General features: G+C 36.1%; 4 protein-coding genes across 6 annotated transcripts; 2 read left to right on the top strand and 2 right to left on the bottom strand.

Moving 5' to 3' along the window:
• Positions 1-38304: 38304 nt before the first annotated feature.
• ALX1 (ALX homeobox 1) lies at positions 38305-56631 on the bottom strand. The gene is made up of 4 exons (XM_064731546.1): positions 56244-56631; positions 53636-53940; positions 49946-50074; positions 38305-38924 (listed from the first exon to the last, which is right to left on the bottom strand). The coding sequence occupies exons 1-4, from the start codon at positions 56473-56475 to the stop codon at positions 38604-38606; spliced, it is 987 nt and encodes a 328-aa protein (XP_064587616.1). The 5' UTR covers positions 56476-56631; the 3' UTR covers positions 38305-38603.
• A 12056-nt stretch (positions 56632-68687) lies between these two features.
• On the bottom strand, positions 68688-171816 carry LRRIQ1 (leucine rich repeats and IQ motif containing 1). Of its 3 annotated transcripts, none has more exons than XM_064702023.1 (26): positions 171379-171816; positions 170348-170459; positions 169341-169411; positions 168054-168156; positions 167137-167342; positions 165180-165254; positions 163800-165002; positions 162863-163015; positions 161505-161655; positions 157483-157676; positions 156445-156572; positions 150301-150374; positions 149913-150006; positions 147037-147213; positions 139988-140464; positions 137911-138049; positions 135349-135468; positions 119999-120088; positions 119169-119293; positions 118475-118570; positions 118060-118145; positions 108789-108890; positions 88360-88483; positions 86759-86819; positions 81827-81947; positions 68688-70095 (listed from the first exon to the last, which is right to left on the bottom strand). In XM_064702023.1, exons 1-26 carry the CDS (start codon positions 171511-171513, stop codon positions 69956-69958), a joined length of 4557 nt encoding a protein of 1518 aa, XP_064558093.1. In that variant the 5' UTR covers positions 171514-171816; the 3' UTR covers positions 68688-69955. The 3 variants fall into 3 exon arrangements, 2 of the variants coding, with proteins under 2 accessions (XP_064558093.1, XP_064558094.1); XM_064702024.1 differs by having other exon boundaries at positions 119169-119290; XR_010438659.1 differs by lacking the exons at positions 86759-86819; positions 88360-88483 and having other exon boundaries at positions 69965-70095.
• A 4829-nt stretch (positions 171817-176645) lies between these two features.
• Positions 176646-184684, top strand: TSPAN19 (tetraspanin 19). The gene is given in 8 exon segments (XM_064733544.1): positions 176646-176711; positions 178207-178279; positions 178282-178316; positions 179542-179616; positions 181406-181516; positions 183202-183244; positions 183247-183341; positions 184658-184684. Coding segments are annotated over 8 exon segments (525 nt in total).
• A 57870-nt stretch (positions 184685-242554) lies between these two features.
• Positions 242555-277855, top strand: SLC6A15 (solute carrier family 6 member 15). Its single transcript, XM_064702022.1, has 12 exons — positions 242555-242749; positions 252890-253366; positions 262021-262178; positions 262662-262788; positions 264356-264537; positions 265789-265899; positions 269305-269546; positions 269653-269845; positions 271063-271255; positions 273727-273886; positions 274822-274984; positions 276337-277855. Exons 2-12 carry the CDS (start codon positions 253078-253080, stop codon positions 276706-276708), a joined length of 2190 nt encoding a protein of 729 aa, XP_064558092.1. The 5' UTR covers positions 242555-242749; positions 252890-253077; the 3' UTR covers positions 276709-277855.
• The last annotated feature ends 10503 nt before the right edge of the window (positions 277856-288358 follow it).

Here is a 288358-nt window from a genome sequence, read left to right as displayed (position 1 = left end):
TGGATGAATGAGGCAAGCAAAGGTGGATGATAAATGCAATTTATTTCCTGACCACATATGTCGTACATACTTCTTTAAGATCAGTCTGGCAGTGCCCTAGGTATTTACTATTCATCAGTATATTGCTCTGTTGGATGATTGTACTTTTGTTTTCATTCTTCTGTTGGTAAAATTAGAGACTGGTCAAATCTGTAAGCAGTATTCTAGGCTTTTGTATAATTTGATAATTGTGCTGTGGCAATGAAAATCCTTTGCAGAATTCTTATAAATATTCACTCAAGTAGTGCTTTTAACTTGGTGAAAAATATCACTTGCTTCAAAACAAATAAAAACTCAGGTCTGTTCTGCTTTTGGGTAGAAAGAACCGATGTAATTGTCATGATCGCAACCCAGAAAAAAAAAATTGCTTCATTAACTCTGGGCCCTCTCTTTCAAGCCATTCTCATTCCCTATTTAGGATGCATAACTTCATAGCCTGCCCTTTATTCAGGGTGCCCTTACTGGCAGAAATGCAACTGGCTACAGAAGTTCTATATTGGTTTTTCAAGGATCTGCAGGACTCAAGGTGAAATGTATAATAAGCTGTAAAGTGACTAGCATCCTTTAAAGGTTATGGGAAAACAACAGGATTATGTGCATGAACAACACCAGAAATTAGTTTTTCATGGATGGAAAATACTTCCCCAGAGGCAAGAGAAACTAAATAATATAGGACAAAATACAGTAATTCTGGAATAAGAACGCATAACCAAATTGTTTCCTTACATGTATTTTTTGTTCAAACCTAATTTATGTTTTGAAGGACTGCCAAAATAGTCCAACTTGTCTCTCCATAAAATTCTGTGTGATTCTTTTTGGAGTGGATGTGGAAAGGGGAGTCAAATGAGGCATGCTATCAGGTAACATATGTAGTTTACAGTGTTTTGAAATTGTGGTGCCTTTATCTGACTAATGGAATTTTGCCAAGTATTGACATTAAAAGCAGGAGGAATTTAAATAAGATTGTCTCCTAGCCTGCCAGAGGATGGTTCTTTATGAGCTCACCCCAAACCTTCAGCCCCAGTATTTTCCTTGAAAAATATTTTGGCTTCCCTCCATCTAAAACTTTTACTGATCCACTGTACTTGGCACATTAATTTTTTCTGATTATTTTGGCAGCCATTAGACTTTGCCTAAGCCTACCATAGGGAAAAAAACAAAGAAAGAAAACATGGGTATGCTTGACATGGGATAATTTGTTCCTTTACTTTTGTATTACTGATAGCAAGTACCACTTCATTTACCATATATAAGGTGTAAGATAAATTTATAAAAAGAGATTATACCTTTTTTATTTATAAAATCTGACCATCTACTTGCTGTTGGATGCTCAGAGCAGTTGTCCCAAGCTATAGTATTAACATCACTAATAGTCTACACAAACTTAATAAAGCTTCCCTGGCACTGAAAGGAGAACTTGAGCTTGAAAGAGCAGTCAGGAAAAGTAAGTAAGTTCAGCTCTTACTTTTCAGGTTTTTCACACAGGAAGAGACTTCTCGTGGCAGGCACAGGAACCACCATCCAGCAAGAACCTTATAGCTAGAAAAAATGGATTTTAATCAAACCAAATACAAAAGGAAATAAGGCCCAAGTAAGGAAAACAATTTAAAAAATTTCAGTATATTTTGATAATATATCTTCTTTTAACAATAGAATGCTATGCAATAAAAATAAACAATAATTAGGTGAAGATCTGGGATGAGAGGACTGGGGAAGAAAGAGCAAATTTGGTGAAAGTCATCTAAAGTTTCCATGGAACTAACTAGAAGGCCCTATAGCAAGATTTAACAAATTTGGTTTCCTAGTCATTGCCAGTAGGTTTGGGATACAGTGCTGTAGTCAACAAATTCTAAAGGGAGCTTTATGCCAGAGCTGGGCTGGTAATCCCTCCACAGCAGCCATTCCAAATGCATATAGTATAAAGCATCTCTTGTGCATCCTGCTGATGCACATGAAACATAAAACAAGATAAGACCAAGAAAGTAAAAGCAGTTTAAGCAAAGCAATCTGTTACTTGTGTCCTGATTTCAAACTGCCTTATTCAAATAGAGAAATTGCAGTTTAAACATCATCAGTGGGGGAAACAATCAAATATATCCTGAAATATGGAGAAAATCAAAATACATTACAGTATGCCCAATTATTTTGAAGGCCACCATTTTCAGCTAGGAGAAGATAGACTATTATTTATGTGTGCGTCTAAAATTGATGTTGATGATACCAGTTTTATGTTATTCACTGAGAAAATAACTCCCTTTGCCAAATTCCATTAAAACAAATTCCTCCATCTTTAAAGCAATGCTCTTGCCAACAGAAGTTCTAAGTAGGAATTCCACAGTTTAGCCAACTAAGAGCTTTTCTTAGAGAAACCACGGCTTATAATACATTTCTCAGCAATGTCACTTGTAAATTTAGATGGAAGCCAGAAAGTATGAATGAGATCTTAGAATAGCCAGTAGTCCTCGAGGTTAGAGAAATTTTCCTGAAGAGCCAGGTTTATGCATTTTTTGAAACTTAATATTCTAGAGAAAAACACAGCCTGAGTGATGACTTTGATGTGAAACCTTTCCCTCTTCCCTAGCATATTACTTCACCCTGGCTTAGCGAGTTGTTCGGTTTTTAAAGTACTCCCATTGAAACTATTTCGCCCTCATTAAATATTCATTAACTGGTTTTTGGAGAGCTCCTTGCCACACAGCAGACATATTCATTGCTCTGAACCACATAGTTTTAGACCATGAACACTAATGGATCTGCTACAACTCAGGTGGGTGTTTACTGGCTTTCTCTCCCCATCCTTACTTTGGAAATTCTCTCTTTTGACGACTTTTCAGGTAGAACAAGAGAATAAAAAAACCTACAGTTAAAACCTCAGAATATTTCTGCGATTCTTTTCCAGCCAGCTGCAGCAAATGCCATCCGAGTTCATTCCCTATTCTAGGGAAGAGTGGCAAAAAATTAGAAAGTGTATTATTTTGATGATTTTTCAGCAACTTCTGTCATTCAACTTTTTCCAGAAAATACAATAAGATAATGTCTGGTTTATGCATAATAGCCAATTTCCTAACTTTTCCATCTTTTTCTATTGCAGGAAGCTGCAGGAAGATATTGCTTTCTGAGTTTCAGTTCTGGTCTATCCAGATTTGATTGGAGTGCTCTTATTTTGTAAGAGCTGTCTTCTAGACCAGGCCCACCAGGACATATATGTGGCAGAAATTCTATATCATGTCTCCTGGTGTGTTAGTGTGAGCTTAATCAACTCTGTGTTGTAAATGGTGGGGAAGTTCTGCAAAAAAACAGCAGCAGAAACACAGACAACCAAACTCAGCCAGGGCAACAAAACTGAGATAGGCTTCAAGTATCTGAAATTTGGACTTATGGAACTAAACTGTGAAACTGTTGCCTTTGCTATTTTATGGCTGTAACTGCTGCATTAGTTACTCACTTTAGAAAATATTACCCTGAATCTCCAAACAGGGTCTCCAGATATTACTGGAATACAAATGAACCCCAATTATTTTGGTGTATATTAACTCTCAAAGAGGGTAGCCAAAATGCAGTCATTTTTATTGGTGCTCTGCCAGTGTTGTGGGGGTTTTTTAGGGTTTAGGGTGGTTTTCTCCTTCTTTTGTGGCTGATGAGTTTCTTAAAGGCAATAAGAAGAAAAGTTATGTGACTGTGATAAGAACTTCTATACTCTGACTGTGGACTAGGCAGTGTGTTTCACTATAACAAAAAGCAAAGAACTAACCCTATAAAAAATGAGATTATAAGTGATGTCTTGCTCTAGGAAAATAAACACTAAAAAAAGCTTTTGGAGATATTTTCCATGAAGTTATTGTGGATAATTATCAGCACCCTTAAGAAAGCCAAAATATAAAATCTTGGAAAGGTGCACATATTTCATGTTACCAAATGTACTTTGATGTCTCAGTAGGAAATACAATTAACATAACTCAACTTATGAATCATCTTTCAAGTTGTTTATACTTATTTCTTCCTACTCTTTTTTCCCCCTTTAATTATTTATTCAATATTCCCACAGAGAAGTAGATGAGGGGGAAAGAATTATTTATATAATGGAAACCACATACTGCATAATGAAACATTTCATAAATAGCATACACACTCTTGTCCTCCATAAGTGTTCACAAAGAATGGTTTTATCCTCCATGAGGCAGGTTTATCCAAAGTAAACAATGTCCTTCTCGAGGAGTGTTATGTTGACATGTTTGTGAAAAATGCACGCAGCATGCAAGAGAGACATTGCCTGGATTACAAATAAAAGCCAATAAGGATGGATATTTTTACAAGAGATGGGGAAAATGGTTGCATTGAGGGTATAATTCACAGTAAGCTTATTAAATGGAAATCTTTATCTTTAAGAAAAAAATGCAACATGTTGCCATTAATCTTTATTTTAAAGGGGGTACTATAATAGCATTATGATAAGTGAACTGTTTGACTTCATTGTAGAACCAGTTGGGAATTTTTCAAAGAAACATTTTTTCATATTCCTGCTTCTCATTGGGAACTAAATCACATAATTCTACATAGTACTTCACTCTGTCATGCGGGTGAATCTATAAAATCTCTTCATCTCATTTCTCTAATATACCCTTTTATTCCACAGTGGCTCACTTGCCCAGCAGTCATGTTCTATGGGTTTGGAAGCGAATTCTTATTTAGGACATATTTTTTTCTAAGGATAATTATTGCTCTGTTATTATTAAGTATAAAATCCTTGAGGAAAGTAGTATTTCTATCTGAAAAGTCATAAGTTAAGGATTGATTAAATCTTTCCACATTTGAAAAAATGTATCTTTGGAATAAAAATGTTTCACAGAGTTGTGTTAAATTTTTAGAAAATACATATCAAACCCATGCAAATATAAAAATTGTTTTGTTAAAATATGATCGTTTTTTAAGGACCTTTTATTTTCTTCTTTTTCAACATGATCTCCATGTTGAAACTTTGTATCTTGTGATGGAACATGCAAGACAAATTCAAATAAAATGTTTTGAATGAACAAACCAAAACTTACCCAATCCTTGCCATTCCATTTATGGACTACATAGAATCTCTGAGAGCTTGTTCTTGTGACAGTCATCATTTGCCAGATGGCATTTTAATTCTCCTGCAAGATTTCAGTTAGGTGTATATGCATATGCATTTCCATATGCATTTCTGTTGCATTTAATATATATACTCATAATCATTTAATTTTGGGATGTTTTTTTTAATTTTGCTTTCCATATTCTTTTCTGAAAGGATTACCTTTTCACCACTTCCAAGATTATCTTGTTTTGGATAGGCAAAAAAAAAAAAATCAGGGACTCTTACTAGCAAGCTAGGCAGAAATTAGGCATTCAATCACCTCTGAATGGAGGTGGCTTCACAGCAGGACTTCACAAATCTGTTCTTTGTGTCTCGTTTTCTGCAGTTACCCATAGGCAGTGAGCATGTGTTTGCAACTCCTGGTTCTGGCCCAGTCCTCAGCTAACAGCAACTCTCCATGCTGGGACAAATTCAGTCATGAAGTCTTTGCCCTCACTTGCTCCTTAGAATTCCCCTGAAATTCCCTTTCTGGACTTGCTCTCTAGCAAACAGCCACAGAGTACTCCAAAATGTGAGTGATCTGCAGAATCAGGCATCCTGGGATGTGGTTTGTATCATTTGATCCTATGTATCATTTGATTAAATTATTTGTATGCTACAATTGTTAATTTATTTCTAGGCTAAAGTTGTGGTCAGACAGTTCCTTAAAATTAGAATGAAAAAATTGTATCAGTTTATTATGCCACCAATTCTCTGCTCCTTAGAATTGGTGTTTAGTCTATTACTTAAAAACTTTCCCCATCTTTGAGAAAATCTAGACATTTGGAGATGCCAAGACATATTAGATACTATTTTGTTCAAATATCGATTATCTTACAACTATTTTTTTCCCTGAAAGTAAACATTCAGAAAGTTTATGGTGGGAGATCTCTTGAGGCATGTAAGCAATACACTTCATGAGATGAATTGGCATAGTTTAAATGAAGAGAAACAAATGTCCCAAGGAGAAATTTTGGAATGGGATCAGAACCCAATCACAGGTTGTTTGGAAGAAACTCCTAATTACTATGGGATTTATGGTTTATCATGGTATAAATTACTATCATTTACTGTCAGAGTAAAAACTTGAGCAAAAAAATAGTAAAAGTACATAATTATAAAATTAAAAAATATGATGAACTCCCAAAGGGATGGAATAAAAGGGTTTGGGGCTTTTAACCTAGTCTCCTCACTGAATACAGCATCAGCCTTGTTCCCTCATGCAGGTCACAACAGAAGAGGATTGCACTAAGAAAGTCCCTCACAATGGTTCCTTCTTTGTTTCATGTACAAAAAAGCTAAGATTTCTTAAAGGAATTAAAAGCATGAGAAGCCCATCTGTTAGACAGAAATGCTCATGGTGCTATCCACATGGGAATTAATTCTTCTTGATACAAGCAATCATAAAGCTGTTGTAATTAACAAGATCTTTAGTTAAATTAAAAAGTGAAAACATTCACTTACTACATTATATTTTTACAAGCTGCAGTTTAGAATAATTTCACGTGACATAGCATAAGACTTTGACTTCAGTGATGCTTTTGATTCTTTTCATTGAAAACTAACATCATTAGGTTTATTACAAAAAAAAAGACTAATATCACTCAGTTAAAAGTTAATTTGTTTAATTCTTTTGGGGTTTATTACCTTCTTAAACCATACTTCAGAAAGATATCATATAATGCTAATATCCAATGGATGAACCTTCAAGAAATGATGATGGAATGTACCATGCTGGATGTACTACCCCATGGACATCACTTTTCATATTTTGATATCTCAAAATATAAAGGCTTTTAGAAAAAACAAATCCTTCCCAAGTCAAGTGTATTTCCTTATTAATTTTGTGTAGTCATTTGGGGAAAAAACCCTTAAAAATTAGCTTCAGTTCTTTTCTTTTTCAAATTGAAAATCTACCCAACCTTAAAAAAACAAAAAATCAAAGTACTGTTATGAAGTGTTGTCATAATGGTTTTCATTTACAGCCAAATGCCCTTTCAAGCTTTGTTTATTACTTTTAAAATCTCTCAAATTGATTGTTTGCTTGTGTGCATACATAGGAATTTCTGTATATAGTTTGGAGGTGTTTTCTGTGGGGGAAGGTTAAACGTTTCCAACATTTTCATGATCTACCATCAGATGTCTTCCAGATCACTACTGCTTCCCAGAGCACAGATTGAGGAATACTGTGTTAAAGGAGACATTTCCTTTTCCCATTGACTGTGGAGGGATTCTGAGGGGATTTGGCACCCCAGGCTAAGGTTAACCTTTGTGGGCACCATCTGTAGTTTAATTTTAGTCACATATTTTGGGGGATGGTGTTATGTGATCACAAATGATTAACATTTGTGGGTAGGCAGAGCAAACAGGGCTCATTGTAAGAAAGAATACAGCACAGGGGGGCAGTAAAAGCTGTTACACAATACTTGCGCCGTTATTAAGATGTTATTGAGGTCTTCGTGAGACCACAGGTAAAAGTGGCAAAGATGACTGACTAAAGCTGGGAAATTACTACATTTTCTCTTTTAGTGTAAGAAGCACTGTTTGGTTTGTGTTCTTGAACCTCTTCCATTTTGCTTCTGGGGACTCCCTGAGCATCCCCAGGTCTTTGGGAGGGGCTATACCAGGGACCTTGGCTGTGAACAGAACCACCCACTAGTGACTGAATTGTCATGTTTCTGATAGAAAAGTGGCATTGTAATGACTACTTTACAGTAGCTGTTCTGGGTACTTCCCACAGATAGGGATATTGTAGGGCTGTAATTATGGGGTTTAGGAGCTTACAATAATTTTCCAGAAAGCTTCCATCTACTGTGCTAGTGCTAGCTTTCAAACCAGAAGGATGAGGAACTAAACCAAATACATCTGAATAAATAGAAGCCACAAGCACAAATCTTCCTGCTCTTTCCACAGGATGCTCTAGGAGAGCTTCAAAAGCACAAGAGCAGAGCTGGAATTGTATTCAACTCAGTAAAAGTGTCACAGGCCACCAATTATTGTATTAAAATTCAATATCATTTGAAGAAGGAAGTAAATATTTTAAAGTAGGTCTGAGAAGAGGTAAAATTTGCTATTCACAGGGGACTTTTCTCCATTAAATAGGAGGTTATACTCCTTTTACACATGGAGTGGGTTTATTGTGTAACCAAAAGAGAGAACCACTTAAAAACCCAGCATGATATGAGTAAGTGGTCAACAGTTGGCATGTATAACATATTTAATTTTTCTTTCAACATTTTCCCCTTCCCCCCACCCTGGATTTTTATGCTAAGTTCTGAAGTATTCAAACAGTTACTCTGCTGTTTCAAATTCTCACTTCATCTAGTCGGTAGCCAAAAAAGCATGATGTGAACTACCAATATGAAAATTTCTAATAAACAATGGGTTTGGACTGTGTTTCCATCTCTGTTAGAGCATTAGACGGAAAATGCATTTTTGTAAGTATTTTTAACAGATTTTTCTTACCAAAAAAAGCTTGTATTTTCTTAGGCAGTGTAGTGTGCCATGTACAAAGACATATATATCTTCTATACCACAAAACATTTTAAAAATTAATACTTTATATGTATGAGTGTGCAAATTATATTAATCCTTAACTATTATCCATACATGTGTATGTGAGCATGTAACTGACATACAGAATAATATAACAAATTACATAATGTATGGCATACAAATCAGAATTTTTTTATATTAATGGTCTTGACATATTCAAAGTTGTTTAAAAGGAAAAGGAAGGGAAACAACCATTCATTAGTTGCAGAAGAGCTCACCCTAAAGACGTATGAGGAGGCTAAGTATGAAGTGTTGAAGTATAACTCTGCCAGAGTTTATCAGGGTTCAAGTCCTGAGCTACAAAAACAGAGGGAAGAGACAAGCCCAACTGGGCTTCAAGATCCTTAACCAACAACACTGCACTGCTGAAGCTTAGAAAGATTGAGTCATCCTCTATAACTCACTAAGGAAATACCATGTTTGCCATGATTATGGACATTAAAGCAGGTAAAAAAAGAAAAAAAAAACAAATATGATCTTTTGAACTTTTCAGCAAAATACCTGATTGCTGCTGGGCTGCTGTTTCTTCTCATAATGACTTCTGTTTTTAGAGGCTGCCTCATCTCTACCCTGTCTAGCTAACATGTCAGAGGCAAGACAGATGGAGCAGGTTATCAGTGGCCAATATGGTCAACATAACATACTCTCTGTATCTATCACCTGACACTACATTTTTGGACTTCTCTGAAATCTAGACATGTGCTATACCCTAGTTTCAAGACACATAATGTGGGAAAAGTCAATAAATTACTAGAAACCTGATTGCTATTATTTAAACTATCTCAGACTATCTAAAATTTCTAAAATACAAAAAAAAAAAACCAGCCCAGAGTGAATTGCAAAATATTAACAAATGTATATGGCTGTAATATAAGTACAAATTGTATATCTGAAGAGCTTCTGAGCAATTAAAAGAATGGAAAGTTTTATTGTGAGATGATGACAAGAAGGAAAGTGCTATCATTCTGACTCAGCTCGTAGGGAATCTGAAGCCCTAAAACCAAAGGAAAAAGGCAAGTCAGCCTGTAATATTACTTCCATAATTGCTTTTATATGTAGCAAAGCCACATGCTGTTCCATTGACATTATATCATACTCAAAGGTGTTTCATTAGAGGAAAAGAGCTTCCATCTATGAGACACTATTTTCCTAGCTTTAAACACGTGTGCAGCGCATACTTGCATGAGTAGGCTCACTGGTCTTCTTGGTACAATTCATACAGGCCAGGATGGGGTCCTGAGCAGTGATGTTTTCTCCTGTGGGTACTTTTTAAGTGTATTTTATGCATGCTCTAACGATTCACATTTCCACACAATTTTATTCATGCATTTACAGCAAAGGAACAAAGACATGAATTGTTTTGTTTGTTTCACGTAGGAGAAAATATTTTATTTGAATGACAGAAAAGAAAAAAACAGATTTCTGCCCAACTTCCTCAGCTAATGTCATTTTGGTTCATATGTGCATATTTAAACTCTATCAATACAAAGATGAAGAAAAGCATGATGATTAAGTATTTGTGAAACATAAAGCAGACATTTGAAGGAGAGTCATTAAAGACAAAGACAATTAGTCAGACTGAAAAAACAAAACACTGAGATATGTATGTCTAGCCTAGATACATACAGTAGCAGCAGTCTGGAAGTATTTATCCTTGGATTACGTTTTATCTATTAATAACATTTGAAAAATTATTCTTATCCCAAGTTATTTTCAGGAGGCAAATGTGAAAATGTAAAAAGTTGCACAGAGTCTCAAATGCAAATTGGAGCTATGGATTGTACTTGAAGAACCCTCCATATGTTGCAGTTTCTGGAATAAGGTAGTTCCTAAGAAATTATATTCCTTAAAATTAAGGGAAAAAAATCCTCTTGTCCATCCTAAACAATAGATAAATTGCAGATTTTTTAATTTTATTTGTTGGGACTAGCTTTGTGTAGAGATGAAGGGTATTTGAAAAGAACAATTACAGACACAGAATAAGCTAAAATGATGCGCCCTAAAAAGGCACTCATAGCTTGATACAGAGCCCATTAAAAACAAGCAGTGTTCTTTCACTCATCTGACTGCACTTTGAATCAGAGCCCTAGCCAAAATCATGCACAGCTGACTGCTGGTAGATTACTTTCTTTTAACTGAATCATATGAAACTGCATGATCAGATTGACAGTGAAAGTATAGTAATGAGTGGTGAGGGAGGCAATCCCACAGGAGTACATAATGTGGCAAGTCACGTTCTTGAAAAGATCAAAACCAAAGGAAAGTGCATAAATCAATAGACAGCCTCAGTTTCAGCTCTAGCTGTTAATGCAGGTTTTATTGCAACTCTTTTCTGTGACTTTCAATAAAATAAAAAAAAATCTGCTGAATTATCAGCAGTGTTTGATACATACACTGGCCCCAATACAGAGCACTTTCTGAAGGAAATATGATCACCCCTGAGCAATTTCAACTATTGAATCTTTTACTGCATTTTAAAAGGAAAAAAAAAGTGTTCTATGTAATTCAATCATTTCTCCACTTGCTTTTCCCTTTTTTCCTTTTTTTTTTGCTTGCTTTAGTGTCAGAGTTTAAAATGCTATTGGTTCCTAAATCAAAAGCATACATATTGTTCATAAGATAGGACAATAAGAGGAAGCCTGCAGATGAAGAACAGTAGCAATATGAAATATATAGCTTTTGCATTAATATTGAGATTTTAGCTTCTTAATCATTGTTTCTATAAACCCATTATCAATACAATAATGAAAATGAGGTAGAGATGTGTGCCTTTCAACATCTTTGAGGGAGGGAAAGAATTCTGTTAACCTAAGTATGTTTCCAATCTATTTCTCTGGCAAATTGTCCTCTGCTTTCACATCTGTAGCCTCCATAGAAGGATACTTTCTTTTTTTGCTGCGTGAGCAGCTTGAACAGAACAGAATATCATCCCTACAGGAAATCTTTGGTGCTTCTTGAGGAACAGACAAGGGAAACACTTACTCATCATAAACAGAGTTGACCTGCCAGCACCATGGGAGCACACAGAAAAGCACTGTCAGCCCCCAAGTGACCCTTTCAGCTTTTTGCTTTACATGGTCAGCTGTCAGCTTCTCAGCAGTGCTGCAGTTAAGGAGCAGGACCAGCAGCAGAATGAATTTGATGGCAAGCCCTGTGAAATGAAGGGTAAAAATTTCTATTATCTTTATTTAGAGACATAACATTACTAAATCCTGAGGAAACAAGTAGTTGTGTGGAACATTTGAGCAAACTGATGTGGTGGAAGGTGTGCCCCTGTGTCAGAGGGGTTGGAACTGTGTGATCTTTAAGGTCCCTTCCAACCCAAACCTTTCTATGATTCTATGATTTAGAAAGGGACCTATTAAATGTACACAGGTAAATCTCTCCAAATATACATCTCTAGCTATAATAAATAAGCATCAATAAAACCCTTTGAGAAAATTTCCTCTCTTAGCAGCCTTGAGATTTTTTATGTGTAGATTAGTGTGTGCAACTAAATGCAAGGCTAGGATAGGTAAGAGAGTTAAGAGAGGGCCAAGAGCCAACAAGGCTGTTTTACTGATTTATTGAGGGAATCATAGCAGCTAACAACAGCCAGCAGGAAAATAAATGCACAAAACAATTCAGTAGTGAAAGCTACCTCAGATGTAACTGTTTTTCTTCAATGAGCAGGATGAGTTTAATACAACTTTTACAAACCAGAAGGCTAGAGTTTACAGCTGTAGTAAATGACGCTTTGAAATAATATGTACTGGTGAGACAAACATGAGTTTGTCCAGTAACTCTGCTCTCGCTGCTAGAGCCTAAATTAAACCATGTTATTGTTACAGGATGATTTAGCCTCCCTGATCTGGAAAGCTGTTACTGATTTTCATTTAAAGAGGTTGCTAGCAGAAAGACACAAGTGGAAGATTGCTTAAGAGAAGTTAACGGTGTGAGCCAAGTGGTTTTAGCAGAAAATAGTCAGCGTACACACAGTTTATGAGCTGGGGTTTGAACTTGGATAGAAAATCATAGCTGTACACGCTGAAAAAAAGACTGAAATAAAATGTTGTACAGCTTAAACACCTGGATTTCAGCTTAAAATTGCATCATAACCAAAAACATTTTTCAACAGGGGTGCTAGCTGAAAGAGATGTAAGTAGGGAAAATACCTGATTAGACAGCACTTATTCTGTTTAGGAAAGAGATTTTTGGAGGAGATGGGGTCTCATTTGGTGAGTTTTTGTCAAAAAACAGAAAAAAAAATCAAAGATAATTCACTGTGTAGTTTCTCTGTCTCCAGATGGAATAAATAAAATCCATTTGTGCAGTCTTTTAAACTTATGAGAAGGTAAAATAATACATGTATTATTCATAACATTAACCAACCTAACATGTTGCAAACAAATCTTCAAGATTTTCCATTAAGTGATAATAAAAATATGAATACATCTCTAAAACAGTGTGAAATCCCAATTTATTCAGAATGGAGACATTAAATAAGACATAGAAGTACAGTTGTTACAACTGTGACAATCCCAAGACAAAGAAAGAATTGAGTCTGAACTGTTCAACTTTTTTCAAATTTATTTGTTAATCAAATAACACAAATAACCCTTTCTCACATTTATGTTTCATCATTACATTAAAAGTAGCTACCCAACCAAGTGTCAGGGTTTTTCTGATATCAAAATATTATGAGAAATCCACTTTTAATCATGATATAAAATCAACGATTATGTCACCACATCTACCCCTGTGCTATTATTTCCTCTAATTATTGAAATCACATACCTTACCTGTATTCCAGAAAATGTTTGGAACTGTGAGAAAATCCTACACACAGTCCCAAAATGTTTGTCAGGCAGAAACCTGATGAAACAAACGTTAAGGGCAATTCATTTTGAAATCAGTGTAAAAATGCTTTGGCTTTGGTGACATCAGGAATTCATGCTCTGTATCTCCATTCAATTAATATACAAAATGTTTTGGTTTTTTAAAAAAAGTAGTTGGTGTAAAACTATAGCTGTCATTTCTTTATTTTAACTTGTTTGAATGCAAGGGCATAAGTAGTTTTACTGCAGTGAATAAAGCTCTTTAATTGAATAATTGCAGTTCAAATTTTACAAACAAGTTGGCTTACATAATTACCTTGCAACACTCCTTCAGAATTCAAGAGTGAAAACCAGCTAGAATTGCTAATTTCAAATTAAAGTAAAAAAGCATTCAAAATATAAACATTAAAATGCAAATAACTACATTCAACTTCCAAAGCAAAAGGAATATTTTGTAACTACAGTGAACCCATAGAAAAGCTTATGTAGAAAATGCAGTAGCTTGCATTTGCCTAAGGATTCAGGTGAACTTAAGTTTCAGTTTCATTGCTTAATCAAAACCTGCTTTTTATGAGGTGATTATTTTTTCAGCACAGGATAAAACCATTACCTAACATATCTAGCATACATAAAGTACTAAGAAAAGCAGCATTTCATTTAACTGATATGTTAATTTTAGTCCAAATACTTGAGTAATGAATAGTTATGAATTTATGACCAGTCTCCTACCACAACAAAAAAAGGTTACTGCACAAGATTGAACTGGTAATTAATTTCCTTCCAGTTTAGTTGCACACTCTGTGCCACACATGGATGCACAACAAATTAGACAGTGTTTCCAGTGGTTACAAATGGGAAACCTTCAGCTTTCTTTTTTTTTTCATTGTGTCTAAAATAAAACAATCCTGTTTAACACAATTAAAAATACATAGTTCTGTTACTTCTCATGACATTTGAATTACTGGAGACATTCTGCTTTCCTCTTCTAATGAGGTGCATTAGTCAAGAGCTAAGGGACCTTTGACCCTAGGATCAAGTGCTTACCCTGCAGGGACTGAACTCAGTATATGGGATTACGGCTTGACAGGAGGCAGCTGGAAGAAATACCTAAGAATTCACACTTAAAAGTAATCCCTGAAAATTGAATGTAGGTATGTGGAAATAACAATTATGTTCTCTAGTGAAGTTCTCTAGTGAAAAGCCTTATAAAAACTTAACTAGGGTTCTGGGACCCCATCAATGGCTGTGCTAGTGAATGAAACAATCAAGCATGTTTAACACTGCACTCAACAGGGACTTAAGTTTTGTGAATGAGCTTAATGTCCAGTTGATTTTATTGCTGACTCTTTTCCTCTGCTAATGATGTCCTGTGTTGCATACTAGTAAAATGCCACAGGGTTTACCCATTATCTAACAGTGAAAAACTAAATTGTTTGTTTGTAAAGGTTTTTCAGAAGAAAGTGGTGACAAATACTTATAACTCCTTGAGACACATGGATTGATGAATATGTACATGTGGCAGAAGAAGAACATGGCTCACATTTTCTGTGCACAAGAGAAATCAATTAATAAAAACAATAATGGTATTCTGTATATTTAGTAATTTCCATTTAAAATATAAAATATCTAGCTACCTTTTTTGACTTTTTCTGACTTTTTACACTCATATCCATTTATGACTAAAAATATATCATTTTAAAATTCTTAATATCATGTCCAACTAGCTTCCAGCAAGATTCTAGTTTGTTATGGACTGATAAAGTAAAAATATCACAATAAAATATTTTTGGCCTAAATTAAAAAATATTAATGACAGAAAATCTTTGAAGAGTTTTAAATTTCTCAGGAGTTTAATTCAAATAAGCATGTGATCTCTATTCAAGTAAAAAATTTCCTCTGGGGAAAGAAACTCAGGATCTCTAATCTTTACATAAATTGAGATAAGATGCATCTTGAAAGTAATGCAATCTTCCCAATCCTTTTTTTTTTTCATTTATTTTTCAGCTTGGACATATCGTTGCCATGACATGGCATCTTTGGGTGTTTTGCTGATGCTATGGAGCAATAAATCCCTCCTGAGCAACTACTACCGAAAGAACTGACCACAAAACGAACATGGTATGTCAGTTAATTTGGTAGATTTTATGTCTGCCTACATTAGTGGTTCATTTACATACAGGTGAACTCAAATGTGAATCAGACTCTTTAAAAAATAATATTCCATTACTGATATCCAAAAGTCACCAAGGGTCCTGGGGAGATCCTTCAGTTTTGGACTACACAGCCTTAGTCTTCCCTCCAGTTTTGGGGGGAAGAGATGGTGCAAAACCAATCTCTGTAAGTCAAGGCAATCAAAAGTCACAGGATAAAATTTGCTTTCTTGCCAGGACATTTTGGTCTTTTGTGTTCAATTGCTGCATGGCTGATGTGAGTATGAGGTTATCTTGACAGCTTCGCTGAATGTTCAGATGTGAACACCATGAATCAGTGCTCTTTCTCATGCAAGAGTATATCATTTTTCAGATATTGTTTATACTTTGGAGTTGCCATTTAAAAAATGCAACTGTTTTAAAAACACAATCAGGATTTTGCCACAAATGATAAATTACTATCTAAAGCTAAGTGAACTTGTTCTGTGATAATCCTTTAAGATCAACAGCTGCCTGGCTGTCTGGCTTACACTGGCTAAAGAAAACTAAATACAAATATATATTGTTCATTATTATAATTGCAGACAAAGGAAGCAAATCTGTCCTTCTTTCTGAAAAACAAAATAAATTTGTGGCAAGGAGCATATTTATTTACAATTGCAGCAATCACAAGGATAGTAATAAAATAAACCCTGTAAACAGTGCAATTATTCTGTTTATTGTAAACTTGACATTGCATTTGGAATGAACTCCTGAGAGAGTTCCCTTCCCTTCCACAACTGGTGGGATGGATGTTTCTGCACATAAAATGAAAGCCTCTTTGTGGAGTGCATGTATGTTTGGGTGTGGGTGGGTGTACCTCCGTTCCTGGTACAGAAACTAGCGGGTTAAAAAGCAAAGAATTTAAACTAAGTAAACAAAATGTTCCACAGAAGAAACTCATCCAATAGCTATATTTCATCTGCAAAATAAGACAACTTTAAGTAAAGTTTTTTACTGAAAATAAGCATTACAAGTGTGAGATATTCAGAACATTGACTGCATGAGTAGTAAGGCAACCCATTTTTCTTTAGTTGCACCTATATAAATACCAGAGTGTGTAAAAACAACTCAATAAAGAGTGATAGAAAGAAGAAAAACATGATAATAGTTACTAATTATCTTTATTGCCCTCTCAATGTGTGAGGCACAGGTGGGCCAACTGTTCTCAAGAAACAATCAGAGTTTGTAAATATGAAGATCTTGAAAAGAAAGTTAAATGGGCATTTCATCCATCCTTCAGCATTCTCCTCTGAGATACTTTACGTTTCTCCTTGGGTTTCCTGCATCTTTGAATGGGATTCTGATGGTAATCAGTGGGAAGGGACTGTAGTTGCAGTATTGTTTAATGGAAAAAATAACTCAGAATCATTATTGATTCCTTTAGCCTAGAGCAGGCAGCAGCAACCCAGAGGAAGTCAGCATAAGCCAGTCATGTTTTCAGAAACCTGCTTTGATCCAGAGGCAGAAGTGCATGAGCTTTTCTACAGCAATCCAATCCCAAGGATCAATATATTAATAATACAGGAACATTGCGAGGGAATTTCTATGTTATTATTTTGTTGTTTGATGGTCCAAGTATCTTAGGTAATTAGAAATGTATATTAAAAACTTATTTTATTCTCTGACACCAACTCCTTGACAAGAACCATTAGACAAATCTTAAAAATATCAAAAGATTTTTTTTATTTTGTCTCATGGTTTTCAAAATAAAGCTTCCAAATATTTAGAAATACATATGAATATAATAATTAATTAAATTCTGGAATTGCCACTTCTCCTTTCATTTCTTCTTTTGGTAGACAGATGTGTATATCTTAAAGTCAGATATCAGCTCTGTTGATTAGCATGATTGTAAAAATCAGGCAATAGAAACTCAACCAATTGAGATGAGGCCCAAAACCTGTATATAGCAGCTTTCAGGAGGTATAGCAGCTTTTAAGAGTGCATTCAAGAATCCATCACATCTGTGAGAAAATTATCCTAGTTGCTATTTGCTTTGTTAAAAACATTTGTATTTCTCGCTAGTGAAATAGAAAGTGTGGAATAATGATGGCTGCAACTTGCAATTATGCTTGAGGCAATGAAATTTTATGGGTGTCACTTAAAAAACCATGATATTTGAGATTGTGTTACTATCCTCAGCAGCTACATCTCTTTGTCTGTGTATTACCAATTGTAAGATTGAGCTCTTAGAGTGTAAAACCTTTAGTACAAGAGCATTCTTCTTCTGTAAGAGGAAAAAAACCCTGATCCCAGTTTCACTGCTCCATGGAAATCCAAATAAAACTACATTCACAACAGGAATAAGGAATAATGAGAAAGATACATTGAAATACTTCAGCGATATTGCAAAAATAAAGAGGGATGCCAACTACTTTGTAGTTTACCTTAGTATTCTATATGTCCTTGAAAATTAAGTGTTTCCTCTGTAAATATAAATGAATCAATTTTTCTTCGGTTTTTCATGAATTTTCCCCCCTTGATTTGCCTTTTAGGACTGATGTAAGTGCAGCTGTGGTTTTTTAAGAGGTGTTTATGCCATTTCTTGCACACAGCTCATCCATCACTCCCTGCTCAGATACAGCAAGAATTCAGAATGCAGCCTGACTGGCACAGCCCTTTGCCTTTCATGAAGTGGCTTGGCTGGATCTGGAGCATCGGTGTGTCACCAACAGTGCATTCCTGGGATGAATGTTGTGGTTTCTCCCATCTTCCAGAACATGCCAAAGATCAGAAACACCAATGCTCACTTATGCTGTAGTGAAAGCAGAGATTCATGCTGGAATAACACCATTTCATATACACCACAGGTCATACAGGGGCTCTGTTTCAGGTGTCATCTTTGGTACAAAATATTTTTCTTTGCTCAAACTTATTGTTCCTAACTCTTCCAAAGATAACATTCTCTGCTAAGATATAAACTGTTTTTCTTTAATATACGAGACCATCTCCCTGATTAAATCCTGGATTCAGATATTTAATGAAAAATATATATTCTCAGTTGTTTCCATCTGCTGCTCAACAAGCCAACTAAGTGTGTCCAGAGTGGTGTCTGTGACTGGTTCACTTCTATCAGCTCCTGCTTTATGCTGATTGGGAGCTACAGTTTTAGTTTTTATCTAAAATGGCAATTCACAAAATTATCCCTTCACCTTTGTGAAGTTTGAAATGTGCATATATATATATATATATATATATATATATATGTATATGTGGTACCAATTTCATACTACCAGTGTGAGGAGACAAATTCTGTCCACTGAAGTTATTGGATATTAAAACCAACCTAGAAGCATTCTACAATGAACAGTACATTTCATGCCTGCATGCTTCATAGCAAGAAAAAGGCAAAAATTTATCTGCATTTCCTTCTCTCTTTCTAACCTAGGTTTACATTAGTAGTGAGAAAGAAAAAAAATAAATAGTAACTAAAAAATCTGATCAATTAACAATGTAGAATTGAAAAATATAATTTTCATTAATTTGGGATAATTGTGATGATAGCATAATTAAAAATAAATTTAAGGGAAAAAAAAAGAAGAGAAATCACTCTTAAGTTCCTTTGCTATCTAATAACTAGTGGGAAGACTAATGGGTGCATCAGACACAAGTCAAGGGATGTGTAAGCTACAGATTGTTTTTCTAGGGATGGAATTTCAAGTTTAGTTCAGTACTGGATGAGCTTTATTTCACCTCTGCTCACAAATGTGACAATTTCATAAGCACACAAATAAGCATTTGGAAGTTAGATTGTCAATGCACCTTGATGTTTTAAACTTACTGACTGGGCCTCAAGTGCTCTCTCCAAAATAGGAAAATCATGGATGGCAGTCTTAAATAAAAAAATATAAGATTCATTTTTTAATAATTCAGAAAAAGTGTAAATTAAAGACAAAGAAGTGTTACAAGAATTTTCTGGTCTCTAGCAAATTACTTGAGTCTGTTGAAGCTCAGACCAAGAAGTCTGGGGTGCAAAATCTAACCCTAAGTGCTCAGGCATAATTCCAGGATACTTATAAATATGCTTGTTGTCACACAGGAAGTGTCTGAACAAAATCTTCTATCTAGATAAGACTAATTAGAAAAATGACAATATTTATGACAAAGTCACAAAAGTAAGTTAGGAAAAAAATCTACAATGTGGCTTAATTATGTGGCATTTACCTTATTGTGATCTTATCGCAGAATGAGTATGGGATAGTGTTTCCTGCATCCACACAGGCAAAGTTGGTGTGCTTTACACTGCTGGTGTGAGCCAGACATCACAAAGTAACCTAAACAGATATCTGTAGAGGAAAGAAAAGTAAAAAAAAATCTTCTTTTTTTTTTTTTTGAGTGATCAGTTAAGTTTAAAGTAATCAACTGACTCCACATCAAATAAATATTTTTTGTTGTGTTACCATGGTGCTTTTTATCCAAAAGTTCAGAAAGCTGGATTCATTATATCAACAAACAATAGAGCTTGAGGAGAAAACTCTCTGAGAGACAGGCCTAGCATGCCTCTTCCCCAGTTGTTATCTCTGAACAAATGCACTTCAAATAATGATAGCTGTTTCACTGCTGAGCACTAAATGTGTGGCAATACCTTGGAAACTCATTTCAATAGAGGATCTTGCCAAGTTGTTTGTGCATCATCTAAGTTAAGCAGTGAAACGCAATCCACGTTCTCTTGGTCTCAGAGTTAGAGAGCTTTGAAAAATGTTCTAACCAAAAAAAAAAGGGAAAGAGGTAACAGATATTTTATAATGTTCAAAGAAAGAACACCCATAAAAGAAGAGGCTACTACAAAGCTGATTGAGCCATAAATCTGCAAGTAATAACATGACAATTAATTTCAGGGCTTGACAACAAATCATCCTAAGTAGAGGAGAAATGCAAAACCTTTTGCATTTGGCCTGTGGAAAACAATTTAAGCATATAGAATAGCAGACATGACACAGAACAAGAATAAATATATTGGGATTTGGGGCAGGTTTTACTTTAATTTCAGGATTTAATCTTCTCCGTTCTGTATACACCTTAAAACCTATCTACATTAAGGATCATTAAAAACTTCAGGGATATTCTATTCCATATTCCTGAATTTAAGAATTTTAATTTTTTTTCCTAGGGTGCAGTAGAATAAATCTGTGGCCTACTTAATATCTGGCACTAACCTATATAAGTGCTTAGACAATTTCTTCTTGGAAGAAAAGGTAATCACGAGCCAAGATCTGCCTACATTTTCATGAAGCTTGCTTACAGATATTCAGCTCTAACCTCTCGTCTCCAACTGCTTTCTGTCACTTTCTACATCAAGTTTCAGAATATTTCTAAATTCTGAAGAAGTGCTGTACTATATCCATATCTTGGCAACCTTAGAATTTAAAATTTAACAGAAACATGTGTGTTTGTCCTATAGTATGGAAATGGTTCAACATCATGATTTCAGTATACATGCCACTTGAATTTGTTACCCAAAAAAAACCTTCCTGTAATCCTACCCAGGATTGCCAGCATTCAGCCAATTTACCAGTACTGAGGTTTTTGGTTGTTTGGTATTTTTATCTTGTCAAATATATATTTTTAAATATACTTATATATATATATGTAGATATATATGTCTGTATATAATCCATTACTTCTGCCAGCAGCTCTGCAACAAGTACTACTGTGTTTTCTGTTGCCTCTATCTGGGAAACATAAATATGAAATTACACTGAGGTAATCACAGGAGAATGAAGCACTAGATGTCTTTCCTGGCACTGACATTCCTGGGCATGTCCCTTGCCTTGGTTATGGGTCAGAAAGACAGAAACAGAATTGTCAGACACTCAGCTGGATGCATCAGTGTGAACTGTGAAACTACAGATCTCTCCAGCATTTCCCTTAATTCCAGCCAGCTTTGTAGACAACTAGTCTTGGAGCGAACCAGGTTGGGCAATTTTGATTTACTGTCTGCCAGAGATATGTTTCTTTATATGGACTTGATCCTATGGGACTTCTTTTTTTCCTTTTAGTGTTGCTTTTACATTTTGGGGGTTGTTTCATGAGAAGGTATTTTATGAAGATGGATAGAATCAAAAGACTCTTGTTCCCTTCTTTCATTTATCCTTAACTTTCTTTACTCATCTTTTGTTAGGGGTTTTATTACACATTAACTAGATTTTTGCCTCTAAATAAATACTTATTTAAGAAAAAAAAGCACAAAAATAAATCTTTGGGCAATTATTTACTGTCTAAATCTGTATCATTTCCCTTACCTCTCTTCACATAGATTGTTAATTTCACACAATCAAATTAGAAATGCAAAGATTCCCTCTGTTCCAGTTGAGTTGTATTTAACACATAGACTTGAGAAAAAATGTTGAAGTTATTACTGCTGCTTCTGATCATCTGAGCACAGCTTGGGGCCTGCCTGCCTATGACATAAATTAAAATAGTCTGAAGATCTCTGTGGAGCTGACAGTAGTAACCTTAAATAACTTCCTCCACTGTTGTTGCAAAAGAGAGACAGCCTCCTTGATCAGCTTTGTGTTGACTAGAAAGTCACCTTACTTCAAAGGCCAGGCATGGGAAGATTGCTGTAAATCACTGCAGCAGCTGAAAGGAGGTGTATGAAAAGACAAACTTGTAAATTTTCTAAAGCTATACCTTCTATAATTATTCTTACACGTATATGCCACTCAATATATGTATCTGAATCACAGTTTCAGGGAGAAAAACCTTTCTAGTTTGCTAGCAATGTCTAGATTTGTTGATCTGGATTCCTGGTTTATGATTTTCTCACAGCATATATCATCTACTATATGACAGGTTCTCAACTACAACCAGAACTTTATCTGTGTAGGTACATTTATTTTCCTTGAAACACACAAAGATCCTCTTTCTCCCACTTTTCTTGATCAAACTGAGATGTCTGAGCAAAGAAAGCAGGGGAAAAGTCATCAGAAGACTTAAGGGTATCTTCAGTTTTGGCATAAGGCAACATTTCTGAGAACAAATAACCGTTGTTCCTGACCCAGTGCTGGAACCCCAGCCTCTTGTCTGCTATGTGTCTTCTATACTCGGTTCTACTAGCACGTTTTTTAACCTTTGACTAGTTTCCCCTAGCTGGGAAACGGAAGATATATAAACAAAGATAGACTGGATGATCAAATGTACAGCTATAGTGCATAATCTTAAGTATTCAGTCTACATATTAAAAGCTGTATTTCACCTGTCCGTAGGTGAGGCAGTAGTTTTTGTAAGACCCCTTCTTTTGCTGTGAGACACTGACAAAACAAGTGTATGTTATTGCTTGAGGGGACTCTGAGAGGTAAGAAATCATAAAATGAATCTAACAACATAATAGTGTCATGTGCATTATTGCAAGAGTCAAAGCACAGGATCAAAGGCTCAGGAAAAAACAAAGTTTGACAAAAAAGAATCAGTTGGGAGTAAGGGTCACAGCCAAACAGGAACAAAGGAATAAAGAGCAGAAGAAAACATCTGCAAGCCTTGCTTGTGGGGAGGGAGAAGGAAGTAGGAAGAGGGAGGAACCTTTCCACATACTTGCCCTCAGAGGTTTACATACATTTGTGTACTCCAAATTGTTTGAACCTGATTTATAAAATAGTTAAAATAGTTGCATTTCAGAGATAATGAACATCACAGATGACCTCTCCAGAGGGATTTCCCGTCTCTTTATAGATAGGGGAAGAGAACTTGCTCGACGCCAGAACATAAAGACCCTTAGGAGCTTTAAACACCTAACTCTCATAACTTCTGTGGGATATGTTATATATGTGCAGAGCTGTGAAAGTCTTCTTATTTCCTTTATAGCTTCTCATGAGAAGGCACAATCTCTGTGTGTGGCTCCACAAAACAGAGAGGGAGAACTACAAAAGAGAGATCCATGTGGAGTGAACAGCAGCAGACTCGCTGTTACACCTGGTACAGGTTCAGAGCAACGTGTTCCAACCTGGAAAATGACTGAGCACTCAGACAGAGACAGCACAGAGTTCACCTTATTGCCTTAGTGCCCATAATCATCTTGGGATGGCCTGCAGAAAACCACTGCAAAACTAGGGACACCTTAATTGGTACTAGTAGTCACTCCTGCAACCACCTTTCCTTCTCAGGACTTCTAGCCAGAAAGATACCTTCTATTAAGTAAATCCATGGTAAGGCTTCAATAAAACCACTGCTTTCATAAAACTAACTTCAGATGAGCAAGGCCAACTTTCCTAGGCTTCCTCTATAGCCAGTGATGTGAAAAATGTTGGTTAGGAGTTTTCTTTAATATGTGTGTTTAGTGTCTAAGGAGACGGTCACTTTCCATTGATATGAAAGTTCTCTGTGCAGAAATATTTTTTTTATCAATGTAGAATATTGCTGCTTCCTTATCTTGCCACACTCATTTCCTGCAGAAGATGCTACATTGGTACATCTCTGTGGACAGGAGTTAGAAGATATTATACAACTCACCTTTTACCCCTTTGCACTTGTTAATGCATCAGGGAAACATCCTTTACATCTGTTCTCATACACAAGCAGTTAGGATACACAGAAAATGTTTAGCAGGTAGAAATAGGGCAGAAAATATTCCATGAAAGGAACTGTTCTTAACACTCCCTCTTGCATGATTGATATGGTTTTTTCAGTGTGTTTTTTGCTACTTATAACATTTACTTTTATATATTTTTGTTCAACTGCTCCTGAGATAATACTATACTTCTATTTATGACTAATGTGCTATTTAAAGTAGTGCCATTTACTCAGCAAAGACCTGGTTCTGCAGTATTCTCACCCCTGTAAATCTTTGGACTAGTTTAATTCCTCACTATATGAGTCTTCTGCAATGCAAATACTCATCAATGCTTTCAATGGTTTCCAGTGTTTTGTAAACAAAGGTGAAAGAGTAAAACCGGGAGATGATCTTTCAAAGATGTGACATTAAACACAAAATAAGAAAGACTTTTTCTTCAGACTCTGACTCAGACTTGTGAAACTTGTTTTCCATCCAACACAGCATAAATGGGTGTTAGATGTGGTCATCAAAGTAATAATGAAAGAGTAAACTACCCGCTGAAATTGGGGAACATTTTTTTCTAACTGGGACTGATGAACTTTTTTTGAGAAACAATGAAAAAAAGTTTCATACTGGGAAAGACTGAAAAGTGAAACACATTTGTCATGGGCAGTGGAAGACATTTTTTAATCCCTTGAAAACTGAATCTTCAGTTTGATGACTGCACAACATCTTACCAAATTTCTTTAGACCCAGATACAATTTGATTTTTGTAATGTGTTGCCATTGTCTAAGGGCCAAATTCCCACCCAGATGCTCAGTGACTTCCCATCTCAGCAAGAAGTGAGGAGAAACTAGAATTAAAAGCTTTCACATGGAGATAAAGACAGGTAGATCACTTACCGATTACTGTGCTGGGCAAAACTAGCTCAGCTTGGGGAAGACTAATTTAAAGTTAAAACTTTGCCTAATTGACTAAATTTTACTAATTTTAAAGTTAAAATAGATTAGGGTAGTGAGAAGTAAAGGCAAACACTAAACTCTCCAGTCTCCCAGGCTCAGCTTTGCTCCTTCACTCCCAACTCCTCTAGACGCCCCAACAGTGGCACAGGCAGATGAGGAGATGAGGGTCAATCTTTAATAATTCTTCTCTTCTGCTCCTTCCCTATCACACCTTACTCTGGTCCAGCATGGATTCTCTGCTGGAGTTTCAGCTCCTGCAGTATCTCTGCCCAGCTCATTGCTCAGACTGCAATGGATAGCTGCTCTGGTGCCCAGAGAATCTCCACACCCATACCCTCTTTCTCCTCTTCCTCTGATTGTGGTGTTTCCTCAATCGTTCTTCAGTCTTTTGTTACCTCATCCTCCTCTCTCTGTTCAGGAATTTGGCCTTTTCCCAAGTGTTTTCTCAGAGGCACCACCAGTTTCACTGCTGGGCTCAGCTGTGCTGTGCAAAGGGTTTGGTACAAGGGAGACGCTGCCCTCCTCCCACAGAGGTCTCCTCTGCAGCCCCCCACTGCCAGCCACTGCATGTCTACACACAACACAGCTTTTAGCATGACAAGGGGCCAAAATCAAAATCCAATGGCTGGTATTCAAGTCTGAGAATCAGCACTATGACATTGAGATTTTGTCTTTGTTAATAACATGCACCAAGTGTTCTCATCAAAGCAAGATCCAACTACCAATGAGTCACTGCTTCCACCCAGAACTTGCAACTACTTGCACGACTGATCTGAAGCCTCTTCAGAGTCTGAGAAATAGAAACCATATTTCATGGAAGACAAAGTCAAAAATGAAAATTAGTCTCTGAAATTGAATACAAGTCCCACTTCGTAAATGTTTCAGATTCATGTGGTTTTGTCTGAACAACAGTTCACTGTAAATACCACCTATTTGGAAAAGCCACATAGTTTCAATTTCTGCATTTTAATATCTTTCGTAAACCTTTCTGCAGAGAATTTGACTTACTGTTTGAAATATACACAGAGAAATTCAAACAAAAACATTTCATGGCAATTAAAATATGTACCTGTATATTTGGAATATATCAACAACGTACTGTGTCATGTTGTCTTTGAATAGTCTAACATGGAGATGCAGTCTGGATATCCTTAATCATGGTAACACTGTTTTGTAAATATTTTGTATATATTAACATATTTATTGACATAAATATGTTAATAAATATTAAATCCTGTGTAATGCATACATGGAAAACAGGCTTTTTGAGACATGCAGGGTCATTTCTGCATTGCAAATCCTCTCTCACAGGTAGAATTATCACTAACCTCTGCTTTTCATGACAGCAGGCTTAGCTTCATCTTCTACTTGAAAAATTATAATAATTTTTGTCCAAATATCCTTGCAATAAGCTGCCAGATATATTAGGGAAACATGTCATTTTATTAACTTCTACTGAAGCTCAAGAAACCACCACGGAAGGGTAAAAGGAGAGCAAACATGAATGAGAATTATTTTTATGATCTAGCAAGCCGACTCTTAAGTCTTAAGTCTCTTAAGACTCTTAAGTCCCCATCCTGTTCCACCTATATTTGCCAGATTCTTCAAGCATTCATTGGAACAAAAATTTTGGAGTTTTGTAATACTTCACCCAGCAAAATTGCCTTTGATGGCCTTGAGTTAAATGATGGCTTTGTCATGCCTCCTCACGAGGTTTTCAGTGTTAAAGAAAGGTTTCTCTGCGTCAGTTTAAGTCCTGTGCCAAGAGACAGAAAGCCACTTCTTACCTCCTGTGATCCAAGCAAAGTAAAACTCATTGGGCAAATTATCAAGGGAGAAGGAATTAAAACAGGTCAAGTACAGATAGGATGGTTTCTAATTCCGTCTTGGAAAATCTTATTTGTGTTATTTATTTAGAAAGGTGAGAGGACAACACAGATGATGTATCTGTGGAATAAATCAGAAGTGTGATAACTGGGAACTTTACTTAAAATTCAAAGAAAAGTTAAAGTGATGCATCACAACTACTAAAGCTAACAGAAAATCTGTTGTGTTCTGTGATGTGCAAAAGCAATCTGTTCTATTTGAATAGCATACTTAAAACCAAAAAACCTTAGTCATCTGACAATATATATTTCATATAACTCTTCCTTTTCCACCATATTTAGCATATAATATTTTTTTCATATGTTTATCTGTCAAGGCTGCATACAGAGGATCTTCTCAGGAGATATTTCTTCAATAATGATGGAATCAAGTCTTTTTCCCCATGCCTCCTGAACTTTGCAGAAGGGCAGCTGATAGACAAATAACTAACCAGATCCAGAGAGGGGTCAATTTCTTCTCCTCCAGGATTCACAGGGAAAAATATATAACCTGTGCTTAATTTCCTTCTACCATGATTTTCCCACTACCAATATCTTTGTGACTAGATTTTGATATTAGTAAAAGCTAGATGCTGATAGCACTTCTGTGGTAAACACTACATGGAAGTCTTTGAGTATGAATCCCATACTACACAGCATCAGTAACAACAAAAAGAGCACACGCTTAAGTGTAAAAAAATGTTTCCCAATACATGAAAACCATATCAAGGCTGCAGGCTGAAAAAGGTGTAGACCAATGAAAAGAGGGATGTAGCTGAGAAAATTGAATCAACATAGGTTTAAAAAAGACTACTCTATGACAGTCAGGTAGTTGAATAGATGGAGAATATCGAATGGGAAGTGAATATGCAAGTTTTCTTCTGAATTTGAACTAAAAGTGAGGAAGCAGAAGAAGTCAGAAATCTGTTGACCTACAAAAATAATTTTACAGAGGTTTTTTTGCCAATCATTCTGCATAAAATTATGGACAGTTTCTGCTTTGAGATGTCACAAGCGGAACATTCAGGAAAATAAATTACACTAGATAACTTTTGTACAAATCCATAACATCATACAAAACCAAGGAAGACAACTTAAAGAACTCATTTTTGAGTTAAACAAATCATTGCATGGGAGAGCTCTTACACTATATCAGGGCTATGTAAAAGGAGCACTCAAGTTGTCATGCAACAACTTGCTAACATCCATGAAACAGAGACAACAGTGGAGAGCCAGCACACATATTAAAAAAAGGAAAGCAGAGATTTATAAAGCCTTGAAAAGTTAAAACAAGCTTGATTTTGCTTTGACATACTAGAGGAATGCAACAGAACTATTTTATATAAAAACAAAGAGCTCTAAAGTCAAACTGGAAAGTAGCAGCAACACTTTAAATATGCATATTGGATGCCAAAAAGGAATGGAGGTGGAGAAGTTAAAATAAATAAAATGTCTTCTGTAGCAAGCTATTTCAGTTTATAGAATTCTTGCCTCTGACAACTTCCCAAGGACCCCCATCTGAATACTGACACATAGAATAAATAGCAAATAGCCCTTGTTATCCTGGGCTGTGGTTTATAGCAGAATCAATAAAACTAAAGGACAATAGAAATGCCATTACCCCATTAGTCCACAGGACCAAATTCAACAGCCAAATATCCTCTTTGCAAACATCCTAATGAATTTTCAGGCCAATCAGAACTGTGAGGGTTGATTTCAGGATGAATTAGTTTTTAGAGAAATTTTGAGACCTTCCACTAAGTGTCACCTATTTTGGATGTTTATTGTCTGGTGCTGAAGTGAAGAGAGGGACAGATTTGTTTTTGTTTCATTTAAGGCAGATAATAAACCATGTTTTCTTCTTTTAAAAAGAGATAAATTTCTTCCCAGGGTAATAAAAATTCTCTGTGAACTTTGATCTTCCTCTTAGAGAGTGTAAACAAATGCATGCTTATAAAAATGTGAGTCAAGATAGAGTTATACAGTAGGACTCAGTCACTGGTTCTTTGCTACAATCTTTCCCTTTTTTTCTGTAAATTTCTGTATATTTTCACTAAAAGTGTGCTGGGTACAGGGCCCAAGATCCTTCCTTACACTTCTGTAAATCAGAGTGGAGAAGTGATTATAAAAGTAGGAAACTAGTAACAGAACTGTGTGCCTCATCTCCATCTTTGACTCAGGCTCACCTCGCATACACACACACACACAGAGGTGCATGAATAGTGAATAATTGCTATAAGAAGCAAGCAAGTGGCCTTCTCTCTTTTCTCAATCTAACAGCAGAAGACCTTGGGAACTTGGCCTACAGGAAAATAAGGCATAAATCTGCTATGCAGCTATGAATATATGCAATATAATGCCTTTTAAGGATTTGGGAAATTCTTTTCATTGTTCTGACCTCAAGAGGGTCAGAATTGTTATCTCCTGGCAATGGAACAAGACTGTGGTCTTGGGTTTTGAACAAAAAAGAGCTTCTACGATGAAGCAGACAAGACTTGGACAGCATGGATTTCTCCTGAGCTAAAATATGTATCAAGCTCTTGGCTATTCACATAAGGCTCACCTAATGATGGAGACTCCTGGAAGTTTTTGGAAATTTCATGGCTTGAAGGCCTCCACATATAGTCTATTAAATTTCTAATATGAAAAGAGCTCCTTCTCACTATTATTCTAAGGCAATATCAACAAAGAATAAAATAAAAAATTATCACTTATACAGGCTTATTTCTGTAGTCTTTGAAGGAAGTAACTGCATCTGCAACTGCATCTCTGTTTGGATACATGCCACAGGAAAAATGAGTCAAAAAAACCTGAATATTCTGGTCAGTCCCCTTCTGCAAATCTTCTGTGATTCTCTTTTTGTAGACATAGAGGAGATTATAAGACTATCAGCTCTGCTGGCATGACTAAAATTGATATAGATGGGGATGTAATCCCTGAAGTCATAGAAAATATTGTTTTTTAATTGTACATGTAGTTTACATGTCTAGTGAGAGTTTATCATGCAACCACCCCATTGGACTAGTGCAGAATATTCTCTTTCCATACAGCAGAGTTATATTTGAGACACTGAATGTCCTCATTTTTCCTTCCCTTCTTATGGTCTTTGGACAGAACAAATAGATTTGAGCACTTTTGTTACCAGTACACTTTTGTTACCACTGAAAGATTTTTCTCACTTAGAAAGCATACATGGCACAGACTAGGGAGGAGGAGAGATAAAATTCCTACCTGGAGTTTAAATATCCTGTTAAAGGAAGAAACTTTATAGATATTTAGTAGGAGCATCATCTGATCTAAATAACTTTGTAGCAAATTATTGACTCTTTGTTTTCCTTTTCTGACTCTGGAAATAATATAGACCCACACTGAATTGCTTTTGTTATTCTGCTAGTGTTCTGGTAGGTAGATGCCATTCAGTTTGCTGTTGGACACTATCACCCTGCTGCTTATATGAACAACAATATAACAATGGCAAATTGAAGTATAAATATGTTCTTTGATACATATCTAAACTGGAAATGAAGATTAATTTGGATAGTGATTAGCAACTTTTACCAAGAATGAGAAAGCAAGGTGGGTGGACATATTTCTGTTCAGCCTCTAGGGAGGGAAGTAACCCTAGGCTATCCCAGTGTTTCTAGGTCCATCTGTGATATCTCTCAGCACTCTATATTTCAGGAAGTCAGCCTGTTTATGAAGTTATTGTAAGGTAGCAGCGGGCATAAGTAAAACACTGCTAATATAGTACTTGGCCAAAAGTAGCCTCCCCTGTAGGAGTTTGTTTATAAATTGCTTTGGTCCACTTGACAAGGTCAAATCCATTCTCTTAATGATGAATCTCATCTGTTCTGGTGCAGAAAGAAATGTTTTCTTTCACTTCTACGTGTGGTAAGAGCTCATTCATCTCTGTATGTTCTAAAGGGAAATCTAGCTACATCAGAGAGAGAAGGAGTATTCAGAGGGCAACTGATGGCCAGGAAGATATATTGAATTCACTTTCCTGGGACAGACATTCAAATGGTAACAAGTGATAGAAAACAGCTCTATATTTCAGCATGATGTGTGCTCTCTCTCTTATGATTAAACCCCCTGTGGGCCATCTGCATTTAATGGGTTAGAACTACTTTGTAGCTGCAGTTTTTTCCTTCCATGGCTCTTATTTATTTGAGATGAGACCAAACTGCACTCTAAAAGTGCAGCATGTAGGAAACACTGCCAAAAGAATGAGAACAAAAAGGCAAATTTATGGGCCAGTGTTGTTTTAAGCATTTAACAGTATAAATAGAAAGTGTAGATAAATGTGGACATGTAAGCAGCTCTGTTTATCTCAGTTACATTATTTGCCCAAATTCCAGAAGAGAATTAGTCAAATGTGTTTATACAAGTATTAATGCCTCTGCACTAATGATTTAGCATATGCATAGAACTGTTTTCACACTAAAACAGTCTCCTTAATACACAACTCCCTAAAAACAAAAAGCATTGCTCAGTCTATCCTGGTCTCTCTAACTCTGCAAAAAAAATCAGACACAAATATGGAAACCATTGTAGTTAATTGGATGTAAACCACTGATTTAATAATTTCTGTATTTTAAAAATAGATGAATGGACTACCTTATAAAAAAAAAGTCATATGAAATGAGTAATGTTGTTCCAGGACAATTCAATTTATCATAGTAAATTTATTAAGTGTTTATTAGGGATCACATCCTACTCCCAAGTGAGATCACTGGCAAGATTCCTGTTAACTTCAATTAGGATTTGATCATAAGGGGATTTTTGAGTAAAGAAAATTTCATTCCTCCTTGCCAACACTGATTTTTCTGGCTCTAAATATTCAGTAAACTGCCCGCCAATGAGTGTATTTTCCTCTTTGCTCATTGTATATACTACTTAAGCATTTGCTAAATAATACTCACTAACTGATCTCTATCCCAGACATTTTTCTAACAGACCTCCAAAATCATTTAGTATTTTATTTACCCTATGTATTTAAGTAATATCATACAGGTTTTTCCATATTTAAATATGTATTTCATTATATACTAAAATGTTTATAACAAGTAATGAGGAAAATAATTTTTATTACACTAGAAGAACAGTTGTTTCTTCAATATCACTTTGAAGGAAAAATACAATTAACATGTTTTATATTCTTATTGTCCATTAAAGATCTCAGCTGTTTTCCATTTTAATGATTAAACCAAAATCATTTCAGTAAACACACCTGAGAAAATAGAGGCTTACAAAGATTCAGCTACTTCTGTCTGTCTTTGAACATGCTGTTTGACAAGGCTTCATTTTAATGATATCCTTTTCTTCTTTGATGGACAAAAATATTATGAAAGTGTTAACTGGGACTTATCCCACCTAAAAGCAGTTTGTTAATTATAATCACACTCTATTCAACCAAAACCAAGCAAATTAAGGTTTTGGGTTTTAATGAAAAAAAGATTATACACAACTCAGTCATTCCTCTCCATAACAATAAAGTGCTCACTCACAGAAGAGTAATAGTATAAAAATTAATTTTTTTGTAATTACCAAATTACAAAGACTTTGTCTAACTGTAATGATAGTGAGACTAAAGTAAATTCCAGTCACTACATATAAATGGATTTTCTCACAATAGTATGAGGCAGGAGGATAAAGCCTATTTCAATTCTCATAATTATTTTCATAATTAGAGACTGCAGAACCCAGCTTCTGAGAGATGAAGCAGACAGCTGTTAGATTATGGAGGGTTGCTGTAGTTAAAACTAGAGCACAGAAAAGCACTCCTGTAACATCATCTTGTGAACCATCAAGTTCCACGCTATAAGCCAGTCAGAAATTATTTTTGACCTGATCCCATAACCTACAATTTTGAAATTATGTTTTCCATGCTAACATCAATTACTTTAACCAGTATTATTTCCTATACATTGATGTATTTATTAGTCTAGTGCACTAGTTAATCCTGTGGGAATAATCACTGTTATGAAGTTGGGCAGTATGAGTCAAGCTGAAGTTGAGCTGTTGAATGTGAAACCTCACAAGTATAAAGGCTCACAAACCCCTTTGAGGCAATAATAGATTTTGAAGATTTTCCTACTTGGTTTTGTCTTTTTTTCTTTATATAATATGTCTTGTTTGGACTGTTTGAAAAGATTTGATGAGGAATTATGTAATTTTTATGCTGTTATTTAAACAGATCAAATACAACTGGCAGGAACAAGCCAATATTTCAAATCTATTTTATGTGGTAGTGTTGTGATATATTCCTTTATTTGCATGCCACAGCCATACCAGTCTTTGTGAGCGTGTGGTGCTTCAGGAGTTTTGTGGACTCACTGTTTGAACCATCACTATGTTTTTGTTTTAATGTTCTGTCCTCCTGTTGCTTCAAAAATGAAGAGAAAAAAAATCTTAAAATTCACGATTAGAGATGTTTCTTCATAAAACTGCTCTTGATTTCACAGTATGTATTTATCGCCAATGCCAGTCATACACCTACCAACCCTACATCTTCAAGACTTACTCTTGATTCTTAATATTCCTCCTTAAACCCATACTGGAAAGGTGGCAGTAGAATGAGCCTTATGTTGCCAGGTCCTGGTGAGATTCAGGAGGAGTGGTTTAGGCAAAGAGGGAAGGGAGGTTTTCACTGGGTTTAGGTTTTCCCCTTACTCCAGCATTGCTCTCTGACGCTCTTCTCAGAAGATTATTCTGTCCCCAGCCACCATACTCCCGTTCACTGCACACTACTTCATCATGCTAATGCCAGCCAAATCCAAAAAGATCACTGCAGGTGAATAAGACGCATGCATTCTGGGAATGAGTGAGGAATTGTTATTTAGATAGGAAAGTGCTGTGGGAATGTGTTGGGTTTTGGCTGGGGTAGAGTTAACTTTCCTCACTGTGGCTGCTGTGGCTCTGTGTTTTGGATTTGTGCTGGACAGAGTTGATAACATAGAGATGGGTTTGTTACTACTGAGCAGGGCTCACATGGAGTCAAGGCCTTTTCTGCTTTTCCTACTGCTACCTTGGCATGGAGGTTGGGGAGCCTGGTAGCCCCAACAGACCAAAGGGATGTGCCCTACAATGTGGCTTCATGGGCAGTATCTAAGGTGGGGGCAAGATGGGGGGACATTTGGAGTGATGGCCTTTGTCTTTTGAAGTCACTGTTACCGTGATGGGGCCCTGCTCTCCTGGAGAGGGCTGAACACCTGGCTGCTCACGGAAAAAAGTGAATTATTTCCTTGTTTTTCTTTGCTTGTGTGCATGGCATTTGCTTTCCCTATTAAACTGTCTTTATCTCAACCCACGAGTTTTCCAGCTTTCACCCTTCTGGTTCTCTCCCCAGTCTCTCTGGTGTGGGAGTGAGCGAGCAGCTGTGTGGGGCTTGGCTGCTGGCTGGGCTTAAACCACTACGGGGAAGAAATGCTTCTTACAAAAAGAGCTCCCCCTGAAAATATTTTGAGACTAAGAAAAATAACTGGTTTCAATGGATTCTAACTCCGATCAGCCTGACTTAACTCTGATTTTGAAATAGCACAGATATGTAGAAATTTATCAACGAAACAACCTTTGTAATTTTGGAAAAAAAGCCTGCAATATTTTATTATTTGCAAAAAAAATTTTACTTCTATTATGCTAAACTATCTCATTAAATGCACAATTTAGATGATAGTTGTTGAATTTTATACTTCAGGGCCTTACCATAAAGTTCAAAGTCAAAATAAAATGTCTTTAACATATTGAACTGGATTTTTTCAACACTTTTTGTACAAAATATTATGACAGTAAAGAAGTGAAATGAGAAATATATCTCATTCAAGCTTATTCTCAGCAACAGAAGATGCTTTCATTGATATGTTCCAGTGGTATGTAACACTGTTAAACTGTAGGCTGAATTTTTGTCAAACTTTTCTGACCATTTTGGTCATAAGAAGGCTATCTTTAGCTGCTAAATGCAGTGTTGCCAATCACTTACAAGTCTGAAAAAATCACAATATAAATAAATTAACATTTCATAAGTAAATTTACATTTGTTCAGAAATTTTTTAAAACACTGGCTTAAGATTTTCAAAATGTTGATGAATCAATCACAGGAGAAAACACAGAGCATCAATAATTAGAACAATATTTCACTTTCTCTTTTAACAGGATAGGGACTCTTTTCCCAAAAGTTCTATAAATTTACTTCTCAGCATAGCATGATGATCACATATCTCAAACATTACTTAACATGCCTGGCAGGAAGGCTATGTAAATCACCTCCTTTTGTTTTTAGTGCATTTTCCACATGTTCAAGAAGCAGTGAAAAGATTCGTTGCTCAAGAAATCATTAAGTGATAAAATCAAAGCACAAGAACACAAATCCTGTCAAATGTGGGAGTATAATCCAGTAGAAAATAAAATCATATCCCTTTCATAGAAATTTAAATTATTTACGTATATTGAAATGTCTCTTTCCTAGAATTTTCTTAGAAAAAGAGAACACTACAAATAGACATGTCGGGTCTCTTTGCACTATTTGTGGCATAAGGAGCTACTCATCTTGGTTAAAAATCTGAGTCTGGCCTTTAGCCAGCATGGGCCAGATCCTGCCATCCTTAGTAGAGCTGAATAGTACCTTAAGCTGGGCCTGATTATGAACCGATTACTCATGTTGTGCTGAGAGGCTTTTTTTTTTTGCATGAATGGGGCCATTGTGAATAAACATTTACAAGTGATTCACAATTTGGCCTATGTGAGTAGCCTCACTCCCATCAATGCCACTACTCACAGAGTAAAGCGCTACTAAATAAAACTGGCAGAATGTGACCCTGTTGTAGTACTTGACATCTAACACGAAGATACTTTTTCATTAGCTAAATGAAAAGCTGCAACCAACAGGCTATCATTCATTCTTCGAGACGAGGCTGATGCAAGAGCATGACAAGCTTAATGCAGGCCTGCAACTTATCACACCTCAGGTTTAATGAGGGGTTGAATACCTATTTATTTAATGTATAAAGTTATGCTAGGAACAAAAAATTTCCATTGCTAGATTTGAGGGTGAAGAATTAATTAGAATTGCATCCCTCCCACTTAATTAAAATCAGCAGGAAGATGACATGGTCTTTTATTTTCTCCTTTGATTTTGGAAGCAATAAGCACCGAAAATTGTTGTAATATTTTGAAAATGGATATTAATTCTGTAATAAATCTGAATTGCAATAAATTCCTAGGAATTGTTGCGTTTTATTCCTGACATTAAAAAAAAACTTGTACAAATTATTTTGGGGGGATTTCAGAAGAAAACAATAGCAAATTCTGCTATGAAAATAAATAAGTAACTTGAAAGAGGCAACAACAGAAATGGATCAGAGATTGCCAGCTTTTCCTTCTTTGTCCACGAATGAAACCCTAACAAAAAGTTCTGGAAATCACTTTGGCATGTTCTAAATATTATACCTTAAAAGAAATTTTGTGGAAACTGAATAAAATTTAACAAAAAAAAAAAAAAAAAACAACAAAAAAAAAAACCCCAAACTGAAAACAGTTTGCTAAAACTCCATTGTATTTCCAGCACTTTCATCCTTCTGCATGTTGCAAAAGTGTCTATAGAAAATGAATATCTCTACCTGTACCAATAAAATCTTTTTTTTTTTTTAAACATAAGTCTAGTTTACTGCTCTCTAAACAGACCATAAAAAATGGAAAAGATAACTTCTAGCCAGAATACTCTTTTCCAGCTCCTCAGGCCAAAGTAGAAGCTAATTTTTAGAAGGAGAATCGAATCAGGAAACCACAAATTGGACATGTTAAAATCTGAGTTTATATGTATGTGTTAAAATCTGAGTTTATTACTAGTGGAAAATAGGACAACCTTCCTTTCAACTGTGTAAGACTCTGCTGTAAAAATCCCATTTTTAGTTGATCCTAATGGTTTCAAAGTCAAGTTTGTTTATTCTTGAAAGACTACAGAATGAGTCCATCTCCTATTTTTGTTTCAAGTTTAGCCCCCATGAGTGGGAGCAGAGAAAATCTGGGGATTCCTGTGTGTTTGTTTTTGTGAGTACTGGTAGTTCTGCAGTTGCTGTGGTGAAATCTGCTTCCTGATCTTCCCGTCTTCCCCCATGCACCCTCTGTTCCTAACTAATGGCCAGAGAGAAAAGCAAGAATGAGCAGGGGGTGCCCCGAGAGTTGTATCCTGTTCTAATCACAGCCATGCAAGTCCTTCTTTATTTCAATTAATTTACTTTGCCTTTATGAACCTGAGAGACTGACTGTTGCTTTCAAAGAGGCTGACATTTCACTCATCTGAAGGAGCTTGGAATGTGACAGGGGAAAGGGAGGAGAAGTAAATCAAAGCAGATATCAATTCTCCAGATGTAAAGTATTTTTCTTCTCCTCTATTTTTTTTCCACCAGAAATGTCAGAAAGTCTGCTGACATTTTAATTCCTTTGTGATAGGCTGGGAGCTGAGAGCCAAGTCCTGCTGCCATTGCAGTCAAAAAGATTTTTCTCATATACTTTAAGAGTAGCAAATTAGCCTTACACTCTGGAAAGCATATAAGCAAAGTTTCAACAAAATGTAATTCAAACTAAAATTACATTAGTCTAACATCATCTTAGGATCATATACAAACTGAAACTGATGAGCCTTGTTGGACTTTTTTGCAATTTGACCACAGAGTAGCAAAACCCAGTAAAATGAACTGTACTGGAAGACCCCAGTGTTGTGTTGTTTGGGGTTTTTCCCTAAACTGAATTCTGTTAAAAGTGTAGGAGTACTATTCCATGCTGTCTATTAGTCACCCAAGCTTCATGACACCCTATCTATAACCTTTAAGATTTAATTTAAATTTACTAGTTGACACATAATCTGTGCACATCTTTTAAAACTCTATTAAGCACTGTGATCCTACTTTTAGCCTTATATGTGACCAAAAAATATCTCATTATCTTTAATAGAAATACACTCAGGTCCATAAGATAAAGTAGTACCTTATATTCTTTTTACATTAGTTGTTCATTGATATAAATTCAACAAGCTCAACATGCATTTAGCAAAACAGCAGAGCTGGCTTAGAGCAGCAGCACAGTGCTGAGAGAACTCGGTCTACAAATTCTACCTACAACATGAGCGGTCATATATTTCCCTCTTTGCATGGTGTGCTTAGAGATTTACATCATGGGTTCAATATAATAAATTTATTTTCCTTTACTAAGTTGTTCCTTTATGAAGTATTCATTTGTAAAGCATGAATTTTTTATACAGGACTGCTAAAAACCATGGAGTAGACACATTTGCTTAGTAGTTTTATTTTTTTTTCATGTTCTATAATCATATTTCATCAACTGGTACAACAAAACATATATAAAAAGCAAAACAAAGAGGGCTTGTTGAGCTTGATGCATGGTAAATCTATTTGGTTTATTCTTGGTTTATTGTTAAATATTATATTGCATTTCTTAAAGCAGACATCGTGTATATTGTGATTTCTAGCATTCCACACACAGCAGCTTATTGTTGTTCCCTTTAAATATGGGAAATAAAAATGGTTTTAGTTTGCTTTAAAAAAAAAATTGAGAGAGGGTACTGCTATATTACATGGCCCAAGAAATATTGGCAGCATGCTCTTTGGCTTTCATCCGTAGAACTGCAATACTGGAGGACCTCCTTTCAAACTCTGGCTTGGTTTCAAAAGCATGTCCATTGGTTGCCCCAGAAAGCAATGAGTCAGTGAAAAAATTATTGAGGGGCATGTGGCTAAATTGATTCTGGTGGTTTGAAAAGCCTGTGTAGCCAGAATCTGTCCGGGGTGAATGGGAGTAAGGTGTCATACAGGAGGACGTATCTCGTGGCAGCATGCAGGAGGTAACCACAGAACCACTGGCCGCATTCCCTGCCCACAGATTGTTCTGAATCTGGAACATATAAAATGAACACAATTAAACTCAGATAGCTCATCTTTTGTTTTCTGCAATGCTTGGTTTGCTTTACTTCACATATAATTAGTTCCCCTCTGAAACAAGTAACAAGTATTTAACAAGTACTCTGCAATCATGTCAGAAAATAGTGTGAAGAGATCACATCAGACAAAATATGAGATTGCTCACTTAAGAGCAAGGGCTGAGTCATGTTCCTTATTTTGTCATCCATTTGTCCTGTGTCTCCATATATATGTCTAGTGTTGAACCTCAGGATGCCATCAGCCCAGCCAGTCAATAAAATTAATGGAAACACACAACTGACATCAGAAAAAACGTGTCAAAAGAGTGTACAAGATCATAGATATTTTCAACATAAATGCTTCTCCTCATTAGAATTCCCATTGTAATGGTCAAAAAAGGGTGAACAAAACAAACCAATTTGGATTTCTCAAGTGATAAAGCCCAACAAGTATTCAAAAAATTTAATAATGAGAAGCCTTGCGTAATTACTTTAAAACAAATGAAACCCTAAAACACAGAAATTACTGATAATGCATTCAAGACTTTTTCATAAATTTGTTTCAAAGATAGATTTGATATAAAATTTCTTTTCATGACTTTTTGTGTGAAAATATACTTTAAGGGCATATCTGTTTCAGAATTCAGCCTTAACAAGCTGCATTGTGCATCCCTGGAAAACATTGCATGACAGAGTAGGACACAAACTTTGTGGTTACCAATAATATCTGGAGCAACCATGTATTCAAGCCTTGATGTATAATCCTTTCTATACTTGGCAGTTGCTTAAAGCTCCATTCTGAGTCTCAGGCCTTCTACCATCTATGCATAGATGCTATTTATGGATAGGTATTTTTCACTTGTTTGTTACTAGATGAACAGGCAGAAGGATTTTTAAGACCTAACACGAGTCAGCTCTTATTGCTATCTCAGACTGCAGGGTCTTTCATTCCTGCTCTAGTCACTTTGATTTGATCGAGCTTCACACTCAGCAACTGCCCTTCTTTTTTCTCCAAACTCTACTCTCTCTCTCTAGGAGTACTACTTGCATATGGTATAATTTCTGACATACTCAATCTTCCTCGGTCATTCCCCATTTACACACGCCATTATACAATTTACAGCTTTGTATGTCTTCTCCACTTTTACCTATATACCTCTCCTGAATGCTGATTTTTTAATGTACAAATAACATCAGGCAAGACATTTTTAGCCCCCATTCACAATACAGATCTTGTCAGCCAGTAACTATATCCTTTCCTATTTGTTTTCCTTTGCTAAATTTGTCTTCACTCTAAAAATCTGTTGTCTGTTCAGTGTATCCTTGCCCTGATGCACTGCGATTGAGCCCACATGTCTTTGTTCTTTGTAATATGTTGGAGTAACTCAATTACTCTTCAGTTAGCACTGAAAAGTGAATTCCCACTAAAAACTTAATTCTACATTCACATTCCAAATCCACAGACAAAGGAATTTTGACTTTAAGATATAAAGGTTATCTCTCTAGCTGAGTGATTTTTTCTGTCGAAGTAGAGGTCAGAGGAAGTAATGAATTATGACAGACACACACATATGCACACACAGAATGAAAACATGTTTCTAAGGCTGATGAGTTGTGTTTTCTCCCGTTGTCCTATCACTTTGCAACAGCACATACCAAACCACCAACAAGCTAAAGCGATAAATTATGGTTCGCTGAACTCCTCTAGCTGAGATCTAGTGCAGATAGGAAGGACAAAATAGTCTTATTTTAAAAGTTAACATTTTAAACTGTTGTATTAGCAAGGTCATCAGGAGCTGACAAACTAATCTGGACTCCTTGGGAATTCCAGCAGCAAAAAACATAATCCAGTAAATGCTCCATTTTGGTTTCCTCTGAAAGCCTGGGGAAAAATCATGGTAGCAACTCATCTCCCCAAACTCTGGGTCTGCTCAGAGACGTGCATGCATGCAGTTATAGTTCCACGCGCACTCACGGATGTGCCTTTCCACACACACCCACACAGCTGGGCACACATCAGGCTTCTGCTCCTGCATATTTTAGGTGATCTGCTGGGAGGCAACGGAGGAAGTAAGGTCACTGAGGAAGGATATGGAAGAATTTTCCTTCTTGTGGGCCTCCTGACGTCTAAATGAGGAAATCTAAAAGAAGTTTCAGAACTTTCCAGTTACCACCTCTCATAATCACTTTTCAGAAGACTCAAACGTCAGCCCATGGGAGATGCTCTACAGTTTGACATGATTCCCAGCTGCCTTATTACTCCTTCATTAACCTACCTGAGCCAGTTTTGACTTATAATCAGACAAATTTCCCCAGGGAGAAACTAGTTAACCTATGCAGTGTCTAATACATGAGCTGCCTCTGAAGGAGCTCATAATCTCCAAAGCTAACTTACATGTAACAAAGTCTTATTTATCTGACTTACTGAAATTTCTTTCTAAGAAATGCTATGCCAAATGCTACCCAGGCAGCACAGATATAATTAGGGGAGGAATTAAAAAAAAAGTTTAAATATAAACATGAACAAGTTTGCCTTTAATAGAGTCATGATGGGAAATCTTCAAAAGGTTCAGAGGCTCAGTTAGAAAGTGCCCAATAACCAATGTGGTCTGGAGGAATCACAAAATTACTCTTTCTTTCCATACTTTGAGTAGTTTGGTGTGCAGTAAACTAAGTTTAGTACCACCAATTTCCCTGATATTTTTATTCCAGACAAATCTCTTTCAATTTAGGTTCAGTGAGGTTGCACAGGTGTAAATGAGAACCGAATTCAGCTGCAAATCCTAAAATGTGCCAATGTCTTTTTCAAGAAATATGTGAACAAGCTATTAATTTCTAAAACTTTTAAAGGAGCGCACTAGATTTCTTCCTTAGAGAAAGGAATTCAAATTATTAAACAACTTCAGGAATGCCACAAGATTCTAGGGGAGCTTTACATCTTCTCTCATGAGGCAGTTATGCCTTCCAAAACAATGTTTTCAGTTATATCAAATTTCTATTCATTTTAGTTGATTGAGTGACTTCACATTTGGTATTAAATGTTCATTTCTTTACAAAGATTTACAACATAAATATCTTGTAGTGAAATTTAGGCACAGAAGGTATTCCTGTATTAAAAATAAATACAGTAATGTTTCACAATAAGTCAAAATGATCAGACCTTCTTCTGGTATGTTAGAAGGAAAAGCGACATTATGTACATGAATTTAAAGAAAATATTTTTCCTCTTAAAATCTTGTGTGATCCATGAACTATATAAAAGGCAATTCAGAGACTGTGAATGAGGCCATACATACAGCACATCTCTGGTTTCTGTTAACATCACAAACAACTTGAGCTTTGCTCTTGTGGTTACCGTGAAATTACCAGAGCCCTTCAATATATTTACCTACTGTATGTTTTATACACACATACACATGCACACACACCCTTCCTGATCGAAAAAGAAATAGGATTTCATAGCTGTGACACGAACATAACTGCAGAGTTATGGTTGTTAACATGGTTATGATATAATTTCCTAGGCACATGACCTTCTGTTAGATACTGCAGAGGAAAAAGAGCTGAGGTAATTGGTCATCCTGCTTGGTGTCATTGCTTTTTTTCTGCTAAACTTTCAAGCTCCCTGAGCTTCAGCCTTTTTATGCAGCCCCTGGAGAAACCACATAAACTCAAATATCAATTTTTTCTGGGAGTTTTGCTATCACTGCCCTAGCCTTTGGGAGAACCAAATGGGAGATTTTGTTCTCCCATCACCAAATTCTTGACTCATGTTATTTCAGTTGCCTGCCTATCCAGACTAGAGACTGTCTCTGTTTGAGTGCACACCTTTTAGTGCTTCACATTGGAAACAAAATTCTAATTTCTTTTAAGATCTCTAGATATCAAGAGATGTTATTATTATATTACATAATAAATGTTATACTTGCTGAATATTATTATAATTACTCTAGTAATTAGAAACTACACATATCCTCTTTGGAAAACAAGAGTTGCAGTAAATGAAGAGTTAAGAATTTATGTAATTATAGAAAACATGTGAATGTCAGACTGATTTGGTAATTTTTGTCACTACTCTCCTTGCACTACCAAAAAATATCAAATCTGTGCTACCACAAGAAGCTACTTTCAGAAGATTAAATGCAATAGCTGTTAAACTACTCAAAACTACTAGTTAGCAGCCTGTATCTGTTGGTCATTCCTAGTCCCTCACCACAATTAATTTGGTCTGTAAATTTCCACTTTTTTTTTCTGGGTGCCTCTTTACAACACCCAAAATACAGGTAGAAATTTGCCTGTACTTCCTAAACTTGTAGATTCTCAGAATAATTTAAACCGAAAAAGAGCCTCTGAGATTATTTTACTAAATCCTTGCTTGCAGCTACTCTTGAATTTAGATAAGGTTACTCAAACTCCATCCGGCCATGTTTTGAATCATTCCAGCTGCAGGGATTCGTTAATTTCTATGGGCAATTTGCCCCAGTGCTTCACCACTCTCATTGTATTTTTACATTTATATCTAGACAGAGCACTTCACAGTGTTTAATTTGTGCCTATTTTGTAGGAGCTGATGGGCAAGTGCACATGTGAACTTTACTGGGCTCATGTATGACAGAGATGCAGCACATAATTTGCAGATATAAATAAAATGCTGATTAGCACATGATAATGAGAGGCTTAACAGTACAGATTTAAAATATGTGATAGACCCCTTCAGTCCACATTTGGCTTACACATGGTGAACAAAATAAAACTCTGACCATTAGATTCCACACTTAAGTTTGCTAAGCTTCAAAATAATGTAGGATTTGAAAAGTCATCAAGCTGTGTGGGATGTTTTGTAAACTGCAAATTCTCCCTACTGCAATCTTGAGGCCACTTATAATATGGATTAATTATATTTCAACTCTATGATACAGTTAAATACAATATTTCACATTTTGTGAAATATTGTAAAATTTTTGTGCATTTTAAGGGAAAACAAAGAAGAATTTGCCATATAATTAAGCCCCAGTAAAGTCACTCACACTTAAAGAAATACATGTTTCACCAAAAAAAAAAACCCCAGAGCAACAAACTGAATGTTTGAGACCATGAAAAGGACCACATACAGTGGTGGTTTATTACCCAGAAAAAATAAAAGTGCAGTGCATAAGCTACTTCGTGTGGAACAGACACCATCCAGAAAAATTGGGAGTGTCACTCCCCTCTTGTTGGAAGATCAGCCACAGCAGTGAGCACACACGCAGTGAGACACACACCATGCAGGTGGTGGCTCAGCCCCAGCCCCAGCCCCACGCTGCCGCAGCCAGACGGCATGAGTGAGTGATAAAACCTCTTTGAAGCCAGCTGAGAGATGTCTGCCACATCTACTCATGCTCAATCAGTGTACCCATAGCCTTAATGAACTATTGTGATTAACTGTCATTTATGTGTCTGCTACAGTTAAAAGAAATTTTAAGTCATATAACATGTGGCGTCTAATACATTCCATATGAACATTTAATTGGAGCATGTAACTTTGATTATTGCTAATGAGGATTAGCCATATGTACCAAGGCTAGAGCAAACGATAATGATGATCCGAGGACTTAGTACTTAACACATGTATGGTGATACCACTTCTACACTCTTTGACTGCCAACACATCATGTGATGCCATGCTGTTCAACATATTCATTTGATTTATCATTATGGTGGATGGAATGCAAATTTCAGCTTCTTCCTTCTATTTATGAGATTTCAACAGTTTCCTTTCTTTTTAGACCTTCTATATCATTCCTGTTCCCATACTTCTGAAAAGCTTTTATTGTCTTAGGATTCCCACCTGCACTAGATTGGACTTTTTCAACTGAAACAAAAAATTAAATTCTATCCTATCCAAGCCTTGCCTGCATTTTCAAGAAAATTTAAAAAATACTCAAACATTTTACATGTGGTATTAAGAGGGAAAGTAGAGTGGTGTGACAAAATTAATCCTTTTAAACGGACTTAGACGAAAAATTGCAACAAATTAACATGATTCAAAGAACAAGTAAGGAGGAAAAATGCAAAGAAAGGAAGGAGCCTAGATGGGAGAAAATGTTCACCTTTTTTAACTGCTTTTCAATGCCTCAATTTAATGTTTATTTACATGCTGATGCACTTATAAAGATAACATCTTTACCAATTTGATTCACACAGGGATAGCTGTGATAATAGAATAGGCTCTTGTGTGTGTAAATAGAGGAGGAGGGGTAAAATGAAATTTTGCTTCAGGTTTTCTTGTTAGTTCTCATAGGTAGTCATCGAATCTGATGAGATCAAATACCTTTGTAACAGGAGCCTTCCCACTAACATAGGGTGGCAGAGGGAGTCAAGTGATGACCAATAAGGTAAGAGAAGAACAAAGTAAAGAGGCTTTTTTATTGTTCCTCTTCCAACATATTTATACATCTGTGTAGATAAGTACAAATGACTGCAGCTGAACCAGGTATCAAAATAAAAAAAATGTTGGCAGATCATCTTACCTATTTTACACCTTACATTTTAGGAATAAAAATTTTAATTGATCAGAGTTTTTGACAGCTGTAAAGGGAACCCATGTCTGGCATAGAAATCCCTTTGGTTAAGTTTCCTAAACACAAATGTCTAATACTTATCTGACCACGGCTGCCTAAAACGAAGGATGGATCCTTCTTTTAAATCCTGTTCATCAACATTTCAACAGTGTCTCAGATACCCTGAGACATATTTAATAACACTCTATGCTGTATTTAAGGGACAAAATTAAGTAAGGCTTGTTTACTAACATTCACTCCTGTGAAATGAAGTAAACTTCCCCATGAAGGGAATCTGCATTCATTTCCCCACTGCTTTTAAGATATTCCATCTTCACTTTCATAGCAATAGGATATTGCTAGTTAAGCTAAAAATGTCTAGGATATGTGTTTTCCTGAGTCACTTAAGATGACTTAGAACACAATGTGTTGTATCTGCAAGAAAACATTGGAGTTCAAACACTGAAAGTAAGGAAACAGAAAACTTTTGCTAAAATTAAAGAAAATCATTGTCCATACAATTTTCCTAGAAAAATCTGATTTTCAGCATAATGTTGTTAGAGCTTTGAAAAAAAATCTAAATAACAGATGATTTTTCTAGAATGTTGTACAAACGGCCCTTCTCTGTAACCCAAGTTTTGATAGTATAATTAATGGAAGATATATGCATGCAGAATTTGGCCAGTTTAGGAGATATTCAATTTCTTGGCAGGTTCAATTCAGGAGATATTCAATTTCTCAGACAAGCAACTAAAAAAACCAACCAAACAAATAAAAAATCTAAAGTCAATATACTGTAAAAATAATTAAAATTAGACTGAAAGAGCAAAGCAAAGAATTATGATCTACCAAAAAAAACCTAAATTGTAATTATTGTGAAGATAAAGACATGGATTTAATAGCAAAATTAGGCTGGATTATAGACAAGAGTGTTGGACCAGATCACCTTCAGAGGTCACTTCCAACCTCAACCCTTTTCTTATTCAGAGCCAACCTTCTGTCTGAAATGAGTTGAAAGATTCATTTTCTCACAAGAGAAACCTTTCAGGTTTATGAAGTCACACAACGCATAGCAGCATGATGTTCTTAATTTCTATTTGATGAAGATAATTGGTGAAGAGACTAAGCAGAAGTCTCCACAACACCCTCTGTCGACTGCAAGAGACTGAGCTTCTGCTGGAATGCAACCGAGATGTGTTTTCTCAACATATCCATGGCTGGACTCAAACCAGAAAAATCCACGGGCTGCAAATCCTTATAATGCACACCAGAAATTCATATTTGTTCCTGCTCTTTCTGCCATAAAGCTGTAAATTTCTCAGCTTGATTTCATCCTTTTTCAACATTCAACCTATATTTTCTTCCAGCAACAGAGAGTCTGTTTTTCTCCATGTTGTTTCTTAAAAAAACTCTAGTGATCTGTGTTCCACAATCCACAAGAAAAAAATACTTATTTAAAAGTACATTTAAAATTTATTTATTTAAATGTATGGCAAAGCTTGTCTAATATTTGCTTATTTCATTTTCACAAGAGTGCCTGTGGTGGTGGTGATATGGGAACAAAAGTAAAGGGAAAAAGGATATTTGTTTTCTTCTCTTACATTAACTACAATGAAATAAAGGATTTTTTTGGGGAAATCAATTTATAGCATTAAAATGAAACCATTTTATATACCTTTTCTGCCTGAGTTGTGAGATAGATTGATGAATTTATTGCAAGTCAGGAGCTGTATATTTATTTCCCATAAGTGAAGCACTTAATAATGGACATCTAGTTCAAAAGATTTGAATGCAGTGATGTCAGTAGTCATGTTTTTAAAACAGATTGTCATTGTCTCAGTCACTCTCACTGGAAATGTTTTATATATCATAGAGATGTGGTTTTACTGAAGAACAGGATTTCAGAATGTGAAAACTATGAAGAACTACCACAAGGTTAGCAAGACTATGAATTTTTATTAAATGCTCTGTGGTAATTGCCTGGATACCTACTCATATACAGAAAAGTAGCCAAATTTTTCTCTGAGTAGAGAACTACCTTGTTTTTAACACGAAGCCAAGCTACGCATGCAAGCCTTCAGCTGAAACAGCCGAAGTGCACTCACACCTTCCTTCAGTTCCTTCTTCTTGAACAGCAAGAACAGCAGAACAGCACCAGGCAGCATTCTCATGCAGGTGACCAGACCAATGACACATTTGTGCTTCTCTATTTACCTGCACTCTGTTAGTCTGTGCGTGTAGGTGAGCATGTGGCATTTGTGCTTGTGAATATTCACGTTTTGTATTTCTACACACTAGAGATGCTTGATTTAAGATGATGGAACAAGCATTTGCATTTCAATATTCTGTTTTTAAGATTTTATTAATTAGTAATGGAAATATTTGTCAGGCTTAAGCTTAGTTGTGTCATCTGCCTAGCAGATTTTTTTGACAAAAAATATAAACAGAAATGCAGAGAATTAATCTTTTTAACAATCTGAAAGTACAGAATAGATCTTTTATTGGGTTAGAATTTTATAGATCATATTATCATATAGTTTAAAAATGTGGGATTGTTGAAAAACATTAATTTTAGGACAATAATTTTAAATGTAGATGGAATCCTACTAAAAATACAAAATAAGCTGGCAGACACAATTTTAGTCTAGAAATCCCAAAGCTTCAGCACTGTTCATTGTATCACTTGCTGTGATGCTATAGGTAAGTCAGAAAGACCTTGAAAGGAGAGTTGACCACCTTAAATGAAATCTGTGAGTGAATGCAAATCTACGGCTTTGTGAGTCTACCCGGGGCTACCGAAGATTCTGTCCACTTACCTAAACACAGAGTCATGCAGTGGTTGCTAATGTAATTTGGGTTATTGCCCTGCTACATGTTAAAACAAAACCAGATGACTTACAAGTGCTACAACAGCTGAAATGGTTGTGTCCATGTTCTGAGCTGCTGGAGCACAGGGCAGCTCTGGCCCAGGCACCAAGCCTAGCAATATGTAACCTCCTCAGAGGTAAAGCACATTAAACTGAGTAGATGACACATGAGCCAAAGACCCCTGGTTCATAGCTAATCACATTCATAGAATGATAGAATCACTAAGGTTGGAAAAGACCTCCAAGATCATCAGGACCAACACTTCAGCAAACACTGCCATGCCAACTAAAGCATAGCACTAATTGTCATTTCCAGCCAATTCTTGAATACTTCCAGGGATGGTGACTCCACCACTCCAATGCTTACCACCATTTCAATGAAAAAATTCTTCCTGATTTCTGACCTAAACCTCCCCCAGCTCAGCTTATTTCCTCTTAACCTGCCACTTGTTCTCTGGGAGAAGAGACCAAGGCCCGTCTTGCTACAATCTCATTTCATGCAGTTGTAGAGAGCGATAAGGTCTCCCCTGCAACTCCTTTTCTCCAGGCAAAAAAGCCCAACTCCCTCAGCTGCTCCTCATAGGACTTGTGCTCCAGACCCCTTCCCAGCTCCATTGCTCTTCTTTGAACATTCTCCAGCCCCTCAATGTCATTCTCATAGTGAGGGGCCCAGAACAGGACACAGGATTTGAAGTGCAACCTCACCAGTGCCAAGTACAGGGACACAATCCCTGCCCTGTCCTGCTGGCCACACCGTTGCTGATCCAGGCCAGGATGCCATTGGCCTTTTTGGCCACCTGGGCACAGCTGGCTCCCGTTCAGCTGCTGACAACCACCCCTCACAGGCCCTTCTCTGCTGAGTCAATTTCCAGCCACTCTTCCCCAACCCTCAGGAACTCCTCATTCAGCCAATTTAGAGCGTGACCAAAGCAAGCTCACATAGAATATGAGGTTTTTTTTTTTTTAAGGTTGGCAGAGACCCCACTGCCCAATGAAGCTGAACAGCACAAAACACCAGTAGTGGAAGGGAGCCATGCAAGAGTTTTTTGCTTTGCATGGTGCTTTTTTTTAATTAATATGTGGTAAAAGCAATGTGTAGCCAGAGACATGAAAAAAATGGCTCTAAAATAAAGATATTCAATGTACTTAAACAAGCAAGGAGACAAACAAAAGCAGAGTGAGGCAAAGAGTAAATCAAAGGAGTGGAGAACTGAGGCAGAAGATTATTACTTCATTATGCAGTATACCTAATTATTTACTAACAGGGAACTGAAAAAGACAAAAAAAACCCAAATTCAACCAACTCCAATGGTATGAGAGATTTGTCCTGTCCCTCTGCCTCTCTCTCCCAGTGATATATATTCAGTTCTGATTCTGTATGACTATATTACAATTTCACGCCAGTAGGACACTTGTTCTATTTAATGGGCTGTTGAAGTCTATAAGGACATGTTCCATGTTTGACACATCAAAAGGAAGCTGTCTAGAGATCAGATAGTTTATACTTCATCTTAGCAAAGTATACAAAACCAGAGTAGTTAGTACAGCTGCCAAATGTAGAACCAAAGTACTGCTTGGTCTTTGCCATACCTGAGGGTAGCTGTCAGTCCTTGGAAGAACAGATATGTCATAGGTGGCAGCAAAGTGGCTCTTGGCTTGCTGGATCTGACCATAGCGTTCTCTTTTTCTCCATTTTGCTCTTCGATTCTGGAACCAAACCTAGAGTATACAAGGAAAGAGTCATCAGGGTAAACTAAATTATATACTGCACAAAGGGTTTTAGGAAAATAAGAGATTTTGGACTGCGGCTTTGAAAATTTCTGTTTATCTAAAAAAGGTAAGTTCTCCACCTGGAAATTAATTTTTCACTGTTTCAGTCTTGTAAATGTCACACCTAATTAACTTATGGCTGGCTATTTTGAATATACATATTGTTTTATTTATATTCCTCAAAACAAACCAACAAACAAAGCAAACAAACAAAAGCAAAGACAATCTGAGAAAGATCAGTCTGTAGCAAGTAAAGAAACGTTCCCTTAAATTCCCATGCCCACTGACTTGCTATAACTATCCATAATCTGCCTCCTAGAGGTGTCCATGACCTTTATCAAGTGCAGTAATAAAAAGACAGGAAAAATTGGCACAAGAGCAGTAGTCTGCACAGCAGGAAAAGTTCCTATAAGGAAGGCTAAAAGGCCAGGAAAATAATAGTCACCATGTCACAGACAGTTTTTGAACTATTGTGAATTTTTTTCCACTTTGGTGTTAGGTGATATCTGTTACTTATAATGGAAGACAAAAGAATTGCACTTTCAACTATGGAATAATTTAGATTTTATGCTTAAATTTGTTTACACTCCTTGGCCTGTTCTGTAATATTTGCTCTGTCAAGTACTATATCAAAAACCCATTATATGACATTTTCTCTCTGTTACTGATAACTGTCATTGTCCCATAGTCTTAATAATTTATTCTTGCCTTTCAGACAGTTTATTTTGGACTGGTTAGGCTATCCTGATGAATAAAGGGGATTGCTAAGAAAAGTAACACTATATAAGAATAATATCCAACTAGTCATTGTTCTGGGTAAAGCAAGCTCACTGAGACTTTTTTAAGAAGTCATACTTTTAAATGAATCATTATTATTTTAAAGGAAACAATGGCATTGGTTATTCATCCAGCTAAATTGACCATTAATTAATTTTGATATATACATACATGAATGGTGCTTTATTTATAGATACTTCCTGTGTTTTGAGGGACATTTTCTGATTCCATATTGTGGGATATTTAAAACAACACTGTTTGGTTTATGATTCCATTCTTGCATTGATCTTTGGGGAACTCAACTGTCGTTTGATACTGTTCTTAAGCAACCAGGGCATAATTTTGCTCATTTTGATTCCTAAGAACTTGTGGAAAATGCAAATCTTTTAAAAGATTCAGCAATCAAAGCAAAGCATATAACTCCTGAGTATATATTTTTAGGAGCCTTGGTGGTAAATATGTGTTATTTATGATGCCTGAGCTTCAGCAAAAAGAAAAGGGAAGGCAAAAAAATCTCCTGTCTCCACAGAGGCATCAAGGACACGATAAGGAAATTTAGTCATGAAGTTCTTTCCTTGAATAAAGACCTTGACAATCTTCTTAAAATGGGTACCAATTACTGGACTGACATGCAGCAGGAAAGAGAACAACTTAGATAAATTAGGTTCAGGTTGGCTCTCTCTGCATGTGCGCAGGACAAATATTAAACTGGATGTTGATAAAATGGTGGTGAAGGGAATTGTGGGTAAGGTATCCAGCTGATCACTCTGCTACACTAAATCAAACAATTTGCTTGAATTCATAGAAGTAAATGAGAAAAAGCACTTTTTTTTTTTCTTTTGACAATCCCCCAAAATGTTTCTGTTTACACCACTTTACTAGAAACTTACTCTTGGCAGAGATAGAGTAACCATTTGCCTCCACAAAGCAATGTAGAAATCTGCTGCTTGTTATCCTTGAATTGCCAGATGCTTGCCTTTAATGACGTAAGGCTTTGCAAATTGCTTAATCTTGTGATGGAATACTCTTGCTACTCTGGACAGAAATGATCAACATGTCCTTCCATATTTAGAATATGAGAATGTAAAGATCAGTTATCTTTTAAGAAAGGTAAGAACATGTTTAAATAAAATAGAAATAAATACACGATGAGAGTCTCATATAGACATACATTTTTCATTTACTGTCTTCTTTTTAATACTCTTACCATGTGAAGCCTCTAAATCTTAGGAAAAAAAGGTGATTAAAAAGTCAGATGACACACTTTAGTTCAATTTTCCCCTCCTTATTCTCACTATTAATTTGTTCTTGAAGTAGTTCTCCGTATTCCAGAATTATACACTTGTTAGAATAGTGTTTTAACATTATGCTACCTTCTTTTTTTTTTTTTAAGACTAAATCCCAGTGAATAGAAGTATACTTGGAAAGCTGTACCAAATTCAGGAAAGGGATTGTGCAGAGCCTAAAGAGTTAAAAGCCACTGAACCAAATTCCATCGGCATTGCTGATATCACAGCGATGTAACTGAACACACAGTTTTGGACTCTATTTTCTGATGACAACAGCAAATGTGATGCCTGCTTGAATAGACATGAAAAGAACACTTCTTTATAAAATTAATTAGCTGACTTTTTCTGAAAGTGTTTCTGATTTCATTTCACTTTGTATGCATGTGCACTGTCTTTTTCTCTACATGCATGTGTGAGTATGCGTTTAATTACAAGTTGTGAAGTTGTTATCATACTCAAGTCACTAAATTAAAAAAATTAATCCCAGTCTGTAAGAATCAACAGAAATGTTATTCTCTAAATTGAAATAATGATTATTACCAGAGCAGAAAAGATATCTAAAATTAAGATAAACTTGCAAAATGTGGCTCACACCGTTTTCTAACAGAAGACCTCTAAACAAGGGAAAGGCCGTATTTCCTGGATATTTAGCGTCTTTTCTCACCATTGCACATCAAAAGTCATAAATATTATTGAGATTGCTCTATGAGCACATACTGAATGAATCACATTAGTACGCAGTTACAATACTCAAATAATGTCCTAAGTGGTCACCAGTATGTTTTGTTACAAAAACTAGAGTAACATTATTAATAAGTTATTGAAATTTAAAAACCAGAAATTGTACCCTCTAATTTTGTGATTTCTAAGATCATTCCATACAGAAAAGAAGAATTGATTATGTCCTTGTTTTATACAGGCACAAAACACACACACACACATATATCTATGTAAAGTATATAGATATATAGATACTTATACACATTTATGTATGCACAGTTTCACTGCACAGTCTTTGGATAGAAACAAGGAATTTGGTTACTTTTTAGACTGTAATTTTCATGCCATGACACACAGAGAATCCTCTGCATGTGAGTTCTGCATTGTCATCAGTCTGAACTACATGCAACAAGTGTTTAGTGGGATCTTTACACATAACAACTTATGTTTCCACTGCCTGGAATTCTACAAGAGATCAAGACAGTTTTACTATTGATGTTGTTTTCTTGTCCTTTAAACAAGCATTCAGAACTGCAACACAAGCTATTTAAAAAAATAACAAGTTATTTTAGCACTACAGCCTAACAGCTCATGTCCATAAAGAAATGAGGCAAAACGAGCTGTTTACTTTAGCTTTATGGGGTTTTGTACAATCCCCGAGAGTGTAATTTACTCATTCCTACAATGCCCAATTTGTCATAGGAAGGCTGAAATCTGGTCCTACCTGGACTCTGGCCTCAGTGAGCTCTGTTCTCAGAGCTAGCTGTTCTCTCACATAGACATCGGGGTAGTGAGTTTTCTGGAATACTTTCTCCAGTTCCTCCAGCTGCAAACTGGTGAAAGTTGTTCTGTGTCTCCTCTTCTTACTGCTGGAGACATTGCTGTCACACTTATCACCAAGTTCATCCAGGTCCCCCTTCTCCTGCAGCCCTTTCACTGGAGACATCCTGAGATTGTTGCAATTGTCCATGGGCCTGCTCAGCTCTGTGTGAAGAGGCTGTCCTTCCACTTTAGTAATCCCGTAGTTCACTGCATGCAAGGTGGGTTAACAGCTGGTTAATAAAGGATCAAGGCGGAAGGAGAGGTGTTTAGATTCAGGAGTTCATATAAAACAGTTTCACAAGGAAGCAGATTCCACCGTGGCAGTGTTATTTCTTTATGAGATTGTTGAAGAGGAATTTGTAATATTAACTACAGATAGAATAAAAGTGCTAAGTCACATTAAATTTTAACCGAGAATGATATCTGAAAATATCGTCTGGAAACTTACAGAGTAAGGAGACTGGTGCAAGAGACTTGGATATTTTCACCCCACCACTACTGCTGCTAAAGTAGTTAACAATGCATGAAATCAGCCTCAGCTAGAGTTGTACAGATAAGGAATCTTAGCCCAAAACAGATTTTCATAATAGAGACACAAAGCTATTGACAAATTTGACTTTAAACTTGGAAGCAAATGTAAAAAAACTCTATTTCTATGAAAATACAAACTAACAGTGAAGTAAACTTAATAGCTGTAAACTGACAAATCAAGAAGCAAATGAAACCAAAAATTAAATTCGCTTTTCAAATTCAATAAATTCCATATGCTTTGTTTTGCATTTGTGAAGTGGAATTGTTTCCAATGAGGTCTGTTATGGTTACAAAATACAGGGCATTTCTGCAAAATGTTAACTCATTAAAAGAGATAGTTTCATATAATTTGTAAAAGGATCACAGGAACTATTTGTCTTTAGGTAAAACTTGAGTGGTAGAAATCAGAAACATTCCACAGTAGCTTCTTAATAAGAAATGAAAACATTTCCTACTTTTCAATATTTTTACTTATCACACATCACTGGAAAAGTAATAAGTTAAAGAATTCAAAAAAAAAAATTTTTTTCTAAGAAAAAGGTGGAAAAAAAGATTCAAACTCTGTAGAAATTAAAACTTACAACGATGCTGTGTAACATAATAAGCTTGCTTTGAGATTGCCTCACGTTCTCAGTAATTTCTTTTCTTTCAATTCGAGCTGATTGCAATGAAACACAATTTTCAGATACTTACCATCAACACATACATAGATAGGAAATGCCCCAAAGCTCTCGAGGCACACAATACATTAGCTAATTAAGAAAAACTTCAATGTATAAATCAATTTCCTATAGGTTTTTGTTTTTTAAATTACACTTGAAGAAATCTATCAATGTCTCAGCATTTTTTTCGTACAAGTAAAAGAACTTTCTCAAAAAAAAAATATATACACTTCAATGACTATATGAAGTCAAAAAGCGTATCATATTGTTAGTCTTACTGCAGCTGATCTTAACCATGTTTTCCGATTTTTCTAGGAAACTAGTTTTTAAATTTTTTTCTATAGCTTTTCATCATGTTGGATGAAAATCGCTATAATATGAAGAAAATAACGAAGAAGATTTAAAATGTTTTAAAAATAAAATATTCCTCATTCTCCTTGCTTATAAGCTAGAAAATTTTAATTACTTGACAAAATGTTTAACGCTATTGTTCGGGGTTTTCGGGGACCGACGGGGTTTTCGGGAAAATCACCGTCCCGTATCGATTGATACCGCTGCAGAGAACCCCGCTGCCTTCGCAGGACGATATTTGCGGGCAGCAGAGATGACCAGGCTGCCTCCCGTTCCCTGCCCGGACCGGCACCGCAGAGCCGGCCGTGTCCCGGCTCCCTCCGACGCCGGCGATGCTTTTCCCGGGACTTTGCTGGGGGAAAGCGCCGCGGCTCGCAGCGGGGCCGGGAGTGCCGGGGAGGGCTGGAGGGAGCCCAGAGGGGGTGCCGAGGGTGCCCAGGGTGTGCCGGAAGGTGCCGGGACCCGGCCGTGTCCTGCAGCACCCTCCGGGAACCCGGCCGTGTCCCGCAGCCCCCTTCGGGACCCGGCCGTGTCCTGCAGCCCCTCCGGGAACCCGGCCGTGTCCCGCAGCCCCTCCGGGACCCGCCGGCCCGTCCGCCCCCCGGGCGGCTGCCCCGGCCACGGACGGGCTGTGCCGGCGAGCCCGGGGGGAGCTCCGCTCTCGGCCAGCCGGGGGACCCGGGCCGGGGCCGGTGAGGAAGGCAGCAGCTGAAAAGCTGCACTGAAAGGAAAAGAGCCCTTCAAAGCAGCCGTTTGCTTTCTCTCGGATTTTTTTTTTTTTAGTAGAGATAGTTCTATTATAACAGCAGTATTGTTAGTGTTATTGTTATTTCACTACGACCTGACAGCCCTCGCCTGCCCACATCCGAGGGCTGCACAGCTGCCTTTGGTCTCCCTGGGCGGGAGAATCCCTGCCCTCCCCCGTACATCTGCAGGAGGGGGAATAACCCTGGGATGACGACTCACCGTTCGTGTCCTGGCAGGGCGATGTCCTCTCCAGCCTCACATGATGCTCAGCTCTTTGCAGAGGGTTGAAGGCCTGTACGCATTTGCTGCCTGACGTTTTGCTATAAAAGGACTCATTGTCCAAAGTTTCCATAACGTGCTCCAAACTGCCTCCTGCGCCCATATAAAAGTCACTGTTCTTGCTCGGCTGGCTCTTCAGGGCAAACTTCTCGCTCAGAAAATCCATAATCATCTAAGGCTGCTTGAGAGCCTCTTCCCTAGACAGAGGCTGGACTGTGAGCAAGGGAAGGAGACTGAGTGGATGGGAGGGAAGGAAGGAGGGAGGGAGGAAGAGGCGTTCAGCGCTTAGAGAGCTGTTTTGCCTCTGAGCCTTTGATTTGTCTTGTCTTGAAAGGGGAACCCGAAGTTGCTCTTATATCTTGAAGCTCAGCAGGACTTCTTGTGCAACCTCCCATTTCTAATGAATATGAAAATAAGCAAGCAGTCTAACTCCACCCCAGGTCCCCCAAGACCTAATCCCAACACAGGAGGGAGTTCCAGGCCCATTTTCCACAGACAGATCTGTTTCAGACAGACACACACACAAGCATTCGGGGAGGGTGAGGGGAGAAAGGGAGAGAGGGAGGGAGGAAGGGGGGGGGGGAGGACAAATAAAAAGGACATTTCCCCTCGCCAACCTATTCTCATTTCTCCAGGGATCCTGGAAAGAGTAATCCCTCGCTTCCCTCCCTCTCCTCCCAGCTCCCTGAGAGGCTTAGAGCGAGGTAATTTCAGGGGCACATACCCTTAAGTAAAGGATCTTCTTTAATCGCTTTGACTGATACGTCGGTAGCTGCAGTCCTGTTCTCTGAAGCTGTAAAATTAAGAACCGGTGTTCCTTCTTTATTAAACAGCTCAGAAGTTTTGTCCTAGAGTCAAACAGAGAAAGAAATGTTGTAGGCAGTTGTTTGTGTAGAGGAAATGTAAACTAGCGAAACCTAAAACTAGAACTCTCTCACAACAGAAAACTGGCCTAAAAGAGAATTTGTCTGCGATGAAACAGATCTGTCTGTCTCTGTGTGTGTGTTTGGGGTTGGAGGTGTGTATGCGTCTGTGAAAAGTGGTTAAAACAGACCTTCATTTTAAATCTCCTGAAATGTTATCATTAAAAAACAATACTGTTTCTAAATGAAAGTATTTATTCAAGTCCTAGGTAATAAAAAGAAAACGAAATGAGCCATATATGCATGCATTCCTATGGATATTGGGAAAGCGGGTGGTTTCCACCCAATGTGTGAGCTTTGAAGTGTTGAATTCCTTGGTCTTTTCGCACATTGATAAGATTTAAAACACAGGCGAGAGAGATAGCGGACTATTTCGAAGAGGCACGAATTACGGAAAAGATCTTCCGTGCTTCCTCGGGAAAGGAGCATTCTGTGAAGCAAAGCAAACCCGATTGCAATCACTCCAGAGGAGGATTTCAGCATCGTGGGCCCGCTCTTGTCTTTTCTACGGAGGCTGTTTCAGACCCCAATTCGGAGGGCCCTTCCTCCGCTGGGGCGGGGAGGGAGAAGCAGCGAGGCTTTAATGAGCGGCTGAAGCGCCGGGGCAGCACTGGCCGGCCGGGGCTGAGGAGCAGCTTAGAGACCTTTCCTGTGAACCCAGTCAAAGGTGAAGGGAAGGCCAATTCGGGTCCAGCATATTTCCCGGCAGGCAGCTCCCCTTCCTTCTTCAGCTGGTCTCTAACCTGGTATTTTCCCGGAGAAAGGGGTAGGGGGATGTTTTTGTCAGCCACCACTGTCGAGCAGCTGCGGGCACCATCCGGCACACGCACAATCTGCCCTTCCCTGTGATCTGTCAGGACCGGGCTGCTGCCCCCACGGCTCCGTCCCAGCTCCCAGCGTTACCTGCCGCCGCCACCGGGCTGGGGCTGCGGGGCTCGGAGCCCTGTCGCGACAGAGCGCAGCGGTGGTGCTCGGGGTCTGGGGTGGGACGGGGGTTTTTGTGGAGTGGGGATGTCGCTTTGGCGGGGAGGGAGAAGGGGAAGCGGTTTCCGTGAGACCCGGGAGAAGAGGGATTGGAGCGGCGGGAGGACGAGCGGCCAGGTGCGGGGCCGGCTCGCTGCCTGCCCCAGGACAGAGGCTGCAGCCCGCCCCAGGGCCCCTCCGAGGGCTGCTCCCGTCCCCGGATTTCTCATGAAAAACGACACGTTTCCTCCTTGCACCTTCTGGAACAACGCCTGCTCCGGACCCTCCGGATCCTCTCCCTGCCCCCGCATCTCCGTGCGCTGGCACTTCGGCAGCGTGTTTATCACTGTGCCTAAAAAGGACTAAATGCCTTGGGGAAGGGGAAAAAAAAGGGGGGGGGAGCAGGGGGGAAGAGAGACAGAGAGAGGGAGAGGGAAAAAAATGGAGCTCTGGATGTCTTTTAAATGAAAGACACATGCAAAGTTTTTGCAGACTGCAATCGACTTTTATGCCAATAAATGTCCCTCCTTAAAGACAACTATTAAACTCCAGGAAAGCTGAGGACAAGGAGCATCTCCTACGAACGCAAACCCACCAGGAGCTGCCCGCAGCAGCAGCAGGGCTCTCTCTAGGCTGGAGGGAGCGCGGTTCCCTCCGCGGGGATGCGCGGGTCCCGCTGGCTGCGCGGAGCCCCCGCTCCCACCGAGCTGCTGCGCACCCCGGCAGCCCTTCCACTCCTTCCACCCCTTCCCTCCCGGCAGGATCGGGCCACCCCGGCGGCGGCGGTTGACCCGCGGGGCCGTGGAAGCGCTGTCCTCCCCTGGGGACCGAGATGGGGACGGGCTGCGGCGTCCTCTGTGCTCTTCACCCCCGCTCCTCTGAGAAAACACCACCCTCCTGCAGCATCTTCCCCGCAGCAGGGACTCCTCTCCCTCATAGCCCCGTCTTTGCGAAGCTCTCCCTGCCGAGATTAGCGTCGACATTTATATATATGAATACATATATTTGCAATATCTGAGTATTAAATATAGAGCGCGAAACCACCAGCTCTAACAGGGTCTTAAAATCCGTCCTTCCTCAACAGGAAACAATAAATAAATAAATAAATAAATAAATATCAGAGTGATTCCACATCGCTGTTAGCTTCGGGGACCAAATTCGACTCTCATTTACCTCTGTGCAACCCAGCGGACTTCAAAGGGAAGGAGAGATGTAACCTAGGGGAGAATTGGCGCCACGTATGGCATTCGTTCTCCTTAAAAGCTTGAAAACAGAAAGCTGACTTCAGCGGGCTAAAACCATTTGAGAGGGGTTGGACAGATCCCGGGGGAGAAGGCGGCAAAGGGAAAACAAATTCTGTGCTGAGGTGAGACAGCTTTGAAAAGCATCTTTCTTCAGGGACCTACTCCCTCCGCCAGGCAGCCCCGTTATTAAGAGCTGCATGCAGATGTGCCGCTGTGTTTCCAGAGATGGAGTATCTCCCAAACCTTCTGTGAGAGGGTGTTATGTGTGATGGAGAGACGTTTCGCGGCCAGAGGCGGTGTGAAGGAGCTCGGCCCTGCAGCTCCTTGGGGGCAGCCTGTCCCCGGGACGAGCCGGGCGCGCACACGGCGGGACCCTGCGGTGCCGCTGCGCTCTCCCGGGGGATGCAGGCTGCCTCAGCCCCGCCGTCCTGGAATCCCTTCCCTTCCTGACAGCACAAGTCACAGACCCAGCGTAGGAACGAGTATCCCGCATACATTTCCAACGTCTCGCTGCCGAACAGCCAAAGAAATTGGGAAAAGAAATGCGTGGTTGCGGTTCGGACCTCCGTTTCTGGGTCCGCAGCCGCTGCTGCTCGCGATGGCAGCTTCCAGCCGAAACAGCAGAGCTACTGCGTGCTGAAGGCATCTCCTCACACCCCTGCGTTTGTTTAAATAAAGTGAGAACGGCAGCAATACGGGCGATGATCTCCCTTTCAAATGTCCAGGAATCCCCATCCCCTCCCGTCCCCCCTCCCCATTTCTAATATCGATTTTTAACTATGGATGGTAGCACAGAAAGAAGATTTTTATTTTTTAATTTTTTTACACCAACACTTCTCTTCCCTCCAGAAGAGTTAAAGCACGAAATTTATGTAAGGATTGAACGGGAAGAAATTCGCGCTACCTGGGACTCGGCTAAACGAATTTCGGGGGTATTATTCAATTCCTTCCCCATACGCACTCTCCAGCTGTCCGGGAAAATGGACAGTGAAGCTGTGGAAGAGAAGGGCTGGGTGTTCCCGCGGGAGGGCTGGCCCCGCAGTGAGGGGCGGCTGAGGGATGGTTATAGGGGAAGAAGGGAAGTGTTTATGTTTTCCTGAATGGGATCAAGCACCTTAATAGAATAGAGGGGGGGAGGGGGTGTGTGAAACACGAAGAGAACTGTCTGTCTTGAAAAACAGGTGCTCAAATGGCTCAGCATTTCCACAAGCCTTCTGTTTTCCTTGTTGAGGCTTTACCTAGGAGCTAATTTCATGTTTAGACACGGAGATTTTGTTGTATGAGATAGGCGTAGGCTCCAGAGATACCCTCTGAGAAATTAGCCTCTCGGTCTCTGCCACTTTGTCCTGCCACTGGTGTGCACAAACAAAAAAAAGGTGTAAAAAGACACTCGGCAATTCGCTCCATATCTCTCTCCCTGTGGAACGCAGCGAATTGCAAGTTACAATCCAAAATTTACATACTTGGCTGAGTAATAATTTTCCAGACATTGTGTTTGTGAGAAGAATCAAGAAGAATCATGTGAAATATTCTTATTGCCAACAAGAAGAAGTACATTGCTTCTCAAGGAACACTGAAAGAAGTTGAGTTTGGGGGATTGTTGCATTTCTTCATTTTGGTTTTGTTTGTTTGTTTTATATTTTTTGTTGGGTTTTTTTTGTTTGTTTTTTGGTTTTTTTTTTCGTGGTTCTTTTTTCCTTTGGGGGGGCTGTATATGAAGCATCACTATTTTTATTTTAATCCCTGAAAATGCAGATTATGTTTCAGATTTCCACAGCCAGGCTTCAAAAGGTCCCAATCCAAGTCCCCTTTAACGAACTTTCTTCCTAACAAGCAGGTTTTGTTCACCTGAGCAAACACAAATCGGTTCTGGTGTACGTCGATAGCTTTAAGATTTTCCGTTCCGAGAGGAAATGTTTAATTGACACTCCAAAGAGTGACTTTACCAGAAACCTGGGATCTGTAGAATCAGACAACAGTGAAAGTGTGGGAGCAAATCCAGTGCACTTATACTCGGTAACTAAATTCTGCGTGGGCAGCAGACGGGTCTATTGAGCACAGGGAACGTGGTGCCACCTCTCACTAGGCTGGGCCCGAGCCTGGAGCCTTTCCCACTTTCCCAGCCAGGCTCGAGGCTCAGGCGTTTCCAGGTCCAGTCCAGAGAGCAGCCCGAACGTAAGGACAGCAAACATTTCACGGTTCCTGCAGCTTGACTCTGACAGCAGGGAGACACCCCGCTCAGCTGCTAGGGACATACCCCGTGTGACACCTGCACAGACAAAATAAAGATTCCATGTGCGTCAAAGGCATATTCAGGGGACAGGCAAGAAATTTGGTGAATGGGATAGTTACCCCGTTAGGGAAGCAGGATTGCTGATTGCTGTCAGGGCTGGACACACCTCGACAATTTTCTTCTTGCAACAGGTAGTGACGCTTCTTAAACTTTATTCTTTTTTTTTTTTTTTTTTTTTTAACGCAAAATGGAATGAATAATATTTAGTGTGTTGATTTAATCTTAGCCCTATAGGAAATCTCAGCAGAGATGCTCTATAAAAGCATTAATCTCTTATCTTGATCTAGTTCAAATTATAATGAATCCTACTTACATATGTGTTATAAAAACAAATCCTACACGAATTTAATCTATGCTTCATCGGACTGCTATTGTAGCCCTTTATCAAGTTTAGAAAGGATTTGAAAGTTGGGTCGTGGGACTCAAAGCCCCGTGCAGTTTGGCACCACCAGAAAGAGATTTGCTCCTAAAGATGCTTCTCAGGTCCCATACACGTATTTATTCCCCTCCGCTCTCCCCCGCCACCACACTTGGACTACGAGAGGGATGTGGCTCGGGATGTTAGGTGAGGCAAGCACAGAGTTGCTCTGTCCCAGCCCGGGGAGCGGCTGTCCCCCGCCCTTACCGGGAGACAAAGCTGCTGGCAGCTTCGGCCGAGCCGCGCTCCAGCAGCCCGAGCGGCTCTTCAGAAGCCAAATCCTGGCCCCTTCCCCCTCTGCCAAGCTTTCCAACAAATTATAGACATATTCCCAAGGCAAAAGACAAACACCGTTCTTCACATCACGGAAACAGACGCCTTGGAAGAAAAATCTGGACGTGAAAAAGCACGTTATTGGGTTTTTACGGGTGAGCATTTGCTTCTCCTCCCACCCTTACCCCTGGAATTTATTCCCAAGGAGCGGGACGTCCCCCAAAGGAGCTGAGAGCGAGTTTGTAGTGAGCAATTCTAAATCACCCCTTTCGCTCTCCCGTCCCGAACCCACGCCGGGCTGTAGGGCACTGAGCATTAGCGCACCTATGCAAGGAGCAGATACAAAGGAAAGCAAGTCCTTTGCAAGTTACCCAACCTTCCCTGACGGCAGCTTGGTACTGCGACAATTCCGAAAATAGAAGGGCTACATTACCGGAGCGACCCGAGGCTCTGAATGTATCGAGAGGCCTGGAGAATGTGTGGGGGGCTGCCTTGTCATCTCAGATGAATTGATTTCTTCTAAGCCATGAAATATGGGTCGACATTGTGGTTTCTAAGCACGAAGGTAAAGGAAGGTGTGAGACAGAAGGGGCAGGGTCTAAGAAATAGATCCCTGTTCAAGTTGGAGGTACTAACAAATGGATGCATTGAGCTGCTTTGACAAGGACTGCCGGTTTTCAAGGCTACCTCGTTTGAAAGAGCCCTTGCTTTTTTTTTGCATTTTTTTTCTTCCAATGCGATGTGTGCTAGATGAGATTAAAAATGTATAATTCAGCGATGCTGAAAGCCACAGAGAAATTTTATTCCAGTCTTTCAGCACCGCCTCTGTACACTCTCAGCCTTATTTTGTCATTTGCTGAGAGCTGCCTGTATCTTTTGAAACGCTAGCCTGCACTAAGGAGCATCTATCCCCGAGCCTTTAGACTCTCTGCCCTTCTTACCAGCACCGGCTAGATGGATACAAAAAAGAGCTTAGTGGTTAACCGATATGCTGCTAATATTTCATCCACGGGCCTCCTTCTCCTCCTTCCCTCCCCCTTCCCCCTCACCTTTAAAACTTCAGCTCTTGCAAAAACATCATATTTTAAGCTTTCCACACAAATATTGATATTGGCCAATAAGGCTAGCCCCCAGCCTTTGGTTAGAGACAGTCTTCTTTTTGTTTCTACCCTGGGCAATCCAAATTAATCCACTGTATTACAAATTGCCTCGAAATATTTCACTTTTCCTGACAAAACCCATAGCCGGCATACGTCAGTCACCATGAGAGACATTTTTCCTAGTCCATTTGCGTGCTGGCTCTTTTTAGACCGCATCAGACAGCGATGGGCAGCGAGATGACATGACCCAGCAGGAAATTCTCTTATTTCTGTTTGCATTTGTGCTGTGGCAAGGCACAAAATGTTTAATGTTATCAAGACATCAGGTAGAGCAAAACTGCGTAAGCTTGAATCTTTGCCTCCCTCCTGTTGGCAGGGCAAGAGGTGCCCACCAGGTGAGAGCAGGTCCCCCCCACTTGGACCATTTGCCGCCACAGCCAGCACATCTCTCCTGAGCAGGGACAAATCCTTCCCACATCGCCTGCCCGAGGCTCTGAGCTTAACCCCGCACACGGCCAGACTGCACATTACATGAAAGGCAACAACTTCCCGAGTCATTACCTGAAATTAAATTCGAATGTAAACGGCATAAACATGAAGGGGCTGCGTAAAATGCTGCTCTTTGCTATTGTTTTTGCTTTGTTCGTTTGTTGCTTTAAAAAAATTTATTTTCGGCCAGATGTCACATAGAAATGCATGGGTCTGGAGGTGAAGCGGTGGCTGGCGGAACGGGAGCCGGACCCGTGCCGGTGTCCCGGCCCAGCCCCTCGGTGTCGCTCCGGAGCGGGGCGCGCAGCCGCGCCGAGCGGCACCGCCCGCAGCCGCGCCTCTCGCAGAACCCGCAAATTGGAACAAAACCTGCCAGGCAAGAGAAAAGCCGCCAGAAACCGCCGCTTCTAGAGACTGCGAGGCCGATATTTTATCTCCTAGCCATGCTTTCCTAATCCCGCAACAATCCTTCTTTTCTCATGTACAGGACACCATCGTTTAAAGAAAAACTGCTGGAGAAGTGTATTCAGTCGCACGAACAGCAAGGTATCACAAGCACAAACGAGCCAAGCCTACGGCTGACCTGTGTTCTTGCCATGAATAAGCTCTCGAAGCTTCCCCACCCGGAAATGGGGACAAAACCCACACTATTTGGACGGGACAGCTCTCATCTCATGATCGGAATGTAGCAGGAATATACAGCCCATTTTATTTGCGTACTTTTCTTTTTGGGTTTTTTTTTGTTTTGTTTTTTTGTTTTTTTTTTCTCAGATCATGGCTCACAAGCCTAGAAAATGGTGCCGATTTGAAACAGAGGCATTTATCCTGTGTTAGAAATTCAACTAGTTATAGAACTCCTAAAAAGCTGTCTTCCATCTCAACATATAAGTGGAACACCTTGACTGTGGCACAACTATTTGGTAGTGCTTATTTGCATTCAGGATTGAAGTAGTGCCTCGTAAAAAAAAATAAATTGCTAATCTCCGGTTTCTTTGTATAAGCGTAATTTAACAAATGAGTAAGTTAGGAATAAAGAGAACCCGATTCTTAGCTATGTTCTTACAAACATGGTTTTTATCACTTAACTTTGTGAATCGGCATTTGTTGTTACCCACATAAAATGCTCTTACCTGCTTTATTGCTAAAAGCTATCAATTGCATCTCAGTCAGAAGTAATTTTGTATCTTCCTAGGTATTTGACTTATTTAAGGAAAAAAAAGTGCTATATAAGTAGCAATCAATAAACTATGAAATTAACAAAAGGTTACTAACTCTAAACAAATGTATTTAACATTGGAATGAAGACCAGGGGAGGAACAAATGCTAGTCTTTGGCAGCTAGTTAGGTACTAAGCTGCTGTGTCTTCATCTGTCACCAAAATAACGGAGAAAGTGACCATAGAGAACAATTGTCTAAATGACCTGTAAATAACAGTGTAGCTCATAGTGTCATTAATTTCAACCTCCAGTCCTTGTAAGGCTGGTCAGCCTGGGGAAGTTAGTCAATATTTCCAGTAAAAATCTCTTCAGAAATCCAGTCTCTGTTCATTTGACGTCTTGGAACCTCATGAACATCTCTCCAAAGGGTATTTTATTGCAAACAAAGCTTCAGCACAACTTGGCACCAGAAAGTGCCTTCAGGATGTAGCCAAGGACACGTGGTCAGCATTCTCTTGTCCATCATCTGCCTTGAAAACCAGGAGAGCAGTTGTCCACATGCCCCCAAGACCCAGCCCTACTTTACTTTAGGTACACTGTTATTTGCAGGCCACGCCTGCCTCCTCCCCTACACTTGGCATATTTTTCTGACTTTGTGTGAGAAGAGAGGTGTCCCATTTCTATTTAACCACACCTGCATCTGTGACCAGCTGACATCCCAATCTCATATCTATAAAGATACAGATATATGAAAGTATATGCAAAAGTAGGTATCAAAGTGTATATGAACGTATAGATACATATTTCTCGCACAGGCTCTAAAACCTGCAGTGACTGACACAGATTAATATTCAAACACAACTATTTCACAACTGCTGTAAAAAATTAGTTAATTTTTCACTTATGACTGTAAAAAAAAACCAACAAAACATTAAAACCCCCAGCTGCTGGGAATTGGTTTGTTTGGCTGTTTTTTGGTATTTTTTTCCAGCTAATACAGCTAAGTACAAACTGCTGAGAACTCAGATGTAACATCAGGCAACTCAATATTTTATAATATAATCAAGAGTTCTATTCCTGCTTTTTTGGGGCCATGCGGTAATAGCTACTTTTCATTGGTGTTTTTCTGACAAAAGAAAAGCGTATTAAGACTGCAAAGTATCCACAATATTAGTCTGGCTTCCATGAGTGCTAATAAAAGGAATTTCAGTATGTATCACGGAAAGACTGTCCCTTCATAAACATACATTGCTGTTATCATGAGAATCCGAAATTAAAATCATAGAGATATTAATCCAATATATTCCTCATAGTGCTTTTAAGGATTGTAATGGAAGAGCAAGACACAGTTTTGAAGCCATGTGTCCGAGGCCAGATTTGGATGCCACCTGTGGCAAGGCTTTTAAAAACGTAAACACTGTGTACAGTGGACACACCTTTAATGAATGCATGTGCGCGAATAATAGGATTATTAATAATTAAAGATAACGATTTACTTAGTCAAAATGTAACACTAACTCACCCTGCACCAAAACCATGTCAGTGCTATACATTGGCTATTTGTATATCTGTTAAAACACGAAATGCCTTAATTGCCTTTGAGCAATTATCTTTTGGGTCAGCACGGGTACTGTGTTTGAAGTAAATAAACCTGCCCTTTATTCAGCGAGAAACATTTCCTCACAGACTATTGTCATTCAGCTGTGGTGATTTGGCATTAGCACCTCGTTAAGATGCAGGCTATGCCTTTTGGGGAGGTTCCCCCCCCCCCCCCCCCCCCCCTGTTGCTGCAGGTGTTTTTCCTGATGCCCCGGTTGAAACAACCGAGGTTTAAAGAACTCCTGAGCACACCTTCAGGGAAGTTGCACAGGAAAAGACAGTTCAGGGATCTGTTCAGGAGAGCTCGCAGAAAGCTCTTCACCTTGCTTTGGCGAGTAACACCCATCAAGGGTTCAACACAAAAATGCACCTTGTCGTTTCTTCTCTCTTTCAAATGAATGCTTTCCTACATTCCCGAGTCTCAAGCTTCGTACGTACAAGGGAGATCTTTTAAACGAGCTCATTCATACGAAGTCCCTCCTCCTTAAAGGAAAATCTTTAGGATCTTCAAGGATCTTCAAAGGGAACAGAAAAAAGAGTCGAGGAGATGAGGCTAGCGAGCTTGAAAGAAGTCAGAAGCACTGCAAAGGCAGCAGCGCATCCGGGAATGCAGTTTCAGGGTTCTGTGATGTAAATTTTGCAGGACTGTCACTGACTCACTGTCACTTCAACATCAGAACAGACTGACAAAGAAACTTCCTTTCATGAATGTGTTCTTGCCCTAAATGGGAATTACTGCATCAGGGGGTTGGTGTGGGGGAGACAAAAAAAAAGTGGGGAACAAAAGGAAAAAAAAAAAAGCAAAATGAAAAAGAGAGAGCTAAAAGAACACCCCCAAAAGACACAAAAAACCCCATAAAACTCCTTGCAGAGTAGGCTTGAAAAATTCGTGTCATAAATATCCACCACGTGTATCATCTGTGCTACCTCTGACCTTACACACACCAAGATGTGATGGTGAACACCAAGGCATGGTGGTGTTGGTTGCTTCACCTTATCCCTGAATGCAATAAAGGTATCTCTGCTAGCTTGAAAAGAAGTTGCACCTTGCAGGTTTTTCTGTATTTGGTCAGACATACTGTACTTTGAACACTATAATTCTGAGAAAAATGTGTTGGATACATAAGACCTCACCTTATTACACATTGTAAGGTCATGAAAAGGCTTGTCAGTGAATACTGTCACTCCAACTTATAATTTAGTAACCTGTATATTAAAAAGCTACCATTTATCATTGCAAAATAAAAGGCCTTAAAAAATGTTGCCAAAACATTTTATTTAGACTGGGAGGTATTTCTCATTCAGAAACACCATGAAAACAAACAGATTAGGTATGATAATTTTTATACAGCAGATACTTTTTTTGGATATGAATGTAGATATAGATATAGATGACAGAGATATAGAAAGAAGCATAAAATATGAAATATTCCTTATTTACAGCTTTGGTGATGTGCATATATTATGGATACTCTAGACAAATAGAGGCGACAATCTGTAAGAAGTGTTAAACTATGAAACTCTTGATTTTGTATTTTGATTTCCAGTTGATACCTGTAATGGTGGCTACATAGTCTGCCAGGTGTAGGGGCAGACATTTTGAAATGACAAAGTTTTTCCTAAAAAAATTATAACCTTGATGCTAAAAGCAAAATCGCAAAAGCTCCAGTATTTGTTGGTGACATTTAAAAGTCATTATATTGCAGATCCTGAAATCAAGCTGAACACTACATACATTTGGAAAATTAAACAGGTGAAATAAACATCTACTGACATTTTATACCCTCTTGACAACCATAGGATTTCTATAGTCAGGTTAAGCAACCTGACCATAATTCCCCAGAAAGGCAAAGAAATCTTTTCTGAAATAGGGTGCACTGACTTTTCAAAAGCAAACTGATAATAAAATCGGGACAGTGGTTCAAACAAGCAAAATTATTTACTGGAGGTTTTCCATGAGATCAGCCATCTTTTTATCTGAAAATGAAGGCAAGTATTCACAAAAATGAAGATAAATGCCTTTAATCCATAGTTAGAAAAGTATGTTAGCATAGAAAACACTTTACAATATAACATCCCATGTTAATTTAAGTACATTTTAAAACCAGCCACAATGTAAGAATTTAAGTTCTTTACTGACTGAAGTTTCAAGCCCCATTACTCTCTCTACCTCTTTCTCCATCTACAGGGGGTTGTGGCTTACAAAATTGGAAAACGCTGACCGAAGTCAGCCTTTTTAAAGATCCAATTAACAACTTATACCCTCAGAGCGGAAAATATGAAAATAATGTTGGGCTTAGAAATCAAGGAACATTTTCTGTCCTGTATGCTGATGGACAAAGCATTGACTAGAAGTAATGAGTTAGATACCCATGAACAGTAGAAACAGTATTTCTTTTTCTCTGGATTTCCTTGCACCACAAAACATTTACACATGGGTCTGAAGGAGCCTGTCTATGTGAAAAAATTAAGTTGGGTTAACAGTAACATATAGATCTGATTTTACATTATCCAAGTATAAAACGAGAACCATTTATTTTTTAATCAATCCTCTAGGAAACAGAAGTATTTGAAAGTATAAAACCACAACAGGTTGCTTCAACAGATTATAACAATAACTTATGATGAAAGATCTAGATGGAGGACTACTCATCTTCCTAATAAAAGGAAAGTGCATGCTCATCATTTGTATACTTGTTCAGTAAAATTTTCTGAACAGGCTTTTCTAAGAATGGCATTGCCACCTGTTATACCTCACACTTTGCAAGCATGCATTTTATTTTGTGAGAAAATGATAATGCAGTGTTTCAATATGTGTCATATATCACATGAACATGAACCTTTATTACACTTGGACTTCTCATCCAGTTCTTATAAGCAAGCCTAAACTTAGCCACTGTACAACAAACCTTGTACAGTTCATCAGTTCTGCATTCTATACCACATGAACATATAAGCAATTGAAAACACAAACTATGATAACTTGCTGACAGGTATAAAATACTTTTACAAAAAATCCCACAAAACTCCAACCACTGTAACCATGTATAATAAAATAAGTCAAAAGTAGTTAACTGAAACTGGTTTATTGGTAATAAATGAAAATCCAACAACTGATATTCAAAGGTTTAAAAAGAAACAGATCTCCATATGCTGACTGTGTTTGATTAAATCAACTAGTTATTACCAATATTCAGCTAATATTTTTAAGCTTTTGCCTTTTTTTGCCTGCTCCCCATCCTCCACTTAGCTGCACTGGATGGTCTCGAAATGATATCCGTTCTGCATGAGATGGACCCAAACATGATTTTTCTGGAGTAGAAATATTCTTTTCTAAACAACAAAACAGACATGAAATTAAAAAACAACCAAACAAAACACCCTAAATTTCACTTTACCACATTCTTTTCAAGACAATAATATTTCTAGGTCTAATTAGAAAGCACACAATTTTTATAGTTATGTATCACTCACCATTTAAAAGTAACACAAGTAGTTTAATAAGGCAGTACTTTAAAAAAATTAACTGATCCAAAAAGACAGTAAAATTACTAATCAAAATTATAATATTTTTAGAAGTGTCATTATCTGTCCATTTTGAACTTAAACACTTACAGAATTACTCAATGCTTTTGACAAAGAAACTCATCCTTCAAGTGTATGAAGAACTAGTTCAGAAGATATATCTAATTAACAAGTGGTTATGTTAGATCAAATAAAAAAAAAAGTTTTCTTTTGTTCAAAGCTCAGGAATACTTAAATGCTGGATGATGCCACAGAAAAATTTAGGAACACATAGGAATATGTGAAACAATCACTTTCATTGTCATTCATACAGATGCTTGAGTAATTTAGACAATAGTTTCTGAAAAACTCTTCAGACAATTATTAAAATAAAATAACCAGTAGGCATGACGAAAGGTATAATATTTATTTAAAATAAATCAACATTTTACACCTGATAATATCTTTCTTTGGCATGTGTAAGAAGGAAAACGTCTGTGGAAGACAACCCAAACTTCAGAAGAGAATGATATAATGTTCACAATACAGCAGTTCATGCCTGTGAGTGTGTGTGTATATATATATATACATATATATATATGTATCTAAAATTAGCATGCTAGCTTATCAAATGCATATTTTATGAACAACTTTTGCAACTTACCAAAGGAAAATATTATTACCTCCATAGTTTCAGTATTTTTGATATTTTAAGTTTTTAGGACTGCTCAATAGAAAAATTAAATTTCTCACAATACATAGGGACAAAAAAGTAGAACATCATTTTATGTACCAATATATAAAACATAGCTATAAATTTCAAAGAGTAAAAGTTCCTTTGCTTTCTCGTAGACGATTTCCTGTTGGCTTCTAGATCTAAATGTCAGGAGGTTTTCCCAGCCTACAGTTCCCTTTCTTATGAATTCTTAAATTATTGTAAATGTATCTTAATAAACAGTTCTCTCTTTTGGCAACCAAGAGCTTTCAAGTATTTTTAACATTATCTCCATTCATCTTCTTATGGCTCTGCAGATGTAGCCAATTATTTTTTTTCTTAAAATATATAATTTACTCTAGATGTATCTCCTAAAAATTTAAAATTCTGATATTTTGCCTTTACAACATTCCCAGTTCCCTTCCTTTTGGATTATTTTATTTAACATCTCAAATGGTAGCAGAAGGGCTAGTAAAGAAAGGTTTTTGTTAAAGAGCAAAGAAAATATTTAATCAAACAGTAAACTTTCCATTAATTATTTTGCCTGGGAACCACAGCATATTCACTGAAGACTGAAACCCTCAAATTAGTAAATTAAGCAGTTAATTAATGAAACTTCAAAATAAATCTAACATGGTAATAATATTTTTTAAATTCCATGTCTTTAATTTCAAGAAATATTTTATGAAATTGAAAACATTGTTAAACAAAAAAAAAAAAATTAAGACTGGAAGTTTTTGTTAAAATAAAACTGAAAAGGAAATTGTTATTGCACATTTAAAGTGGAAAACAAAACTGGGGCTAACATGCTTTGTCTGTGCACTCATCTTCACAATATAGGTAAAGAGGACATACAATTTTTTTGGTATATTTTGACAAAAAATAAATTTTATTACATTAAGTTTTAAAAGAGAATAAAAACAGATGCTAGAAAAAGCCTATCAATAATGAATTTGAGACGTAGTCTAGTAGTGATAGAGTCAATATAGGAAGACAGTCAACCTAATCCTAATTGCCTGATCTGGATTATTTCTGGACTAAAAACCTCACTTGTTTATGAACATATGGGCACTGCTAAATAGTATTTTCATGATGAATTTCAGTAATCTGTACATGTAAAGTTTTTGCCTCTCCACTTGTAATTATATACAATGCATTGGAAGGAATATATTGTCCTTACATGAGTATGAAATATGTATTATTGCTCCATTAAAAAATCCCAAATACCTGCTGTATGCAGGTTTAATACATCAGAGGCTGTCTCAAAGTCTGATAGTCATGGGTCTCTTTTTTTTAAAATCTGCTCTTGTTAGACTTCCTAGCATCTGCTTCAAACTTTATTATACAGTTGTGACCTGTTGAAGCACAGACTAATTCTGTATTCTTTCTTTCCTCCCTTTACACAGTTCTCAGCACTATTCAGCCAAAGAAAATAAAGCCATTGTAGAGAAAGATCAACTAATTTGGAATGAAATATCACTGTAATGTAAATCACTGTAAATCATTCCCTTTGTCTGTCCCATCTTTCCATCTTTGAAATTACCATAATCATGTTTGCACTTCTGATAAATCACTTTTGATATCTACTAAATATCTACTATGAGAGGAGTAATATTATCAATGCTGCTGTTCCAGTTATCAGTGGTGGAGTGCTGAAAGACAGAGCTGGTATGGAGTACAGTACCAAAAGACTATTCCCTGAAGAAGAGCTCTCAAGGACAGATAGATCACACCAGCATAATGCAGTTTGCTTACTCCTATTCAGATCACAGCTATTTCTCAGATGTTACACTCGTGGTTATTGTAACTGCTAGTGGCTAAATATTATTTATGATTGAAAAATTGTGTCCTAAAGCAAAAGTATAATAAAGGTTTTAGTCAAATATGAGAAAGGGTTTTGCTGCAGTTCTTTCCCCCAGAGTTTAATGCAAGACCAAACAGAAAGATTAATGAAAAATAAGAATAGAATCATAGCTTCATGAAGGCTGGAGAGGACCTCTATGATCATGGAGTCCAACCATTAACCCAGCACTGCAAAGTTCCCACTAAACCATATCTCTAAGCATCACATCCACATGTTTTTTGAACATTTTCAGGGATGGTGAATCCACCACTTCTCTGGTAAGCCTGTTCTAATGCTTGACCACCTCTTTGGTGAAAACATTTTTCCTAATATCTAATCCAATAATGAATGGAATATGTTGCAAATATGGGATTTACCTGATTGATCACACATATGCCCACAAATTACTACACTTCCTTTATGGCTTTTGCTATTCCAGTGAAAATCTAGGTAGGAGTATTTCACATGTGCTCAAGTAAGAGTAGCTTTGCACTTAAGTGTAAAATGTGCATCTAGATGGAATTTTGCAAGAAGTAAAAAAAAAAAAATTGCATATAAACTAAAAAATACCTCAGTAACTTTGTTGTCAATACCTGTGTTTACAAAAGATTTTCTGATTCTGATTTACAAACAGGCAAATTTTTTTTCTTCAGAAATATTCAATAAAGACACCTCCATTAAGAAATGGTTAGAATTTTGTCAAGATCAAGAGACTGAGAGAAGACAAAAGAGTCTGGTAAGGGATGACAGTGGCACTTTGAATTGACAGACTGAATCTAGAAATAGTCCTCAAAAACAGTCTTGTTAAAAAAAAGTCACAAACCAGAAAACAAACCTAACTTTCTAAAAACCGTCAAAAACATTTCAAAATTACTCCTTATTATATTTTTTCTCTTGTATTTATTGATTGGGAGTTTTATTGAAGCAATGCTGTAATCTTACAGCATTACTAATAATGTGAACAGTTTTACAGCATGCTTGGATTTGCAATGTCTCCATTTTCCCCCAAACTGCCATGTATCTTGCAAATGAATGGTTGTGCTTGTAAGTTAGTTAAGAGAACACTAGCATGTGAATGTATCATATTACGGCTATCATAATTTCTTAATTGGTAAAATAAAGGTGACATATATGACATAGTCATATTTTGCTATAAAGAGGTATATATTTCATTAATGTGCATAAATACACACATGGATTTGTGTATTTATGATTTATTAATAACTGTAAGCATAATCACAATACTTTTAGTTCATGTTATGTTCTTTAAGTGTATTTGTAGTGGACCTTGCCCAAAGGCAACAACAGAAAGATTCACAGCATCTCAAGATACTATATTTAGTATCTTTACTAAATAGAATTAGGTGTATATATTAAATATAAACGAACATGTTTACTAAATGTAAATTAGAACAATTACATTTGGTTTACTATACACAGTACTGATATTTATTATTATTGCTACTACTACTACTACTACTACTACTACTACTATTATTATTATTATTATTATTATTATTATTATTATTACTTGTACTAGAATGAAATAGAACTTGACAAGTATATTAAGTATAATTTGTATAAGTATAATGGTTATTCTAATACCAACTGATGTGGGAACAAATCTTAGCCAAGAAAAACAATTTAATTTCTGCTACACTAAAGCAGGCTTTGGAAGACAGGATCTAACACTTATTTACTGTACATTCATTTACTTGTAACAACTTAATATATGAAGCTCCAGTAAAGTCTGAGAGACATTTGGATGCCTGCATATAGCAAAAACTTCTCTGAGTATGTGCTGAAAGCTTGTCTTGGGATAATGTCACATGCTTCTATTTCCAGGCAGTAACTTTTTGGTTGTTTAATCTGTTTTCTGCTATCAATTTGTTCTGGTCTTTTTTTTGTTAAAGCCTGGGTCTTTTAACAAATGTCAAGGTTTACATATCCACTGTTTTGATAAGTAATGCAATATGTAAAATGCTTTGAATGAAATTCTTGGTGTCCAAGAAGAAAAGCTTTGTTAAAAGGGTTATGATAGAAATTTTATGATGCATAGTAAACGTCATAGGACATTTATCGATCCACCTAACATTGTATGTCTGGAGATATAATTTATTCCAAAGTCCTTACCATATTGTATTACTTAAAAGCAAATACAGCATAAGAAGGCATGGAGAAAAAAAACCTCAACATTTTAATGAAAGTGACCAGAACGAATCCATAGCAGCAAAGCATTTACATCAATTTAAACTCTGGAAAGAAGGTAGGTTCAGCAGGTCTGTGAAAAAGGTAAATGATAAAATATCAGAAAGGTTTAACTTTGTAATAGTGTTACTTATGGCTGTCTTTAAGTTGCATTTTTTTTTTTAGTTTTATTGCTTGCATAGTTATTGTGCTGCAATTTGACATTATATTTTCTAATTTTAAAATAAAATTCAAATACCATTGACAAATCTGGGGATCCATTTATATGAAATACCGCATGGTATGTAAAGATATATCTCCTTTTTGTATGGAGATTTTAAAAAAGACCATACTCATGATTTTGGTTTTTTAAGTAAATGGCAAATTTTGTTTGTAAATCTTCATGACTTCATGCTGGTAGTACTAGAGACTGGTTCTAAAATTTTATAGAAACAATGAACTCAAATTTCTTTGCTTATCAAAGATTGATGCTCTTCTAACTAGATCATGCTGACAATTACATACTTGAATAATCTGAACTCCAAAATGTGACTCAGTCACATAGAGTTGAAAGAGATAACAATGTACAAGAATATATTATAAACATTTATTAATTACCACTCCACACAATTAAAATAAACATAATAAACATAGTGCTTCAAATACATTCCCATAAAATACAACTCTTCTCTAATTACAAGAAAGACTTTCAGCACCGCTGTTTATTAAAGCTCAATATTTATTTTGTGTTTCAGCTCCTTATCTATTTCCCCACTTTTGACCATTTAGGATGAAACTGAGTGTCTGCCCAAAATTTTCCAAGAGGTTGCTCACTTCTAAGAGAATACATAAAATATTCAGGCTGCCCTTTGCAGACAGATCTGAAATCCACCAAGTAACAGTGCCTTCCTTTTAGGATATGTCCAAATTTGGATCAAGTGTATATGAATTGAAGTTTTTCCATGATTCCCATTGATCTTCTGGTCTATTTTCACTAAAATATCAGTCAGTATGGAAACATGCTTTACCATGATATTACATGGACCTAAGCAAAGCTGTTCTTAAACATAACGGTGCTAAGTCAGGGACCTTAAAAGCCTGCTCGTTTCATGCTGTCTGTGGCAGATGGAGAATAGCTGCAGGAACCACGGAGAGGGTATGAATCAAAACTCCTGCAGGAAGAAGACTGAGGGAAGAGGCAAAGGGCTGCAACGAAAATCTGAGAAAGAAATGAGACTGATTCAGAATCAAGGTGAGAGAGCTAAAGCTAACTTGGTAAATAATGCCCTGGCACAGCTGGCACAAGAGACTAGAATGACTTGACAAAGAGACTGACACAGAGCAGGGAGAAAAACATGGAGAAGAAGAAAACTGTAAATTGTCAAAGGGAAACTGTAGGAATACAGAAGATGGATTATGGGGCATTAGATGGTTCCTAACTCTCATAATTAACATAATTAAAAGAAGTAAAAATACAGGTAATAATAAGAAAGAACACAAAGAATAAGTATATTAAGAGACTGGACTTAAGATTTGCCTAAACAGTACACTAATCCAGGCCATATTTGAGGAAGTCTAAACTAGAAGAAGATGAATCTGAGGAATAATGTCAGGCATAATTTGGATTCAAAACGAAACAGAGAGTGAGAGGGGAAAAAAGTAATCAGACCGGGATCTGTAGAAACAAACAGAAGACTTGATGGCATATGTGGGAAAGAAGAGTGGATGGGAGAGAAAGCTTGGGCTGCAATAAATTGGAGGACAGAAAGAAGAACCATTCATAGTAAAAGAAAGGATTATAGAGCACAGTTGTGGAAAAAACAGCAATGAAAAAGAGACAAATTAGAAGGAAAAAGCAAGGAAAGTAAGAGTGCCTTGGAAAAGAAGATCTTATAGACACATCTTTACCACCCAGTGCAACAATCTTGTGAAGCAGACAAACATAAACTACTGGGCCTTTCAGTGAACTGACTTGAGAATATTTTTGAATCTACTTAAAAACATCCCACAGCAAAGGAAATGTTATTATTTACTCAAATCATAGGACAGAAATACTTATTGTTGATCTAATGGTTCCATGGTTCTAAATGGATATCTAAGTGAACTATAAGCCAATATCTCGAACAGGATTTTTTTTTTTAAGCTAGTTTCTCTTAAAAAAAAATCCGCACTGAAGGACCCCCAAACCCTAGTAGAAGAGTATGAGGCTGGTAAAATTAAGGACTTACAATTTAGAATAGGCCTCTGTCTATCTGTTCTTGAATTATTTTCGTAATTGGAAGCACAGATGATGAAATTACATGAGCTCTTGTATTATTTTTTCTCCCTAGCTTCTTATATTCAATGAAAGCAAGTTCTACATGCCTTTAAAATCTGCATTTAGGTAATTTTTTAATATGCAACCTCAAAGTCAATTAAGCAGCATCTCTTAAGATGTCATTGTGTAGACTGTTCAAAAAGATTAGGTATATGTTGTTTGATAGTCAACAAATACAGAGAAAAATACGTATGTATGAAAGAAATATGCACAAGAAACTCCTTGGTAAAATATGAGCAAATTCATAGAGTGCTTAAAAATGAGATGCTTCTTACACAGAGTTTACAAATCCTAAATGAAAGACAGCAGTCCTTGAACTAGAATATATAGACAATAGTGATGCTGGGTAGAAAGGACCGGAAAGAAAGGAAAGGAAAACAGGAATTTTCTAATGTGAAGCTGTATCATACACTGCTTATAACAAAGTCGAAGAGTTTCTAACAATCTCATGAAAGAAAGGGAGGCAAAAAAATCAAGGTGTGGGCTCTGTCAAGAGCAAAAATGATTGAGCAAGATTTAAAAAGGAAGTGAAATAAAAGCTGCTATGTTTTTTTCTGAGTTGGAAGACTTCACTGTAAGAAAGGTATAATTAAAGGACATTAATTTATTATCACTGAGTAGCAGAATATAAAGTTTGAATTTACTGGAGAACTAGAACTGATAAATGTTTTTTAGTGGAAATATACATGGGTCCATTTTTTGAATTAAGAGTAATAAAGGAATTACAAGGTTCAGGTTTTAATTTATTTAATTTGTTTTCCTGGAAAGCAGTTTTACTGATATCAGAGGCTTCCTGAAAAGCTCAAATTCAGGGAAGAGAAGAATTAAGAATTCTGGGCAGTATTTAAAATAAAAGAGGCACAGCTCCCATTACATTTCACTTTCAAATTTTGGTCAGGAGATTGCAGTTTCCAAGGCAAATATAAGGCAAATGAAGTTTAAATTTGCAGAGGAAAAAACCCCACAAAATTATGATGACAGACAATGTAAAATATGTAGGAGACTCATCTATATGTCCAACACTGGTTGGTCATAAACAGATTAGGATGATAGAAGGTAGTTGATTGTCATAGCCTACTCACAAATTAGATATTAGGATATGCAAAAACCCATACTCTCTAGATAGGTACAGAAAATGCTTATCCTCTAAATCTTGCAAAATATTTCTATGCCTATCTTGCACCTTCATGCTGACTAAAGTATTAGTGTTCAGGAAAGAATTAAGACAAAAAATACAACCAGAAATTCACACCAATGTTTATGGAGTTAATAAAATTGCAAAGAATGCTCAGACCCCCTGCCCCCCAACCAGCCCCACCCCAAAAAATAACCTCAAGAAATAGAAAAGAAAAAATAGTTACTAGGGAGCATAAAGCAATAACTGTGAAGGAATATTATATTCCTTCTGGAACATAATATAAGTATGTTCTTAGATCATAACATACTGGCTATTAACAGAAGCAAAGTCCTAAATTAGACAGATAACTATTTACTCCTGCTGAACAATGGCTACTCTTTCTTCAGGTTATACTTTTTTTTTAAACATTTGGTCAATTTAATGAACAGTTAGTTTTCCCTTTGAACATGTAACAGGGAAGCAAATCAAATACTTTTAAGTAAGCAAATGCTTTCCTTAAACGAAGATATTCTATGTTAAAAGCATTCCTTTTATTACTTAATTAATTTAGCTTTGTCAAGGAACAGAATTAAATTAGTTTAGGATTAATCTATCCCATCCAAATTTTTCAGACAAAATAGGAAATTTAGCTTTTAAAAAACCTAAAATAGTTTAATTCAGAATTCAAAGAAACTGCTATTGGAAAAAAAATCTATAGAAAGAATATAAAAGTTGGGAAGTTCACAAAATATTTCTTAAAATCTTGACTTGGCCTTTCTAAAATCCCCTGTAAATTAAAAGATAATAATTTTGAAGTGTAGTATGTTTTGTCTTAACAAAGACACAATAATTCATACATTTCCCTATATATATAGAAAAGGTATTTAATTTCTGTATCACATGAATTTGAGCAACATTTTTTAGTAAATATATTTATGAGTCCATTATTTTGTATTTCTAGACTTTACTTTTCATTCTGTAAGATCTCAACAATTTATTGATACAATTTCTAAATTACAAATTATCTATAAAGAACGTGTATGATACTCCCAAATAACAGCTCTTGATTCCTAACAATAACTGAATTCTGAGGAACGGCCACAACTATGGATGTTGGAGAGTGAACTCAATAACATTTTATTATTAAAGCTTGTCAAATCATTGAGGTTGAGATCTTCTGAAAAAATGGTACAAGAACTTGATTTAAGAATTTATTGAAATGACAGGATCTCTAAGGACACAGCATCTTTATAACAATCTAATACAACTTCAGGTTAACTCAAAGGGAACACACCTACTAAATCACTGAAACAGTTCCTAGGCAACTTCATTTACTATTCCAGAAGGCAAAACCAAGAGACATTATAGAATAAGAAATCATTCTATAACAAATATATTCTAGCAAAGGCAAATTTATAACGTTTTCAGATTAAAGATATCATGGGGCTAATGATTTATTCTGATAATTGAAAAGCAACAGACTCTGGCAAAGAGAAATAATGTAATAAACATGTTTCTATACTGCATATGAAATGTAAAAAGGTGACTAATATGTGATTTTATATATCAGAAGTGATACAATTGAATGTATCATCACTGTTTAATTTCTTAAGTCCGTGGTGCTAATATTTATAAAGACACATATGCAGAAACATATTTAAAGAGACATAACACCTGGGCTTTTATTTCCTTCGTTCCTGGATTATTGAAATAAGAATGCATATGTAGGTATGGCACAGTAGATGTATTTTTTGAAAGCATACCTATATTAGCAGACATTGTAAACTCTCTGTCTCTCCACCCCCGCTCCCTCACATTTATGACTCTGCCAGTTGGTTGTTCTTTCCTGCTCCCTTCCTAATCTCTCCTTCTTGAAGGTATAATGCAATGGCACTTTTTTATTTTCCTAAGAAAAAACCATTCTCCAAGATTCACACAGGCAAGAGTTCATATTAATTTATTTTTGGATGGAGTTACAATATAGGTTACAGCCTAAACAACAGTTATACACTAATATGAATGCAGTGTATACTATTTAACTCAATTATTCAAGATACAGACACATTCTATTCTGGATACATGAATACAATGATAATCTTGTCATTGACATCAGTAGTTTAGAGTTATCTCACCTAAATTCAGGATCTTAGCAGTTAGGAATCTCATCTAATTTAAATGGTGCGGCTTCATCACTAGCCAATGGAGAGAAACAAGAAAACTAAGGACACAATTTGTTCTTTTCTAAGATGGCAGGCACAAAGATAGAATTATGGTTTTTTTCCATTGGTACAATTAACTTAGACTATGATGATAAATTTTATGTAATCTAATTTTAGGAATGTAAAAAAAATCAATAAGCACAAACATATTGAGTCACTATATTTTTTGCTTGTGGTGAAGTAATGTAAATAAATCTTCATTCCAAAGTCTTTACAAAGTATGTCAGAAAAATAGAGATTTCAAGTATTTTTACATGTTTTTCTTGAATTTTAATTTTTTAATTGAAAGTGGAAATTTAGTATATATGAAAACATAATCACAAAGTAAATCGAGCAATTTGTATATATAAATTATATTAAATACCTGATTACTATTTTGACAACATTTCAAGAAACTTCACTACTTAAAAAGTTTTAGGAATTTTGATAATTTTGCAAAAGTTCTTTAATACAGCTTAAATTTTCCGTAATGTGCTTTTGAGGGGTTTAGGTTTTTATTTATTTGACATAAACATTGCACACAAATAGAAAAATAGAGTATGTCATATTATCAGAAATATATTGAAATTTCTTCAGTTATGTTACACAAAATAAGACAGGAAACAAAATTCTATAATTTTATGACATTCAAGAATTTTTTTTCTGCATATAGAGTCTGTTGTTACCTTCTATGGTATTAGAATGGTAAAAATATAAGGCTTTAAAAGGCTCCTCTAATACTGAGGTGTAGTGAGTTCAGTGGGATCATAAACTACTGCATGACTGGTAATCTACATGACAGAAATCTCTGCCTTGATTTGTGATATGTGTTCTGGTGCTCAGGTAATAAAATATGCATTTTTCAAAGCTCTTTTGGAAATAAAATAAGAGGAAGATTAAAACCAAATCCTTTTCATACTTAAGTAAAAAGAAAATCTTCTCAAGACAGCCATGAGAAAACCTACGATACATCACAGGGGACTTCCTATTAAAATCACAAGAGGAAAGTCTATTGACACCACAGTTTTTAAACTGAACTGCAGTAAATGTATGAAAAGGCTTTAGACAAAAAAGAAGCAGAAAGATAAGCAGCATGTGTTATTAAGGATTCCAAGCATGCTCAGTTCTACTTAGCATTTTAAAGTGATCTTTAATACTGATATTGAAAAGAACCATAACTTACTTGAGGATCTTGCTGAGTGTCTGTGTGGCAGCTTATTTTTTTCTCTGTTCTCAGTCAAAGCACTTCCACTGGCCATGGAAACAAGGTCTAAATCCATGTCTTCTCTGCTTACAGAGCTTGCCTGGAAGCAGTGGGAGAGAATGTACACAATCATGAAACAAAATATAACATTTTCTGAATGTAGCTCACATTACTCCAAATAAACAAACAGGGTCTGTCAAACAACCTTCTTCAAAATGATACCACAATCCTTTTTTGTTGCCTAGGCTGAACAAATGCACTATGTCAAAGCATTTTTGTAAATAAGAGCCGATCTTAAAATTGTGGTTTGTGATCTGAGTCAATGCAACAACAAAAGAAAACATTTTAGTACAGTAATTTTGAAGAAAATCAATCTCGCAGAGGGCTGATGAAACCTTAAACAGCTTAAGATCATTTACTGACCAGTCTATAATTTAAGTTATAGTTGAATGCCAGAGATGTCATATTGGATTATTTCCTCCAATATTTATGCTTTATCCAGGACACGTATCACTTCAATCAGTCATGGGCCCAGTGAGTAATTTAATCTTTTAAGGTTTTTGCTAATTAACCATAACCATCAGACAGCATTTTAATTATACTTTAGGCAAGAGAATTATATTAATTATAAACTTCTGACATCCAGTGGTGGTATGTTTTGACATGAGGCATGTTACCTGCACACAAATATGACAAAAGAAAAATGAAAATCATGTTTCATTTTAGCATTGCTGTTTTGGGAACATGTAGGGCAAAGTTTAAAAACCGACCAGGAAGATACCTCCCACTGCAAATTGCAGATTGTTATTTTTGCAGAAACAACTTCACATTTACTGAAGAATGAAACAAAAAGCTATTCAGCAACAAAAGCAGCCTCTAACAATAAAAAGATACTGAGGGCCAGTAATAATGACGGGGAAAAATCAGATACTGCTGATGAGCAGTCTACAAAAATTCCCAGCAATCATGAGTCAGCCGGCTGGAAGTACTGACCATAAGGATTTACTCCTCTAGACTTTGGACCTTCAGAAGTGAAGTCTAGAAGAGCAGATTCAGTCTTTCCTCTCTCTGGGCTGTAGAGATAGATGTCTTTCAGAACTACGTGTCTAACTGGGTATTTCTTTTTTAAAAACAAACTACCAAACAAACTACGGGAAAGGAAAAGACTGCCAGTGGTAATGTCATGAAACTTTTGCCTAACATTGTAGTAGCAAGCCTGCTCAACCAGGTAGCGAGAGACTGGGTCTCAACTCCTTCCTCAGGGGCATAAAGCCCACAGCTCCCTTTTTCTCAGCAAAGTGCTGTTACTGTGAAGTTGCAGGCCATTCTGGAGGAGACGATTTCCAGACTTCCTGTTCAAACTACCTCACTGTACCAAAAGCAGCACTGCACCAATGCAGACAGGCTTTGTAGTCGAGTCTAACTTAGAGAACTCAGATGAAATGGAGACCTGTTTCATTTCCTTGTCTTTACTCAGTCACTGTTTAATGTAAAATTCATTAAAAAATCCAAGCACTTTCAAACCAAAACCTCTAAAGATACAGAGATTTTATACTCTTCCTTAGTGATTGCATTCCCTTTGTGTCCGCACAGAAAGTTTATCCCTTGCTTTCTGATGCTTACCTTTTATATGTTTAATGACGAGGAATTTAAAGTTTTGCTTTGCACAGCTAGTCTTTATTATCGCTGTTAACATCAATATTTTATTTTCTCTTCCACAGCAGTGCCAAGCAACTTTGAAAAAAGATGTTTTATCCTGCCAATTGTTTCTATTTTATTGACCTTAATATTTGCAGTTGCTTTAAGCTTGTGAGAGCTTTGTACATTCAAAATCTTTAAATGAAAAACTTTTAGTCTTTCATTGCATTTCAGAAATAATGCAATGATTGTGATGCTCAAAGAGATTCAAACCAATGGAAATGGTCATCCTTATTTCTATCTAACCTGTTTGAACACACTACAAAAGTCTTTTTAATGTTCCAGTTCCCAAAGATTTGTGGCCATGAAGGCACAAATTTTATACCCGTAACATTTCCACTGTATTATTTCCAATCCCTACCATCACAGAAACTAAGCCTTCATCATCTTGTAGACAATGATATTCAGGATTTTATGCTAGACTTTACTATGGCTATCTTATCTCTGACGTAAAGTATTCGTTATTTTATTTCAAATAAATGTGTTTTCACTCAATTACAGTCAGACTAATAGTTGTATTAATCACTGGAGAAGGTTGTATTAATCACTGGAGAAACCCTAATTTGGCCTTTTAAAGAAGCTGATTGGAAGTCCTCTGAAGCTAATTAAAATCTTCCCTTTTTTGCTTATGATTTAGAACCAGATTTTGGAAGAAATTTAAGATACTGGCACAGTTTTTTTCAGACTGTAGTATTAGAATTCCAGCTGTAGTGATCATCATAGTTAACTCTTCAGACTTGCTGCCATTTTTTACTACCACAAACCTTTCTCATTAATTAATTGAAAATTAATATCGATCAGGAGGAATCTTTGCCTTGAACACAGCTTTGCGTCTGTATATTTGTCTATTTCTAGGTAAAATTATCAAGATGTTCTGCCACCTTCAGAGATAAAAGGCGTTTTTGAATTCAAGTTACATATAGATGATTGAAGATACTGATCAATAGTGAAGGGGTTAATCGTGTAGGTAACTTAAACTTCACACAAGAAGAATCAGGAAGTCTATCCTACTGGCTATTCCACAAAATCATATTCATTTAAAATAATTTTAACTGTAAACATGCCTTCCTAAGCACTTCAATGGTATTACTAATGAGAAAAATCATCAAAATTACTAAGATTAACATAATAAGGTCTTAGATTTACAGCAGGTTACTACAAAGCAATAATCCCCAGTGAGAAGACTTCATTGTTTATATGTAACCACTGAAATGAAATTTTGTATCCATGAAAACGAAAGTCTCAATTTACTGGAATGTCCACAAATATCATTTAGAAAACCATATGAAACTTTCAGAATGCAGGCTTATGGAACACATAACAAGCAGGGATTGTCTAGCACATGAGAAAACTTCATTGTTTCAATCATATGGCATAGGAATAAACTACTGGAAATGCCCAGGAATGCTATCCTCTCCTAATGCTTCCTCCCTCTCTCTTTGCTTTTAATACATATTTTCCATTTTTTTTCAGTTTACAAGATTTTTTTTATAATAATTGCAGCTTTTAACTTGATTTTTATCATGATTTCATACTTTTTAAGTAAGCTACTGTGCCAAAACAGTAGGAGCATGTTCACATTTCAACCTTTAAGAGAACTCATATAAATTTTAAAACCAAAATTCTCCAGCCATCTGTGTGTACAAACCACACCATTATTTCACTGCCTGTATAGTACTGCTTTCTGCATTAGAGATACGTTTTATTCTATTTTCTATTTCTTGAACCCTCTATTGCATTTTTCTCTGTATTTCATTCATGTGGAACAGTTATGTTATTATGTGGCACGGGCTGTGACAATTCCATAACTTTGCCAGTTATGTGGGCACACCACATAATGTTATTGTGGGATTGCAGCAGTGTTTTGTGGAGAGAACCGCTTAGTGTAAATAACACACAATCTACCTATGTGCACTTATGACAACCAATAATTATATCATATGTAATTTAGATAACTTTATTAAATTATGATTTGCTCAAATTACAGCTTTAGACTCCACCTATCAAACCCCACAACAGTCAGTTTGTTCATGATTTCAGCCCTTTAAATTATAGAAAAACTGAAGAATTGGACACATTTGCCAGAGAAAAATATTTGACAAAATCTGTCTTAAAGAAAACAGTAATAGTAATATGTAAGGCTTAAAATTATTATTTTCAAAGGTGAATTTTATGGGAGTTTATGGAATCATTTCCAAAACACGAAAATTGCATAGGTTATGAAGCTAAAGAAGGTAGAGGCTAGAAGGGGCAAGATTGATCAGAGAACAAAATGAGGCATATGACACATAATCTAACTGGGAAATACTTTTTATGCAATATTTTACATCATGTATATGAGTATGAAATACTAATTCTGCCTAGCTTCTAAAATGTTGCCCCATTTTTTACACTGCACAAAATTTTATCAATAAGAATATTGCTAATATGGCATTAAAATGTAAAGTCTATATATGTAGAAATAGAATGAGGATGCATTGGCCTGGGGGCATCACAACTGCTTGCTACAAAAGGAACTTTTGGGTATCTTTAACACAGTCTTTCAATTTTGTAAATCTTTAAATTGTTAAATTGCTCATATTTCTCCTCCCGCCAACTTACATGACTACTTGTTTCAGAAAATCTGATTTTTTTAAATGCTGCAAAAAGAGTGAATCATGAAAAAAGAAGGAGGCATTTTAAGAGGTAAAGAAATATAAAAAAAGAAATTGTAGGAGTAAGTCTGACTTCATTGAATGTTTTCAATAATGTCAACATATTAATATACAATTCCAACTTACTGTATTTCAATAAATGAAATTGAAAGCATATTAGAATGATTTAGGTATGTTATATACAGAATCTGAGAATATTTAAAGTTGTTTAATTTACAAGCATACACATTTTCAGTAAATAATGTAGTTGGTACTGAACCATATTTAATTTTTTTCAACTTTTTTTGAAAATGCAGATTTAGAAGCTTTAAAAAACACACAGTAGCATTTGATGTCTTAAAAACAAACTCAGTGTCAGATCATGATGCTAGAACCCAAAGCACCTACATGGGGTTTTTTGCTAAAATATTTTATTCTGATCTCCATCAGGGGATGACTCGATTGCCAAACGAGATAACACTACTGAATTATATTAACCAAAAATTATCCTGTTTTTACACCAGGTAAGGATTGAAAATACCTGAATTCTGCAAAATCCCACAAAGAAACCAATTCTTACCACAAGTTGTACTTGTCTGCTGTCGCATATCGCAGGATCTAACTCGGGCAAAAAACGACAGCTGGGAAAAATGTAGAATAGAAATTTCAGTAACTCCCACTGTACTGGGCTCACTAAAATACCTGCACAGATCCTTTTCAGGAAACAATCTTGCTTAATATTTTGAATAATTTCGTTATTAAGATGTATCAGAGAAATTAATATTAACTGATAAAGTATCAGAGCAACTACTATTAATTTTTTGTACTTGATTTAACAAATAATTAACAATTGTTTATTCAAATGATAGAATATCAAGTCAAACTATTCTAACCAGCATGACTTTTTGTATGTGTTGACACAAACTGTAGAAAAGTCAGTTTTCATATTCCTTTTTGTAGGAATAAAATTTTTTTCAGCTGAAAAAATATATTAGCTGTTCTACATTGTCTACCAATGAAGTTTGAATGGACATCAGTTGGACTTTTGGCACATAAAAAGATGATATCATGATCCTTTAAAAAGTCAGTATAAATACTAGAGCATAGCATACACCTGCAGAGGTAGCACAATAACATTTAAGAAAATTGTTTTATAAATTTCTGTGTCTTACTTTCAAACATTATTACCTGTTGTATTCCACAGTTTTCATTCAATTTAAAAGTCATGGAAATGATCTTAAACAAACACTTTGAGTATTTGTCTATTATGGATCACAACTAAAAGAGAAATATTTCTGCAAATATTTCCTAAGGAACATGTTTTTCATTTAGTTTCTACAATCACTGATACAAGCAGGATATGCGGCATATTTTTCTGCACAAGACAGAACAATTTGCAGCCCATTTAATTTCAAATATATTTGTTATGAAAATAATGATAAAATTAATATACTAAACCCATTGCTTGCCTACAGACACTTTGTTTGGTTTTCTTAGAGATGCCTGGCATTGTGTCTACTAATGACTTCATTAAGATAACTAATGCCTTATATTGAATTAATGACCAAAATACACTTACTACGTCTTCATGTTAGTTTAGGCAATATGAACCTTTTCCTTAATTGTATTGACATTTTACCTGTTTAATAACCAAAACTGAACACAGAAGGAACATGTTTACAACATTTTAGTACAGTGTAGTATAAAGACGTAAACGCTGGGTTTATGTTTTGAAGACAAAATATAAATACACACTCTTTACCTAAAAAAAAAGTATTTTTTTACTTCCTTAATCAAATCTAACAGTGTAGCTAATGTTACAGTTGATTTAATTATATAAAACCATAATATATATCAATAGCATTATAAAATATATGATGAATAAGCATTTTTTTCTACACTCTTTTCACTCTAAAACCCACTGCATTGCTAAAGTAAATCTAAGTAGTTATTTATGATAAGATTCTAAACATTTTATAATTTAAATTTCAATGTGAAAGAAGTATCTATACAATGACTACTAAGCCAGTTCTAAAGGGTGCCATATTTGGGACCCGGAAATATGGTGTACTGTCTGCTAGCTGCAAAGCCATGTTTGTTTTAGAACCATTTACTTAGGTTTCACTTTACAAGACAAATTTAAAATAAATAAAAAATCTAATTTAAAGGCGATGACCTCACCACTTTGTATTTCTGGAACTGGGTGCTTCATAATCCAAAAGCTGTTCATGAAGCCATTGGCATGTGAAGTCTTTTCTCTGTAATTTCTCATCTAAAGTAGCATCCAGCTGAGAAATTTTTTTACCTGGGGAGGAAGAGACATACTCCTATCTTTCACCATTATTTTAAAATACATTTTCTTTAAGATTTCCTAGATAAACTTGGAACCTATGACTTCTTGGAAAAGAAAAAAGGCAATTACTTCATTTTCATGCAGAGTCCAACTATTTAAAATCTCTTCAGATATATTTAAGAAATACTTTTGTATTAGTTTTAATTTCATGGTTTGTTTTCTCTTTTGGGATGTAATATCAGCCTTCTGAATAAATTTATTTTATTGGGAAATGAAGATATCCTTTGTTATGAAATTAATATAGAAGTATATATTATACATATATTGCTTGTCACAGCTGCCATGATTGTTGCTTATTGTGGTATATCCATAATTAAAATATGCAATAATTTATACTTACAATTCTACTTAGCAATCTGTAAGGTTAAAAAAACAAATCACCATTATATGCAAGAGTCGACACATGGCAATCTCATTACTCTTATCTGTCTTTTACTGATGTGGTCTACTATGACGTTTAAGACATTTCAATGGCAATTTCTGATTTGGATTCCAAAGCAATTGCAACTATGATATCATTTTTCAGAAATTACTACCTACTTTGGATCACAAATGACATCTAAAGATAGAGAATGAAACAGTGACATTATGGGGAAAAAACCCAAAATGTCCAATTCTGGAGATCCTTCAGTTTTTCTGCTGATCCTTCAGATCATTCTGCTGAATAACAGACATGATAAGGAGCATCAGGAAGAGGTTGCCAGAATTGGAAGAGAGCACAGAGGAGCCATCATTGTTGCATGACAACATTCATGGATTAGAATAATTTTTTATTTTCTATCCTCATACATAAACTTTCTAGGTTAATAATAGTACCTTCAACTTTTTAGTACCTTCAACTCAGGGCTTTTACGAGACATTTGAAAACTTTTTCCTTTTCTAGTTGGTACAAATATTTTCTTTTTTTCTCTTTGATGTCATTTCAGATAACACTGAGTTATCATCCTTTTGCTAATTATTTCTTTTTTTCTTTCAAAGATTCTTCTTTGCTCACTGATACGTCAATATGGTAGGTAGAGAAGGTTTTTAGCAGGAACACTTGAACCAGCAAAGACGACATCAGGTCCATTTGCTCACTATGGATGATTTAACTTCCAGTAACTCCAAAGGGATGGCAGGGATGGGGACGGCGATATCAGAAGTGCCATGTTTTCACTCATGTTTTGACATCATAAACTGAAGTTATAGGACATTCAACAATTCACCTGTGGTACATTAAATGTAGTATTTTTTAAATTGAAATTAAAATTTAAAGTTTATCATTTACTTTGCATAAACTGCAAAAAATGCAGGTTTTGCCTCATTGGCATTTTACCTAGCTTTGCCATCAGCTCATTGCTTTCAAATTCTAGCGCTAAGTTAAAGTATCAAAGCTGCTTATTTCATAGTCTGAAATACAAATGATTTTTGTTTATTTGTCTTAGTATAGGGAGTCTCTATTCAAACCAAATCTATTCCTGAGGTCGAATGTATTCAAGACAAGGTCCTGGTCCAGAATATAAAGTTACATATGTCTTGCTAGTCACTCACAGACTAGAACTTAGGCAGAAGAATTTATCCTTAGTTAATGTAAAGAACTCCCATTTACCAATTTAGAAAGACAGAAAATGAAAATCTTGGATGGACAGTCACTGTATCTATGGAAATGAGAGTGTAAGGGCTGACTAAAAAAGTCAAGCAGTGAATTACTTAATCAGTGCCAAATATTAAAACACTGATAATTACACTGTTCATCAGCTTCCTTTATTAAAGTGGGAACTATTTATATTTTCTAAATTTACGATACTGCCTTCCCGGTTCAGGAGTACAGTCATCTAACCTTTCCATTTTGAAAATTTATAGGTTCCAAGTCCACTGGTATCCTTACAGCTCTTCACTTGAAGACAGATGCTGATATATATAAACAAGACACATTGTGAGTGACCTCCTAGGAGCACTTCATTTGGAGATTAAACCTTCTACATTTGTTCTCCAATGAGGAATAATCTCCCAAGAAAATGTATTTAAGTTTTTTCCTCTCTGTATTTACAGAAAAGTTGGCCCAGTGTTCCTATCTTCCTAAGGATAAATATGTCTTGCAATTAAAATGATTTGTATTATTTATGCATTCACTAAATTGTTTTTATCTTTTTCCCTATTAAAAGGGAAATCAATGTAGGGGATAAACCCATATTACAAGTTCATGTCTGAGTCTGTGTGTCAGCAATGGTTGAAAGCAGGTGAACATACAATAAGCTATAATAAAGCTTACAAAAATATAAATACTTCTAACTTGGTAATCTACTTTCCAAAATTATTTTTAATAATTTTACTTAGTTGCAGTTTCATTTTTTGATTTAATTATGTTTGAAACAGAACAGTTTTTATTTAATTATTTTTTATTTTAATGTATTTTTATTTTTCATGCTGATTATTGAAACATAACCAAAACAAAAATGTCATCAAGGTAAAAGTACAAACAAGTTTTCTTCCTTAAAATTATATATGCTATTAGACAGAATATTCTTTCTTGTATTAGTGTTAATAGTGGCTTTTCTTCCTCAAAAGGGCAGATGATCTTCAATAATTTGTTTATAATATTGCAGAAAACTGTATTCTATTTTCTTTAATATCCTTGCTTTTTAAAAGTAGTATCTAGCTTTTTAATTCTCAATAAAAGATAAATCTATGTTATGAATTAAAACACTGCATTATCACTTTTCTATTCCACTTATGAACATCATGTGTTCAAGAATCTGGTGTACCAGTATCATTAATATGCATTTGCTTGGTAGCTTTCTTAAATTAGGACTATGTGTTTTTTAAAAAACCTGGACCTGATTTTGTAGAAGTATTAACACTCATAAAAGTTCCAAAGAGCTGTAAGCTTTCTGCATCTTTGAAATGGATCAGACCCATAATCTTTAATTGTTAAATGCAGACAACTCTAAGACTATCAAAGAAAATAGAAATACATCAAAGAAGGCATCAAAACCCAAATTAATTTCAGAAGTATTTAAAGTATCATACCCTCATTAGATTATCGCTCTAAGACTTCAATCTTTTTGACCTTTTTTTTAACATGACACACATGTTAATAATTTAAGATTGGAATTGTCTTACACTTGGCATTAATACAGTAATGATTTTTAGGTGTTGCCAAATAATCATCCACACAGATAGTGTACATTTAGGCCAGATACAATGCAGCAGTCAAGGCCACCTACTGGCAATTTCCTACAAAATCTGAGTATCTAAATAGGGAGAAAAGTCCTGGCATCTGAAATATCTTTGGAACTGCATATTACAGGAAAGTAACAAATACTTTTCTGGGTCACCAAATCCACATGCAAACCTGTAAGAACCTGAACTTTGATATCAAGAAAAATGTAATCCTTCATCAGTCAAATCTGTTCGCTGGGTGTGCTGCGAGACAAGACAACTCACATTCAGTTTAAAAAATGGATGCTATTATGTGCTTTAAATTATACTATCTCCAGGAAATCCATTCAGTGAACTAAAGGAATCTGTGAACTACTTCAGGTGAAGTGCCCTAAATTTCACATGGAGTCAGTGTTCTTTCTTTCCTCCAAGATATGTGATCTTGTGTCCTCAGCTGTAGCTGTCACTGTTAAGAGGACTGAAACACAGCCAAGGACATAGCTTGGCATATGGAAGCTGGAGATTCAAATCTCATCAGGATAAGGGGTACTGAAACCCATGTTCCCCTGTGGTAGGACAAGTGCTGTTAACAAGCCAGCATACAAAAAGAAGGAGGATGGTTACGCAGTGTCAGCATTCAGGAAGAACTCAAGTTCTGTGCCTGGAAAACACCAATCCTGTTGTTATAAATTATAAATTACAGTTATTCCACTCTTCATTGATTCATAATGAAAGGGATGCTAAAGAACCTGATTCAACACAGGATTTTTTTTTTCCAAATCTATTTGTTGATAATGGGAAGATACAAGGTTGAACTTTAATACATCATGCTTCTTGATAAATATATGGAGAAGCTTGCACTGTATTGAATCTTTCAAATCTTGTGTTAAGAAGGTGATTTAAATCACTTCAAACCTTGCTCTATAGGGAATACAATACAAATAAAAGACTAAGAAACTTAAGACCTACAATGTGAAAGAAGGGCTTGGAAATTCTTCAGCATTCTAAGTTTTCCACCCTTAACAAAATCTGTGACCAGAGTTAATTTTCTCAATATGTATTCTGGAATCGGTGTTCTTAATAAAGGAATTACGTAGTTCAACTTGTGTATGAAATTATTGTCTATGCTATTAATATATTACATTTTTCTTCTCTGTCAGTATTGTGGCATAAATTACTGGTCAGAAATATATAATTTGAGGGCATATTTGTACATGTATGAATGCACAAAATCTAAAAAAACAATGAAATTATTGAGTATTAAAATTATCTACCTTCTGAGGATTTATAATTTCTACTGTCTTCTATAAAGTTATATAATGTGTGTATTACAAATTTATAAATTACCTTGAAATCCCAAATCTAAAATCCAACTTTTTAATCTCATTTTTTCCATGCTACAACAACAACAACAAAAAAGCCTTATTTCTGACACAGTCTGTATAATACACACAGAACAGAAAGTAAGAATGACATGAGTTGTTCCTGCTATTAAGGTAAAAAAGTGAAGTATTTGGAAACAGACAGGAAAACAACAATCATTAAAAAATTACAACCCCCACTGCCCTTCACCCCCAAAACCCACTTGTATACTAGAATGTATGAGAAATGATAGGAATTTTTTTTTTCCACAGAGAACTTAAAACATTTCTCAGAGGTGCATTTTGTCAGGAGTCCCTGAATATTGCCATCCGTGACACAGCAATCACAACAGGCTCCAAATTTTGCAAAAAGAAAGGTATTTAGAGTGGTCTGTAGCATGCTCACAGGCATTCTGTGAGTACATTTATGGTAGAAATACATATGTGACTCCCAGACAGTCGGCAACATCGTGTGGCAGAAATTGGTACAGAGTTCTTACTGAAACCTATAGCATCCCCCGATGTTTATCTACAGCTCAGGGCTGGAATTTTCAGATAATGGGGTATATACATTTCCACCTTAAAAACATTTTCTTTCGATATACTAGGGACTTTTAGAAGATATTTTTTCATCTGAGTGACTTCTGACTATATCAACTTCCATCTCTAGGACCAGAATGAATGAAATGAAAATATTTGTAGAAGTGCCTGAGTGAGTTCATAGCTGAATAAAATATGAAATAGAACTGTATCACAAGAATACTACCTCAGGTTATTATCTACATAATTTTTAATGCTTAAAAATGCTTATCAAATACTTTATCAATTATCAATCAATAAGAAGAGTTTTGAAAATGGCAGTGCTGATCAATATACAAGGGAATGTCTTTCAAAGATTATAAAAGCAGCCACTGAAAGGAAAAAAATTTAAAAGAGGTTTTTTTCCTAAAACTTCCTAAAACTTAGCCCTTCTTCTCTTTTTACCAGGTATTTTGCATTTTTTTCAAACTAAAAATAAGGCTTACTATATTACTATTTGATCTACAAACCTCCTTTTCTTCTCTAATGTCTTCCCCAACAAGTTAATGCTATTTTAGCAGTTATCATATTTCAGACTGTGTTTTTTGTATTCTCTCTTTGATGTCTTATTATTAGATTATGCAAAACCAGAATCTTTTAGCTGAGATTCCTACATCGCTGAAAAAGTACAAATTTCAGCTTCTGAATGCAAGGAAAACGGGATTTCATACTTGCACCTTCCCATTATTTTCTGTTTTGCCACATCTTCCTGCCCCTATAGAATACACCACTACTATTTACCTGTCCCTAGCTTACAGTTTAAACTCAACATTTTCTTTTTCCCACATTGAGGCAAATATAAGTCTTATTTCATCCTCAATAGCATACTTTTAAAACACATAATTTTGAAGTTATTTCTCTCTCTCTATTCATATTCCAGTAATATCAAAGAACTTCTTCCAGGATCTCCTGATTACTTAACAAATACAATGCAAACAACCACTCTATACTAAAATGCTCACATCTTCTACTCTTCATGTAACATGGTTTTTATTCCATGTTTCCACTTGAATTACTTCATAAGGCTCATTTTCCTAGCACTGACATCAAGACATCATTGAACACTGTTCCTTCCAATCTGACCAACTCTTGCAATTTTTATGGGTTGTTATCACTTTCTGTACTCTATTTACATTAAACACAATTTCTTATTTATCTTCTGTAATTTTGTAACAAACAGCAATTTCACACTGTGATATTTCCTAAGACCTATGACACTTTTCTGCATTGAGGAATAAACTTAGAAAACTATTTCACCTGCTATGTACAGGAAGTTGCCTTACAAGACACTCTTCCTTTCAAATTTTTTTGCTAATTTATGACTGTTTGAATATGGAATTGCTTTATGTTTGAAAATCTAAGCTGGTTCTTAAAAAAACCCCAAAAACATCCCTGCCAAAACCAAAAATTAAGAAGCTACAGAGGTGATATGCCATCCACATGCAGAGAAAGAGAAGAGTTCCTGATGTAAACTACTACCAGCATGCTTCAGGATCCACTCAGGCATTTACAAATTCAAAAAGAACATGAAAGACTTGGCAGCGCCATACCACACTAGCACATTATTCTTTTGTGTAGTCTTCTATGAACACAGAGTTATGTAGCCTATTGAGTATCTGCTTCAGCCACTCTGCACAGGCAAATTTCATCAACAGCTCTGCTGAGAAGTGAGTCTGGAGCACAGCCAAGAGTTACCAAGAGTTCTTTGGGTAGTCAAGGCTCTTGAGAAACTGAAGAAATCAAGAGGAGTAAAAACTATTTTGAAATAGCATGTTCAGCATTTCAATGCTTAGTTACCCATGAGTAAATGTAAGGTATAACTAAGATGGAGGCAGATTGAGCCTATTTTGTTTATCCTTGGTGCCTACACTCTCACATATTTTCTTGTCTGAAGTTTCAAATCTGCCTAATACACACCCTATCTCTATTTTTTTCATAAACTCTGGGAACTAATAAACCCCCGAATGATGGATGTTCTCTACTGAATAGAGGAATTTTTACTGTTGAGGAGAAAAATAAATGCATAACATAAAATCCCCTTTTTCACAGAATATTTTGATAGATCCTATTTCTATCCATTCCCACTTCTTAAAATTAAATGACAGAAGCAATCAAGAACTTCAACAAAAGTGTTTTGTTGCTCAGTGATGAAACCGTATTTCCAAGCAAGAAGAGATATCACTTTGTATGTAGTCCAAACCAGAGAAGTATCTTTCTCTAAATTCAATAAACCAAGTAAAATTATTTAAGACATAAGATCTTCCAAAGGAATTCTCAAAATAACAAGTACAAAGGAACATTTTGTAAGAGTGCAGGAGGTCTAACTACTATGTTGTTCACTACAGAGAGGACAAAACCTACACAATACAATCAATTTTATTGAGTGTGACAACCATTAGGGTAGGTTTTGTTTGTAGTGAAGATATTAAAAGTAAAAGAAAGGAACTGAAAAATTCAAATCCAACAAAACTTTTGTTCAAAATAAAAACTGGAGGCTTCTATGTGACAAGAAGACACATATGCTAAGTATTAAAAGGAACAAAAGAACTGTCATTACTCTGGAACAGCATGAATTTAGTCAGTAGTGCTGACTTACATGATATTAATAATTGTCTCATACATTCTATGAATAACTAAAACATGTAATTTCATGTCACAGCTTCAGAATTTTCATTTGAAAAAAGTCTTTATTATATTAACTATTGAGAATACATATTTTTCCTAGAAAGTTATCTGAATAATAGTAGAACCTGTTTTAAGAACTCATGCTCATCAACACATATGATGTGCTGAAGTACCATGCAGGATCATGCACAATTGGTACTTATTGCAGAGCAACACTGAAAGTGAAATAATGAAATTTTTGTACTAATGTTAATATGTTGTTTAGTTATGAAAGCCTCTGGATTGATTATCCATTCTATCTATACCCTATACTTAATATATATAGCTGATGGATTAAAATATGACATATTTTTCTATTCAAAAGAGTTTTGTTTTGTTTGAGCAGAACTATTTCTGGCTCAATTTCTGATGCAGACTTGAAATACCTATTGGTATTTGATGAACATAGTGTGACAACAATTCACAGCTCTGTCAGCACAGTAATGTGTAACAGCAGAACTATTCTCCATTGTCAAATACACACACAAAGTCTACACTGAGTGCAAGGCTGCTGTTTAGTTTACTTCATAGCAAAACCAAGAGGTAATATTGAAGATCAGACCTATCATTATGCCAAACATTGTATAAACAAGACTTGATTTAATGTTCATGGAATTAAGTGGGAAAAAAGTCTCAGACTCAGAGTCTTTTCTTTTTCTTAAGACTCTACATCTAAAATTAGTTAATCCCTAATTGCGTGTAATTCTTATATATTTATATCCAGCTTAAAAACAACCATAAACATTAGACTTATGAGTGTCTATAAATAAATACAGACATAAAAGTACTAATTCTTCTTATTGAGTTATATTTAATTGGTTGATACTTCATGGAAGACAATAAACAATATGAAATTCCAGTGTCTTGTACATCTATGAAAAAAAAAAACAAAAAACAAAACCCTTCAATTTGTAAAGAAGGTCAAGAAAAAAAAGCAAAAGAAAACCACAATTTGCCTATGAGTTGCCCTAGGTTAATTGTCAATACATATGTCTCGTAGAGCTCAGTATTTGTATAGATTTCTTCATTAATTAAACTGCGATTTTCAGCACATGAAAACACATGAAAACAAACAAGTATCAAAACACTGTGTATAATTACAGAGAAATCAACACATCTCCCCAGGTATAGAACTGACTTATATTGATTTTGGATCAGTTATAGTTACAATGGCACAGGTTTTCTCTATCCATGCAGAGAAGGTTTGAATGATTTACCTACTGAATGAACAAATCAGTTGAAAAAGGAATAAATTAGATCTGAATCCTCCTGTTCTTTTACAGAATTTTGTTTAGAACTTTATTCAAATTCCTTTTTAGTGGGAAGACGAACACAAACCCCCCAGTTCTATTTGTGAACATAATTTAACTGTCCCTAATCTAGAGTTTATATGGTTTATGCTTATTGTAGGTGTGTTTAATTTAGTTTCTTTTTACTAAACTTTTCATCTAAACTTGTTACCTACTTGCTACTTGTCATCTAAACTCTCCTCCTACTCACTGTCTTTAAATATGTATTTCTACATACACATATATAAAATTTGTTTGAAAAGGAGCGAACAACCTAAATACGATGATGATTCCAAAAAGGTGAAGTTGCCTCATCTGCATTTTTTTTATATTTGCAATAGCTTTTGAGACAGCCATAACTAATTAATTTTAAAGTGGAATTTGTTTCACCAGTTGTCTACCAACAGGTTAAAATAGTTGTTTGCTTGTAACTTTGCTTGTTTGTCGCTGATGATCTAATCTCCTGCCGATAGCACAGGAATTTACAGAGCATTAAGCTCTGATCCAGAGAGGGAGTGAAATCCCAGAAATTTCAATTAGGTAGGCAAACCCTCACTTAAGATTAAGGAAATTCAGTAGCTAATCTTACACTATTTACTCTAGGAGAAGGAAAGAGATGATTATATTATGACTTTTAAAACCTTAGAGACTAAATTGAGTTATAAAAAATACATAATCTTACATGAGAATTTGTGTACCAATAAAAAAAACCTCAACAACAACAAAAAAAAAAAACAAACCCAAAAACCTGGCCAAACCGAGATTTTACTTGATTTTACTTCACTGTAAACAGTCACTGTCATGAAGAAGGAATAGAATTTCATTGTCAAATTTGAGTGGAAGAAGAAAATACCCATTTTCTGCCTTATATAGAACTTGTTTTATAAGAAAGATCCTGATATAGTTTTCATACAAAATAAACAATTTTAATAAAAATAATCTCATTTAAAAGGTTAACAGAATTCTTTAAAGTACTTGAAGAAATAAAGAAGTATTAAATGGTAATATTTACAGAAAAATTTTAATGTAACTACAAAAGTAAGCTCAAAGCATTATTTTGTTCAGCAAGATTTTTCTGCTCTTCTGAAATGATATTTTTTTTAGAAGCCCTAAGTTATGGGTACTGATACAGAGGCTAGGAAAATGGGTACATATCTGCAATGAGAATACAGAAAATGCATGTAAGTAAATACAGAAACTTGTCTGTAACTTGTACCACAGTTCTTGAAACTTTCTTTCAATCTTTAAACTTCTCCATATTCTGGTTCAGTGAATGCAGCAAGGGGCACTAAAATTGGAGAAATATCTGAATAGCATCATCACCCTCAAGGCATCCAGGTCTCAGAACAGACTCTTCTTCAGCATTCTGGCTAGAAGAGGAGGAAAACAGGAGAAAAGAATGCAATGATATAGCAAAATTGTCACTAAACCCAAGATAACTTATTTTCAATGGTATTTAAAATGTTTTAATTCTACTCACCTTCTCCTGGACTCCAAACAGATTCTTCAGCTTTCACCTGACTGGTGCTGGGTCATTACACCTTACAGGGCTCTGAGCGCTCATTAGTACTGCCTTGTTTTGAGACTGTACTAATTACATAATGAGAAAAAGAGATTTGCCTCTAATATTTCTATATTGAACAAACATATTTTATGGGAAGTCATTAAAATATAGAACACTCTCATAGGGGAAATAAAATTTTGAAGAAAGAAATTAGTATGATGGATGGATAACACACATGCTTAGTAATTTAGTGAAAGAGTTAGTAACTATCTGTACAAAGATATAAAACCCCAAAATCCCAAGCAGCCATACATGTGAAAGAAACAACCTCTAAAATTTATTCCAAGAAAGATTTTATAAACATTTGCAATAAATGAGAGACGTTTGAAAGAGAATTTTGAAATCAGTGCACACAGCTCACACAGTATGACGGCAGCCTATGCAGTGTTTTAGCATATGTAGACCAGACTACAAGTAGAGTCTGACAAAACCTAAGAAGGCAGACCTGGCTAAGAGTCAGGAGTCACGCTTATTAAATTGAACTCTCAGGGGTATCATGCAATCAGAGGTCACAATCGAGGCAACAGAAGCAATGTCACGATATCAGAGAAAGGGCCAATTCAGACCTGCTCCCCGACAGGCACCGAGGTCACGGCTTGCGGCAAATAACTGTATTAAAAGGGAATATTCTCTGCACACTTTTAGAACTGTCATCTGAACAAACAAAGCCAGGTCATTGGTAGGTTAAATCAGAACTTTCTGGCTTACTGGCACATAGCTTCCTTTCTTTTTACATTCACTGCTAATTTCTCAATTACAAAATATACATCAGGTACTAAAGCAAATACTCAGCAAATTTAACTTAAAAATACGCAGTAGAGTTTAAATTCTTCCTTTTTAAAAGTCGCATTCTATCTTTCATAAGAGATTACACTGGTCTCTTCATAAAGTGAAAACTGCTGAGCTTGCTGGTTATCAGAAAATAAAAGCATGCATGTGTTTTAGAGAAATACATTTCCACAGTCAGGGTCTTAGTAAGCCTGATGCTCAATTAGAAATCATTGAAAAATACAGTTATTCATGATGAACTTGTTTAATGATGACTATGAAAATGAAGTTCTTTTGTCTGGGTACTTAGATTTCTTTATCTCGTTGTCTGGACTCATTATCTACAACATGCTATAAATGTGCTAATTTATGAAGTTACAATCCAACCATGTTGGATTGGGAACCTGACAATAAACCTGAAAAGAGAGAAAAATTCTAGAATGTCATGTAAACAAAATTGTATTCAAAAATACTGTCTTGAAATGCAGCCTTTCTTATCACTATGAAAAAAATATATAACTGCAAAATTCAGTACTTCTACCTTTCTTGTACTCACAAGCCAGATAAAATATCTGCAGTGAATACATCAAACTAGCACAAACCTATGAATTTCCAGAAATTGCTAACATGTTTTGACAAGAATTGAACCGCAAAGTTATGAAATAGGAAAATTTACATTACAGAAATAACACAACATAAAAGTTACATAGGTATCACTGCATGATTGTACATTTTCATTAAAATACTTGAGTTACTTGGAATTCCTTGTAAATTAGGTAGGTCCATAGCACATTCAATTCTGTAATATATGAAATCTATAAAAGCTATTGAACTTTGCTCTAAGAGTTAGTATTGAGCAGCATAAAATTTTAAATTCCTCTATTTCAATTTTAGAGTATTGTTTTGATATTTTGCTTGAAAAATGTATCTGAGCAACAACATTATTAGTTATAGAAACAGAAAGATAATTCAATGTGTGTTTAATATTAAACTTGTGAAAATGGCCTCTTTGGAATGCTGTAGATCTCTGACATCATTAATAATACTAATTCTACACAACACCATAGATCCCATTACAGAATAGGAAAAAAAGAAATTTCTTTAAAGAAAATTTTAATAAATTATATTTTCAAATTAATTAAAAGCTCTGGTGTGAAGGCTTTCCTTTATTTCACCTCTGAAAGTGCTTAGAATAATGCAATTATTAAAATCTACAGCTACAGGAAACATTCCTTTAACTGTGATTTAAAATATGCCATAGATCCCAATTGAAGCAAGATTTGTACCTATAAAATATTTCTAAGGCTACATTATTGTCCTTATTCATCTCATCATACCAAATGGAAATTCTTGTGCAAGAGGAACATTTGTGCAATGTAACATTCATGACACTTTTACAGACAGAGTCCATGGCCTATGTTTGAAAACCATTTGCATAGTAATATGATTTTAGCGTTTGAAACAAACATTTTGGAAAGCTCTTTGAATATATCAGAATATGCACTTTTAATGACCTCTTCATTAGCAATTGTCTTTTGAAGTGTAAAAAAATTTATTGGGTACTGTTCAGTGAAAGCAAAGCAAATAAACAAACCACCCCAATATTGACTGCAGTCCCCAGGCATCCAAACATGACAGCAACAAATTCAATAATTACTTTTAACAGGACATGCTAAATACAATTTTTGCAACACTTTATTTTAAAGGAAATTAACCAAACCTATTCTCCCTTACCCCCTCCAACCAAATCCATTTGGATTTAACTTGTTGCTAAAATTATCTGTCTTTTGCACTCTAAGACCTGGGTCATGACCTTACTTAGGGACAGGAAATAGTTATCAGGTCACTGAATGGTCAAATGAAAAAGGATTTGAAATGCTTTGGTACTCAGGGATCTATTCATCTAAAACGATTGCCTTATGCAGTACTAAAAGCTGTGGATCTGAGTGTGGAATCAACCTGTTTAAATTTACACTGGCTGAGATGCAGATGTCACACTACAAAAATTTTGGACATAAAATATCAAGAAGAAGAGAAAAAAGGAAGGCAAAATTGAAGGAGATGCAAATAAAACTATCTGAACTATTATATCATCTTATTCAACAAGAAGAAGATGTAGTTCTCCACCTCTGATGACATTTTGGGTGAAATCTGTCTCCTACTGTATTCATCACTGGGTAGCTATTAGCAGAAGAAGAGGAAGATTTTTTTTCCTTTATTTTAGGTGCAGTTTCCTTTAGGTTGATAAAAACTAGTAAATTAATATGTTGTGAAAGCACAGGTAACCACCTATATATTGTACAAAATCCTAGTTTTGGAAGTTTATTGGAACAAACAAACACACTCTCTAGGTTAGAGACCGCATTCATATCTGATACTCTAACAAAATCCTTATGCTACCACAAATTCCAACAGTCTGCAAAAAGGCAGAGTCAGGAACAAAGAGAAAGTACTCAAGCAGGTGAAATATGTGGTCAGAAACATTGAATATATGAATGCAGAAACTCTGAAGACTAGAACCACAATAAGAATTTATAATATTAGCTGGTATGTATCTATGGCAAGTACCTCCTATCCAGGAACTTCAGGCAAATAAAGTGTGAGTGGTTTTGATGGGGTTTTTTTGGGTTGTTTTTTTTTTTTTTTTTTTTTTGGTAATTGAAAGTGAAAAGCAAGAACATTAATAAAACTTTCATATGTCTAGATAATTTATAAATACTCAGACACTCAAGTGCACTGCATAAACCCACATAAATGATGTTTTACATATTTATTTTTAAACATAATTTCAGGATTGCTTCATTCCATGAGTACTGAAAAAATCCTACACTATCATTGACAGACAGGAGGCTAGAAAATTAGGCACAGATTTTATTTTTCAGTTTTATTTTATAATAAGAAACTGGACCAGTAGAAGTATGTAACTGAAGCTTGAGTGCGTGCACTGTAAGGCCCCTGCAGTCCTTTACAAGCTTTCAGCGTACCGCTGTTGTGAACTGGGTTTGCACTCTGCCAGCAGAGCAGCTCTGACCCATGGAGAGCACTCCTTCAGATCAACACTGCCTCAGGCTTTACTGCTTTCTCCAAGAAGTCTTACATTTCAGGCATCAAGTTGAATTTCTTCTGGAGATGATTAACCCAAACCCATGACAGATTTTTTCCAAGATATCCAACTCCTTATGTTTATTTTATCCTGGCTCTTTTTGGATGTACTGGACACAAGTAACCTACTCATTTTACATGTTGAAGGGCTGGTGGAGAGCCATTAATTCCTTAAAATGAGAAAATATTTCAATGCAAGAGTTCTGTTGTGTGAGCTCAAACTAAATAATAAGAAACAAAGCCATAGAATTATGAATTCAAAAGATACAATCCCTTCTGCACTGCAAGTTTCTGTAACACATTTTCATTACATTTCAGGACAGATCTTACATTTTCTGAAAATGCATTATTTTGTCATTTTTGTCAGTGCTGTATGGATTAGAAACTGCTTCCCTAATGTGGCATACAAATTTAGAGCCTGGGAGATATGTAACAGTTACAGTTTACTGTAAACATGGCAATTCAACTCAGAATTGCAGCAAGCCCAGATTTCAAATGTGGTTATTAATCCTTTTGAGACAACAGATCAATGAAAGACAACTTACTTTAGAAACAGATGTTTACAAACACTGTGATTCCTGGGAACTGATGCCATTAATATTTCTCAATTAAAAAGAGCTGATTTCTAAAAGATGAAAACAACTAACACAAATTTTCACTTACAGTTCAATGTCTTTTTACATGCTCTTAAATAACAAAAACCAGAACATTTAAAGCCCATATAAAGATGAATACTAGCATTCCAGACTCAGTACCTTCTCTTAACTGTCATGTAGAAGTGATTTGTCAAGCATCAGTGATTTGAATAAATACAAATTCTATTAAATTTCACACATAGTTTTTAAAAAATGTATTCATATCTTATAATACAGAAAATCTAAGAAACTATGTTGATCAAGTGCAACAATATTTTAATAAACTCTCAGAATTAGCCAACCTTAAATTCCAACGTTCCAAAGTCTCACATTTGCACTTTCAATTATCACTAGTAACAATAATCTGTAAGAATGTTTCGCAATAATTTCCACTTGAGACTATAAGGAGTTTATAATTAGGAACTATTATAAAGCTGGAAAACAGATGACTAAGTGGTTTCCATGATATTTATCTTCAAATCTTATGACATAATCACAAGCTCACTTTACTTCTCATTCTTGAAAAATAAATGTTATTTCAACCGAAAATTTCTACAGAAATAAATAAATATTGGCATAATTAAAAGACACTCAAGAAAGCATAATCTATTCATTATCAAATTTGCATTGGCAAAATCAGTCTTAACACTATATCCACTGCATTTTCCTTGGTCACCATGAGCATAAAATGACAGGAAATACAGTACTGCCAAGCAGAACTACAGGTTCCCAAACTACAGCAAACATATCTTGTCAACACAGCCCGGTGCATTTTTTATATAGTTAAACCTCCAGGCATAAATCATTGTTCACGTTTTAGGGTGAAGTCACATTGAACTGTTTTCACTTTGAAGTGTATGATATAGATGTGTTACTGATGGATATGGATATGACTAAAATAAATATACTATATATGCCAATAATTCACCTAGCCTACAAAATTAAATACAGCACAATCTATGAAATTAAATAGAGCACAACCAGTGAAATAAAGTAAATCATATCCAAATAATACTTGGATAGTTTGAATGGATTTTCATCTGATCTCCTGCATTCTTCCAGCTTGCTCTACAGATTGGAATTCAGCTTCCCAATCCACTGAACAAAAATTATTTGGATAACCCACCAAAACCATTGAGGAAACTAGATTAAAGAGGACCCAAAAAGACACACATGGTTTGCAAAGCTTGTAGCAAAAAAATGTGCTTGGCCTTAGGGCTCATTCTTCAGTTCTCAGCTGCTGTACTGGGACTAACTATTCTCACTGTTGGCTAGAAAAATATCCTTCCTCTATGCAAATGAAATTACAGATCCTGTAATTACAGACCCACAGATGGCAGAGATGCTCTGTTACATGGTCAGCCAGGACTAATTGGAACTTCCCAAGAGGAGTCAAGGATAGATTTTTCCTTCAGTTCTTGATGTACTATACCCAAAACAGTCAAGACTATTTTACATTAAATTAACAACTGAAATAGCCTCCAGACAAGAAGTGGACAAGTAGTCATAAAGCTTTCTAAAAAATATGCTTTGATGCAAAATATGAAATTATGACAATTATCTATGTGCCTTATAAAGTTTCCAAAATTTTGAGACCTTTGAAATGTCACCATCTACAAACCACAAAAATATCTCAAGAACATTCATTGAACCAGAATATTCATTTAAGAAGGCATATTTTGTTTTTCAGCTACCTGACACTAAATGAAACTCAACAACCATGATGGAAGCATAACCTTATCTCACCAAAGAGAGCAGGGTAATATACAAGGTCCCAGGAAATGTCCGGCAAATCATCAGGAGTACTTCAAGTCAGGCTTTCATCTTTCTTCAGGTTTTTGATCAGGGTATAATTTGTTATGAGAAACAGTAAATATATATTTATACTTGCATATTCTATGGTTCACTTTACAACCTACTCAAGTTAATATCACAGAAAAGATCCAAATATATTTTTATTAAACTAATAGTTTTAATGTATCTACAGTACAATGATCACATGCATTAAATTAATTTTAAAGAAACTGAAACTGCATCTGACAGAAAGTATAAGGATTACAAAATGCATGTTGATGCTAGTAATTACACCAGACAGTAATTGTTCATAATTTCCTTTCCTTTGAAAATATACAAATAAAAGTCATAAATACTACATTTTTTGAATTATTTTATCTACTTATACCACTGGCATATGCTTATATATTTGTGTGAGTACAGACACATGTACTGTATGTAAATACATTGACACATACAGATACAGACACAGATACATTGACAGATTTATTGACAGATACAGTAATGCATTGAATTGCATTCCCATGGTTTCTTCCTTCACACGCTGCTTGTATTTTTGCAAGCTCTTCTCTGTGAGAATAGTATCTCCTCATGCCGTTGGCATGGTGTTTGTATTACAAAGGGGTTTATTTCTGACTAAATTCTGTGTGCTGCTGCGATTCAGATGTGAAATAATGGTCCCTGGTGGGTATTTGTCTAACATCAGTGAGCAAAGCAGGATGACTCATCCAAAATTTAATAAAAATTTATGAATAAATTTTGAATATTTATGAGTAAATAAATCCAGTTTTGAAAATGTTTTCCAACAATATGTATGTCAACTTAGAGAGATGTGTGTATTATCCTACGGGATTAAAGCTATGCACAAGTTTTCAAAATTTGTTAACAGCATAGTGCATATCAGCTTATCAAAACTTTTGTAGCAGGAAAATAAGAAGGAAAATTATGACAGAACAAAATCTCGGGGAAAAAAAATCAACAGATATTAACCTCATTTCTTTTCACTATTTTTATATCTCATGCTTCTAGTTTTTGCTTTCTTTGTAGTCTTACACACAAAACCACAATGAAGACAAAAAACATTCATCATTCATTTTAACTAGATTTCTTCTTAAATATTCATTGCCATGATGTGTTCCAGTTTTAAAATCTAAAATTGTTCTAATTGTTTTACTTCCTAGGGCATCCCCTTTCAAAAGTAGTGATTCTGTTATTTAACAGATAACACGTGTGTACTTGCTGTTTTTCTGTTGATGTTGACTTCTCCCCTCCATTTCCCAATTTAAAGAAATAAAGAAGGAATATATAGAATGTGCTTTTTTTTTATTTAATTGTTTATAAAGAAAATGGTTTGGAGTTCAAATTTTCTACCCACTACAAGTCTGTGAAAGTAAAAGGTCTTGAATGGAGGAAGTTTACTTCCACCACATAAAGGACAGGTCTGCGTTCTATTGAATTAAAATACAATGACCACAAGATTTATGGATACAGAGTGAAAACATTCCACCTTCTTGTTACAGAAAGAACTCCAATGACTGAACAGACCCAAAGAGATCTACTGCTGGCAAAAGAGGAAGAAACACTTAAAAGGTAAGAGGGGAAATGGGAAACAAGAGAAGACATCTCTGATAACACTGTGAAGTTACTATGCAGGTGCAAAGTGTTACTAATTCTAAATTTAGAAACTCCTAGTTCTGTCTGATGATACCACACATATATATAAATAAATGCTCTTTCAACCTAGAATTTTCTGGACATAATGTCTGAAGTAGCAAGGCCTCTGGTAGAAGGACAAATTTCTATACTGGTCAAGCGGAAAAGTATTCCTTGTCTTGAAAGCTCAGCAGACTACATGTGAGCAGCAATGAGTAGTGAAAAAAAGTTTCTGTTTATTAGCCTGCTAGAGGAGTAAAATGGTCCTTGAAATGAAAGATAATTAAGAGCACCACCACTACGCTTGCCTTTTGATATCCAATCTGCCTTGGTACCTTCTCTCCATCAATTCAAAAAGTAACTTCAGTAATATTTAGAATGCGTTACATCGGCTTTTCAAAACAAAGGGAAATGTTTTCAGGCAGGAACAAATAAACTGGTGGCAGGAAAGCTAGCCTAAACCTACACTGACTTTAGGGTACTAAACTTGTATTCAGGCTTAACTCTGACATGGTTTTGAGCATTCCTACAGTTGTTTCTATTGGACATTCACTTTTTTACAGTCAGGCTGCCTGTCCTGTTTCTTCAGCATATGACACATTCTGATGCATAAAAGCACATGCCAGCAACATATACGAGATACTGGGAAATGCTCAGTCAGGTGCAGTACACACAGACATTCTATAGTCAAGGTAGATTCATACTTGGATCCAAGGCAAATAACAGTGCAAAAATATTTCCTCTTCAGAATTTACCAATAATTGTTTCTGAACAAATTTGAGCGTGGACTCATGAGGCAAATCTAGGCTTTCATACAGCTGAATTAATTCATCGAATTGCAATTAATGTAGACTCAGATTTATTTCACACCTCTCTCAGAAATGTTCTAATTTTTATCCTCATACAGTGAATGCTAATATAGTATAATTTGTAGTTTTACTTTGTGAAACTAGGAATTGATAAGATAGCATATGACTATGTCTTTGGAAAAGATAAAAGCACAGAGGTGAGAACTTTCTGAGTACACCATTTAGTTGCAAAAAGAATCAAAACAATATAAAAATGTCTCTGGAGATGATTGTCTTTTTACAGCAAGGGTATTTTAAATAGACTTGGACTTACTTTAATTGTACAGAAACCAAGGAGTGTTCTAACATGAATTTTAACAGTAAAAAAGCTACATCAGGATTTAAATATTTATGAATAAGAATTTAATATTTACATGATGAATGTTCTTTCCTTGTCTTCTGTCAAATGGTGAATTTCTGGGGAATATTTATGAAAGTACTTTCCAAAAAACATGCTAAGGATTTTTTAGGAATTAATGTCTAGCTTCAGAAAATGTAGCAATTTAATGAAGAATTTGAAGTGATATTTCATTTATGAAGTTTTATTCTAGTACTTTGTATTTTATATCTCTCTGACATGCTTTGACATTTTCATGATGAAGATTTAATAATAAAACAATAAATAAATAAATAAGTTAAGCTCCATCTCCCTATAAATTAAGCTCTAGGAGCACGTCTTGCTCTCTGCAATGAATTTAAATTGAAATATTTCACTGCTGTGACTTGAGGAACAGACAAGTTCCTTAAACTTCTGCCTTTTTCTATTTGCACATATTGTTTTATATTTTGAGTAAGCCAGTTTAAAAGACATTGCAAAACATATATGCTTATATGCATAAAATGAAATACTTGTTCATACCTTCAAAGTCTCCAGCACTTATAGGCTGTGTCTTCCCTGGTGGTTTCACAGAGAGATGTTTATTTTCATTGTTTTTGAACAACGCCAGTCGCACAGCTGGGTCTAGATGACAAGAACAAGTTAAAATCAAAGGTCAGACCAGGCTCATTCATTCCTTCAAGCAGTTTTTCACCTTTTAGCCACTTAATAAATGAAAATACTTTTAAAAGTAGGTTTTATATTCACAAAGGATTACACTTTCTAAAATAATGCCATATAAATACACATGCAACTGAGAATCAAAGTCATTGTTTTGCAATTTTAACACTGTTGATCTTTCAGCTCACTCATCTACACGTTAAAAATAAACTGAAGCATGTATTTGCAGAAAATATTTTATAAAAATCTGGATTTTAAACTTGAAATTAAAGGATAAATGTTAACAGGGTACATATCAAGCAGTGTTTCTAAAAGCTTTGGGTCAGAATTATTCAGCAATCTAAATTAAGACATTTACACCTAAAAAATGTTAACAGGGGCCAGCTTATTTTTTGAGGCTAGGGTTTTAGATAATAACCTAATCTTCCTCCATCCTCCATCCTAATTGAAATTAAAAAATTGAAATTAAAAAACACCCCAGAAGTCTACATGCTGAAGTATGAAATTTTGATCATTTTTTAACTGTTACTTTTAAAAGTTTGCAAAGAGGTAAAGATGAGCAGATAATTGTATATAAATCTGTATAAACATATTCCTAGACTGGCAAAAAAATCGAGTTTAATTAACTAAAGCTACACTGATGCAAAACCACACAAGCTGGGAGAAGAATTTTCACATGTTATTTACAATGTGAAGGAAGAATTTTTTGCTAGGCGCAAGAGGAAAGTCAGAGTTTAAGGGAAATAGTGCACCAGAAGGAATGCAAAAATTGTGGGCACAATGCAGAATAAACCAGTGATAATACTAAAAAAAAATAGGGGCTGAAAAGAATGTTGAAACAAAAGCAGACACACAATGATGAGCAAAGTATAAAGAGCTCTGTAGGTACGCCGTGGAGCAAGGTAATATGATTAACAGAATGCCAAAGAAAAGATAAAAGAAATCTGTTTAAAAACAACGCAGTAGCCCAAACAGATAGATCCACTCTCAGGAATATGAGAAACAATGAGACAGAAGAAGCTTGTCTACAAAGATGACTAAAAACAGTTCGAAAAGGTTAGAAATTAGTAACGAGGAGAAAAAAGCAATGGAGCTTATCAAGAAAGTAGAAATGGCAATCTAAATTTTCTCAAAGAATTTGCAAGTAGCAAAAATGAATATGTGAGACACTGCCAGAGCAGACAGAGCAGAAAAACAGGTTATGGAAAGACTCAAAGAGCATTCAGACATAATACATTGAAATTACTAGTTATGTCTCACAATTCATTTTGAGTCCCTTACTTGATCTCATTAGTGTTTAGTGAAAGAGTTTGTAAGACCATGACAGTACTGTGGGAAAGTAAATATCTTTCTTGTTTGTCAGTTTTCTTATTTCTGAATGACCAGAATATCCTGTTAAGATGGTGAGCAACTTCTTATGAATTTTAACAACAATTTGTAAATGTGGTTTTGACTAGCCATCTACAGCTGTAGTAGACACTTCAATTACAAACTAATGGTACATAAAGGGATCCTAAGAGCCCAGCTTTTTCCCAGAGAATGGGAAGATCAGTTACAAGCCTGGAGAAGATCTCTAATGGGGTGTGGTGCTCTAAGAGATAATGCATTGGCAAAACACATTAAGATGTTACAGTGTTCTTGGTCAGCCCACACTGCAGCAGCATGTGGTTGACAGAATGTTCTTAATGGTGCTAACCTCTCACAAAGCAGCAAACCTGACTGATAAAGGCATGGTGGCATGTGGGAAGGGAGTAAATTAGGTCATGCCTTCTTCACAAAGCAGAATCAGCATTGCCTTACAATTTGTTAGCTCAAATTGGCCAAGAGCCTCTCTCATATGATTGTAGGATGATTATAGCTTTCAGATTAACCCAGAGGATGTCATATTTAGAGAAATTTTAACTCATTTTCACTAGCTAAATTCAATGAAACTATCCAAGAAGCAAAATAAATAATGATTAGCTCCATTAGTTTCAAAGGTGATTATTAGAATGATTCTGATAATAGGATAAGTTCATTTACAAACTTTATTGCCAGGTTTGTAGATCCTTTCACTCTGTATAAATGGATAAGTAGCCTTCCAGCTAAAAAAAATTTGTATCAGACTGGTGTTCATCAGGGTAGCAAATTTTTGGGATAGTGAATCACAGTAAGACTTGTGACTAAAATACTTTGAAACTGTATTACACTAAACTTTTCCTTGAAATTTTAGATAATAGAAGTTATAAAAAATATTTTAAGCAAGAATTATTATTGTCTGATGTATTGCTCTAAGATACATGGCCATCCACATCCTGCACACACATAAAAATGTACAAATACAATTTTTCATAATTGTAAGTTTTCCAACATCTAGCCTACAGCGTTGATAAAAAAGATTTTAACTTCTTCCAGCTTTATGCTAGTTACAAAAACCAGTGTCTTTCTTCAGTAAAAGACCAAAGAAAAATTGACAAAATCATCTAAAACTTAAGACAAAATGCAATTGAAAATTTCCAAACTAATTTTGATTAATTTCAAATAATTCCCGAAATATTATATTTTTTCCTATGTGGGTTTATTGACATTGCTCCAAAATGTTTTAAAAATATAATCTTTCCTTACCAACTTCCCACCCAATTCTATGAAAACACTAAGTCCAAAGTTAAACTATAGTAAAGATTTTTGGTGAAGTCACTCAGAGCAATTACTCCCAAGTTCAATTTCTCAAACTTTTATTTGTGCACAAAGATATCAACAACAAAGTCTTCTGTGAACTGGGAAGAAGGGCAAATAATGGAAATTGTTCTTCTAAGAGATTTCCATCAGAAGATTTATCTTTGAATCTTTGCGAAATAACTTAAAGAATCTATATGGATTTAACACAGTGCCAGCTACTTGAGTTTGTACATACCTGGATCACCTCAACCATTGCCTACAGCTCTTCTGTTATTAAAAATGAGTCTTTTTCTTTATCTAGTCCCAAATGTAAGCAATATTACATAGATTACTTCATAATACTAGTGCTTTTCAGTCTCTGAGTGAGCTAGGGAAATGAACTGCATGTATGCTTTGATGATGAGCAATCAAATGCTTTAGATTTCACACAGAGAGCTGTGAAAGAGTCCAATAGTTCAAAATCATAGAAATATCTTCCTGGATTCAGGCATACTCATTTAAATGCGGCTTATCAGATGATGATCTGTGCTCTCAATCTAGAAACCAGGGAGGTAATTTAATGTACATTCCTTGGCTGACTCCAAACAGCAAAGTTAAGCTGGACAAACACAAGATATGTTATGGAGATTATACGGAAGGAGTAGTTACTGCCTGATCTGGCACTACATTCCTAAGCTTCTTGTTAATACATGAAACTGAAAAATTAAAATATTTGCCATTAATTTTTGTTGTGCAATACCTGAAATTAGGAAAACATAATATGACAAATTTAAAGAGATGATAAGACAAAGTTGTACACAGCAACGGATGCTTAACTATACTTTAAATTCATTTTGAAGAAAGACCAGATTTTGTTCCACAATGGCCTGGCAATTAGAACTCAAACTCATCCATGGTTGGAGTTCTCAGAAGATACTTCTATGCAGAACTGACAATCACAACAAAAGTAGCTTTTTTCAGTTACTAAGAAAATGTAGATCAATAGTCTTTCATGTAACGTGTAGTAAGGAACAATAATATGCCACAAATTTCATTCTGACTGTTAAGATGAATTATCTGTTTTGGGGTTGTGTATTTGAGGAAAGTGGGTTGAGTTTTTTACTGGTTTTTATTTCATTTTTAACTAGTATTCAATTGCTGTTTAAAATTCTAAACTCAAATGAAAAATATATGCTGACATCTATGAAATATCTTTATCATTGTGTTCTGGTTCTAGTGATCAAGGTCCACTTCAGTTGCTTTTTACCTTTTAAAAATTTTTTTTCCTACCTATGTGGCAACAAGTATTACCATATAATCCTAGAACCATTAAGGTTGGAAAAGATCTCCAAGATCATAAGTACGTTTGACCAAACATCACCATGTCAAGTAAAGCACAGCACTAAGCACCATATCCAGTCATTTCCTGAACACTTTCAGGGATTGTGACTCTACCATCTCCCTGAGCAGCCTATTCCAATGCTTAACTACACTTTCAGTGAAAAAAATTCTTCCTGATCTCCAACCTGAACCTCCCTCGGCACTGCTTGGGGCTTCTTCCTCCTGTTCTGATGCTGGCTGCCTGGGAGAAGAGTCCAACCCCCACCTGGCCACAGCCTTCTTTCAGGCCTTGTGCAGAGCAATTAAGCCTCCCCTAAGGTCCCTCTCCTCCAGGCTAAACAGCCCCAGCTCCCTCAGCCACTCCTCACAGGACTTGTGCTCCAGACCCTTCCCCAGCCTTGTTGCCCTTCTCTGGGCATTCTCCAGCACCTCAATGTCCTTCTTGCAGTCAAGGGCCCAGAACCAGACACAGGACTCAAGGTGTGGCCTCACCAGTGCCAAGTGCAGGAACACAATCCCTGCCCTGGTCCTGCTGGCCACACCATTGCTGATCCAGGCCAGGATGCCATTGGCCTTCTCGGCCACCTGGGCACAGCTGGCTCATGTTCAGCTGCTGTCAATGAGTATCCCCAGGTCCTTTTCCTTTGGGCTGCTCTCCAGTCACTGTTTCCTAAACCTGCAGCGCTGCCTGGAGTTGTTGTGATCCAAGTGCAGGACCCAGCACTTCAGCACCCTTGTAGAACCTCATCCAACTGGCCTTGGCCCATCAATCCAGCATGTCCAGATCCCTCTGCAGAGCCTTTCTGCCCTCCAGCAGATAAATTTAGTGTCCTCTAAGCAAATTTACTGAGACTATCTTCGATTCTGCACCCCCACCCCCACCCATGATCATCGATTAAGATTGAAGAGGTCCAGCCCCAATACTGAGCCCTGGGGAGCCCCACTAGCGATCAGCTGCCAAGTGGATGGTGCACCATTCGCTACTGCTCTGTGGGCCTGGCTATCCAGACAGTTTTTAACCCAGCAAAGAGTGCACCTGTCCAAGCCAGCTTCTCCAGGAGAATGTTCTGGGAGGAAGTATCAAAGGCTTTACTGAAGTCCAGGTGAAAAACAACCACAACCTTTTCCTCATCAAGCAGGTGAGTCACCTGGTCATAAAATGAGATTAGGCTGGCCAAAGCAGGACCTGCTTTTTCTAAATTCATGCTGTCTGGGCCTGATCCACTGATAAGAGAACTTCTTCTGGAGAGGAAAAGGTTAAGCAAGAAGTAATACACCAGTGTAGGAGAGGCAAGCCTTCAGCCATCTCAGAAGAAAAAGAAGTTAACGGAGAGGCTAATATAAAATCCACAGGATGAGGGAAATTCCAAGTTAAGCAAGAAATGTGGTACTATTGTGCCAAGACATCTTTAGGAAGCTAAGATTGTTATGAGCCACAGCCACTTAAGCACTGTGAGGTGCAATAATATCTGCAGTATTTAGATTTTGAATTAGAATTTCTATACAATATTATGCACCCAGGTTAACAGGAATATTTCTGACATTATTCCAGTTTTACTTGGCTTCAAATTTTCTGGTTTCTTGCCCACACTTTTTGTATTATCTTAATGTATAGTAAAAACAGTTGAAGCAGACACAGCATACACTTCATATCAGTAAATGCAGGCTCTAACTTTCTTCAACAACATAAACTAGCATACATAACATCAGTGGGTTAGGGCATACAGGCCTTAAGGCCATTAGCTGGTGGGACTGGTCAGCTGCAATATAAACCTTGCCTGAATCACTCCCTTTCATAAGGCTATGCTACTTTAAGCTCTCTCTCCCTTGCAATACAATACAAATTTAGTGCATTTGCTAGTATTTGCCATACTTTTTTCTTTACTGAGAAGATATGTGGCTAGACATATGAGGTAAGATACTCCTTGGTTACTTCTACATATCTAGAGTTTAACTTTGTACTTCAGCAATTCAGTCTAGCCTTTGAGCCTAGGCCGTGGAGAACTAGAAGTGCTTTTACAGTGAGACTCAAATAGCCTGTTTTTGAATCATGTTTTAAGAGGACATTTCTTTCCATGAAACAATGCAGATGACTAACTCAGATGTGGACTTCTATAATTATCAAATGGATACCACCACTGTTGGACTAGTAGAAGACAAATGTTTTATAAGGAAAATAAAAAGGAATAAATTTCCATACCTGAATAGATTAAGGATCAAAGATATTCAAGGCTGTCCAGTCCAGGTTCCAACCCAGCAGATGTCATGAAAATATTAAAAAGCAACTGTATAACTCTCAGATAATGCAAGCTGGTTTAACACTTTGCATTTGTGAATCTCAGGTCTAAGACAAAGGACTTTGACAGCATATGGAACCAGACAACACACTCTGACAGCTAGTTTGTTCCAAGAGGATGCATCATTACCTTATCATTACCTGCAAGTAATGAGATCTTTACACTCAATGATCAATAGCACAGAAAAGATGCTTGGGATTATAGTGCAATCTCAACATAAAAGCTACAGGTTTAATGTGAAGAGCTTTTAATTTATTTGTATCTAGAATCTTTAGAGTTGTTGTTGCTTTGCATTTTCTCAAAGCTTGAAGTTTTACTTCTAAGTCAGATGTGTAAGTAGGTATAAAATCAAAAATTGCTTCTTTATACCTTATAATTCCCATTTCTAAGTGGCTGCTGGTTGCCTACTTTCTAGTGGGTATGAATGTTTATCACAAAAAAAATATTTTTTTGAAGTTAGCATACTTCAGCTACTTTAAATTAGAAAGCTAAAAAGGAAACAGTTGTAAGTATAACACTGAAGACCTGGAAATTCAAAAGAAAGAACAGAAATAGTATTGCTAAAACGAAATCCTACAACTCTCCATATGCATATCACTAAGTGCAAGATAAATGAACTTCATTTCAGCAGAGATGAAGGCAATAGGATGGTACCTTCTATGGGAACATTAAAAGACAATGTTGACATCTACTTATTCAGATGAATTTCAATCTGCTTTTGAATATTGGAAGTAGTCAAATATCTTTTGTAATTCCTGCTTCAGTGGGGCTAAACTCAAAGCAATTGCTTCCCAGTGTGAACTGTCTCTCCCCAGTTACACTGAAATTGCTAAAATAACCTAGCATGAGCTGTACCACAGAGAGAACTAGGAAATATACTGGCAGCCTAATGGGTCTGGTTACAGTTTCCTGATCTGGAGCTGGCTAGCCTCAGGATAAGGTGTATTCACTCTAATTTAAGCGTTGAAAAGTCCCTCTCTTCCACCAGACCCTCAAAAAGACCCTGATTTACTCTGACCTCTTTCAGAGAATGTACCGGATGGAAAACATAATTATATATGTAGAGATTCTTCTCACATGGAGAATATTTGATCAGGATAATTTTTTTTTAGTATAAGATCATAGCTTTAAGATTAATTAAAAATGGAAATACTTGTTTTGAATTATAATTTCCATTATCAATTTCCATTAATAATTTCCTTACAGACCAAGGCCAGTCAACTGTCAGTGTGCTGTATGAGAAAGAATGGTCAGCTTGATAACCTTTTTACTGAAATGGGATGGAGTGAAATATTTTCAGCCACATTTGTTGATACTGGAAACTATGCTTTCTGTTCATCTGAAAAAAACACTGTGATTTTAATGACTGACAGAGAAAATCATACAGGCAAATTATATACACAGGTTATTTTTGTGCTTGATGTAATAGCCAGCAAGACAAAAAAATTCTATGTGTCAAGAGGAGAAAATTTGAAACTATAAAAACATTGAGCAAAAGGTTTTTCGATTTTTTTTTAAACTAGTAATGTACTTTGAGAATATTCCAAGCACTACATTAAAAAGCTCAACACCCATACATCATGTTGAATAATCTGAACAAAGTGAACATAAACATACCCATGAAATCCATTAGAACTACAACAAAAATAGGACAGCAAATTTGATATGCTCAATCCAACATCACTGACTGGATTAATTACTAACATAAGACAGACAGAATATGGAGAAAAGAAGATATAACCTAATCAGTTTTACTCATTGAAAAATTATAGAGAGGCCCAAAAATGGAATATATATATATAAAACCTCAGCTGCACACCAAACACTTATTACTTTTTTTTTAATAAGGTAAGATGGTAGGGCACCATGGAAAGCTATGAAGATTTCAAAATATGAACTTCAACTTCTTATCCATATACTCTCATTTCCACAAAGCATGATTTGCAGATTATATGTCTTTTTTCACCTATCCCTTTTCTTATTTTTTAAAATTATAGATAATTTTTATCCTATTTAGTCTTAGTCATAGTTATGATATTTAAAGCAGAAAAAAATTACAGAAAAAATATCGTCTAGATATATCTGTAGGCTGTTTTTTTTTCCCTTCAAAGAGCAAAACATGTTTCAATATTTTCAACACTTAATACAGAAGAGTTTTGCAAAGTTATGCAGAAGAGTGTTGCTTGTGATACAAAAATATAAGTAAATAAGGGTGCATTTTCCAAAGACCATTTAGTGTGCGGTCCTATTGTCACCTAGGGTCTTAAATATTTCATGTACTATCAATATTTGACTAATATGTTTATTAATATATTCCAGCAACATTTCTATTAGCATCTCATAGTAACAACCTCTAAAAAAGGTTCATTGACATTAGAAGTACCTGAGAAGAACCAGAACACAATTGGATGAGAAGCTGAATAAGCTTTATCTCTTTCCACACTAAGTATATAATTTAAAATATTTAATGATGTACTTTCAAATATATCAAACTGTTGTTTCTATAAATAGTTCTTGCATAAGTCAAAATTTTTAACCTAAGATTTTCTGAAGAAGAAAATATACGAAACACAAAACCCAGAAATACAAATTCCACATCTAGAAGACGAGATACATGAACAGGAAGAAACAAAATTTCTGCTTACCATAGCTGTCAAATATTCAACTTCAAAATCCAGTAGAATAGTTTTTCAAATCTAAATATGCTGATTTAAACTGAGTTGTTTTTACCGAATCACACTCCATCTTTATTCAAATTAATGTTTAATGTTGTACAAGCAAAGTTTTTAAAAGAGAAATACTATTTTAAGAATGGAAAAATTACATCAGTATAACCATTATTTTAACTGTTGACTTACCTAAACTTTTATTACTGTATTTTTTAGGTTGCATTTTATGGGCCCTCTTCAGCATTAACTGTGCAGTAGAAATATCCTTAAAACCCCTAAGGGAAGAAAATAGCTTACTAAATATTTCACATGTATTATGTTACACCAGCTGCATATTATTGTATAATACACTTTTCAAAAAGAATACTGCTGTGTAGTGCTGATCCACAGTACTGAGTTACAGAGATACCTGCAATTCCTATCTTAACATTACATTATTGCAACTTATTAAGATAGCTTCCTAGACACAAAAATAATTACAATAATTTTTACTTTGGTAGCAGAGATTCTTCAAAAGTGGAACTTAAAGAAAGTAATCAACAACAGCCAACTATACAATACCTATTCTTGGAAGTCATTGTGTAAATAAAAGAGCTTAACATACCATTCTTCTGATATTTTCTCTTCTTTTTCTGACACAAATAAAAACTCCTTTTTTTCTTTACAGTTAGGAAGCTGTGACACTGTTTCCTTCCCTGCTCTGGAAACAAAGTATGAGAGCTGTACTGAAAGGTAAGTAAATATGAAAGGGTCTGGGATTACAGTATTTTGCAGCCTTTTTTATTCTGCAACTTGTTTGTGCCTTTTAAAGGCACTTTTGAAGCTTGGAAATGATACCAAAAAAATCCTTTTTAATACTCCATGAAGGTTTTATCTTTGAGAGTAATAAAAGTCTGCCATCAATTTGAAATGTTTACATTTCAATTACTTGAAGCATATTTCAGTCCGTTCACAGAATGCAGCTGTTTAAGAAATCCCTTTTAATCTTTATCTAGTCTTAAAGATCTCTATTTCAACATCTATTTCATAACATATAAGAAGAAATAGAAGTTTTATGATTTATAGTCAAACCTAAATAAATAAAACTACACATATATATTCCTACTTATAGTAGTCAATGAAAAATAACAACCGAATTCAATACATTTGGTTTTAGAAAGTAAATACATTTTAACTCCAGTAATATCACATTCACCAAAAGGAGCAAAAGCATCAGAAAATAGCTTCTTATTCTCCTTTTTATTTTTGTCAAATCCAAATGAACTAAATACAGTTTAAAACAATATAATTTAACTTACCTGCTATGAAAATGGTATTTTTCTGCTGAGTATGAATGTGGTCTGTTAGCACACTGCCAAACTTCTTGTGGTGCTAATGGCAAACTATTTGAATGTTCACTGGAATCTGAAGGCCTAGAAAACTTCTAAGAGAAAGAAAAGGAATGCAGCTGATTGTCCCCATAAGTTTGAGTTTAAAATGTGCAGGAAAACCTGCACCAGGGCTTGCAGAGTTTATCACTATAACTAAAAAGATTCTTAATGTTGATATGCCCATTACAGACCTTACTTTCAACTAACTGAATAGGAGAAAAAGGGGACTTTAGTTACATATATCCCCAAATACAATAAATTGTATATTTTTAAGACTCTTTTCTCTTAATTGTAGGAAACAAAACATTAGTAATACTATGCTTGTTATAAGAATACAAAGCTCTACAAAAACAAAAAGCCAAAATTTCAGAGTTTATCTAGCAGACATTACAGTTCAATGACCTTTAGCTGTTCTGAAAACATTCAGCTGTTGTCATATAATGCAGATCTTAGTATTTTTAAAGTAGTTTGTCAACTAGCAATTTTTAATCCATTGCCAAATGTGCAGATGAAGCATATCATCTTTTTTTGTGCTACTGTGAAGTAAAATGTTGAAATAAATCCAAAATAAAGAAAAAAAAAGCAAATGAAAGAAAACCTAAAAGAAAAATTGCATCTGGAGATGAGGAGGAAGTCTGAGACTTCTAAAAGTAATTGTGTTTTTAAGTCACTAAATTGTCATATTAATCACCTCAGAATAGCATATCCTTAAAGAATGAATAAAGACTGAAGACTAAGTTGTTTCTGTGACATGTTACCTTTGGCCAGTGCAGCTGGTCTGAGAGCAGGAGTGTTTTTGAAGGGAAACGGGTGGAATCTAGAGTTAGCCATTCCTTCTCTAATGCAGCCTGCATGAATGAGCAAAGTCAAATAGTGCACTGATAAAATCAGTTTAGTTTTGATAACTCTTGCAAAATCTCTTTTAAATTGTCTTATATACTTTCTACATCTTTTCAAGTTGTACGTCAGAACTGCCACCTGCAGAGCAATCAGACTAAAAGCACCTTTGGAGATGCTGCGCTGTACTGTTTTATTTTAAACAAATCAACAATATTTGTAGATTGTGGAGGTCCTTTTTGAGTTTTGGTTTTGCATAAGATGCAACCCCTCTTTCTCAAATTACTGTAATTTTTTGCCAACTTTGTTAGTAAACCCAAGTTATTATAAAAGACTGCCAAACTTTGAAAAAAATACAGACCTAAGATACTTAAAGGCATAAGGAGTATGAAGAGCTTTTTGTGCTGTTTCTGACTATTTCAAGTCCTGGATGTAGGTGCCTGATTCTGTCAAACTTGTTTTTGTTGAACTGAAGTGGTGAGTAATTTTCATTGAAATTTGGGGTTAAAAAGTAAATGCTATATAATGCTATATGCTTCAATTAAGTAGTTTTATTTCTGATGTAATGGATTAAATGGGAAACTGAAATAATTGCTGGAATAAAGAAGGGTGACAGAATTAGTTGCTAACTGGTGTTCTTCGCACTTTAAGGTAGAATTCCATTTTCTTTCATAAAAATAAACTCTAGACTTTGTTTCAAACCCAACCTGTATATGACTTGGTTTTCCTATAGATCCTTGAGGTTTTTTATGATGTCTTTTCAATATATTCTGATAAGTTAGAGAATCACATCACTCCCACACAGTAAGCAAATATCACTGAAGAATCTGGCTTGACTTACAGGGCTCAGTCATTCAGGTTCTTCTTACTTCAACAGCAAAGAGCCTGGGGCTCATTCTTTTGGAAATATCTACTTATAAAACTGGACTATCTTTCTCCCATTCATAAAATATTTCAGATTTTACTGATTTCTCATCCTGAGAAATGATGCTAAGTTTGGATACCTTACTGTGTAGTTTGTGGAAACAGGACTTTGTACAGCTTTAGATTGGTGAACAAGATCTTCCAAGGCCTTTGAAATTCTGGGAGGCAAAAGAATCATATTCCAGGTATTTTGAAGGGTTAGTTCAGGTACTGGTCAGATGATTTGGTGGCTCTAAGATCACTCTTTCTGCTTCCATTCTGACCAAGATTTGAAAAATAATGTTTGATTTTATTTTCATGTGTTAAAAGGGATGAATTCCTACATCTGATTGATTCCCTGCATCTGGAATTCCCTGTTATTTGATTACAGTGTGTTTTGGGTTTCATTCCTTTATTTAATAAATCTGGAAAAATTCTATGCCCTCACTATTAACAGATAACCACTCTTCCACTCCTTAACATTTCAATTCATGATAAATACATAACATTATCCATTTTAATATACCTCCTCTCTTGGGAAGCTGTGTATCTTAAGAAATCTATACAAATAAACTGCAGAGGCATGCAACAAATAAAATGTATCACATTCTTTAAATTTAACAGTTATCTACAACCCACTAATTTATCTCTCCTCAGTGATGTGATTACTCTTATTCTGATAACCACTGAGTGGTTGATTCACACAACTGTCATTTAAAAAAATAAAAATTCCAGAAAGCAGACTTTAGTAAATGAAATACCAGAGGTGATGAATTAAATATGTGACATTGGTACTATTTGAACATAGAAGACAGACAAGTTCATATCTCAGCAGAGACAAAGCTACAACAATTCCAGCAAAATGGTCAAAAAGAAAAGCTATGAAAAAGGTACAACATCTGATTGAAAACTTCCACTGAAAATAGATATTATTCCTCCTTGTCCTCTTTAAATTTACTTTTCAATTGCACTATGCAAATCACATTTTTAATTCTTCAGATGAGAATTTTTCACTTATTTTTCAAGACTGGGCCTACAATCCACTCAACAGTGCTGGTATATACAGGTATATGAAAATAGAAAACTTTGGAAATTTTTCTTCCTCCTTTATTTGCAAAAGAATCACTACAGGTTGGAGAGAGGTAGATTTCTATTTCTTGCACAATTTAAATGTCCATCAACCTAATCTGTGTGCACAGTGATGTGTCCATTGACCTGAGAACTTAAAGGTCTTCCAGTAGCAGTGAATATTAACCAAACTCTAATATCAAATTTCAGGCCAAGCCTCCATGCTGGCTAGTTGAATTTTTACTTCTCTGATGAAGTATTTTGTAAAAAAACCCCAAAAAAACCCAAAAAACAAAACAAAAAAAAAAAAACCAAAAAACCCTCAAAACCTAACAACCCCCCAAACAAACAAACAACGAAACCAAAACAAAAATCCCAAAGAGAAATAACACTCCAAAGATGTAGCCAATTTTTTTGGAACAAGAATCCCTTAGCAGTACATTGATTGAATCCTTTTGCTTTATAGTTGCACCACAACCCAATTAAACTCTTAGTATTTATATTGAAACTTGTCTCACTAATATTTTCCTAGCCCAGTGTTTGCCATTTATTAATTTAGTACTACTAGTGGTTTTATTTCTTTTGTAGCCTATAAAATGTAATTCAGTGTCCTAAGTGTTGAAAAGAAATATCAGTAAAAAGATAAAAGTATGAATCAAAGGTATAAACATGCACAACAGTAAAAAAACACAGCTTATTTACCATTAAGTACATCTTTTAGTCCTATAAATGTACAGCATATCATAAAAATATACCACACTGAAGTTTGTTTTGTCCACAAAAATAAACACAATGGATTTTCAAACACTCCCACTATGTTTTGCCTGGACATTTTCACAGCACTAAGCTCAAGAATCAGTTGCCCACACCTTCCCTATAGAGTCCTAATGAAAAGTTTATGACAGATTTACCAACACCTAAGGCTTAAAACTAGATCTGTTTGTACAGATATTGTTCACTAAGATTAAAAAACAACAATCTGAGATGAATTAAAAAGCAAATAAAATGTCAGGTTTTGACTGTACGGTCTATACAAACAGCTATAGGTGTGCTATACTTGTATTTATTTGTAAAGCCAAATTAAATAATTTCCTGAATATGCAGTATACAATGTGGCTTTACTCATATGTGCAAATAATACACAGTTTATTTAACACATATTAGTTCACCTGAAGATATCTTTTATGCTTTTGTATCCCCTATACTTTATTTCTAGGATTGTTTCAAAAAGGCCTGTATTAATTACTTTAGGTTTCAAGTTTCATAAACACACAAAACGTACATAGAGCTTTCTATTTTTTTTCTGCACTTTTTTTTTTTTTTTGTTAACCGATTTGAAACAAATTTTAAAACACAATCCAATTGTGCATGATACTGCTCTTCAGGAAGAATGAGGTGTGAATCTATTTGGCATTAGGATTTTCTTTCTGAATTTTAATAATGAAACTTTAATATTATTATCTATTTCCACTTATCCCTCAGGAGCAATAACTTTTTATCCTGATTCAAAATGCATTTTTAATCCTTTGAGACACTACTATTACAGGTTTCCTCCTTTCATTGTGCAGCTCATTACCAAACTCTGGAGGTTTAGGGATATTTTTCATGGCATTTTCTATATAGCCTCTTAATTTTGTTCCTCCTTCATTTTTCCAGTATTTACTCAATTGTTTCCTTTGCAAAATGCAATGACTATTTACATCAAGCATTGAACTTCTGTAGTCTCAGAAACAGAATTCAATCCTACAATGAACAAAGTGAGTGAGAATGGTTCTGCTAACTTTAATTGGGTCTGAGTGAGCTGCCCAAAAGTCAAGTTTTAGTGCAAACGTTATTTACAAAATCTAATCCAAGGCATCTTTTATATACTCTGGATTACATTCTGGAGCTAAGTAATCTTTTATAATATATCATGACTGTACACGTAATTAGGACTGTTCTGAATCATATTCACACCATGAACAAAAACAGTTCTCAGGACATTGTCAAACTTACACTCAGGCTTTGAAGCACTTCCACTAGTAACTGTCCAAACTGTGAATAATGCCATCACACATTGCCTTTCATCTTTCTGAGATCAAGGAGGATCACAAGAGCATAATAGAAACCAAACCAATTCCTGAAACTGCACTATGGTTTGAAGCAGAGGATGCAAAAAGGCATTAACAATACAGGCTGAAAAGAAAGGCCAGCATTTGACATCTAACAACTCTGTTCTAGTCAGAGCAAATATCCAACTTCATTAGTACTCTGCTTCCAGAAGAGTTCAGCAGCAGCTGCTTAAGGAAAGAATGAAAAAAGTTGGATATGATGAGGACAGTCCTTCCTTTAGTACATTCTTTTAGACCTTGAAAACTGGTGGTGTAAGGACTTCCAGCTAAAATCTAGGCAAATATTCCTCACCCTAAACAGTTACCTATTTTCTAATTACAAGCGTAACTATCTGGCCAGCATGTTTGCCATGTCATCTCTATATCAACCTAGAAAGAATGAAAATCATGTATATGACTCATAGGATGCAACTGCTGAAGTGGTGTAGATTAACTTCAAAAGGACATCATGTTGGACACCATGGGAGCTGAAGCTACCCCAGGTTTCCAAGCATGGCAGACCTCAAAATCACCACGTAAGAAAACAGTGAAACTATCTTTGAAAATCAGGGAAAACTAACTCTTTATACCTCTTTCCTTTCATCTTTCATCTCCTTATTGATTCATTCACTGTTTTCAGGACAGTGATGGTTTAGTCAGGAAAAAAAATTGATATTTATGTGGTGTTTTTGATTATATGGTATTTTAAGATAAAAACAAGTAAATTACACAAAAATGTAGACAAGCAGAAGCAAGCTAACATCCAAAACATCCCATGAACTAAGAGTAATGACTGGCTTCTGATCATTATAACCGAACAGGAAGAATGGCAAGGAAAAAAGAAAAAGAATCCTCTACCAGAAACAGTATTTCCACATTAGAATTTCATAGAAATAGGGTGCAGAATCCTCTGCTTTGAGAAAAGATTCACTCTTCTTTCCAGTTCATCTGCCTGGTTTTATCCAATATGTTTTTCTGTACTTCTGCTCCCCTATGCAAGGTAGGCCATTAGCATCATCCTTGGTAGGAATGGCCCTTTTTCAACCAGATATTACAAAGTATCTGCCCTCTTCACATTCAAATTTGTTTTCAATAAGAATACAATGTTATTAGAGAAAACCAATAAATGAATCAGAATTAATATTTCCATTAAGTCTTCTCTATAGAATACAAATTTGAATAAAGTTCATCAGGCTGGTGATGTCCCTAACTTCTGATTTTTAGTGAGTATATTTAAATAGTGCAGTTAAAGTCTGGTTCACTGCAAGACAATAAAAAAGGTAAAAGCAAAGACAAATGAAAGGCAAAACTTTCAACATCCTTCTATGACTCTTTTAAATAAACTTACAAAAATTATTTTGGGGCAATACATTCCACATGAAGAACAACTTTTCCTCTAGGTTAAACATCCTCTAGGTTAAATACTTGCTCAGAGTGGGAGGGGGAGTGGTGAGGCCGAGGGATCTTATGCTGAAGGTTAACCCTCTAGCTGCTCACAGCCAGCCACTGAACTGTCTTTCATCTGGCAGAAAGCTGTAACTTTCTCTCTTGGTTCCTGGCAAACATATTTCACTTTGTAGGATACTTCATTTAAATATCATGCTAGTCCAGGAAAACATATTTCATCTCTTTTTAAACTAAACCTTTTTCTGCCAAGGCCAGAGTATTTGCTGGTAAATTCTTCTCTTAAATCCTAAATAAGTTTTAACAAATTTCTTAAGAAATTATGAATTTTTAGCTCTTATAGCTGAAACAGAAGAACCAGATCACTTTTCTATGCTCTTTTGTATATTGTTGATAGACTGTGATTGAAAACTTCCTTTGAAATTAAAGATCTGAATACATTTGTGTATTTAGCCTTTTCTTTCATCCATTCCTTTGAGGAATCAGATTACTCTATGGACTAGTTTTTCTGTGAAACTCAAGTTCATGTGTAAAGCTTAGCTCAATGTTAGGAAGTTGAACATCAGCTCAGATCAAGACTTTATAAATAACTTCCAAAGCTAAGAAAACGTCAGATACAAACTTTCTCAACTGAATCTTCTATTAGCTGCAATATTATTCTACTTGCAGTACTACAAAAATTCAGTCTGAACTCTACCATTTTAAATCTACATGTAAATGCACTTAACAACATTATAAAAATTATAGAATCTTTTTAATTAGTTAGTTTAGAGGATACACATTTTACAGTAAATATATATCTGAACTTCAAGCAGAAGGAAAAACATTCCTTTTCTCTGAGTTTACCTCCCAGTATTTTTTACATATTTTATGTGCTAAAGATAAATAGGTTAGCACCCTAATAAAGGTTATTTTAACCTTTGGCAATGCTTCTTTTTAACCCTGTTTTTATATTGGACAATATATATACATTAGAAAAGAAATCCGGGTACAGCTGCATTCTTATGACTGCTAAAACCAAACAAAGTTTCAGGCCAAAAAAAGTAGTGAGTATCACATGAATTCCAGAGAAACATTGCAAGGATTAATTGACCTCAAGAGATTTTATAGACTTAAAAAAACTGGTTAATTATTAGAGTACATTCTTGTAGGAAAATGAGGAGTTGTCCATTTCTAAGGATAAATTGATAATTACTGGAAAAATCACATACTGTTAACAAAAACATTAAAGAAAAATTTATTCTAGAATGTCTTACCCAAATGTAATTTTTTAATAAGCTTGGAAAACTAGCTGTTCTCTAAAATTCTAATGCATATATTTATATATAAATATATATATTTACATTTAATACATGTACCAATGTGTTAACACAAATGCAAATAAAATGAGAGGAATTTATTGTGGAAAAGTAAATGAACAATGAAAATTTCAAGGACCATGAAAGTTTTCATTCAAATAAAAGGCTAAATGTCTACATACACAATTAACTCTCCAAAAATAGGAATCTTACTGTATTTCACGCCAGTCATTCACAACCGAGGTGACTTTAAACTTTTCTAAAAACGCATTTTTATCTTATTCCTGACAGCATTCAAAGGAAGATCTGTGTTTTTTCTTTGAATACAGGAATAAAAAATACAGATGGGTAAATGGTAACCTGAACTTCAGAGGTTAGACATGATTCAAGTAAGCATCAGAAATGTATGCTTGAAAAGTCTTTTGAGATATAAACTTCCACCCATTCCAATAAATATCAAGCTCCTGGAACCTTCAATCCACTCCTCAAAATGGGTCTAAGACCCCAGATATTGTTTATCCCATTTAAATGGACTTTTCCTCTCTGACTCTGGCACATTACACAGATTTTTGCTGCTATGTCTCTATAAACCTTTTCTGAAGCTTTCCTACTTCCATGAAAAACAAAGAAACAAAACTTTCAAGGGGCAATGAGCTAAAGACTAAAAAAAAAATACCAGCCAAGGAACCCCTCAACCCTACCCCTTAAATACTGCGCATTCAAAGAATTTTGAAGGAACATGACCCAAAATGTTTTATGCAGCTTAGATAATGAATACTAAAACACAATAGAAATAAAGCTGTGCTTCAGCTTGCAGTTCTGTCTGAAGAACGGAAGTCATGCAGAAGCACAGGGTAATAAAAAATAGACTAATCAAAAGTTTATAGTCATTTAACCTTTATCATGTTTCAAAGTTCAGGTCACATGAAAGATTAGATTCAATTTCAAGACAAGTTTTCCTTTTTGCTCAAAAGTCCCTATTGCAGAAACAAGAACAAAAATAGGTTTTGGAAACTAAAGAGGAAAGAAGGGCTAAGTTATAAACAAATATTTTTTTGCAATTTATGTTAACCAACGTCTAACTACACTACAAAATCCTCACTTCTCAAGAGATACATCTAAACCATCTCTCAGCTTCACTTACATTGTCTTCCTTATATGTCTCTAGCACTGTCTCTTCTATTTGAAATAAATTATCCATAAATGAATCTGCAATTTGAAATTTGTTCATTCATGCCTGTATTCTCAACGCCTTAAATCTTTTGGGGCATGTAATGATACTCTTTGGAAAGAAGCTGATTCTTTGGGATGTTTTCCTGGTTCATTAAATGATCAAAGCTACTCCTATTTCTATATAAAAAAAAGTTTTTAAGTATTTTTCAAAATATACTATAAATACTACAGTGAGTAGTATGACAGTATTTAGCATTTAGAATTCCTTAGCTCACTATTCCAGGACAAACTAGACATAAAATTAAATCGTTTTTAGTTAAATTAAGACTGTATTATAGCATATGAGGTGTTTGGGGTTTTTCACCATTCTTGGTATACACTGTTAGAAACTAAAGCATTACATGGAAATTCCATTATGACTACACATCCTTTTCTGTGGGACTGCTTCCTAGGAAATTAGACCCTAGCCAGCAGTATTGCCCATATATTGCACTTTGCACTTGTTCTTGTTGAACATTATGAGGCTCTGCTCAGCCTGTCTATCTAGCCTGGGCAGGCTGCTCTTAAGAACACCCTGATCCTCCACCATGCCAACCACAGCCCTCAATGCAGCATCATCTGCACTCCTGAGATTGCATTCTGTTCCATCAAACAGGTAGCTGTTTCAATTTTTTACTGTTTTGGTCCCCCTACCATCCATGATGGGCTCCATTAATTACTGTCCACCAGTAATTACGACTGTGTAATTTTGCACCACAAAATGCAACTATTTGTGCCTGGTAGTCCGGTCAATTTGCCAATGACCTTACTGTCCACTTTTCCAGCCTACATCTCAATAAATTTAGGGAATAACACTCTGGGAGATAGTTAACAGCCTTGCTCAAATAAAGGCGTGCAATATGCACTGCACACTTCTTATTCATAATACTTCATAACACCCATTCACCTTGTGCCAGAAAACAATGAAGATGACGAGTCCTTGGTAAACCCATGCTAGATTCTCACAATCACCTTCTTTCATGGCTTTAGAAATGGCTTCTGAATCTCTTTACTCCAAGCATTCTCAGAAAGTGAGATAATGTTGGTGGCTTCTAGTTCCCTGGATCTTCCTTTTCAATTTTTTGAAGATGGGTGCAACGTCTGCCCTTTTCCAGTCACCAGTAACCTCCCCAGTTGCTGTGATCTTTCAAAGATGATAGAGAGTAACCTCCAAATGATACCAGGCAGTTTGTTCAACCCCCTTGGATGCATCCTATCTGTTCCCTTGGACCTGCATATGTTCAGGGGAGTTAAGCTGTGCTGCAATTGGATAACAGATGCTTTCTTCTAAACCCAAAGGATTTCAAGCTCCAGGCAATGAGACATGCAGAGATTCAAGTGCAGAGGATCACAGAGGCTGACACCTCACGTTCCTCTTTGGTCCCCCATATAAGAGCTGCAATTTTACTCAAGAACAATATTCACGGAATCAATACCTTCTTCTCACAGAACACAGACAGATCAAATAGGTTAGCTCTTGAAATTTGTATATAGGGACTACTAAAAAATCTTTTTCAATGGAAATCAATGTATGTGGACATACTAAATATTAGACATTTAACTAGATATTTTAAACACAACCTATAGCTACCAAAATGTCAGTTTCAATACTACACAAAAATTAAAGAATTTAGGGAAGACGTATTCAATGATTAGAGATCCTTAGCTCAGCTTTCAAGAGACTCCAGATGGAGATGTACTCATTGAGAAAAACTTATGACTGTGTTATTGATTCCACTTATAATGATGCTTTTGGCTTAGAACAAATTTCCTTTGAGACTACAGTAGTGAATAGAAATTTCAAAGAACTAAAGCTTTTTTTTTTCCACTTACATTTTTCCATTGCTTGCGTAGCTTATTCAATTTTGATACTGACTTTGCTTTTAGAGATATAAGATTAGGAATTAATGATATTGCTATCCTTTGGTATGTCAGAGAAGCTAAATGTAATTTAGAAAAATACTATACACCATTTGCTACCTGTAGGTTCCAAATTATATATCTGTAGTGCCATGCATCACTAGTAGGCTATCTTTTGGGAAGTATTTGTTTGAATCTGGCTATTTAACCAAGAACTGAATAGAGACAAGCGATGAAGATAGATTTAAAACTTAACAGCATTTCAGGTGGTAGGAAGAACTGAGATCTCATGGTGGAAGGTGAGAAAGCAACCAGCACACATCCTGCATGAGCTGTGAAGCTGGGAGTGTTAGCAACAGCCTTTAGTAGCTGGGGTTGTGTTTATTTTTTCAGGTACTGACTGCAACAACCTACTCCTAAGCCCAGACTATCTGAGACAATTAGAAAATGAGATAAGCAGCACTGCTGAAAAAGGTGGAAGTTGTATGCATCTGCAGATGCCAGAGTATGAATGGCATGCAACCCACTAACACAGCCGCCGAAGCAAGAGGGACATAGCAAGGGATTATTGATAAACACTCATGGAAAAAGGGTTGATCCTCCAATATATTGCTTAGGAGAGAGTTTTTTCCCCCCTTTTTAAAAGAAGGGTATGGATCTAATGAAGTTTTCAATAGACACTTTTCTGCTTTTCTGTAACACTGTAACTTCAGGTGAAATTTGATGAAAAAAGATCATATTCTTTGCAGCATGCAATAGAGAAAAGCTGGATGCTGATCTGACATTCATAAGCAATTACAGGAGCTAGACATACATAAGAGTGTCAAGATACAAGAAGTGTTATGGGGACCTTCTAATCCATGGGCTACACTTATTTCCTGGCACTAGCCAGAAAACAGCTATCACTGTCACAAGCTCACAATCGTAAGCTCCCAGGCTGAGACAAACCACATTATGAAGGATTATCAGAAAAGCAAACAAAACACATCATATGGGTCTAGTTTGGACATATGATAAGAAAATTAAAGATGGGAGACATGAGGAAACTTTTTTTCTAATTACTGTTTACTTATTAAGAGTTAGCACATATGAGCTAGTTCTTATTCTTCTCACCTCTCAGAAAAGAAAAATTGAGAAGAAAGAAAAATAAAATAGCTACCTACCTGCTGTGGAAGGTAAGCAAAAAATTAAGAATGGCTATGCGCCTGAGCATGGATATGCAAAAAAAAAAAAAAAAAGAAGGAAACTCCTGAATAATAATTTCAAAAGCTGTCAAAAAGGCTGGGATTTTAAAAAAATCTACATAATCGACCTCAGAAAAAGAATAACACTGTCTCAGGGCAGGAGTGTTATCTCCTTTGATAAACAGAGCAGTAATGGATTTCTTTTAAACTTGGTTGCAACTTATAAAGTGACTTTCTTTTTGACAAAATATGACTAAAATGATTTAAATTAAATTAAAAATGAAGATTTTAAAAGAGAGTACTTACTTGGTGTGCCATGTAATCATCAATATTGATATTTCTCTTGATGAGAATAAGATACGTCCATACATTTATTCAGTGTAGAAAACGGTAATTTATTCAGTGGTCACTGCTCAGGGTAAAGAATTGTCCAAAAACTCATCATATTTAATTTATTCAGCTTTATGACACCTTGGCAAGTTTAGACATTTTGCATTTGGCTCATATCATATTTACATCAAGAAAACAACCATATTTAGATGGTACAGAAGTAAGAGCTGTGTCAAGCAAATGTGCTGTCAGATTTCATCCACCAGAGCTAAAGTGAGCTCTGCCTTGTAGATCGTTTGCTACAAGGATGGACGGCTGATGAAAGGTTGCCTTAAGATCAGCCTTCTGGAGCATGTAGGCAGGAATTCTCCAAAGTCCACATGAAAGACATGAAGATATCACTAAATACCAGGCTCATACTTTGTAAAACATCTGCTGGCCAGATCATTCATGTCATCTGGGACAGCCTGTTTGACATTGCACACTCAAACCGACACAAAACACTACTGCCATCAATTGCCTCTGAATGGCTTTGGCAATGGCTGGGGGCTGATATGAATACAAGAAGGTATCAGCACTGGTTCAGGTGAAATTACTAGTATTTATTGTACTGTTAGAAAGATAAAGCCCATTCCTCTAGCCCAATCACATGCAATGCATTTTTCATTTGATGTGGTGTTTAACTTGTAGTAAAAATCTACTATTATTCAATGGGCATAAATGAAGTGAAGATCTTTGTCAAAGGCTAGGGTTTCCCCCATGCTGTTTCACAATCTCACCTTCCATGGAACACTGGGTACACTGAGCTTATAATGAAGATATTACACAATTTTTTGTGAAGACTGATGCCTAATGACCTATTACAATGTGATATTTACAAATGGTTTAGAAAGGTGCTTGCACAGTAGTGATTTTGTAGAATGTTAAATAACACTGAATAAAATCATAATGACTGAAACCTACATAACAGTATAAGAAAAAGCAAAACCACCACAACACAAAACAGTGAACTATTCAAAAAGCTTTTAGACAAGACATTTGTATCAGTTTCCAATAAGGAAAGGTTTTTCTGCTCTTCTCTCTCATTTCACTCACCCTATACAACACTGAAATCTGCAGTACAAAATGGTATCCAAATATTTTTCTCTTCCTTCAAACCCCAGCATATGGGATCTCTTAGCCCAGCATTCTGTACTCCTCCCCACACACTTGTTTGAGACACAACAGATAGCCACTGATACCATGTGTCATTACTTGGCTCTGTTTCAGCACTTTGCTACAAAACATTGAGACCAGAAAGGAAGGAATAGGAAGTATAGACTGTTCCAAGTTTCTGCTGCTTGTTTCTCCAGAAGTAGGAAGTCCACATGATTTGGTATTACCCAACTGCAGACAATGAAACAGCTACAGACACATGGAAACAGACAACCTAGTACTGAGTAACTAGTCTGGGCTAGACAGAGCAGATGCCTATACTATATGCCTAGTATAGTTATGCCACACATTTCTCAAAATCAACTTTCCAGCACAGACAATATATACATTTGGGGAAAAAAAATAAAAAAAAGAAAGAAAACATAGGATAAATATTACAGGGTGTAATTCCAGTTACAGTCATCAATGTTGAACATTGAAATATTCATTCACTGAGAAAAAATATACTTCACATACACATACACTGTAAATTTATCACATACACTGCTCTGTAGAAAACAGATGTCATAATTTTCATCACAAGAAGCTAAGGGCTTGAGTAACTTATTTGACATCAGTCCACAGTTCAGCCTTTGAGCCTGCTGTGCAAATTCAAATGTCAGCTCATGGTTCACCTGTCATCATCTCAATGTAAACATTTCCTGAGAATTTTTCCCTAAATCCATGTTTTATTTAATTACTGATAAACTCAATAATCTGCAACAGCAGAGGGTGATACAGTACAAATCTCTCTGAAATCAGCTGGGCTTCTTTCTCCTGCCTTCTCCATCCCCTCCTTTTCTCCCTGGCCTCAGGAACACCTGTCCAAATGCAATTGTCTTGTTGACAGAACGATGGAATTGTCAGTGTAGTTTTCAGTTAAGCAATTAAAAAACCCCAAAACCAAGCATGACAGACAGAGAGAAACAGGAATGGCTCAACTGAATTACTGCGTGTAAAACTCTGGCCTACTGGCTGAGTAATTCAAACCAGGATATTTTCCTTCCATAACATACGAACAGATACTTCCTTCCTGTGTGAAGAAATAAAACCTTCAACGTTCTGCTTTTTATTATTTTAGAAAGAAGCCAGGGATCAGAGAACATCAACTAATGAAACTGTTTTGTATATGTATTTCAAATTAAAATAAAAAAAATCCTAAAATTTAAGCCAGATCTCTATGTTTACACACGCACGTTTCCCGTCTACCAAATGATTCTTGGAACTTCTGCCTCAAACTTTCTGCATGCTCTTAAATAAAGCAGTAATTCTGAAAACATACGTTAAAATAGTTGCTAAAAAGGAGAAGAAAAAAATAAAATTACCCTAAGTCATGAACTCATTGGCAATGATTTCATACAAAGCCCAGCTATTTTCTATGGGGAGGAGTTGGTAAAAGAAGCCTCCTGGTATCAGATGACCAAAGATTGATCAACTGTAAACTGCACTGCACCAACCAACAGCATACTTGATTTCATGACCCCATGATCCATACAAACATATAATTATAAATGGGACTTAGTCCTGCCAGTAGCAGGGCTATTGCATCAATCTCCTCTGCAACATTACAGTGGAATATTGATAAATGGCTCTGGCAAAGACACACCACCTGAATAAGCACATTCAGAGACAAGGGTTCATGAAAAAAATCTTAGTTATATCCTCTTAGGTCTCAAAAGGCCACATTGCTGTTAGCTTTCTTTGCTTTACCTGAAACCAGTAAAAAAAAAAAGGTAGCCAATGAATGTGAGCAATTAGAGAAAGCAGTTCTCCAGACAAGTACACAGTTGACTCATCAACAGCTGCCTTACTAAATAATATGCATACTCTGTCTCTAGAACTTCCCATATAGATTGTCTTTTGAGGCTATAAAGAAAATATTTCTTTAAAGATTCTTTTTCTTGTTTATTGAACAGCAATATTGATCCCATAGATATTTTTTACTTTTTACCTAAGTATAGCTAAATTCAGTTTTGAATGTTATGTTATTCCTCAAATTCCTCTGGAGCCCACTTTTATTTCTTAGAATGGAAGCTTCTCATCCAATTTCAATCCTTCTGAAACTCAAAGTGCATCTCTAGCTCTACATAACTTGTAAAAATAACTAGTAATAATTTCTGGTTATCTGGCATTACAGAGCTGCTAATGTGTGGTTTGGTTTTTTGGTTTTTTTTTCTGACTTAACCATACATTCATTTATTACTGTATTTAAACCTCTGATCTTTTTAGCACGCTACACCCAAGATAATAAGCCCGCTTCACCTTTTGCTTTGGGGTTTTCTTCTTTTTACTGGATTATAGCTGACATTCAGTGTTGCAGTTATATTCTAAATTGATCTCATTCTATCATGAAAATGAACAAAATATACATTAAAATATTACTTAAATTATAATTTGTTATGAAGTACTAAAAAGATAAACATTTTAGAACAAAAGGAACTGTTTCCTATTCTCATTTGATTGACCTTCAGCTGTAAAAATATAAGGCATTTTACAGTGGGTGTGACATTAATAGCAGAGTAAGTACCAGAGCATCTCAAAGAGCCGGAAGCAGTTAATCCAAGACAAATAAATTTATATCAGCTATAAATAAGAAATGCTTCTTTATTTCTGGACACGCAATGTGTTAATTCTAGCCTTGGTAGTGCTTTCCATATTTTTTATTTCCAACACCTACATGATTACTTAAGAAGAATAGTGAAGGCTTTATGCTAACTACTGTGCTTACTTCAGAAAACGTGAAAGCATCCACATTAATTTCTTCATATTCATCTTCCAGTTCATCACTTTTAACATCTGCAAGAGCACTGGCCAGTTTCTTTCGCAAAAGACATCCCTTCCAAAATGCCTAAACAAAAAATTTAGAGCATGTTATACACAGCCATAGATCAAACCCAAATCCAGATTCTCTATGTTATCCCATTAGGAAGATAAAACATCTTGGGCCTTTGTTTAATAGCTCAATGATCTGTTTTTTGAACTTTATGTGACATTTAAAACTACAAGACAAATTAAATGCCAGCATATGTCTAAAGCTTAGAGTACTCAAGAGGCTCTCCACAAGTAAGCAGAAAGGAATCCTGCAACTCCCTTAACTACAAACCTGGGTCAACTAATTAATTATATGACAATTCCTTCAGGGACTATTAAAAACTGAAAGGAAAGCCTACACAAGAAAAACCTGAGTGCCAACAATCAAATTACTGAGAATAAAAATACAGATGTACTAAATGTCCTATGGTTTACAAGTAGCAATTCTTGGAGACATCTCAAATAATTGACCTAGGTCACTTACTCTCTCTTAACTGTCTAAGATCTTTACTTAAAAAAAATATTACCACTAAGCATAATCATCTCTAAGAAAAAGGAGCACATTAGGAAATAAAGTGCTAGAAAACTTGGAAGGGTATTAGGAACACATGACAAGCATAGCATCATGTCCAGCAAAAACACTTCAGAAATCAGATCAGTGAGATATATGGAATTAGGAAAGCTGCATACAAGATGGCCACTTCCCCCGAAATCAGTATTTGACATCATTAGAATTCAAGATGCCCCAAGTGTTTAAAACACCATGCAAAATATTCTCACTGTCATAAAAGAAGTGGTGTTGTACACTTTTAATGGCTCTGCAATGAAGGCACTAAAATAGGAAGGGTAAATATCATAATCTGGTTTAAAATTTAGATTATTAATTTTTAGAAAAAGTCTGTCTAACCCCATAAATTATTGAAAATTTTACTATTTTACACACATATTTCTGGATAATTATAAAATTATTAAAAGTTTTAGAACTGCTGTCTTATCATTTCTTTGTTGTTACTTTTCTACAGACCTTTATAAGCATCTAGATAAAATTTCCTGATATTACTGAGTGATCAAATGACAAATATATTTAATTCAACAAAGGCAATTATCCTTTACAGATTCAAAGGAAAAAAGCAATCCTAATGATGTATGCAGAAAGCTAAATTGTGAGGTAGATGCTAACAGAGATCTATGAAAGCACCAAGTCAGTGTTCAGTTATGATCAAAGAAAAATTACATGTAGTAGTTTTTAAGAAACAAAATAAAAAATTTCTTACTGTACAAATTCATTCTATATCTGCCTATGGAATTCAGTTCTTGTTGCTTCTTTAAAAAAGATTGTAACATATCGTGGCAAAGGTTCAGAGAGGAACAAAAAGGATAAAGAGAACTACAGAGAAATGTGAAAAGAGACTAAACAGATGAAAATTTTATTTACAAAAGGTGGATGTAAGGATGTATGTATGAGAGATCTAAGAATCTGTAATATGCACAGAAGATAAATAATAGATCACTTTTATTTTTATACTCTCTTTGGGAATTACCATGTTTGAAACAAATGAAAGGAAGCACATACTAATCACTATACAGATTTGTTAAATGCACCACTTTAAATATAGTAGAAGTCAAATACATAAGTAAGTTCAAAAATGGATTAAATAAGTTTAGGGAATCAATTGTTAATATGCTGGCTACACATTATACTCCAATAACAAATTTTTGCTTCTAAATCCCTTTGTCACTTTTGAAATTTGTATATAAGACCTACTCTATGGAATGTTTCCAAGTTAACTTGAAATATGAAATTGACTGAGTTGACTTGTTTCAAAATGTAGGAAATAACCCCATGAACTTTGTCAACTTGGCAAGCAAATTCTGGTTACCAAACTAAACAGAGTCAAGTTGTGGACTTCAACCCTTGCCCATAGTTACCCACTTTGTTTAACTGTTATTAGCTCAGTATCTACCACAGAACAGCCTAGGCCATGGTCTGTTCCCAAGGACAATATGGATAAAGCAATCCTGGGTTTTGGAGTTGGGAAGAGAAGGAAAGAAATGGATAGGTAGGATAGAAGAGACAGGAAGATTATTTAGTCACATAGATAACAAACACAACACTGGTTACACCGCATCCATCAGTTTCATAGCATACACAGGCCCCAGTAAGAACATGGGCACAGTATCTCTTAAACATAATATTAAGAATTATATAAAGTAAAAATAATTCAGGGAAATAGTTGGTGAAAAAAGGGAAAATATTTTTCTATAAGGGAAAATATGTTTCTATGAAGCTTTTTGTAAAGAAGTATCTGTTTTAGAAACACCAAGGTTATGCTGCTTAAATAAAGCAAAAATATTTAATTATGAAACTTAATAGGATAATAAGCAAGAACAGATAGAAGCTGAAAATTATGCAAAACCAGAAAGATTTTTTTTTTTGTTATTATTAAACTTAAAAAATAAGAAAATACCATAAACCAACCTGGATTACTGTGGCAGCTTCATGTTTCTGTCTCAAAGCTTCTACAAACTGATGATTCTCTGTTTTATTGCAGTCATTTTTCCTCTGAGCATGGTATTGCTGCCAAAAGGACTGGATCGAGGATGCTTCCATACGTAGACTCATGGAGAAATAAATACATTTATGACTCACATAGCCTCACCAATACAACTGGATTATCATATCTGCCAAACTTCAACCATAAAACATAGCACTGTGCTTTGAGACAAATGAAAAGTTGTGCTACTAAACAAGAAATTACAATCAAGATGTGATATATATGCTCACTGGAGGATATTCACATCACATAACTTCTGAATCCAATTATCTAAGGACTAATCTCCACTGGGCTCTATTCCATGAATAATCAGAGTCCTCAAAGGAAGAATTAGGAGCAAAAGTGGTGTGACAATGACTGAATAAAATATTGGAGGGGTCTCCTTATTTCCACTGAACATACCAAAAAAAGAAACCTCCCCCCCCCAAAAAAAAACAAACCCAATCCAACCAAGCAAAAAAACCCAAAAAACAAACACCAAGAATGAAAGAGGAATAAATACTGAAAACTGAATGAGGCAGGTATTTTCAATGGAGCAGACAGGAAAAACAGAGAAAGTGCAATTTCATCTTTTGCCTGCTTTTACCCATTAAGACTTCTGACCACTGGTTATATGTGTAAATTTTCTAATTTGCTCATTTTTTAACAAGAACTAACTACAGACTATTTAGATCTGTTCAGTGATTCCAATTTCTAAATGCATGTTCCCCTAATTCATACCATTGGAGAAAAAGTATAATGTCAGCTCTGCATTATGACTTTACTATCTTTACTATCTTGGAATTCTTCTCTCCACAACATACTCATTTCAATTGGATAGTGTATTAAAGAAAAGAAAACTAAATTTCCAATCTTTACATAATTCCTTTCCTTGTGTAGTGCATCTATTTAAATAGAGGACTGCTAGTTAGAAAAAAAAAAATGCTTCAGAGGTCAAGACAAATACAAAAAATGGTTTGCATTCCGTTTTGAAGAGATCTCTCCAAAAACCACTTACGGAATTTATTCAAAATGTTAACGAAAAACTAAATGAACTATTTAAAAAAATTTTTGAAGTACTCATATAATGCAAAAGACTAATGTATTCTTGCTTTCAGCTTGCTGAGAGGTGATAATGAAAATTTTATGATGAATTATTAGTGTCTTAAGTACCTACTAAGCAGTTTCCTATTTACCATAAGCCTAAACAGCTCAAAGAAGCACACCTGCCATGCTTGCTTTTCATACTGTTCTCAAGATACCTGCTTTTGAAACGGAATTCTTATGAAATTCTAACTCAGTTCTTGAAGATTTGCTGCAAAAAAACCAGCTTCTGTTTCCCTTGTCTGTATATCCAGAACAACACAAATCACCAGCAAACACATTCCAAAGAGGTAGCAAACCAGTCTGTTTCATACAGGAGAAAATCTAGGGTCACATAACAAGTTGAACTGGCCTCTCACCCCGGCCTCTACTTTTAATAAGCAGGTTAAGGCATGTTGGAAAAGTACAAAAATCAGGGCAGGCCATTAGCTCTTCAGTCATCACAACAGCAGAAGACTGGCCAAAATCAAGGGATTAGAATGGTAGATTTAAGCAATTATTCTTCTTGCCTTCTAAATGGTACTGACTGTAAAGTTCACACAAATTAATCTTGAATGTCTAATGAACAATTTTGGCAAAAAACCTTACATTAGTTTCTACTTAATCTCCTCCAAAGTTTCTGCAAAACATTTGTCATTTGCATTCCTAACTCTGTATGTGTCATTGAACTGGCGTCTTAACATTATTTGAGGTACATAAATATCTATAGCCTGATATACCAACTGGGAGAATACCACAAAGGATTCTTAATTGTTAATATGGAAGTCTAGTGTGCAACACATGACTATAACTCTTTATTGTCTAATAAGCTTAAAAATATTATCTTACAAGTTCTGTGTCTCTGTTTTAAACAAAAAATCCTCACTTCTATTGTCTATCTACATAATCAATTTGAAAGCAACCTGACATCTGTCTTACCTCTCTGTACCATTCCCAAAGTGCTGGAGATTTCTTCCCATATCACTTGCTACTATCACTGACTGTTGCAATGTGAGTTGGTCTGACATGTTATTGTTGCCTTTGCTCTCCCCACTGTAATTAATACAAGATTCAGTGCTCTTCTGCTTCACTCTCTGATCTCCTCTATTTTCCTTCTGATGTGCAGGTATGGAGGAGTTAATGAATGTGGCCTGAATATCACCAGTAGTATTCAATCTTTTGGAAGGATCCAACAAGACCTGTTTATTTTCTGTCACACCCATGATAAAGAGGTTATTCTCCTCTAGGCAGCCAGTGGATGTTTGCTTTAAATGATTTTGAAGTGCTTCTGGTCCATCTCTGTCATTAATGTTTAGTTCACCATACTCATGTACATATCGATGTTTAATACTAAGCTTCATCAACTGATTGAAATACCAGCATTGTTCCAGCACAGAATCAACAGAAGAGGTAATTCTGAAAAAAAAAAGAAAAAAAAATTTACATGTCTGGTAGAATGCTTTAAAAAAAATTCCCTCTATTATTTCTAAAATAGCTTGTATTTTCAAGTATTCTTACATGTTTCCATACTCTTACAGCAAATAGCAATTACTGCGATTGGAAATCCAGTTTCCATAATTATGAATCTTAACAGATTTTATTTTATTTTGGACATATTTAAACTATAATCACACATATTTCTTATTTTTTTAGAGTTTCCTAAAAGAGAAAGTGCTCAGTCTTTTTAAAATAGCCATCGCACCAAGCATTTCACTATTAACTTTCTGTGTGGTTAGTGGGGCACTGTTTGAGCATGTGAAGCCCAAATTTTTGAAAGGTTTGAGGCAATTTTGCCTTAACAATCCAATCCTACCTGGCAACTATGAAAACTCATATAAAAATAACAGTAATTTTAAAACTTAGATAAGAACTAAAGCAACAAGCTCCAAATTTATTTTCAAACCAACAAACTACAATGTCTAAAGAAAATTCAAGATGACAAACTTTAAAGTTACAGATCTTTTTATCAGTATAAGGCAACGTGCTAGACTAAAGCAACAGTAATCTAAGAAGTCTGGCTCTCATTAGTTCTTTGTGTTACACTGTCTAAATGATGAGGATAAGTAAGAGCAAATATGAACTACTTGTTACAGATTCAGATGGCTGTCTGTACTTTGGATGGTGTTTGTTCATTTTATTAGGTAACAGGTACTTCCAGGATCATGAAAGCATTTTTCTTTAATAGTGTCGATAGATGCAGAGATCTGTAATCTGGTGTTAATTTCAGGAGAGTACAAAGTCAATTCTAGGTCAGCAATCCAAGAGAAAAAGTAGAAATAAGATCAATTTTCTTGTTAGTCTGGAAAAATTAAGCCCTAAAATTAAAGTTAGAATAACAGAAATTTCCTTCCTGTTCATCATTCTGGAAGGGTGAAATTTTTATGAAGTTCCAGGGACTTTTTACCATTCTAATTATATCCTCAGTGAAGTTCAGCTAAGAACATAAGTGAAGTTTTTAAGAACATAATCAATCAGACCCTATAAGAGTAAAAAGGATTCCAACTCTTCCACTGCTAGTGCAACTTCAGTGCTATTGGACAAAATCTGAATGGGTAAATTGATCCTCACAGCTTAAGCACACAACTCACTGTGTACACTTGATTGTCCACTACAAAATATTATTCCTACTCCTGGTAATTCCACATATACAAGTCCTAAAAATAATTAAATCAACCCATAAATTTGTTTAAGGATCTAACATGCTACTTAGTAAGAATGAAGATTACTTTAAAAGAAAATAGTCAAAGCATTAATTAAATTCTTTAGTTAAATATATTACATTAGTTAAAGTATTAAAAAAAAAAAAGTCTGGTACAAGATCATTACCAAATTTCTACATAATATGGTGAGAAGACCAAAAAAAAGGAAAAATGGAAAAACCCATTCCCACCTGTTTTTCTTTTTCCTTTCATTTGCTTTATTTTGTTGGTTTATTTGTTTATAAAAATTAAAATATTGCAGGAAACCCTAGAATGTTTTATATATTGAGCAAAAAAATTCCTCTGAAAACCGCATCCTGAGTATCCTTCGTTGTCAAAAAAAAAAAAGAAAGAAAGAAAAACAAACCACTCTAACAGTGAATCCTCTCCTTTGACAAGTATAGGGGTAGGGTCTCAAGCAGCTGTTTTATCCTTCCAGTGGTTATGAATACGTCAAGCAGAAATAGAGGGATTGAGGAAGTGAAGATTCAGGCAGGGAATGATTTTGTGGTCACCAGGGATCATGTGTTAGGTTTTTTTTACAGAGGCTGCTTTTTGGGCATTTTTTCCAAGCAGTGGGTGCAAAATCCCATCTTGTCTCTGTGGGCATGTACCCTCTCCCACACCTTCCCTGGCAATCCACAACTATCTTTTGGTTTTGCAGGATTTTTAGGCCACCCTCTGTACCAGTAGCTTTTCAGTTTAGCTTTTTCAGTCATATTGGTTCAAGTTTGAAGAAACTACAAAGGAAGCTGGAGTGATATCTCAGAGACTGATGGGCAGTGAAGTGGTGTGGTGTGTTTGAGGTTCTCCTGCCAAGGTAAAGCTCCAGTGTACAGACACCAAAGGACACGATGGGGCCTGAGCACCACCTTGGTGGCAGCCAGCTTGGTGGCTCCCTCCAGTCAACAGGGATATATCAACATCCTGTCAACACATTGCAACTTTCTCTGTGTCTCAACTGCACTGCACTCTTGTGACTAGAGAAGTGTTCCTGAAGATTGCTTATTCAAACCACAAAAAGGAAGCTGCTGCAATGGAAAATATGCAGGACTGGTTTACATCTTAATGGGAAAAAAAAGGAAAGAGAGGAAGACAAGTAAAAAATATGACAACATTAAGACTTCAGATACCACAACATTTCCTTTTCAATTAATGTAAGTTCATTGTTTCCCTTTCAGACCTTTTTCACTATTATTGGTCACACTTAACCTGAAATTGCTTCTTGGTTAAGATCTGACCAAGGTTTTAACCATAAATTGTCATCCAGATAAAACAAGAAATGGAATTATCCTATGGAAGCACCAATATCCATAGTGTCTGTCTGCTTAGTATGCAATGAAATACAGATAAATATGGCAGCCTTGCAACAGCAAAATTTTTATGGCTTTCAGTTTTGACCAGCACATTCCTTCATGTTCAGTTGCTGCCAGGCTTTATTTTGATCATAACAAGTGAAAGTGATTTATGCCATATGCAAATTTTAGCATAACCACAAAGCATAACCACTGCTTTTACAGGGGGAGAAAGGGGTAATAAGCCAGAAGAGCAAGGGTTGAATCTTGCAGTTCTGTACAAATGTGCTAAACTAGTGGCCCTGATACTAAAGTCTAAGACATTATTTTCACAAAAAAAACCCATGAAGAGCAAAAAACTACTTGTAGCTATATTTTTTTTTACCAGATACCTCTCTATTTGTGCTACCATTTTGCATGACTTTGAGGAAAGATAATAGCATTAGAATCAGATTTTAACCTATTTGGAAGTTTAAGTCAGGCATTTATTAAGGACTGTTAAAACTTCAATTCTCATACCATTCATAAAGACTATCCATCACTATCCTGGTTAATTTACACCAAAACCTGCTCAATTCCCAGGCAGTGTTTGGCAATGGAGGGGGACAGAAGTGAAAGAATAAGCCTCACTGGTTGCACCTAGGACGCGTAAGGATCCATGCACAGGCTGACTTAACAGCTACAGAAAAGGACAAATTATTTATGCTAAAGGCCTTCCAGTGAAGGAATCAATCATAAGGAATTAATCATAATTAATATTCTACCCCTTCTTATGCTAGTGTGTGCTAGTTAAAACCTTGCTTAATATCATGTTTTCCCCTACTGTGTCTTTCAGAATTATTATACATGGAATATTCAAATAGTACACCTCAATTTATGTGAGCTTTTGTTTGCAATAGTGTGGGGTAAAATCTAATGTCTTCAGGGAAACTTCTACAAGCATCATTACTGATTTTCAACTGCAGTTTACCAAAGTCCCCTACAAACATGAAACAGGTCACTGTTGACAACACCATTTAGGCAATTTCTGTCGTTTTCACTGTAAAATACATACAGTATTTTTAAAGTTCAGGTTCCACTAGCCAGACAACTGCACATCTGATGGCCAAAACCAAATTGCTGCAGCAGAGGGATCATATTTTTGTACATGATTACTTATTACAAGTTGTCTAAAGGGTATGTGACAGAAAAAATATTGTGTAATAGAGAAATTAAATTTTAAAGTCAGTTTTATTCTTAAACATGGCAGCAACAGAGAAGTTTTGGGAAGAAACAGCACAGAGAATTAAACTGGGCAGCATTGGTGTATGAAACAGATTAGGGAAGCAAGCAGTGATTACTTCTGGCAGCTTACATACTTGAGGTCGCACCTACAGGGGCTCATAACTTAGCAAGATGTGAAACAGACAGAAGTTTGCTCTGTTGTTGGCCTGCTGTTTAGCAGTGTCACATTAATTCAGTCAAAGTATTGCAATATGTACATATAATAGCTATGCCGCCACGGCTTATATACAAACAAGTTGTTTAGAGTTCCTTTTATGAGCTGCAGTTTGCAATGGTTTTCAAGTCATCCATAAATTTTACTTCAGTCAAAATAAAAAATAGATGGCTTTAACACACAAGAAATTAATTTTAAGACCAAATTTGATGCAAGATGCTTCAATCATGTCACATTTAGGGATTTACAAGATCACAAATGAATTCTCAAAAGCTTAAAAAATCCACAACCCTGCCTCCTCTGCACTCCCCACCCTCCCTCCACCCAAACCCTACATTCAGGAAAGAAGAGATGTTTACATAATCACCTCTTTCCACTAGTGTTCTTCTCAAACATCTGCAGGTTCTTTCAAACACTTCTCTTTGAAAATTTACATAGAATAATAGAAAATTTCTCAATTGAAGGAACCTCCAGTTCAGGTCTCTGGTTCAACCTTCTACTTCAAAGCTGAGTTAGCTCTCAAAGCAGACGAGGCTGCTCAGGTTTTCATCCAGTCAGGTCCTGGAAATCTCCAAGAACAAGACTGCACAACCATTCTGGGTAGCCTATTGCAATTCATCACTGTCCCACCCTGAAAAAGCTTTTCCTTGTGCCAAATTGTACTGTCTCTGGCTGGAATGAATTAATCCCCATTACAGTTGCCCATATAATGCTGTTGTTTAGATTTGTGACCAAAACTGTATTGATAAAACACTAATGTTTTGCTGAACAATGCTTGGACAGAGTCAATGCCTTCTTTCTTCCACTCAGCAAGTAGCCTGGGAGCTGGCAGAAGGCCTCCCTTCTTTGCCTCCTTCCTGGGTAAAGCACTATGCACTTGTCCTTGTTGAATTTACAAGGTTCCTGGTGACCTGTCCTCCCACCTTGCCTGTGTCTGACTGGTAGCCCTGCCCTCAACAATTGCCTTTGAAGACTTGTGGTCTGCAAGTACAGTAAGTGCACTCTCCATCTCCTCCTCCCAGCCTTTGACAGAAGATGTTAGAAGTACAAGTCAGCTTCCACAAAGGAGCGTGAGCCACATACTATTCCTAATTAATGGACGGTCTTAGCTTGAAAACCCAACATGTTTCTTTTTTTTTAATGTTCATTCATGTAGAATAAAAAAAATTAAATTTTAGGAATATCATTTTTCCCTCTCATTTTGTACCATTCTGCAGAAATGTACATGAAACTTGGGTCCTTAGATTTTACTACAGTTTGCTCACAAGTCATATCCTAATTATAAACTTTTTTTTTTCTGCAAAAGGATAATTATTAAATGTCTAAATATCAGACATGGAAAAATTTTCTCAGTCATAGAAAAGGAGAGATTTATTTTCTTTTATAAAAAAGGAAGGAGAGAACACCATTTCAGGATGGTAAATAGATTAGGAAATATCAGCTTCCCACCTACAAGCCCGAAGCCAAAACTCACAGAAGTGGAGGAGACATATATCAATGATTTAATGGAGAAACATATGACTCTTAGGAGCCACTTACACATTACATCTGTCATAGAAAAATGCACTGTATAATTTCTCCCGACTAATTTAAATCTAATTCTTAATACAAACCTCTTTACAAGTTAATCTGATTCTGAGCTATGAAGATTTTATTGCAGCTTAGTTAAAGCTGCACTAATACCACAATGTAATAAACTGCTAGCTAGTAACAACATACCATGAATATACAGGCTTACATGCAAACACAAAATAGCCAGATTCTGAAAAAAATGTGCATACTTTTCCTGAGCCACCAAAGTATGCAAGGCAAGGTTTAAAACAAAACAATGTAAAACAGCATGTGCTTCACCTGCTCTGGGCAAATGTTCAGTACCTGGCAGAATCAAGAAAACTACTTTTCCAAAAATTAAAACATAAGTTGGATATTCAAAGGACTATAAGGATTTTGTGAACCTTCTAGCAAATGAAAAGGAACTATGAAAGAAACAAACCATGCAATATTACCAAGTGCAGAAATGAGAAGTCTGATATATTTAGATATTACAAAAAATTAAAACATAATTTATTAAATAAAAAATTTATTAAAGCAAAAATTATTTCTAAATAATTCCAAATAAATAATGTGAATAACATACACATGGAAAACAAATACAGAAATAAAAATAGAGCATATTGTACCAACAGCCAAATTAGACTTGATTAAGTTAAATTTGGAAATCATGTTAATATGATTATTCAGCTTTCAGGATTTAAGCCACAATTCCTGCATAGCACTGTACTGTGTTGCATGTATGAATTCATTCAACTACTACTAACTTCAGGTTTTGATCCACCTGTTTTCTCAAATTTAGAGAAACAAAACTCAAGGCCCTCATAATTTAATATCTGTCTAAAACAAATTTTGCTCTAAAGTAAATGATTCTAATCTCTTTCTTATCCTAATATATTTCCAGGCAAAAAAAATCTAAGTAAAATTCATACACCAAACAGAACTTCAGTAGCACTACATAAAGAAATGTTTCTGAATGCAATTTATATTCACATAAATACGTACTTCAATTCAGCAGCCTTTTTTTTCAGTTGAGTATTTTCTTCAATTTGAGCTTGACAAAGTTCCAGAAAAGCTCCCATTTCTGATGCTTTGATTTTTTCAGTTGTGGGTGAAGCATGATGGGTTAAGATTTCACCATCAAGCAACTGTAAACTAGGAAGGACCTCCAACATGGAAGACCTTAGGAAAAAAAAAAATTAATTAGATTTTTGAAAAAATCCTTATGCTAAAACACCCATTTTGTTGATAAAAATCGTGTAACAAATACAGAACATGAAGACATTCCTCTAAATGTTTGCATGTATTTGTCCTTATTTCATATGTTAACATATTATCTAAGAATTTATACCTAAAGTAAAGAATAATATAAAGAATAAAACACAGAACATAGCAAGACTTCTTAATACTTCATCGGTACAATGAACACTGCTGAAATAGTGACACCAAGAAAGTCAATGGCACCAATCTCAAATCACTAGAGCTAAAATTTTACCTACACAAACTTTAATGGGAAAAATCTGACACATTTGTGCATAGGCACCTGTAATTCATTTGATTAGTTGGCGAAACAGCAAACTAAATCATAGGATAAAGATACAGGCTGATTTTGTTGACACATCACAGAGCTTAAATTTTAAAACTGCACAAAATACTAAACCTTACTAATTCTACTCCCTTTATCATTCACATATACATATACTGACATGCTATTCAGTACTGACAGGAAAAAAAAAAACAAACCAACTGTATTTGGGTCAGGGAAAGGAATGAGACCAAAGACGAAATTTCCTTGCTATAAAAATGACAGCTGTGGCCACTGATATAACAAAAAATATGTATGAGAAACTTAAAAAAAAATTAAAAATGTAACATCAGTGAGGTTTTGTTTATGTTACCGAGAGATGTAAACTGGTACTGCAATCTTGTTCCACATATTTCTTGTACCAGAACAAAGTTGTTGAAAGTTTGAAGACTGTAAAATTATATCAACACTCAATATTTTCCTAACTCAGTTTTAAGTAACATGAACTCTTGAAAGAATACTAATTGTAGGCTGTAAATCCCCCTATTACTGGAAAAGATAGTATTGTTTTCAAAATTTTGGAACTCCCTGACTATTCCCTGTGAAAGTAAAGGATTACTACTGAACTCAGACAACATACACTAAGTTTAAAATCACAGAAAATCTAAGTTTAAAACCAGAAAAAGTTATAATTTTCCAAATAACAGAATAGAATATCAGTTTTTGCTAATAGAAAACTCTCGTTCTCTACTGCCCATTAATGAAGGCTAAGACCATCTCAAGTACGTCTGGAATAAAATTATGGATTTAGATCAACAGTTCCTGAACATGTAGAGAGAAATTACCAAAGCTGATGTTGAATAGCAATACACCAAAAGAGTGACATATCAAAGTTCATCAGTGATGGAAGTTTTGTCTCCTAGAGCTGCGGGATCTCAACACTCATTTTTCCATCTGGGTTTCTCCTGGTGAAGGGCTGAGTCAATATTTCATTTAGTGAAAACTTCCTGGTGAATATTCTGTCACTTAAGAGGCTCTATTAATCATTACAGCATTGAAACATATTCCCCTAGGAGTGCTCAGACTGATCTCAGGGTTTAATTTTCAGAAAGAGATTTCTTACTACTTCACTTTTGTTGGTGTTATCACTGGCTGGACATGAAAGTTTGAAAGCAATTGGGAAATTTTACAACTAATTCCTTTGTTGGTATCAAGGGGTTATGTAAAGTTCACTGGAACATATTGTCTGAAGTTACAGTCAATGCTGTATTCAGCAAATCCATATTTCATAGTATCCCCTACTCTAAATCCTTTAGACAAATTAATCTCTTGTCTAATCATAAAAGGTCTCTGGTTTAAGCAACCAAACGTGTCAGTTCTCATAGCTAAATTGAAATTCAGAGAGCTTTTCCCTCTAGGTTACAAGTGAAATAACGCTTAGTTTTGTAAGAGTGGAAATTCAAACAATAGAAATGGAAATTTAAAACATTTTCACAGTCACAGAATTTTATGAATGAAATTACCTGCAGGAACCATAGGGTGCAAATAAGTCTGTTCATTAAAAAATTAAACAAACCAACCAAGAATGTACTAGCACAGCTATCTTTTAAAGTACTCAAACACTTCTAACTAAAAGTTTGAAATAGTTGATTTTTTTCTTTCAATTAGTAATCCTAAATTTGTACAAAAATCTTCAAATGGAATATGTGAATGTAAGGATAGTTTTGGTATTTTAGGTTTTAGTGTGGCCAGCAGGACCAGGGCAGTGATCATACCCCTGTACTTTGCACTAGTGAGGACACACCTCAAGCACTATGTCTAATATGCAAAAAAATTATACAAAAAACCTATTAATTTGCAATTTTACTCCTATGGCTTACGAAGCTATATAACTACTCATTTCAGGAATCATGGCAACTGCATATCATTTTGTATGTCAGGTTTCTTTTCCACCTTACTCATTTTTTATATAGAGACATATCATAGTCTCTAGGACTAGCTCTTTAACTTTTTGGATCATGATTCCAGGCAATACTGAAGAGCAAATGACAGCATTACTTTTACATCTCTTTCATAATTATAAGGGCTATACATTTTTTGATGTATGGATAAGGAATTTTGGGAAGCATAAAAAAGGTGAATTTTCAACTACTAAGGAAAAATCAAACACTCATCCTGACTTTTTCTTCTAACAGACACTACTCCTTCACTAGCTATGTGCAATGTGAACCTGTCACAGCATTGAGACTCTTCAGACAATATGTGGGAGTGCTTCTACTATTTAACTAAGGTACATACAACTATCTGTTCTCTGATTTTGATTTTTTGATTTAGCAAATTAAAGTATTTTTCTTACCTCCAGTTCTTTTCTTGGAGAAGAGGATTCCCACTCAATGACAGCTCCTTTAGTTTATTGCAGCCACTAAACCATGTATTGACATCTTTAAGATCTGTAGTATAGCAGAAAGAAACTGAAATATGTCTGAATGCAGAATCATCTTATTTCCCATAAATTCTTACATGAATGTAAAATGTACCAGCATCATGCAGTCCTAAAAGCAAGACTGCTATCTAGGCAGTATAGTTTTAATTATTATCTATAACATTCATGTTTGGAAAATATTTGTATATTTTACACATAAATGTTTCTTATAAATACATAGGACAGTCACATTCAAATCAGTTTGTAATTCAACTAAGAAGTTCTTATTTGATTTGGTTTCTTTTTTTTTAAGACAACTCACCCGACAAGCAGTTATTTTTGATATCTAGCTTTTCCAAAAATACAAATGAATTTAAAGGCACAAGGTCAGTTAATCTAGGAACAAAACAGGAAAGATATTTTAAAAATTTAATTTAAACAGCAGTTCATAAACAGAAAGGCACCAGAATCTTTTGCAGGTATGACAATTTACTTATTTATGTAAGAAAATGCCCATTTATCTATCCAAGGTGCTAGGACTAACTACTGAAATTTTAACCCGAAAATATTTCTTAGTTTTCTCAGCACCTCAGTTTTTAATACTTTCTCATAAATGGTTTTTTCATCTGATAAATATTTCATTCTGTTCCCTGCATTTAGTGCTGAATATCTGAAGACTTATAAAATTTACACAAGTCAGCTGGCTTATCTTTAGGCACCATAACTAGAATGGTGCTAACAGAAGGTCCTGATTCTGGAGAAAAAAAAAAGCTTGGCTTCTTTCCTCTTTCCTCATTGCTCAAACTCCTTATCAAGTTGTTTCTCTCCTCCAATCAGCACATTTCTTCTTAGATCCTAAAACTAGCATAACTGTTGCTATGGATGTCTTTTTCAACAGGTCAAGGCTGCGCTATCCTGTAATATATTTTTAGTGCTTCCTCTGTCTTACTACTTGTCAGATTGTGTCAAATAGGTGCTGATTACTGAGATAGTTATGGAATTGGTTATGGAATTGCTCTTCTTGTATTATCAGAGCTTCTCTTGTGCAATAAAGCAGCCAAGCAGTACTGCAGGTTGCAGACTGCAGTTCTACAGACAGGACAAAATTCTTGTTTGCAGTATTGAAGATTAAAGAAATTAATCTGACATTCATCTATACAAAGGGATTGGGACTGTAAGATGTGTGCTATAGCTACCACTAAAGGATTAAGGCTCAGTGCTATTTCTTTGCTTACAAACTTCCATTGATGCAAGAATGAATGTTGAATGGCTTGTTCAGCTGCCAGGCTATTGCCAAATATTACCTTTCAGATAAAAGTTTATCTTAGTTTATATTGAATATGAAAGAGGCAGGAAAAGGTAAAAATCAAGATGCAAAGAATGCCAGTTATCAACTACAACTAGAATGTTTAAGCACATTCTATACACCAGCTACACATTTTTTAAAGAAATACATGTTTAGGTGACATGATTCATCCCTATAATGGCAAAGCCCTAGCATAACAGGAGAATGGTAACAGAAATGGCACTGTATGTGGTCAGTTTTTGACTGCCAATTTTCACTGGAAGTAGTATTTTCTGAGAGTGTAGTGCCTTTGAAAGGTATAAATCAGAATTTTTTTTTTTTAAATATGACCCTACAAAAAATGAAATGTACTCAAAATTATTGAGGGACAAAAAAAGTGTCTTTGTTGCTGAAAGGTATAACTACACTGTGTTTTCAGCACAGGCTTTACAACTGAAAGGCAGAGCTGAATTTTACTCTGGTGCACTAATTATTAACTAAATGTTCTTTATAGATTATTTAATCTCATTGAAAATACAACCAAATTTAAAACAGAAAAAAAAATAGTTTCCACATTCAGTTGAGAAGTATTTTTATACGACAGCATAACAATTTAAGAGTAAATTCAGAGAAACAGATGCAACAGATGCAACAGATGCAAAGACAACTCACTGTACTTCCATTTATTTCTCAAAATACATTGTAAAGATGTCCTGGTTCTAACCCTACTTAGTTCTATTTCCTTCATGGTATGGAAGCTTTCCATGGAATCAAACAACTATTACAAGTATTGACTCTATAAAGCATGAAGCCTTATAAGTAGATCTGTATATATAGTAATACAAATTTCAGCACTTTAGTTTCTCATCATATTACATAAGTACATTTATATAAGTATACATAAGTATATTTAATATTTGTAGCAAATATAATCATAGATGTTACAGGCTAATAGTATGGCTGCAAAAACCGAAAATTCATGAATAGTCATAGATTAACATATTCAGAAAACAAACGCATAATGGACAAAAGAATATGCAGGGTTTTTATTTATAATGAGTTCTCTGGATCTTTTTCAGCATATGCTGTGGTGAATTAGAAATTGTCTACTGGACTGTCCTTGCCTGCCGCTGGCATTAGGAGAGTTAAAACATTTCTCCGTCATTCTATAGCTTTCCCTTTACCGACATTCTTTGTTAATTTTTTTCCTAAGAAAATTCAAACCAGAAAGACAAAGGACATTACCGAAAACTTAATACTACTTGACCTTGTCACATTAGCCCTGGGCATAAGAGAGATATAAATTACAAAGAAGACACAAAAGTAAAAGATATTCACAAAAAAGCAGGCTATAGCTTCCTTTTTCTGTTCCCATTTAAGGCACTAGCAGAACAGTCAGAGATAGTTTATGTAGCTTATGTGGCTATATCAGAAAACAAGGTTTAAGAACAGTTGCAAGAATGCATCACAGAAAATAAAGATTGTGTTTCTGAACATGAATAGCAGTTACTGCTCAAGATGGTCTAAATCCTGCTGTGCAACTGCTTTTCCCCAGAAAAATTAGCATTGATGTTAATAAGCGGTTAGCAGGAAGCAAGGCAAAATAAATAAATTTATCATAATCTAGATCTTTAGGTAAAGACCAGATTGCTTTTTCATTCCTTAAAATAAAGGCAGTTCAGTTTGCAATAATCACCATATTTATAAGCAGCAAATATACAGAATATAGGAAATCTGTCAGGTAGCCACTAAAGCTTCTTGAATACTCTAGCAGACAGTACTTCAAGTACATTATCCATGATGCCACATACTTAGAAAGAAACTTAGCACCAGAAAAGAATTACTGAAAATGATTTTAAAAAATCTAGAGTGGTAAGGATAGGACGGAGAAAACCACTATATACCAGTACAGCTTTTTTCATGAATGACTTATTTCAACATCCAATGACACTTAGATTTGTTATGATAATTCTGGAAAAGTGGACAAATTTTCAAAACAACAAACTTGCAAGGAACTCCTACCTGAGAAATTCAGTTAAAAACACAGATACCATATATATTTAAATTGAGAGAACAATGCATGCTAAGAAAGAACTAACTTTTTAGCATTTCTAATATAAGCTTTTTAGGAATAATATGCATCTAGCTGCAAAAACATGGGAGCAACATTCTCACAACAAATTTGATTTGGCCCAAAACCTTTTCCCAAAATAAAAAAGGAACTTTTGCAGATGACTGCATTTTTGTAAATATTAAATTTTTATCTATCTCCCTTAGGTTATCTTAGTGAAAAGCAAGTGATAACAAAAAAAAAAAAAAAAAAAAATTGTCTTATTAATACTACATTAAAATAGAAATGTTAAGAGGGATTTTGTCTATTTGGAAGTAGAACAAAAATGGTACCAGAACAGCATGTTTAGTGTCTCACTGTAAAACTTCTAAATGAAAAAGACATTAACTAGTGGGTTGCATAATTAAATGGGATTCCATGTAAATATAAATGCCACATGCACTCTGAACACATATTAAAAATTTATTAATTTTACACAAGGAAAAGGCTGTTTTCTCCTATACCAAAATCTTTATCCACAACAGAAGAAAATTTAAACTAACTTGACAGTTGTGTCCTTAGCTGCTATAAAATAGAGCATGGATCTTCATAGTCCCAGCTCTGCAGAAACCAAGTCAAGAGGATATTCATCATTGTCTTTGGTCAATTGTGCATTAATCAAGAATATGGTTTGTATATAAAAGCAGTAGTGGTGAAATAGCTGTCTTTTTTCTATTTGAAGGAGTTAGTCATTACCTGTTTTAGTTTCTTCTCAGACTGTAGGTTTAAAACAATTTAAACCAAATAATTTTTGGAGTTTTACCTTTGACAGTTTCTGGTTTATGATGCAGACAAAGCATCTCAGGAATAAAAATGTCCTGTAAATTAGTGTAAGAATTTTCTTTTCACAGTGCTTCACTTTCAGAAAGAATACAGATTCATAGCATTATCATTATATTGGCTTCCTGCAATCAGTGAAGAGGAAGTGGCACTCAGTGCACACTTGGAAAAAATTCACAAAATTGCACTGGCTGTAGGATAAAAGTAAAGAAACAGCTTTTCTTTCAACAGCTTACTCCATTACATTCGCTGTTTCTATAGAACATCAAGTTACTTATGCTATAGCACACACATATGGAGCTGCTTATAAGCGTACATAAAGTGAGTGTAACAGAGCAGGCTACTGAAATGCCAGGAATTTTGAGGCTTTTAATATGGATTTAAGGCTATCTTGTCCTGTTTGTCACAAAGATTTTACATAAGCTATAGATAGATCAGGGAAAGAAGGGGAATTGTTTGAGGCCAAGATGTATACTTATTTTCAGCACATCCAGTCTGTTGATGCAAAAATATGTCCTATCTCACAGCTGAGCAAAAGGAACTCAACAGATCAAACACTGCATCTCTGCTTGGCTACTGGAAAACCAGAGCAAGCACACCACAATGGATTTAAAAAACTCTAAGATGATGGGATAGGCAAATGACTTAAGGTAACCTACATGGTCAGTCCAGCACAACCTAAAGCCAGAGGCTGCATTTCAGCTATCCCTGAAACTTGCAAGTCCTTAGCAAGCACGTGAGAACTTCAAGGAGTTTTGCAAACACTTTATTACACACAGGATAGCTACACTGGAGGAAGAAGAGGAAACTACAATACAGAGCCACATTATCCACAAAGAAGCTAAACAGGATAAGGAAAAAAGATAGTGAAAAGCAAGAATTAAATTGAGTAGCATGACTCAAAACCTAATGCTTAGCATATAATGCTCTTGCTTAATCACAGGCAGGAAGCACTTTCTCCAAACTCTAGAAGAATTAATAAGGGAACAAAAAAATCCCAAACCTGAGAAGCCTGATCAGGAACTTGAAGATTAGATTCTGTAGATATTTTATTTACAACCAAGAGTCTCAATGAATAGTACTTCACTAGAGATGTTATGAAAACAATCTGAAAAGTTATATAAAAATATAGGTTGTATATACTTAAATAATATTCAATTTCCATGAAGGACATTGCTTACAATAACAAGACTTAGTCTTATACATCCCTTTTCCCACAGGCTCCCAGACTCAATTGGCTGTGCTGAATTAAATGTTACATAGGATGCAACATTTCTGTTCAGATGTAGACACCTACACATGAAGTGGTCATTTTGATTTTTTTAATAGTCAATGAAGATGAACAGGCACTTTTAGGCTACGACTAGTCTCAAAGCAAACAGCTAAAAATGGCAGATGAATCACCCTTTAAAAACATCTATTCACTAACAAGAGAGGGAAGTAAATAGTTGAGAGTGTATTTCTATATATGGTATGTAGTATTCTGTTTGTTAAGCTGAGATCAGTCTTATCCAGAACAAAATTATCACAGTATAGAAAAAAATGGATATTATTTAAAAATTAATTTTCCTATTAACATATTGCAAACTGTAATAAATCTTTTATATCCTTTTTAGCAGAATTTAAATAGAGAAAAAGTGGGGGTGGGGAAAATAAGATTCTAAATCCAGGATATCTGGTTATTCAACTTCTAAAGATGAATAGATTATCTTAGAAAACAAACAGAAAACTAATTACAGAGTACTTGAGGGCATGAACCAGTTTTATGCTGCTTGTCTTGATTCTTCTTTATTTTATACCTTTTAAGCAGAACCATAAGAGTGAAAAATTAAAGCAAATATACTTGTTTTGGAGGGTATTAACATATGTATGTAAAATAAAAAACATTTTTATTTGGCCTTTTTAACTCTAGTACTTGCCCTTAACTTAGCCTTCAAAGTCTGTTTTGAATAAGCTAGCTGTGAAATATGAAGTTTGACAGACATACTCTAGCAACAATTGCTAAAGAAAGAAAGAAACCCACCATGGTTTTAATAATGCCACAATGCTCAAGAATTATTTTCACATAATATCCAAGAGAAAAAAAATTACATAGTTAATTCTGTTTCAAATTTTTTTAGATAGAGGTAGCCAATGTAATTACATGCCAACCACATATTTTTATTTTGAAAGAATATCCCAAAAAGATGGTGAAATTTCACCCATACTGAGAATTATACTTTTCAGACAAGTGTTATGTTAGTAAATTCCTCTGGATCAGTTCTGTAAGTGGAAGAATGTTTCTCACTTACCTATTTTGAGACAGCAAAAGAATCTGCAATAGAGGCAACCAATACAAAGAAAGCATTCTCATAGAAGAAATGCTATTGTCATCCAAATATAGTTCTCTTAAGAGAACATGATTTTCCAGTCTTGGAACCTAAATAGAAATGAGATGGTTATTTAAGACTAATATAAATTAGAGAAAAAGCAATGGAATGCTTACCAGATGCTTTTCATAAATCATTACTAAATACAAGAAAAACTGACATTTTGAATATATGTATAATTTCCTTATTATGTATGTACCAGTTGTCACACATAATCTCTATATATCAGGTGGCAAATACTTTTTAATGTCTTCTATCACACCTGAACAGTTAATATAAAAAATTAAAGAAGAAAAAGAAATTCAAGAGCCCAAGAGTCACAACCTTACTATTTTATTAATTTTATTTATTTAGTTAGTTATTTGCTGCTTATTGACAATGCTTTTCATCTCTTGAATTCATAGGAGAATATCTGTGAGTAAATATGATGAAGCATATGTTTAGCAAACAACTTTGCTGTTTTAAATGCTGCAACACAAATTTCAAGTTTCGGAGAATCAACATACATTAAATAAGTATGATTATCATCAGGGTGATAATAATATTATCATTATACACAAGTAAGAGTAAGGAGCAATTACTTATATGTAATGACAATTATATCATTATTACCAGCCTGATATAATTATCTTCCTATTATAACAGGATCTATAAGTAATAATAATATTTTCTTACACTATAAACAAAATCAGAACCATAACTAGAAAAAAAACAAATGCTATAAATGATGGAGGAACCATAATCACTGACAGTCCAACGTTTCAAGGATTTGGGAGTAAGAAAACAATTGACTGCTAGTCATTTGTATCTTTGAAAAATCACCCTCTGATAAGGAGAAAAAAATCTTACCTAGGAGCATGAAACATCCCACACCAATCAAAGAGCACCCACTCAGAAATGCTGAAGAATATGACTGTTAGCAGACATATGCACAAGAGCCACTAAATTCAAAGCTTTTACCTCCTGGAGATTATTGCCTTGCAACTTCAGAACTTGAAGCAGGCCACAATTCTCAATGCCTTCAACTTGTGCAAGGTAATTGTAAGAGCAGTCTAGATGAATGAGAGTAGGTGCCTCACAAAGACCTTTTGTGCTGATCAACTGATTATGGTCCACAATTAATTGTTGAAGATTTTTCAGTGACTCCAGACCACCTGAAAATTCAAGATTTAAGACATGATGAAATAAAAATCTTTTGTCGTTCAAGTATTAAGAAAACTCTGAATTTTCTGTACATTCTCTGACATAATAATAAATATTACTTCTTTATAGGGTTTAAAACTAATTACTGTATTTTGACCCAATCACATATACAGCACATATGGTTCACAAATCTCTGATCCTGTTAATCAAGCAATAATAACAGTTCATAATCTCTTTGGTACTTCCATTGGAAGAGAATATTCTCTTAGTGATAAACTGTACTTACTATGCTTTAACCACTTTACAGCTGCTCTGAACTCTGTGAAATGCTGACAGCCCTCTTAAAATCATCCATTAGAATGAAAACCCTATGTTTAAAAGTTAGTTTTTATTATTTCATTTTTAAAGTTTTTTTTTAAGTTTATTAGCAAGGTTAGAAAAAGCTGTACTAAGACCTAGGCCAATACCAAATTCAACAACAAAATTTATAAATAAAATTTAGTGCCTTCAAGAATAAATCTGTACTACTGTAGCCATTCCACTCAACAAATTTACTCCTGCAATCTACATTAAAGAGCATGCGATCTCTACACACAAAAGAAAGGCAAAGGAATTCTGATGAGCATCTGTTTCTCTCACAGAATGTAACTAAAATTATCCTTACAACAGCAAAAATTACATTGTCTTCCCACAGGCTTACACATGCAATGGCACTGATCCATCTATCTTGCTGCAGATCCAAGCAGCTTTTCTGTATCTCTGTAGTAAAAATGCCTTTGAAGAGATACCCTTCACAAACCATATCTAAAATAAGGAATTTCTAATTTTACATCTGTTTCATGTATTCTTTGATAATTTTGTTAATTTAGGATTATTTGAGGGAACACTGTGTTGCATCTTTATCTCACCCAAAATTTCACAAGTTCCCCAAAGGAATCTGAATTTGCTGGATTCACAGTAGTGAATCTCTTTGTGACTGTCCTCTGGAAAAAAACCCAAACAAACTATGATTATATATTTTATTTCACAAAAAATTATAAACCAGATATCAGTTTGCACCATAGAGTATTGAGATTACAGAAAAGGACTTAAAAATGAAAACTAATGATAAGCAGAAAACTGAAGCAAAGCATTAAATACCAAAAAAAGCAGTAAATTTTTAAAAATTCCCAATATAGGTGTTCCAATAATTTTATTTTAAAAATGGAAAACATTTAGTGAAAAGGATGCAATTATCTGACATTAAAGTGATATCATCTTAAATATAACATACATGTCCTATAGTGTGCTTTAGCAAATAAATATACAAATCTTTAATTATTCTGAAAAATTTCAAACATGTCCATGACATAATACCCGGACTGCAAGATCCTGACCTGTATTTTTCTTTCATTCTTGGATGAAAATAAAAAAGGAATCAGCACCATCTAGTGGTGTTAGAAACACTTTCGTGTTTTCATGTGTTTGCTCCTAAGGCTTCCTCTTAAGAGCAGCTTAAATTACCTTAAGCTTAAATTAGTTTAAGTTCAGTTCAGCAGCACTGGAAACTTTAAAAGCACTCCATGAGCCTGGAGTGGGACCAAGAAGAGAGACTGCACACACAATAAGAAAAGGCAAGAAGGTAAAACAGAATCTGGAAGTTTCCTTCTCTGTATGCTGCACAAATCACCTTTTTTAACTCTTCCTCACCTGAATGTCATTCAGAATATTCTGGAATTATCACCGAAAATACACAAGAGAGAATAATGTAACACAAACAAATGGTATTTTACTGGTTCTTCTGACCACAAGCAAAATTAAATATAAGCATGAAAGTCTTCTGCATATTTCCAGAAGACATTGTATGTTTTACATTCAATGCAACAAACAAAAGTTATAGCAGCCATACGAAAAGCATTCTGTTGACAAATACATGGTTTCAGCAAGATTCAAGGAGAACCTTTATGGAAGTTCTCAGCATTTTGCAAAGTGCAGCTGAAGTCTGCTAGCTAGGGACTCAGTTATTGATGCAGTTCTGAAGTCACTTCTGTGTGTGACAAAGACAACTAACAACAGAGGGAAAGCTGAGAGTTAACATAAAAATGAAAAAAAAAATCCTCAAACAACAAAACCTAAATTAAAAAGGTGTCTGATGAAAAAGAAATTCCTCTCTGTGTATATTGAAAGCAGCATTTATGACCATCCATGGTTATGCATTGCTATTCCTCGAGCTGCCAGGGTTTTACCCAGCACTCTATGGCAGTACAGACACCCTACAGAAGCCTATTTGAAAACTGGAGTCAAAATGCTACTTTTTGTGCATGAAAATTTTTAAATAAAGCATTCATCCTCAAAATACCAGCATTTGTACTCAACTTCAGTGTGTTACTGTCACAATTACTAAATTTGTGATCATGTATTCCTAAGGGAAAAAGCCTAATTGAGACTATTTCTCTTACTGCTATTTTAAGGGGTTTTTGGCAACTCTAACTTTTCCCCTATTGATGCTATATTTCAATGACAGGAGAAAAGAATAAAAAGAGAAATCATAATATGCCAGAAAGTTCTTGCAATAATTCATTAAAACGTAAATATTACGAATGTAAATAAGCTTTACTACACAGTACTGGAGCTTCCAGAATTGCTTAAGGACATCCTGCAAGATTTACAGATGGGAGTGATATGCTAACTATCTGTACTCACAAATCCATTTCTACGCTTTCTGTGCAACTACTCAATATGAAATACATCCTGTATTATGCATCTGTTTTAACATAAAATCCTCAAAGCAATTCTGGAGAGGAAAAAACCCCACATTTGAAGATGACTTTTGTGAACATCTATTTACCCACTTCAATTCATTAGAGACTCAGTAATTGTAGCAGTACACTGCACAAAAGAGAAAGTACTGGAGAATTTTAGCCCACTTGGCCTGTATGATGTTACCACACTCCACAGACGCCACATTCTTAAATGTCATCCACTAAAACGATGCTATTCTTACAGTAATTTTGCAGACATTTTTATCAAGTAAGATCAATCTGAATAAGAATCTTATCAAGCACTATTTGCCACAAAAATACAGATGAAACTTTTAACTGTTTTATTTTATTTTTCTTCATTAGACTACTGATACGTTTTTACAGTAAACATTGATTTCCCAGGACTATTATTCTCAGGTATTAAAAATTTTCTTCATGAGTACTAACATACACATATCAACAAAAATATTTATATCTTCATCAAAGTTTCTACATCTACAGATTTTTTTAAGCTTTCCCATTTTCTGTTTGCTACACCCTTGCTGTTCATCATGGAACTGTACTATCCATGTTCATAGTGTTATTTAACAGTGAAACTACTTATTTACAAATCTTATGTGAATTTGCTTAATCTATGAGCTTAATAATTGTTTTTAATTATTTTTCTATTGTCCAGCAGACTCAAGACAGGCAACACAATTTCTATATAACTACTTACTGTGTCAGTCAGGAACACACTGGAGTTCCCTGCAGTTGCACAGCTAGGCTTTGCTTTCATTATGTCTATAGATAAGCTGAACACAGCCTACTCTCATATTCCAGCTGACTCAGTGCAGACAATGTTAGTGGCTCTTTCAGAAAGATTTTAATTCTCTTTGGCTGACAATAGTTATATCGTCATATATATATAGACCTATATATATATAGACCTGCTAGAGGGAATACAGGGCAGTAGCTAAGCCATGCTTTAAAAGGAAGGTTTTTTGACAAGTCTGTCTCTTTGGGCTTAGCAGCTGAGTGGCTCTAAATTCAAGGGGTGTAAAATTCTGAATATAAACTGCATAAATATTGTTATACAAATTGGAATAATTTTCTTACCGATTCGAGTGATTCTATTGTAGGAAAGTTCAAGATTTTGGAGATTTTTGCATCCATCTAAGCCACAAACTGATGAAAGACGGTTCTTATTCAGAATGAGAATACAGAGATTTTCCAGATTTGCACAGTCAATTACCTGAATGTTGTTGTCCTGCAATAAAAGAAAATGAGAATATTAAATAGCATCTGAAGTGAAGTAGAGAACTGAGTAAAATATAGTATATTGCCTTTATTGCTTATTTTTATCCTAAACTCTTAGCTAGGAGTAAGGGCATCTTTATTTTTCCATTGGAGAAAAAAAAGAAAAGATGAGTCCTAGAAATGAACTTTTGTATCCTGCTGAAACAGAACAAGAATGTATCTTGAACTTCATTCTGGCTCTGAAAATGTCCAAAGTTGAAACAAAAAGAGCATAAAAAAGAAGAACAGAGCAGTCTTTTCCATACACAATTTCCTACCTCCCGAAACCCTCGGAGACTGAACTAAAAACTGCACAGAAACATCATATTTACTAGATGCTAATGAAGACAAATGTAATTTTGCTGGAATCCTATTTACTAATAGCAAAAGTCTGCATTTAGAGGTACTTTGGTCACAAACATTAACACTGTTCTAAGCTAATATTATTCCTCCAAGGGATCTTGCATTTTAAACATCCCCTTCCCCAGGCCATTTTAATAATGCTTTCTCAGATTTTTCTTTCACTATTTGCTGTGCTTGGTCTTTTCATCTGGAAAATGGTGTTGTTATAACACATGAAATTAAAAATATGAACAAAGCTGTTTCATGTAAACTGCCAAGTTCTGGAACAAAGATGCATTACAGAGAAAAAGTTCTCTTTAGTCATTAAACAAGGCATGTAAAACACTGCACAGTAGTGAACACCTAATCATTAGGCCTCTGGTGTAAGTCACTATATGTATTATTCCTTGAGCATATACTTTATTAATTTTAATTAATATTCAAGGTGTACTTTTACACATAAAAATACATGTAACATGTATTCATGTTGCAAAGGACTCTTCCTTCTACCTATTCTTGCTCAAGCTGAGCACCTGCTATGGTGAGCAGCATCTGCCCACTCATCAGAGACTGAGGAAACAAAGATCTATATCAATGCTAAGCACAGCCTGCTATTTTCTTAGTATAGGTTGAATGATTTGCAGCATGTAGTTTTTTGTTATTAGCACTGTGAATCTGCTTGTATAACTTTGTTCACATTTGGGAGTATTTTGTTGCTATTCCTATGCTCTTAAGGCTAAAAGTTATATATTCAATTGGACTACTGAACAATCAACTAAGGAGCAAAACTGGCAGTTCTCCCCATGTTATAACAAAGAATCAAATATGCTTGGTACCTCCACATTGATATACTTCAGGCCTTTGCAGCTACTTAGTCCTTCCAGTGCAACCAGTCCACAGCGCCTCAGAGTCAAAACTTGAAGGTTTGAACACTCAGATAAGGTTGAGAGGCTACAAGCTGGCAAATCTTCGAGTGTAAGCGTTGTGACCTACATGCATTTATTGATAAATAAAAATAATGTTTTGTATATTGAATATTTGTTGCACAACATCATATTATGGTAATTTTCTTTAGGATGAAAAAGAAAACAAAACTACAAACCACTAAGGCTTGATAAAATGCAAGCAACTAATGTCAATCTTTTCATATAGAAAAGAATAGCAATGATAGGTTTGATCTGTCCAATGGGAGAGGCAAGCATGAAAACAATAGTCACAGTATCATAAATCATGAGTGTAGAACAGACAAAAATTATTCAGACTAGAAGTGTGTAAAGGCATCTCAGAATGGAAATCAAGATGAGAGCACAGAGCAAGCATACAATAAGTTAATAAGTGGTAAGAAAAGTAAGTCCTGGCAACCAGGTGATGTCCTTTATGGCAAAACACTATCTATAAGCTGATCAGTAATATCTTGTTTCTAGAAGAGACTATTGCTCTTAAAACTCTGAAGGGAGCAGGAACTGAAATGTGGGCCTTTATACAAAGGCAAAACCTTGTTAATTTAGCAGAATGTAAGAGATCTTGCCTTTTAAAGGGGTAATATTATCAATCATCTGAAGACTAATGCCACATCAGTCTGTTCCACAGCACTCACTGGAATTTAAAAGTCATTGTCATTGCACTTACTCTGCACCTGGGCACAGGACCTGACACAATATCTATTTCCTGCTCAACAATAAAGCATTCTGCCAACATACCAAAAGAGAAGATAACAAAAAAAGTGGAAGTATGTCTCCCATTTCATTCTTAAACTTTCATATTACCAGTTACCTGTAGCAAAGTACTCCAAGGGCCACTATGAATTATCTTCTCTGTACTTAGTGGAGGCATCTTGCTGAATGAACTTTTCCTTAGTCGTTTTCTTATAGTTGCTTGCTTTCTTTGGTTTTCTTCATATATTTTAGACCAAGATTTGCACCTGTTCATCCAGTTTCGTCTCTTCTTTTCAATATCATCAGGAAAAGTTACTTTACTAGAAGAATCTGCCACATCTTGACTACTGTCCCAGGTGTCTCTGACTTCTTCAATAGCATTTTCCATCAGAAATAAAGTTTTCTTCATAGTTTCATGAGAAAATCGATCATTATTTTCTCTGTTATTTGCATATGGCTGGACATTTGGAGGGCTGCTGCATAGGCAGTTTGTCTTACTTTCTGCCATGACATTAGCAGCAAAGTTAAGAGATTCATCCTTTGAAATATGGCCATTTGAAACTTTATCAAGATAACTTGTTTGTGAGTAATGTTCTTCTACTTGTGTTACTGAATTAATGTATAAGTTCTCATTATTCACTTGAGAAGGGTGTTCCTTCTCAGAGCCTAGCACGCTTGGTGTCAAATTTCTTTCTGCTGGAATCATCCAATTATTTGTTTCATCCATCATTTCAGCATGCTTTTCTTTTGGTTCCTCTACTTGTTTATTTAGTTTCTCCTTCTCTTCTCTAATTACTTTCATATTTTCTGTCTTATTATCCTTTTTTATGTCTTCTATGTTATTTTCTACATTTTCACACATCACAACTTCTGCTCTTTTTTGTTCTAACTTTCTTTGTTCTTCTTTTCTTATTTGCACTTGTTTTTCTCTTTCCAATCTCAGGCTTTCTTTCTTTTTCTCAGATTCCTCACGCCTCCTCACCGGTTTCAAATATTGTTTTCTTTCAAGTTCTTCTTGCCTCTTTCTTTCCTCTTCTCCCTTTAACCTGTTTTCTTGCATTTGCCTGTTCAGTTTTTCCTCTCCTTCTTTCATTTCTTGCTCTATTTCCTCTAATATTTTCTGCTTCTTTCTCATTTCATATTTCCATTGTTTCAAAATGGGAGCATATTTTTTACGGACTAAAAACGCTCTAAATCTAGCTTGGATTTTCACAGCTGCTATATTCTGTTGTTCAGCCAGTTGTTGTCTTTCTTTTGCTTTCTGTTCTTCCAAGGCCTTTCTTTCCTCCTCCATTTGCAACTGTAGCTTCATGATCAATTCCTAGGCCAAAACAATTAGGATAGATTTCAACCACTTTTTAAATGGGACAGGTGTTGGCACATATTTATCATTCACAAACAGAATCTAGCATATTAAGCATTACATGATAACACTTATTCTCAAATATTTAACAGTAACCTCACGGTCATTTGACAGAAGCTCACTGTACAACCTTACCTCATGTCGCCTCATTTTGTCTCTCCAAGCTTCCTCCCCTTTTTGTAACTCATCTTCTATTGCAGCCTGGCGTTTCTGCAAAACAAATTAGCTTAAATGAATACTGTACAAAACCCAGAATGACACAAAACACTCTCTCTCCATCTCACCCATCTTCTTGACTTTCCAACAATCCAATTTTGTGAATGCCTGAATTTAAATGAGAAACTGAGCCATGTGTGGATCAAAAGAAACAACAGGACACTTGCATCAGTAATGCAGATTTTGTCAAGCACTGAGAGATGCATACCTTCAGAAAGTCAGCATCTAGGTACTGACCCAAACAGCTGCCAATTTCCTCTCCAAGATCTGTACTACTATTTAAAATGAATACTAGTTACCAAACCATTCAAAGTACAGGCAAAAACCAGAAACATATCTGAACAATAGCATAAACAATCTCCCTTTAATTGCACTGGTATGAGCTGATAATATTAAAATCCTTCAAATGAGAATTTTGTTCACTAAAGCTAAAAAAATTTTTCTGATTGAAATTGTTTCTAAACAGAAAATGAAAGTTGAAGCCTTCTTTCTCACTATTTGCAAGTAAATAGCATTTCCCCCCCTGCCCAACATAACCTCAATCAGGAAAAATTCTCAATCAGACTGTAAGTTAGCAGCCACAAAATTACTTAGGTAAATAACTAAAACCCAGGCTGATCCAGAACCACATAATTCCTGGTGGAACCAAGATATATCAACCAAATCAAATATGGAGGATATGAAGGAAGTAGTAAAAGCAACCACTTTCAGCTTGGAGCCTAATGTCTCCCACATGTCTAAGCACTGTTTTTCATGGGCATTCAGATGCCTGCTGTTCAGACCAGCAAGAGAGACCAGGCATCTAGATCCTTCTGCAGTAGGAAAGTTGGATTCTATTTGTCACCTCCAAAAGAAGCGTTCCAGCAACAGCAGTATCAAAGTGCTTAAACATCGCCATGTCCATCTTTCCCTAGAGAAAGCCATCCTACACCCAAAAATGTTTTGCAACAGCAAAGAGTCAAGAAGCCCTATCAGTTTTTCTGACCTTTTGAAAAGAGAGCTGTAGCAGACATGGAACTGGCCTTCAGAGACCAAAAGTCTTTGCATTTACTAAGCCCTTCCTTACTCCTGGTGACTTGAATTACCTTGCTGTTGCCAAGGCACCCACCTCTTCAGAAAGCCACAAATTAGTTAATGAAAATGTAGTGTTAATGCATCTTTCAAAACACACTTACTTAGGCTTAATAATAAAATTCTGTGGCCTCACAAGTATAATATCTGAGAGTTAAATTTCTTCATATTCTTACACTCTTTTATCCTTTATGATGCTCCACTCACTACAGCAAAACATGACTAGATATTCTGAGAGCGCAACCAGCCAATGTGCTGAGTCATCATTTGGTGTGGCATTCATCAGTAGATGAAGCCTGAGTAAGTTTCCCAGATAAAGATAGGGACAGCAAGTATTGTAACTTTTACCTAGTGAAGAACAGTACCAGCATTGCTGAACTGAATAATTTTGGTTCTGATTACTTCCATTAAGATTTTAACATGGAAATGTGAAATTGGGGTGGGAGGCCCAAACTAGCTAAGTATTTTCTATTAGGGCACAGTGACCATTTTTCATTTGTGATTAATTTCAGCACAACTCTCATTTCCAGTACTTTGGCTGATTTCATAATATAAAAGCTTTGTAAGGGCAAAGCTTAAGGAATAATTTAAAATGTAGCATAGCAAATTCATTCACTATTGATTAAAACAGTAAGCACATAAAAGCCAATGGACTGCACTTAAATGCATTTTATGACTCACTTGCAGCACAAGTAGATAGGGTTTAGGACAGTGATGCAATTTGAGATAGTAGCCCCTTTTTCACATTAGAGCTAGAATTCAGATAGTCTAGACTGGAACAGATTGGCTTAATATCATTCATTACCTTATGAAGAAGATCTAACTTTATTCTTTCAGCCTCAAATTGCTCCAGATGCTTCACCCTTCTTGCATGTTCCTCTTCATTCTGTTTTTCCCGTGATTCTCTCTCAGCTTTCCACTTTTTCATCTTCTCATCTTCAAGCTCAAGTGCTCGTCTACACTGTTCTTCTATTTCACAATGGGCAAGACTTATTCTCATTTCAAGATCAGCTATTAATCAACCAAGAAAACATTATATTTAATTTCCTAATAAGCACTGGGGAACATTAAACAGTCTTAAGGTATTTGACAAGAAAAAGATCCTATGATTGTATAGCCAGCAATACATATCTGATCTCCTATATGTATTATATAATATATATAGGAAATCAGAACTGCAGCACAAGTCCTTTCCATCAGAGATGTCTTATTATTATTCAGTAAGTTCCACACTTACTGACTCTGCAACTACTATGCTTATTCTAAAAATGTACAATTCAGGATTGCAGAGGATGTCTCCTGTGGCTTTTAGTGCTGTAGCGCTGATATGCTCCAGCCAACTCATCCAAAGCTCATGGCAAAGGAACATTCTCAGCCAATGTGACCACAAAAAAAAAAACAACAAAAAAACCCCACCAAGATCCAAAAACCAAAACAACAACAAAAATCTGTGGCCAAAGCAGAACCTGCTTAGTGCCTCTGAGCAGCTTTCATTTTTGAGTGGTATTTTTTGACACTAATTTCTACGATGATTTTGTGACTTTGAAATGAGATAAAGGCAAATGTGTTTGTTTATGTCAAATCCATCAAGTATCAAGCCCTGCTGTATACTGCAATGTGAAATTCTTTTAAAAAATGCTATGACACTTATGACAACAGAAAAGCAGGAAACAGTGATATGTTAAAGACCAACCCAACCAAATTAATAATGTGCTTGCCTACCTGTAAGTAAGTGGTCATCAGTGACTGCTTCATCACTGATGGACTGACTATAATCAGGTGTTGTAGCAAGCTGCAAATCTTTATTTTCAACTTCAAGTGGTATCTAATATAGTTTAAAATTGTTATTAAAAAACAAGAAAAAAAAATTTAAAAGCAGAACATAATAAAAATCTTCCAGAACAAGGATGTGTAAGGATTCCACAGGATTGTTGTACAACAAGGTAAAACTTACTACTGACTGGAATCCTTACACATTGAATAATGCTAACACATCAGTCAAAATATTGTTTTCTAGAGTAACAAATATTGTACTATTTATCAAATTGCATAATATTTCTATGTGTTTCTAAAATATATTTAATATTTTGATTTGGAAAAATGAATGTCTTGCATTTGCGATTTATTTTACTTTCTGGGAAACCAAGAAATATGCATGAATACTGTTATGCACACTGGGGAAGAACTAGTTACAGAGCAAATTTTTAAGAAGACTATTTCAAAATAATACTATGGGCAGAAGGATTGCTATATTTATTTCATTGTTCTTTACTGGCAAGTAATCTATTCCTGCTCATTTATCATCTGTTCATCACATGCTTTGGGCCTACATTAATATTTGTAATGCAGCTGAAGTCACATGAAGTAATTGTGCTGTTTTAAACAATAGTCTTCTGAGAACAAAAAAATTATGTTTGCAAGAGTGCTCAGTAATAAAAGCCAGGCAGCAAATTATAAGTGAATAAATTAAATACAGTTTTATATTTTTCTAAGAAAACTTCAGTGAGTTATTCAGTCAAATCATATGAAAATATAGAAGCACTCATGTTCATAACTCTTGAATTGTCTTTGAAAGGTACAGAGATTGCTATGTCTATATTTTCTACAAAATAATGGAATATATTAGGAGCAAGGTTAATAGTAGCACATCTTTCTGATCATCATAAAAAATAAGATTAGAGAAGCTTAAAAGTGCTATCATCATTAAGAAAATATTCTCCAAATAACTATCAATAAAAGATTATTCAGTTTTGTTTATTTTTTTATTTTTGTGCTCAATATCTCAGGTAATTTAATTCAAATCTGAAAGCTTATAGACATGGTGTATTACAGTTGATGTCCTAATTCTAAAGATTTGTATATAGAAACTCATCTTAGTACCTTATGGACAATCTTACAGAAAAAAAACCTGACACATTTATAGATCTCCTTAGCAGGCCACTAAGGCAAGTTATCTAGATTATTTAACAGAATTTTACTCCCTATAAGTAGGGTATAAATTAAAAATACCTTTTCATTAAATTGTTTTGTATCTTCCTTCAATTCAGAAGGATGGCAAGAAACTACTTCATAAATGTAATCTAAAGAAAAAATAAAAAAAAAATTTAGTCCACAGAGAGAAAATCCCTTATGAATGGTCAGTTTTGGTCTACACTGGTTATCTACTCAATATGTTTAAAGTAAAATAAAGTGGGTTTTTTCCCTTTCCTTCTCTCCCAGTTTTACTTAAATATGTATCGGAATCATTTATCTGCATTAAAAGCAGGAAATGTGTGTAACAGAAACAGACATGATACTGTAAGAATACAGTGATAGCAAATATGAAAGAAAATTCCACATCATGAAACACAGCAGAACATTTTCTGTGCAGAAAAATACAGCAGCACTTGTATCAGATAGGTCAAAAGACGACAAAGAACAATTAAAAAGAGTAAGACTGCATTACAAAAAAAGAATAAATAGGGATGTTCCTCAAATTTCAAAATTTGTAGTCAATGTTGAACTTCTGGTCACCAAGTCTATTGCACTAATGGAACCAAGAGTGACATATAAACTAAGAGCTTGGTTTCAGTCACACAGCTGACAGCAATATATTTTTTGCCAATTAATGGTCATTTCATCCAATGCGAGCTTGGGCATCTCAAGGTAGACTTTAAACATATCCTGTGGGAGTCAATTGTATCTGAACCCTGCATTTCAGCTCCCACTGACTTCATTTTAGACTTTCATGAAGAGTCTGGACTGGGCTCTGTCTCAAGAGATTAACCTTGCAACTTGCCTTTTTTAACATTAAACAAGTTTTTTAAAAAGTTTAATTTCTGCTCAGATGTTAATTCAAGAAGATAGCACTGCATGGCTTTATTCCTAGAGATTTTCATCATGCATTCAGAAGCTGATGGAATAGGTTTCACTGCTTTTTCTACTTAGTAGTTTGCATTATTTTATGGATGTTTGTTAGTCTAATGTCCACTGGCAATATGAGGTGTACAAACATTTTAACTGTGATTAATGCTTACTTCTGCTTTGCTCATCCTCTAAGTCCTGCAGTATAAACTTCTCAGCATCTTGATTGCTGCTCTTGATAAAGTTCAAATAGGCAAGTACTGATTCTGGTAGGTCGCCTGAAACCTAGAAAAACACAACCCTTGACATGTGTTCTACATTTTTGTCTCACAGGCTTGAAAAGAGGTAAATACTTGAAATAAGACAATAAAGACTTGTTTAAGCTTCACCTATAAAGCATTGATGTTGATGGAGATTTAGCAGCAATTTCCACCAAAATGTTTCTAAATTCCTATACTCTTCTCATTTTCTTACCACCCACTGAACAATTCATAATTCCAATTTTAATTACATTCTAATTAAATTAAATTTTAGTATTGTATCTTGCACTCTCTCCAGAAGCACATTTCAATAAATTATTGTGTTTAAAACTGTGTTGGACCAAGAAATTAAAGAAGGAGGATAAGACAAAAATTAGCAAATACCTGTGAGGTACAGGATCTTTTTCCTTTCAGGATAAATAAACTTTAAATTTACTTATGTTTAAAGTATGCATGTAGAATCAATGCTTCAGTATTCTTTATTACATAGAAACTTTCTATTCGAAAGACTGCCTTTAATGTCAATATTTTGGGAAAATGGTCTGCCTTCACTCAGATGTGCAAATTGTGGTAGACATTGCTGATGTTCAGTATGTGAGTGCTTACACACTTATCACTGGTGCCTTTGTCTACATCATGTGAAACATGATTTATGATCAATATTATCACCCTAACATCCTACAAACCAATCCCTATGCTACGAATCTGCAAGACTAAAATGCCAGAAAAGGACCCAAATAACTTATTTTAATTCAGAGGAAAGTCACTTTCCAAAATAAGAAGTCATCCAAGAAAGAGGACTTGAAGAACCTATTTATATGAAATTAGTATCTGAAAATCTTAGAAGGAATCTCCTAAACCAGTCTCTTGTAAGATTAAAATACAGATTGCTCACTCATCCAAGGGAGCAGTTTTAGCTCACTGAACCCTCACTGAATACTTACAGGCTCACTGTCACTCAAGGCTTCCTCTGATACCTCTGTGTCAGGCTCGGGATCATCTGTTCCAAACGAGGAAACACTGATTCTGCCTAATTCAATTTCCACTTCTCTTTCAATTCCTTCAATATCTTCCGACATTCTACTTCCCACAGGGTCTTATCTGTTTTGAAAGCTACACCAAAAAAAAGTAATACCTTTCAATACAGTATGAACCAAAATAAACAGAGTCCTCAAAATAAGGCTAAGATTTAATGATACACAGAAATGATGAGAGATGATGGGAGAGAAATGGTGAGAAATTATGTAACCCATAGAGGTAAAAACTTGTGGATGGATGCAAGCAGGGGGAACCGGCCCTCCCCCCTCCTTTCGCAACTCGTTGCCCCCTGCAATGAGGGGAACGGCAGCGAGCTCGGCTCCTGCAGCGGGACACCAGGCACACGGAGCGCATTCCTGCAGGGAAACAGAACACCAGATCGCAGCTGAGAGAAAACTACATCTCCCGAAAGGCACCGCGCCCGGAGGGCAGCACCGCCCACTGCCGCTTCCTGACAGGCCAGCGGCTCTGCCCCTTTGCATGCTGGGAGTTGTAGTTCAGCGCTCAGAGCGCCCGCACTCCTCCGGTCCTCCCCGTCTACTTCATGTACCCACTCACGTGTCGTTCGGCCAAGCTCCTCACGGAGCCTCCGCCTTTCTGGCCGCCTCTGGAGACGGGCCGCCCCTCCGCCCGGAAATTCCGCATCCGCCGGCAGCGGACGGTGAGGAGCTCCACGGGGAGGACGAGAGCCCCGTGCCGCGCTGCTACCGCGGGAGCGTCACCACGGCAACGGGAAACAGTGGCTCGGACGGGCAGCGAGAGGAGCCAGACTTCGTCAGGAGCTGCCGTTTCGCATTCTGGAGGCGTTAGGCAGCGCCCCCCAGCGTAGGACGGAGAACCCCGCAGCACCTTGTTCGTGGTTTTGGTTTTTGGTATTTTTTTTTCTTTAATATTGGATTTTGGGGTTTGTTTGTTTTTGGGATTCGTTTTTATTGTTGGTTTTTTGATGGTATTTTTATTTTGGTTTTGTTTTCATTTTGTGCTTGGGGTTTTTTTGAAGTCATAGACTGGAATTCAGTGTTCACAATAAATTTCAAGAGCCAATTAAGCAGGAAAAAATATAAATAAAAGCATAATAAATATAATAATATTTATATATTTATTTATACATATAAATAAATATAATAAAAGCCACAGTAAAGGTGGTTTATGAAGACACACCAGGCATCCCTTCTGTCTTCCCATGCTGGGGCATGGCCCAGAAGGGCCGGCTGGCACCGGGGCCACCATGGGGCACCGGACTGTGGCATGGCCAGCCTGGCACGGCCTCATAGGTGCAGGGAGACCAGTGGCTCAGCATGGCGCTGCCAGTGCTACAGGTAGGGAGCAAATAGTAGGAGATAAAAAAAAGAAAAAGAAAAAGTGAGAGAAAGGTAAATACTAATTCATAGTCATAGAATGGTTTGGGTTAGACAGAAGTTTTGACATCATTTTTTTCCAAATGGCCTGCCATGGGCAGGGACAACTTCCACTAGACCAGGTTGCTCAGTGCCCCATCTATGACGGTGTTCACAGGAGTTTTCAGGTGAGGCAAGAGATGAGAATGTTGACTCCATGTTCAGAAGGCTTTATTTATTATTTTATGATATATATTACATTAAAACTATACTAAAAAGAATAGAAGGAAAAGTTTCATCTCAGAAGGCTGTCTAAGCTAAGAATAGAACAGATCAAAGGCAGCTGCCTCAGACTATCTGTCCGAGCCAGCTGACTGTGATTGGCCATTAATTGCAAACAACCACATGAGACCAATCACAGATGGACCTGTTGCATTCCACAGCATCAGATAATCATTGTTTACATTTTGTTCCTGAGGCCTCTCAGCTTCTCAGGAAGAAAAAATCCCAAGAAAAGGATTTTCACAAAAAGATGTCTGCGACACCCCATCCAGCCTGGCCTTGAACGCAGGGATGGGGCACCCACATCTTCTCTGGGCAACCTCTTTTCAAGCCTCCCCACCCTCTGTGGTGTAAAGATTTTCTTTGTAGCATCTAATCTAAATCTGCCCTCTTCTAGCTTAAAACCTGTCCCCTTTGTCCTACCACTGCCTGTGTAAAAGTCCCTCGCTGGTTATTAAAAGCTGGAGAAAATGTCCAGTTGGAGAATTAAAGACTAAATAGAATTCAGACTAAGAAAAATTTACACAGATCAGGCAGGGTACAGATAATAACATTTTTGTGTGTTTCTAGGGAGCATATCTAACCCTGAGTCTGATGAGAAATAGCAAGATGCAAAAACAGGTATAACAAAACTTCAAAGCTAAAAGATAAATTTAAGTTTTACATAGAAAATGTACATTTTGGGGGCAATGGGAAGGATCTGCCAAAAATGGTAGGGGTTTTCCCATCTGCTTTCTTAGAATAAGCTGACTACCTCTCTGAACATTTTAGGAGTGTTAAATATTTGCTTAAAAAATATTTGCTTCAAGAGCAACTGATTACCTTTTTATCACCAGTGGTAAGGATAAGCATGATAATAAATATTAAAAAGTGGAAATGTATCCATTTGAAATCCATCCTTTTATATAATCATATCACTGGTGAACTTTTCAATGTGATCAACTCTTTATTCACTGATTGAATGCACACTTAATGCTTCTTTTGTAGTGGAGTTATTCTGTGCACATACTGAATAAAACCTATATCCTGTCTTAGCAAAAAAAGTTGCAAATAAAAGAGGCGTTTCATAGAAATCATAGAAAGATTTAATTTCATCAAATGAAATTAAGAATTGTCAAATCACTAATTACTCCACCCTAAGGCAAAACTTAACACTAATTCTTACCCTAACCCTAACCATAAATATAACCCTAAATTTAACCCCAGCACTACCCCTAACAATAAAACCCCATCCATTTGAGTGGTCAAGTTTGGAAAGAAGCACGAGCAGCAATACTGAGGCCCTGCTGGGACCACCTTGCCATTCCTGTTACAGCCTTATTGTTCCTGGAGCTGTAGGATCTCTTACTCACTCAGCCCTAATCGTCACCCTGAACTGCCCTAACCCTCAGACTAACCCTGAAGTTCCAGTCCCCATTGTTTTGCCGGCAGTTTATATACAGCCATGAATAGGACGGGACACCTGAAATCAGCGTCTAGAGCTTTTGTTTTTCTGGCATCAGTCCCATTACATTATTATGACAATGGAGAGGAAAGATGCTGACAGCTCACTGATCAAACAGAATGCTAAGGAAACTTAACACTACAGCATAACACAAGACAGTCTCAGTCCAAGTTTCATCCAATCACACAGAGCAAAAGCATATTGACAGTAGTTCTATCCAAACACCTGAAGTACACATAGCTGTGGTTAAAACAATAGCAGTTTTTTCTCTAATACAATGCCTCGTTTATAAAAGACAAAGCACAGAGCCCCATTCATATTTAACTTTCTAAATGTATACTTAAAATATACATTTTGCAACTTAGAAAGGCCAATCACAGAGCCTTATTGTTCTATTTCTCCCTTTTGCGCTACAGCTTAGAAAACTTTTTCTGCTGCCTTGGCATTTCACTGTCCTTACTGTCTTTTGGGGCCTGCCTTTTACACAACTTTCTCAAAACTCACTAATTTTATGAATTCCAGCACCCATGGGTGCTTGATTTTAGGAAGAAGAAGGAGCAGCAATGTTGGGGCCATGCTGGGATTGCCTTGGCATGCCATTTCCAGCCCTTGTGCTCCTGGAGCTTTGACCCACTCAACACTAACCCTAACCCTAACCCTAACCCTGATCCCAGTGACATTTGGGACTGTGCAGACGGCCTCACTGCCATGGGTTACACACATTGAAAGGTGTGGATTATTTGGTCAACCTGCAGCTCTCTGAGGCCTCACACCAACCTGAGTGTAGCTGCTTGTTGCTGCTGAGATCCCCATCACCAGTGCTGGCACTGATTCAAAAACTGCAGAGTGAACAGAGCTGTGCTGTAGCTAAAATTCTTCATTTCATGAATTTGGAAATGAAGGGGAAACAATTGCATGGCATGGAATGACAGGAAGTGCATCAAAATGAGCTGAAAATTTCTAAAACCTGTTGTCTGTATCCAGAAAGTCAGGGCTAACCAACATAAGAAAACTTCTCTGTTCTAAGGATGTGGTTATGCTGGACTTCAGAAAGAAATATATCCTTGTTTTACCATTCTCTGTAAGGTAGGATGGAAATATTCAATACTGGTAAAGATTTTCTTGCGTAGAAACAATGCAATATAAAATGTAAGTTAATTTATAAGGATAATATTTTTAATTTTTAGGTAAATGTTTTAAGATGAACTGAAGTATTATTAAAATTTCTCAGAATAAATCTTTGAAACCACATAGGTAACACAAGAGAGCTATTGCAGATTCCAGTTTTCATGTTGAATATATAACTCTTCAGGAGTCTTTTCCTAAAAAAAAATGCATCATGCCACTGTTTTTGAAAACCAAGAAAAAGTTTAATGACTCTTAAAGGTAGTGAAACTTCTCCAGGGAAATTGAAACGCCTGTTGCCTCATCCAGTCTATTGTTTCACAAGGTGCATCGCTGACCCCATTGTTGACTCCTCTCCACTGCAGAGCTGCTTGAGAAATGTACTACAGCTCTCTTTGTGCTGAAATCCAGCAGAAGAAGTTTTATAATCCAGGCATTGAGGATCATGACAGGGCAGGCTAAGCTTGTGTTTGCTGAATATTTTCTTCTAAAAATGAAATTTTATACACATGTAATGTGTTTTCTATGTAAAATAAGTTGTTAATGCAAGACAAATTTTGACTGCAGAAGCTTCACATTTGTCATCTCTTTGTTTCAGCTGGTATTCTTACTATTTAGTAAGTGCACTGAGAATAGAAGAACAAGTGTATGCCAGGCTACATAAATCTTCCATATAAAACTTCCAAAATACATACTGTTTCCAAATGTCTTTAGCAATTTAAAATAAAAAAGACCAAAACCAAAACAGAACAAAAATGTGTGTGTACAGTGTAACAGAGGCAAAGGAGACTACACAACATCTTGATGCTACTACTGCTGCTGTTAATTTTTTGTTCAATGTATCTGAAAATACTCTTAAAATTTATAAAATATTATCTGGAGGAACGAAGTTCCATTGTGATTTATAAGAGTACTTATATTTTTTCATAATGAACTGAATATATGATTATACTTTCAGCTGTGATTTGAAATTGAAAACAAAAAAATGAAAACAAGAGATAAAAACCAAATACAGAAGTGCTATTTAAATATCTTCAGTGGAATTTGCTTGGCAAGAAATCTGTTTTCTTTCTCTTATTTAGCAGCTTTAAATTTTTTTTAGATGTTCTTAATTAAAAAAACAATCCTTCCCTTTCCCTGCCCCCCCTTCCCATCAGGCTCTGCTTTTGGCATTTAGCTTGTGGCTTTTATTTGAGAGAAACAATTTCTTTGGTGTTTTTTCTCTGTATAAATAGAATTATTCTTTTGTTTTAAATGATTGCAGAATGAAAATGCTCCATCCCTGGAAGTGTTCAAATCCAGGATGGAAGCAGCTTTAAGCAACCTGGCCTAGTGGTGGGTGATCCTGCCCATGGCAGGGGTGTTGGAAGTAGAGGGTCCCTAATGTCCCTTCCAACCCAAACCATTTTATGGTTGTATGGCTCTGCGTAATCGACAGAAGACATAATGGATATTTTTTCACAAGATGGCAGTATTGGATTGAGCTGCAGGGTTGTAAGGATTTTTTTTCCTCTGGAGTATGTTTTCCATCATTACGCGGTGTGATTATCAAAACAGGAGAAAACATTACTATAGCTACAATTTAGATATTGTTATAATTTATGCAATTGATTTGCTTATTTCTCTAAGTACATCAGTTCTCTTGATGTACTTATATTAACCTTGTAGATGAATCACTGAGAAATAAATCAGCTCTCTTCATATTTTCTTTATATCATTTACCAGACTGCATTTGACCTGCATTTGGTGAGATGATAGATCCTTTAGGTGAGGATTTGGGTTGGATCAATAACAGCCTTTCCATATGAATCTTCCTTTTCCCCATAGTATGTATAATTTTTTTTATTTTTTTTTCTAAGAAAAGTAAGTTTTGGGTCACATAACAATAGATGTCCTCTTAAAGAGCTGAGTGCCTTGGCTGTGTTAAGTGTCAGTTCCAAACTAATGGCATAGGAACCATCCAAGGCAGTAATTCTGGGAGAAAACAGGTGGGCTGCAAGTAATGAAAGCGCTGCTACTTTCTATATCTATGCACAAATGGTTGGAATGCAGAGGAGAAAGTGACCACTCGCAAAGAGGGAGGACAGCACTGAATCTTTAATTTATTGAGAAATACATTTCTGTCTCCCTGTAGGATCTGCACATGTGTTCATAATTCTTGGCAAACAGAAAAAAAATCTGTAAACTTGAACTGTAATTGTTCACTGATTTCCTTGTCAGTGGTTCAGATTGTTCAATTGAGAATGTTCTGTTTACATCTCATATGTAATTACTGTTGCCTAAATGTATGAAAATCTTTATTTTCCTTTCTGTGAATAAAGGGAAGAAGAAGAAGAAGAAGAAGAAGAAGAAGAAGAAGAAGAAGAAGAAGAAGAAGAAGAAGAAGAAGACCCTTTTATAATTCTGTTATTTTCATCCTTTCCATAATGGCATTGCAAAGATGTTTTTCTGGAATAAGTTGTGTAAGTGGAAGTCTCATAAAAATAAAAGGAAAATAAGTAACAGTACAAATGAACTGTGTTGCAGTTTCTTCAGTCAAGAACTAGCCAGTGACACATCTTTCTTGTATAAAACTTGACATTGGATCTATTTTCATATTTACATCAGCCATGGGAGTCCTTGAAGTGTTGTGGAAATCAAATGACTGCTGGTTACAGTACGTGGAAATCAGCCTCCAACTTTCTTGTAAAGTGAAAGAGAATTTTGTGTGCATGAAAAATGTGATCCTGTCTTGGTGTGATTTCCACATACAAATTTGTTGATAGCAAGACATATTTATCTAAAGTCCTGGCTCAAATGAATTCTCACCACTGAAGGTCTTTCCATATCACTGCATGAAAGTTTTCAATGACCAAATACTTGCAGTTTTATGCAGAAAAGATTTTAACCACTGTATTTATTAGCATAGATGTTTTTAAATACCTAGTATATGTTGAAGACACAAAGAAACGCCTGGTCCAGAATATTGAAACTTCAAGGCACAGATAGGTACAGTATGGCTACAATATTGAAATATCAAAGTATAATTAAAAAGCTGTTACCTATGTAGACTAAACTGAAGACTCTGTGTTTATATAAAATTCCTACTTTTTAAGGGAATAACACTTTTATTTCTGAAAAATTGCATTGTAACTATACATTCTTTTTGACACCACTTTCCCTTCATATTTTGTTTATTGTCACCCTTTTTGAGAGATCTGTTTTAGACTGTGTGAAGGCTGAAGCAGAGAACTGTGCTACTGATTAATTTGTTAAGCACTACAAATATGAATTTGCACAACAAAGAGTGAAGCCCAGGTGCTACAACCAGAAAACTTCTTCCTTCTTTCTCCCTGCTACTGCCTAGGCATGTAGTGTGTACCTGACAATTTGTTAGGTGATGAAAGAAAAATATGTGTGTCATTTCCAACTTCCATGGAACCATCTAGTATCACAGTATCTAAATACTGTGGGTGAAAATTAGTTTTCACTGGAAATAAGGAAAATCAGCCATCTTTTTATTTTGCATCTTATAGATCAAAGGAGTTCTTAAGTAGGCATGGGACTTAGGTACTATTGTCTTTCATACAGGAAATAAAGAAATAAAAATTTTCTTCAGCAAAGCACAGCCACTTAAAAACAGGCTTTGTTCTTCACTTCCAAGACAGTTATGGCTGTGTCTTTAAGCCCATCACAGTGAGTTGTGCTTTGCTTGAAATCTGCTTCTTAGACCATGATGTCACTTTGCACAGGTTTCCAGGAAAATAAATTCTTATTTTTGTTGAAATCACTGTAAATAATGGTCATGAAGGATTGTACATGAGGTTCTGGAATTTTTTACTCTATTACTCACTTATTCCAAATAATGTTTATACATAGCTCGGCTTTGTGCATTTTTTCAGTATATGAGTTTTCAAATTCTGGTATTTGTAATGCAGATGGCAATATTGGTGCTAATAATGATGAAAAAGAAATATGTAAATAAATTATGTGGAACTGCTGATAACTTAAAGATTGTTTGTGCAATTCATTAAAACATGTTTAATAATTCTCACTGTAAACTGCATTGCCATTTGATTGAAGCTGACTATTTTACATGTTGACCAGGAATACTAAAACATGTGAAAAACATACTTTTAGGAATTCAGCATGGTTCAATATAGTAAATGGCAGTGCATGGAAATATATTTCCAATTTCTCCCCTGCAAAAAAACCACAACATTCCTATTCAGGAATGTGGAATCAGCAGTGGAAGGGACAGCTTTATTTCTTGTTAAGGGATTACCCAGGTAGTCCTTCTGTCCTGGGTATCTACAGGCGTGGGAGGAAGCATTAGATGCTGAGCTGTGTCTGTTGGAAGGTGACAGCAGTTTTCCCTTGTGCAGTTGATAGTAGGACTTAGTGGTATCATGCCAGACAAAATATACCAATGAATTATTAACTTTATTGCTTGAACTTGTATTTTAGGTACAAGCAGAGATCTAATCTAATGGACGTCTCTTCAATTTGAACAACAGCAAACCACAATAAATACCTACATAGCTGTTGTCTCTAGTAACTATCCACTCTGAAACTTCACCAGTCATTTATTTTTCTACATATAACAACTGCAATAGCTTGAGTAGTTCTCCCAGTGTAATGTGGAAGGTAATCTGTACGGAATCAATACTTGCCTGGCCACTTTTCTATTCCATAAGTTCAAAAGTTACGGTTCCAGTGACAGAGTTTTCAAAAGGTTCATATGGTTCTCCAAAGCCTGCTGCTATTCAGGCGGAGTACAGCGCAAATAAATTATTTTTAGTCCTTCTGTATAATCAAATTTCTTTATCAAATGTTGATTTCTAATTATGGAATCATACCTGTTTTATATAATGGTTTTATATTTTGAAAGATTTAAACTGTCAGGATTAATGTATCCTGGAGTCAGCTATTTGTGCTAGAAAAATTGATTGAAAAATTGAAGTTAAATTTATTTTATATCAACTGTAATTACACTTGGTCTCAACCTTTATTAAGTGCTGCTGAAGTATAATGATGGTTACATCATCATTCACTGTGAAAGCTTTTGAATTTTCTTTTTAGGATGGCTATAGCAAGGAAAATTAGTTGGAGAGTTTAATTCTTTCATTTCTTTGTAATGAAAACTTTTAGTGGCCTAGGATTTCTCCTCTGCCTATGTTCCCTGCTACAGTCTCTCTAGTCAGACTCTTTATGATGAGCTTACCCATTTCACTTACTGTTGAAGCTGTATTTTATCATTCTCAGCAAAAATGCATAATCTAGAGTAAATATGAGCTGTTCATTCCCCCAGCCTATGGCAAAACATGTCCTGGCCAGATTCTGTGGTACTCACAAAAGTTTGTGTCACAGTAGGTCCAGAATTTTTGGTTTCTTCTTATTATAATATTGTACTGTGCTTATTAAAAGAAAGTATGAGAAGTAGGACTTAGCATTACAGGACAGATCAGGTGGAACTAAAGTGTTTCCTGGCTCTCCTGGCTCCAGCTGGGCAAATCATCTTGTGCCTGCCTGTGCTATGTATGTGACTTGGTTGCTTCATTTGTCCTTCCCTTTGGCATTACAATTTTCCTATGAGTGCAATGGCTATGAGGTGTCTTGGGTCATGTTTGGCAAATTGATTAGAGTGCTGCTGCTTGCAAGTAATCTTTGAAGAAGCCTGAATATCAATAAAAGATCAAGGATTGTGCTGTCCATCCAACTCTTATCAATATGCATATATCAAGTGCTATAAATATTTATTAACAGGTTCGCAATCAGTGGAAAAACAGAATTTATGATTTTATTTCTGAATACAGGAATAAGAGTCTGACTGTGCAGGAATCTGTGTGGAACATTCTAAATGTCATGCAGCATGATGTGAGGGAAAACCCCCACAGACTATGACCTCTACAAATACTGCAGTCACCAGAAATGTGTATATCAATCAGAACTTATTAAAAAAATCTCATTTGGTAAAGGATTAATTTTTCAAGATCTGCTGCTATTATCTGATGTAGGTTGGCAGATTCCTTTCTGTTATATGGGTCATTAAGCTCTTGAAGAACTTCTCATTTCATGTAGGAACAGAGGGTTCTGGTCACTGAAAGCTGAAAAAATTCCTGCAGCTGAAAAAGTTAATGGGAGTCCTGGTATTTTTACAGTGCTAGAGTCCATAAAACACTTGATCTGCTTAGGTCTCAAGGCTGATGTGAACCAACCAGAGATGTTATGAGGTCAAAATAAAGGTCCTCCTGTGAGAAAATTTGAATAGGTTTTGCACTGAGACTCTCAGAAATAGTGCTTGAGGCCTAAAATGAGCTTGCAAATTAGCACTTTCAATAGACATACTTAGGTATTATTCAAAATATTTCCTGTGGCCTGGCAGCAGGTAATTTGTTTCTTCTTTAAAAAAGACCTTTAAAACATTTGGATGGTGTCAATTATATTGGAAGTAGTTAGGAATGTTTTTGACCAGTGATCTGTTATCCACCTTTGAAATTTGTTCTGTATTATGAGCTTTTAATTACAAACACTACAGTTTAACAGCTTAATATGGTTTAATATGCTTCTATGGATCAACTGTGAGTCCCTTAATATGACTTCTTCCAGGGCTGAGTTACATTATTTTTAATGAGTACTGATGATAATTGATGATTGCAGATAACTCACAAAGCATATAGGTCTAGTCTCAAAATTACAAATGCATTTGCAATGCATTTTTAAAATCTGTTCTTTGAAAATCCATTCATTGCATTCATGATTTCTCAAGTGATTAGTGGTGACCCCATTATGTCAATGGTGCAGCTAGACTATGTGCTGGTGTTCTTGGCTGCAGCTTTATTGGAGTGTTGTAGGAGCACAGATTCACCACCTACCCAGCTACTGGAATCATTGGCATCTGCCAGGAGAAAGACAAAAACACAAAGTCCATTAATAGCATTTTATGTATTCTTGGTGATATTTAGTGAACTGCTTAAAGATAGTGACTATTTAAACTAAAACTGTGGAGCGGTTGAAATGGAATATCTCTACAGGGAAAGAGATATTTGCCAAGTTTTCTAATTTTCAAAATTTAGAAGCAGTAGATCCTGAACTGAACCTTTAAAACATGAAAATGACATGTTGTTTTTTAGCATCTCTGAGCTAAAATATGGAAGATTTTCATCCCATAAAACAATTCAAGTATTTCTCAAGATCCATCATGATTCAGAATGAGAATTTCCTGGGATTTTCTATATGAAAAGAATTCCATTCCCCAATCTTTTTCATAGTTTAGTTTGCTTTTGTTTTTCTGGTATTGAAGTAGGTTATTGGGAAGAGCTAGCTGATAATTATTTGAACACTCCATAGGGTTTGCTTTGTCCTCCAAGTTTGAGCTACCTGTTGAAGACAGATCAATTGCTACTAAAATGAGTTGGAAAAAGGATATTGCTAAAGATCTCAGGGGGGAGAATTTTGGCCAATTAAAAGGAGCAAAGGAATAAATAAATATTCTCAGGATTTGGTCCATATTGAAGGTTCTAGATCCGAGTTTCTATGTTTTTATTTGATTTCTGTTGTAGATGGAATGCTGTGGAAGATGCAATGCCACACAGTGGAAAAGGAGCTAAACAAAAATAATACTCAGTTTCCATGTGCATGCACAAATTACAATCTAAAGAAACGGTTTTGTGAGGTCCCAAGGGATTCAACATACAGTGTGGTAAGAAATAAAAAAAAATGTCTTGAAGAACGCAACTTTTGTTACTAAATAGACTTTAGAAAAAGAAGCACAAAAGATATTTTCCTCAGGATGTAGCTTACAAATGCCAAAGTTTTAACAATATTCATTGTTTTGTCTCTGGTCACTTGGAAGCCTTGGTTTTTACTTGTTAGCTGTCAGTCATGTAGGCAGTTCTAAATTAAGGATGATCTAAATAGAACAGGAGTTGTGCCTGATCAATATCACAGGGAAATTTAGAAGTGGTTTAAGAAGCGTCTTGGCATAAACCCACGCTGTGCAAATCAATGATGACAGTGGAAAGTGGCAGTATATAAAGAGTACACAGTGCAGTACATAGAGAGCATACAGTGCATTTTCCACTTGTAATTGTGGGCAGTGTCTCCACAGGTTTGTATTATTTGTTTCCAGAGCAGTTCCAGCACTTTACAGGATAAGTGGAATGAGCAAGACACTGAAATATGATGTGTTTTGTGAGACCAGCCCATGTTAGCATTCATGCATCTTAATATCAAGGGGCCAGCTTGCATAGGACCACCTGATATCACCGCCTGGGCTGGAGCAATGTGACACATATTTTCCTCTTCTGAAAACCACACAGGGTTACAAGGACCAGCCAATGATGACAAAAATGCAGAGGGCAGTTGATGCTTCTTGACAAAGCAGAACAGAAAATAACGGGAGGTTGTCCAATGACATCTGCTCTTGTCTAGTTTTGATCATCAGTTCTGAATTCCTCCCTGTTTCTACAAACCCTTGTCATTATTAAAAAATCACTTTTAAGTATAGAAAATATTTATATATATGTTTTATTGTATTTGTACCTATTTTAATCTATATAATAATTTGACAATTGTTTTAAAAAAACAATATTATAAATTTACATTTTAACCTGAAACATACTCATATATGTTTCAGGATGCATAATTCATAACAATCAATGAAAATTTGTAAATATTATTTTCAACATTTACTTGTAAGTTAGTTTCTCAGTTAAACACACACAAAAGCAGAGTCTGTTTTGATTAAGTCAGTTCTGGAACATTTCCATGCAAAAATGTCAAATTTTCTTATGAACAATCAGCTTAATTCAGATAATTAAAATAATACTTTAGCTAATATTCCCCAGTAAACATTACTGATGTATTTGCTTTCTGGCAAGTAAATACCAGAACCCATCATACCATACAGAAAGGCTCTATTCCATATTCTTTAAAAGTATGTTCCTATTAAGATGCAATATAAGTTCCAAAACTGACATGATTTTGCTTTACATCCCTTTTTATGTGCTTGCCTAGGGATGTGAAGAACATTTAAAAACATAGTTTGGAAACAATGCTCTTACCTTAATCAAAATTACTATCAGCCTCCTAACCACACAGGTAAGACTGCTTCTAAGCAAAAAGACCCACAAAATGCTGGTATTTTTACTGGGATTAAAAATCAATCCAGTGCCATTTGGTTTTGACGTGCTCTACAAATTTTTATAATATTTCCATCAATTTTAATTAGAAGAAAGATCAAGTGCTGTTTACCAACAATCTGCCATATATTCAAACACTATCAGAGATTATGTTGCCCAAAGCCTGTAAAATGAAGCAATTGACCAGGCTTCTGAAATCAAACAGCATTTCAAGGCCAGGAAGTGGTTAAAGAAGTGTGTAAAATCTCTGCACAAAAAGACCTCTTTTGTCCTCTGTTTGTACAGAACCTACTCATGAGTGTACTAAATCAAACAAGACAAAACAAAGAAATCTCCTCTCCCACATCTAGGAGAACATTTTCTTTGACAAAAAGCAAAGCTTTCAATATCAGAACAAAATCACATGAATAAAGGCAAAAAGAATTGATTGTTCGCTCTACAGATACCCTGAAGTTAGGCAGAAGGCAGGAAGAAGGGTTTTTAATAATATCTAAAATTGTGATGTTGAATATGAAATCAGTGCATTTTTACTCAGACAATTAAAAGCATGGCCTATTTTACCTCCTCCATATGTCTAGCTTCCTATAGATGTAGGTAGTAAAAATATTCGGGCTATAAAGTGAGGCAGTTCAATAATGAAAAAGTTTCTTTTTCATACTCACCTAATCCTCTCTAGCACAGATGATGACAGTCTCATGATCCTCAATATACTATCACTGACACATTCTTGTCAGATGGCAAAGATCTATTATCCCCATTCAAGAGCTAAGACCAAGAATCATAGAATCATTTAGTTTGGGAAAGACCTTTAAGATCATTTAATTCAACCATATTTGGATTCATGGGGTAGTTAAACCTTTAATAACACTGAATTATGTGTCCCCTGAAATAGCCTTCAAGATACTTCTGGAAATGTGGACCCAAGTCAATTTCTGGACATCACATAGGAGGACTGTACTGATGCAGAAAATTCAGCTTGTGTCTGTAGCCATTGTGATCATTCTCCTTTATATCCTCTGCATTGTTATTCATAGGAGCCCAGTTGGCTGTCAGTTTGGCTCACTCATGACTGAGTCTGAACACTTTCTGTGCTGTTTTTATCTCACCCTTTTTCCTTTCCCAGATTTTTCTGATTGCACTCACTGGCTATCTAAAAAAACCGGGAAGACTAATATTTGGGCGAATGAATCATGAACTCTCCTGAGCATTGCTGTGGTGCAATAATTCTCTGATCCATTCTTATGACAATTTCTGAAATTACTTCCACTACAATTGGGATTAGTCTTTACTTGTTGTAGTCGAATAATATTAACATTTGTGCTTTAATATGTTTGAGTTTTGCTCATGCCTATGGTTATGGTAGTATGCTACACAATTTTTTGGTGTTAAAGTTTGAAGTACTGTGTTATTCACTAGCTAGTTAACAAATCTTCCTGATTAGCTCAATATTAGTTTCTTGAATGCCTGGATCAACTTGTTCAAAGCAATGTAAATAGTATTATGTAATACATAGCACTTTGAAACAGAAGGAGCACTTTATCAGATTTGGTCAAGAAAAAAAATTTACTATATGTTGCTTCCTTAGGCCTTTACTTTTCCTTCCAGTCTTTCTGTGTTTTTTCCTTATCTGTTGTGTAATTTAATCTCACAAAATTTCCCTGAGTCTTATAAATATTGAAGTCCTCAGGTCTTTTCCAAGGAGTGTTGTTGCTGACATCTTTTTTTTTACTCAGTGTCTCTTACCAATAATTTAATCAAATGGATTTAGTGGTTCAGAGTGGAGTGGTCTTGAAACCATAAAGCATTTTTTATCCTCTGATCAATGAGGTGACCTGAAACATCTTGGGAACAGAGGAAGGTGTAGTATTGCAAGCATATGTGGTAGCATTTTTTTATTTTTTCTCTAAAACTTCCCTTTCAGTAATCAATTTTCTGACCCTTATAAATTTGGTATCTTCTGTTTATTTAGAATGAAAATAATTCCACTTCAAGTGCTAGACACAGGCTGATATTTTATTTAGAGAACATAAAATTCAGAGGAGTGCCTCCTTCAAGAGTTACATTTTGGGAAGCATACCATACTTCAGTCAGCATGAAGCAGCTTCTGCAAATGTACAAATACTTCTATTCAGTCCACATGGAAGGGTTCTTCACTATTCTGGCACAGTAAATTACATCCAAATCTAATAAATACCTATTCATATCTCACTGGATTGTTACACTTAAAATAATTAATCATGTCCCTTGTTTCAAAAGGGTATTGAGGATGAGATTACCTGGCTAAGTGCAGCCATGTAAAGCTGGACAAGTATTCAAGTGCATGGGAAGTGCAAGGTACTCATGTAGAGCAGCAATTAATCCTTTTTCCTGGGTAAATGTTATAGAATGACATCCTCTCAGAAGCACCATTATTCTGCTGGCTCAAGTGGGAGCCTACTTGCCCTAACTTACAGCTTTTACAACTTAAAATGGTGAACAGTAAATGAACTGAATTCCACTTTGATAATATATAGCCAAGAATTCAGAAATTTCCAAATAAAGTTACATATGAAATTTGCATTTGTCCCTAATGTATCTTTATTCTGGAATGTTTGTGAATTATGTGCCCAGATATTGGCTTTTCACAGTAGGCTGAAATACAAATTCTTTATAAATATACTGTAGTTTGTACACAAATATTGTCTTAGGATGGACTGAAGTGACTTCTAGAGTCCTAAGGAAAAACTTGGCATGCCCAAGTGAGAGAAGAATGTGTGTGTGTACATATATTCTGTATGTAAATAAATGCTGCACAATACATGATAAGACCTGTATAACCATTAAAAATTCATAATTGGTGCTAAAATCTCCAGCAAGCACACAGATAACTAGACAATAAGCAAAGATGTGTGTGCAAGAAAATGATATATAAAATTGTCAGTACTGCCACATATACTGCTGATGCTTATGAGGAATAACTATAAAGCATCACTTTTAATGTAAAATTTAGTAAAAAAGGAATAACATTATAGGATGGAAAGCTAATTATTCTTCTTAACGTTTTGAGATACAAAAATGGAAAAAAGTATTTGTTTGCCAATTTATGCAGTTGTGATATGTAGCCACTAGAGGACACAGGGAGCTTAAGAATAATGCAGGTGATAGACAAAAATAAGATTTGCAGAGTGCCATAAATACACACTTAAAAAAATACACTTAAAAACATATTGGATAAGTCTGAAGCCAGTAGCCACATGGTACTGTATAACAGAGAAAATTATTTTGAAAGACTGTGCTTCAAAGGAATGGCATGGGGAACAACTCTCAGTAGCTGTGTTAAAGCTCTGTAAGCTAATGAGTGGATCCAATTCAGCTAATTAAGAAGCTATGTCAATGAAATTAGGAGATGTCCTTAAAGGAATTATTAGTAGAAGTGAGCAGGTAGAAATCATAACTGCATAAATGCTCTATACAAAGTAAAGAGAGAAAACAGAGACTGTGGTTGCACAGCCACTTTCCTTTGGCTTAAAAGCACTCTTCTGCTGCAGAGGGGTCCCACTGCCTTCAAGACCTGGCTGGGCACTGGCACTTGTAGCCATGCAGCTCTGTGAGGTACTGATCCAAGGCTCTGGTGGGTCAAAAAAATAATCCTGCAATAAAGTAGCCACTTATTTAATTTTTTGTTTGTTTTGGTTACCTGTTTTGGGTTTGGATTCTGTAGTTTGTTTGCTTGTTTGTTTGTTGGTTTGTTGGGTCAATGTAAAATATATATACTTTATATATACTTGTTCAGTGTAAAATATATATACATTGCAGGGATTTGAATTTTTGTTCATCCTCTCTGTACATAGTGTGTTCTAAATCCTATCCTAAAATTAGAGTCCCTCTGGTTTTCTTAATATCTGCCCCATCTTATTATATGCCTGGGTGCACAATGGTTAATCTTCAGTAAAAGAGCACTGAATCTTACTCTCAGAGCACTCTCAGTGTCTCATGACTTGAAATTTTAAAATGATTTAAACCTTTTGAGGATAATGAGACTGAAATTTCACACGTTGTCTATCTCTGTAATTGGTTCTCCAGCTTTTATAACATTAGATAATATAAGGTAATGGGATCAGTGTCAGCATCACATCAAATAAATAGTCGTGGTGTTCACTGTGACTAATGTTTGCAGAATTCTCCTGGGGGCATAAGAAGAGTTCAGGTGGCTCTGAATAAATCCTAAACTGCTCTGTTTAGACTTGAATTTTTATAGGGATACAGGTATAAGCTAGCTGACATGGAGCAATGTAGCAGGCACTTTAAAACTGCTTGGTCACTGAAGCTCTGAGAAAATTTTTGGACAAGTTAGGCACAAATTAACTATATGCCTGTCTACAAGGCTAGGCAGCCCTAGAAAAACAGTGGTGTGAGTGCCACCTGGTTATTTTGTTTTCATATTCTGAAAGAAATAGAAATTGTAGTTATTTGGTTTGCAATTATATTGCTCATACTGCTCAGTTCCTGAGGGAACAGAATCTGCAGTTCCCACAGGACATTTGTAATTTGTGTTTGGTACTTTTCCAAAGCTAATGTAATCAATGTCAGTTCTGTGAATGTCATGTGTGTGTTCTGAATGGGAAGCTCCCAAAACACTGTCGATAGAGCTACTTCAGCATAAAAGTCATGGGGAAGAGGTGAAGAGGTTTACATATTTTAAATACTAGTTTGGTGTAGAACCTGTTGGATGATTTCCAGTATGACATCCAAGAATTTGAGCATCCCAACTCAAAAGAACAGGACAGATAAAAGAGATAATTTGTCTAGGATGACTCTTTGTAATGAAAATTTGAAACCACTTTTTATTATATGAATACTAATAGTAGGAAAACTATTATGCACTAACAGAAAAAAACCCAAAACCAAAACAAACAAAAAAATCCTCCCCCCACAAAAATAAACAAAACTAACAAAAAAAAAAAAAAAACCAAAAAAAACCACAAAAAAACCCCCAAAAACAAAAAAAAAAACCAATCCAAAAAAGGAATACCTAGCATTAAAATACAAAGGAGAGAAGTAAGATGAGAAAATGAGAACAGCTTTTTTTAATAAGTTAAGCTTGCTAGATCTTTAAAGAATCACTAGCCAAGCTCCCGTTCTCCATTCTTATAAAAAGATCTAGAATTCCAAGCGGAGTACAGTAAATAATACCCCTTTTGCTTTAACAGATGTGGCAACATTGACATATGATCCCAGTGATCTAATGATGTTTCAAAATAAAAGGTGACCTTTGTTTCTTTAAAGAACATTCTTAAGCCTCAATTATGCTAAATACAAATGCAGACAGTCATGTATAATGCTTTGATCACACAACTCATGGCATTTATTCCTTATGGCAATAAGGTGATTAGAATATCAGATCTATGTATTTCATATTTCTAAAAAATCTCCCCAGCTAGATTCCCATCATGTAGTGATGGGAACAGTACATGTTTACAGTTCAATTTTTCCCAGCTTGAAATATTTTAAACAAAATTTAATTTGTTTTTTGTTGAATTAAATAAAGAGTTTCTAAAGATTTAATGTAAATATTTCCTGGTCAACCAGATAAAGCATTTAAACATTATGAAAAGACATGATTTTTTGTCCCCTGAAACTTACTGGAATTTGTGGCTCCAAACATGACCACCTAAAATATTTTTGTGAATAAAAATCAGTGTTCTTATGCGCTGGCAGTCAAAATCTTAAATTATTGGGAAGTAACTGCAAAATTAGTATACATTTACCCAAATGCAATTCCATTCTGGTGTGACCAGAGATTATTAAGTGTAGGGCAAATTTAAAGGGCTTCCCAGGGCAGGTAAATGTCATGACAGTTTTGGAGGAACAGGCTGCTAATATTAGGCATTTATGATGTCCATGGGAAGTGAGAGAAGTGCAGTGAGGGAAGTCTCCTCTTTTTGTTGAGTGTAGAATAAAGAATATAATGATGTGCCAAATGACTGGATGGTGCACCCCCAACCTCTTCACTCTATGAAATAAATGCCAGTGGTTTACACTTTTTTGAGACTTAGAATCACAGTGTAATTGAATTGTTTATATTGGAAAAAACCTTTAGATCACTGAGTCTCATCATTAACCAAGCACTGCCAAGTCCACCACTAAACCATATCCCCAAGTGCAACATCTACATGTGTTTTATATAATTCTAGGGTTGGTGACTCAGCCACTTCCCTAGACAGCCTACCTAGTACCACATAGATCTCTGCCTGTAATTCCACACTTTCCCAGTATTGCAGAAGTCACAAGTTTACTATCTGGCTCTCTGTCCTATTTTAATAGAGATTGCACATGTTGGCATAAAGAAGAGAAGTCTAGTACAACACGTGATTCTTAGACATGATGTTATTTGTAAACACCATGAACTGAGAATGAGTGTATGATCCTGGACAACATCATTCTAGCCTGACTATCAATGGCAACACTCCTCTATTTGAATGGCTACACTTAAGTTAGTTATGGTTCTTCAAAGTCTCCAGCACACCTTAGTACTGCATTGCTTCCTTTAATAGCTACAATTTCAGGGGGAAAAAAAAGGCAGAATGTAAATGAAGAATTTCTTAATGGTTCTTGAGTCTGAACAAAATTCAGATTTAATTATTTGATCAGCATGACTGGTACAACCTTCAGTACCTCACCTCCAATATCTCTGGGCTGGTACCTCTTCTCCTGTCACATCCATCATGCTCTTATTTATAAATAGTTCCATTCATCAGTCACAAGCAGAGTGATAGTTCATATGTTTGAGTGGGTTAGATACACTTTTAATATTTCTGTGACAACATCTTACTTTCTTTACTAATTCAGACACAGGTACATATAAATCATCAACAAGCTCAGAGGAATGGAATAAAAATATTTGGTTATATCCCTACATTCACTGCAGGAAGTAAAAACAACAAGAAGTAAAGTTGAAATTTTCCTAGCCTCAATCTTGAAAGCATTTTGCTAGTCCTAAACAAGCCTAGTTGTAGCTTTTCTTGTGCTTAGTCATTGTGACCGTTTCTTGTCTGGATCAAGCCTTACGTTTCTAATGCAGGGTGTGTTTACATTGCAGCCCTTCCTCGAGGGGACTGCTAGCCAGTCATCCATGTTCATTACTCTAGCAAGAGCATTAAGATTGTCAAACCTTTCAGAACTTCCTCTGGTAAACACGTTTGAGAGTGGTGACAGATGCTAAAGGTCTGGGGAAGGAATGACAGATGGGCATTTAGGCAAGGATGTATCTGCCTGTCCCTGCCTGCCCACCTGTGCCCGCACGCCCTCACACCATCACTGCAGGGCTCTGCACACAGGTCTCCTGCTCCTAAGGCATGGCACTGTTAGCACACCTCCATCTGCTGCCCTGCACCTCTGCATGGTGTGATTCCCACGCTCATCACGCTGGTGATGACTGCATGGCAGCAGCTTGAAATAGCCACGATATTTTCCTTTACCAGAAAGGAAACTATTCTTTTTCATTACTTCTGAAAGATAGCTGTGTGCACTAATAATTTTCAAATCCTTAACACAGCCCTGGTAAGTTAAATATTCTGTGAAATTTACAATAGCTAAGGGTCTTATTAATATATTAGAAAGTAGTTATATTTTAGAGAAACTAAAATTAATTACTTAAAAGCAAGTAACAGTGTCACTGGTATTCTCTTTACAAAGTGCTGTGTCATGTCACTGCTAAAGATCATAGATTTCTCAGTGATTCTTTCTTCAGTGCACTAGCTGAAAACCTCCAAGTGGTGATATTTTTTCTGCACATACTTATTATGTTTTACAGAAATAATCACAAATGCAAAAATCTAAGAACAAACATATTTAGTATGTTGGCATGACTCTGCAAACAAGAAAAGAAACACTGGAGTATTTCTCCATATTTATTTACATCCTTTTCAACTTCCTCTCCCACCAAAACATATTAAGTGCAACACGAATACATAAAAAAATATTTTTCACATAATGCTGTACTTGGCTCACTTGCATTGCATGCATTTCATTGTGTCCTATACAGCCCTAAAGGCCAAAGAGGAATTTTTCAGTAAGAGAAAGGCCAGGTTTTTTCTCTTCTTCACCCAAGTTCACACACATCTTACTCCATCACATTTAGTGGCATTCCTCAAGATGGAAAATAGTGTGAGCAAGGACAAACCTGGAATCACAAAGCTTTCTTTCTCCAGGTTTCTTTTTTATTTCTAGAGACAAGAGATCTCTAATAAACTGTAGATATGTATTCCCTTTGCTGCCTTCACAAGATGATTATTTGCTCATGGTCATATTGAGATGGGACAATATTTCCTATAAAATACATCATGTAATATACTTAATGGGTTATGTATATATAGCATGAACTATTGTGAGGATTATGATAATTGCAAATTGAAAGGAGACATTCAAAAAAGCTTAAAAAACTAAACCAAACTAAAAAAGTTATTTGAGACCACCAGTGAATCTTGATTCAGAAATAAACTATTGAAAGCAGCTTTGAAGTGCTGCACTTAGGACAATAGACAGAGACTCAGAAATTCTAGGTTTGAGGTTTTTTCTGCCATTGACACACTAGGTCACTGTTGGCAAATCTTTTCATCTCTTATTGTTCCAAAGACCCCAAATGGAAAAAGTACACTTCCTCTTTGTCTTCACATGACTTATTTGCTTGAAATGTTATGTCTTTTGGATATGTGGCTTTCTTTTTAACTCTGTATATTTGTTTAGTGGTCTTTGTTGGGAGTCACTGGGCATTACTATAATAAATAGAAGTTTCACTGTTGCCCAAAAGCAGCTTGGGTCAGGTTATCCAACGGTAAAAGCCAAAATTCACATGCAAGGATCACAATAAAGTAATTTATAAAATTGAAATGAAGCTGCCTAAAATCCAGCAAGCTGTATCTGCTCCTGTCAGATATAATAATGTCAGCAAGAATCAGTGCTTCTCCTCTCTTGCAGGGAGAAAGGTGCTCAGCTCTTTTTTCAATCCAGTTAAATCCAGACAAAGGCCAGACCGCTTCATCCATAGATTTGCACAAAGCTTATACCATCAATAATAATTCTAAAAAAGCACAAATTTGAATAGCATTTCCGTTTATATTAACAAGGTATTGCTACCAAATGTATTTTACTGCTGTTCTGTTTGAGTAAATTATTGTAGACATTTTTGTTAGCATCAGGCACAGAAAAACAAGTAGTTAAATGAAGGTTCAGAAAATAAAATACTTCTTCTGAGATATCTACTGCCAGATATAGTACACTGGAGAAAATGCTGAGATAATGTTATGGTTCCTGTTTGGAATGTCTAGGTTTTTAACTGTCTGGCTGTTTATTTTTGCTTTGTCCTGTTAAAGCACCTTTAAAGAACTTTTTCAGTAGAGATTATTAATTTCAGTATCCCTGAGATATTGCTGAGAGAGTATTCTGGTGAAAGAGATCATCTGGATGTTTAACTAACCTGGGCACAGATCTGAAAAACTGAACTCTTGCCTTTCCACAATCTAAGTCAGACTTGTGACCTTATGTTTCATAGAAATTATTAAATTTTTTACAAGTTTACCTCAAGTATGGGGGAACTGGGTCAGCTAGCTGTCTAAAATGCAATTTTAAAGATTTTCATAGCTAATTAAGTTTACAGAAATTTTCTAGACAATAGCTGTGTCATGAGAACTCCTCTGGAAGTATGAACACTGACAAACTGGGAAATTCTTTCATATATACTTCTTTCTATCATATTCTTTCATAACCCTATTAAAATTATTCCATAAACAGTGGCCAGATTTGGTTCAAGTCAGAAAAGCTTTGACACTATTTTTTAAGTTCTCTGGATGTTTTTTCTTAATTTTTAATCAGATTTTTTTTCTCCACAGCCAGAAAAAGAGATGACCCCAGAAAGACCCTCAAAAAAACAATTACTTTCTTGCCCTTATCTTGTTATCCTCCATTTTCATGAAGGAAATAGAAAGCTGCAGCTCAACTCTGCCATTTTTGAGAAAGAAATTGCAAACACTTTTTTTTTTTTTTGCTTTCTGCTCATCTAATACAAGGTGAAGATAAACAAGCACCCAACTAAGAAACATAGGAACTGGAATCCTGCTGAAATTTTATTGTTAAAACCTGCTTGTTGCCACAATCTCATGTCTAAGACTTGTAGAGCTAATGGAGTCCTATAAGCTCCCTCATGTGCTTTTTACCTCGCTTACTTGAGTGTGCCAAGTGGTATGTTAGCACACATATTTCCCAAATCAAAGTTGTGTTAATATTATATTCCTTAGCTCTGTACCTTCAGCTTCTTTACTGTAATTCATGGCATGACTGGGTTTCAATTATTTTTTAAATTCTTATGCTTAGGAAATGGAGACATCTATTTTTAATTTTTTTCACCTAAAGTCTTTATTTTGCCTTTTGACATTTAAATGCACTTAAGCATGCGGTTCCATAGAAAAAATAAATAAACATGTTTAACCTACAAACTTTTACTTTGTGCAAAATGAAAGAAAACATCTGTGAAATCTGTGTGAAGTAGAGTTTCCAAATGTGAGAAAAGTCATCAGCCAGCAACTAACTCAACAGGACAGTTTATTGAGCTGTGCTGGAAATTCAGCCCCGCTAGGCACTCAATAGTCATCTACTAAGACCAAACTTGCAGACAAATTGTAAATACACATAACAAAAATAAATTTCCCTGCACTCCCTGATGACTATCAACTGTATTTCTGAGAGTGTAAATTATGTCTGTAAGATCACACACAGAGAGCCAGGCCATGGGTACATTATGCAAGAAACTGCAGCTGGCAGAGTGCAGCAAGCAACGTGGCAGAAAGAGCAAGCAGGTTTGAACATGGAGCGAAGAAGCAAAAGACTCAGACCATCCCTATGAAAGTTTGTTTCTTAACCTACACCTTAATGGTAAGGAAAGGAATTATAACCCAAATCTAATGATTTTGAATTTATACTTAATCTACTTGGCCATGATTGCGGGCCAATATGGTAAAGGGGAGGGTGTGTTCCTAAAAGCAGAGAAATTTGCCTATGACACAAAAATGAGGTACCGGACTGTTTCATGGCATTAATGAAAAAATATTTTATGTGGTTTCTAATGAGTTTTAACCTGTTCAGATAACATCATATAATAGTTTGACATATCTGGTAATTGTCTTCAGTAATTATAAAGCAGCCTTAAGGGCAGCTGACTAACAGCATCTCCCAATGATTTTCTTGCATCAGCAGCTACAGAAATACATTGAAACTCCAGGATGAGAAGGTCAACTCCACTGAAATAAATGAGGCCACATTCAACCCAGGCTTCATGTTTAACAGAGAAGTATCCATAAGATTTTGTTCTAACTTCAAGTAATTTTCCCAAACAGGACCATTTTTCTTCTGTGCTTTGTAATGCAGAGATTTAAGATTCCTGCATGATTTCTATTTACATGGATGACTCGCCACAGTGCTGTTGATTCTTTGCCATTAAATTAAAGAATTGAAGCTTTGCTAGATATCACTTGGCAATGTATTTGCACTATACCTGTCCTATGCACTAAAACAAGATTGATGTCTGCTACATTTTGTTGAACCTGAATAGATGACTCACCTGTGCAGTGAGGTCTCTGGATTCTGACATTCATAAATGACCGATGGAAAAATCTGATATCAGTGAACAAGATTTTTCTCCCACAAACTGCTTAGACATTAAAACTGAATGTTTCATTTATCTCTGGATATCTACTGAAAAATTTTAGATCCTCAAGGTTCCTTAAATATTGAATAATAAGCTGAATTTCTCCCAGAAGTTCCGATAAACCCCCAATGTGTTTGTAAAACACATTTGAATCATGTCTGCATGGACATATTTCTCTGTGTCACACAGAGTGTGATATACACACACAGTCCTGCCACAGTCCTGGATTCTACTCACCATCAGATCAGAGGTCAACAAGAAATTTTCTCATGTTTAAGAGATGAGGATAAGAATTTATGCTTAACTAAGAACATAAAAGGTAAGGACATAAATAGTTGAGTGGGTAATGGACTTAATTTAGTTGGGGTAAAGTTATGCTTTTGCTTTCAGTAGTGTTGCATATCTTCAGTAGATTCGAAACAAGTAAAAATCCAGAAATTTTGCCATTTCATGGAGACAAATCCTGAGATGTAAAACTAAAAACAAAATTATGAAAATACCTAATACCAACTTTCATCTACATCAACATCTAAAAATTTATTTCCAAATTATTTGGAAGACCGAAACACATATTTGATTGATTTTTGAAGGTCAAATAGGAGGCTCATAGCTTTACTAGCTGATGCTACTCTTATTCTTCAAAGAATGAATGCCATTCTCCTATTACTGCAGTTTCTGCATGTTTTTAAAAGGTATTTTAGGAGCCTCTTCATATCTATACATGTAGTAGCTTGATAAGGCTTAATTTAAATTCAAATATTTTCAGTTTAAAAGAAATAGGACGTGCAATTTATTTGTTAAAATACAATAGCCATACCAGCTTAATATATCCACTGACAAACACGTTATAAGACGTTGTTACACAATGGTTCAGGAAATCATTTAATATTTGACAATGATAATAGTTGCAAGTAAAGGAAAAGTGGTGTTCTTTTGAACAGATCAAGCAATAACCAAACTTACAGGAGTGTCTGAGTACCCTCAGGTTAACATGATAATCCAAACTTTAAACAGATATAATCTATAGCAAAAGTTAATAGCAGGAAAAATAGCAAGCATAAGCAGTATAGAAAACCAAAGCTATGGGTCTGGAAAATCATTCTTGCTTTCATTTGTTGAACTGTGAACTTACAAGGTGCATCCATCCCCATGACCAAAGCTCAGATTGTTGCTTTTCTCTAACCTTGACCAGAATTCACCAGGGATGTCTTGTACATTAGCCTGGCTCAACCCAGTCAGTTAAGTTAACTCTCATGGATCATGTGGGACACCATACAAGGACATTTTTGGGTACATTTACACAGTTATCCAGCACAGGAAGGACTTTTGGGCACTTGCATTTGGATATGGTGGAGACAGGACCAGGAAATGGAGCTCTGCAAAAATGGTACAGAGAAAAGCAGTGAGGTCATGGCTCTGGGGGTTTTTTGCACCAAAGAAGCAACTTTCTCCTTTCTCTTCTTTGCTTTCCCTCTTACTATGACAGAATGGCATCTGAAAAGGAAGGGAAGAAATTATGTCAGACTGAGTGTTAAGGACATACAAGCAAGTGAAACAGAATTCAAATACAGGAAGAGAAGGATAAAAAGAATAAACATTCTCATTTTCAGCTGAAGAGGTTTGACCACCTCGAATGGCTAATTTTGTATTTTCTCTTTATGACTGAAAGGAGGAGAAGAGCAGCAGCATTTCTTTACATGTTTGAATACACAGACGTGGTTCATACTTCTGGAATAAGACACTGCAGTAGGTGGAAGCAAATAAGTAGGTGCAACAGCCTTCCCTTGTGCACCCCGAATATTGTGTCATTTTGTTACAGAGCATTGCTATTCCAAAGGTGGAGGTGAAGTTTGCCCTCTTGCACACACTTGGAAACTCCATGTGTGGCGGGCAGGGCCCAGATGCAGCTGGAGGATTGGTAGGTTATAAGACAACCCTCAGGCAAGCCAGTCTAAATGTTCAAACCGCTGAATTATCACCATCTACAGCAGGATTTTGGAAGGAGGGCAGGAACAACCTCTGTTTCATCTTTGACAGAAGGACAGAGGTAACAACCTTTGGGAAAGGATTCAGAAGCATTGTCTCCCAAGAGAAAGAAAGCACATTCTGATAGTGTTATTTAAGGTAAAAAATAGCCACTCGGCCTCCCAGCTTTGGCCATTTCACTTTCCTGCACAGTGTTTCAAGACTTTACTGTGAGGGGTTACAGTTTTGAGTAACAAAATTTGAGTTGAAAATGTTAACTTTGCAGTTTTTTATCTGTAGAATGAGTCTAAGGAAAAGTTATAGACTTGTTTAGTTTCTGAAGCAGGAGTTATTCCTGTAAAGATAAGAAGGCAGTAATGCTCAATAATTTGAAGAATCTCTGACTAAACTGTATTCTCTGCCTCTGCTCATATTTTAAAGGTAGCCTCCATTTTAGGAAATCTGTACTCATTTGACACCAGGAAAAGAAGTTGAATCCCACTTTGGTCCTGCAAGGCAGATAACGCTGGGTCTGGGAGATAATGGGAGCATTATACCTCTGTCTCCCTTGTTCTGCTGATGCAGCTGATCAGGAAGTGGGTAGGTGGCAAGAGAGGTTAATTGTGCTGTCTCCAAGCATATGAAATCATGAGTGAGGCCTGAAAATATCGTTTGTCTGACTTGATGCTCACATGATTCATATTAAAAAAAAAAAAAAAAAAGTTTAAATTCTCAACTTATCATAAAGTGTTGGAGAAAAAACTTAGAAAGTAGAAAATACATGAAGTTTGCAATGAGGTATGGGAACCACAAACATGGAGGTGATGGACCAACAGGCTGCCAACCAAACTAAAATGTCTAGAAAAGGGGACAATTTGTCCCTGCCGCATTGATGTACACTGATGTCTCAGAAAAAGGGAGATGTGGAAAGATATGCTTGTAACTATTAGAGGAAATTCTGCAAAATCAAAAGAAAAAACTATTTTCATAACAAGCTATCTGTGTTCATTACAAGCTAGCCCGCTGGTGCTCACCCCTGTGCTCAGCCTGAGCTCTTGCCCCATGGCTGCAGCACAGGAAGCAGGTCAGATATCATTGTCTGCATGCTGGAGTTCCTGACGTGTTGGCAGCTGTGCTGTGGTTTGCTGCACATGCCTGTGCTTACAGCAGACCCAGCAGAGAGCAGGACGTGGAATCTGGGACCAGCACATTTCCTGCTCCCCTCCTGAGGCTGTCCCCTACTCTGTCCCCTTCAGCTGCAGCAGGGAGCAGAGCACCAAACACATCTGCTTGTGCAAGCCAGAGCACAGCAGAGGAAGATGTATGTCTTATTGTCTGCTACCTTATGTATCAGAGTAATCACTTCCAGCAGCACAGCTGAACAGATTGCATTTTAAATAAGTGAATTCAGTTTGTGGTAGAATTTGCATATTCTTTTTATTATGTATTTCCCCCCATATTTACAGGAAAAATATATAAGAAAGTATTATTCATTATCCTAATTACAAAAGTATTTTGAATCAATTACTAAAAAAAAAAATGTAGTGGCAAAATTTCCTTTTCCTAATGAAAGCTTTCTTAAACCAGCACTTTCAGAATGCTTTATTTTAAATAAAACTATTCTCTCTGAAAGATGCAGAGATTTCTCTGAGTATGTTCAAAATACAAAAAAAAATATTTACAATATTACTTTGTTCCATAAAGAAAGCAGAAAAAATTATATGTGAATGCAGATATTTTTCTGCAAGGAGTGGAAGTATATCCAACAACATATACTATCAATTGCCTTTTTATCCCCAGAAGACTATTGGATTTGACTTCATGAGTTCGTGCTTTGTAACCGCAGGAAGACATGATCCTTAGTCCAAAGATGAATAGTTCAATGGTAGCTTGGCTGCTGCTGTATCTTAAAACACTTCTCAGAAATTGTAGAAATGTATCAGAATGGTGTCCTAAGATAAAATACTAGGGCTGGCATTGGAAAGGCCAGTGGTCGCAAGCCAGTAGTAAAAGAGCAGGTAATCAAAAGAATCATAAGAGCCACTGACTGAGAAGAAAGCAGAAATTTTCAGTTACTACACTGGCTACTCTTTCAGCACAGCAGCTGCAAAAATGGCAGGGAAAAAGTCAAGGCACTTCCATAGCTTGGTGGCTGTGTCTGGGATAAGTGTTTGAGATTCCTCCTGCAACATTAGAACAGCATGAGCTACAGAACTTGAAAGCATGTCTGCTGAGGATATTTTCAGCTGAAATAAAGCTACTGCTTAAGAGAACAGAAGTTAGTCAACAGGAGGCTCAGAAGTGCCAATTTCAATCAGAAGTACTACTTTCAGATACAATTTGCAGCTCTTGCATGGCGAGAAGTGATTCTCACTGTGTGAACTCTTCAGGTCATCCATAAATAAAACAGCATCTTTTGCAGTCCTGATTTCTAATCAGACATAACACCTTTCTGAAGACTTGAGTTTGACTTCTGGCAACATTTATGGATAAACTATGTTTTTAAAAAGTAACTGCTTTATAATAATTATATATTTTACAATGAAAAAAATATTTATAAAAAAGTATTTCTATGTTTCTTCTACTGTTACTCCAAAGGGATTTCGGAAATACCTTCCTTAAGAAAAAAAGTTCTAGACAGTCATACTTAATGTGTGAGTTCTTATGGAGTCATGTTCCCTTCTTTTGAAGCCATTTGAAAGTACCAAATATGAAAGTGAAACAGAAGCTTCAAAACATTAATATTAATAGAAATTGAACTTTTCTGAAAATACACAACTTTCACAGAGGAAAGTTTCTCCAAACTCTGCATACACTCCCAAGTAGACACCAAAGAATCCGATTCTCATACAAAATTACACAGGAAAATTTGCTCCATAATTTCTGACTCAGACAAAATATTAAGACCTACTATAAAACCATCAAAAATGGGGTTTTTTGGTGAAAAAATACAACACAACTGCTCTCCTTTCTCCACCACCACTGAGCAGATTTTATGCAACATCAAAATCTGAAAAGCAGTGCAGACTAAATGTGGGTAGCAACTTTACTACTTGGGAGTGATGGAAGTAGGTAAAGAAGTAGCTGGACATAAAAAACAGCACAAAAAAGTACTCTATAGAACACTTACAATAAGAAATTTAACTTCCTGGAGCAATAAATACTCTACACGTGTCATCAGCTAACTTAGTGAGGGTGCTTTCAGACTTACTCTGCAGATAATTTATGGAGATGTTGGATGGGGTGGGGGCAAGTATTGATCCCTGTGGGACCTGTGTGTGACAGGCAGCCAGCCTGAGCAAAAAAGCATCAATCAGCACCCTCTGATTCCAGCCTGTGAGCCGGCTTGCAGTGCATCCCACTGACCCCCTGCCCACTCAGTATCTTGCCAGCTTGTATAGGAGGAGGCCGTGGCAAACAGCGCCAAATGCCTTGTTGAAGTCCAGGGGTTTGAACTGCTCAGGCTGCCTCTTCTCAGCCTATGAACTCTGCTGCATCTCTGAAAAGCCTTAAAGAGCTTTAGAGGACATGGAAATGTTATCAGAACGGGTTAAGGAAATTAATTGGTTTTTATCCATTTTGGCAATTTCTTACATTACACACATTTGGAATAATTTGTAGAATTTAGAACAAAATCAAGGGGTTTTAATACTGAATCTTGTGTATCTAGAGAAGATGTAGAAAGTCTGAAATGGAATTAGAACTCTAGGTGTAAAGTCCTTATCTTTTTTAATTTTTTTTAAGTTTTTTTTTTTTTTTTTTTTTAACTTATACTTTACCATAAATCTAGTTCTTAAGCCCCTCCAAAAATTCGGCATAAGTTGGTTCTAAGTATCAACAATTATGATTATTTTCTCAAAGTCTACTGACTTGTACTTTGCCTATATAAATACAAATCACAGTTATGTTAGGTTGTTTGGACCAGATCTGCTAGAGTTTAAAATTCTTAAGCTATGAGAAATATTTTCAGAACACATGTCACGGAATGTTCAGGTAAAGTATTTTATAATAATCCCTTACCTGTAGGCTTTCCAATAAACTAGGCTAAATGATAAAAGACTTAATGACATCATTCTGCCTAGCAGTAGACTCTGCAAATATTTTTGATTTTTGTTCATTCATTATGAACATTATTTTTCAGGGAAACAACAACCCAAAGGTAGACAATGTCACTTAAAGTAGGCAAGCCAAAAGTCAAGATTCAACTATAAATTTGGGTGTTGACCAAAATTTTTGTCTATATGAACCTCAGTTATGAGACTATTTAAGGATATGAAGTTACAGAAACAGAAATGCAGGAAGAAACTACCTGTCATGTAAAGCAAGTACATTTGTCACAATCCTTTTTGTAACATTTCTTTGTATGGAATAGGTACTTATATATTCATATCCCTGTATATATATATATGTATAGATCTGCACTTGTTGTTGCTATCCACTGTAATTTGGTACCAGTGAAATTATTGCAGCCTCCTGGTGCTAAACTGTGCAGAACTTTTGAACTTTTATAACTATTGGACTTACTGTAACCATATTCTCTTTTCCTCCTTCGATGAATTTCCCAATCATGTGATACCATGTAGCAGGGAAAATGTTCAAAAAGTGGTGATGGTATATTAAAACCAAAGCATTATAGGTTCGCTCTTTGCTGCTCTGCAAGCAATCAGAGAGTAACACTGAGATGAGTTATATGAAAATTCACAGAATTAAACTGCATAATATGATGGCATTGAGTGAGTATGGAGGGGGGGAAAAGCCATAATAATTCAGTTTCAACCTGATATCTCATTTTCACCCTAACCATCCTTTTGAGTGCAACTGGCTGGATGTGCAGCATCCAAATTTCTCTTACAAGTGATTTCCAGAAATGATGGGACCAAGAAAGCAAGCCTCATGAGAAAGCTATCTAATTTATAAAGTTATGCAAGTCTTTTCATATCACAAATATTTAGCTTTGATGTGAAATAATGTTCTGGTTTTTTTTTTCTAATTACTTACATGCTTTGAAGAATTAAGCCAGGTTCTTTCCACTTCTTGAATCTCTGCAGTTAATGAAGAACTGTGTTTAATAGCTAAAAATATGCATGTTTAATTATGTTTTAGGCATTTTTATCCTGGTGGAAATTAAGTTCTGAGTGAGATACTTAGGCTTCCAATAAAGATGAAGAGGAGAATAAGCTGTTTCAGAATAGGATCCAGAAAGGAAAAGACACTGATGAAGGACAAGTCTGCACAGCACACTGAGGAACAGTACATTTGAAACAGAGGTTTGCTGAAGAACAGTGGCTCCACAAGAGTAATTTATTTTCAGAAGGTCCAGGTGAGTACATATAAATGGTGGCAGAAAATTCTATTCAGTCTTTTATATGGCTGTGGGGTTTACTGTTCATTAAAAGAAAGAGAAGGGGAGAGAGTGGTAGGGAAAAAAAGAGAAGGAAGAAAGATGGAGAGGTGGTATTTTACATATCTTTTATAAAATGTGGCCTGCTTGGGTCCAAAGTTCTCCTTACTAAGAGAGGTTTAAAGCCATAAAGTTTCCTTATAAGGCAGCAAGGCCATACATTCAGTGAGCAATGATTAATGTGTGTGGTTAGATCCCATTTCACTGTCCCTGTCCTGTGTGAGCACTGAAATTCATAAGCTGATGTGCTGGAGGATTTTGTGGGTTTGTTCTCCAAAGGTTTTTTCTGTACTCTTAATCAAACATGACACACACTTGCTTTGCTCAGATGAAGAACCCATAAACTCATCTGCCTTCTGTTTTTAACCCTTGGCAGTAAAATGCAGTGAGAATATTCCAAGAGCACCTCTTCTCATACTTGCTTTGCTTCTGTTCCCTCAAACAACCTACGGCTTAGTTCTTACATGACCCTCCTGGGAGGTAGGTTTTGTCAGTTTGAATCCCTCAGGCAAAGGAGAGAACTTGATCCAGAGTGCCTCTTTCCTGGTGAATGCTGGAATGTCTATGGCCACTGCACTTCCCCTCAGCTGTAAGGGAAGGAAAGCAGCCACAACATTTTTGTGAGGCTGTGTCAGCCTGTGTCAGACCCCACAGAAGCCTGGGAGACAAATGCCTTTGTTTCACATCTGCATCAGGTTTAGGAGGGAGATAAGGATCTCCTGGGGCTGGGGAAGCCCTGGGGATTCACTGGAACAAAATTTTAAGAGTTTAGAGAACATTAAAATCAATCAGGGAGAAACCAACTGATCTTAACAGCTTTCAGGTTTAGACACCATTGAGTAGGCAGTATAAGGGAAATTTTTTGGCTTAGGCATCTCAGATCTGCCTGCTTAGGTCCTCTGCTACATCGAATGGAAAAATCCTGTTGAGGACTGAGTCAAGTTGTTGAATACTTGTACAGTGTAATGGTCAGATGCCATAGGTTTCTAGGATTTCCATTTATTTCTGTTCTTGCAAAAGACATTTCTGTCAAAAAATGCATTTCCTCAGGGAATATTCTCATTTTAAAATAAAATATACATAAGTCTAAAAAAGAAGCTGTTACTATTAGAATTATGGCTCTGATGAATACAAAAACTAAAGTTGCTCCAATAAAATGCTTCAGAGAAATTCACTTTAAGTGCCTTATCCATCAGATATCCAAGAGATTTTTCTTCTTTTGCTATTTGAACACAGTCCATAATTAATGCTGTAATATGTACTTAGTGGCATATAGTCATAAGAACTGCAGAGGTGTAGGGTTAAGTATATCTGTCAACTATATACATTGGCAGAAATAATAGAGCAAAAAGAAAACATATTATTCTGTTTTGTAAACTAACAAGTAAATTTTTGCTGCAAGCATAAGGTTATGAGCAGAAAAGAAATATAATTTCTGCTGGTGTTTGGCAATCTTACTTTTGTATTTAAAAACTAATTAAATAATATGAAATTAAATTTAAAATTATTTATAAATAATAAATAATTTACTAAAATATCTAAAAATATTTTGAACAAGGACTGATAACTTTTAGAAACAAATTTAAAAATTCAATTATCAGGGGAAAAAATCAAAACACTGAAACATGCAACATGGAAAAAATGTCCAGCTTGTGTGACTACCCTGACTTCTTATATTGCAAATGATGCCTCATAAAAAATGCATAGAATTTTCTGCTATAACATTATTCTACTTCAAGATTTTAAACTTTCTGCTTACATAATGCTTTCAGAGACCTACCTATTTAAGATGAATGAAAATGGAATTGATCATTTTGAGTTTCTGGGATATGACTGGAGCATGCCATTGTGTCAAGCTGCAGATGTATGGCATGCACAATGGGCTAATGCGCATTTATTACCTGAATAATAATAAATCAATATTATATCTGAATAATATCATATCAATAATAATTGACTTGAAGCCTATGAGCACGGCTTCTCAGCATTGTTCTGTATCATTATTTCAGTGCCTGAGGATAAAAGGACATTGAAAAAACTAATAAATCTTACATCTTTATACATTCTACTTCGTTCTTTAATTTAGAAATATAAATATAAATATATTAGATAAATAAAATTAAATATAAATATATTATAATTTCTCTGTTAAATGTTTTGGTTATTCTTTTTTCTTACATTATGGTATAGTAGTCAAAATGAAAAACAAAACAAACAAAACCCAAGCTAATGTTTCTAATGTTAGCTAAGTATGTCCGGTTGATTTTTTTTTTTTAATAAATAATTCTTGGAAGGACACTGAAAAAATTAATTAGAACTTCTGCTAGTAGGGTTGGTTATTTTGTACTTGTCCTCTTTTCCACCAGAATTACCAATCAATATTACAGCGACACAGTGGGAAGCTCTCCAGCTGTCCAAAGCGATATGTGCAGCAGCTGTGGCTGCTCTGGCTGCTCTGGCTGGCTGTCACACACCGGGGCCATCACCCTCATTGGCCAGCCCCACACACCACAGGCTGCAATGGCCTCGCCTTGAATTGCTTGAGCTGATGTCATGAGCACATGTTCTCCCAAGAACTGTACCAGTGCCAGTCAAAACCAAAATATTTTCTTTGTTAACATGATGTACTTGCTTAGGAACTGCACCAAATAAAACTGACTTTTTCAGCTAAAAGGAAGTGGTAACCAGCTAATCAAAATTTATTGTCCTGCTTTAAATGTATTTATTCACGCTATGAAGGTATCTCAATTTTGTTTCATCATCAAATCATATTTTTTGAGTATTCTCTTCAAAGTTGCAGCCAGCTGAACACCAGTTATTAGGCACTTGTGTTATAAATTGGGGAACACTAAGTTGTGCCTCTCTGCTAGCTTATCTGGAGAACTACTCCATGTCACAAGTGACAATTAATATCTTGACGTTACTTTCCTGTTAACTGGCTACAGATCCACATTGCCATGGTCTGCATGACTGTCAGAGTTCCCTCAGTGGAGGCTTAGTTCTGGAATAGCAAGGGCTTTGCAGGTCAAGCATGCTGTGTGTTGGCAGAAATACAAGACCCAGTTTTGAGATGAGCTTCTGTCAGCACCATGAAAATTACAGTGAGTATTGTTGGATAAAAATCTGGTTTTCAGATTTACTTTCTTGTGTTCCACAAAAAGGCATAAGGGCATAAGTAAAATCCGATATCTGATATATCAGTAAATATTTATGTTTACTGTTTGAGTTGGTTACATATTTTCAATAAATAAATAAATAAATAAAGCAGATTTCATTTGCTAGTACGGGCTCCCTTGAAACACTTTATCCAAACTATCTTCAGGTTCACCAACTTTTAGCAAATCTAGTGACACTCAAAGACATCCCAGCAGGTGACTTCTGGTATGGGGGTCCCAGAAGATCTGGTTCTCCTTGTGGAGGGCACAAGGGTTTGACCTAGATTAGGATAGGAGCTGCTGGCAGCTGGGTTTATGCAGTTTCAATTAGGAGACTAAACATAGATTCCAGAATGTTGGAAACCTGTAGAAAAATACAGAAACCAGAAATATTTATTCTTTTTCTTTAGAGGGAGTGGATATTAAGTATATTTTGAGTTCTGTTCTCATTTCAAGTAATGAGAGCATGATCTGAATGTGAAACTGCTTTTCAAGAAATGCTTATCAAAACAGCTGAACACCTCACCACAATTCATCACATCTAATAATCAACATAAAATAACTCCTTATAGCCTGTCTTTTCAAAATTCCTGGATTGAAATATCAGTATAGATTTGAGCCTGCACTTCTGACCAGTGGCTACAGGTAAGATTGGGTATGTGACAGCAGGAAGAGTAGAGGAATAGTCACACTGAAATGTTACAGTCATCTCATTTCATGTGTGAAAACATCCTCTGTATTCTTTCTGTAGCTGAACTACACAGGATATGTACACTTACCTGGGGGCAAGAATGCATAAAAAGGACTTTTTCACTTCAAGACAAATGTGGGAAATTGTTAAATAGTTGCAGAGTCTCTGAATTATGCCATAGGCCTGGATTTGGAAAACAAACAAATTCTTATTTTCAATCACCAATTAAAATAATTGCTCTCCAAAATACAGAAACTCTGTTGGTTAAATTCGAGTACTTTTAATCATTCCTGATGCACGCCAGGACATGTGAAAACTATTTCTCTCCATTATACTTACAATTCGCTCAGCAATCTTCCAATAAAAAGAGAACAAAATGTAGAAAGAAAATACACTGTCCATAACAAACCACACATTATGAACTTTACATTCAGAGGCCCAAGTTTTTTGTGATCTTTCATGTTTTATTTCATGCAAGTCATTCCATTTCTCTATCAAGATGCTCTTTTGATAAAGAAGTGAGTGAAATACTTTCCAGAGCCCCTGGAATGCAACCTTTATAACCCAGTTAAAGAAATTGCTGAGACTCCAGGAAAGGAGGTATGTTATTTTTGTTCTGTATCTGCACAACCCAAATTTTCCAGCATTCAAATAATTTCACAGAATGTGTAAGGCTGGAAAGGAACACAGTGGGTCATCTGGTCCAGCCTCCCTGCCCAAGCAGGGTTATCCTACAGCACATGGCACAGGACTGTGATCAGACTGTTGTCCAGTGAGGGAGACTCCAGAACCTCTCTGGACAATCTGTTCCAGTGCTCAGTCACCTGAACAGTAAAGAAGTTCTTCCTCATATTCAGGTGGAACTTTCTGTCAATCTGTTTCTGCTCATTGTCTTGTCCTATGGCTTGGCACCACTGAGCAGAGCCTGGAAACATCCTCTGACAGGTCCCTTCAGACGCCTGAATAGATTGATGAGGTGTCCTCTCAGTCACCTTTTGTGGCTGAACTTCCTCTGCCTTTTCTCATAAGAGAGGAGCTCCATTCATTCCCTATATCACCTACATGGCCCTCTGCTGGACCTGCTTCAGGAGCTCTGTGCCTTTCTTGTCTAAGGAGCCCAGACCTGGACACAGCACTCCAGGTGAGCCTCACTAAGGCTGAGTAGAGGGGCAGGATCACCTCCCTTCACCTGCTGACAGTGCTCTTCCTAATGCACTCCAGGGTACCATTGGCCCCCAGGGCACTGCTGGCGCATGGAGGGTTTGCTGTCCACCAGGACCTCCAGGTCCTTCTCTGCAGAGCAGCTTTCCAGCAGGTCAGCCCAGCCTGTGCTGGCTTATGAGATTATTCCTTCCCAGGTGCAAGATGCTACATTTGCCTTTGTTGAATTCTAGAGGGTTCTTTGCTGTCCATCTTTCTAGCCTGGTGGGGCCCTTCTGAATGGTTGGGGTATCTGAAGGGCAGTACTGGCCACTCCTCCAAGCTTTGTGCATTGTCAGCAAACTTGCTGAGGAGGCATCTAACCCTTCATCAGTTATGTGAATATGCTGTCCCATGGCTTTGAGCAGTTATAGAGAATAATTTGTCCAAGTTGCTGTTATTTTGTGCTTACTGTAATTAACTGTACTTCCTTCTTGTTGAGATAGATCATAGGGGAAGGTACAGCCACTGATTTACCTAGATCCTCTCTGTATATGATGGAGAAATATAGATTTATATATATGCTCACAACCTACAGACCGTAGACATGTAGTAAAAGCCACAAACTACACAACAGGAATCCCAGGTTTAAATCTTGGTGTAATGATTTCAAATGAGGACATAAGCCTGTTAATGCCTGAGGACATTTCTTCCATCTCAGTATCTTATGAACAGTATCCTTCTCAAAACCAGTTATGCATGTAGCCTGAGAAACTGGGGAACTACCTTTATAATCCGAATTGGAAAACAGAATTGCAAGCCCTGACCCTATGAGCAAGACAAGGTCAAAATTATAAAATTATTCCTTATTAAATGGAGAGGAAGGATAATATTTATTCATTATAAGACAATCCCCCTCCCCACCACCCATCACCCCCCAGAAATTCTCTCCAAATATAGGTTTAATTCCTTCTGGAATCATGAAATGTGCTGCAAATCTGGAAATACTGTTGCTGGAGGCAAAGCGTTGACACATTCTTGAAGTTGTTAGGAAGCTGAGCAATGCATCTTGAATAGGGAATGGGAGGTGATTGGGACCTGAAGGATGAATTAGAGGTAAATGTAGTGACTCAGCCAATTGAGGAAATGCCTGTCCCATCTCACCTAGCTGGAGCTCTGTCCTGATCGCAGCTACAACCAGAGATATGATGCTTTATACCAATGCAGCCTGGAGATGACAAGCACTGGCAGTGGTGAAGATTTTCAAATGATTGTGTTATCTCCTTATAAAAGTCCATGGGAAAAGTGAGTTAAATATTTTCTACACTGACTAAACAAAATCCTAATTTTGAGATCTGTGATGGATATTTGCTCTGTCCCAAAGTAATGAGTTCACTGTAGTTCTAAAAGTTTTTATGTTCAAAGTTAAAGCAACAACAACAACAACAAAAAACAAAACAAAAAAAAAAAAACCCAAACTAACAAACAAAAAACCCAAAAACCATCTTACAGTATAAGAATAAAGTAAAAGTGCAGAATTACCTTTTTTGCAAAACCCCATCTAGGGAAATAAACTATTAAGAGTTGCAGACTGATAGCAATCTGAGAGTGTGAGCACAAACAAAACATTAGTCATAATTCAAGTAAAATTACCCTAGGAGTACTACCAGTTAGAAAATTGTGTGCAAGAAAGAGGGGGGAAAAGAAATAAAGAAGAAAAGGCAGAGAAAAATGTGATTTTTGATAGAGGAAAATGGGTGTATATGACATCCTACTACATGAAATGTTCATTCAGTTATAGCTGAAAATAGTTATTGGTTGCTCAGATTACAGTCACCTGTTGGCATTAACTGCATATTTTGTTCAGCTGTTCATCCCAAGAAAAATTATCTCTAGCATCTGTGATAAAAAAACCTCCACACTTTGCAAATGTACAGATTCATTAATTGTATTTTCATTTGTAGTATTTTAACAAAAATTAGTTCAATTGTGACAGATATGCATTTTGCTTTAAATTCTAACAGAACTAAGATTTCACCTTAATTTTCTGTACATTCCTTTTATTTGGTGCTTTTGTATTAATTTTGATGAAAATTTGCTATCTTCTGTTTCATTTTCTGGTGAATTTAAGATTCTGTGTAAGAGAAGAAAGGGAAATCTTTGAGACTTCTAATTTCAACCTGTGATCATTATATAAACAGACTAGAAGCCAGAAATGTTTCATCCTGCCCCACAGCCAAAGAAAATCTCTTATGACTGTTGATGGAGACAGATTTAATTACGGCACAGTTTCACAGAGACCTGAGCGTACGAGCGCAGAGGGGACACGAAGCGTTGTCAAGGTCCATTTGGCAGCATTTCAAGTGCCAAGGGCAAGACCAGAGATAAAAGAGTCAAAAATCCTAATATCGCTGCATGAAAGCCTCATTTAGACCAGGCTTGCTGGCAGACCTAGATCAGACTCATTATTACTTTTGCCATTTCTAGTTATAGAAGAAAAATTAGGCTTGCCTATGAATGTTTAAAGGAAAAAGACAGAGATACTGAAGAAATCCTTTAGCCAGGCTGTACAAGACCTTTTTTCCCTTAAATTCAAACTTGATCACTAAGAATTTAAATTTTAGAGTTAAACTTAAGTCCCTTGTGAACTGGATATTCCACCAGATTTTGCTTGTGTCCTCTAAATCCCAATGGCCCCAAGGAATAAATCCTTTGTTGACTCAAGCAGAGTCAGTTAATAGCTGAGGTTTTGGATATAAAAAAATAGGTGCTTCCTTTAACTGCTGCTTTCAGCATACGGCAGCAGCAACCTATAGGCATGAGACTGCTGAGACATTTTTGTATAAGTCTGTGCACTTTGTTAGAAGGCATGAATTTTTTTTAAGGACAAGGAAGACAAAATAACTGCTTGCTTCAAGAGAAGGGAGAGAAAAAGAACTGTCTTCTCCTTTCCCCTCACCTCTCTTCCCCACAGAAATGAAGGAGGAGTGCACATGCACTTGCTTCTACTTTCCTCTCTCTTGAGGGTCAAAAAAGTCTTCTCAATAAGAAGATCATATTACATGTCTATAATATATACATCTTTTCATGTTAAGCAGAGAATCATTATCTTTGCTTGGCTAAGACAAGTTTTACAACCCCAAGCCTGTTTTCAAAAATAACTGAATTTCCCAAAATTTAAAGCGTGTTTTAAAAAATAAATCGCACTCATATTTTGAAATGTGATTTCTCAGACACAGTTGTTGATAGGGAGGTGTAAGATAAAATAATCTCCAGAACTGGGGTTTCCACTGGCTGTATAAAACCTTTGGTGTTAGAAGGCCCAGATCAGTATCTTGGTTAAAGCGAGGCAAAGGCAGCTGTTTTGTCAGAAAATTGTTTCATAGAGAGCCTTCATGTGGTGATTTTTCACCAGGTTCTGGGAAAAAAAAAACCAACAAAAACAAAAGGTTAAAAAGCAGTGGGTCTCTGTTTTCTCCATGTTGCTCAGAGTGAAAATGACCTTTCTCTATTGCTAAAGAGGTATCTGAAGGCATTTATTTTTTTATATTATCTAATCTTATTACTGAGATAAAATAGAGTAACATTTATTGCACACCATCTACACTGTATATCTGATACTTCCTGTGTCTCCTAACAAAAATGCTGACTCATTTCTTTTCTCCGAAGCATCTAAGTAAAATTACATGGTCATTAAATTATCTTTTTCAAATATTTTTCAATAGCCCCCTATTATCAGCTTTCTGAGTGTTCATATAACCTTACAATCTGCAATAGCAGAACTAATTTTTGATGTTACATTTGAAAATTCATCCTGATTCAAAATTCATCATTTCAATACAACACACTTACTTGCCTCATTAAATAGACTCTGGAACTATTTTCCATTACTCTGATGGGAATTTTGCTATTTGAGTTCAGTGGGACTGGGACAGGACGAAATGATATTCTTTATCCTGGGAATAATTCAGAATGCAGATTTACTAACTTATTTTCTGATAAAACCTTTGGGATTTAACTTTTTAAGTGATCAGTGTTTAACTGTCAGAAAACAATATTTACTATTTACTTCTATTTTACTTGTTGTGTAAGCTATGAAAGGAGGAAGTGGGGTGGAAAATTGCTGAAGAAACCTGACAGACCAGAGAAGGGGGATTTTCTGTAGTCATCCAGTCCAAAATTCCCATGCTTCCAAGGACAGTATATCAATGCCTACTCCTTTTCCTGTCCTCCCATGTTTCCTCTCCTTACCATGGCATATGCATCCTCATCATAGTCCCTCATTTCTGTAGTGATAAAATTCTTCTGCCCTCATTATTGAGAAGCCTTGAGACAACTGAGTTGCATAAATCTTTTTTGGTTTTTGTTCTGCATCTATTTTTTTCTTCATATTTTACAAAGTTTATGGCAAAATAACATTGACATAGAAATATGTCTGAAGCTTTCAAGACAGAACTGAAAACATGACTCTTAGTCTGTTGCTGAAACCTGGTGATCAGGTGACAAATATCCTTTGACAGATGCATATGCACACACCAGACCAGATTATAAATTAGTCTCCAAAAGGGATTTTTTGTGGTTATGTCTGAGCCGCTCAGGCTGTATAAGGAGACTTGACAGAAATAGTTTATATTAGCTAAGTATTAAAAATAAATCTTTTGATTCAATTGGATTTAATTTTTACTAATTGCAAATCTCCTCTTAAAAGAGGCAGTGTAAAATATCCAAGAAGATGCGAGTTTGGATTTGAAAACAAAAACTCTCTGCATATGTTTATCATGAGTTCTGTTTTAATGATTTGGTTATGTCTTCACTTTTTTAAAAATACAGCAACTGATCACCAGTTGCAGAAGAAGCCTATCTGCTGTCTATAGTATAAAGCCTCTCTTTTCTCTACGGTACAACCACAGGGATTCTTCTAGACTGAGGAACAGTGACCTGCTCTTGGTCCCTCTTGCTGGGCTGCTCACTGGATGGTAAGTGCATCAGCAGAATGTAGAATGTAGAGTTATTCATCTATGAAGATTAGTGAGAACATAAAAACACTTCCACATTTCTTTTCAATAAGAATTACAGAATCACAGAATCAGCTGAATTGGAAGGGACCCAGAAGGATCATCCAGGCCAACTCCCAGCCCTGCACACACTATCCCCAAGCATCACACCAGTGCCTGCGAGCATAATCCAAACTCTTTTTGAACTCTGTGAGGTTGGTGTTGTGACCATTTCCCCAGGGAGTCTGTTCCAACCACCCTCTGGGTAAAGAACCTTTTTCTACTATTCAGCCTAAACCTCCCGTGACACAACTTCCCTCAAGTCCTATTATTGGTCACCACAGAGATCAGTGTCTGCCCCTTTGCCTTTTCTCCAGGAAAATAGTTTCATGGTCATGGATTAAAATGTAAGATACTGATAGAAAAGTTTTAGTTCTCTGTCTTTCAAATGCAGTTTCAAAGAGTGCAACTTTTTTTGTTATTTGTTCTCCAAGATTTCTAAAGTACCACATATTTTCAACCTTCCCGCATGACTATTCAAGATAAATATTTTAAAATGGCACAGAGGAACAAATGAGAGAGATTAAATTGTGGTCTCTCAGAGGAATGTTAAACATCATGTGAATATCCACACTGCAGATGAAGCATTATTAAGATGACCTTAGGAGAGCACTTTAAAAAAATCTGCTAAAGAATGATAGTTTTCTGTGAACACACTCTCTGAAAATGTTTAACTCATTGTTTTGCAGGGGAAATGACAAAAAAAAATTAAGAGTCCAGCATGACAGAAATGGCTGGAATCAGCTCAAAATACTCAAAAGGGAACAAACAATTTATGTGCATCTTATGAACCCAAATGGCTGAAAGAAGTAATAAGCACCTTTGATTTACAGATGTCCCCTAAAAAGAGAGACCTATTGTAAACACTTGTGATAGCATAATTCACCACATATGCTGCAAATGTGTTCTTAGTTCATCATATTATTGAAAGATGCAAACACTTTTGACATTAAATAACGCCACTGAAACTTGAAAATAGGAGTCTTCTAAATGACATTAAGTGTGTTTACTAAAGAATGCCATACAGCGAACCACAAAATTTGAGAACGCAATCTGTAAAACAAAAGCTCAATAATTTCTACTACAAAGTTCTGGACAAGCCTGGTTTTACATGACTGTATCATGACATTATATATCTCAAACTAACAGCACAGAGGACTACTCTTGGACTGAGACTCTGTGGCTGAAGCCCTGCTGGCAGCACACCCGTGCAGCAGGTGAACACAGTAGCAGGATATTCACTTTGCTTCTTGGGAGATTTTCCCTATGTGACTATTGTACAGATGATGAATGAGAGGTCTGGGAATTAAGACAATATTTCAGTTGAGAATTTCCTGAGAAACTTGCTCTTGTTGCTCAGTTGGGGAACATCACCCTCAAATCTCAAGTGTAGTGCATCAAGTTCAGAAGGAATGCCCACAGCGTCCATAGCAAAGATATTTCATGGGCTGCCAGTCATGTGCTGGGGGGAAGATGAGGCTTGACCTGTAGATTCTGTAATATCTGCAAGCCAGGCCTCTCACTTCCCAAGAAAGCGCTCTAACTTCTTCACTGCTCAGCTACAAGGTAGGTGTAGTTACCATGTGCTTCTCTTCTGGCAAATGAGATCCCAAGTGGTTAGAGGTTCCTACCACCAACAAAGGCTTCTTTAGGGTAAAAAGGGAGTGTCCAGCTTAGCAAGATTAATGCCTCTAGTCAACTTCACAGGGTTTACATTTTCTCACCTAATGTATGTGAGTATTTCAGACTACTAGCTCAATAGCAGGCCAGCCACTGAATATGAGGGAAGTAAAGTAAAGTAACCTAAATGGAAAGGCACTCAGAGTATATTCTTGACTTCATAATTTTATACCTGCACAACACATCAGAATACAGTGATGTCTGGAGTGGAAATGAGACCTGTACTGTAACATTAAAATCTGCATATGCTACAGCAAAAAACAAAAAAACAAACCAAACCAAAAAAACACTAAACAAACAAAAAAACCCCACCCAAACCCCAGCTTTTTCTGCTTTTTTTATAACAGCTTCCCAAATGAAATAAATTGTGTGCTGAAAAATCTGTTTAAAACATGATGGCCCACAGATTGATTCTAACATTTTTGTTAAAGACATCCCCTCCTCCCTCCAAAAATTAAAACAACTAACTATTTTTTTCTGCCGCAGCTTGTGTCATAAACACAGCTTGAGACAATAACATTTGTATCATGTTTCTGAGCAGAGGGAAAAAAGAAAGAGTGTGATAGAATGGGGGTTGCTAATGGACTGTCAGTATAATAGAAAACATTTCTGTCCCTGAAAGCTGGGTGCTCTTCTCTGCCAGCTCAACAAAACATAGATTATTTTTGAAGTCTGCAACAAGATGATCAGGTTTTTTCTGCAATAAATTCTTTTAGCATTTGCATAGGTATAATTTTTATAAGAGGAAGAAGATGAAAGATATTTGTCTGTAAGACTTTTTTAAGGTACTCCGAGTATTTATGGATGTAGAAAGTTCAGCTTCTTGCCATCTTGACATCAAGCAATGGAATAAAATTTATACCATAATGCTGAGATAGTTTAAAAATATTTCCTTTTTCTATGTTATGTGTACAAGTATAGCTGCAACTTTTCAAGGACTGTAGCCATATTAAGATGCTGAAAATTATGTTCAATTAGAAATTCACAAAAGAAGAAACATTCAATTATTTTGGCAGGCAAATTTACCTGAACATGTATCTTCATGCAGCAAGAATGTATTGTAATTAATCACAATTATCTTTTGTACATTTAATCCACATTTTAGGCTACAGATCTGTGTAAATATTTCTGAGACATTTGCTATAGAAAGTGAGTGACACATGAATATTGTATTTAGGACATTTCCTGAAAAAGAGTAACAAAGTCAGAGAAAATGATATAAATACTGCTCCCCAGCAATATTGAATAGGACTACAAATCAGCAATGGAAAATCAAAAAACAAACCAAACACCACTCAAGACCATCTTCCCCCCTCCCTAGCATGACACCACATAACCAACAGCCTTTAGCGTGCCTTTTCCAAAGTTTAACTAAAAGTGAATAAAATACCTGTAGGAATGCAGTGGCATTCCTTCTAAAACAGGTTAACCAAGTAGCCTCATGTGTGCCAGGCCTTCATCACAAATTTTAGTCGATCTACACAAAAAGTTCCCTGGTGGTTCTAAAAACCTCTCCAAGAAATACCTGGATGAAGGTATTTAATTTCATTTCATGAATCTCTGTTCAAATGACTTCTTGGAAAAGTAATTAGGCTTTCTGCATTCTTCAACACTAACTAAACTGAAGTGCATATGAATCAATTCCAGCTTGCTGAGTAAAGAAAAACCTAGGTGATCTTCAAACATGTAGAGGGCAAACAGAACAGCCTGGCAGTTTTTACAGTTATGTGTATCTACTTGCATACATACAGGCATGGACAGAGCCCTGGAAATACCAAAAGAACTATTAACATGGGTAACTAAGAGTGAGTTCTGGCCTGGCTCTTGCCAGGTCACTGTACTTCATAGCTTGTACATTTTGGTACAAACATTGAGAAAATAAGAACTGCAGACATTTCAAAATATTTTATGCACCTTTAAATTGCTTCTTTCTGCAAGGTGCTAAAGGGTTGCTATAGAACTCATTGAGGGATAATATACAATTCAGCATGAGTCATGGAGACATAATAAAGGAATAAACATTTTGTGAGTGAATGATGAAAATGTGTATTCTGTTCCAATTCAAAATACTCAATGAACTTTTACGTAATATGAAATTAAAATGACATCTCCATGTGAATATTGAGCAAAGTTGGCCTAGATATGAATGTGATGTAATTAAAATCTCACAGATAAAACTATTGCAGATAAGTATTTTATGTGTCCTAATCAGGCTAAGGCATTACTAAATCAAAACCAAGCGTTGTCATGGCACATAAACGCCTCTGTCTCAGAGCTGCAGTAAGTGTGCGATACACAGATGACACCATTTGTATGAACTTATGGATCTGTGAAATCTGAGAGAACTGGATTAGGGTGAAGAATAAAAAAGATAAATTTGTATGAGGTCAAGATGACCTTTAAAGGATAGTGGTGAGACTTATCCTAGTCATGTTCCTGTTCAGCTTCTGTATAGTGATCATTAAGTTTATTTCATTCCTTGAAAATTTACATTCTTATACAAGTTTAAAGATGAAATTACAGATTTCTTTCCCTCTGAAGAGATATATTTACTATTTTCATCTCGGGCTTTTTTTCATTGGTTTTTTTTCCCCCTAAATATTTTCAATGTAATTGTTTTGGATTTTTTTCAATTTATTGGGGTCATATGGGGTACAGTGAATGGCATTCCTGGCCTTTTTTTGTCAGCCATACAAAACAACTTATGAAAATGATGTATTTTCAATGTAATTGTTTTGGATTTTTTTCAATTTATTGGGGTCATATGGGGTACAGTGAATGGCATTCCTGGCCTTTTTTTGTCAGCCATACAAAACAACTTATGAAAATCCTAACAATTCTTAATTCTTTTTAGTTCTACAGTGGAGGGACATGCTCCTGAAAGCTCTTTTGGGGTCAGGGTTTTTATGACAGGAAGGTGATGGAAGTTACATCTTGGAATGAACTTGTCTGACAACTAAAAGCAAATCTGAAATTAAACACAACACAATACTTGTGACAATATAGATATATTAAAAACATATGAGAGCATACTGTATATTGCATATATATGTATTTTTTCTGCCTATCAGTCCAAACAGTTATGAATCAGTATTGCTTTTATTCCCATAAACAGAAATATTTTAATTGCAAAAATAATTTTAAAAAGCCACAAATGTTAGCAAACAAATAACTAGCCCAAAAAAATTACAATTAATTTTAGAGTTCTTCTTCTACTTTTTTATTTCAGTCTCTGCTTTTCAGGTTTTTTGGTCCTTTCAGCACACATGGGTCATCTTTTTAAAACATTTTGTAGCAGAAAAGCTGGAAAATTTGTATGGGATTTTGGACAGCACTTAAATTTTCCACAAAGTCTAGTCCTTTCTATAAAAAATAGGATTAAAATTGTAATTTGTCATATGTGATATACCTTCATCTAATACTACAAGAAGAGAACAAAAGGGAGATCCAACTCCATATGCACTATTACATACCATTCCTTCCCATGATTTCTTATGGTAAGAAGTAATTGAAGCACTGTGATGAATCTGGGCCTCAAATCCTTTTCTGTGTATAATTTCAAATTATGTCTCCTTTGTAGTACAGAAAATTTAATATTCACTTCAATATTTTAATATAATGAGTTATCATAATTAGAAAAAATTGCGAAACCATATTTATGTGAATGCAATTACTCATAATTTTACAGAGAAGGGAATTCCTTTTTAAAGGACTGATGGCTCATGAACAGATAGAAAAGATAATTCTTTCTTCAGGAAATGGCAACATGCAAATATACTACAATAAATGAGGATTTCAATTTGTGCATTGGTAATTTTTCTACCAGGGAGAAACACTTGATTCTACAAAAGGGTTCTTTTATTGTTTGTTTTGCTCTATCTATCTATCTATCTATCTATCTATCTATCTATCTATCTCTATCCATCCATCCATCCATCCATCCATCCATCATCAGTGTATATCTATGCATATAGGACGGCATTAAAACACGTCAGCTCCAGTTTCCATTGTAAAGAGAATGGATGAATTCAAAGACAAAATCATGTGTGTACAAGCCATTCATTATGGCTGAAATGCTGGCTTTCTGTGGAGGAGAGATATAGAAGTACCAACAGATAAAACTCTATAGGTATGGACAATCTTCTTTTGAGTTTCTTCAGTTTAGGAGCAAAGTCACATGCAGTGGGCACTATGTGTAGTTTTTCAGTGGATATATACTCTTCTGAATTCTAGAATTGCAGAAGTCCAGTCACTTTTAGAAACGAGGCTATCACAAGTACAATTCAAAAAGCTCAGCAACATAATACCTAATCTGAAAGATATTTCCTGATTGAGAAAGAGCTTGAATATTCTTCAAGAACCCAATTGTACTTGAATATCCTTTCAGAGACCACCATGTGCACCATCTGTGGGGTTCACGGAACACAGCAGCCTTTCTTTTTCTTGCGAAGGTTGCAGTCTTGAGTGAAGGGGAAAATAACAGGAAAAAAAGACGTCTCCATTCAATAAGAAATTCAGTTAGTGTATGAAGTCACTGGCATGACATAAGTTAGCACACAGAAATCACAGTGTGCAGAGAAGCAGAATAGAGCTAGCAGAGACTGAATTGTCAGAGAGGCATGTGACTTGTGTTATGGTCAGAATGAAAGCAGACATTAGAAGGATTGTAATTAAAACATCAAGGTCTTCAGGTCTCAGAAACAGTAATTTCCTACAGTTTTCAGTTCCCAAGAATCAAGTTTAATGTTAACCCCATGCCCGCAGTACTTAGTGGGAGTATTGTTTCAGTTCCTTAATTATTCTTGAAAGAGTAGGTAACAGAAGAGTAAGTAACATTCCTGCAATAGTAACCACAAGTGGCTATCTAGTGAAAGGGGAAAGGACATAGGAAATATACATTTCCACAGAAGAGTGTGGCAGTCCCAGACATCCTCCCTGCTTCTGGTCTTTGTCTCCCATGGTGGAAGCTTTGGGCTTAACCTACCTCTTTTTCCTCCTGTCAGGAAGCAGACAGGTTTTGGGGCTGCTCAGCTGCTTCTGTAGAACCACAAAATGGTTTGAGTTTGAAGGGACCTTAAATATTATCTGCTCTGAAGCCCCTTGCTGTGGTCAGGGACACCTGCCACTAGAGCCGGTTGCTCAAAGCCCCGCCCAACGTGGCCGTGAATGCTTCCTCTGCTGGGGCATTCACAATATCTCTGGGCAGCCTGTTCCAGAGCCTCACCACCTTCACTAAAGAACAAAAACCTAGTTTCTTTCAGTTTAATGGCCACAGCAGATTACAGCTTGACATCTTAAAGTAGACTGCCATCAATTCCAGTTTTTCTGTAAATTGTCTTTTGTGGCAATTCAAAAGCAGCTGTCTGAGCAGTGCACCCATACTCATGGTTTAGTGTTAAGTGGCAGCATGCTGTGGGTTGCACACGTCCTAGTGTGGAACTTCTTGGCCTCTTTAGGAGTATTGATATATTGATATGCAATGCCTAAAAAACCCACAACAACACCTAAGTGCACTGATTTGCTACATAATTTTAATGAAATATTTAGTAGTTGATAATGGCTGACAAGTGTGGTAGATCAGTAATCTCAATTCTCTGTGACAGACACAAGAATTAATATTTTATCAGCTACAAGCTGACAAGAGGCTGAAATATTGCTACTGGTCACTGCTATTAATTTTACCTCACACTAAGGTGTTTTTGTAGGCTTTAGTATATATTTCTGTGAAAAGGAAATAATTTCCTTTATATAATAGTGCCATGAAATTCAAGAGTTATGATTATTAGCAGAAATAAAGATTCCAGTAAGGTTTTACAAAATAATCTAATACCAAATAAAGATTCACATTTTTTACCTTGAAAATGTGATATATTTAAAACAATTCGTCAGAGATCCTTTTACTTGCACTTTGGATAAACTGTATAGCTAAATATTCTCCTCTTGTTGTCCTTAAAGTATATGATGTGTTTTACAGAATTCAATTACTTCTGAATTCTGTATAACAATAAGCAAGTTCCATATAAGCATATAGCACAAAAAGACAGCACAACCATAAAGGAAAATGTTTACCAATTGGTAATGAATTTCCTATAAAAATGCAATTTCTCTTATTCCTCAAGAAAATGCATACAGGAAAAAGCAAGAGATATGTACCTATATTTTACCAACAAAATAAAATACATCAAGTAACACAGTCAAATCTACTAAAACATAGGGAGAGGGTAATAGCATATGTAAAAGAAAACAGGGACCAGAATTTAATTGTATGCTTGTTTAATTGTATGTTGAATCTCTACTTAAGATCTTTTAAGATCAGTGAATAATTTCAAACTAGAAGATCTATACTGACTTGGAAATTAGGAGTTGATGTGTGAAATGGTATATGGTAATCTTATTATCTGTTGAGACCATAATCTGATATATTTAAATCATTATGTTTGGAACAGTATTTAAAAGTAAACTCTGTAAGGCAAGACTGAGAAGAAATTACAGGCAAGTTTATTCTTGTACCATTTTTTCTTCTCCTAGTGTTTTAGCTCACTTCTTTAGTTTCTGATTTTTCTTCTTTCCCTTCTAGATCTCTTATTATTTCTTTTCTCATAGCATTTTAGCAGTGATTTTTTGGTCAGAAGTTCTGATATTTATTCCCCTTATGATTTCTATCCTGTTTTTCTGGAATTGGGAGCAAAATCTTGAAAAAAATGAGTCCTGAAAATTGTAATTATTTATAAACTACACAAATCTTTGTGTTTTCACCCTGCCTATATTTAAACGCAAAAAAAATTTAAATGAAGCAAAGAGCATAATTTCTTCATAGGTCTCCTGTGGGTGTAGTTTCTGCTATTCAGTATATTATTGGGTAACTTGTGTCTTATATTTCTTTAGAATCCTTTAATTGCCAAGATTAGTTAAAAGATACGAAAGAAATATAAGACATCAAATTAATCTTTCAAAATTTCTTTGTCTTAATAGCTTGAATTTTAATCAGTTTTGGGACTTCTGAGAAAAAAAAAGGAGAAAACCCTCAAACCAACAAAAAGAAAGAAACACAGTCAGAAAGAAATTGCAGAAAGCTTCCATCCTTTCAGAATAATTTTGAAGATAGCTAGAAGTTTTCTTTTTTCCTATGATGAGAAGGAAATTATCTTTCATGTTACCTGAGAAGTGATGCTTGGAATGTGCTAAATAGAAAACTGAAGGTGAAGAATTCTGTTTCCGGAAGTTTCTAAATTACCAGCCAAGTACGAGATGGCCTGACTGGCAAATCGAAGACTATTGATCAGATGAGAGAAAAGAAAGAAAAGAAAAAGTGAAGACACATCAAAATGCAGCCAGAAAACTTGTTTGCTATAAAATTCATTACTAGATGGGATTACATTTTTCTTCTTACCTATGAGAGAACCACAAAAGCAACCTAGTCCTCTGAGACGTAGATAAATTATTGTGCCAAAACGATTGTAAATTATTGTGCAATATATTATAACTATCACGATCACAATGTAAGACAGAGGAGCTTGAAACATCTTTACATGACTGTTTGAGGGAAGGGAAGAATTTCAGTGGCAGCAGAGGGACAGAGTGCTCTTGGGCTTGGGCACAGCTCACTTAGCCAACAGCTGTTGCCCCAGATGTGTGTGTGCCTCTGCCTCTGCCAGAAGTTCTCACATCCATAACCCAGGATGAAATGTTTGCTTCCTAATCAAGTTTTTGAAAAGTCAGGTGGCCAAATCGAACAGTTGACAGACAATTTTCAGTAGAAAGAAATAAATCAATAAGCTGCATGGCAAAAGAAAAAAAAATCAATGAAGAATCAGTTTGATAAATAAAACTGAACCTTTAAATATTTCTTATGAATCTAAACAAGACTCAAATAAATTCTCTACATCCCAGCCTTTACATTGGAATATAAATCTAAAATTTAAGATTTATCTTAAAAGGAATATTGTCTAGATGTCGTTACCATATCAAAATTAATCTTTTTTCAAAGGTGAATAAATATAAAAATATTGCCTTTAATTTGTCTTTTAGCTTTCTTACCTTTGCAAATTTTGCCAAAATTGTTTAAGGCATCAAATTAGTGTGAATCATAATTGTAATGGACATAAGTTGGTGGCTCCCACTGATGAAAAAATTATGGGAATATATTATTAGACAGGTAAAAGGTTTGAAACATATGACACATTTAGCTATTTTAAGCAAAAGTTGCTCAGATTTACTTTTGCTAGATGGTACCGTTTAAAACATTTTTTTCCTTCCTCTGAAAAGATAAAGGAAAAAGAAATCTCTTCCTTCTTTACACTTTGATTTGGTTTATTTACATCTGTTTCCTGAATTGAAACTAATTTTCAACCTCTTATGGCTGAATCCTGTGTTGTACAGCTCTCGACTTTGGTGGGATTGCACTCAGAAAGGCTGAAAGGCTGAGGAGTACTTGCTTCTTTGACTTGTTTGCTATTAGAACCACCAGTTTTGTTGTCAGTATAGGGCAGCAAAGAATCACCTTGATGCTTACTGCATTTATTTTCCTTTGGAATGACTGGGAGGCCAAAACCTCTAAAGCTTTGTATTCACTTGTATTCCTTTCACTAATGTCCCTCAGAGAGGCATCTTTTGAACATAATGTTTTACTAAATTAAGCAGTAACAGGGGAAATGGTATCTCTCAGCCTGTTATCAGTCAGAAACAGATGGGAGAATTGTGGCTGTGGTGCAGAATACATTAAACTGGGGATTGTAGGGGGTTTTTTGAGCATGTTTTCCTTTTGTCCAGTTGATTTGATTGTTTCATCTGCTATTTATGTCCTATCCTTCAGACTGAAAGCTTTTAGGGAAATAGACTATCTCATCCATTATGTTCATGCAGTGTTTAGCACAATGAGACCAAGACTTCTTTTAAGTGGCAACAAGGTAAAAATAACTGGCAAATATAGACAATAATAATGATAATAAAGAAGTAAGAAAAAATAATTAATTATAATGCAAAACATTGGCTTCTCTGTCTTGGTTTGAAGAGGCCTTATTTATAGTTGACAAGATGAGATCAAGTGGGATGTCTGGAGGGATGTTGCATCTTTCCTGTGGAAACTACAGAGGGGAAACAGCAACAGCAAGAGCTGCTCAGTCTCACATAGACACTAAAGAGAGTGCAGTGGGCAGCAAGGACAGACAGACTTCAACCTTGCCAGATTGTGCTTCTAGGGACCAGCCAGAGGTGGTGTCACCGAGACAGTCACTGACATTCAATAAAAAACACTGAGGCATCAAGAGCAAGGTCTGACCTTCAAGAACACAGATGGCAGAAAGAAAGGAGTGTTAAAGCCCCTAATTTGGATTTTCTCCAATTGAAAGCTGCACATCTGGTTTCAAAATGGAATTTCTATTGTCACTTTAACCAAATAAAACTGATCTCTGAAATTCCTACATCCTTATGGAGAAAGTTAAGTACATCTAGATCTAGCCTTATGAGCCTATTGGAAAATACATACAATTTGTAAAAATATGAATCTGTTAAGACAATGTGAAATGTATAAATAAAAAATTTAAAATGTCATAGAACAAATTTCTTACAGAGAAAACCATCTAGAACTAGTTGAATCTTCAGTCTGTCTTACACCTTAATTATCATCAAGACTACAGCTTGCACTTACTTGGTTTAAGAAATACAAGCTGGCTCATGTGCACTCTGGCTGTGAAATAGACTAAGAATGAACAGAGAAACCATTGTTTTCCCCTTAGAACATAAGTAATTAGTAGTAATAAAAATATTTTAACAGGACAAGAACCTGCATGATACTGTTATTAAAATAATCCATCTTCTCTTTGCTTAAACACTTTGAAAGACAGTCCTTTTTCTTCAACTCTGTGTAGAAGGTCATATTAATTTGTACAATCTGATGTCACATTCTGCTGTTTAATACTGATTTTTTATGGCTAGGGGAAAAACCCACCTTAGTCTGTGTAGTCAAGATAAACATCTGCTGCCATTTTATAAAATGTCCTGCAATTTGTGCCCATGCTGCTTTATGCTGTGGAACAGCACACTGCTTTACCATGGTCCTTTCCTCACCACGTGTCTCCAAATTTCCATTCCCACTTTATGCACGTGCCACCTTTGCAGCAAATTGGAGAGGAAGCTATGAACTGAAAAGCACTTTGATAAAAGGATAGCAGGGCTGCTCAGCAAATTCATGGATTGTGTTGACTGCCTTTTGTAGTAACGGCTCTGAACAAAGGAGGGGAAATATGGGTTAGCCCTCTTCAGATCCTGATGAGGATGTTGTCCTGGACTCTGCAAGATTCAGTGCTTTTGCAGTCCTGTGGTGCAGATGGATCTGATCAGCAGCATCCTGAAAGAGGTCAAGGAGGTGTTTGGAGCAATGTTCTGTTCCCCCAGCTGCCCAGGGCTCCTTGACCAAGCAAACAACATGCAGCAGAATGTATAGTGCCTCATGATTTAGTAAAGGAGAAAGTCAAGGGGCATGGACTATACTGAAGAAATCTGCATTAAAAGGTGCATATTTATCAAATCCTGATGTTTGATCAAAACAATACTAAACCTTACTCAAAATGTGTCTTACTCTAATGTTATTGTAATGTTCAGGTCAGAGTAAGTTTTCGCAGCCACATAAGGAAGCCAAATGAGATTGAAATGATGACTTCAACTTTTAAATAAAGTCAGCACCAGCGTAATTGCTGATCTTCACAGAGGAAATAATGTGTAAGTTACAGATGAATATTTACCTGCATTCAACTGTGGACAAGTTTTAACAGTTAAAAACAGCCTGCAGTCATATATTCACATCAAAATAGCCTTCTTTAACCTGTCAGCAAGATTCTGAAATCTCTGTAGCTGACCAGATAAAACACTGAAACATTGAAGGATTCTCCTGTTTGTGTGAGCTTTCAATTTTTCCAAGCCCTAACCTTGTTCCACAATCTCTACCTTCCCCTCACAAAGGAAGCTGTAGCAAGCTGCTGCACTGAAAGAAAAGTTGGATGGTGGATCTGAAGCTAAGCTCATGAGCAACAGAGCACAAGGGCACAAAGCTAAGTTAGTGTCATTGTTTCTGACAAAATTTCTGTCTCAGAGCAAAGGCTTTAGCATGAAATCAAAATTACATTGAAGAAGTAACACTGTCTATGTGTGGATTGTGCTAATTAGTTTCTCTGAACAATTTTTACCTATTCTCTGAAATCGATGTTGATTTTGACATTCCCGCATCCCTTCAGGTGACCGTTTTGTAGTTTGGCTTTTTATTTTTGGCATGATCAATATCTGTTCATGGTTTTCATTTTAGCAATAGGGTGCTAATGGGATATTGTTCCAGAAATTACTTGAAAAGGCCACTTATAATAACCATAGTAGAAAAACTATAACATCAGTTTGAGTTTCTGACCATGTACAGTGAAATACTTCCTTATTTGCATTTTCAGCACAGGAATTTAGAATAGATTGTGCTTTGGACAGTGAAACCTTTATCTCTGATTCTCATACCTAGATTGAGATAAGTCTCTCTGAGTGTTGAAAACTCATATTTGCTTGTTGGAACAATGAGAAAAGATAATATTGTTGTGACTCAAAAAAAGAAAAAAAAACCTGAAGAAAATAAAACTGCAGAAATGCTTAACATATTTCATGATTGAAATTAGTTTATAATTTTGATACTGTCTTTAAAATGCTTGACATGCATATGTGGTATAAATGAGAATGATTTGCCTGTTAAATATACAAGAGAATGTGTGCTTCATTACTAATTTTTCATGCTCTGTGATCTTTCAGAGCTGCAACTTCATCTACCTTTGACTGATTAGTTCACTTGTTTCGATTTCATCTCTCATATGATTGGATAATGAGCAGTAGTATAGGCTTTGTAATCCTACATTGAAAGGAAAGATTAGAAATTATAGTGCTCATATCAGAGATATAAAAGTAACTTTGAAGACAAGATAGTTTAAAAGGGTGTTTTGTTTGATGTAGAATTTTTATTCATCTTATTCAGGTTAACCCTCCCAAACCTTTGGCTTATATTAGTTTAAACTATTAAAGCTGGTGAAGCTTTCAGTCTATGTTTTAATCACTTTCCAGCATCTTCCTAGTTTGAAGAGCTCTTAAATTGAACGAGTTACATTTTCTCACTTAATATTCTTCTAACACCTAATAAGAATAGAATAAAACCCTATTAATTTGATATTTCACAGGTACCTGAAACTCATAAAATGCTAATTAAATAAAAGGTTTTATTTTTCAGCCTGTATAAAACTTATAATCCTTTCATTCTATGATCTGATGATTATAGCCCCAAGACTTCATTTTTTTTGTTACCTGCAAGGTAAAGGTTATATTACAAGGAAAATAAAAATGCACTGTTCCAGGTCCAGAGCCTCAAAGCAAAACTTAATTATACTTGAATAGAGTCTTGTAAAAAAAATATGTCAAGGAAAGCAAAAGAAAAAAACCAATGTTATTTCTTAATTATCCTCTAAGGTTATACTTCAGGTGTTTCTCTTCACTACCAAGCAATATTACTCATAGTGAGTACTGGTGTGTTGTAAATGAGCTAGAAGTAGCACACTTTAGGGTTGTATACTGAGATTTGTTTTTCATATGCACTATCATCACCTTGGCAGGGAAATCTCTCATGGTTTGGTTTTATGTCTAGATTTCAGATCTCTCCCTTCCTATAAACCCCCTGAACTTGCAAAATTTTATTCTAGTAACATTTTGGGCATCATTTCTCAATACACACTTAGTATCAAGCAGTTAGCAGAAAGTGCTGTAACTGCTCATTTTGACTTGAACATCAGAGGTTGAACATCAAGATAATCTATGAAAAATAAATTGTGTAATAAGCAGAGGAAAAAGAATGAAAGAGAGGAGGATGAGACAGGAGAAACACACATCCATCTGGTATTGTACTAATAATGAAGATGTAAAAGAAACCAGTTTACTCTTGCTGACAAAATGCACAGCACCAGCCAAACATAAACAAACTTTCAGTTATGGAAAAGAGGAGCCAGAGCAATTTCCCTTAGCTGGGAGGGAAAAAATGTAGACAAAAAGCTCTTTCAGCCAAGCTAAGACATGCAGAGTAACATGTGATGCTGCCCAGAGCTTTGAACATGATGAAATACTCCTAACAAGATGTTAAAGCAGAAAAAAACCCCAACCAACTAAGACACAAAGCACTGGTGAATTTTCCCCCTCTTAAGGGATCCCTAAACATGTGTTGTGAGCCAGTGGTGGGTGGGTAAACAGACGAGGAAGGTGACTACCTTCTTTAGTACCACAAAGAGAACCTTGTTCTTGCTGTCCCTGCACAATGGGTGTACACTGCCAGAGTCCTTGCTCAGGATCTTGAACCTGGCAGCTGAAAGTTAAATTCTGGTTATCTCCTTTCTGGTTATCACATATCTAAAGGATGATGTATCCACTTTGTTGATGCTTTTCCATTCCCCCAGTATTGCCACTCACAGAAGAGAATAAAACTGGGCCCTGAGTAATAACTGTTTTATTGTAGAGTATATGGAAATCATCAGGGAGGCAAACTGTTTTGACTAGTCTATACTTCCAAGGTTTCCCAACCTGTTGTGGATTGCCTTATTCATTCCACAGAGTTGTAACTCTAAGACAGTCCCTCATTGCCCATTTTTTCAGAATGTATTTGCAGTATATTTTTCAATTTCATAGCCCAGTGGTCAACTTAAAAATAAGAGAGAAGGAAAAATATTTAATTATATAAAAATAAAATATAGTATATTCAAGCTGACTTTTAAAATGTTTCCTACTCCTCATACCCTGAATGCTGAATTAATTTTGAAATTGATTGTTATAATAAAAGAAAGTTCAGAAGTTTCCATGGTCAGAAACCTGTGTCTGTTTTAAATCATATATGCAACCTGCTTTTAGGTTTTATTGGACAATTCAGTTATTTAAATAAGAGGCTGAGTAATATTTTCATTTTACTGTTATCACTGTTTTATCTGAGATGTGACAGAAAGTATATTTTTTCCTATGGGTGATTTGGAATATTCCCTATACTATCATCTAAATGAAATATCACCCAAAACAAACCAACAAACAAACAAACAGACAGACAGACAGGATATTCTTTCTCGTATATAGAAAGGTAAAAAGATAAAAAGTGGTCTGTGTCCATATATTAGGGAATCTGAGTACATTTCACTAACATGAAAGGCAACCAATTTTAAAGTATATCTATAATTCAGAAGCATACCTCCATTTCAGGCTGATAAAAATCATACTTTGAAGTAACTTACTCACTTATGATTTTAGAAATCATAGCCAGAAGCAAATACCTATTGTCAGGAGAACAGGGTTATATCCTAAGGGAAAGGATTATTATCTGTATACCAAAATATGGCAGAGGAATGTACAACTTTGCTGGTTGTTTCAGATGATTTTATTTCAGATTTAACTTGGCACTGATCTTCATCCCCAATAGCTTTCAGAATTACTTTCTTCTACTCCTCAGGAAAAGAAATAACTGGATAATGAACAATAAATGTTACATGTTATATTTAGTCCAACAAGATGCAAAATTTCTGCATATTTGCAAGTTAGGGCAACATTTTAAATTTGAGATTTGTGTAGCCAGAAGACAAATTTTGTGGCTTACAACTGGGAAGCTGGGAGGATATCGTTCTTTTGATTATATGCAACAGACACAATGTCTTCCAATATATGGTCTAGAATCTGGCATTAGCTGCTGAATTATGTCAATCAAATAAAATAAGTAAAAATTTTTAGCAAGTAAGTAGATTTTCTGCATGCTGTTTTACCATCACCCTCCTTTGACCTGTCTTTAAGTAATTCCCACAAGAATTCACTCACGCAGACATGGAAAGCAAATAGCATTTCTACCATGCACTTCTTGATCCTGATGCCCTTTTTTGGAGGCACAGCCTCTCCCTGTAGTTATGGATGGAAAGGTGTTCGTCCAGGAGACACAAAGTCCCAGATTTGATGCCACCCTTGGAACAACTCTCTCCACTGATCACACTTTCAGGCCTGGCTGGTCTCCTGTCACCACTGAGTGTCAGAAGATAATTCCTGAACCAAATCCATTCTGTGCTTAGAAACAGCATTTTGTCAGCCCCAGTCTGCACAGGCAAACAGCGCTGAGTTGCAGGATTTAGTGGACCTGACAGATGGATATGCATGTGTCTCTGCCTTCCCCCACCCCCTTTCTCTCATTGTCTCTCTAATATATGGTCTATCCATAGGTTAGTGTATGTATGTACACCCCTACACACATATATCCATGCATATATACCTGAAAATGCATATGTACAGGTGTATACATGGGTGAACAGTTTATGTATGCATTCTTACAGAAAGAGAATATATGTCAGCTCCAGTAGAAATATGTATAATTTTATAAGTACTATCTGATGAGAACAGCTGTTGGTCAAAAAGAGTTAAATTTTGAAGCTGTTTTCATGTTAGTCCATCATTTGTGGGATGATTGATCTTATTTTTGCCAGACTTGCAATAAAAAACCAAATGGTACAATGATGAGTAATATAAGCACTATCCATCTAAGTACCACAAATGTAGAGTCATAGTCTTTCTTCCCCTATGCTAAAACAAAATCCTTTTGTTAAATTCAAACACTACATGTTTACTAGCTCATTTGTTTTCCATGAACTTGAATATGAACCACAAGCGTTTTATTTTATACAGAAGCATTCAGTAACAACGCTTTTCTTCTATTTTTCCCTCTACCTGCTAGTCTGTATAAAAACTATGGCTAACTCATAAACTATGGCTAACTCTTTCCCACCAAGCATTCTGCACAAAATAGCTATCCTCCTTTGGCTCATGTGAGGTAGTGAGAGCTATCTTTTTTTCTTCCTACAACAAAAGCTGTTTCAGTTTGGATTTCACAGTGGTGTGTCCGAATTAATTTACACAATTTTTCCAAGAGACTTAGTAGACTCTGTTCACAGGGATTTTGTGATTTATAATCCTTCTATTTCTCACATCAAAGGAGATGACAGAGAAGAGATTTCAGTGTTTTGGCTCAGATATAAGAGAGAAAGTTTTAAAGAAACTAAACATAAAATCTGCTAAATCACTGCAAAGCAAAAACAAGTATATCTGTTTGCCTTTTTTTTTAAATAGTCTTTTTTTAAAATAAACTTTCTAAATATGCAAAGCTAAAATGTCTGAAGCCATCTTTCCCTCCTCTGACCCCATTTTAGTTTCTAATGCCAATCCCTCAAGTATTTACTGTACTGTAACCCTAGCCAAATTGAAACCACATGAACAAGAGAGATGGCTTAATGAAGTTATACAACAGATAATTTGCTTTTTTAAATACAAAGTCAAATTGTCAAATATATAAATATTCTATGGGCTCAGAAAATAATTAGGCTAAAATATTAACAGTTTTAAATGTTCTAAGATTTTTAAAGCATTGTCTTTAAATTTTTGATTTTTAACAATTCTCTGTTTTCAAAAAATGAGCATATAATTTCTATTGAATAAAAACTGAACATTTTCCCACTCCTAACTGATCATTAAAGACTTGTTATGAGCCAGTGGTGAGCAAACAGGTGAGGAAGGTGTCTACCTTCTTTGGTATCACAAAGTGAACCTTCTGCTTGCTATCTGCTTGAAATTTCTACTTGCTTCTACATGGCACTGCAGAATGGGTGTACCCTGCCTTGTTCAGGACCCTGTACCTTGCAGCTGAAAATTAAATTCTGGACCTCCTTTCTGGTCTAAAGGATGATGTACTCACTCTATTGGTGCATTTCTATTCCTCCAATATTGTCACAGAAGAGAATAAAACTGGGCTCTGAGTACTTACCCAAAAGTGGAAACACATAAACATATACTTGAAGAACTTTAATTGCTACACTAAATCACCTTTTTCAACATAGTCCTCCCTTGACTCTTTCACAACATGCTCAACTTAACTCTTGGTGCTACTGCTTCTCCAAATCCACAATTTGTGCTAATCCTCCAGCAAACACCAGAGTTCTTATGCATATGTGAATCTGGTTGCCAAAATTACACAACACTCAAGTTGCCACCATGAAGTATGTACCCATCCTCATCCTCCCAACTTTTGCCATTTCAATGAGCTTATTTATTTAGCAAGACACTCTGTCCTCCATTAACTTTTTTGCTTATTTTGACAGATTTATGAAAAGTTTTTGAAAACATAATCCTCTGTAAAACAGCTAGAAAAATACTCAGTTGAATTCAGTAGCATTTATCAGTTCTATTGGGTAAACATGGTTGTAACACTCTGCCCCAATATGAATAAGCATTTCCCATAATTAAGAACTAAAGTTTGATTGTTTGTATTCAGTTTACTTTTACAGGTTAAATAACAATATTACATGCATGCTTTTTCACTGGGATCCCTTCGGAAATCCATTATATATTTCCACTTTTTAAAATAAAATCCATTATTTTCATTGATTAAACAATGGTATCAGCCCTATAAACTAGACAAGGCTTGTTTTGCAGGGTTTTGTCCTCATTTGTCATGTTTAAATAGGGCCACTGCATTTTAAAGATAAGACACCAGGAAAATCAGCTTTCTAACTGGTGCTTTCATGTAATGCATTCAGTATTAATTGTCTCTGTGTACATTTTTGCAAGAGATTCATTACTTTGAGCATACTATTTTTCTGAATAAAATGTGTAATTATGAGGAAGTTTTCTGTCTTTTTAATCATATACTTCACCTGAAGTATATGATTCACCTCTATATGATTATACAGACCTCGACCTTGACAAAGTTTCCCAGTTACCGCTTGAAATGTTGGCTACATGTGCTGACTTCCTGAGAGCTTCTGGCTTAAAGCAAGTCTGGTGCCCAAAGCAGCAGAACTTACAAGTTCCGTGTCTGTCTGCCCTGAGGCGCTCGTTCCTGCCTACTTCTCTTACTCTGGGGACTCATTTCTTGCTAGTTCATACCTGCAGCAGAGTAAAGCTTTTGTTCAAGTGTATTTTAACATTGTCAAGGATTGGGAAACTCTAGTTGTTAGTTACCATGGAAATTTTGCCAGTGACTTTGCCAGGAACAGGATCAATCCCAGCTGCCATAGGCCTGAACACTGTAAACCAAATAATATCATAAAAAAGCACATGTACAGAGAATTAAGCTAGCAATCTACTCATTAGTTTGTGATTTCAATTCCACAGCAGAACACCCCACACTGCTCTCAGGTGCAGAGTAGTGTTCAAGCTAAAGCAACAGCCCTGAAAAAAGAACTAAAAAAAAACCCTGAAAAATGAACAAGATCTCCGCAGCCACCAAACCTTGGTCTGGCACCTCAGTCCCTACAAATTTCACTATCACCTCTGAAAAGTGCATTTAAGGTTTGCTTTTGAGTCACAAGCCCTGTATAGCTGAATGTCTTTCATTTTGAAAGTTTGAACTGCATTGCTAAAATGACACTTCAAGGTCTAGGTCAAAGAAAATTCTCACCATAACAACACAAATTGCTTGATACATAATTTGTCTACCAGTAAGGGGAAACTAATTTAGAGTATTCTGTAAAGAAAGCATTCTACAATATCATCAGTGTAAATATTGCTTATGTTGATTTCTGTGTACAGAAAATAGTGCTTATTTTCAGGCAAATAAGAGTTTAAAATTTCCAGCATTTGTAAATGCATATTCAGAAAAATATAATTTGAGAAAGTTTTATGCCCAAATTGAATTAGTCTTTTTCTAGTATTCATATAGTACTTAGGATGCAAAATAATATCTAGAATCCAAAGTCTATTTTTCTACAGCCTGTTATTTTTAAACTAGCATTTTTACATAGCCTAGCAGTAAATTGTCATTCAAACACTGTCATTTTTAAACATTTCTTCATCACAAATTCTATTAATATGGATTTAGTCAAAGTGTACAACCAGTTAGCTTGAATTTCAAACTCATGTCAAAATATTTCTGTCATAATGAGACCAATTTAACAACATGGGATCTCATATCTCTACCTATGTAAAATGCCTGAGCGAGAAATAGAATTTTTCCAGCTGCTGCAAAATTAGGAGTCTGGATTAAACTAAGGTTCTTCTTTCCAGATGCTGGAAGAGCAGGTATCCACAACCAAACTTATCATATCCCTCCAGAGGAATCTAAATAACAATGATGTTGGGCTGGCTGACACTGTGTTAGGTCTGTGAAGTAATTGCGATACACCAATACGTATTTTTGCATTTAGTACAGCAAAACCAACCAACAAACCAAACCCGCTAAAACCAAACCTAACCAAAAAAACCAAATCAACATTTGAATTTCATGAGTGAGTTAGTTTGATATTTGAAGGAATTATGAGTCCAAACGCAATTTCTAGTCCAAACTAAAGGCACCACTGCAAATTTTGACTTGGTCTACATAAACACAGAGGTTAAGTAATTCCGTAACTAACATTTTAGTTTCAGAGGAGCCAAGAGTAAGAAGTTAGGAAACTTATTACAGAAGTTTGTGGACTTTTGCAATGAGTAAGTACAGGGTGTACTGAAGTAAAATATGCAAAAATTTAGATAGCTTGCTAGAGTCTTCCAGCAAAATTGGTGGTGCAACTCTTGGTGGCAAAGGCAGCGTCGCTAATGAGAATGATTAAAATTGAGCGCATCTCAATAATAAAACTTCCATTTCTAGAAGTGTAGCTGGAGACAGCCAAGGGAGGAAAAAGCCAAATTATTTCCATCCCAGAATACCAAGAAGTACTATGCATGATAGGTTCTCATACATGTTTCTAAGACTTTCCTTAGTAATTTTTGACAATGAACAAATTAAGAATAGTAAATATGTCTGAAAATATATATATATTTAAGATAAACAGTGAGACTACTTATTTGACTTCAATCATATGCTGATTTTTCAATCAAATTGAAAGAAAAAGTAGTCAAAGAGAAATAAAAATTGGTAAGCTCTGTATGGATTTGCTAAGGATAATTCATGCATACTATCTTCACATTTTTTATTGAGTAAGCTAGTATTTTACTTTAATTGTAGGAAATGGTGTCAGAAACTTATTAAACATTTGCTATAATATCAGAAGTCCTAGTTACACTGTTCCTCATGCTTTTCTGCAAACATCTAGCTGCTGAAGGCAGATACTGTGCAGGTGGACCTTTGTTCTGGTCTGTATTTAACTGGAAACAATGTGTGCTGCATGGGCACTGTACTGTGCTACAGGGGAGCTACTTGCTGTTCCACACAGATGTAGCAGATTAACTCAGGACAAACACTTCTCTATCACAATATTGGAGTAAACTATCACATGCCTGCTCATTTTAAGACTCAAGCTTATATCTTTTCATGATCTGCACGACTAATATGCATGAGGCTAGTTTTCTATCATCTTTCATTGTTCTAAAAGCCCTCAGTTTTTTACTCTTTGAAAACAAAGGGAGGGAATGATGCAGCGACCCTCCAAAAATACATAATGATACATAAAGTAGAAAGGTAGAAAGCTGTTTAAAAACCTTTTGGCACAAGAAAAAATAATGATGAATAAGCTGTGACTGTTCAAAGGTTTCAAACCATCACAGGAGAGAAGTTCTAGAGAGACTTCAGGAAGATGCAGTGGTGAAACCAAAGTAGTTTTAAGAATGAACATGATAAATTTGGGCAGGTTTATCCAGGCAGGTTAACTAGGATATCACAGATCTAGATTTGCTAATGCGAGTTGTCCCCTCCAGTCTTTTAGTCCTGTGAATGAACACACATCCTGATCCTCAGTCCCTGGCTTTAACTGATAGTCAACAATTAAATTCTAATTCTATTAATGTACTATAGGCTTACATATCCTCATTGCTTTATGACTGAAATGTACTAAAATAAAATTATTTCACATGAATTGCTTGTGTCTTTTGACACAAGGATCAAGCTGTGTTTGATTCATAAGGGATTCAGATTGAGGCATATGGAAAACACCAGCCCCTTGTAAACAGATTTTAAACAAAATTCCATGCAGGAGAAAAAAGTAATTTCCATCTTTGCCCATCAATAACTAAAAGTGACACAGTGTGTGCAAGACATGGGTAAAATCTAACATGGATTTTATATTATTATAGAATAACCCAGTTATTAGGCTGCAAGCAGAGAACTATAGCTTCTGTGGGCAGTGATGACTCACAGGATTGCACACATTAGTGGAGCCTTACATTTGCCCCTGCCAGTCCTGGGATTAAGAAATATGCTTGGGTTTTCTAAGCCCAGAACCTGTCATCACAGGACATATGTTAAAATATATTGGCAAACTGGATTGCTCTGAAATCTCATGAGACAAGAGACATTTTGCAACCTTTTTTAAACCACTTTTCTTCAAACCCCTTTTCTTCATGCAATGCACAGATTAACACAGCTCACGTTATCTTAGATCCAAGAATTTTACAATTCATTTTGAAGACACTACAACTCCATTCTGGCTCATGTCCTTATGCAATGATAAAAAAAGCCAAAGCATAGCAAACTTTTATATTTAAAAAAATGTACCTAGTTCAAACACCAGGAACAATTCTAAGTACCATGTGCACTTTTAAGCAGGAATTTAACATGAAGACCATTCTGGACTGAGACCTCAATATAATATCTAAAATGTGGCGCATTTTTCTGCAAGCGATAAAAATTTTTAGATGACTGCTCTCCAAGCTTAAAAAAAAAAAGAACAAACGTCCTGACATCATTTCACCTTCATTCAGGACAGTACATACATAGCTCAGCTGTATGTTTAACTATTATGTGATGCCTATGTGTGTATATATAATGGTTTACATTAATTTAAAATGTGCTAAAAGTGAATATACGACAATTTGAAAATATTAGACTTCCATGTAAACATTTTCTCTTTTGAATGCTGTGTTGCAAGACGTATCTATTTTTGATGTAAAGAAAACAACTCAGTAAACTGCTGGCTTCTTAATTTTCAAGGTAAGTATATTTTAGCACAGCTGTAGCAATGACACCCATGGCTGAGGTCTTGTTTTCCTTGTATTTTCTGGAGCAGAGCACTTGCTATTCTCCCGACATCCTGTTATTCTCCCAACATCTCCCTACATGGAACAGTGTTCCTCATGTTGGAGACGGCAGATCTGGATGCAGCCCTCCAGGTGGGGTCTCATGAGAACTGAGGAGTGGGTCAGGACCACCTCCTCACCCTGCTGGCCACACTGCTTTGGATCTCTGGATACAGCCTGGGATGCAGTTGGCCTTCGGGCTGCAAACTCACATTGCCAATTTATGCCACTCTCCTCCTCCACAAACACCCCCAGCCTGTATTTGTGCTTTGGATTGCCCTGACCCTGGTGCAAGACCTTGCACCCGGCCTTGTTGAACTTCACAAGGTTTGCATTAGCCCACTTGTCACACCTGTCCAGGTCCCTCTGGATGGCATCCTGTCCCTCCAGCATGTCCATCACACCACACAGCTTGCTGTCATCTGCAGACTTGCTGAGGGTGCACTTGATCCCACTGTCCATGCCACCAGCAAAATTTTAAGCAGCGTCAGTCCCAACACCAACCCCTGAGGTGCCCCACTCACTGCTGGTCTCCACTTGGACATTGAGCTGTTTGTTGGCTGCAGCTCTGGGCAGCCAATTCCTTATCCAGAAAGTATTCCATCACCAAATCTGTCTCTCCAGTCTGGAGAGCAGAATTCATGCAGGACAGTGTCAAATGCTTTGTACAGTTCCAGGAGGAATACTAGTTACAGGTAGGTGATATCAGGCACAATTGGCCCTTAGTGAAGTCATGTTGGCCTTTACCAATAATCTCCTTATTTTCCATGTGACTGAGCACAGTTTCAGAGGTTCCTTTGATGGTCTCAAATGCACTACAGAAACATCCATTCACATGCCTAAATACATTTAAGTATCTCTCATGGATGGCTTGCAATTGAACATCCTATGCATTTTATTCCTTGCTGTCACAGAAATTATTTTACCATTGATTAAATCTGTAAAAGTCTTTTGGGGATTTCTGAAAAGAAATGCTCTTCTTTTGTCTTAATATTAGTTTCTGTTATTTACATGGCATTCGGAATTGTGGTAATCAAAATTATAGTTCCTACTTATTTCATTCTATCATAGAAGTATTAATTTATTTAAAAAATACATCCCTAACAATTTTCTGGAAAACTGATCATCTCAGATAGAGCACATCATGAGAGGAAATTATTTTTAACTCATGCAGAGTTTTGAGTTGCTCTAATCTTTTTCTTCTAGTCTCAGTGAATTCTGGGGGTTGGAAAGAACTTCCCATGGGTATGATTTTATTGCTATGACTTTATGGTAAGCACTGGGTCTCAGAGGAGATTATAGCTTCTAAGGTTCTCAAAATGTGTTACATAGATGAATACAACACATGGAAGCATTCCTTAGAAAGCAGTAGGTTCTGTATTACTTTCTAAACCAAAATTTGTAAGTTTATGGCTACACTTATACTTTATGTGATACTTTGTATCTATCTAAATATTATGAATGCTATTTCTTTCTTCTCTGAGTAAAATAAGGTACTCAATTAATTTATTCTGCTAAAGAAATTATGGTCACTATACCATTCCATTAATTATATCTAAACTTTCAATTCAGTGAAAATTAAACTTCAAACACCAATCTCAAACCCTAACTAGCCATACCCTCAAATGACAGTGTCCCTGGAACTATTTTAATCTCTGTACTGGCCCAATGCTTGCAATGTACTTGATTTGCCCCAGTCTTGGAAGAAGAAGGTGCCTTTCTCAGTGTCTCCAGAACACAAAAAACAGGTGCTGCAGCCAGGAAATCCATGCTTACTACGCTTGCTATGTCCAAAGGGATAATTTGTGTCTTGAGCAATAAGGCAAAATCTCCTTCAGAACCTTGACCAGATGCCATCTCTTAGAGAACTAAGAGCAGCCAGAATGATGCAGCAATATGAAATCACAGTGACTGCCAGTGGCTCTGTTCTGTTCAGCTGAAGTTCCTCAACATATTCATTATCATAAAATCAGTAATAATAGGCAACCTATATAAAACATCTTTACTCTCTGTCTTGTTAATTAATCCTACTGCTACTCTTCGAAACAGCATATTTTTGTTTTCTTGAATAGATTACTACAGTTCTTAACTAAAGAGGTTACATTTAATAAAATGGAAAAAAATGTTGAAAAGGATCATAAGTGATTTAGAATTACTAGATCATGAAACCTTTTGAAAAATATGGAAAAAATAGGAATGGCTGTTTGTTACACAAACTAGTACAGCTGTTAATTACTGGTATCACTGAGTTTATAATCTACCATATTCTGGAGTGCAATATTTTAAGGTAAAATTCAGGGCTGAGCTAACATTAAGACAGAATATTAACAAAAGTGACAGATTCAAAAGTTGTAAGATGCAATACTAATTCCACATTTATCCAGGATGTGAAAAAGTGTCATTTATATGCGCTGAGAATATTAATGATACCTGCATGCAAAAGGCCCAAGTGTCAGATTGTGCACCTGGGATGGGGTAGCCTTTGATGTATGGACAGACTGGGCCAATCTTGCAATGTACTCGATTTGCCCCAGTCTGAGAAGAATCAGGCACCTTTCTCAGTGTCTCCAGAACAAAAAAACAGGTGATGCAGTCAGGAAATCCATGAATCCATCCAGAATGAGTTACTGGAAAGCAGTACCACAGCAGACGACCTGGAAGTCCTGGTTAATGGTGAGCTGAACATGAGTCAGCAGTGCCCTGGCAGCCAGAAGGGCCAGCCCTGTCCTGGGGGACATCGGGCACAGCATCACCAGCTGGGCAAGGGAGGGGATTGTCCTGCTCTGCTCTGCACTGGAGCAGCCTCACCTCCAGTGCTGGGGGCAGTTCTGGGCGCCACCATATAGGAAAGACATGAAACTCTTAGAGAGCCTCCAGGGTGAGGACATGAGGTTGGTGAAGGGCTTTGAGGGAAAGCCACATGAGGAGTGGCTGAGGTCACTTGGTCTGCTCAGCCTGGAGGAGACTGAGGGGAGACCTCACTGCAGTTGCAACTTCCTCATGAGGGCAAGAGGGGCAGGCACCGATCTCTTCTCTGTGCTGCCCAGTGACAGGGCCCGAGGGAATGGTTTAGGTTGGATATTAAGAAAAGGTTCTTCACCCAGTGGGTGGCTTGGTACTGGAACAGGCTCCCCAGAGAAGTGGTCCCAGCATGAAGCCTGACAGAGCTCGAGAAGTGTTCAAACAATGCTCTGACACATGGTGTGTGAGTTGTCCTGTGCAGAGCCAGGACTTTGGACTTGGATGACCCTCGTGGGTCTCTTCCAACTCACGGCATTTAAAACTCTACGTGACAATACAGCAAAACCTAGCAGAAAAATAAAATTGGCATAACTGTTTTTCTTCCAGTCATTTTCTCTCCTTCTGCTTTTTTTTTCTCTAAAGGTTTGATGGTGTAGAACTACTGTACATCAGCATTTGGGCATTGCTTTTTATGATAATGATTTTTGTCTTGCTGGCATTTCTTGCTTTCCACTTAGATTTTTCCTCTCTATCCTCAGATCTCCTGAGTCACAAGCAGAGACACTTGGAGAGTCAGACCAGCAATGAGGCTTTCTCTGTGTCTGTGTAACACCCCACTTCAGATCTAAGCTCATCATTAAGGGCACACAGAACTTAAAGGGATCCAGAAATGACCTCTTCCTGTTTCAAGTAACTATGCAGTCATATGATCAACATTACTAGTTAATTTACTAAATAGAAGTATCACTCATGATCTGGCAAATGAAAGCATAAATTCTTCCTTTTATTAGTACTTAGTGTAAAAGAAACTTAATTCACAGTTAGAAACTTAAGGCAAGTTCATTTTTCCTGAGTTGCAAAGAATATTCAGTGAGTACATAATCTATTATCCACAGGGCTGGTTTTATACATAATTGAAATACACTGTGGAAATTATTAGTTAAGTGAACTAGCACCAATAGCAAGAGACACACAATGCTCTGATTAATTACTTTTAATAATGAAGCCAAAATGAAAATAAATTTGCATCACAGGTTTCGCAGTACAAGATGAAGGAAATACAAATCATATAGGCAGACTATCTTCCATACTCTGGAAGAAAATCTTTCCTTGATTCACGAGGTGTAATAAGGTTATGTATGTTAAAACTGAAGCTGTTGCAATAATCGTTCACACAGCGAGAATTGAAACCAGTTCATTCTCCATTCGATCGTGCCTATCCTCAGCAAAGCCAATGGGCCTCTCCCACCTGGCTGCCGCGCCTTCGAACAGCTCACTTCCTCATCTTTACTACGTCTTCCTTGTTAGGCAGGATCGATCTTTTTTTTTTTTCTCCCCAAAAGAGAAATGCAAGCAGAGAAAAAAATGACCGAAGGGCAGTGAACACTTTAAGACAGAACCTTTCGGGGAGGCCTTGAAGCCAAACATCACCTTCCTGCCACTGCAGGAGCCAGGGCTACAAGAGCTGTGCCCCATCACCACGGGGATGGCCGCTGCCTTCCCCTCCTCTCACCGCCTGCCCATCCCTTCAGCCCGCCCGCTCGCTGCCGGCCTCCATCCCGCAGGTGTTGCACTTGCTGTCGGCCGCCCCCCTGCTTCCGACAGACCTCTCTTCCTTCCTGGCTCCCACAGCCCTCATTCCCACTAACTCCCTTCTTTTGGAAAACGTACGTGTTCCCCAAGGAAGCTCTCTGCTGTGTGCCTGCCTCCTGCCTCCAGGCCGCCCCCGCCCGTGTGCCGCTACCCCACCAGAGGAAGGCCAGGGCGGGCCGCTCCAGCCCGCTTGAGCGCCACACGGACCTGGGGACCGCCACGAGTCTGGGCGCAGAGAGGCGGAGGCGGCAGGGAATGAGGATAAAAACGAGGAACCCGCCGTGCCTAAGCGTGGCCGTGGGGATTTTGGCGCGGCGGCTTCCTTGTCCTCCGGCTGCCGCGCCTCCCTCCTGCCCGCCCGCCTCCGGCAGAGATGCTGCTGCAGGCGGGTGGGTGGGCGCTCCTCCCTGCGTCAGGAGGTGCGGCTCCCCCGGCCCGGCGCTGCCCTCCCCTTTCCTCTCCCCCCGCCGCTTTTATGTCTGTCTTTAAACGCCGCCGCAGTGAGGGCTGGGCACATGTGGCTGCCACCGCCTGCCCGCCGCTGAGCCCCGCGCCCGCACGGCCCCGCTCGCCATCCTCGCCCGCGGGGGCACCCGGCCCCCCCTTTCCGCAGCTGGCGCCCGGCGGGCGGAGGTAAGGCATGGCACGGCAAGGCAGGGCAAGGCACGACATGGCACGGCACGGCATGGCAGGGCACGGCAAGGCAGGGCACGGCACGGCATGGCAGGGCACGGCGATGAGCGCGGGTGCGCGGGGCGGCCCGCGCCTTCCCAGCCCTGCCATGCGGCTGAGGCCGCGGGGGAGCGTGGCCGCCTCCGTGTGTCGCCGGGCGGGAAGGGGCAGGATGTACGGGGGGTTCCTTTCCGCCCGGTGTCCGCCTTCCTGCGGGCCGGGGTCCCCCCAGCCCACCCGGGGCTTTCGCCCTGGTGCCAGCCTCTCGCTGGCGCGGAGAGAGCCGGCGCCTCGGGAAACAATAGCGAGCGCCGGTTAGAAGCCGCCCATGTGTTTTAGCTCGGCGGTGGGTTAAAAGGATGCACGGGGCTGTTTTAATCAGTTTTATTATTATTATTGCTATTGGCATGGACGAGGAACTTATATCTTTTTCCGAGTGAAAGAAATTTCATTCATCTCCCGTGTGTTGCGTAAAAAACCTCAGATGCATGGGTAGCGCGTGTTCCGGGCAGCGCGGGCTGTCTCCCTCGGAGCACCGCGGTGATGCATGCGCCTCGCCGCACGGACGAGCCCGGCTGGGGGGAAGCCGGCCGCTGAGGGAGCCGGGTACCCCGGGAGCGGGGTCCATCCCCGGCATGTGCCCGGGCGGACGCGCTGCGTTGTTGCTGCGGAGCGTGGGCGTCGCCCGGGGGGCCGCCCGGAGCCTCCGGCGCCGCGCCACCCGCGCCTCTCGCCCCGCCAGGGCGGCGGCAACCCCCGGCCGGGGGCTGCTGCGCCCCGGTGTCAGCCATGTTTGGGTGGGTATGGAAATGAAGACCTTCTCCCCACCTTTGTGCCTCTGGGATTTATTTTCTGTGCGGGATTTTGATGGTTGCTGCCCGCCGTGTACTACGACATGTCCACAGGGTCGATTCATACCTACGGTGTTCTCCCAGTGATTCTTTTTCTATTCGATTTGCTTATTAATCCTTCTAATTTTCTGTGCCCGCATTGCCCGGTTTTGTTCTCGTTTTCCCAGTGTTAGAGCTAAGTGGAATTTCTTCGTAAGGCTTTGCTTTTGTTGTGGAAGTAAATGAGATGATTGTAATATGTCTGCACAGTCACACTGATCTGGCACACGTGAGAGTTGTGATGGGATTTCATCTATTTAAGTAAATTGCACTGTGTTTTACTTGTTAAAGACCACATTATCATCAACGATTTTATTTTCAGTGTGCTACTGCTGCATAACAAGCTCACTGCTGTAGTGTTGTTTTCTAAGATAAGTATAATAATTTCTAAATACTATATTACCATCTGTGTGTCACTGTGGAGTACTATAGAATATGGACCCGATTTCCCCCCTACAAAGTGTAAATGAAGTAAAGATTTTGTTGTCTGATGTCATATAAATGTATGCTGGCTGTATTGTGCAGGCAGCTTTCTCCATTTGATTAAAAAGGGATGACAACATAATCAGTTTCTGTCTATTTAACAGTATATTTCCGATCATCTGCCTAACCTTAGAAAGGAAACCATGAAAACTACTTAGGAAAGGTTGCTTAATTTCATTTTGGCTAATATACAAGTGTTTTTTTTTACCCACACCCCATATTAAGATAACCATAGACTCACAGGCTGCGCGCAGTGCATATTGGACACTCCCTTCGGGCTCAGCTCTGCGCTTCAGACTCAAGAACAAAAAATCTCATTGGTTTTGATCTGTGCATGAAAAACCAAACCATTCATTGCTGTTCAGATGTGTCACCAGTACAGGAAACTGAGGATGTGAAACTGCCAATGTATCTTGAAACTAGTTTTACAGCATGATCTGATTCCTTTTGACCTTTCATGTCTTGTCGTTCTTACTGTTGTCTTTTTTTCCTATTGCAAAAGCCCATATGCACAAAATGTTTCAAATGCTGAATTAGTCAGAAAAAAAAAATCACAAATTATTCAGAAACACAATCTACTGATTGCACCTTTTCCTTTTGATTTAGATGACATTGTTGAGGAGTAGTCACTGCTCAAGTGGTATGGAATTACCACTTGAAGTATTCGTGGTAGAATCTTTCTGGGAAGATTTTTTTTTTTTTTTAATTCTCTAGAATAGCGTACCAGAAGTGTACACAACATTAAGGACATTTTTACCTGTTTTCCCAACTACTTTCCATTCTTCTGACCATTTCACTCATCTCCATTAGTAATGTTCTTAAAGGACAAAATACCTGTTGATATTGGAAGAAGTTTTCAGTCTCAAATTTTAATAGATCAGCATAGTAGTGGTAGCAGCTTTTACACATGACTTTAGAGATCTCTGAAATCTCAGTTGCAGAATAACTTTGACATATCAGCAGGTGGCTGCTTGGGCAACTCCTTTTGTCCTTGAAAATTGATTCAAGGTAACCTTGCCATTACTCAGGAAACACATTGAAGTAATTTAGGGAAAAAAAAAAAGCATAATTGACAAATGACAACCAAATACTATTCCACTGAAGAGCTGGAAGCACAAATCCTGGTGAGACGGTACAAAGTGGTGTGAAAATGCAGTGGTAACTGCCAGAACAGTTGCATTAGGCAATGGCAGCAACTGGACTGAGCTTCCCATAAGCCTACACTGAAACAGAACTCTGCATTCTTACCCTTCACTCCTAAGGCTAGGGATGCCTTGTTTGTGTGGAAGAAAGCAAAGAAAAAGTTAGTGTAATGTTGTGGACAGCAGTGCCTTGAGTCTTGGTGCCAGTAGTCTATTTCCCACTTTGGGGAAAGAGTTTCTTGCTGCTGGCAAATGATAGTTTTGCATTTCAAGTGTCAGAAATGTGTACTGCAATACTAATAATTCAGCTCACCTTAAGCCAAAATGAAGAAGGGATGAAAACTGTAGTAGGACGTTTACAGTGTTCGTAACTTGAAAGCATGATTTGTGCAATGAAATCAAATAATCAGATGTGATGATGAGAAGTAAGATTTCTGCTAAAGTATATGTTCAGTTAGGCTTTTTGCTTGTATATAAAAAAGAGGAAGAAACAATCATAAATTGTTCCCAAGGACAACTTGATTTACTTATTGATGCATTCTGAAGCACAGAGGTCAGAGAATTAGGGTCTCGGGGCAACTATGTATCTGGTAATATCTAATTTTCTGTAATTGATTTTGCAACTTAAGTAACTTTAATACTTTATTGAAATAGCAAACGTACTTTTGCAACCTCTCACTTCTGAGAAGTGTGATAAAATTGTACAATAAATTCACGGTTCTCTTGTATCTTATATGATGAGTTTAGAATATGGATATTTTGTTTCAAGTTGCCAATAGTTACACCTTTTCAGTTTGACCAACCAGGGGTAGAATTTCTTCATAATTGATGATATTGCTTCACTTGAAGGAGTGGTACCACTAAATTTGTTCCTTCAATGAAGTACATATAAGAAAAGACCACTGAATTAGTGATATACTTTCTCCATTTGAAAAGGAGGTTGCAGTTAGCTTATCCTGTAAGTCTCTGAAATATTTCAGTCAGGTTGATTTGTGAGAAGAAAATACTGAGAAACCTGTACAGAAGCGAGAAACTACAATAAGGCAAATTAATTCTTTAAAGATTATGTGCAGTGAAAAAACCCTCTGACATTTAAGAGCTCTAAGGTTGTAACATGCTGTCTCTAGATGTTTCTGTTGGGCCAGGGATTTGGCAGTAGTCATACAAGCTGTTAAGATCAAGTTTATTGATAAGGAACAAACCTGGAAAAGAAACTTTGCTGTTTTTATTGTGTTTGTTCTATAATAGTTGGAAGTATTCTCCTGTAACTAAAATTTAAGGAGACTAGACTAATCTGGACTAGAATTTTTTTGCATTTGAGTCTGTGCAGGGTTTTGTTGTAGGATAAAGCCACGAACGATATTTTGTACAAATGGAGGACAAATTTCCCAGCAGTATGAAACATGCAGTGTCACTGAAGACTGTATAACCTGTATGTGCAGCAGGTGTGAATTCAGTCTGGCATTTTTAAATAGTTTTCCTGTAATATAAATGATTCTGTTGTAGACACCAGAATAAAAACTTTCTTCTGATGCATTTAAGTCTCTCATAGCCCACAGAGCTCTTATTTTTTTTTACAGTGTTGTGAATGTGTAACAGATTTCTCTGCATTCTTCAGTGATGTTTTCTGAGACATGCTAATACAAGTATAACTGTATAGAATATAATTATCTTTAATTGCAATTGAGTTAAGCACCTATTGAATCTAAATCTTACTGACAGGCTGTATTAAACTAGGTAGGGAAAAATGCAAGCTCATGTAGTTCATGCTGAGGAGCAGCGTGATGGTTGCTTCAGTTTATAGCTAGAGATGGGCTTGACTAGGCAAAAAGGTTATGGTGTGTATTCCTATTTCCACCAAAGAACACAATGCTGCATTGCAGCAGTAATTCAGTCTGTGCAATGAGTACTGTAACACAGTGTAACTCTTCCTGAAATAATTATCTGTACACAGATTCCCCCAGCGATAGCCATTCTTCACAGTCACAGTACTCCCATGAAACCTTGTTTGCTCCTGCAGTCTTCTTCCTCTCTTTTTCACTCAGATATGATGATCACTAGGTATTCCCCACATCCTGTATGCATAGATTTCTTTTTTGCAGACTTACAGCCATCCGTAGCTCCTAAAACTTCAGTTTTCATTTTCTGTATTGCTTGTTCCCATCATGCTTTTTCTTCCCAGCTTGTCAACTCATATTTGAGATGCATTTTGTACATTTCTTTTTGGTGCAAAAGGCTTCTCTTATGCACTTTTGCATATGATTCTTCTCCAGTGATTTCATACAGACTGAAACATTTGGCATGAATACCAATAAAAATCATTTATGAACATGTGTCATGGTGACAATCCTGACTTTTAGTTCCATGTCCTCTGCTTAACCATACTGGTTTCTTCATTGGGAGTCAAAGGGAAGACTTGGGGAACAGAAATGTAAGACACAAGCTTGTGGGACTGGACTGGTACACCACACAAGCATAATCTACTTTCAAAACTGAGATTATAGTGATGTGAGCTGGCTGCAGCTTTTTATTGCATTTTGTCACCCTCACAGCACATGTTGGTATGTAACTGCTTCCTCAGGGAAGAAAGCAGTGCTCTGAAGAATAGAATGTTGATCTCTTTAACCCCTTCAATAGTAAACATTGAACCAAAAAAAGGTATTGAGGATTATTTGTAAAACATTAAAAATGAAATGTAAGTAATTTTGTGAAATCACTGTGTTTCCATCAGAAGTAAAAATAAGATTATAAAATAAAAAAATGCACTGTATTAGAAAATAATATTTTTGGCTCTCTTTTTCAGAGGGAAGTGCTGGTTTTAAAAAGAAATGCAATGTAAGAATTACTGTGTTGTAATTTATATTTGAAAAACACTGCTAGAAGTTCGTTAATACTTAGTTATATCAGTTGTTGCAGTAGTATTGTGGGATGTTTTAAACATGAAATTGCCTTACAAATGGCTTTTTATAGAGGTTTGTGCAATTTCCAAGAACGTGGGGCAGCTGTACTCATTATACTTTCAAATCTGTAAGTGAGGGGATTTTTTTGTGCCTCTTTTTTTGTAGGTGTTGGGAAAATCTCCAGCCTTGTAACTTTAATTGTTTATTGGTATTAGACAGCTGAGAGAACCAGAAGTACAGTGTTCTAGTAGGTATCTCTATATTGACTGGCATGCAGATCTGTCTGGTAGAGATGCGTCAGAAGGAGCCCAGCACAACGTTCACTGCCAGTGTAATGGTGAAGAGGAGCAGCAGTGTTGAACAGAACCAGAACAACTCCCTTACCAGGCATTCCTTGCAACAAAGATTGTGAGAAAAGGACATGCAGCAGTGTTTTTCAATGTGTCTTTTGGTCCCTTGACTAATGGCGTTCCTTTGGGTCTTACTGTAAATGCCTGCAAGTTTTGCCAGTGGAGGCATTGCAAGTCTTATCTCCCTGTGCCAGCATTTTTGAATGCAGGCCTGAAGCTGAAGCAAAAGTTCAATAGCGAGCTTGGATCTCCCAGGGAGCTAATTTGGGTCTGAATTCCCTGTGGCAAAGGATTATTATTGCTTAATCTGCTAGTGGTGTGGAGGTCTAATAAGGTTACTTTACTTGTGCATGCTGGTGCATTGGGTTGATTCTTTTTCCATGGAAAAAAATAACAAAATTCCTGCCGTGTTCTGAGAGAGAAAGGTGGGGTCTGTAGTTTGCTTGGTATCAAAAATACTTACTGTTTTATCTTTCAGTATGTGAAAGAAATAGATATTAGCATATCAAGGACAATGCTAGTAAGATGTAATTCAAATCTAGCTCATATGTATGTTTTAGTAAAGTTTTTGCAAAAGTTTGTTTATGCCAACTCAGATTATTGATTGCGCTTGTTTCAGTGACAGAACAATTTTCTAAATGTTCCTTTAACTGAACCATGTACTGTTCATGAATTTCCATTCTGTTAAATTCCATCAAACAATACAAATGTTTGTCAGGTCAGTTTAAGAATAATTTTAGATTTCTTTATAAATGAAATTTTACATAAAAAAAGGAAAATCATTCTTATTTGCTCATTTCAGTCATGGAAAATTCCAGAATAATAGTATATTCTCCAATAAATGTGGTAATAAAAATTTCCCTTCAGTGTTTTCATCTGACAGGTTACATCGTTTGAGTCATGAAAAGGATGAGATGCTGAGAACATAATCAATTGATCAAATTCCATTATCTAAATTCAAGATAGAAAAAAAAAATACAACCTACAAACAAACAGCTTTAATAAGGCTAAATTATATTTTAGGCATTTTACTTTTAATCCAAGGTACTGGTTAAGTCATAGTAATGTTTTAAAATAGCTTACAAGATTTAGGACTTAAAGTCCTAATATAATGATAGTTTCTCCTAAGTATAATTTGAAAATTGACATAGCAAATCCCCATTTTACTAAGGATTTACAAAATTACCTGTCTCATCATATAGTTCTGTATTTCTTTACAAGGCAGTGTAGAAGGTAACAAGTACTGGAACTAACTGAAGATGTTTAACAGAATTTGGTGTGATATTTCCTAGTTTAATGCTGATGAGCTTCAGTACCGGATTGCATCCAAGTGATGTGGGAGCATAGAATAGCATTTTATGTGGTGAAGTGCTCAAGTTCAATACTCTGATGAGGAAAAAGAAAGCCTGTTCAGTGGTTTGTGTTTAGCTAATCAGTGCTGGTGAGTACCTCTACTCCTTCTCCCTATTCAGACTTCACACAGGAGCATTCATGTCTATACCTGGCTCAAGCTAAGTAGTTTGATATCAGTCTTCTGTGCAGGTTTGTTCTGGATCAAAGAGCAGCTTCTGTGCGTGTCACTGACTGCGCTCTGGGAGTGCTGAGCACGGAGCAGTGGACTCCTTGCACAAACCTGCTGGGTTCGCACTTCAAACATTTGTACCTGATGGCAGTATCTCTTGAGAGAGGACTCCTTATTTGCTTTAGTACCAGCTCCTTCAGTACAGAGAAAAGTTGTTAAATCTGACAGTGGGAGAGTGCTTTGGATTTGTGGTGTGTGCAGAAGGACTGTGCTCCATCCTTGGTGCAGCCTGGCCAGTGATAATGTATTGAGTTAAGAAAGCAGTCCTGTTAGAACCATGCACCAGTCTGCTGAGCATGCCTCCCACGTTTTCTCAAGCCCTGCAAATGTTGCAGTCTATACAGGGATATTTCTGTGGATAACATACTGCTTAATGGAAGGTTAATGAAAGGGAAGTTATTATGATACTGTGCTAGGAGTAGAAGTCTCAAGCCCAGCTTATCCTGAAGCGTAGCAGTGCAATGTTTAATGCATGACAGGACAGAGTGATGCAATTTTTGTTGGAGTTGACTCATCAGTGAGAGCTCCAGATAAATCATATTGCTGCTCTGCAAGTTACTCTATCTAAAATAATTAAAACAGGTATGACCTTTTAAAACATTTCAGTAAATACTTATCTATGGCTTGTGTCTTTTTGACTGAAAATCTCTTTTTGTTATTACAGTTAGAGAAGGATTTCAGACTTAGAGACAACTACTGATGTCGTTTCACATGTGCAGCTGTTTCATTTTAATGTAATCCCTGAACTTAGTACTAATTACTGGAACTGAGAAGCTGCTTTCTAATTTACATCAGTGGAACAAAGGGAAAAAAAAAGTTTGAAATGTGACAAAAAGTAATATTTGAAGTACCAGGTGCTGTGGCTTATAGTCCCAGAGCTCCATTAGGACTGCTTCAATGCTTCAGCTTAATGTATTGTTTGCATTTTGGTTCTACATAGGTATCTCAGTCAGAACTCAGAGCCACTGAATCATGTATGAACTAGAAGAGGGTGTAGTCCTTTGAAGACTGCAATGCAAAAGACAGAACAGATGAAAAGAGGCCCACACAGACATTCATTTAGCCCAGATACACAGGATGGAGTATTAGGATTTCTCTCCTGTACAAACAAACAACTTTTCCCCTATTTTACTGTTCTCTGTATAGCTCAGACACCTTTTTTTTTTATTTTGGAAGAACTGGTATCAGTCAAAGCAAAGCCTGGTGCTAGTCCCACCACATGTCAGAAAGAAGGTTTATAGGACCCTGAGCCGTTCAGTGACAGTAGTGAACATGAAGCAGATCACAAGCCAAGTAGGTTCCTACTATGCTTTAAAAATTTGGGCTGACTGCCAGAGCTAGAGTTGCTGAGAGGAGGCAGTACCAGAAGGGAAAGTGAGAAGACGGTGACCGGAGTCTGGGGAATCGGTGAAAAGAGGTTACAACAAGAGTTCAGTAGGCAACTGGAGTGAACTTCAACTTCCAAATCCTTGGGAATTATTGGAAAAAGTAATTGCCTTGCTGGCTGGGAGGCTGGTGATAGGACTTGTGGTGGCAGAGGTTTTGTTCTGGTGCTGTGAAGTCTCATCTTGATAAGCTGTGGGCTGGGTTCCAGTGGCTTAACGCCTCTCCTTTGGCTGTGGCACAGAAGCGGCTGCGAGGTGCTTGCCCTCTCACTGAGCAGTACCTTGCAGCTCTCCACTGCATGGCATTTTGTCAGGACGTGATGCAGCCTTCATGCTATGGATCACATAGACGTTGCAGCAAGTCCATAAGCAAAAGCTGTAAGGTCTCATTTTTCCTGAAGTAATTTCTGATTCTCATCAGTTAGCAGTTCTTGATTAGACTTCTTGTGTATTCTTTACAGAAACCCTCTTTAGAGCTTTCATGAAGCTTAACACATAATCTAAATCCTTTTTAAGACTCTTAATTGTGCAGATGGCTTTGCACACACTAGTTTTATCCCATGTGATTAGTGAAGAATTTATTGAAATACATTCCTCCCCAAAATCTTATGGTTACCTTTTGTATGGCAGCTGCAAGCAAGTCTGTCTTTTTAAATGATTGTGTTTAAGAAAAACACATTCAAACGCAGGCATTTTTGTTTCTGTGTGTACACATTTGAAGCAGTAGACTTTTAAAATGGATTTGGCATTTCAAATATTTCAGATAGCTTCTCAGAGGAAATAATTACAAAATATCTAAAGTATCAAAGCTTATAAGAGATGAGCATCTCTCCTTTCAAACTATGACTGTGATTATATATTCCAGGATGGAGAGTAACAAGAAAATAAGTTACCATTGCTTTTGAACTAGTAGGTGCATCCTCTCTATCAAAATTTTAGTTGCTGCATGACTTTCTGATATGGTCTGAAATGCTTAATTTACTTTGGTTAAAATATACTTTTAATTCAAGTAAAGCCATTAAGTCAGGAAGTAAGGGAGTTTGTCTCCTACATTTTATGCAAAGTGCATACCCTTTTATGCCTGATGTGAAGAATCTTGTTATGGTATCAAAGTATGAGCAGTTAGTCTATCAGTCCTTAGGAACTAAAACAACACAAGTGAATGAAATGTAATTTATAAAATATTTTAGACCAAATAGTGGACTTATTTCCTATGATTTGAAAGTGGTCTAACATCCCTTTCTTCTTGTTTTGTCCTCTTGTCAAATCATTGAGCTATGCAAAAAGGGGTAAAACAAAGGACACAATTTCAAAATTAAGTTTCTTCTGCATAATAATATAAAATCATTTTTAATTTCTTTTTCCACAGATACTTTCAGTAGAGCAAGTGTTGAGAAACAGAAGGCCTTACTCTTGATTCCCTGGTATCAAGGACCCATCAGGCACCATCTTCAGTCTTTTTATTCAGTATTTTATCCCAAGCAGAGGGAGAGTCTGCTTCAGTGTCCATCTGTTTCAGCTGAACGTCATCTCCTTGCTGTTTGTTTCAAATTACAAATGCCTAAGAACAGCAAGGTAGTGAAAAGAGATCTAGATGATGAGGTCATTGAGTCAGTTAAGGACCTGCTCTCTAATGAGGACTCTTCAGATGATGCCTTCAAGAAGAGTGAACTTATGGTTGAGGATCCAGAAGAAAAAGATGTAGATGTTGAAGAAGGCTCAGATGTAGAAGATGAAAGACCTGCTTGGAACAGCAAACTCCAGTATATTCTGGCACAAGTTGGATTTTCTGTGGGATTGGGGAACGTGTGGCGATTCCCCTATCTGTGTCAGAAGAATGGTGGAGGTAAGTTTTGTGATACAGCTGGTTGTACCTGGATGATGATGCTGACCTTTCAGATTTCAAAGTTAGCAGAGAGAGCCACAGTCAAACCTGCTCCAACGTGTCAAGTTTTTCTTTTAGTTTTTGCCAGAGCCTATGAGGAAAAGCCCACATTCTCTTTATTCAGAAACAGTCATTTGTTAAAGTAAGTAGCAGATTCTTCCAAGATGCCATTTACTCATTTTAGGGTAGAAAGCTCTCGATACAACCTTAGCTACTGCTCAAACCAGTGGCTACCCATAACACATAATTATGGAGGGTTGCAATGTTTAGGACCTGGTTATTGTGCTTAAGTGTTCTTTATAGTAATTTGACAATAAATCAAGACATTAAAGCTACATCCACTTTAAAGACCAAAGCACATTTATCTTTTAGTATTTAATGGTACTAAGTTTCACAGCTTTACTTTCTAATTGCTTTTAACTCCTGGCCATTTAATCATGTTTTACTTCTGGCAAGAACTTCAGAATACTCTGAGAGTGAAAGAGTAGGGTTTTTGTTTTGTTTTGTTTTTTTACTGATGATCTGGTTTTGTGCTGTTAGACAGTTTACTATTTTTGTAAATAACAAGGTGCTTTTCACTTAAAACAATGGCATCAAGCTGTTTCTTAGTTGACCATCTGTGGTCTTGAATGCAGTTTCAAGTATGAGGCTGGAAACTTTCCTTCCTCTATGAATGCAGGATTAGTATTTCATCCAATGCTATACCATTCCCAAATGTACTACATTAGTGCACACTCTATTGCAGCTAATTACTAAGCTGAATTCAAAACAAACCTGTCACTTTTTGTGATACAGAAAGTGAATGTGTACAGAAAAGGAAGAATAGCGTTCTACTCCTGCTTTTTTAAAAGCTGAATTATACAACTGATGTAATTGAGGAGTATAGAAATGAGCTTAGAATATGATAAAAGTGTAATTCTTTATTTGTTTTCTCTCAGTTTAAGCACTAAAAATTAAGTTTATGCTTTTAAATATTCTATCTTCAGGATAAAGTTAAATCCTTTTATATCAGTGGTTTGTTGGGGGGTTTTTTTGCTATCATTTAAGTTTTGTTTTTTCTCTTATTCTGGAGAGAAAGTAATTTAATGATTGATTTAAAGTATGGTGTCAAGATGTAGTCTCAGGGACAATGGACTACAGCAGTTTATTTTGTGAAGTTGTGTCCCCTTTGAAAGTCTGTGTCTAATGTTGTCAGGAATTTTGCAAGCCAGTTGGATTCTCCTTTGAGAAGGGATCCATTGGTGTGTGTTCCTTGGGCTGTTGGTTTTATGGCCTCAGGTGCTTTTAAAGTTACTCTGTCAGTGAGGGTAAATTTAATTCTGGTCAAATATAAATAAATTTAGTTAATAATTTCACATTTCAGGAAAAGAAAACCAAGAAAACCAAAAAAAACACAACAAAACCCCTAAAACAGTAAACTAGCCAATCTTCAAGGATTATGACACTTCATTAATCAAATTTGAAAAAGTAACTATGATGTCACTTGAGATTGTGGTTAAGTGTTTTCTCCTGTGCTGTGATTGCAGGAAATTGGATGCATAGCACTGTGGAGATAGAGTGCTTTCTGCACATGCTGAGACAAGAGTGTATTTGGCTTTTAACAAAAATTTTGCACCATTTTAGCAAATGGCAGCCTTCTGAGCAACAGAGAAAAGGAATTTATCATTAGAGCTGAAGCTTATTTGGTTTTCAAGTTAATCATAATGCAAGATGGAGAAGGTGACACAAAGCTTGGAAATATGTAAAGTGCACTGGTGCCTGTATGTGTGTGCAGATGGACAGATAATTGTCACAAGTGCATAGAAGAATAGGGGGAGGGAGTGAAAACTTCAAGCACATGGTAAGAAAACCTACACACATTTTGTATGATTCTGTTTTCTGCTACACTTAATATTTCAAATAAGTTTCCTAGGTCAAATTGGAGTGGTTTTATGTAACCCATGTAAACATTAGTGTCAGAACTGTTCTGTAGTCTTCTGCTGATAAAGCTGATAAATACCTGTTGAAGTCTCTTGGTACAAGGTAAACTTTCCTAGTGTATACTAGGTCTCTACCTTCAGTTTAGACCTTCATTTTCTTCCCTGTGTTTAAGGAACTTATATCTGAAAAATACCATGTGAGGGGAAGGAAGTATATTGAAAAGTAGTAAACCAATAGATCCAGTTCCAGTTTAACCAAAAAGAAGTAAAAACCATAGTTACCTATTAGTTTCCTTCACAGCCTTCTTACAACACTAAAGCCACCAGTAAAAGAAAAGGCAAATCCTAACTGTGAAATAATTTCAATTTTAATCTTTTTTTTTAACTTCTGTGACAAGAACAGCAAAATAAAGATAGATAAGACACAGCAAGGTTAGCCCAAATAGATACATGTTATTCAAGAATTTTGTGGAAGAAAATTTGTGTGTTTCCCACCCTGTTTTCAGTAGAGATCTAGTTTGTTTATGGCTGTGGCCCATGGTTTAATGGCACTCCTAATGTCAGAGCTCTCTACTGCTTCAGTGAGATACCTGTGATACAATCTTTAAGAGTAACTTGAGTAGCACTATGCTGCAGAGAGAATTTGGATGTCTGTAGATATGTTTGCAGTCTCTGTTTCTGGGTCTGGTCTGTTTTAACCAAACCAACTTCCTTCAGTTTATTTCTTGTGATTATTGCTTTCATTCATAGCAGCTCATAAATATTTAGGGTATTACCTGGTATTTTTTGTAGTTAACTAAGTTAAAACTAGACTGGGAAGCTCTTTGCTGACTTTCACTCTTGTCTTATTCCCAGAAAAATGTTTGTTGGGAGAGGTGAGAGAAAAGGCTGATATACAGCTGGGAGATACTTGGATCCACTCTGGGCATGTAACTGGGATGTAATGCCAAATATATTGAGTGGAAAAAAAGAGTCTGGGAGCAGCTAAGAGCACTCCAGGGTGCCAGTTTTCTTGACTCTGAGAGGGAGGGCGCAAGGAGTTTTTGCCTCTGTGAAATAGGGGCTGAAGGTGTTCAGTAAAGTTTTGAGAACTGACTGTGGATCTCTCTGTCCTCACCAGAGGCCCTTTTACCCCTGGCAGACAATGCCCAGACTCCATCTGGCACTTAGGGCACCTCTGCCACCCTTTGCAGTCTAACAGATAAAAAAGCTGTTTCATTCTTGATTCTTGATAAAGACAATTTATGCTGGAGCTGAGTATGCTCAGTTTCATTTCTGCACCGTAGGATTTATTTATTCCTCCTTTACTCCATGAAGGTGAATATGTGTGTTTGTTCAGATAATCACAGTAACTATATAACAATTTCATAACCTCTGTTAGCGTAACATAGGTTCAGAGCTGCCTCAGCTTCCTGTGCTTCATAACCTTAAAAATGAACTGCTCAAGTCTACCAGTCTTGCCAAGATGATCATAAACAGTGACAAACTAGATTTACAATTTCCTGCTGCTCCTGTGATCTGGAGATTACACACCTTTCACTATTTTCAAACAAAGAAAATATTTAAAGTTTCTTCTGTTTGGTTGTCTTTTCCCTTTAGGATTAGCAGATGTATAATGATACTGTTATAAGTAACAAAAGCAAAATATATTAGCTATTCTGCTAACATGACTAAGTGTTACTTTGAAGAAAAGTGAGGAGTCTCCAAGATACTACATGTCCAAAATTTTGTGTTGCATTTTTGTGAGCATTAACTTAATTTTTCTTATTTTTTTTCCTTTTCTTTTTTTTTAAGGTAAGTATTTTTTAATATCTCTGTGATGTAAAAAGTCAAAAGAACTAAACAATTATAGATAAAAGTTGTAAGCAAAATAGGAAAAATGGTAGCAGATGATGCTGTCATTATGTTTTGAAAAGATTGACTTTGAATAGAGTCGCATTGTGAGTTTTTACAGTTGATTAGTCTGAATTTTTTACTGAAACACTAACAGATTGACGTTAAAGTTCTATTCTCTAATGAAAAAGCATGGCAGTTGTACTTTTCCTCGTGGAAGCAAACAACTAATGAAGGAGAAATGGGAGCAAAGCAAATATTTATTCCCTTGTACTCCAACACTCAAGTATGGATTCAGAGGCTTTATTATGTAGCTTTGGATCAGTAATTTATATTCAGTGCCTTGAGTTCACTGATAACTACAGTGTAATCTTTTTGAGTTCAGTATTATCAGACTCAAAATTTAGTTGTACTTTGGTGTACTGAAAATGTCGTGTTTCTATTTTGCAAGTGTAATTCTTCATTGAGGCAATTTGGCTAAGGTGATACTCACCCTTTAAGCACATTTCTGTAAACTGGCACACCTGAACATTCTGAAACTGAAACTAGTGACAGGAAGACTATGATATCTCAGGATACAGATAAAAACCTACAGATAAAACATAAAACCATTTATCAGAGTTTTCCTGACAGAAGCAGTTTCCATTTTGTAGAGGTAAATAATTTTACTTACTGAAGCTCAGTATACTGTTAATTTTTAGGGTTTTGTTGCTCACTTGTCATAACTTCAAAAATGTAAGTATTTGACATTGAAAATCAGCTTATCCTCATCTGAATGTCAGCTTCTTGCTTACTTTCTGTTAGAAAGTGTCTAGTAAGTGATAAGAGCTGGGATCACTCCTCAAGACAGTAGTAAACTACCTTGATTGAATAAGAATTAAATCAGACACCAGACACTTAATTAAAATCTAGCACAGCAGCAGCTGAAACAAATGTGGAAAGTTAATAAGTTTTTCAGGTTATAGCAAAAATTGCTAGGAGAAGAAAATTCATCTGTAGTATCAAGGTGGTAATGGTTATGTTGCCTTGGGTTACTGCTTTTGAAAGTATTTTCTAACTATTTAATCACTAATGAATCATGTAATCTTATGATTTTTGGAGCACTTTTAAGAGCTTAAATCAAAACCAAGGACATTATTCCGCTTCTGTCAATAATATTGCCAAATGCAGTCCTTATGGTAATCCCAAGAAAGACAGTCCACCAAATATCCCATTCTGGTGGTTGACTAAATAAAAAAAAATAAGGAAATCAGCGTAGTGCACAGTTTTAACAATCATGAAATCTTCCTGAAGTCTCTTACATCTTTGTCATTCATTCTAGTAAAGAAGGATGAGGGGTTTTTTTTCTTATTGAGATGATTTTTTTTTTAAATATGGAAGCCAATGTTTAAGATGGCAACAGGTAAAAACAAAAGTGACTTCACCTTTTGAATAATTTTATAAATGTAGAATGGAGACATGAGGATCCTGAACAACACAGAATTGTAATATTCAGAAGGCAGCTTAACTGATAAGTGTAGCAGACAACTGCTGTAGGATGTTGTTCAAAGCCAATTTATTATTCAAATTCAAATTAGAATGGTCCTTGTCCAGTATAACTGCAAGGTCCCATGTTTTCATGCACAGGCAAGAGACATGCTGGGATGTTTCCATGTGATTCTTTTTTAGGATGAAATTAGGATGTCTTAGAGTTCTTTAAAGTATGTCTAGCTTCCAGGGAAGACTTCAGCAAAATACTTGCCCAGAGGTGCTGTGGTTTCCTGTTGACTACGGGGCCTAGACCCCTTTGCAGCTGTGATACAACTGTATAATCCAGCCATATCCAAGCTCTGTTGTACTGAAACTCACATGCACAATTTTCCATTGTGTCCATTTTGGCGACAAGAACAAGATCAGAAGGAAGCTCAGGAGGTTTGAATAATCCGAAGAACCAGCACTTCAGGTGCTTTGCACAAACCTAGCAGTATAGAGGTGAACTCTGCTGTCTGGCTACCCACTAAATTACAGAGCTGTCATGTCTAATGTAATGTGGATTTAACACCACATTTATTGAACTCATTTAGTAGAGTCTAACTGATAAATCTTGCAATTTACATTTGATACTGCACCATAAAACACCCACATCAGCCCAGTCTTTAAACGTGTGCTTAACTTTGCAGCCTTGTGATTAAGGTTGTGGACTGGGACACTGAAGAGCTGGGTTCAGTTCCTGCTCTAGTACAGTCATCCAGTGGGATACAGGGTAAGTCACTAGGCCCCAATTTTTTTGAGCTGTATAGGTTTGTCTCTGCTCAACTATGGCACATCTGTCTAATTAAGATCTAAGGTATAATTTACAATAGCATTATATGATATAACACCTGTGTACTATTGGCTTTCAATGAATTGTATGAGCAGATTTTTTAAAGACAGTGGTGCCAAAGCTTCTCACTTGCAATGTAAATTCTGTGTTGCAGAAATTTTGAGAGTCAATCCAGGGGTATTTAATTGTTTCTGTGTTATACGTTTTTAAGACAGGTAGTCCCCCTCATTTTTGAATGTGGTTGTTTCTCTGTTCCTCAGCTTTCCTCACATTTATTTTTTTCGGTCTCTTTTATTAATAGCAAGTAAGCCCTTTGCATTCTTTCCATGATGTGCACATAGAAGATGAACTGCGAAAGACACCAAAGTACTGAGTAGGAATGTAGCTGCTACCTCAGTAAAAACAATGCTTCAGTAGACACTGTCAGACAATATCATTGTGTAGCATGTTATCGTGGAGTTCATGGTTAACATAGCCTGTAGACTGTTAGGTATATTCTGTGACCAATATTCTTTGTCTGTGCGGCAGAGGTTTTTCATAGAATCGTAGAATGGTTTGGTTTGGAAGGGACCTTGAAGATCTTCTAGTCCAAACTGCCCTGCCATAGGCAAGGAACCTTCCACTAGAGCAGGTTACTCAACACCCCATCCAATTGGCCTTGAACAGTTCTGGGGATGGGGAGTTCAAAACCTCCCTGGGCAACCTGTTCCAGTGCCTAATCAACCTTATGGTAAAGAATTTCTTCCTAATATCTAATCTAAATCTACCCTTCTTCATCTAAAGGCCCTTCCTCCTTATCCTGTCACTACAAGACCTTATTAAAGGTCTATAGCTCTCTTGTAGGTCCCCTTTAGTACTGCTATAAGGTTCTGTAAGGTCTCTCCAGAACCTTCTCTTTTCCAGAACTGAATAACCTCAACTTTCCCAGGTCTGTTTTGCTGTCCAGTGACCAGCTTGGTGCCTGTGGACTCATTCCAGGTGGTCAACATCTTATGTCAGGACTCCCATTTTTCTCAGATTTCGTTTCTCCCTTTTTCTCCTCTAGTTTTGAACTCAAGACTGTAGTTAATCCATAATTAATATCTTCACAAGATCTTTGTAATGGAAGGGGGTGTCTAATTAGTGTGTACTTTTTGAGGAGCAAAATAGCAAGTGGACCTAAATGGGAATGAATGCTACCCAAACATCTGAGACCTCCTGCGCATCCTAGGAAGGTTTAGCTTTTCTAACATAAACTGTATTGCATGAGATAAATTGCCCACTGTAAGGGTATGAAAATGCCAGTGCATTTTGATAGATTCCTAAAAAAGCCCTAGAAAGTTGACCCTGGATGAGGGAACTTGAAGTAGGACTTAGCTGGAGTTGAGGATAAATGCCAAAATGGTTTCTGAACTTTGCTCAGCTTCTCTTTCTTCACAGGATGAAGACATTGATTATACAAGTTAGGAGCTCTGAATCTAAGCTTCTGAGGTCTTTAGATCTTTGCTTTGTAGCTTGCTTCGACATGCTGCAGTCTGCGCCTCTCAAAGGTTTTCCCTTAGCCTTGAAGCAGTTTCAAGTAGAAGTTCTAAGGCCTTTGAGTTAGTTGTCCAGCACAGTGGTCTATATTGCAGTGTTAGAGCCACACAAACTCAGGTGCCATGTTGCTTATGCTGATGCCTGCATGTTTTATTAGCGCTGGTACTAAATACACCAAAACACCAAGGAGGAAGTTAGGCTTGGAACTTGTCCGTGTGCTTAGTGTATGAATATATTTGCTTGTATTCAGGCTTCCTGAAATAAATGGAGATGTATCCTTAAGTTAGAATTGTGTATGATCAGTTCCTGGGAATAAGACCTTAAAAAAGAGGAATTGCTTTTTATATATATGCTTATGTAAAGGTGAAGTTACAGTTGCATTTTCAAATATGACTTGAAGAAGAGAGTTGGTGAGTACTGCAAGATACAGATCTACAATACTCCATTTCGCTTCCACCTCATGTTTCTGTTTTCTGTCTGGAGCCTTGTGGCAACAGGCTGATACAGTTTTCTTGCTTAACTGGGTAGCATCATTATTATGTACAGTATGAAATCCCCTTTTTGAGCATCTGAGAAATGGAGTAATCAAGAGATATCTTCTGAAACTTCTTATGATTGAAGCTCACTCAAAACGTTGTGTACACAGTGTTTTCTATATTTCCTTTATATTCAGTCTTACTGCTCTGTTACAAGTCAAGCTCTAAGGTTTTCTAAGAAATGCTGATTTAGCTCCCGATGATTCTGTATCTCTAAAAAGTTTGATTTAATGTCCAATATTTCAAACAAATAACTCATTTCAGTAATATCTCACTTGCAGAAAGGCTTGCCTCAAACATGTTTTATAGATTAGGTGTCTGGGTTTTTGGTATCTTACAAGACTTATGACCGAGGTTCAGCTAAAATTATTCTTGCATGTGATCAAAAAAGTTTTGCAGTGAAGGACACTAATCAAAATTTGAAGCTATTAGAAATTTTCACATTTGTTCTGTCAAGTTCTGACTCTTCTTCCATTTATTCTGATTTATTCTTTGTTCCCCTCATAGGTGCCTATCTTGTGCCATACTTAATCTTGCTACTGATAATAGGGATTCCACTCTTTTTCTTGGAGCTTGCTGTTGGGCAGAGGATCCGTCGAGGGAGTATTGGTGTGTGGAATTATATCAGCCCCAAACTTGGAGGGATTGGATTTGCAAGCTGCGTAGTAAGTTTTTTAACACTGTGTCATTTGCTTTCAGATGTTATGATTTAGACTTGCTGTTTTGCTGCAGGGAAAGCCCATTGATTTATAGCTGGGCATCAAGGTCAGTTTTCAGTGTTTTTAAAGATCTTAGAACTTGAATCGATCAGTTTAAACTCTTGGCATATATGTGTCTGTTAAGTCAGTCAGCTTGTATTCTGTGATTCTTCTGAAATTAGGAACTGTGGAACAGAGTACCCTTTTGGAGGGAAAATGCCTGTAACAGTATAGGTGTAACATAAATATGGAGAAAAGTGAAAATTTAGAAAATGTCAGGTACTTTAAGGGGACAAGTCCTTCTCTTCTTCTGATTTAGTTGAATAAAACTAAATTTAGTTAATCGGGTTCATTGACTGATGTACAGAAATATGCAGAAGTTCAGCAGGCATTATTTTATTTGCGTCATAAATGTAACTTTTTGGTTGTTTTTCTCCCCCTTCTTACTAGGTATGCTTCTTTGTGGCCCTGTACTACAATGTCATTATTGGATGGAGCCTGTTTTACTTTTCACAGTCTTTTCAGCATCCGTTACCATGGGACCAATGTCCTTTAGTTAAAAATGCATCTCATACCTGTAAGTCTGTGTTAATATAAGGTTCTTAAAAATCATTAAAGTATATAAAATTTGAGGTTTTCAAACAAAAAGGAGAGAAAGTACAATTGAGGAAGATATTTGTGTGCAAAAGTGTTCTATTTGTGTGTTTTTAAGTGTCCTATAAGAGCACTGTTTTCTAACTGTTTTCTATGTAAAATAAATTTCTTTGTAAATAGAAATGAGATAATCAGTCCTTTGAGTTTTGCTATTATGAGATAATCTCTTACAGACATATTCTATAACAGCATGAAAAGTTCCTTGTTCTTTGGGTTTGATTATCTTATAACAATAGATATTTTGTATTATTATTGCTATTGAAATACAAATTATTTCTTCTTTTCCTTTTTTTTCAGATTCTAAATTTTCTTTAATTATTTCTTGTGGGTTTATATACCACTTGAATAAGGAGCAACCAGAGATGTTTGAAAAGTTCTGCCTTTTTGTACTGTCTTTTCCGGAGTTGTTTGCTTCAGTTATTATTCAGAAATAGTACTTGTAAATGTTGACACAGAGTCAAACTGAATGTATTCCACAAGCTACTGTCCATTAATTGAGCAGCAGTGGTTGTTTATGTACTCTTGTCCTTCTTAAATATTAAGACACAGCGTGTCAGCCTAAGTTGAGCAGAAGCCATCTGAACTAAGCTTACAAAAAGAAAACTAATATATTTGATAACATCTTACCATTTTAAATAGTGAAGATTTCAGGTTATTTCAGTGAAGATTTGTCATCTGTGTTAGGTTAGGTTAAAAAGAGTGTATTTTCCCCTTTTTTTCCATTAATTATCTTGACCCAGGACATGCTTACATGTATGGTTGATTGTTAGGTATAAATAATTTATAAAGATTATTAACTAAATATTTTCTCTGAAGAAATCTTTCTGTTTATGTGTTACGTGTCTTGATACACACAGTTTCTTAAAACTGTTTGGTAACATGACTATAACACAATTACAGTATGATCCAAAGAATCACTTCTGGAATATACATAGCAACTTTCATTAAATATATCTATGAATCTTATTTCCTTTTTTCCTTTTCTCATCACTTTGGTATCATTATGCTATTATTTTATTGTTTATAATGGTAGTTAAGTCCCAGTTTATTTGAGTGTCATATCCAAGGAGACACAACTATTCATTTTCCGTATTTCTTCAAATTTGTGTTCATTGCAGAGAGGTAGTTTTCATAGTATTTAATTCATAGTATCATATGCAGATAATGTAATTTTATTTGTGATAAATGGGATATATTCATCTAAGCCTGCCTACTGTTTAGTTCTGAAGTGAGAAATAAATTCTGCCTTGGAGTAGGTTTAACCATAATGCAAGGAATACATTGTCCCAAAAGAGTGTTTTAAAAGATAGATCCAGAAGCTTTCACTGATAGCAGTCACTTTTCTTTTAGACAATGTCTTAACACTGTTTTTTGAGTTTAGTTTTTAATAAATGATGATGGCACAGTTTGAAATATTGAGAAGTGATAGAACACTGTTATGAAATATCTCTCCCGAACCCTTTCTTTACTTGCTAACATCTCTTTGACAGTTGTGGAGCCTGAGTGTGAAAAAAGTTCTGCAACCACTTATTACTGGTACAGGGAAGCACTGAATATTTCCAGCTCTCTGTCAGAGAGTGGGGGTTTGAACTGGAAGATGACTATCTGCTTGCTGGCTGCTTGGGTCATGGTATGCTTAGCCATGATCAAAGGCATTCAGTCTTCAGGCAAAGTGAGTATGCTGTGTACCTGCATGTCACTGTTTAATTTTGAGGCATTTCAGGACATTTCTGTTCACCACACTGTCTGTTTACTCTCGTGAAATCTGTAGGAGCAGGTTAAGTGCTTTGACTCACTCCTGCATTTGTACAATCTCAAGTAGAAGACTATTAGTAGTTAAGCATTAAAATTCTATCAATTTTATTGGAAATGGAAATTATTTAGTGGGACTTGAGATCTGAAGAAGAATCATTTTGCTTCTCATCAGCACAGATGTTGCTTGTAACTGTACCTCAGCTTTGTTGTGCAGCATAAGTCTCATAAGTGTTTTGAGTTTCTAAGGAAATAAGTTTCCATGTGTACTCACCGTATGACTGCAGTGCATTCACATATGCATGCTTCTGGCATGAACACAGCAGCTTTCCAGGATTCTGGATTGTTTCTTTTGACTAATGATTTACCATCCCTTTGCATCTGAGTACTGTTAACTTGTCTTCTTTCCTTTGCATGCAGCCAGCTGGATTTGCTGGTGAAAGATTTACTAGATCTGTTGATCTCAGTGGGACTTTCAGAGGAAAAACAATTTGTCCCAATAGCAAAATTCTTTGCTATTAAAAAGTTTGGCACTGACATGGCAATTTCTGTGACCTGCTTGGGGCATTTCAGTTAAAGAAATAAGTAGCAAGTTTAACTAGAGAATCATTTTACTAAGCTTTACAGAATAAATTTTCTTTTCAGTCATGGGTAATGAAATATCAGATTTGATTACTATTTTTTGTTGTTTTGACAATAAGCATGTGATTGAATTCATTGGTTATGTTCTTTCTATTGATTCTTGTGCCCTTTCCTTCTGAAGACAAAATTAGTTTCTATTCATGCTGCATACCTTTGCCATACCCAGCCAAAGTGCTTTTGTAAAGAGAAGCATTTCTCCAACAGTTTACTTCTGTCTTTTTTTTCGTCTCATTGAATTAATACCGAATTTCCCTGGAAGTTCAGAGGTTCTTGATTGGTTAGTGATAAATACATCAGGCAGTTGTATTGCTTTTGTACAGTACAGAATTTAATTTCTTTTACAGGCATGTGATTTTGCCGCCTTCTGCAGAGACAAGGGGAAGGGGAAGTGTTCTGCATATTTCTTAGACCATATGATCATCAATTCAGTCAAATATCCGAAGGATACTGTGCAGTGAATGAACATATTGAAAAGAAACTCCGTGTTAAATGTCATGTTACATTTTTTTCTTGCCTTCTTGTATTTCAGATCATGTATTTTAGTTCCCTTTTTCCATATGTGGTACTTTTATGCTTTCTGATCAGAGGACTGCTCCTTAATGGGTCAGTGGATGGAATTCGTCACATGTTCACCCCTAAGGTATGTGCTTAATTTCTGTTTGCAGGGTATTGAACTTTCAGTGGCAATATGACCATTTATGAATGCTCTCATTTAAGCTTATTGTTCTCATAGAACATTTGGCTGTATTTCTGTTTGCTTAAATTGCAAAATTTTTGTTGATCTCAGTGGCACAATACCAAGCCCTAAAGTCCAAAGGCTCTGGGTGTTCCAAGGGTCTGTAGAGTTACCTTTCTTAGGTCAGGGCTCCCAGAGCTATACATCTCTACAAAGCTAAACAACTGAGAGTGCAATTTAGAGGATTCAGGAAGTTTAGAGAGCTTTAAATACTGAAAAGAGAAGTTTGCCATTTTCTGATATTGAAATGTCTAATTCTGGGTTTCAGTGCCTTACTTTGCACTTTTATCATGGCATGAATAATTAACTTGTGCCTTTTGGAAAAGAGTGGGTTTTTTCCGTCCTTTTTAGAAAAAACTTAAAGCTGTTTCATAGTAGCCCAAAGTACAGGTGACCTGCATTTAATAGTGATTAATATAAGTACTTGCCATTCAGCTTTCCTTATCAATTTTCTTATGACTTGCCAAGATAGCAGCAGTTCTAAGCATATTTTTTTTACTGCCAGTATTTTTGCCAGGAAGATGCCTTATACAGCTTTAGGTTTTCTAACTATGGAGGTGATAAGGAGTGTTATCAATCACTTAGCTTGAAGATCTAAATACTACCCACGCCTATCTCAAATGCTTGCAACTACATCTATACTATAGGAACAGCGTGTTTGAATAGTCAGAGCCATACTCAGGAATGAGTAAGTCTGGGGTTCATATTGTATTGTGAAATGGACTTTCCAATGAGTCCACTTCACAATACAGCTGAGAAAAACAGGACTATTATTCAAAAATGAAAGCTAAATAACATAATCAAAATCAATGCACATAGTGGCTAATGCCAGATGACAGTGTGTTGTCAGTTGTTTTGATTCCAGGTGTTTTGAATCTGGAAAACTGTCATCCTATAAAAATGACCTTTGTCGCCTCTCACATTGATGCAGTCGTGTTCCGCTTCACTCACTGTCACCACTTTAGAGAGTCATGCTTGTGCAGAAACTTGCAGGCTGCTCAGGCAAATTTGAGAAACCTGGGGAAGAAAGAAATGTAATGCTTTCTAACGAGAGAAAATCAAAAGCGAAGGTGAAATACAGACTTCTGTAAGATATAATTTGGTTTCTCAACCACAGTGTTAATACTTCCTTTGGCTGGAGAGCTACCACTAGATACTGAGGGAAAATAAATATAAAAACTGCCCTTGAATGCCAACACCTCTTCAGTATTCACTATTTCCTCAGTTATACTTTAAAAAAGTTGCAGCTGGTGTTTACTTTATGGTTACATTATACTTAATTATACAAATGTTTCAACTGTTCATTTAAATGATATCAAAAGAAAAATGGTTCTTAATTTCTTCTGATGGTTTCCAGTTTTGTATCAAAATTTAAGTTGTGGTTTAAATTTGAAGATAGGAGGCCTATATGTGATATGTATTATATGTGAATATAAACCTTACAAAATATTTTCATTGTAATTTTTTGTACTTGAGCACTAATTTGGACTGTAGATTCAAAGGAGACTACCTGAAGAAATTCAAACTCCCACACCTGTTGTTTCATTCACTCCACTGTGCTAACGCTTTATTTGGGCATCCAGGCTCTACAAAGGAATGCTAAACCAATCTAGCATGAAATTTACCCAGGTAGATAGATGTAAGAGGGAGAATCATCTTTTTGGCCCAATTAGCTGAACAAGTGGCCACATTTTGAGCACAGATGATTGCAGCAAATTCCCATCAGTGGGAGAGGATTGGCACACTTTGGTGCAGGTGTGAGAGTGCAAGACTAATGCAGAAGGGGAGGATTTCTCTGTTTGGCATGGCTGTTAAACAAAGCAGAAATTCTAAATAAGAAAATTCATGGAAAACCTAAAGAAAGGTATGTGAAAAGCCCACTTAACTGCTGCAGTTAAATTGTGGGATTATGTGAAGCTGAAGTACAGAGACTCCAAAATTTCATATACAATACCTAATAGCAAATCAGTCTAGAGTTAATCTTGAAAGCTTGGGCTACATGCATCCAAAAACACACTACTTCTGATGGTACCAAAGGATATATTATAGGAAGTGAGTAGGGTTTTGGTATTTCAAGCGATTGGAGATTTGTTACAGTTAAGAGTGTTCCTTGCTCTCCCTCTGGTGGGAAAGCTCTGACATGACAGTGCCTGAGTTAGAACTACGTGCAGTAGCCACTTGTGCATTGCAATTATAATCTAAATTGTAAGTCAGGAATATGTTTATTCTCATAAACACCTTTTCCCAATTTTATTGTATTTCAGCTATATATAAGGGAATAAAGAAGCTTTCTGCTGCTTATCTGTAATAAATATTATATCTCCATGGGAAACCGACATTTTATCCAAAATATTGTAACAATAGCAGATTTCTTTCTCCTCAGAGTAAGACAGTCAGTCTGATAATTCTGGCATCTATGCTGATGCTTTTCAGTTTTATTTCTATGAATAAACCTAGGGCTTAAAGAAAAAAGTCACTTGCATTAATAGAGGCCCTGATTCAGCTTGAGCAAATCTGATGTTTAAATTTGACATGTTCTTCTTTAATGCTTTTTTGTGAATCGGTATCTAGAAGAATTTGAGATAGATGATGATTCATAACTTTTTAAAAAAGTGGAGGTTTTTTGAGCAATGCAGTTGATCTGAGTGAGCAATACTGTGAAATTTTTTGATAAAAGACTTAGTTGCTCCTGTAATACATGGCCCATTTAACAAAAGGTTAAGTTCAAGGCATCTGACTTCAGAGGTTTGACTCAGGCACTATACAGCTTGTGGTGGCAAGTGTTCATTTCATGTATTTCGTTTTGCTTTACTTATTTGCATGTAATAGCATTCCATATAAGCATGTGTATCTCGTGTTCACCTTCTTTTTGTACATTTGAAAAATGACAGCAAGGCAACTTTAATCATACTCATTGCATTTCTTAAAAGGGTTGATCAATCTAAAATACATCTTAAGTCTAACAGAAGTCAGTACATATACTGTAAATAAAAAAGTATTGTAAAAAAACCACCTCTCATTTCTCAGTACAACTAGCTGATATTTCAGTTAGATAGCTCCAGTAGTGTCTCATTGTTTGGAACATATGTATAGCATGTTTCTCCTCGATGTTTAGATAATATAAGTAGAAATTTTGGCCCATAAGTTTGCCAGCTTCAGGGCTTGCATTCAGCTTTCATTTTATCATAATGAAAATACGGTTGTAGTGGAGTATTAGCATTTTTATGATGTAGTGTTTATTCTGTTGTTTTTTTCATATAATAGAAATGCCTTTTATAGCTGACATATATTATATCTAATTTCAAACAGCTTGAAATAATGCTGGAGCCCAAGGTCTGGAGAGAAGCTGCTACTCAGGTGTTCTTTGCCTTAGGGCTTGGATTTGGTGGAGTCATTGCCTTTTCAAGCTACAACAAGAGAGACAACAACTGCCATTTTGATGCTGTACTGGTGTCCTTCATCAATTTTTTCACTTCTGTGCTGGCAACTTTGGTGGTGTTTGCAGTTCTGGGCTTCAAAGCCAATATCATAAATGAAAAATGTGTTACCCAGTATGAATATCCATTTCTTCTTTTAAAATTATTTTTACGGTTTATTTCATTTATGAATTAACACAGACCACTGAGTTTGTTCTCTCTGTTCTATTGTGTTTTACAGAAATTCAGAGAAGATTTTAAAACTTCTGAAAATGGGCAATCTCAGCCAAGATATGATCCCACATCATATCAATTTCTCAAGCATTACAGCAGAAGATTACAATTTAGTTTATGACATTATACAGAAAGTCAAAGAAAAACAGTTTGATTCTCTTGGTCTGAAATCTTGTCAAATTGAAGATGAACTTGACAAGGTGAGATTAAGTCTTGAATACAGAGATTAGGAAGAGATGAATATTTGTAACCATGAAGTAAGCTGTGACATGTACCTGCACGGAGTGTCAGTACCTGTGAGCCGTGCACTGTAAAGACCTGGATGGAAACATGGCTGATTCCAGCTTACTTGAGGACTTTTGAGTCTGATGTCTTAATATAGTCTTCACTGATTTATAATATATTTTGATCATTATATCATTCTTCTCAGGAGGTGATAAGTTTTTTAAGCTCTCTTTTTCAGAAGAACTGAGCATGAGGGTTTTTCCAAGGACTAAACTGAGATGTTACATATTCAGTGTCTCAGACTGCAATTTATATTTATATAATAATATTTATTTATATAATAATATTTATATCATTTATTTATATCTAATAATTGTATCTTAGTGTTAAGATACAATTATTAGATATAAATACTACTTCACTAAAACAAAAAATTATTGTCTGCTTATTAGGTAGTTGTTTAATGAGTATCATCCTGTTTTTAAATCTTTCGGTAAGCCAAATCTGTTACAGAAATTATAGTTTTCTAGCTTTAGAGAGACAATTGCAGATTGAAACACTGACTTCTATGTAGTTGCACCAGCATCTGAAGATGAAATATAAAATTGGTGACTTAGACTTCTAAGGTTTCTATACTATGGCTGCTGTTTAAATTTGAAAAAAAAGTGTAGAAATTAGATGCTTTATATGTTTACTGGAGAATACAGAGTGTATTTTGTATTAGTTCTATATAGTAGCTGTCATGCAAAATTATCATTGAAGGAGAGAAAGAAGTTCTGATTGGAAAAGAGAGGAAAATTCTTCATAATGAGCGCAGTCAGCCCTTGGACTAATCTCTGAGTGGACGTGGTGCTTTCCACTTCATGGGACACTTTTAAGATTCAGCTGGACAGGGTGCTGGACCATCTTGTTTAGACTGCTTTTGCCAAGAAAGTCTGGACCAGATGATCCGTGAGACACCTTCAAACCTCATAGCTTTCTGTGAAAGAAATGTGTTAATGCTAATCAACTTACAAATTCTCATGTTTCAGTAAATAATATTAATTGGAAGAATTACTATTAGATAGCAATTTCCCTCTCTGCCTGCAAGAGGCAATCAAAAACACAAAAGACTTGTCAAGCTGTCACACTACCAAAAAACCAAAAATAAATTAATAATTAATGATATAATTTTTTTTTTCCTCACTGACAGGCAGTTCAAGGAACTGGTTTAGCTTTTATTGCATTTACAGAAGCAATGACCCACTTCCCTGCTTCTCCCTTCTGGTCAGTCATGTTCTTTCTCATGTTAGTAAATTTGGGACTTGGAAGTATGTTTGGAACCATTGAAGGCATTATCACGCCCATTGTTGATACCTTCAAGGTCAGGAAAGAAATTCTTACTGGTGAGTTACACGAACATTCTTTTCTCCATAGGGCAGTAAACAAATTTTTTTTTTTTTTTTTTTCGACATGAAGGTTTACAGAGCAGTAAATCACTGTGTTCCAGACTGTACTTCCATGCACAGGCACGTTAATATCTGCAAATAAAACCTTTTCCTGAATGTTATAGTACCATAAACACCCTAAAACTTAAATTTTAATTCAATTTCTGTTGCAAGGTTCTGTATGGTCAGTCCTTTGGAGCTCTTTCAGAATGCTTTCCATTCCATCCCGTGTCACACACTGGAGAAACAAAGGAAAAGGGAAGAGTGAAAATACATTGCAAATTACTACAAATTATTCCTGAGCAGGCCAGATGACATCTTAACTTATAATGAAATTTTTATTGTGTTAAAATCAGTACAGTAACTCTCTAGAGAAACATATTTTTCCCTGTTAAATGTTTATTAAGTCTTAAACAAGACGTCTAGTTGTTTTGTTTGGGTTTTTTTAATTATTTAAATGCCCTAAGTTACTTGTTTGAGGTTTTTTTATTAATTAAATGCCCTAAGTTATTTGAGATGTAGCATGTTCATGTAGCCTTGACTTGTAGGGATTTCTCTTTTTTATATAAAGCACCACCAAAGGTGTGAAAGTTAGGTTTCTGAAAACCTTCAGCAAGAGATTTGATGTGTTATGCACAAATTCAGCTTTCCTATCAATGCCTATAAAAGGTGGGATAGAAAATAAATTTTAAAAAATGGTGCTTTAACATTGGCTAACTCTATGAAGAAAATAATAAACTTTATGAGAGAAATAATAATACATTTTATGAGAGTTAACCCCTGATGTAGCAGAGCAACTGCTTTTTTCCCCAGTTGCTTTCCTTACTTTACTGAGATAACAAGTAATATTTGATAGGTGAAAAAATCAAATTCTTGAAAAAAGATAAATCAATTGATTTTTCCAGAGCCCTAAGTTATTGAGCCCTTTTTGGTCTGTTTGTTTTGTTTTTTTTAATTGCGTCTTAACTTCTTGCTAAATAACCAGTACAACAATTAGAATTAGCTATTCTTCCTAAGTATGTGTGCAAGTAGCATGCTTTATAGTCATTACACTGGAGTAATGGAGCATTTTACAGTAATTCCTTGTTACTCTATTAGACAAAAAAAAATAAATTAAGATAAAGAAACATTCAAGAACTGTCTTTCTCTTGTAACTTTTTAAAGTGGTGTGCATGCATGATTTTAAACTCAGTTGTACTCAAAAAATTACAACTTGATGTGCTGTCCTGTTAATTAACTGAAAAAAATTGAAATATCTGGATTATTTTTCATGCAGCAATAGTGGTATTTAAGAAGGATTATGGCTGCAATAGATTTTGTGCTTACAAGACAGAAACTTTCAGCTTTTACAGAATTGTTAGTACATTTGCAACTCTTCGAGTTCAGAGAAACCAACTCAAATGCTTAAATTTATTTTGCATTCAACAATGCCTCATGCTGAGTGGTGGAAAGTCCTTAAAGACATTATAGTAGTAGTTCTTACAAGGTTCAAGACTTTTACCATAGTATTTGAAACAGTTTTATTGTCTTACATTCAGTACTATAATCAATAATAATCAATTATTTTGGATTCATGCAATGGGTGTATTCTGTAAAGATATTTTATATTTTGACCCAGATTAATTTCACCTAATTTTGGACTACTTAGATGCATCCTTAGCCTAAGTTCCCTGAGAGAAAAAGAAAAAAGAGCACTTAAAAATGTAAGAATCAGTCTTACCGATGCTCAGCCTACAACTGATTCCATGAATTTATTGAAATTTGACTTACTCAAGCATTAAGTCCTGTTGCTGACAAATTTAGTTGGAGAAAACTACACTGAGATCCATTATGCAGGATCAGCCGTTCAAGAAATATATTTTGGGTTGTCCCTAAAGAAGGGACAGAAATGTTGTTTAATGTACAAATACATTTAGACAGATCCAATAGAACTTTATGCCATTAATGGTCTTCTAGGAGCAGTCTATTCAGCCTTTGTATTTTTTAGAATCATGGTCTTTTTAGAATCATAGAAACTTCTTCATATTATTTTTTCCCCATATTTTCACTTCTAAGTTCTTTTCACTTCTGAATTCCAAAAGTTGAGCTGGTGACCAGTTAACATGATGTGTGATGTTTTGCCTACTGAGGTTTGCAGAGGTTTATTTTACCTCTGCATTTACATTATGTTTGGTGAGAAATAGTCACTTGATTAATCTCTGCTGATTAATCTCTTAATCAGGACTGCTGTGGTATGGGAATTCTAGTAATTCTAATTTCATAATTCTCTGTTTTGTAGGAAAGAGGTAGGATAATTAATATTCTTAAAATTGAGAGCCCCTAAACAGTAGAATGTTACTGACTTGACTTTTATGAAATAATGCGTTAGTTCTTCCTTGTCTATGGAACTTTGTTGTAGTTATAGCTCACATTTCTGTCCTTTATTCCAGTCATCTGCTGCTTGGTAGCATTTTTTATTGGCCTGATCTTTGTGCAGCGCTCTGGAAATTATTTTGTGACAATGTTTGATGACTATTCAGCTACTCTGCCCCTGCTTATCGTGGTCATTTTGGAGAATATTGCAGTCATCCGAATTTATGGAATAGACAAGTAAGTGAAGGAAATGTATCTCCCTGTCCACATCAACACCATTCTTTACAATAATTATTACTATTTTAATTATATTGTATGAAGCATCTGCATTTTACACAGGAATACAAGTAATTAGAAAGCATGAGAGTCTGGTCCAGAATTTAGTCTGTTACTAAGAGCAGGTTTGGAGCAAGATACACTACATCAGAACAGTGTACTGAAATCCAAAGAATAATTGCAAGACGTCCAAAAACAAGAGAATGCAGCAAAACAGACAAAATTAGAAATTTAGAAAGGAGGCCAGGTAGAAAAGTATAGGGAATTTGTATTAACAAAGACATCAAGAAGATTTCAGAAATAACCATGGTGTAAGCAACAGATGAGGATGAGTATTTCAATGCAGTATTCAGGCAGCCTGAGAAAGAAACAAAGCAAGCTCTAATGGCAGGGAAAAGAAAAAAGTTTCAATTTAAGAACTAAATTGTATTTAGGGTGTTATAGCAATTAATTTTTCTTTGCATTAGTTGTGAGAAAGGAGATGACAGCAAAAACAGGGTCAAAGCTTACTTGGAAGCAGCACAGCTGACAATGAAGTCAAGTGACCTGTTGGGGATGGATAAAGAGGAATGACCATAAATCCCATTTTTTTTATTTTTGTTAAATTCATTTTATGTCTAAAATCAGCAGAATGTGTTCAGTAAGTGAGATCAGTATATGCCATGTTTAAGGAATAGAAGGGTTTGTATCACAAATAACTTATGCCATGCACAGGTTAAACAGAACATGCTGTACTAACACGTTGTAGTAATTAAAATGTTTGTAATTCCTTTGCATGAAGAAAAAGTGTGACATAAAATGAGTGGGGTTTCATTTGACTTTTCACTTGTCTGATGGATTATAGTGCTCAAAATCTCAGTGTCTACACTAACAATAACATTTTAATCCTTTCACAGATTTATGGAAGACCTGAAGGATATGCTGGGGTTTTCTCCAAGCCAGTATTATTACTACATGTGGAAGTATGTTTCACCCTTTGTATTGTTATGTTTGCTGGTAGCTAGCATCGTCCAAATGGGATTGAGTCCTCCTGGTTACAATGCTTGGATTGAGGACACGGTATGTATATAGTATGTATGTGTATATGTAGGGTTTGCATTTATGTATGATACCATCAGCATCATCGTTGTGATCATATCTGAAGCATTTGAAGCACATGAGCAGACAACAAAGTTACAATTAGAAATTCAAAATCAGCATAAATAATGACATGATTGCTTTTATCTCAAGGAACTTGAGATAAAAACCAACAGTTTTTAAATTTTAAGTAGTTCTGCTTCAAAATATAACTGATTGACACAAACCTGTATGCGCTGGGTGACTTATTTCCTAACATATGATAAAGAAGTTCATAATCATGGGAGAGGTTGTTCACATTCATTAAGTCTTATTATACTGCAGAAAACAGATGATAACTGCATAAATAATTTCAGATATCACATCAGGTTTTTTATGTGTCATAATTTTTTTCCTTTGGGAACACATATCACAGTGTAGCAGCTGTATTAAAACCTGGCTCTGATAAGAACTTGTCTCGGTGAGTGTCAAAACAGTTCTGAGCTTCAACTTCAAAAAGAGATTTTAGTCAAGGGAACTCTGAAGACTTCAGCTAGTTGTAGGCCCATGAACCCTCAGCTGTTTCTACAGGCTTTTTATGCAAAGCAGACAGAGAGAAAATGTCAGAGACATTCATCTAACGAAACTTTCCCAAATTAGCCAGGGGGGAAGTCACAGCAAAGACGGGTAAAGGATAAACACAGGAGGTTGGCTTTACTATTGATAGTATGCCTGCCTCTACCCAGACAGCTACATGATTCTCAGAAAAGTGCTCTTGTCACATTTGAGTCTTGCCCTCAAAAATTAGAAAGAGAGATAACTTAGAATACCAAACATGCCATTCCTTTCCACACACAAAGTCAGGCAAGCAGAGCTGTTGATGCCTGGATGCAGTAGAGGTGGGGGTATAGTAGTGCCTCAGCATTACAGTTCACCTGATGTTTATGCAAAGTGCAATAACTGAGATGGTTCCTGTCTAGACTATTAGCCTTTGGAACAGGGGCTAATTTTCCAGGCATAGTTACAGATAACCACTGCACACTTGTCTGTTCTGGACATCCTTTAAGGGATCAGGAAGCTATAGAGAAATGTAGCAGAAAGCCTGAAGTGAAAATCTTCATTTGTGTGCTGCTGAAGTGCTCTCAAAAACTGTTCAACAGTGTTTTAGTCCTGCTCACTGGCTGAAAGATAGCAATCCTGCATCTCCATGGCTCTTCAAATCTGAGATCTGTAGTGGTGCCCACACTGAGTGCTGGAGTTTTCTGCTTGAAAACTGCAGACCTCAATGAGGACTGCAGGTTTTTGTTATTTTTCTGGTAAAGATGTATTAATAATTTTTCTGTTGTGTTTCTCAGGCTACAGAAGAGTTCCACAGCTATCCAACATGGGGAATGATTGTCTGTATATCTTTGATGGTGTTGGCCATACTGCCAGTCCCAATAGTCTTCATGGTACGCCGTTGCAACCTTATTGATGACAGTTCTGGTAGTTTGGCATCTGTATCCTACAAAAGAGGTCGGATAATAAAGGAACCTGTTAATCTGGAGGGAGATAATACAAGTCTGATTCATGGGAAGAGTCCAAGTGAAGTGCCATCTCCAAATTTCGGCAAAAACATTTATCGAAAACAGACTGGCTCGCCGACTCTGGACACGGCTCCAAACGGGCGTTACGGTATTGGCTACCTGATGGCAGATATGCCTGACATGCCAGAGTCTGATTTGTAACCACAGAACAAAAAAAGTGCTGTGTTTCTTCTCTCACTGATCATGGCCCTGCTGTGAGAAGTGGTCAGCATCACTTGCTAGGGTGCGATCTCACGTGCTCCACAGTGACAGTCTTTAAAATGTCATGATAGTACGTACTGGTTGAGAAAATTCTGAGTTTTTATTTGCACTGAAGGAAAGATTCAAATGCAATGGCAGCCTACATCTGCCAGGATAGCCAAGAATTTCATTTTTAAATTAACTTCTAAATTTAAAGCTTTCTATTTCTGAAGCCTAGGTCTCGCTCAAATGATAAAATATTTCTGAGGTTATATCATTGAAAATCAATTTCTTTCTGCTGAATTTCAGGTTGACTCCCAAGTATTAATGGTGAGCTCAGTAGTAGTTCACCAAACCTGTGTTTGTGTAAACACCTGTATATACCTTATGTAGATATGCTGTACTTATTTTATTAGCACTGATAATTACTTAGGCTATTAGCTGAGTAAAAAACAAACCTGCAAACTATTTTCTTATGTAATAGCTGTATAGAGCAATAGTATTAGAAAATCAAGGAGTAGACTTATAGGAAGGCGATCAAAGATTCCCTGTTCACTGGGGACTGCGTAAACTGTGGCTGTATATTTTGTGTAAAATATTTGCTTTTTCAGTGTGAAAACAATGTTAGAGTGAGTCACTCCAAGAATCTTAAGGATTGTGCAGATTCTGCATTTTTTTCTATGCTGTGTGCCTAAAAAAGACCTTGATATTTATTGTGGTTACAAGATTACATATATATTATATTTATATAATATACTTGTAATGTAAATATGTATATTATTCTGTATGTAATCGTTTCAAAAGTTGAAGCAAATGGCTTTTTTAATTAGTCTCCTTCAGTTTTGCTTCTGTTTTATGCAGATAATTTTTTTCAGTCAGTAATTGTTAAGAACTGTATGGCATTACATTTTAACCAATGAATAAAGAGATTGATAAGGTATTTCTCTGTGGTATCCTAATACACTTACTATAACACAGCCTGTTTTTTCCTCATCTGGACTACCTGAAAGAATGATATTTCCTAGATGAATAGAGATGCTAAAAGAACTTGAAAACAAAAAATCAGTCAAAATAAACTTTTGGACAAGGCCATTTACTGTGAGTACAGGAGGTGATGTAGCGTTGTAAACTGGCAGGATACACTGGAAGCTGGTACATTATCTACTCCTTACCCCAAAGTGTTTTAAAATTAGGCATAAATTATGACTTTTCTACCTCTACTAAGCAAAGGGAAGAAGTTGCTTACATTGTCCCAGCATCAAAGAACTAGATGAATTTATTTGAGGTAAATGCAAGTCTCCGAAACTCTGTGTCTCAAGACCACAGTTTCGTGCATGTCAGTATGGAAAAGCTATGACAAATAAATGGAAAGAAGCAAAATGTTAAACCAAAATACTTCAACAACTTGATAAAATTCCTTATGGATAACTCTTCTGTCACGGGAGAAGATCTCAGTTGGTTGCTTCCTGTTAACTCCAGTTAGCACGTGACCTGACTTCATGAAATGTTTCAGGCTTGAGAAAACCCAGAATGTATGTCTTGTCTGCTGTCAGATGTTCAATTCATAATTTGATAATAACTATGATTGAACATGCTCAAGTGCAGAAGTTCTTTATCTGTGGTTTAGTATGATGGTCTCTTAAAAAGGCACAATATGTCCAGCCTAAAGAAGCACTACTGGTCAAAAAAACCAGCCAGATGTGAAGACTTAAAAAATCTAAAAGTAATTACTATAAAGTGTGACATCCAGGTTCTTACATATTAATGAAAGAACTACTGGAGCAAAGAAATTTTATGTACATTTGCTGTTAAAGCCAAGGGAATCTACATTGCCTTGATTCTGCAGCTTTGGGAACAAAGTAGTAAAAGGAGAGGGCAGAAGAGAGAAGTTTCATATTTACCTACTTAAAAGTCTGTGTCATATCAGTTATAGCTACATTTAATCTGGGGGGGTGAGGGGGGTTTTTTAAGTAAGAGATCATTGCAGAAGTCAGTCATGCTTAAAGAAAATCATAATTGAGTCTTACACAATTTTGTTCTTAGGAAATGGCCTAAGAACAAGATCATCCATGTGGAAAGTGAAAATAGATTTCCAATATATTTATTGCAGAAGGCATAAGGTTCCTCTGACCAATATTAATTTTGGGATCTGATTTTGCTACAGAAATTTAAAAGAATCAGTCACTATTAATATGGCACAAATGAAGGCCACATAATTACCTCCATACTCATCAGCGGAGGTTCCCAAATTCACTGAAGTACAGGATAGACATACAGTCTTGATGCCTGATTTTAGTCTTTTTTGATGGATCAAAATTTTATTGATATCTTACAGAGTATCATGCAATGATGAAAAGAAAGAGAATAGGGAGAAAAAAAACCAAAAATATATAAGCATGAAAAAAGGGTTGAACAATCTTAACCCTATTCTCAGGAAGCAGCAGGTACAGTTTAGTTATGAATCCTTATTCTGCCATAATGGGAACAGTGGTCTTGTCACACTAGGGAGAAATCAGTTATGATTGTGATAGCAGTAGCAGAGAAAAAAAAAGGATGTGTTTGCAAAAGAATTTTAGATACTCTGAAAATACTTGCCAATATTAACCAGTATGGAACACTCAAGTGCCCTGTTCAGGTGACATGCAGAGTATTTAAATAAAGCTTTCTACTTCTACCACGTCTTTGAGAAGTTAGCAGAAAAACGGTTATGTGAATTTTTTAAAAATGCAGAAATTTACTATCAACATCTAAATGCCTAGTTAGGTTCTGTGGTTTGAGGAAAAAGGAGAAAGTCAAAATGCTAGCTGTAATTTAGGTGCTTTGCCACTTGATGGTGCTCGTATGTCACGTCTGTTGGGAAAATGTAACGCTCAGGAGTTCTGAAAAGGACAGAATAATATATTTTTATTCTCTATCAAGACAAGACTTCTGAATGATCATGGTGTTGCTAAAGCTCAGAACTTTATTAATCTGTTCCTTCAGCAGTTTTCATACATATTTGGGTTTTTATTTTCAAAACCCCCAAATTTTTAATGCTATCAAAAGTAAAACCAAGCTGTCAGTATCCCACATTCAAGTAGTACACTTTTGGGTCTTGTGAGTAGGCAGTAGGTCTTGAGTTAGTATTTTGAAACAGTGCTTTCTAACATGCTTTATTATTATTATTTTTAAATATCTTATTACTAGCTATTTTTATTTCTTAAATTAGCAAATTAATCAGTTGACAAATTAGTGGAATAGGAGAATCTTTGACTCTAATATTATTACTAACACTGATAATTACATTAAAAACTTCAGGGCTTCTCACTGCCATCATCAGTAAATGATTAAAGTTGCCAGGAGGCAGATGAAAGGTGTTGGGGAGGTAGCAAGGAACACTGAAAGAGGCAGCAGCTGAAGGAGTGACTCTGGCCTGCAGCATTGTTTCTGAGGAAAGCAGCTACTGAGATGTCTGGTTTTTAGGGGCTGGCAAATGTGCCTTGGGCATCTGTTTAACCCTTTTGGTAAGGAAGGTGTGGAGTATTTCTCACCAGCTCTGACAAAACCGCCATGACTTCCGTTTATACTGTACTCATCATTACTGACAACTGAGTGAAAAGACTAACCCAGACAACCTTGTCTGAAATCAGCATCAATACATGCCTTTAGTGATTTTTATCCAGCAAAGTACACAGAATGACAATGAGTGCTCCCATGACACAGTCTTTAAATTAGGGTATTACTGAATACATTCAGTGAAAAAACAGGTGTAGGAATTCTCCCTTTTTATTCAGTCTGATGTAATTTTCTGGTTTTAGTGATGCCCTCTGAATCTTTCCAACCCAAACTCAACAGGTGAAAAAAAAAGAATGTGTTTTCCAACACTTGAGATTCGAAGATGTGAGATATTCTTTTAACTGAAAGAAGTTGAAAGAAGAATGGTGTGAAAAGGCAAAAGAAATTTCCTTCAAAGCAAGTCTAGTAGATTTTCAGATTTTTGATTCAACCAAAAAGGAAACATACAAAGAAAGAGTCAGGCTTGCAATCCTGCAAATAAAGAATTAAGAAACATTTCAAAAGATTGATGAAAGGCGGTGGAACTTAAATGTAATACATTAAAAAAGGAAAACGATACTGAGGAAATAAGACTGATTCAATAAATGACAAAGTGTAAATTGAACGGGTAGTAGTTGATCAGAAAGATAAAGGGGTATGGGTGAAAAAAAAGGACTTCAGAAGGAAAACAGATTTTGATGACTGGTGAAGTATGGTGTAATCAAGCCTTTAGATGAAATAGTCTGCAGTAAGATATAGCTGTTAAACAGAGGTATGAATCAAAGGTAGTTGAAGTTTTGTTAGCATAGGGGGAGAAGGAAAGAGGAGGAATGAATCAGGACAGGAGAACGCTGAGCTGGGAAGAAAGACTTGAGCTGTGCCAGAATTAATTTCCCTTCAAGTATTCAAGTGTCTCTGACAGTGTACTGAAGAGCTTGATTATTTTTCATAGCACATTTTGAGATGTTCTGAAGAAAGATGTTAAGGAAATGCAGCCTTCCAAAATTACTTCATTTTAGCTGTCTGATCTGAAGACAAAACTATCAGGGTAAAATAGCAGTGAAATTTTGCCATGTATTGAAGGTTTAAGGAGAAAAATAATTACTTAAAAGCACAGAAAACTCTGTGTATGAGAATATGAGGTGAAGAAAAATGAGTTAGTAACTAAAAGCTCTGAGTTGGAGATCACTGTGTTACTGCGATTTAACATTTTAGTAAATCTCTTGGGCATTTGCCTAGCATCAAGGATATGAATAGCTCCAGCCATTATTCACAGACTTCAAATTAGCCAAAATCTTGAAGCACCTAAATGATATGCATTATACTGCCTGGTCCCTGGAATGGAAACCAGATACCCAGCCTCCCATATGCAGAGCATCTGGACAGTGAAGTGCTCCAAAATTACATGCCTGTAAATGGACGACATTTGATGTGAGACTTGAGTGTGACAGAACCCCTTGCTATCAAAAAAAAAGAAGGAACTGAGGCACTCTGGAGAAGCTGCCCAACAGACAGATAAGGCATCCGTGTCTGTGGGTCACTGCAAAAATTAAATGTTCAGCTTTGTTCAAGTATGAAATATTTTGAATAAAACTATGTTTAATTATATGGATGTTGTGTTTAAGAAAGCTGTCATGAATGTTCTGCTCTCCCATAGGCAGCAAAATCAACCTGCTTACCTGACACAAAAAAAAATAGAGTGGCTTTCGAAAATGTTGCAAAGATTATATGTACACATTCCCTTTACCTAGATGTATACATAAACATATATATGTATCTACAGTTCATCTTACTTTCTGAGAGAAGAGCAAAAAGGAGATGGAACAGTTTGCATTTAAAGGTCTGTCTTAACTCCTCAAGGAGGTTTATTTTTAAGTAAGTTTAGTATTCCTCCATAAAGAATCTTCAAAGCAGCAAACAGCTAAAAAGATCATTAGAAAGAGGTTTTGAATTAAGTAAATAAGAGGGCTCTTTAGACATATTTTCATAAGAGACTCAAACTTTCCTTAGACCTCAGATTCTTTAGGGTCAACTTAACAAAGCCTCCACAGACCTCACAGATGTCACAAGTCAAGGTTAGCCTCTTACACATCTTAATTCACACATTGTTATAAGCTTCCTTTTGATTTTGATTCCTCTCTGCTGCCCCAGGATTTATCAGATGGTTCCCATTTTCACCACAAGCTGCAGAAGCAGCTGTGCTGACACAATGGATGTGGTGGAAGGAAGGGCTGAGAGCAGAAATTCCTTAAACCCCCACTGCCACCAAAGAAAGAAACATGGGGTTTTGCCTTCAGCTTTAGAAATATTCAGTATTCTCTATGAAAAATATGTTACAAACAAATCAATAATTGCAGAAGTATCCAGCTTTTTAAGGGTTTTACATAATTTACAGTTGTCAGGTAGCTGAAAATTAGACAACCCATGGAGTACAGATATATGGCCATACAGCCGTATAAGAAAAACTGGTGGCACTAAATCATGACTTTGTAACAATCATTAAAAACAAAACTGAATCAGAATTCTTAGTTTTTATTATGCAGCCTTTTTCTTCTGTTTTCAGAGATTACATTTTGTATCCTTCCATATCTGCCTTTTACCCCTTACAGAATTAGCAATCTTCAGGACTCAACAGTTTGTTGAAGCATCTGGAATTCGCAGAAACAGCCTCACACACACACACAAAATCACTGTTGAATTATCTACATTTGTTTTCTGAATTGCAGTTTGCATGCAGAGAAGTTGAGCCTGTACTGCTGTGCTGGACAGAAAACACTTGTGCCAGTACTGCACAGGTCAGAAGGAGTCTGCTCCAGAAGACACTCTGACTGTGTACACATCCTGCACCTCTTTGTATTGGCTGTGTAAAGGACACAGGGATCTAATTCTCATTCTCTGCAACACTTCAAACCATTCTTAGCTGAAGCACCTGTTGTGGGATGTGCTGAACAAGCGACTGAACAAATCTAGCAATTTGGTGAAGGGGAGGAGGAGGACATTCTTTCTATCTTCCTACTCTCACTCCTGCCCACTTCATATTCATCACACCCTCATGGACAGATCCATTTCATTAGCCCAGGAAACTCCTTCACCTCTTATTCCAATTTTTTCTTTTTTAAGTTGTGTGTTTTACTGACAAAGGACAAATGAGTACTGATCTTTAGGGCGACATGGATATAATTCTTTATGGAAAGAAAACAAAAGCTCAGAGATCATGACCACTCTTACAGTTGGCCTTTTGGACAGAAGTCATCTGTGGGGTAGCATCACTGTTGCCCCAGTCATCACCCCAAACTCAGATTTATTACAATTGTTGAAATCGTTAGAAAAATGCAACAGCAACAAAAAGAGACATTAACTGTGATGCTCACTTATCTCACTTACATTCCTCTTCACTTGCCTTTCTTGAAAGATAAGTGAGAAAATAATGCCTCTTTTTTTTTTTTTTTGTGCATATCATGCTAAGAAAGTGAGATTGTGCATCATAAATTAAAGAGATTTATCCCTCATTTTGTTGATTTCAAGTTTTAAGGGGAAAATATATTTCATTCTCTGTATGAAGAAAGTCATGCTACAATGTGGAAAGTCTTGAATGTGGGAGAGAAGATTTAAGCTTCAAACCTCTGTTTACTTTAATGGGTGCCACACAGCTTAACTCTTTGAAGATATGACTCTAAGCAACAACTAGGAATGAAGATTTTGATTTTTGAATCTTTCATGTACTACACATCCTGACTCACATCCCACAGTTGTGCCAAACTGTGCTGTTAGTGCCAGTATCTTTTTGACTTGCAGTACTCTGGCTCCTAATTTATGCTGACAGTCCAGCCTTGAACTAATATAGCTGCATCATCACCAGCATTAGAAAGAATTCATCTCTGCTGGCAAGTGCTTCCTTTCTACATGGAGGATACAATTTCACTCATTGATAGGTGTCATTAAAAATAATTATTTGAGTTGTAAAAAAATTATTTGCCATGACAATTTACTTCATGGGAGGGAAGAGTATGTTTGTAGGAGGTTGTGTAACTTGGTATTTCCTTACCTTCAACTTTTCATCTCTTTTCATCAAAAGTAGAAAATAAAAATAAATTAAAAATTAAAAGAACAAGAAGAAAAGAATAAAAACAGATTACAGATTTGAGAATTTATTCTAATGAGGTAGGTTTGTTACAAAACCTGAGAGACTGTCATCTTTGTCATGAATAATGCTTGGTAAGCTCGTAAAAACCTCCAAATCAGCGAGTGGGAGAATTCTTCTTGTCCAGGTAGAATTGTGCAATTTCCATGGGATACACTTCCTTCCCAGCCACTACACTACTCATGGAGAGGGGCAGGTGCCAATCCACAGGAGGCAGGATGCTGTCAGCAATTGGGAATGGGTTGGGTTGTTATTGCTGCTCATACATAGGACTTCTCTCTTTGCTGATGTTATGACAACACTGATTCTCCAACATTTTTAAGCCTATGAGAATGCAAGATTATTTTGGATCATTTTAGCCCCTTCCCAGTACTGTGGGACCATGATGCGTGCTTTTTATTTTTAATTTTTTTTTTAGTTTAAATCTCTGCTTACACAAAGATCCCTATTCCACAGAGAAGAAAAAACTAGAAAGAAACACAAATGAAATTTGTCATAGATTTAGAAACAAAGATCAGATCACAGTCACTGGAAAGGAGAGGAAGAAGCTGAAACTTGCCTAATAAAGACAAAGAAAGAAATGTGTCCTTACTTTAAAATTTATTTTGTGGGATTAAGAGATGATGGATACTGATACAATTTCACATACCTACTGCAGAGCTGACTAGTCCTATAACCCTTGGGAAATGTGTTTGAAGTAGGGGGTTTTTAATAGTTGTTTTTCTTTAACCAACAGAAGGAGCAGGCAGTTCCCTAGTTTAATTGAGGGGTTTAGCTACCTTTTTCTCCTATTACTTTTTTTTGAGGTGGAAAAAAAAAATTGGGGATTTTTTTCTTTAAAAGTAGAAAATTCAAATGCATGTTGACATTTCCTGATGGTGTGCAGTTATATATAGTACACGAGTGTGCTTTGGGAGAATGTCTGGCAGCAGGTGCTGTACAGAGAAGGCACATGTGGATCTGTGACATAGGGTGCAAAAATGTCCAAACAGCTGAGTACCAAGAATGTCAGGACAGGTACACAATGTAAGCTTGAAACCAGTTCTGCATGTGCAACAAGTAGCTGACAGGAGAGAATTTCCTAAGGTTCAAGTACAGAGTTTTGCATCAGGGAATACTAGATCTAAACCTAACTTTGACTGAGATTTCTTGTGTAATTTCATTTAATTTATCTCCCTTCTACCTGTCCTTTTCTGCATAAAGTCTGAATATGTTGCCACCCTTAAATATTAATAATAATAATAATAATAATAATAACAACAACAACAACAACAACAACAACAATAATAATAATAATAATAATAATAATAATAATAATAATAATAATAATAGTTATTATTGTTATTATTGTTATTATTTTTATTATTGTTATTATTCTTATTATTATTATTATTTTGTCACTTTTACATTGAAGATAGTCAAATAGCAGAGTCATTATTCTTTTTCTAGTTAATATTTAGTATTCTATTTTTATGTTGAGTTTCTTTTAAAGAAGGCATAAGGAATTCTAGGTGCACTTGAGTGAAGGAAAGTTATATCAGATTAGCAGTGATAAAGTCCTAGGTCTCCTGCAATCATTATTCAGCCAGCTCTACCAGCAGTAGAGAATCCCTTGACTTTTTCTTTCCACCAAAAACAGTCACTGCCATCTGACTTAGCTACAGCATAGATTTTTTCATAGCCTGGGATCTCAGGTAATGCTGAGGTTGCTTGTATCTTAAGCCACATAAATTGGGACCACTTTGAGACATAAATATCTGCTCACACTTTCTCTGAAGGAAGCTGGCTTAGAACTTTCATATTTAGGTTCATAAGTAATTTCATTTTCCTCTTTAGTTAGGCTGTGGCTGGTCAGGACAGAAATTGTCTTTGTAAAGGCAAGAGTCATTGATCCACTGATTCAATTTTCTACCAGTGTGTGACTACACTGGAAATTAAATAGTACAACCATGAATCTGATCATTGTAATTACAGTAACAATACCTGATCTGCAGGATAATAAAATTATTCCACTCCTAAGGCATTATGAGATTCAGGTTAATTTTTAGCCTTTCAGTCCAAAGTTTGTTCACAAATTCAAAGCAAAATAGAAAAGTACTATCTGAGATTAACAGATTTGTAAACAAATATAGATTTTATTTATTGTGAGTCCTTCATTGTACATTGTTAAAGTGCTTTGGATCAAAATATTTGCTGAAAAGAGAACAGATTCTAATCTATGCAACACATCTGGAGAAACACTTCATATCTCTTGTGAAATAGATTAATGAAGACAGAAATATGGATTGGTACAGAGATAGATAGATTGGTCAATCCTCATGAAAACTATTCTTCTCAATGACAGAAGAGCCTGAGAGTTTTCTGTGACACTCCATTATGGCAGTATAGAGCACTCTATTCTGGGCAGAGCATCTACCCATTTCATTTTCAAGTGCAGTCACAAGGTGCATCCAGCCCATTCAATACAGTCTTGTGCATAATATTTCAGCTTTATGGACAGAGGCTTGAGGTAATCAATTATGAATGGGTTAGACAGCATGATACATGATGCTGCCCCCACACAGAATGGAACATGAAAAAGCATCCAACAGGGACATCAACTGAAGCTCTTCTCAAGAAGTTCAACATTGCAATTTTGCACTCTTAATTCAGGCTTAATTCACATACAGGGGAATGTGGGAAAGGCTGCTTTCACTCAGAGAACTGCAGGACAAAAAGAATGCTTTATGTACAGGTTTCAAGGAGGGTTTGGGATTTTGTAATAATTTTGTGAAATTGACAAACTGAAGTTGATAGCTGCTTAGAAATGCTGTGTGGTAGAAAGATGCTTATTTGATACTGAAATTTTCTTGAAAATATAATGGTTTCCCCAGTTATTTCCAGTAAAAAAATTAGAAATCAAAGAAACAGGATGAGAACAGCAGATATTGAAACCTTTTATTAATGCCTGATTTTATTTTTAATGAAAGGATATATTTAGCTTTTTCAGAAAAATTCCACCATGTATAGACTGGCACAAGAAGTTTTGGTGGCTTTTGCATGAAGTAAAACACCTCTGCAGCCAGTGTACATGCAGCTCTTCCTAGAAATCCAGGCCACATGAGACCTGGATTTCTTATTAGGACTGTTGTGTAATGGGGATCTGTGAGTACTCAGCTCACAAAATCAAAGCATTTTTCCCCCACAGTGTTGTGGCTAATAGTCACATTTAGATGCTGGCAGGTTATGCAGTCATAAAAATGAGCCTATTTTTGGCAGGGATGTTCTAATGCTCATGGGAATGAGGTGTTTTGTTGATAGTTTTCCTCAACCAACTACAGAAACTGCTGGTGATGAATAGGTCATCCACTTGGAGACACTTGCCAGAGCTGCAGATTTCATGGGGCTAAGTTTCATTTCAAAGAAAGTTTTCACTGCCCTTGTAAAAATGTGTTTTTTCTTCAGCATGATTTCATTCTAACTGATAGGCTTGGACTTCAAATAAAAGTATCAGTATATTAGTAATATCCCTGCAGATAACTTGTCAAGTGACCACCCACACAAAATGAGAGGAATCAGAAGTCATGGCTCCCATCCATCGGGAACCACAGAAGATATTGTAGGTTGTCATTTCTGCTGCCTGTGCATTTTCATAGTTTCTTTGATTCTGACTTCTAAGCTTTGGAAACTTAAACTCATGGACACAAAAGACACAGTGAAGCATAGCTGAAAGTGTACAGTACTGCCAGCCAAATAAGAAGAAAAAAAATCACATGGGATGCTGTAGTGTCTCATTCTGTCTAGTAACAAGGGACTACAGAAACCCCCTCAATGCAGAAAAAAACCAGTTTATCACTGGATCTTCAATTTCTTTTCTCTATATACAGAAAATAAATTTAATTTTAAAATATTAAGGGAGACGTTTCTAAAGGTGAACACCACCCTGCCTTGAGACCT

This window comes from Zonotrichia leucophrys, chromosome 1A, assembly GCF_028769735.1.
Source record: "Zonotrichia leucophrys gambelii isolate GWCS_2022_RI chromosome 1A, RI_Zleu_2.0, whole genome shotgun sequence".
In the NCBI taxonomy this organism is placed as follows: Eukaryota; Metazoa; Chordata; class Aves; order Passeriformes; family Passerellidae; genus Zonotrichia; species Zonotrichia leucophrys.
Note: the sequence above shows the minus strand (reverse complement) of the source record. Positions and strands in the feature narration are given on the sequence as shown.

Coding starts and splice junctions, on each gene's coding strand:
- ALX1 (XM_064731546.1), bottom strand. CDS start 56,475: ATGATTATGGATTTTCTGAGCGAGAAGTTTGCCCTGAAGAGCCAGCCG. Junction 53,941..56,243: donor GCCCTGCCAGGACACGAACG/GTGAGTCGTCAT, acceptor CCTTGCATGCAG/TGAACTACGGGATTACTAAA. Junction 50,075..53,635: donor TCACTGAGGCCAGAGTCCAG/GTAGGACCAGAT, acceptor TGTATACTCTAG/GTTTGGTTCCAGAATCGAAG.
- SLC6A15 (XM_064702022.1), top strand. CDS start 253,078: ATGCCTAAGAACAGCAAGGTAGTGAAAAGAGATCTAGATGATGAGGTC. Junction 262,179..262,661: donor TTGGATTTGCAAGCTGCGTA/GTAAGTTTTTTA, acceptor CCTTCTTACTAG/GTATGCTTCTTTGTGGCCCT. Junction 262,789..264,355: donor TAAAAATGCATCTCATACCT/GTAAGTCTGTGT, acceptor TCTCTTTGACAG/TTGTGGAGCCTGAGTGTGAA.
- LRRIQ1 (XM_064702023.1), bottom strand. CDS start 171,513: ATGTCGGAAGATATTGAAGGAATTGAAAGAGAAGTGGAAATTGAATTA. Junction 120,089..135,348: donor ATGCTTTCACGTTTTCTGAA/GTAAGCACAGTA, acceptor TCATTCATGCAG/GCTGCATTAGAGAAGGAATG. Junction 118,146..118,474: donor GAGAAAATATCAGAAGAATG/GTATGTTAAGCT, acceptor TTCTTCCCTTAG/GGGTTTTAAGGATATTTCTA.